Raw genomic sequence first — 268,728 nt, 5'->3', positions numbered from 1 at the left:
CAACTGCATCCATTCTTGGTAACGTTTATGGGAAACTGAGGCTTAGGTAGGTTAAGTCTCTTAACTACTAAGCCTTATGGGGAGAGGAAATCCATACATGTACTGAGCACTGCTTAGGAATGAATCAATTATGTGTTTTGTACTTACATGAATCTGCTATTTTTCTAATGTATGTAAATGCTACTCTGAGTAAGGAAGTTCAAATATATATTTAAGTGTGGCTTTTATCATGTTCTTTCTCAGCCAAGAGGCAGTCAATATACACGGGAGTATCCATAAACTTTCTTTTTACTTTAAAAATAGTTCCTTTTAAAAAAAAGTTATACATGTACATAGTTTAAAGAGTCAAATAGTAAAAGTGAAGAGCTTGATGGGAGTCCCCCTTCCATTCCCAACTTTGCCCTCCATTTCCTGCCCTTCAGAAGTACTTATAATTTTTTGGAATTTACCTACATATCTCTAAATAACATGCTTGTCTTGCTCTTTCTTGACTTTTTTGGTAGTAGGAATAATCTACTTATTTCCCACTAAGGAAGAGAGGGATTCAGTTTTCTTTATACACTTCACTTTCACATGTGGTTAGTTAACATTCTGTGTTTGCATTCTTATGACCTATGTAAATGCTATTCACAACTGAGCCATATAGTATGCTATGATTACTATTTCTTTCCTGTAAAGCCTTTTGTTTTTTCTGAAGGTAATATTTGCCTTTTCTAGAGCCCACGTTGTGAAAGCAAGAGTAAGTAAGCAAGCAAACAAACAAAGCCACAAAACTCAAAAACAAATCTAGAGGCATCACACATTACCTGACTTCAAACTATACTACAAAGCTATTGTTACTGAAACAACATGGTACTGGTATAAAAATGGGCGTGTAGACCAATGAAACAGAAAAGAGAACCCAGAAATAAAGCCAAATACAGCCAACTGATCTTCAACAAAGCAAACAAAAAGATAAAGTGGGACAAAGGACACCCTATTCAACAAATGGTGCTGGGATAATTGGCAAGCCACATGTAGAAGAATGAAACTGGATCCTCATCTCTTATCTTATACAAAAATCAACTTAAGATGGATAAAGACTTAAATCTAATACCTGAAGTCACAAAAATTCTATATGACAATATTGGAAAAACTCTTCTAGACATTGGCTTAGGCAAGGACTTCATGAACCCAAAAGCAAATGCAATGAAAACAAAGATAAATAGATGGGACCTAATTAAACTAGAAAGCTGCTACACAGCAAAAGAAATAATCAAAAGAGTAAACAGACAACTCACAGAGTGGGAGAAAATATTCACAAACTGTGCATCTGAGAAAGGACTAATATCCAGAATCTACAAGGAACTCAAACAAATCAGCAAGAAAAAAACAAAATAATCCCATCAAAAAGTGGGCAAAGGACATTAATAGACAATTCTCAAAAATATACATATATATATACACTAATGCCCAACATGAAAAAATGCTCAACAACTGTAATTGTCAAGGAAATACAAATCAAAATCAGAATGCGACACCACCTTACTCCTGCAAGAATGGCCATGATTTAAAAATTAAAAAACAAACAAACAGATATTGGCGTGGAAGTGGTGAAAGGAGAACACTTTCATACTGCTGGTGGGAATGTAAACTAGTACAACCACTGTGGAAAACAGTATGGAGATTTTTTAAAGAACTAAAAGTATTGCAGAACTATTGTTTGATCCAGCAATCCCACTACTGGGTATCTACCCAGAGGAAAATAAGTCATTATATGAAAAAGACACTTGCACATGCAGGTTTATAGCAGCATAATTCACAATTGTAAAAATATGGAACCTGCCTAAATGCCTATCAACCAACAAATGGATAAAGAAAATGTGGTGTATACATATACCATGAAATACTACTTAGCCATAAAAAGGAACAAAATAATGGCATTCAAAGCAACCTGGATGGAATTGGAGGCCATTATTCTAAGTGAAGTCACTCAGGAATGGAAAACCAAACATCCTATGTTCTCACTTATAAGCAGGAGCTTGCAGGGAAGGGTGGGAGGGAGGTGAAGGATAAAAAACTACATATTGGGTACAGTGTACACTGCTCGGGTGAAGGGTGGACCAAAATCTCAGAAATCACTACTAAAGAACTCTTCCATGCACCAAACACCACCTCTTCCCCCAAAACTATTGAAATAAAAATTTAAAAAATAAAAACAACAACAATGACGACAACAAAAAGCTATTCCAACTGATAAAATAAAAAGTTAAACATTTGCCTTTTCTGTTTGGTGGTTAGCTTTCTTTGTCCTTACTACTAATTTATTCCCCTAACTTGTTCCCAAGATATAAATCTGCCTTCAGTACTTAAACACATTAGGTATTTCCAACAATTTCATCTTCTTGATGATTCCAGAACCTTCTGACTTGCTCCCAGCTGGGCTAGTTATGCTCTATGCCTACTGCACAGCTGCCATCTTAAGGATTTCCTTCACCATTATCCTAGAAATTCCCTTTGCCTCCCTTGTTTTTGATCCGCTGTGTCTCATATCCATTGTCTTTCTTTTTCTCAGTGAGTCTCTCATTTTGGTGACTGGTACTATTATTTGGTGTAGGTACTATTACCTAGTATCTCCCTGATAAAGGTTGCATGAGAAGTGTTTTGAGATCTTACATATCTAAAAATGTCTTTATTCTGCCTACACACTCAATTACAGTTTGACTCTATAAAATTTTGGATTAGAAAACACTTTCTCTGCCTCATTATCTTCTAATTTCCAGTGTTGCTGCTAATCCAATGTCTTTCTGATTCTTTATACTTTTGTTGAAACTCCCTTCTCCCTCTTTCTCCTCTTTCTGAAAGCCTGTAGGATTTTCTCTTTAGTTGTCTAAAGTTTCACAGAGTATTTTTGTATTTTCATCTGTTGTGCTGAGAGTTCAGAGGGCCCTTTCAATCTGGAAACTCATGTTTTCCATCCCGGGATATCTCAATTATTTCTTTGTCGATGTCTTCTTTTTCATGTAGAGAGTAGAGAACAACTCTATTGAAATTTTTTGTTCAGATGTTGGACCTCCTGAACTGATCGTGTTTTTGTTTTCTTTTTTTTTTTCTATTTTCTGTCTCTGCCTTTGACTCTATTTCTGAGTGATTTCTTCCATTTTAACTTCTTGCCCTTGGGATATTCATCTTGTCATCTTTTTTAATTTCTAAGAACGCCCTTTTTGAGGTTCCTTTTTGTCTTTTCATAAGCTCTGTTTCCTCCAAGTTGCTGTTTTCTGCTTATTTGTTTTGGCCTCTGTCTTTCATTGTAAAGGTTTTCCTCAAATGCCCCAGTGAGTCTCAGCCCATTGTATTTGAGTGGTGTCTCCATAGAGTCCATTGGAAACTCAGAGCATGTTGGGTGTCACTTGTCAAATGTGGGCTTTACTAGGCTGGTCTGGCTGAAGAACTTCTTTGAAAAATCTCTTTATGTCCATATCTCTAGGTCATTTGTATTGGGATCTGATTCTGCAAGGAAGGCTCCTCCAGTGTTCCATCTAGAGGTTAAAAGTCTGGCTGACAATGTCTAGGGACTGAGTGTATTATGGTTTAGATATTTGACTCCTGCAAACCTCATGCTGAAATTTGATCACCAGTGCTGGAGGTGGAGTCTAATGGGAGATGTTTGGGTCATGAGGGTGGATCCCTCAGGAAGGAATTGGTGTCATCCTCATGGTAATGAGTGAGTTCTTGGTCTGTTAGTTCCTGAGAGAGCTGGTTGTTAAAAAGAGCCTGGAACCTTTCCCCCCTCTCTCTTCCTTCCTCTCTGGCCACATGAGCTTTGCACAGACCAGCTCCCTTTTGCCATTTGCCACGATTGGAGGCAGACTGAGGCTCTCACCAGATGCCCAGTGTTCCAGTCAGCAGAATTGTGAGTCAAATAAGCCTTTTCTTTTCTTTATACCCAGCGTCAGGTATTCCTTTCTAGCAACACAAACGGACAAAGACAGAGTGAACATAAGCCTGGGGAGGATGTTGGTGGGGAGTGTCTCAAAATCAGTCTGTAAATCTTCAACAGATTCCTTGCTCATGTTTTTAATATGCTATCCCTACCCTCAGCTGTGCCTAGAATCCTGACATTTTACCCCAATAAGAGAGTAAATATCTAGTCTTCAGCCAAGTGCTGAGGGAATGATGGGCTGGGGAGTATCTAACTATTATCTTAAATAGACTTTGAGTCAGACCCCTTATATTTGGCCCCCACTTTCATCCCTACTCCCAAAGGTACCTGGGCTGGTTTAGGATTCAGCCTTCTAAGTCAGTGATCAGCCACTCATCCATCTGCTTTCCAGTTTCTGTTACCATTGTAAACCAAAAAGTATCTGACACAGGCCTCCATCAGTGTAGAGGTTTATTTTGCCAAGGTTGAAGACATGCCTGGGAAAAGGAGACATAAGCCACAGTAGGATCTGTAGCCTGTACTTTTTCTGAAGAGGATTTCGAGGGCTTCAATATTTAAAGTGGAAAAGTGGGCAAAAGGGGAAAGGGCAAAGCAAAAAAAGAAGGTCGCATTCTTGTGAATCCACATGTTACACATGAAAAGGAGGGGTAGGCCAGGCGCAGTGGCTCACGCCTGTAATCCCAGCACTTTGGGAGCCCAAGGTGGGCGGATCATGAGGTCAGGAGATCGAGACCATCCTGGCTAACATGGTGAAACCCTGTCTCTACTAAAAATACAAAAATTATCCAGGCATGGTGGCGCATGCCTATAATCCCAGCTACTTGGGAGACTGACGCAGGAGAATCGCTTGAACCAGGGAGTCGGAGATTGCAGTGGCCACAGCCCAATGACAGAGCAAGACTCTGTCTCAAAAAAAAAAAAAAAAAAAAAGAAAAGGAGGGATAGAGGGAACAGTTTATGTATTCACCTTGTGCTTAATGAATCTGCACTTTACATAAGATAAACATAGAGTAGAGAAAGCAGTCAAATATGCATTCATCTTGGGGTAGATGAGGACAATTTCTAGTATCCTCTTTTCCCATACCATGAGGATAAGTTGTTAATTTACATTGTCAGGGTGAGGGAGGCCCCCGATGGAGACATATGGCCTCTATCTGTGGCTATCAGTTTAGGAACAAAAGAAAATGCAATTGTTTTCTTTCTTTGTTTTTTTGTGACTTGGCTTCCAGGCTTAATTTTTCCCTTTTGGCATAGTGAATTTGGGGTCCTGAAATTTTATTTTCCTTTCACACCATGTTGCTTTTGTCTTTGTCCTTTTCACTTTGTTCTGGGGATTTAGGCTTTACCCAAGTCTTCTTGAGGTTTTGATGGTTTTTTTGGGAGATTGGAGGCTGAGTGTGGTTAGTCTTCTATCTTTAACCAGAACTCTAACATTTCTTGAAGTAAAAAAGGCATCATTACAGGGAGAAGACTGGAAATCATTGCTTAGTGATTCCTAATCAGTTCTCTTACTTTCTTCTACGCTTTTGAAAATCTTTTCCTTTCCTGTTTCTTTTTCACAGGTTTCTACTATGTCTTGATTAATTTGATTGTGTGTATTGACTAATTGAGTGGTACAAACAATAACCAGACACATGACAAATTGCTCCTTGCTCTTGAGAATACAATATGAAGAGCCCAAGGCATGTTGGATACCTCCTTATGGGCTCCCTTTAAGAGAAGTAAATTGTGCTTTTTTTGAAAACAGTGCTGTTGCATATAGTTGGCATCATGAGAGAAAAAAAGAATTGTCATTCTTATGAGCCCATTATTTTGTTATTGATTGGTTGGCTTTTTAAAGGTGACAGGCATCATTTTTCTTTTCTCGGAAGATGATTTAAGGTCATATTTAGCTCATCTTCTTTGCCAAGAATCTTTGGGGATAACATTTAAGTCACTTATAAACCTAGACTTTGAGAGACAGACTCTTCATACCTAAATTACAGGGGGATAAGGAGGACTCTGGGAAGCCTGGAGAGCAGGTAGCTGCAGCTGCACATCCTGGATGCCTTTTCACATCTCTGGAATCAGACTGAGTGTGCGCGAGGTTGTAACATTAAACATTTATCTGTACAGGTGATGGGGGTGGACATGCACAAAATAGGGAAAGAATCATGATAAAAAAATTGGACAGAGGGGGTGTGGGGAGGGCTGGGGAAGCTGGTTCCTCTTCCTGACAACCTTTGCATTTTCTTTCATAATGTTTACATACAATTCAGCTGTTTGGCTTTGACATGCTGAGGGCCTGGGGTTCCCTTCATCCTTTCTTCGTGCCTCCTCCAGCTGTTCCTGGGTTTATTTATTTCTTTTAACTGCTATTTATAGGCCATAGGTAGCCACAGATGGCCAGGCCTTAAAGTGTGTTGGTGAATAAACAGAATTTTAGAGGTAAACATTTTCTTATTATGTGCAGAGACAGATGTAGCTGGGCTTTTCTTTTGTAGGGTTTGTCCGTGACAAGTATGTTACATAAAGATAGAAAAGAACAGAACACGATTTTTTTTTTCCTCCCTGTTGTAGCTACCAGTTAATTTTTAATCTAAAATAATGGTGATGGATTTTGAAGTGCCTGGGGTGGTAGCCTGTGTGCAATACACCTGGATCAATCACCGCAGAACTTCCTTCTTATGTGTATATGTAATGAAATGGAAGACATGTTATTCACCCAAATTCTTCTTGGAGAGAAGGAGTATGAGTTTGGAGGATATTTTGAGAAGCCTGTTGAAATCAGGGTGGGGGACTTCAAGTGGCATATTCAGGAATCAGAAGGTGTTCCAAATGCCTTCTAAAGAGGCTGAGACCTGCCATCTGGAGGACTTTGTTTTTCTGAATACTAAGATGGTCAGGTCTATAAGTTTGGAGGTTTGGAGCTGCCATATATCTAAATTGTTCTTAATAATAGAGGGGAAAAAGAATTTGCCTTTGTTCATTCACTTATCTATTCATTATTTCAGACATTTTCATTGAGTCCTTTCTCTCCATGGTACTCAGCCGCGTTACTTAAGCAGATGTGTTGCTGGGGCACACAGCATGTGCTGGGAGTTTACAGAAGCTTCAGAATATACATGGACCATCTTCCTGGAGCATTAGTGGACTCCATAAGTGGATTATGGAGATGCAACATTCATCTCTGTTTGTAAAAACATTACATTTTAAAGAAGTTATTCTTGGTACACTTGAGTCTGTGCTCTTAGATATTTCCTCCTCTTTCATAGTATGTACTTACTGTCCCCAGGCACATGCAAAGTGGTGTAAGAATTCACAGGGTGGACAGGACGTCTGTGGCAGTGGACAGTCATGAGTGACCACAGAAGGCTTTCTGGAGGCAGGACTTGAGGTGTGTTTCAAAGGACTGGGAGTGTGTATTAGGGAGCAATTGGTGAATATGTGTTTGGGAGGGGGCCATGCTGGGTGAGGGAATGTCATGAGTCCCAGCTCAATGGTGGAAATGTCAACCAGAGTGGACCAGTTTGGCCAAACTATGTGAGAGTGAGGGATAAAATCTGAATTGCATATGGGGATCAGTGGGTAAGAGACACCCATCAACTCTCCCATTCATTATTAGAAATTTCTGATGATTTTGGACATCATCAAATGGATAGTTTAGGGAAGATAACAAGAGGATGGTAAGCTATGGTGGAGGGTGAGTTTAGATACCAAGTTGTTTGGCTTAGTGATTCTAATCAGAGATGCACTTCAGACTTACCTGCAGAACATTTTAAACTAATGATGATGGGGCTTCTACCATTGGAGACTCCGATTCAGTAAGTCTGTTGTAGAGCCTATGGAGTCTGTATGTGGAAGAGTTCTTCAGCCAATTTTGTTACATTCCCTGGCTAAAAATCCGTGAAATAGGAGGTGATTACAATGGCCTACTTCTAATGTAATGGAACTTGGATTTCAGGCGGTGGCAATGGGCATGGATAAGAAGAGTTGAATTTGAAAGACTTTGTAATGCAAGAATAAGCAAGACATGAATTGATATTAGACCAGTCCCTGCTCCAGTGTATGTGATGTTCTGGACCATACCCCACTTCCTGTCATATCTTCCAGATTAGCATAGCTAAGTTCTGCAACTCACTCAACACTGCGTTGGCCTCACTTACAGCCCTTTCTTTGGAAATAATTTCACTGACAACATAGTTCTTTGAGAACTTAGTGGACAACTTTTAAAAAGGATATTTTTGCACATCATTATTGCTGACACTATTATTACTCATGTTTTAAAAGCTATTTTATTATAAATCTCAGCTTGTGTTTTGTTCAGTTCTGCTCTTTAAAAGAAAGTTACAATACACAGAACAAAGGCATTAGAAAAAAGAAATTTTCAAGTTTCTATTGCATAGAGAAGTATACAGTCCCCATAAACATTCCAGGTCTAATTTGTCCTTGAACATCCTTAGAATAATGGGAGACTTAGAGACAATATTATGCCTGGCAGTATTTAGGATAGCAAGGCACTTCTTGATTTTGAACAAACAGGATTTAAGTTTTGTTTGGGGGCTAGAAAAATAAATAACCAGTTCTATCACAAACGCTTTATGCCAGAGTAGACAATATTTCATTAAAAGACAGAGAAAAAGTGCTGATGTAAATCTTTACTTTTTGGGAAGCTGATTCTTTTTGTCATGGAACAAAGACTGGTAAAAATATTCACATTTGCAGTCATCAGGATGGCAAAACTTGAATTTGATGCAGAAATGCATTTATCAATTGATATATTTTTTCTGGCTGCATGATTCAGCATTTTGATTTGCATTGACCATTTTGGAAAAATGAAGCATTTCTTGGTTGTGAAATAATTTGTTTCTTTGGAATATTCCAGTTTGTGGCCTAGTTGACTATGTAGTGTTTTCCCCAGACTTAGTGTAAGATAAGAAAATGAGAATCTCAGCAATGCCATAGTGGGTTGGCCCAGCATTAAGTCTATGAGGATAGACCAAGGGACATCTTTAGGAATGGGAATGACACAGCTACATCTGCTGACATAAGCTTCTAAAGAACCCCTCAAACGTGCTGACTTACTCAGTAATCTGTTAGAGACCAATAAAGCATGAATTCTTGTGAAAAACTCTTGAAGAGCATTCAGTTTTCAGCCTGCATCACCTCTCTCCATTTCCCTCCCATTGAAACCCCAGCTCTGCAGCACATCACTCAAATCCTTCAGGGTTTGCTGCAACTTACTTTTCCTTACCATTCCTGAGATGTCATTCTTGTTCATGCCTCCACGCCTTTGCACTTGCCCTTTGTTCATAATGCCTTCCTTGCCTGTTTCCCTAGATCAAATCCTTCTCACTTATTTTTCGAGGCCCACCTTAACGTCTCCTCTACCGCAAAGCCCTCCAGACCCTGCAATCACTCAACACGTGTAATGAGCATCTGCCATATGCCAGGCACTGTGCTGATGTTGTGACTAAAGATGCATAGAGGACATAGTCTCTTCAAGGGACCACATGTGTGCTTCCAGAGCCATACCCTACACGTGCCCAGTAATATACTGGTGATATTAAACCAAAGCACAGTTCTTTTATTCTTTTTTTTTTTTTCTGAGACAAGGCTGTGCTCCATTGCCCAGGCTGGATTGCAGTGATGCAATCGTGGGTCACTGCAGTCTTGAACTCCTGGGCTCAAGCGGTCCTCCTGCCTCAACCTCCCAAGTAGCTAGGATTACAGGCACATCACCACACCTGGATAATTTAAAAACTTTTTTTTTTTGTAGAGATGGGGGTCTCACTATGTTGCCCAGGCTGGTTTTGAACTCCTGGGCTCAAGTGATCCTCCCACTTTGGCATATGAAGTGCTGAGATTACAAACCTAAATGAGCCACCGCACCCAGCCCATTCATTCTTATAAGTCTCCAGTTCCTGCACATACACATGAATCAATGGCTCAAAGGAGGATGTAGATAACACAGGGGTCAAGGTTTAGCTTTGAACTGCAAACTAGATTAGATTTTTAAAAATCCATAACCAGCATTAGTCTTGAAAGCCATGCTACGTTGAAAGAGAAAAGGGCTTTCTAGAGACACACATTTTCCCCTACATGGCAAGAGCCATGAATGAAGAGAGAACTCAGGACATCATGGAGGAAAAAGGAAAGACTTCCTTCCCCTAGTACTGCAGAAACGAATGGGACCGAGAGGGAAGTTTTCATGTGAATGATCTGGCTCTCCCCATGGGATCTGAACCTTGAAAAGGGACCTGGTAACAACCAGATGATCTGGGGACTTTGGGAACTTTAGGGCCATGTATTAGCCCATTTTCATGCTGCTGCTAAAGAGATACCCAAGACTGGGCAATTTACAAAAGAAAGAGTTTTAATAGACTTACAGTTCCATGTGGCTGGGGAGGCCTCACAGTCATGGTAGAAGGTGAAAGGCATGTCTCACATGGTGGCAGACAAGAGAAGAAAGCTTGTCAAGAGAAACTCCCCTTTTTAAAACCATCAGCTCACATGAGACTTGCTCACTGTCATGAGGACAGCATGGGAAAGACCTGCCCCCATGATTCAATTACGTCCTACTGGGTCCCTCCCACAACATGTGGGAATTCAAGATGAGATTTGGGTGGGGACACAGGCAAACCATATCAGGCCAGTACTTTGCTTCCCTGGGAGACTTTGAGCCTTAGAGAAAGTCTGGATTTGGCAGGACCATTGTCTCAGCATGATGTGTATAGCGGGTTGAACAGTGTCCCCGAAGTTTGTGTTCACCCAGAACCTCAGAATGTAACCTTATTTGGAAATAGGGTCTTTGCAGATTTAATTAGTTGAGAATCTTGAGATAAAATCATCCTGGATTCAGGGTAGGCCCTAAATCCAATGACTGGTGTCCTTATAAGAAGAGGAGAGGACACCCAGAGACACAGAAAAGAAGGCCATGGGCAGATGGAGGCAAAGATTGGAGTGATGCTGCCACAAGCTGAGGAAACTGGAGAGCTGCTAGACATTGGAAGAGTTGAGGAAAGATTCTCTTCTAAAGACTGGCAGGGGAGCATGGCCCTGTTGACACCTTGATTTTAGACTTCCATCCTCCAGAACAATGGGAAGGAGAATAAAGTTCTGTTGTTTGGAGCCACCCAGTTAGTGGTAGTTTGTTCCAACAGCTCTAGAAAGTGAAAATCGTGTGGAAGCAGCAGGGCAGTGCTGGAGCTTTGGGTCATGCGCCTGGTTGCCTATACCCACGTGCTCTGCCTGTGGGATTCACAATTTACACAGGCCTGAGTGAGAATGCAGGTGCGCTGAAGGAGCAGGCAATAGGGAAGAGTCAGGGTTCAGGAGGGGAACCAGAGACCCAGGACTTCAGAACTGCAGCTTTTGGGGTCAACACAACATCCCAGAACATCAAGACACCAAGACAGATCAGCTAGGACCCTGCAGTAGGATATCAGTATCCAGATGAGACCAGAAGCAATCCAGTAGAAGCCAGGGGACAGTGTGTGGACCACAGAATTCATGCTTGATGCCATCAAGGTAGGAAGTTGCTGCCTGCACCGAGGTACCTACCCTCTTGGGAAGGAAGCAGGTGTCTGGCCAGAGCTCCTTTGGGAAGGGAAGGCACACCTGATAGAGAATTTGACCTTGGAAAATGAGTGCATGTTTACCTGAAAGAGGTATTTTGAACCTAGAAGAGCCTGGGCTACTTTTTATTGAAAAATTTAAGATCTGTGTGGTGTGCGTATATGTGTGTGTTGTCATTAAGGATTGATCACAGGCCGGGCGTAGTGGCTTACACCTGTCATCCCAGCACTTTGGGAGGCCAAGGTGGGAGGATCCCTTGAGCCCAGGAGTTTGAGACTAGCCTGGGTAACATAGGGAGACCCCATCTCTACACAAAAATTTTTAAAAAATAGCGGGGCATGGTGGTGTGTGCCAGTAGTCCCAGCTGCTCAGGAGGCCAAGGCGGGAGGATTGCTTGAGCCAGGAGGTCAAGGCCTTAGGGAGCTGTGATCGCACCATTGTACTTCAGCCTGGGTGACAGAGTGAGACCCTGTTTCCATTAAAAATAAAACAAACAAACCTAAAAGCTAACAAATAATTAATTACAAGATGAGACCAGTTATGGAAATACATTTCTAGTTTTTGCCTATTTTAGTTACAGTATCTAAATGTCAACTCCCGTCTCACCCCATTCCTAGATATTTGCTGTATTCTGTTGTGTTTCCCCCCACCCCCATGTTTGTTCCCTTCCTTGAACTGTCAGCCTCTTGTGGGTAGAGACGACATCAACTATCTTTCGACATACATTTGGATATCTGTGCCTGCAAGACCTAATAGGACAATTCTAACACATGGTGTCATCTCACTGAATATTTGTTGAATGAATGAAAAAATTCAGAATGTATGAATAATTTTTTAAATGTTTCCTCGATAGCTTTCTTTTATATTTTAAAGGCTGTCTGGATTTTCTTAGTGCCTTTGCCTCAGACATGCATACAGCAGGAGTGTGAGATCTATGGAGTGGGCTCAGGTCATGGAGCAAGGAGGATGGCAGGGGCTCCGATGATGATGTCTGAGGAAGAATTCCCATTTAGGATCTTTCCAAGCACAGGAGTCATGGCCCAATGGCAGAGTGTCCTATGCCCACGAATAAATCAAGGACAAAGAGGACGTTTTTGGAACCAGCATAGTTTCTGGTAGGATCTTTGCCACTACTTAAAAAAAAACAACAAGCATTTAAACTCCCATAGTGTAAATTAATTCAGATGTAAATAACCATTCAGACAACCGGGAATCTGACAAGCAGAGGTGTCTGCCAACATGTCCTGAGTAATTAGCTGGATTTTTGCACTTTTTTCTTTTTGCTGGCAGCACTAGGCAACACTTACTTATTTCTTAGCTCCACTTGATGGTGCTGATTCTAGGAGTTAAAAAAAAGACTTTGGATAATAAGGGCCAGCTTCTCAGGCTTTGGAACCTGCTGTGGGAGTAAAGGCTAGCCTTCAAAATTTCTGTTCTTAAGTCTGGAGGTGATAAACATTAAGCCATGGGCCAAGCCACTACCTTCTTCCTGACCCCCTGTTTTTTTTTTTTTTTTTTGGAGCCATTTTACTGAGAATCATGACATCTATCAACTTCCCAGATCCCTGCGAGAATGGATTGAGGAGTCTGAGCTCCGGAGATCAAAGTGACTAAGTGAGCATCGGTATTGCTGTTAAGAAAACCTGCAATGCACGAGTTGAAACTTTCTAAGTTTGGATCTGCTTTTGCCTGACCTCTGCCTGGATAGTAAGGCAGCTGAGTGATTCACAGGCAAAGAAATGCACCACGTTGCTATTCCCAGACCCTGCCACAAAAGACTGTTGAATTCCCAATGTCTCCATGCTCACTTCCTGTCCTCACTGTGAATGTGAGGCACTTTGAAGATTTAACACATTATAGAAACACACAGCATCATTTTTATAATAAGTCGACATTCTGAATCAAAATAATGGTTTAGTCTTCTCAGATGAGAGGGAATATCTGGGGCTAAATGAGGGTAAGTCACATACTTTTCTATGTGCAGGCAAAACTGATTTTGTTCTGAGTGAGCTGCAGCCTGCAGCCTCTTTTCAAAGCTGACTCCCACGGGGTTTGGCCAGGGCTGCTTTTTGCATGAATTGTTGACAATCAGACACCTTTATCTCTGATGGCTGCTCTACAGCTTAATGTGATATTTCTGTCCAAACTCAACTTTTGATGACAACAAAAGATTTTTAATCCAAAATATACACACAACTCCCCAGCCCCAGGGAAAGGGCTTCTTTGACTTAGTAAGAGCACTTATTTGAGTGCTCTTTGGGTCGCTCTGTAGCTCACTTGCAGCATGGGATTGAGAAAGGAAAAGTGGAGCCCAGGGCAGGCAGGGGGTTTTCCAGCTCCTCTAAAGAGGAGGCTTACCAGTGGGACCTTACTGTTTTGCTTGGAAGTTTGAGAGTTACCAGTTCACCAGGATATCCACTTTTTTTTTTTTTTTTTTTTTTGAGATGGAGTCTCGCTCTGTCACCCAGGCTGGAGTGCAGTGGCATAATCTCAGCTCACTGCAACCTCTGCCTCTCGGGTTCAAGTGATTCTCCTGCCTCAGCCTCCCCAGTAGCTGGGATTACAGGCATAAGCCACCAGGCCTGGCTAATTTTTGTAATTTTAGTAGATACAGGGTTTCACTATGTTGGCCAGGCTGGTCGCAAACTCCTGACCTCATGATCCACCCACCTTGGCCTCCCAAAGTGCTGGGATTACAGGCATGAGCCATCACACCTGGCTGATATCCACTTTTAAATGCTAGTGCTGTACTTGGCATAAAGTAGACCATGAATAAATCTTTGTTGAATAAGTGAATGTATGATTAAAGCCCAAATTCCAGTATATGGCCATATGAGAGATTTTTGGCTTACTCGTTCCTTTGGGTTGTTTTACCTCTATAACTTCCTCCCTTTTTTGTGTAACTGCTCTCCATTTTAACCTGAGCATGGATGTGTATATGTGCCAAAGAGTCTCATTTTTCCACATTATCTTTGTTTGTGCTGCTATATCAGAATAGCTGAGACTGGGTAATTTATAAAGAACAGAAGTTTGTTATCTCACAGTTCTGGGGGCTGGGAAGTCCCAGAGCATAGCACCAGCATCTGGTGAGGGCCTTCTTGCTGTGTCATCACATGGCAGAAAGAGGAAGGTCAAGAGAAGGCAAGTGACCAAACTTGCAGCCTCAAGCACTTTTTATAATTGGCATTAATCTATTCATGAGAGTGGAGCCCTCGTGACCTAAACATCCCCCCTTAGGTCTCATCTTCCAACACTATTGCATTTGGGATTAAGTTCCTAACATGTGCTTTTTGGGGGACACATTCAAATAATAGCTAATGCCTTTGGCCTTTCTTCCCCACCCCACCCCCTACCCAAGAGAAAGGTCCTAGTTACATTTCTGGCCTCTGTGTCCAGAGCCTGGTGGGACTTCTGGGGCTTCATTGATACATTCCTTTTTCCTGTAAGACTTACAGGGTTCTTGCCTCAGAAACAGCTCACACCCCTAAAGTTACATATATAGAAACATGATGGTGGAGGCAGTTGGAAAAGGTAGATCTAAGCTTCTCTTGAACTTGTTTTTATTTAATCCAGGTTAGCATTCAAGGCTACCTGATCTACCTTTCTAATTATATTTCCAGTTTCACTTATTATTCACTCTAGCTAAGCAGGTCTATTCAGTGATCAATGAAAACAATATGCACATTGACACCCTGCACCACTTCACATATCTAGATTCTACCTGTTCTTCTAGCTGTGGTTGAATGGTTAGGTCCTCTGTAAAGTTTCTCCTCTATTCCAGACACTGTTCTGTCAGTACTGGGAAGTCATTTATATTCTGCACTGGCTCCTTTGTAAGGTGCAAAGTTTGAGAACCAGCTCTTCAGTGGGACTCCTTGGGTTTGAATCCTAACCCCACTGTTTACTAGCTGTGTGTCCTTGGCAAAGTTACTCAACTTCTCTATGTACCTCTGGGTCTTACAATTGGCAGCTGAGAAGAGCTTGGTCTTGCTGAAGAGATGAGTTTCTTGGAGGCCCATTTACATGATAAAGAGAGACCATAGACTGATCAGGCCCAGCTATCTTGGCAACTGCTCCTTCCCTGAACACCAAGACACAAAAGTTGGAGAATGGTTCCAACTGGAGGACTTGTGGTTTTATAGGTTTCAGATACTATACTGTAAAACAGCCCATTTTTATTCTCAGAGGCTTAAGCTGTCAGGTTCCTTTTACCTCTCTCCAGGAAGCCAGCATCCCTAGGCCTCCACCTCTGGGGTACAGGGAGGGAGCTTTAGAGTCAGATGGATTTGGGCATGACTGCTAGCTGACTCTGCTATTTACTATATGACCTTGGTGCCTGATCTGTCTGAGTTATCGTTTTCTCATTGGTAAAATAGGGATAATACCCACGTTGCAGAGTGTGAGAATTTAAAAAGAGTGCAAGGCAAGTGCTTGCACAAGGTCTGATACCAGGAAGCAATCAACATAGATTATTAATAGCCACTAATTATAAACTGCTTTTGTGGAACATAAAGAGTGGCTGTTGTGGTTGGGTCATAATGACATCTGATGCTCATTCAGATGACACAGGCAGGACTTTTTTTTTGTCCCAATGTGAAAGCTTCTTCATTCCGTGTGTCTGTATGTGTGTGTATATGTATGTGTGTGTATATATGTGTGTGCATGGTATGTGTGTGTGTGTGTGTGTGCATACATATATGTGCACAGACAGATCTTTATTACTGTTTCAGGCATCCTTTACATGAACCGAGAAAAATGGAATAATTAAGCACCTCACAGCTTTTAAAAGCTGAGATTCTGGTCGAGCTTAGAAGAGTAAAAGACAAGAGAGCAGAACTCAGTGAGCAGAGAGGGCACTCTCAGGACATATTGAAGTCAGTGCCTAAGAGGTAGAAAAAGGAAGGGAAATCACGGCAGTGATATTCAGACTGTAATATTAGATTTGACATCAATCTTGTGAGTTGTGGACTTGTTAGCTGTAGGGTTAAACTTAGTAGCCTCAGGTTTTCAGCAGGATGCCTGAAACAGCAATGAAAAATGGCACACCTGCTCATGGCTGATGGAAGAGCAGGAATATATTTCACAACTGACAGGAAAGCTCAGGACTTTAACTTTCCTACTGGAATTAGCAAATCAGAAAAAAATGGCATCACAGAGTTATCATGCCCAGCCCTGTCTATTGACTACCTATGCTTTAGAATGGCAGAGGGCAGAACTGGGGATCTAGTTTTGACAGCTGAAGTTGGGAGGTGTGGGCATTTGGCATGCACCAGGAAGCTCCCCTACTCAAGCTCCACAGGTTCTGAGTAGGGCGATTCCCCTGACAGACATCTGCTTCCTAAGCAGTACTGTGAAAATAGATGATACATCTCCAGGTGTGGAAGGAGCCAGGGCCCAGAGCTAAATGGGGAGTTTCTAACAAAGGCTCATTGTGATCTGTTTACAGTGCCTGTTTAGTGGTGCTAATAATAGGAAAATCACTTAATTTTCATTGGTGGGAAGATGACATTTAGATGAGCGGGAAATGCAAGCAGGAAGCTACATCCCATTACTCTGTCTCCCTGGCCTGAGGACTGTCTGAAATGGTCAGTTCTGTGGCTAGAGGTTCTCCCTGATTCGCATCCCCAGATTGGCTATGTTACTTCTTCTTCTTTTTTTTTAACTTTTTTTTTTTTTTTTTTTTTTTGAGACAGGGTCTCACTCTGTTGCCCAGGCTGGAGTGCAGTGGCGTGATCTCAGCTCACTGCAACCTCCACCTCCCAGGCTCAAGCTATCCTCTGGCTCAGCCTCCCAAATAGCTGGGGCCACAGGCATGTGGCACCATGCCCAGCTATCCACTCTGTTACTTCTTAGGCAAAAACATGGCTTGCTGATTTGCTGCACCCAGTCCACACAGGCCAAGCTGGTTTTCAAGTCATAACTGCTACACATCTGCGGGGCAAAGAGAAATTAAGTGGCTTGCCTAAAGTCACACAGCTTGAAAGTGGGAAGCTCAAAGCTTCCCAACTAGCTTGTCATCTGACTCAGTTCAGTTAAAAATACCTCTGTTGATACTGAATTTTCCTAACACAAAGAAATGATAAATATTTGAGATAATGTTTATACTAATTACCTGATCTGATCACTGTACATTATATGTATCAAAACATCATATGGACCCCACAAATAGGTACAATTATTGTCAATTTTAAAAACTTTAAAAATAAAAATAAAACAATGTCATTACAGGACGTGAGCAAATTTAGGAAAAAAGTACTTCCATTGAACACACACTCTATCCAGAGCCTTGTGCTGGGTGCATCCATAGACATTTGCTCCCATCTGTTGCTGTTCTTATCAAGATAATAGATGGCTTCTGGGCATCTCTGTTAGATTTCAAGCTCTTTATAGGCAGGGATTGTGTTCAGTTTATTGTGCCTGCCGAGTAATAAGTGCTCTAAAGTAAATAAATGAAAGGTAGGCACTGCCCCTGCTAACCAGGTTACCAACGGCTGGGAGAAAGGGGAAATGAGGAATTATTGTTTAATGGGTACAGAGTTTTAGTTTGAGAAGTTGAAAAAGTTCTGGAGATGGATAGTGGTGATGGTTGCACAACAATGTAAGTGTAAATAATGCCACAGAACTGAACACTTAAAATGGTAAATTTTATGTTATATTTATTTCGCCACAATAAAACAAAACAGAAAAGTGCTCCGCAGCCTGAGGACAAGTGACCCCTAGAGCCCAAGCCTGGCCCAAGTGGCCTGGGCACTTCACGCTGACCCAGTCTCCAGAGCCTTTGCACCCCGGCTTGTCTGGAAGGGGTTGGAGCAGGTGTGGGAACTGCAGCAAATGGAGGTTTAGGATTTGGAGCAGATCTTATCTAAGCTATAAGAGCTTCATTACACACGTCCCCTTTCCAGAAGCCATGAGTTCTGTCTATAGTGGGTACTGTTCTATGTTATTTTATGTGATGGTTGGTCCGGTGCAGCCACATGGGGCAGGCTCTGGAAAAGGAAGTTTATTACACTCACAGGTCCTGGAAGCAGGAGGTGTGGCACACAGGGCCACAAGGGAAAGCACCAGTGTAGGTCAGGAGGCAGAAAGGGCCGGAGCGAGGGAAAATCTAGGCCATGGCCTTTACTGGGGTTTGCACGGGAAAGGTCAGGCGGAGCAGCGTAAACAGTTTTGGATTGGCCAATTTGCATTATAAATGGCAGGTTTTGGGCTCTCTAGGGATGGTCTCTAGTTGCCTGGTACCTGGATCTGGGATGACTAAGGCAGAGGAATATTGCTTCGTGTAGTTACAGGTCCCATAGAAGAGATGTGACTAGATAGGCCAGCCCCTGCAGGGGCAGTCTATCTCTACCCAGAAAGAGTTTTAAGATAAACATCAAAATATACTGAAAATAAAAATATAAGCACACATTGTTTTACTGCACTTTGCTTTATTGTGCCTCGCAGATATTGTATTTTTTACAAATTGAAGGTTCATGACAACCTTGTGTTGAGCAAGTCTGTCAGCACCATTTCTCTAACATCATGTGCTTGCCTCATGTCTCTCTGTCACATTTTGGTAATTCTCACAATATTTCAAATTTGCCCTGCTGTCAGGCTGGAGTGCAGGGATGTGATCACAGCTCACTGCAGCCTTGAACTCCTGGACTCAAGTGATCCTCCTACCTCAACTTTGCAATTAGCTGGGACTACAGTTGTGCACCACCATACCTGGCTAATTTTAAAATTTTTGTAGAGTCAGAGTCTCACTATGTCACCCAGGCTGGTCTCAAACTGATGGGCTCAAGTGATCCTCCCACCTCAGCCTCCCATGGTGCTGGGATTACAGGTATGAGCCACCATGCCCAGCCTGTGATCAGTGATTTCTTTTTATTATTATACTTTAAGTTTTAGGGTACATGTGCACAACGTGCAGGTTTGTTACATATGTATACATGTGCCATGTTGGTGTGCTGCACCCATTAACTCACCATTTAACGTTAGGTATATCTCCTAATGCTATCCCTCCCCCCTTCCCCCACCCCTAATGCTATCCCTCCCCCCTTCCCCCACCCCACAATAGTCCCCAGTGTGTGATGTTCCCCTTCCTGTGTCCATGTGTTCTCATTGTTCAATTTCCACCTATGAGTGAGAACATGTGGTATTTGGTTTTTTGTCCTTGTGATAGTTTGCTGAGAATGATGGTTTCCAGCTTCATCCATGTCCCCACAAAGGACATGAACTCATCATTTTTTATGGCTGCATAATATTCCATGGTGTATATGTGCCACATTTTCTTAGTCCAGTCTATTGTTGTTGGACATTTGGGTTGGTTCCAAGTCTTTGCTATTGTGAATAGTGCCGCAATAAACATACGTGTGCATGTGTCTTTATAGCAGCATGGTTTATAATCCTTTGGGTATATACCCAGTAATGGGATGGCTGGGTCAAATGATATTTCTAGTTCTAGATCCCTGAGGAATCGCCACACACACTTCCATAATGGTTGAACTAGTTTACAGTCCCACCAACAGTGTAAAAGTGTTTCTATTTCTCCACATCCTCTCCAGCACCTGTTGTTTCCTGACTTTTTAATGATCGCCATTCTAACTGGTGTGAGATAGTATCTCGTTGTGGTTTTGATTTGCATTTCTCTGATGGTCAGTGATGATGAGCATTTTTTCATGTGTTTTTTGGCTGCATAAATATCTTCTTTTGAGAAGTGTCTGTTCATATCCTTCACCCACTTTTTGATGGGGTTGTTTGTTTTTTTCTTGTAAATTTTTTTGAGTTCTTTGTAGATTCTGGATATTAGCCCTTTGTCAGATGAGTAGATTGCAAAAATTTTCTCCCATTCTGTAGGTTGCCTGTTCACTCTGATGGTGGTTTCTTTTGCTGTGCAGAAGCTCTTTAGCTTAATTAGATCCCATTTGTCAATTTTGGCTTTTGTTGCCATTGCTTTTGGTGTTTTAGACATGAAGTCCTTGCCCATGCCTATGTCCTGAATGGTAATGCCTAGGTTTTCTTCTAGGGTTTTTATGGTTTTAAGTCTAACATGTGAGTCTGTAATCCATCTTGAATTAATTTTTGTATAAGGTGTAAGGAAGGGATCCAGTTTCAGCTTTCTACATATGGCTAGCCAGGTTTCCTAGCACCATTAATTAAATAGGGAATCCTTTCCCCATTGCTTATTTTGGTCAGGTTTGTCAAAGATCAGATAGTTGTAGATATGCGGCATTATTTCTGAGGGCTCTGTTCTGTTCCATTGGTCTATATCTCTGTTTTGGTACCAGTACCATGCTGTTTTGGTTACTGTAGCCTTTCAGTATAGTTTGAAGTCAGATAGTGTGATGCCTCCAGCTTTGTTCTTTTGGCTTAGGATTGACTTGGCGATGCAGGCTCTTTTTTGGTTCCATATGAACTTTAAAGTAGTTTTTTCTAATTCTGTGAAGAAAGTCATTGGTAGCTTGATGGGGATGGCATTGAATCTATAAATTACCTTGGGCAGTATGGCCATTTTCACGATACTGATTCTTCCTACCCATGAGCATGGAATGTTCTTCCATTTGTTTGTATCCTCTTTTATTTCATTGAGCGGTTTTTTGTGGTTCTCCTTGAAGAGGTCCTTCACATCCCTTGTAAGTTGAATTCCTAGGTATTTTATTCTCTTTGAAGCAATTGTGAATGGGAGTTCACTCATGATTTGGCTCTCTGTTTTTCTGTTATTGGTGTATCAGAATGCTTGTGATTTTTGCACATTGATTTTGTATCCTGAGACTTTGCTGAAGTTGCCTATCAGCTTAAGGAGATTTTGGGCTGAGATGATGGGGTTTTCTAGATATACAATCGTGTCATCTGCAAACAGGGACAATTTGACTTCCTCTTTTCTTAATTGAATGCCCTTTATTCCCTTCTCCTGCCTGATTGCCCTGGCCAGAACTTCCAACACTATGTTGAATAGGAGTGGTGAGAGAGGGCATCCCTGTCTTGTGCCAGTTTTCAAAGGGAATGCTTCCAGTTTTTGTCCATTCAGTATGATATTGGCTGTGGGTTTGTCATAGATAGCTCTTCTTATTTTGAGATACGTCTCATCAATACCTAATTTATTGAGAGTTTTTAGCATGAAGGGTTGTTGAATTTTGTCAAAGGCCTTTTCTGCATCTATTGAGATAATCATGTGGTTTTTGTCTTTGGTTCTGTTTATATGCTGGATTAGGTTTACTGATTTTTGTGTGTTGAACCAGCCTTGCATCCCAGGGATGAAGCCCACTTGATCATGGTGGATAAGCTTTTTGATGTGTTGCTGGATTTGATTTGCCAGTATTTTATTGAGGATTTTTGCATCAATGTTCATCAAGGATATTGGTCTAAAATTCTCTTTTTTTGTTGTGTTTCTTCCAGGCTTTGATATCAGAATGATGCTGGCCTCATAAAATGAGTTAGGGAGGATTCTCTCTTTTTCTATTGATTGGAATAGTTTCAGAAGGAATGGTACCAGCTCCTCCTTATACCTCTGGTAGAATTCGGCTGTGAGTCCATCTGGTCCTGGACTTTTTTTGGTTGGTAAGCTATTAATTATTGCCTCAATTTCAGAGCCTGTTATTGGTCTATTCAGAGATTCAACTTCTTCCTGGTTTAGTCTTAGGAGAGTGTATTTGTCAAGGAATTTATTCATTTCTTCTAGATTTTCTAGTTTATTTGTGTAGAGGTGTTTATAGTATTCTCTGACGGTAGTTTGTGTTTCTGGGGGATTGGTGGTGATATTCCCTTTGTCATTTTTTATTGTGTCTATTTGATTCTTCTCTCTTCTTTGTTAGTCTTGCTAGTGGTCTATCAATTTTGTTGATCTTTTCAAAAAACCAGCTCCTGGATTCATTGATTTTTTGAAGGGTTATTTGTGTCTCTATTTCCTTCAGTTCTGCTCTGATCTTAGATATTTCTTGCCTTCTGCTGGCTTTTGAATGTGTTTGCTCTTGCTTTTCTAGTTCTTTTAATTGTGATGTTAGGGTGTTAATTTTAGATCTTTCCTGCTTTCTCTTGTGGGCATTTAGTGCTATAAATTTCCCTCTACACACTGCTTTGAATGTGTCCCAGAGATTCTGGTATGTTCTCGTTGGTTTCAAAGAACATCTTTATTTCTGCCTTCATTTCATTATGTACCCAGTAGTCATTCAGGAGCAGGTTGTTCAGTTTCCATGTAGTTGAGCGGTTTTGAGTGAGTTTCTTCATCCTGAGTTCTAGTTTGATTGCACTGTGGTCTGAGAGACAGTTCCTGTTCTTTTCCATTTGCTGAGGAGTGCTTTACTTCCAACTATATGGTCAATTTTGGAATAGGTGTGGTGTGGTGCTGAAAAGAATGTATATTCTGTTGATTTGTGGTGGAGAGTTCTGTAGATATCTATTAGGTCTACTTGGTGTAGAGCTGAGTTCAATTCCTGGATATCCTTGTTAACTTTCTGTCTTGTTGATCTGTCTAATGTTGACAGTGGGGTGTTAAAGTCTCCCATTATTATTGTGTGGGAGTGTAAGTCTCTTTGTATGTCTCTAAGGACTTGCTTTATGAATCTGGGTGCTCCTGTATTGGGTGTATATATACTTAGGATAGTTAGTTCTTCTTGTTGAATTGATCCCTTTACCATTATGTAAATGGCCTTCTTTGTCTCTTTTGATCTTTGTTGGTTTAAAGTCTGTTTTATCTGAGACTAGGATTGCAACCCCTGCCTTTTTTTTGTTTTCCATTTGCTTGGTAGATCTTCCTCCATCCCTTTATTTTGAGCCTATGTGTGTCTCTGCACATGGGATGGGTTTCCTGAATACAGCACACTGATGGGTCTTGACTCTTTATCCAATTTGTCAGTCTCTGTCTTTTAATTGGAGCATTTAGCCCATTTACATTTCAGGTTAATATTGTTATGTGTGAATTTGATCCTGTCATTATGATGTTAGCTGGTTATTTTGCTAGTTAGTTGATGCAGTTTCTTCCTAGCCTCAATGGTCTTTACAATTTGGCATGTTTTTGCAGTGGCTGGTACCGGTTGTTCCTTTCCATGTTTAGTGCTTCCTTCAGGAGCTCTTTTACGGTAGGCCTGGTGGTGACAAAATCTCTGAGCATTTGCTTGTCTGTAAAGTATTTTATTTCTCCTTCAGTTATGAAGCTTAGTTTGGCTGGATATGAGATTCTGGGTTGAAAATTCTTTTCTTTAAGAATGTTGAATATGGGCCCCCACTCTCTTCTGGCTTGTAGAATTTCTGCCGAGAGATCCGCTGTTAGACTGATGGGCTTCCCTTTGTGAGTAACCCGATCTTTCTCTCTGGCCGCCCTTAACATTTTTTCCTTCATTTCAACTTTGGTGAATCTGACAATTATGTGTCTTGGAGTTGCTCTTCTCGAGGAGTATCTTTGTGACGTTCTCTGTATTTCCTGAATTTGAATGTTGGCCTGCCTTGCTAGATTGGGGAAGTTCTCCTGGATAATATCCTGCAGAGTGTTTTCCAACTTGGTTCCATTCTCCCTGTCACTTTCAGGTACACCAATTAGATGTAGATTTGATCGTTTCACATAGTCCCATATTTCTTGAAGGCTTTGTTTGTTTCTCTTTATTCTTTTTTCTCTAAACTTCTCTTCACACTTCATTTCATTCATTTCATCTTCCATTGCTGATACCCTTTCTTCCAGTTGATTGCATCGGTTACTGAGGCTTGTGCATTCGTCATGTAGTTCTTATGCTGTGGTTTTCAGCTCCATCAGGTCCTTTAAGGACTTCTCTGCATTGATTATTCTAGTTATCCATTTGTCTAATTTTTTTCAAAGTTTTTAACGTCTTTGCCATTGGTTTGAACTTCCTCCTTTAGCTCGGAGTAGTTTGATCTTCTGAAGCCTTCCTCTCTCAACTCATCAAAGTCATTCTCTGTCCAGCTTTGTTCCATTGCTGGTGAGGAGCTGCATTCCTTTGGAGGAGGAGAGGTGCTCTGATTTTTAGAGTTTCTGGTTTTTCTGCTCTGTTTTTTCCCCATCTTTGTGGTTTTATCTACCTTTGGTCTTTGATGATGGTGACATACAGATAGGTTTTTGGTGTGGATGTCCTTTCTGTTTGTTAGTTTTCCTTCTAATAGTCAGGACCCTCAGCTGCAGGTCTGTTGGAGTTTGCTGGAGGTCCACTCCAGACCCTGTTTGCCTGGGTATCAGCAGCGGTGGCTGCAGAACAGTGGATATTGGTGAACTGCAAATGCTGCTGCCTCATCATTCCTCTGGAAGCTTTGTCTCAGAGGAGTACCCGGCCGTGTGAGGTGTCAGTCCACCCCTACTGGGGGGTGCCTCCCAGTTAGGCTACTCAGGGGTCAGGGACCCACTTGAGGAGGCAGTCTGCCCATTCTCAGATCTCAAGCTGCGTGCTGGGAGAACCACTACTCTCTTCAAAGCTGTCAGACAGGGACATTTAAGTCTGCAGAGGTAATGCTGTCTTTTGTTTGTCTGTGCCGTGCCCCCCAGAGGTGGAGCCTACAGAGGCAGGCAGGCCTCCTTCAGCTGTGGTGGGCTCCACCCAGTTTGAGCTTCAGGCCACTTTGTTTACCTACTGAAGCCTGAGCAATGGTGGGTGCCCCTCCCCCAGCCTTGCTGCCACCTTGCAGTTTGATCTCAGACTGCTGTGCTAGCAATGAGCAAGGCTCCGTGGGCGTAGGACCCTCCGAGCCAGGTGCGGGATATAATCTCCTGGTGTGCCGTTTGTGAAGCCCATTGGAAAAGCGCAGTATTAGGGTAGGAGTGACCCAATTTTCCAGGTGCCATCTGTCACCCCTTTCTTTGACTAGGAAAGGGAATTCCCTGACCCCTTGTGCTTCCTGGGTGAGGCGATGCCTCACCCTGCTTTGGCTCAAGCATGGTGCGCTGCACCCACTGTCTTGCACCAATTGTCCAGCACTCCCCTGTGAGATGAACCTAGTACCTCAGTTGGAAATGCAGAAATCACCCGTCTTCTGCGTCGCTCACGCTGGGAGCTGTAGACTGGAGCTGTTCCTATTCAGCCATCTTGGCTCCACTGCGATCAGTGATTTTTGATGTCACTATTGTAATCATTTTGGGGCACCACAAATTGTGCCTAACTAAGATGGCAAAGTTGATCAATAAATGTTGTGTGTGTTCTCACTGCTCCATCAACTAGCCATTCCCCTATCTGTCTCCTTCTCCTTGGACCTTTCTTTTCCCTGAAACACAATGATACTCAATTTAGGCAAATTAGTAACCCGACAATAGCCCCTGAGTGGTCAAGTGAAAGAAGAGTCGCATGTCCCTCATTTTAAATCAAAAGCTGGAAATGATTAGCTTAGTGAGGAAGGCATATCGAAAGTCGAAATGGGCCAAAAGCTAGGCCTCTTGTCAGTCAGCCAAGTTGTGAATGCAAAGGTGAAGTTCTTGAAGGAAAATAAAAACACTACTCCAGTGAATACACAAATGATAAGAAAGCGAAACAACCTTATTGCTGATGTGGAGAATATTAGATAGAAGATCAAACCAGCCACCACATGCCCTTAAGCCAAAGCCTAACCCAGAGCAAGGCCCTAACTCTCTTCAATTCTGTGAGGGCTGAGAGAGGTGAGGAAGCTGCAAAAGAAAAGTTTTGAAGCTAGCAGCGGCTGGTTTACAAGGTTTAAGGAAAGAAGCCATCTTCATAACATACACGTGCAAGGTGAAGCAGCAAGTGCTGATGGAGAAGCTGCAGCAAGTTATCCAGAAGGTCTAGCTAAGATCATTGATGAAGGTGGCTACACCAAACAACAGATTTTCAATGTAGATGAAACAGCCTTCTCTTGGGAGATGCCATCTAGGCATCTTTCATAGCTAGAGAGGAGAAGTCAATGCCTGGCTTCAAAGTCAAGCTCACTCTCTCATTAGGGGCTAATGCAACTGTTGACTTTAAGTTGAAGCCAATGCTCATTTACCATTCCAAAAAATCCTAGAACCCTTTATAATTATGCTAAATATACTCTGCCTGTGCTCTCTAAGTGGAACAACAAAGCCTGTGTGACAGACATTTGTTTATAGCATGGTTTACTGAGTATGTTAAGCCCACTGTTGAGACCTATTGCTCAGGAAAAAAGATTCCTTTCAAAATATTACTGCTCATTGACAATGTACCTAGTTATCCAAGAGTTCTGATGGAGATGTACGAGGATATGAATATTGTTTTCCTGCCTGCTTGTACAACTCCATTCTGTAGTCCACGGATTGAGGAGTATTTTCAGCTTTCCAGTCTTATTATGTATTGCATACATTTTATAAGGTAATGGCTGCCATAGATAGTGATTCCTCTGATGGATCTGGGCAATGTAAATTGAAAACTGTTTTGTATATGTTTTTGTCTATGGTTCCTGGCTCATAACTCCCAGAACCCTTGTTATTTCCCAAATGACTAAAACAAGAAAAATATATTTTATTAAAGTATTTGGGCTTTTGTCCATGGGTCCCAAAGCAGCTTTGGAACAGCTCAGAGTGATAAAGGTTAGAGATAGTCTTTTGTTATAATGTTGGGGCACTTTAGGCCACAGAAGCAGGCATCAAAAAACAGAATCTTGGCCGGGTGTGGTGGCTCACACCTGTAATCCCAGCACTTTGGGAGATCAAGGCGGGTGGATCACCTGAGGTCAGGAGTTCGAGACCAGCCTGGCCAACATGGTGAAACCCCATCTCTACTAAAAATACAAAATTAGCTGGGCGTGGTGGTGCATGCTTGTAATCCCAGCTACTTGGGAGGTGGAGGCAGGAGAATTTCTTGAACCCGAGAGGTGCCGGTTGCAGTGAGTCGAGATTGCACCATTGCACTCCAGCGTGGGCAAAAACAGCAAAGTTCTGTCTCAAACAAACAAACAAACAAACCAAACCAAACAAAACACAGTCTCTATCTGACCTTCTGCTCTCCTTTCACGTGCTCCTTTTTTACTTTAAAGGAGGGATCTCCCTGAACTTTCTGTCTTGGAGCTGGCCATAAAGAAATTCTCTGACCTAACTTGTCTGATTGTGGATTATGAGACCTCCATTTCAGAAGGGGTCCCAGACCCTGGAGGAAGGAATGTTGCTCAGAGAGACCAAGAAGAATCTTAACAGACAGGCCTCGCTAGGTTTCCCTGCTCAGTCTATTAATATGAAATCATCCTCTTTTGGTCCAATCACATTTCTACATGGTTGTCCATGCTTCAGTCATGCCTACCCAAAGAAGTCTTTATAAAAGGCCCAAGAGTATGGGGGTGGAGGGTACAGAAAGCTTCCAGACAGCTCAGCTTCCAGACAGACTCGTGGAGGGTCCTAGAGGGTGATGTGTCCATGGAGGGCATGGAAACTCCCCATTTCTTCCCCCATACCTTCCCTGTGCATCTCTTCATCTGTATCCTTTGTCATATCTTTTATAATAAACTGGTAAATATAAATAAGAGTTTCCATGAGTTCTGTGAGCTGCTCTAGCAAATTAATCTACCCCAAGGAAAGGAGTTATAGGAGCCCTGATTTTTAGCTGGTCAGTCAGAAACACAGGTAAAACGACCTGGGGTTGGTAATTGGCATCAGAAGTAGGGGGTGGGGACTGAGCCCTCAACCTGTGGGATCTGATGCTATATCCAGGTACATAGTGTCAGAATTGAATTGAAGGACACCCAGCGAGAGTCCACGGCAGAACTGATTGCTTGCTTGGTGTGTGGGAAACCCCCACCCCTAACTTTGTGGTGTGAGAGCAGAAGGAAAAATAGTTTGTTTTTGCCATGCAGAAACTTCCTGGAAAGGATTCACCATTCTAAGATGCCATTAAGAACATGTGTAATTCAAGTGAGGAGGCCGAAATATCCACATTAACAGAAATGTAGAAGAAGTTGATTGCATCCCTCATGGATGACTTTGAGGGGTTCAAGACTTCATTGGAGGAATTGACTGCAGATGTGGTGGAAATAGCAAGAGAACTAGAATCAGAAGCAGAGCCTGAAGATGGGAGACAATTGCTGCAATCTCATGATCAAATGTGAATGTTTGAGGAGTTGCTTCTTATGGATGAACAAAGAAAGTGGTTTCCTGAGATGAAATCTACTGGTGAAGATGCTATGAATATCGTTGAATTGACAACAAAAGATTTACAATATTACATAAACTTGGTTAATAAAGTAGTGGCAGGGTATGAAAGAATTGACCCCAATTTTGAAAGAAGTTCTACTATGGGCAAAATGCTATCAAACAGCATTGCATGCTACAGAGAGATCTTTCATGAAAGGAAGAGTCAACTGAGGTGGCAAACTTCATTGTTGTCTTATTTTAGGAAATTGACACAGCCACCCCAACCTTCAGCAACCACCACGTTGATCAGTCAGCAGCCATCAACATGGAGGCAAGACCCTCCACCAGCAAAAAGATTAAGACTTGCTGAAGGCTCAGATGACTGTTAGCATTTTTTAGCAATAAAGTATTTTCAAATTAAGGTTTGTACATTATTATTTTAGACTGAACACTATTGCACATTGAATGGACCACAGTATAGTATAAACATAACTTATATGCCCTGGGAAACCAGAAAATTCATGTGACTCCACTTTATTGTGGTGGTCTGCAACCAATCTCACAGTATCTCCTAGGTGTACCTGTATAAACAATACAGGTATCAGATAAAAGGTCACTTGGGGAATAAAGAACTTTTGCAGTTATCTATTGCTGCATAATAATATTTATTATTAACAAGTGGGACCATAAATCTGGACTGCAATGTATGCTTAATATAGACATTATTATTTTATTGGCTACCATGCAGCAATAGATAACTGCAAAAATTATTTTAGTTGCTCCAATTTTAGTTGTTTAAAAAAACCGCCACCCTTTATTTGCTCATAATTCTGCAATATGAAATGGGCTCAGCTGGGCACTTGTCTCTGCTCCAAGTGGTGTTAGCTGCACTTACCTAGGGGTTTGTAATCACTTGGCAGGCCTACTGAGCCAAGATGGCCTTCCTCAAATATGTGGCATCTTGGAAGCAAGACTGTGACAGCTAGGGGCTGGATGGGCCTCTTGTTCCTTCTGGAATATCATATTTAATGAATTAGCTTTTATTAATTTTTGATTACCTTCAATCCATGGAGGTTTGCTAACAGCTTTTGGCAAAGTTGAAGCATTTAATAAATAGAAACAACTTAAAAACTCATTATGCCTTTTACATAATTTATTGGACAATTTAATAATTTGTCATTTAAATTATCATATTTATATTATATAGATTTATATAAATAAGTTCGTAATTTATTTTACTTAATTTATTAGATATTCTAATAATTTTCTTAGAATTTATAATTGCTTTGTTTCAAGTGGCATATTACATTTCTTTGCTTCTATAATTTTTAAATTCATCTTTAATAACTTTTATTGATTATTGAATTAAATTATTGATTTAACAGAAACATTTCTTGTAAAGACAGAGAAAGTATAGCTATCACTATTGGAATATTGTTTACTAAGGCGAATTCTCTAAAATATGGTTTAATTTTCCAAATGTTTACTCCCATTTCACAAGTTATGTTAAAATGAATATAAAATTTCTAAACTCTCTTTGCATTACAGCATTACAGGTTTTCTATTGGGGCTTCATAGAAAATTAATGAATGAGATTTTACTGTATTGGTTCATAACTTCTCAAATAAGTTACTTTCTCATTTTAGTAATGTTTTCCAACAAGTGGGTCCATAAATCTAGAATGCAATGTATGCTTATATAGATATTATTTCTTAATGCCTATTGAATATTTCATGTTTGAAAATGCTACTCTCTCAATTTTTAATTTCAATTCCAAGATTATCAGATATATTATTTAGTTCTCTGTTTCTCTCATCTACGGTTTTTTTTTTTTTTTTGAGATGTAGTTTCACTCTTGTTGCCCAGGCTGGAGTGCAATGGCGTGATCTCGGCTCACCGCAACCTCCACCTCCCAGGTTCAAGTGATTCTCCTGCCTCAGCCTCCCGAGTAGCTGTGATTACAGGCATGCGCCACCATGCCTGGCTATTTTTTTTTTGTATTTTTAGTAGAGACGGTGTTTCTCCATGTTGGTCAGGCTGGCCTCCATCTCCCGACCTCAGGTGACCTGCCTGCTTTGGCTTCCCAAAGTGCTGGGATTACAGGCATGAGCCATCGTGCCCGGCCATCTGTGGTATTTTTTAAAAGAGATGGGGTCTTGCTCTGTTGTCCAGGCCGGAGTGCAGTGCAGTGGCTATTCACAGGCACAATCATAGTGCACTGCAGCCTGGAACTCCTGGCCTCAAGCGATCCCCCCACCTCAGCTTCCTGAATAGCTGGGACTACAGGCACCTGCCCCTCTGTGCCCAGCCCCATTTATGGAAGTTTTTATGGGCTGAACTGTGTTCTCCCAAAGTTCATATGTTGAATACCCAACCACCGATGTAACTATTTGGAGAAAGTCCCTATAATGAGGTAATAAAGGTTAAACGGGGTCATAAGGGTGCCACCTTAAACTGTTAGAACTCCTGTCCTTATAAGAAAATATACCAGAGATCTCTATTTTTCCCCATGTGTGCACAGAAGAAAGGTTATGTGAAGGCACAGAAGAAAGGTTATGTGAAGGCACAGAAGGAAGGTGGCCGTCTACCTGCTAGTGTTACAGGCAGCGAATCCAAACGGGTCTGCAGCAACCTCAATTCTTGCCTCCTCAGAAGACATAATTTGACTGAGAGGCATAAAACAGAGTGAGAGATGGAGGCAAGTTTTAGAGCAGGAGTGAAAATTTATTAAGAAAGTTTTAGGACAGGAATGAAAGTAAAGTACACTTGGAAGAGGGCCAAGCAGACAACTTGAGAGATTCAAGTGCGCTGTTTGAGCTTTGACTTGGGGTTCTATATGCTGGCATGCTTCTCGGGGGTTGTGTCCCTTCTCCCCTGAGGCTTCCCTTGGGTTGGGCTGTCTGCATACTCAGTGGCCTGCCAGCACTTGGAAGGAGCTGCATGCAGAGTGTGTTTACTGGAGTTGTACACATGCTTACTAGAGGTGTTTTTCCCTTACCACTCCAGAGTTCCCAGAGGAAGGAACACTGTATACCAGTGAACACCGCCATTTTGCCTCTTAGTGCGCATGCTTGAGCCCATTCACCCAGGTCCTGAGATCTTATCGGGAAGCTGTTGATTGCACCAGTTTCAGGTCTTTTCTATCTATTGGGAGACTGGCTTTCCTTGGCGCTGGCTGCGACCAGTTATTATTTTAGAGAGACAGTGTGACAACTGCCTGACCATCACCTGATGGTCTTCTGACATTCCTAGTGTAGAGGGGTCATGTCTGCGTGACTACCTACTGTAACACCAGGATGAGAGCCCTCATGAAAGACTAAATTTCACAGTACCTAGATAGTGGATTTCCAGCCTCTAGAACCATGAGAAAATACATTTCTGTTGTTTAAGCCACCCAGTCTATTGAGCTTTGTAATGGCAGTGTGAACAAAATAATATAGTAGTGAATAGAATGCTTATGAAGAAAAAATTAAAGTGATTTATTGGATTAACATCTTTCATTGTATCATCCAGTGGTGATTGAATACAGTGACTTAGTGCCAAATTAAAAATATGCAGAAATGTTTCTAGAACTTTGGCTGAAATGCCAAACTTTCTGTGTAGCGTACAAGCACTAGCACTATCTGAACAATACGCCTCCATGAAATATTTCTTGCTGGTACCATTCTTTTCCAACATTGACAATATAGTTTGTATATTATTTTGGATATTATTCCTTCCACCTTCATAAGATCAACAAAGTTTTAAATGTCTCATTTAAAATATATTATTAAATGCTTTTATGTGAAACCATTTCATAGAAAATGAATGACATTTTACTGTCTTGATTTATAACATCTTAAGCAAGTTGCTTTCTCATTTCAGTAATGTTTTCCAAGTGGGACCATAAATCTAAAATGCAATGTATGCTTGCATGGATATTATTTTTTAATGGCTATTGAATATTTCATGTTTGAAAATGCTTATGTTTAAGTACATGCTGTATAGCAATATTTCAAAGGTTACTTCTATAATATTTTAAATTGTTTTATCAATATTTTGTCCAATTTACATTTTTTCTTTCAAATGCATTGTTTTCTGAAATTGATCTTTTGATTGTTTTTGTCATTGATATTTACAGTTTTAAAAATTAAACTGTGAGCTTTGATAGAACGTGATTGCCATTCTGAAGAATATGTAAGTTGTCTGGGAAGAATAATAATTTTTCCTTCAACCCTCATAAGTCCTTACTTGGAAGTGACCCCTGTAACAAAAGACAGATTTATAAGAGAAAACCAAATAGAAGTGTACTAACATGTATATTTCATATGTACATGGGAGACACTGAGGGAATGAATAGTTCTCAAAGAGGTGGCTTTGAATTTCAGCCTATATAGAGTCTTCAACAAAAACCAGTATATTTTTAGAGAAGTAACAAGAAAAAGGAAAAGGACTTTGAATCTCTAGAAGTGGCAACTTCGGGAAAGGCAAATTAATGGCAGATAAAGGCTGGTTAGTAAAGCTTGTTAATGTAGCTTCCTTGGGTACCATCTTGGGCCTGTAAGGGTCTACAAACCAAAAGGTATCTGAGACAGGTCTCAATAAATTTAGAGTTTATTTAGCCAAGGTTAAGGACATGTCTGTGGGGAAAAAAGCAACACAAAACCACAGAAACAATCTGTGAGCTATGCTATTTTCCCAAAGATGATTTTGAGGGCTTCAGTATTTAAAGGGGAAAAGCAGGCTGGTGGGGAAAGAGGGAGGGTGTAGTCACATTACTAAATCCACATGTTGCGAAAGAAAAGAAGGAGGCAGGCAGAGGAATAGTCCATTATGTATTTGTCTTGCATTCAGTAAATCAACACTTTACATGAGATGAACATAGGGTAGCTCCTGTGGAGATACCTGGCCTTTTATCTGCAGTTTATCTGCTTAGGAACAAGGAAAGGCAGTTTCTTGCATGACTCAGTCAGCTTCTGCTTAATTTTTCCCTTTGGCATAGTAAACTGGGGTCCCAAGATTTTATTTTTCTTTTGCAGTTTCAATGCTATCTTCAGTGATTAACCTTTGTTCTTCCTGGTAGAAGATGGGCCAGGATACCTTTTGTCTTTGTAGATCTTTGTCCTGCTTTTAGGCAAATAGAGGGAGGGCAGAGACCTTTACCTGGATCTGCTGCTTCTTGATCACCTTCAGTTCAGCAATCCATATTTTGGGGTGGCATATGTTGGTCTCCCACACAGCTTTTAACAATGAACTCTGAGTGCCATTTGCATCTAATATTTATATCAGTAGCACCAGTGAGACACATTTTTTTATGGTTTTTGTCAGTATGCAAGAGACACTTGTATTTTTGTTAAAATAATAAAATTATTTTGTATGGAAGAAATAAAAAGCATTGTGTTATTTTGTACTGATGCTTGCACCGTGTAAAGGATGTCTGAAGTGGTTTGGATGATACTCTGGGCTGTGGTTCCTTATTACTATCACTACTTGTACTCTGTACAATCAGAAGATTGAGGTGTATGATCTTTAATGGGACATTAATACGTGTATCCACAGTTGGTTGTCTCTTTATTCTGAGAGTTCATTTTTAATATTTTATTCATAAATTCTTAAATGTATAAATATTGAAACACTGCCTTTGCAACTTACACAAGAATGACAATGCACAGGCAATACAAATAAAGTAACAACTATGTAGAACCAGTGGCAACCACATGATTTCAGTAGAGTGATAAAAATGTGATGTATATACGCAGTGCTTTGTGATTAATAAGCACACGGGAGGCCCATTTGCCAGTGGTCCTTGTGACATCCTATGAAAATTAGCCTGAATTAATGAGTTTAATTTTGAATTGAATTATTAATAAATTCTACTGATTACTGCAATAGCCATTATATTATTTGCCAATCAGAACAGAAATCTTTCAATAGTATAGGAATCGCTGCAGTTATATTAATGAATATTGGCTGAATAAATTATAAGGTGGAAAGTAGAGCTTTAAAAACAAAGATTCTTTCTGGTTTGGCAAAAGGTTTAGCTTTTTGAAGAGATTCTGTCTCTGATGGGGAGGGGTGGGAGAGGAGAAAGAATGCCTTTGCCAACAGTCAGAGGGAAGTGAGAAGCAGTTTCCTGTGGACTGGACAGAGGCTGAGGTGGAGCCTCTAAAGAAGAGGAGACCCCTACGCCGCTTTGTGCCAGTGACTTGTGGAAGAGACAAGTCCTCAGAGATGTGGTTATGTGGCGCCAGGGAGGCTGGAGCTCCCAGACTGTTTAGCTAGAGGAGAGCAAAAGGCCAGAGGTGAAAGGAACAAGGACCAGTCCAGCTGGTGAAACTGATGTAGGAATTTTCTTCTCGGTCACTTTGCAAGCCAGGGACCCTTGCCAGTGACACCTGGCCCAGGCGTCACTTGGCCATGCGGGCATGCCCCAGCTCGCCTGTGTTATAGCTTATACCCACATTCAGTGGTTCCTGAGCTCCTGTACTGTGCCCAGGAAGAATGAGGATACACTGGACATTGAACAGTGAGGAGGGCAGAGAAGAGTTTTACTGAGTGATGAAAATGGCTTTCAGAGGAGAGGGGACAAGGGGTTGGTCCTGCTACCTGAAAGCAGAAAAGTTCCCTGTGTGGTTGGGTCCAGGGCCTTTTACGGATTCAGAATGGGGAGTGACTGGCTTGTGAGTAGGCAAATAAGGCTAAAGCAAAGACACCACTCAAAGGTGGGCATGACAGTGTAGAAAACCAATTAGGAAAGGGTAGGTTTATGTAAAATAGGTGAAGGGTGGGGATCAATCAGAGGAAAGTGCAGCAAACAGGAAGACAAGTTCTCAATCCTGTCTGAGAATGTAACTTGTAGCTTGGCTTTCAGGCTTTAAATTGTCTTTGGCTTGGAGGTGGGGTTTCACCAGGGACCCACTCCTATCTGCCTCTGTTTTTGCAAAAGTATGACAGTAAGAGAAATCTGACATGTCTGACTCCATCTTGCTTCTAGCCCCACAGGCTGGCTGTCTTTGCTCATTCCTGGGGTGGGCGAAGCTAACTTTGAGAGAAATGTAGTTTATAGTTTAAATAATAGCCCTTCCCCAAAACTAAACTGTCCTTGTAAAACTAATGAAAGGCCACCAAGTTAGGAGGATGAGAGAGGCCTGAATTCTACATAATTCCCAGCCATTATTCCAGAGGTCATAAGATTTGCAACTTCCCCAATTAATCTTGCAGATAACAGCACTACTACAGAACCTAAGATGGCCTTTTGAGATTTCTTTTCAGGTTTTTGCATTTCTGACAACTGGATGGCCCCACCGGGACCCGTGACTCAACCAGTCCTGCAGCCCCCACCCAGAAGGGGACTCAGTGCATGAGGACTGTTTTCCTCATCCCTATGATCGCCTCCCCTACCAATCAGCATTTTCCCTACCCTAGCCCCCTACCCACCAAACTATCTTTGAAAAACCCCTAACCTCCAAGCTTTCAGGGAGATTGATCTGAGTAGTAACTCTGTCTCCTCTGTGGCTGGCCAGCCTTGTGTCAATTAAATGCTTTCTTTACTGCAATGCCAATGAGACAGGATAGTTCCCTTGACCACTCTGTGGGACTCGAAAAGGGGGTGACTCGTTTACTCAGCCCACAGCCCGCAGCTCTCAATGCCTCACAGGAAGGGGAACACGTAGGTGAGTGGGTGCCAGGGCCGGGATGAGTGCTTCTGGGTGCTGGCAGGAGTAAACGCTGTGTGGTCTCGCAGCAGTGTCTGGGGGTGGGTACTTGCGACCCCCCAGATCCCCAGAGAGCATGTGTTACAGTGTGCTCTTTTAGTTTTGCCATCCATGAATGGCTTAAGTGTTTAACAGCTCAGTGGAGGGTCAGGGTGACAGCCTTTTTACCTGCCCTCTTGGTACCTGAGTTCTTATCTGGCATCCAGGAAGAATCAGGTTGTGTGAATGAACTGAAGTGTGGCGAATGTGGAGGATTTTACTGAGTGGTGGAAGTGGCTTTTAGTGGGATGGGGAGCTGGAAAGGGGATGGAGTGGGAAGATGGTCTTCCCCTGGAGTTTGGCTATCCCCAGTCGAACTCCTCTCCAACCATAGTCTCCAATGTCCAGCTGCATCTTCTCCTCTTGAAGTTCAGACACTTCTCTTCTCTCCTTCTCTGCTGCACCTCTGCCAGTGGAGCCTGGAGTTTTTATAAATACAGGATGCAGGGAGGGTGGGCCAGGGTGGTTTTGGAAAAGGCAACATTCAGGCGGGAAAACATAAGTGCATGTTTTCACTTTGGGCTACAGGTCCTGGCTTGAGGGTGTGGCCCTCTTCTACCCAGTATTTCCCTTCCTCCTATCCATATCGCCATGGTCTTGGTGAGTTGATTTTGTTTGTGCAGTGGGCAGGAGGAACCTGTTGGGCAGTTACACTGGGATGTATCAGGAGGAACCAGTGTGGACCCAGGACCAATGGTGGAGGGAGATGCTGCCAGGTGCTTTGGTGCTATGAAAGCCTCCCAGAAGCTTTTCCCAACTTTGTGGGGAGCCCCAGCGAAGGCTGATACTGAATTTCCTGCCAGTCAAGCAGGAAGGGGGCTCAAAGTTAGATTTAAGTTATTTTAAAGAAAAAGGTGATTTAGCCAACACACATAAATCTGCAATTCACAGCTTCCCACACATGTGAATGTGTGCGAAGCAAGTTAAGTAAACAGCGTCCTAAGCCAGACAGTGCCAGCTTAGGTATACAGGGGCATGCAGAGCAACAGACATTGGCTGGCAGTGAATTAAGTCCCTGTGCTTCCACACAGCTGGACTGGCCCTTGGTCCTTTCCAATGGTATGCACTGTAAATAAAAGAAAATGGTGGGAGGCAAGTCTCAATTGCTTTTAGAAGTTGATTTTGCCAAGGTTAAGGACACACCCAGGAAAAAAGGACACATAACCACTGGAAAATGTGTGGTCCTTGCCTTTCCCAGAGGGTCTGGGAGCTTCAATATTTAAAGGGAAAAGAGCAGGCAGCAGGGGAAAGAAGAAGAAGGAAAAAAGGGAGGGTAGATAAAAGAGGCAAGCGGTTGCATTCCTTTGAGTCTTTTGATTAGCTTTACTGAATCCACATTTTTCATGTGAAAGGAGTGGTGGGGAAAGAGTCAATTATGCATTCCTCTGGTGCTCAGTTGGAAGCTGCACTTTTACATAAGATAAAATAATCACAGAGTATGGGAAGCAATCGGATATGCATTTGTCTCAGGTGAGTGAAGGGATGACTTTTAGGTCTGTTCATGGTCCTTTACCTGTAAAAATAAGCGGTTAATTTGCATTGTCAGGGCGAAATTCAACAGAACTGCTTCAGGGTAAAAGTCTTGGGACCTACAAGGAGTTTCCTCATGAGCAAAAGGTGAGGGAGGTATGTAGCTATCTATTCAGGAAGAAAATGGGAAGCTGGTGTGTGTGACCCAGTTCCCAGCTTGCCCTTCACCCTTTGTGTGACCCAGTTCCCACTAAGCCCTTCAGCTTAGTGAGTTTCTGGTCCTGAGATTTTATTTTCCTTTCATAGCTCTCAAAATTTTTAAAGTTATTGCACAATAAATTACATGCAAGAAAAGTGTCAACATGTCCTGGTGTTAGCACTTAGGGAATGTATCCAAGTCAGGCCGCACCAAAGTATGGGTCTGCAGCAACCTCAATTCTTGCCTCCTCAGAAGAAATAATTCAATCAAGGGGCATAAGGCAGAAGGAGCTACTGAGGCAGGCTTCAGAGCAGGAGTGAACATTTATTAAAAAGCTTTAGAGCAGAAACAAAAGGAAGTAAAGTACATTTGAAAGAGGGCCAAGCTGACGACTTGAGCCAGTCAAGGGCACAGTTTGACCTTTGACTTGGGGTTTTATATGCGGGCATACTTCTTGGGAGTTGCATCCCTTCTCCCCTTGTGGCATGATAAAACTCCTCAGACACTGAGTTAAACAAGGAAGGGCTTTATTCGGCTGGGAGCATTGGCAAGACTCACGTCTCAAAAACCGAGCTCCCCGAGTGAGCAATTCCTGTCCCTTTTAAGGGCTTACAACTCTAAGGGGGTCCACGTGAGAGGGTCGTAATGGATTGAGCAAGCAGGGGGTACGTGACTGGAGGATGCATGCACCAGTAATCAGAACGGAACAGAACAGGACTGGGATTTTCAAAATGCTTTTCCATATGTCTGGAATCTATAGATAACCGGTTAGGTCAGGGGTCAATCTTTAACCAGGCCCAGGGCACGGTGCCAGGCTATCTGCCTGTGAATTTCATTTTTGCCTTTTAGTTTTTACTTCTTCTTTCTTTGGAGGCAGAAATTGGGCATAAGACAATATGAGGGGTGGTCTCCTCCCTTACCCTGGTGCTTCCCTTGGGGTGGGCTGTCCGCATGCACAGTGGCCTGCCAGCAGTTGGGAGGGGCCATGTGCACAGCGTGTTTACTGAAGTTGTACACGTGCTCACTTGAGGAATTCTTCCTTTACCCAGTGTTCATATACCCTTTAAACTCTGCCATTTTGCCTCTTAGTGCGCCTGTTTGAGCCCACTCGCCCAGCTCCTGAGATCTTATTGGGAAGCTGCTGATTACCAGTTTCAGGTGTTTCTATCTGTTGGGAGACTGCCTTTCTCTGGCACTGGGCCACAACCAATTATTATTTTAGAGAGACAGTTAACAATCACCTGACCATGACCTGATGGTTGCCTGGCATGCCTGTTGTTGGGGGGAGGTCCTCTCCTGCCCTGTTCATCTCTGCCTGCCTAGCTACTGTAACACTGAGGGGTGAGAAAATCTTTAGATCCTGGTTTGAACAAACCAGCTGTAAAATACAATTTTGAAACAACTCAAAGCACAAAAATGCTAACAGTTGCTGAATCCAGATAGGTAGATGAATGTTCACTAAACTCTCTATTCTTCTACGTCTTTTAAAATTTTATAATAAACACTCAAAGAACACCAATTCTCAGGACATTCCAAACATACAAACCCCACCAAGAGAGAAACAGTATTAGGGGTGGTTGCTTAGCCAGGGCAGAGTATCTTTGTGGTGGGGACTGGAGGGAGTGTTTGGATGGGGGTGTTGAGAGGTGGGAGTGAGAACTTGGTGAGCTGGATTTAAGCTGGAGGTTGGGGAAAGCTTTCTGGGATTTCAACAGGGCTTGGCTGGGAAGCAAGAGTAACTTGATATATCATACCAGTTATTTATGGCACTGAAAAGTTTACAGAGTTCATTTATGGGGGAAAATACTGGTTAGGAGATACTCTCGAATTTTGTGCTAAATGAAACATATGGTCAGATTTTCCTGTGGGCAGAACGGGATGAGTGATGGGGCAGGAGGAGGCTCACAGCCCACTTAACTGAGCTTCCCATGAATCCAAAGGCATTCCCCTTTATGCTTTGACCATTTCTCTGATGGATGCTTGAGGGTAGGGTGGAGACCGGAATGTAAGGGGAGAGCAGATAGGAGATAAGGTTGGAAAAAGCTTCATGATAAACCAAGTCTTTAGTTGTGTGGGTACACTTTACAGACAGTCCCCAACTTACGACTGTTCATCTTAAGATTTTTCAACTTCACAATAGTGCCAAAGTGATACACATTCAATAGATATTATATTTCAAGTACCCATAAAACCATTCTGTTTTTTCACTTTTGGTACAGCATTTAATAAATGACATGAGATATTCAATACTTTATTATAAAATAGGCTTTGTGTTAGATGATTTTGCCCAACTGTAGGCTAATGAAAGTGTTCTGAGCACATTTAAGGTAGGTTACGCTAAGTTATAATGTGTGATAGGTTCGATGTATTAAATGCATTTTGATGTACACTATTTTCAATTTACAAAGGGTTTATTGGGATGTAACCCTATCATAAGAAGCATCTGTGATATGGTTTGGTTCTGTGTTCCCACCCAGATCTCATCTTGAATTGTAATTTCCACGTGTCGAGGAAGGAATCTGCAGGAGATGACTGGATCACGGGGGTGGTTTCCCTCCTGCTATTCTCCTGATAGTGAGTTCTCACAAGATCTGATGGTTTAAAAGTGTTTGGCAATTCCCTTTCACTCTCTCTCTCTTTCTCTCTCCTGCTGCCATGTAAGATGTGCCTTGCTTCCTCGTTGACTTCTGCTGTGATTGTAAGTTTCCTGAGGCCTCCCCAGCCATACTGAACTGTGAGTCAATGAAACCTCTTTCCTTTATAAATTACCCAGTCTCAGGTAGTATCTTTATAGCAGTGTGAAAACAGACTAATGCAAACTGTATTTGCCTTCACCTTCAATAAACAGAAGTATTGCTATACATTAGGAAAAGGCAGAAAACCAAAACTAATTTATGTATAACAACTCAGGAGGAGCAAGAATAGGTTAAGAATAGGTCAGGAAAACATGGAACATTCAGACTTACTTACAAGCAGAGAAAAAGTGTGATGTAATTTGCCTTAGGTTGCCACTTTGTCTATGAACTTTCCCTGATCATACTAACCCCAAAGCACTGTCTCTCTTATACACCAAGTTGTCAGCACAACTTGGGGCACATGGAAATTGTATTAGGCTGCTGGTAATAGAAAACCTGACTATAGCAGTATAGCAAAAATGTGAACTGGCTGTTCAAAAGCTGCTCAAACCTCCCTTCCTTTGCCTTTCTATTTTATAAGGGCTGAAATGAGAAAACACTCACCTTCTCAGATTCACTGGCAACTAGGTAGTGGTGGCCAAATGTTAGAGTTCTGGCCAATGAGATGTAGCAGATCTCTGGAGAGGGCTTCTTTTACTCTTCCCCAAAAGTTATGCCTTCAGACTGGGAGAACAAAATCCACATACTGAGGCCAGCAAGTCAGGAGGGCAAAAGAGCTTGGGACATTAACCGTGTCTTGGAGCTGCTACACTACAATGGATTATCTCAATTTCCTGTCATACCAGGATCCCTACTCCCGTTAAACCATGGCATCAGTTAAGAATTGTGTTTACCCATAAGTAACAGAATGCCTTACTTCTATGGGTTAAAACAAATGAGAAGTTTTATTGTCTCTTTCAATAAGAAGTCAGGGAATAGGAAGTTAAGGCCTGGTAGAGTGGCTTGATCATGTTGTCAGTGGTCCTTGCCCTCTGTATCTTCTTAGCTTTTCCCTTCTTAATGCGTTGGTTTCTTCCTTATGGTCACAAGATGGCTGCTGTACCTCCAGGCATCAGGTCTGCATTTCAGGCAAAAAGAAATATTATCTAAAGAGTTCAAACTGTGTCATATGGCCTCTCCTGGCTGCATGGTGGGTGGGGAAAAAATCAAGTAATTGGCTTTTCAATGTCTACAGTAGAGAAAATAATGTAGCTTGGTCACTCCACTCGACATCCATTCCCAATCACCTTCTCCCTTGCCTTCCTCTACTGTGTCACTAGTACTTTTTGATTTTTTTAAACACTGCCTTGTGAAGGAATTACTGCCTCACCAATTACACTAGAAACCTTGTGGATCCCTGACAGTGCCCAGAACTATGGACACTAAAATATTTTGAAATAACGAGCAGTAACTGCCTGGGGTTCTTATTTTCTGAAGTTTTGCAGTAACCTTTGCCAAGATATCGTTCTGTAACTAATAAAACAAGGCAAAGCAGCACCAGGTAAATGGCAAGAAAAACAGTGGCTGGATGGAGACTTGAAAGTCACAGTAGTAGGATAATGGATTCCATTTTTAAATTTGAAATTTTATTTTGAGGTAGAGACTCTTGGTTCTGGTGATGCTGTGCTAGTGAATTCAGACCAGTTCTCCCACTGAGCACAACTTATAAAGCTGAATGAAATATAATAACATCTTCTTGAAAGCATCAAAGACCTAATAAGAGAGTACGGAATTAGTGGGGTCAAAAGCTGAGAGTGATTCAGAATCTAGAGGGGTTGGTTTAGCTCTTGGGGCCAGTTTTTTTTTCTAGGGGCATTTCTTAATCTTGAGGAGGTAGCTGAGGTATGCTTTTAGGGGCATTTCTTAATCTTGAGGAGGAGGCTGAGCTATGCCTTTAGTACTCTGTGGGGCTAGGGGCAAAAGTCAGAGTCCAAGGACCATCAAGGGTTGGGACTTGATAAGCCCTGTGTTTTGACTTGGGATCCAGAAGGACTGCTCCATGTGAGTAAGGCTGAACCAGAAAATAAAGCAGCCCTCACACAGACCACAGTTATCTTGGTCATCCTGGAAAATCTCAAATGCTGAATTTGGATTAAGGTAATCCTGGAGCACTAGGTTCCCCTAGACACCTGGAAAAAGAAGTTGAAAATCCTCCCTGGAGAAAGATAACATCATTTTAGGCCTCAAATGACTGTAAGAAAACTTTTCAAAAGAAGGTTGGCGCAGTAAAAATCTACTAGATGGATAAGAAGTGAGGACTCCGTAAACAAGAACCAGCAGAAACGAAAGATCAGATCGGTCCCAAAGGGACTCAGAATTTTGGTGTCAGGAAATTTTATACAGTACGATTACAACGACAAGAAATGATCTATATAAAATAAAAAGCAAAAAAACAGCTAGAAAGAAATATACCAGCATTGTGTTGGTGGTATCTGAGAGCAGCAAACTGTGGTGTTTATCTTTTTCATTTTTATATTTTCCAAATTATTTTATATTTTTGAGACAGGATCTCACTTTGTCACCCAAGCTGGGGTGCAGTGGCATGATCACAGCTCACCGTGCCTTGACCTCTTGGGCTCAAGCAATCCTCTGGCCTCAGCCTCCTGAGTAGCTGAGACTACAGGTGCGCATCACCACGCCTGGCTAATTTTATTTTCATTTTTGTAGAGACAGGGTCTTAATTATGTTGCCCAAGCTAATCGCGAACTCCTGACCACAAGTGATCCACCCGCCTCAACCTCCCAAAGTGCTGAGATTACAGGTGTGAGCCACGGTGCCTGGCCTCCAAATTTTCTTTAATGACAATTTATACTGGAAGAAATACTTATGTAAACGAGAAAGCAACATAGGGTATAACCCAGAGCAGGGCTAGATTCGTAGGCATTCAGCTTCTACAGCTGTCCAGGGTCTTGTGCTCAGAAGGGCCTCATGCTTGGCTTAATGTTCTGCTATTGCTGTCTTGAAATTATTAATTTTTAAACAAGAAGCTTGATATAGTTTGGGTATTTGTCCCTGCCCAAATCTCACGTTGAAATGTAATCCCCAGTGTTGGAGGTGGGGCCTGGTGGGAGGTGTCTGGGTCGTGGGGGTGGATCCCTCATGGCTTGGTGCTGTCCTCGCAATAAAGAAAGTGTTCTTGCAAGATCTGGTTATTTACACGTGTGTCGCACTTCTCCACAACCCTCTCTTGCTCTTGCTTTTGCCATGTGACATGCTTGCTCCTACTTCACCTTCTAGCATGAATAAAAGCAGCCCTGAGGCCTCCCCCGAAGCCGAGCAGATGCTGGTGCCATGCTTGTACAGCCTGCAGAACCATGAGCCGATTCAATCTGTTTTCTTTATAAAGTACCCAGCCTCAGGTTTTGTTTTGTTTTGTTTTGTTTTGAGACAGGGTCTGGCTCTATTGCCTAGGCTGGAGTGCAGTGGCACGAACACAGCTCACTGCACCCTTGACCTCCTGGGCTCAAGCAACACTCTCACCTCAGCTCTGCAAGAAGCTGGGACTACAGGTGCATGCCACCACACCTGGCTAATTTTTATATTTTTTGTAGCGATGGGGTTTCTGCCATGTTGCCCAGGCTGGTCTCAAATACCTAAGCTCAGGTGATCTGCCCACCTCGGCCTCCCCATGTACTGGGATTACAGGCGTAAGCCACCATGTCTGGCCAGGTATTTCTTTATAGCAATGCAAGAATGGCCTAATACAAAGTCCCATATTTTCATTTTGCACTTGGCCCTCCAAAGTATGTAGCCAGTCCTGACCCAGAGGCAATAAAATCTTGATCGGTTCATTGCTCTGGTCATCAGCCTCTGGATTTGCTCTAGTTTCCCCACTTCTTACTGAAAGGCATCTAGTTTCTAAACTGGAGGGAGATATGAGGCCAGGCACTGTGGTGCAAACCTATAATCCCAGCGCTTTGGGAGGCCAAGGCTGGAGGACTGCTTGAGGCCAGGAGTTTGGGACCAGCCTGGCCATATATTGAGACCTATGTCTGCAAACAAAACAAAACAAAAATTATCTGGGTGTGGTGGTGCATGCCTGTAGTCCTAGCAAGGAGTTTGAGGCTGCAGTGAGCTATGATAGCACCACTGCACTCCAGCCTGGGCAACACAGCAAGACTGTCTTCAAAAAAATAAAATAAAATAAATTGAAGGGCCGGGAGCGGTAGCTCACGCCTGTAATCCCAGCACTTTGGGAGGCCGAGGTGGGTAGATCACGAGGTCACGAGATCGAGACCATCCTGGCCAACATGGTGAAATCACGTCTTTACTAAAAATACAAAGATTAGCTGGGCGTGGTGGTGCTCGCCTGTAGTCCCAGCTACTCCGGAGGCTAAGGCAGGAGAATCACTTGAACCCGGGAGGCGGAGGTTGCAGTGAGCCGAGATCACTCCACTGCACTCCAGCCTGGCGACAAAGTGAGACTCCGTTAGATAAATAAATAAATAAATAAATAAAGTGGCCAAATAGCTGCAGGGATGTTGGGGCATAGTAGAAAGAGCCCAGGATTAGGAGTCCGCAGACGGGATTCCAGTTCCGTCACTAGAAAGCTGTATCTCTAGCTTGCTGGAATTCATCCCTTCCAGCTCTCAAGGCATCGGAATCACATCTGTGAACAGGAAAGCTAGCATACCAGAGTCAGAATCAAGCAATAGTTATTTATCTAGTTCCCACCCTGTGCAAGGTACCAGGTGCTCTAAGATTCACTCCAATCCATGAGGTGTGTCTACTCTTTCACCGAGATTTGCCAGTCGTCTTTCAGGGTATTTTTCCTTGCTTTCTGGATTTGATGACTTGTCTGAAACTGAAGTTCTATCTGGAATGACTAGACCTCTTTCACTGCAGCGTCAGGAATCTCTTGCAAAGCAAGCATGGTGAACTTTCAAGACGCTGGGCCACTGGGGGAAAGGGTGCAATTAATAATCCCTACCACTTATTGAATGTATACCAAGTGCTAGGTTTTTTACTTACGTTCCCTTTTAATCCTTTGAAATGGCTTGACTCTACTCTTATTTGTGTTTTTCTGATAAAGAAACTAAGGATTAAAGATGTTAGGTAACTTGCAGCTAGAAAACGGTCTACCTCCAAAAGCAGCCTCTTGACAATTCCACTAGGACCAACACCAACACCACCGAGCCCTCGTTGCGGCCTCCTCAGCGCAGAATAGTCCACCAAGTCCACGTTTCCCTAGTCCCAAGGTCGGATGGCTGGGGAGGGTAGAGGATGCAACCGAAGGGCGCTAATGGAGAATTTTGCAGGGTCTGGGAGCAGAGCAGTCAACGCAGCCCTAAGCACTGAGTATGCTACAGTTTGGTAAAATCCACCCAAGCAGCTTTGGGATCCAAGGCTTGTACTGTATCCCCAACCAACACTAGGCAACGCCCCAAGTCCCCACACTTCCCACTCCGATAGGCGAAACTGCAAGAATCGGGAGGGGCGGCTGCCGCGTTTAGGCGCGAGGCACACACCATACCCTTCCGCAGCTTCCCACCTCCTCCAGACGCACGTGTTTAAAGAGTCCCTGCTCCAACCGGTCCCGCCCCACCTCCGCTCGGCCTCCAGCCCTGCCTGTACTGCTGGCTTCAAGTTTTCTCCGAGAGGCGAGCGTGCACAGCTGCAGTGGCGGCGGCGGCAGCGGACACCAAGCGCCCGGCGGCGCTTCGCCACCCACCTTTCCTTAGCCCCCGGCGCTGCAGTCTCCGCCCGCCGGGGAGGGCGCGCTCAGCGGAGCAGGAGTCGAGGGTGGGGCGCCGAGAGGAGGGAATCCCGGGTCGCACCGCTACAGTTCTCGCAGTGGCAGAGGCGGCGGCGGCGGCGGCAGCGGCAGCAGCAGGTGGAGCGAGCTACAGCGTTTGGCCTGAAACCCACTGCTACAGCAACCCGGGCGGGAGTTGGCCCGCTGGGTGGAGCCAGTGCTCGACCCCGTCCGACCCCCGGTTTCCGGGACACTTGGGTAGCGGAGGCCGGCTGGCCGGAGTCGCAGTTGGGGACGGGCGCGCCTCGGAGCGCACGGCTGCGCTGGAAGCCGCGTCTGGGGCGCAGGACCAACGGGACCTACCTCCTCCCGGCTACTTAAAGACCCCTTCTGTCCGGAAAAAGCGCTGCCGGCTCTGGGATTTGGGAGGAGCTCGGAGGCCGCTCGGGCACCTCGCTGGACACTATCCGTTTGCCTCCCAGTGGCGCGGGAGGGTCCGGAGCGGAGCGCTTGTCTCTGCTCTGCGGTTTAGTGAAGGAAAGCAGAGAGCTCTTCCTGGGGCGGACGGGACCTCCTCCCTCGGTCCTCCGTGGAGTCGTCGCATCGCTTGTGTTGGTCTCGAGGGCCTCACAGCTTGGCACTAATTTGCAGGTGTTCGCTGCTGATTTGGTTTCTTCTTCGATTTGCGGACGATTCCCGCCAGCGACACTCGACACACGTTTTCCTGTCTTCGCGGGAGGGCCGGGTCTGGGGTCGCCGGAGCCTGCGGGAATCCAGCGCTTATTCGCTGACCCTCGAGTCGCTCCGCTAGCTGTGCGCCCTCCGGGGCACTAGCCTGGAGAGGAGCGTGCAGACGCGGCTCCTTTGAGGGAGTGCGGTCCTCTAGGGAGGCATCGGGCTCCTAGGGACTTCTTGGCGTGTGTGGTGGGATTGGGGTCCGCCGGCCATGGCCTTCACTTTCGCTGCGTTCTGCTACATGCTGTCTCTAGTGCTGTGCGCTGCGCTCATCTTCTTCGCCATCTGGCACGTGAGTAACCCGCTTTGGTCTCTCTTCTTTCGCCCCAATTTCGCTAAATTTCCCCGATTTCACCTCACTTTTTCCACCTTGCGGGCGTGGGCGGACCGGAAGGTTGGACCTTTTGCCGCTCCTCTGTCCCGGGGCAGGAGGCAGTTCGCTGCATCCCGCCGGGCGCGCCTTCAGTGCCCTGGCTGGAGGCGGGGGGCCGCTGGTGCCCGGGTAGGACACCCTCTGCAGGGCCCGACCGGGCGTCCCGGGTCCCGGGCGCCGGGGAGTGGCGGCTACCACCACGTCTAACCCCTTCCTCTCCCGCCCCCTCCTCTCCTGCTGGCGGGAGGCGAAGGAGAAGCGCCGCTGTCGGTCCCGGCAATTAGTCAAGTAGCTATAATAACTAAACATTTAAAATGTCAGCATCTGTGGTGGGTTGCATTTAGACATAATTGGAGACAAAGTGGAAACACGATGGGAGCTCCTTGTAAGAGGTAGGGAGAAGCCGAGCCCACGGAAAGGAATGAGAGACCAGGCAATGGGGGTCGAAGTGGAAGGCGGTGGGGGAAAGGCGAGGAAGACAAGAGCAAGGAGGCGAGGAAGACTGGGGAAGGGCAGGCATCATTAAGGCCATGGAGGAAAGTCACGAAGAGAGACCGTGGAGAGCGACGACGGTGTCCTTCTCTTCCCTCTTGGCGTCTGAAGTCCGACTCCTGAAGACCCCCTGCAGGTGGCGAACCTCCGCTAGGCCCCCAGCGTCCCCAGCCCGCACAAGCTTCCTGTCACCCTTCCCGGGGCTACGCCAGGTGGAGGGCAGCCGTGGATCCCAGTTCTTTAGGTGTGGTTGGGAATAGAGGAGCGAAAGCTTCTGAATAGGGGAAGAGAAGTACTGAGAGAGCGCAGGAGTGCGTTCGCCGGTTCTCTCAAAGACTGTGCAACATTTAGCGAGTGCATGCAACTCTCAAGGCTTCCTTCTCTGAGGTTGTTTAAGCCCCCTATCCTCACCCTCAGAGGGCTGGTGGGAAGAATGGCCAAGGCCAAATGTTTAGAAGGAGCACCCCAGTGCACAATTTCCCACCTTTAACAGCCTTGCCCCGCGCAGCGTCTAGGTGACAGGGAAGGACCCTGAGACGAATTCCCGGAGGCATGGTTCTGGTGAGCATCACAGACTCTCATACAGTGGGGATGACCCAAAATGAAGACGTGGAGAAAATTGCAGGGTGGGTGAGGTGCCCTTGTTTTCTATAAGTGGTTTGCAGTGTGAGAGTTTGTCTTAAAATAGAACTAAGCAGCTAGAGCAGCTCCTGCTACAGGGCTCTGACAGAGAGGAGAGGGGAAACTCGGGGAGGAAGGTGGCTTCCGATCAGGTAACCTTAGGAAAGACCCTTGCTGGCTTCCTTCCACATCTCTAAAGTGAGAAAATTGACCTGGATAATCGCTAAGCTTTCCCCCATGTCTCAGATTGTGTAAATCCATGCATCAGTAGACTTAGGAATCTGGGGGTGACCGGGAATCCAAACATAGATATTTGGGGGATGATTTAAAAAATTCCGCTGTTTAGAAGTAATGGGATTTTAAACCCTCGCTTCTCTGCTCTGCAAGGCTGGGTCTAATCTATGGTAGAAAATTGAGGCTTGAAGTTGTTGACAGTTCTTAAGGGAAAAGGAAATTTACCTGATTTAGAATAGAAAGGAGTACAGATTAGGTCATGCCCAAGCAGTGCAGCAAACCTCTGCTAATGTGCTTTAAAGGAACTTTCTCAGCTTCTTTGCATTTGGGGAGTTACTTGCATTCTAGAAGGCCAACTACTTCCTTTTTTTCTGCAATACTTCATTTGCATTTCTGTTTTTGCCTTGGCCAGAGGGTGTCAGGTACCAGAGAGCTCCCTCAAACTCAAGTCTGGCTTGGAGTTCTCTGAATTGGTCCCTGAAGCAGAGCAAGTAACCAGAAAGAATAATTTTCTCTTATTCAGGGGAAGGTGATTAATAATTGAAGAACAGCTTAACTGAGTGGTTTGTGCAGCTGGTTGACATTTGAATGAAAATCAGGTGTTCCCTCATCCAGCATTGGCTCTGTCCTCCAGCTTCTCAATGCTCACCCCCTTATCTAGGGGTGGCTGACATGCAGTCAAATCCCAACTCAGGTTTTACCCAGATTCCTCGTGGAAGTGGCAAGATTCTTGTTTCTAATAATGAAAAGAATTTGTGCGTTTTGATTTCAAATTACAGTAATAATTTCATAGTCTCAGTCCCTCCTTTCCCAGTCTTTTCCTTCTCTATCTCTTTCCCTCTCTCCAAATCAAACAACCCAAACCCCACCACACTGATTTGGTTCCTGAACATTGAACTGGGAAACCAGAGACACCCTGGTTTCAGGACATGGTTTGTATGTCTGGGTGTTAGTTACATGGTAGTAATTATTTTGACCAAAATTGAAGAGACTTGGTTTTATGTTAGACTGTTTGCCTTCTTTCCAGCTTCTTATATTCCTTATGTACTTCTTGATCGGACAAGGCATATTGATTGTGTGGTATATATCAACACCCCCAAAAATGAATTGGGCACTTAACAACATATAGCAGTTAAAATGCCTGCCACGCTGCCATGCCTAGGCTATAAGATATGAAGATGGCATGCTTTTCTTATTGAATTGTACATACCGACTTAGGGGTAATGATGGTAGCTACTATGTATTGGGTGTCTGCTGTAGGACAAGTTTTAAGTGCTTTACAGATGATCTCTCAGTCCAATCGTTTTCCTTCCCTTTCTTCCCACCAGATATTTGGGAGCAAGGATGGATGTGGCCAGCCTTTCTTTCAAGTCTTGTTTTTTACTTTGAAAATTTATCTGCATTTGTTTTCAGTTGAAAATATTTCAAGTTACCCATTTATTTTATATCAGCTACTGTCTCTGAGTACATTTATCACATTTGGAAGAAGCAGAAGAAAACTGAGTTTTTTCTGTGGCTTTGCATACCCTCAGGCACCTAGCCTCTTACTGCCCAGGCAGCCCTTTAGTCTTCATAACGGACATTTCCCAGATGAGGAAACTGGATCAGAGAGATTACAAGGTTGCCTCAGGTTGCACAGATGGTATATATTGGAGCTGGTATGCATGGACTTGAGCTAGGTCTGTGAGACTCTTAAGCCTAAGCCCTTTCTTTAACTGTAGTCACTATTTTTGGATTCATAACTTAGATAATAATTTATATCCAAAGGATTACCTTTCTCTGTATAAATGAAATTTTAGATTTGGAATTTCTGATTGGGGTTACAATAGCAACAGCAACCAGACTCAAGACATGCTATATATCCTTTTTTAAAAGAGGAAAATTCTATTTATTTAAATTGGACTTTTGCTTATAAAATGATATAGGTTCATCGTCCAAAATTTTGAAAATACAGTGATTTGTAATTAAATACAATCATCAGTAATCTTATCCAGAAAAGATTATCTCTTGTGTATTTTAAAAAATTGCATATGGCCGGTCTCAGTGGCTCATGCTCATAATCCCAGCACTTTGGGAGGTTGAGGCAGGAGGATCACTGGAGCCTAGGAGTTTGACACCAGCCTAGGCAACATAGTGAGACCCCATTTCTAAGAAAAAAAATTGCATGTGGATGTTTAGAAGGAAAAAAAGTGTTCTAAAGGGTTTTTGATGTGAAGTGATGTGTATTTCCAGCCAGTATAAAATGAATGGTGTTTACTCACAAGAGCCTTCTCTGCTCCAGCTTGGTTAAGCCTGTTTGCAGCATGTCTCATTTATATAAACGCAGATGAAGCTATTCTTTGAAAAGATCAAAGATTCATTACTGAATTTCAGGTTTTTGGCTTTTGAAGTTTTTCTATTTGGAGTCACTGTGAGTTTTGACAATTTACAAATAAAATTAATTCCCAGTAAAATTCCCTAGAAAGATCTGATGCACCATCTCACCTTGAAATTTCTTTGGATTCACAGCAGCATTTGCTGTTTGAGGGTTTAAATGGCCGTGGACAGGGATGACATACATATGTGCTGAGAGGCAGTTTTGTTAGAGAAGATGTCTTCATGGTGGAGCCTTTTGCCAGTTCCACCTTGTCACAGACTCAGCCTCTGGAAATCTAGTAAACATCTCAGTTTCTCAGAGTACCCACCTGGAAACAAAAAATGGGTTTATGTGAAATGGTAGGATGCTTGGGGTTGACAATAAATAGCCTGTTTTTTTATGACCCTGCCTTGGCCTACTCAGATGAGGGTACTGCACTCACTGCCAGGTCTTACTTGGTCTCCACTTTTTGTTCTACTTATGATGCCCCTGTCCGTTCTGGCATCTCACTTTCAGGTGGGATGTCTGCAGCTCCAGCCTGCTCCATCCCCCTTTTATCTCCTCCCTCCATCACTGTCCATTGCCCACAGCTGAAGTGGAAGGAAGCTCCATGAGAGCAGGGATGTTTTCTACTTTACCATTGTTTCTCCAGAGCCCAGAACAGTGCCTGACAAATAGAGAGTGTTTGGTATAAATACTCGTAGGACAAATTCTTGTTTCCTTCTGGCTTGATGCATTTCCAGTTGACATAGTGGTATGTTTTGGCTATGTTCACACCCAAATCTCATCTTGAATTGTAGCTCTCATAATCTCTATGTGTTGTGGGAAGGATCTGGTGGGAGGTAATTGAATCATGGGGGATGGGTTTTTTTTTGTGCTGTTCTCATGATAGTGAATAAGTCTCATGAGATCTGATGGTTTTATAAAGGGCAGTTCTCCTGCACATGCTCTCTTGCTTGCCGCCATGTAAGACATGCCTTTGCTCCTTCACCTTCTGCCATGATCGTGAGGCCTCCTTACAGCCATGCTGAACTGTGAGTCCATTAAACTTCTTTTCTTTGTAAATTACTCAGTCTCGGGTATGTCTTTATTAGCAGTGGGAGAATATACTAATGGTAACTCGTTTCTGATTTGGCTTCTGGCTGCTTCTTAAGGACTACTTTCTAGGTAGTTTGGACAATGTGCATTTTCCCCCATGCCTTGGCACTTTGAAACTTTGGAAGCTAATTATTGCAAAGAAGACTGGCCATTGCCATGGGGTATGGGGCTCTTCTTGATGATAGTGGAGCTGGTTCTCTTTCAGAGGAACAGGTTGGGAAGAAGCACTGGCTGTCCCTGGAGAGAACACCTTCTGGAAAGCGTAGTGTCTGGGTTGATGCATGGCACCTTATCATTGTTTGCATTGCTTGCCGCTTTATCCTTGTTTGCATTGCAATAACTCCCCCCTGAAAAAGAAAGCTTACGTCATCATTGTGTTTCCACTGCAGTCATGTTAGAGAGGAGAGGAGAGAAGTGTGCAGAATTCACAGGTCACCTAAAAGAATCAGGCACCAGCCCCAATCCCAACTGTTTGGTGAGGTTTCAAGGCCTCACTGGGGTTGGATGTTAGAGACACTAAAGTAACTTGTCTTTGACTTTAGAGTTACTGAACAAACATTAAAGGCAGTGAATGTTGTGAGGCTCCTGACAGGCAATTGGAGCTCCCGCCTATACTAGCACTGAAGCTGTGCCTGGGCCCTTGCCTCACTCTAGCCCCTCTGGCTACCTGGTGCTTTTCCCTTCTGTATATCCACATGGCTCTGCGCCTTGCTCTCTGGACTTGTTTTCTGCTGTGGACCTCTGTCCCAGTAAGTCTGCAAACAGGTTCCTCTGGGGCCTCATTCTTCAGTAGCTGTGCTATCTGGATGGTGCCCTTGCCACCGTCATCTGACTCACTCCCATGGGCCCCTCTGCTGGGCACCACTGAGGACTTGGCTCCTGGTCACTGTCCTGTCCTTGCTGTCCTGCAAGGTGCTGGGTGTTGTTGGTTATCTGACCTCCCCTCTGGTGACCATTTCCATCTTTGTGGTCCCTGGGCCCCCTGACCTGCCCTGGACCTGCCTCTGCAGTGAGCTCCCTGTTCTCTACTCCCGCACTCTGCTGCCCCAGGGGCTCTTGGCCCTCCTTTGACTGTGGCTTTTCCTTCTTCCCTCAATGCATCGCTTCTCTAGGATTTACTTCCTCCTGTGTCATCACCCCTCATCATCCACCACTTAGCTCCTGCTGCTGCTCTCCACTGCGGCATCCTCTGTTTCCTGTCGCTCCTGTAGTGGATGCCTCATTCTCCCAGGAATCTACTCTCTTCTCTCTCTTCTCTCACCCCAGGTACCTGGGAGCTGCTGGGACCCAGGTGGAGGCATGGTTTGACCTTAGCTGGTCTCGGTATTGCCTCCTAACTCATCAGCAGGATGTGAGTCAGTTCCTTCATCTTCCACAACACTGTTCTAGATTGTTGTCATTTTCTCAGAGTCTCCTGAAGCTCCCCAAACTGCCCCCCACCCCCGACCACCTCTGAGCAGATGACTTTACTTCCAGCTCCCAGAGAAGATAGAGATGATCAGGCAGGGATGCCTCAGGATCCTGCCTCTCCCCAGACTTCTGATTAATGGTTTATCTTTCCTTCTCAGACTCAGAAGCAGCAGAGTCTCTCCCTCATCTGAGGCTACTTCCTCCGCTCCTAGTTATCTGTGGACATTGCTCCATCACTTTTCCCCACCTGTCTGTGTCTTCAGCCACTGCCCTTTGCAGGTCCACCCGTCCCCACGCCCTGGCAGATTCAAAGGCTGTGGTGCCTCTGAGCTGTAGACAAGCCTTTGGTCCCCAGACCCTCTAGATGCTGCTCAACCTCTCTTCCCTTGCAGAGCAGTTTTGTCTCACCACATCCTGCCTGCCATCACCTCTTTGGATTCTTACCTCAGACACTCAGAAACCACGGAGACTAATAAAACAAAGCCCTCTGCATCCACCACTCAGAATTGGCACGTGTCAGCATTTTGTTATTTGTGTATCTTATCTCTTTTCCAAAGACACTTGTTTCCTTTCTGGCCACCTGGCTTGTGCCCCTGCCTTTTCTCAGCTCAGCACTTGATGAGGACACCGGTGGTCTCCTGTGGCAATCTCTGGGCACCATTTAGTGCTTATCTTGGCCTCTCCGTGGCTTCGAGACTGCTGTCCGCGTCTTCTTTGCAACTGTTTTCAAATGTTGTTTTTCTGGAGCCCTGTTTCTCCTCCATCTCCCCTGTGGGTTCTTCTTTCTGCACCTTCCTTTCCATGTTGGTAGTTTCCTGGCCTCCAAGACCTGTCCCCTGACACTGACCTGTGTGTCCATGGGGCCACCTGCCCCATGCCCCACAGTTGGATCCCAGCCAAGCTTGTCTTCATGCCCTCCTCACTCCTCACAGCCCCAGTGGGTTTAGTCTTCACCCAGAGACCCTCTCTACCCCATCTGCTCCTTCTGTAGTCACCAGCCATGTCTGTCCCCTCCCTTCCATGCCTCCCATCCCTGCCTTGGTTCAGGCCCCCATTTGCTGTTTCTCAGAGCATTGTGGTCCCTTCCAAGCTGGCCTCCTTGGTTATCATCTCCCCTGGACTAATCCTCCCCACTCATGGCTACCAAGAGTGATCTAATACCTGAAAGGATCCTTCCATGTTATTCCCAGACTAAAGCTTTTTCTGGTTTCTCTCGCTTTCACAGTTTAGAGGGCTGGGAGGACCGTGTCCCAGTTAACTGTTTAGCCACGTTTTGCATTTTCTGTGTTCCAGATATCCTCACCTTCTTGCAATTCCCAAATGGGCTGTTCTGTCTCCCTGGAATGCTGTTCCCCACTTCATTCTTCACCTGACTGGCTCTGCTGCAGCCTTTGTCCTCTAGGAAGCCCCATTCTCCCTGGCGATCTGAGTCCACTTGTCCTCTGCACCTGTCCCCAGGTCTGAATCCTACTGTTGTATTCGTCTCTGTGCTTGGACTATAAGCTTCTGGAGGGCAGAAACTGTTGCCCTCACTTGTGGCCTCAGTGTCCAGTATGGGGCAGTATAATGGGAACTCAGTGATTGCTGATAAATAAGTTAGGGATCTGGATAATTTATTACAGCCAGCTTAAGCTTGACAGACTCCTCCTCAGTGAATACTTTCCCAGACTTAGCTGGTTATGACAATCATCTGGATGCTTATTAAAAATGCACATTTTTGGCCGGGCGTGGTGGCTCACACCTGTAATCCCAGCACTTTGGGAGGCTGAGGCGGGCAGATCATGAGGTCAGGAGATGGAGATCATCCTGGCTAACATGGTGAAACCCCATCTCTCCTAAAAATACAAAAAAAAAAAAAAAATTAGCCAGGTGTAGTGGTGGGCACCTGTAGTCCCAGCTACTTGGGATGCTGAGGCAGGAGAATGGCGTGAACCTAGGAGGTGGAGCTGGCAGTGAGCTGAGATGGCGCCACTGCACTCCAGCCTGGGCGACAGAGCGAGACTCCATCTCAAAAAAAAAAAAAAAAAAAAAAAGCACATTTTTGGGCTCTGCTGAAGGCCCATGGAATCCTAGACTTGGTGACTCTCTCTGTGTAAGGGAGGCTAACTGAGCTTCAGTCCAGAATTAAGTGGAGGGGAGATGGTGGATGGGATAGATCAGGGTAGTTGAAGGTGTGGAGGAGGACACTGCTGGGGAGAGGCTGTGAACAACAGACTCCAAAGAAGACGAGCTGTGACAGGAAAGGGCTGTCAGATGGTGACTGCAGCCCAGCAACCCATGTGTATGCCCAAAAGCAGAAGATGATGTCGAGGCTGACGCAGGGGGCTGCATGCTAGTCTCTCCAACATCACATATGTTGATTTTGTGCTTCAAGATAGCAATCCCACTGCTATCTTGTGGTACCCATTTTTTTAAATCATAGATTATGAAATACACCTTTCTTCCATCCTTTGACAACTAGGTGTAGATAGTCCCCTTGTGGGTTAGATAAGGCAGATATTAAATTCCAGGCTGAAATCCTTGCCATTCACATTGCTTCTGGGTTTCTTCTTCTTCTAGGACCTGGAGGGTCTTTAGAAAAATAAACTGAACTGTTTTAATCTAGAGAAGAAGCATGAAATGAGCTCTGCTACAAATAGTGAGGTCATTTGCATGAGTGACCAACTCAGATCTGCAGGGTTGGAAGTGGTTGCTGTTTGGGATCATTCATAGCCAGAGTGTCTGCATCTTAATGGGGTTAGCTGAGGGTTGCCTGCATTTCTTAATGACACTTGGAATCTGCTTAACTCCCAGAAACTGGTCACTGAAAACTCTAAATGCACAGCTAGATCCTGAACTGGTTTCTGAATACAAATCCAGGGCATAATGATCAGACTCGCAAATATTTTTAATTTGGCATAGAAAGAGAAGCAAACAGGAGACATTCTTGCATATGCTAAAATAAAGCCCAAATAAAAAACTAAAAAATATATCTAAAGATTAGGGTGATAGACTGTAATGGGGCCACCACCATTTCTGTGTGCACAGTGTCCTAGGCATTAAAAGACTTGAGAGTCTTGGTTAAGATGATCCCTGCTCTAGGGCGTGGGGATTGAAGACTAATCTTGGGGTCTCATGGGATCGCTGTAAACTGCCTGTAGGATAACGGCCAAACCCCTCAATTTGGGGTTGGAAGCCTATTACAACGTAGCACTGACCTACCTCTCCAGGCGGTCTCCCACAACTCCCCATCTCACAGCCCCAACCCCACATGTAGACTTTATTGCACCGTAGATATGTCTATTTATTATTCTTTCTACAAGCAGAGCCTTCTTCCCTCTTGGATCTAAGTTTTCCATATGCTGTCACTGACGAGCCTGGGTCTCATCATCAGCAACTCCGTTCACTCCAACCTACCACAGGCTCCTACAACCTGGCAAACTTGTGTGGGTTGTTTGTTCTTCTCCAAGTACAAACCTGTGTTCTTACACACTTCTGTGTGCCTGTACCTGGACTTTCTAAATGAAGCAGGGGCGAATGGAGAACAGGGCCCTTGGTGTCCAATGTATGTGTTCACGGGACTTAGGAGGACATGGTGGACACGTGTTGAGTGCATGACTGATGGTGGCTCTCAGACTGACCAGGAAAGCAGAAAAAAGTCACCTCTTTGGTAGCCTCATTCTGGCTTATGAACCCAGAAGCTTGTGGGTCTCATTCTTTTTTTTTTTTGAGATGAGGTCTGGCTCTATCACCCAGGCTGGAGTGCAGTGGTGAGATCTCAGCTCACTGCAACCTCCGCCCCCCGAGTTCAAGCAATTCTCCTGCCTCAGCCTCCTGAATAGCTGAGATTACAGGCATGTGCCACCATACCTGGCTAATTTTTATATTTTTAGTAGAGACGGGGTTTCACCACGTTGTTCAGGCTGGTCTCGAACTTCTGACCTCGTGATCCTCCCGCCTCAGTCTCCCAAAGTGCTGGGATTACAGGTGTGAGCCACCACACCTGGCCTGTGGGTCTCATTCTTTGAAGAAAAGAGGGAGCCTGTGACTTTGGGGACAGTGGTGGCTGGCTGCAGGAGCCATGTCCGGCTAGGATGGTCTGTCTGGCAGTGTGCAGTGGGTCCTGTGTGCACTAGCAGACCCATGGGGACTGAGGCCCCCTCCTGCAGTCTGCTCTGTGACTCTGGAAGGGGAGTCAATGCAGTGCCATCTCGGACCCACGAGTCAGTCTGATAATGAGGCTCAGAGGCCCAGGGTGCCATTGTGAGAGGGAATGGCTTCTTTCTCCAGGGGCTGCCTGCTTTCTGCCACTGCCACCATGGGCCTTGGCACTCCTGCTTGGGACAGGGGCTCTGAGAACAGAACCTTTCATCACCACCTGAGTCTCGGAGGCCATTGTCTTGAAAGAACAATTAGATTACTCCAGCCGAAGGATTGATACAGGCCCTGTTGCTGGTCAGCGAATGGAGGGCAGGGGCTGTCTCTTTTACCTCTGCCTCTGGAATATGTATAGACACTAATTGAGTTTGAATCAGACTGGGTATTTCTGTTCAGACTCTATCGTTTAATAGTCTAGCCCAGGTCTAGACTTAGCCCACCTTGTCAAGTTAGCCATTTTCTCTAGTTCTATCCTGCTTCTACGCTTTGCTCAACTGTCTCTTTATTCCCCTGGCTACCTGAGAGCAAAAGGGATCTCACCCTACCCTGCAGTTTCTACTGGGACTCAATCTGGCTCCCTTAACTTAAAAAAATTTGTTGTAAAATACATATATGACATTTACTTTTTTTAAACTATTTTTAAGTGTACAGCTTAATGGCGGTAAGTACATTCACATTGTTGTATAACCATCACCACCATCCATCTCCAGAACTTTTTCCCCTTCCCAAACAGAAACTCTGTGCCCGTTAAACAGTAACTCCCCATTCTCTCCTCCCCAAGCCCCTGGCCACCACCATTCTACCTTGTCCCTCTAAACTGATCTACTTCTAGACACCATGTATAAGTGGAATCATACAGTATTTGTCCTCCTGTGATTGGCTTTTTTTACTCAGCATAATGTCTTCCAGGTTCATCATATTGTAGTCTGTGCCAGCATTTCTCTCCTTTTTAAGGTTGAGTAATATTCTGTAAACCAAAAATAAAACTCAAAGCCCCCCCCAACCATCTGAATGGGCTCCCTCCCTGGCCAGGGCACTCGAAAGTTAACCTGAAAGGCTGGTTTAGGCCATGAGGGGAAGGGAGGTGGGACATGTGTCATTATGCCCTCCTCCCTTTTGGAATTCAGGAAACACCAACTAGCATTTAACATCAACACAGACCTTAAGTCTGATAAGCAGTATTTACAGTCTGTTTTCTCTGAAGCCTGCTACCTGTCAATCAGAAGAAATTTAAATCTACCCAGGACCTGGAACCCCCCCAACCACCTGCTGCCCCCACTTTGAGTTGTCCCACCTTTCTGGACTGAAGCAATGTATATCTGTTTTTTTCTTTTCCCCCCGAGACAGAATCTTGCTCTGTCACCCAGGCTGGAGTGCAGTGGCACGATCTCGGCTCACTGCAACCTCTGCCTCCCGGGTTCAAGCAATTCTCCTGCCTCAGCCTCCTGAGTAGCTGGGATTACAGGCACACGTCACCATGCCTGGCTAATTTTTTTGTATTTTTAATAGAGGTGGGGTTTCACTATGTTGGCCAGGGTGGTCTTGAACTCCTGAACCCATGATCTGCCCACCTCAGCCTCCCAAAGTGCTGGGATTACAGGTGTGTGCCACCATGCCCGACTGCAGTGTATATCTTAAATGTATTTGATTGATACCTCATGTCTCCCTAAAATATGTAAAACGAAGTTGCACCCTGACCACCTTGGGCACGTGTTCTCAGGATCTCCTGAGGGCTGTGTCATGGGCCATGGCACTTATATTTGGCTCAGAATAAATCTTTTCAAATATTTTACTGAGTTTGACTCTTTCTGTCGACAGTTCCATTGTATGGATAGACTGCATTTTGTTCACCCCTTTGTCGACGAACACTGGGTTGCTTCCACCTTTTGGCTACAGTGGATAATGCTGCTGTGAATGTGGGTGTACAAGTATCCAGGGCTTGAGTCCCTGCCTCTAGTTCTCTTGTGTGTGTATTCAGAGGTGGAATTGCTGGATCAAGTGTTTAATGTTTAATTTTTTGTGGCTCCTGTGATATTACAGGCAGAAACTCTTGGTCCTCAGTCTTTGCTGCACAGACCCTCTGCTCTTTCTTGACTCTCTGGCCCCTGATGGTTGCTGTCCCTCTGCTGTCCTCTCTAGGCTGGAGCAACCGCAGGACCCAGTTCATGCATTTGCTTAAGTATCTGGTCTGTTTTACTACATTTCTTAGAACCTTCACGTCTTATAAGTGAACAAAATAGTTATAAAATCTTTATTCAAATTTTTGCGTTAAGCTCTAGTTGTGAGAAGTTATAAATGGTCCTTAAACAGAGATTTTATTGAAGACAACTCTTGGGCTTTGCCAGGGAGTTTGCCTCATGATTACAGTTGTTTCTTCCAGAGGATTTCAACAGGAAGAGAGTAGCAGTGTTTCCCATGATTTTAGGGCTGTGAATGTTTTTGGCTTTTCGAGAACTGAGGAATGCACCTGCCATTAAGTACAAAGGGCATCTTGCCAAGAATTTTGTTATTGTTCATTAAAACCTTATTTGCATTTCTGCTCTCAGATCAGTGCAAAGGGTTAGCACATCCGTGGTTGAGGAGGAGAGAGTGTGGACCAGGCGGCCTTACCTGTGCTGCAGAGGAGCTGAAGTCTTACACTTCCATATTTGCCCCGAAGCTGGGGGTTGTTGGGGGCATGGAAATGAAGTAGGTTGTTAGCTCACTGGGAGACAATTTGGGAGATGATATATTTTTTAATGTTTTTCAGCTGCCTTGAGTCACAAAAGTGATTTAAAAAACAACCAGATTTGTAAAAAGGTAGTTTCTCTCTCACACATGTACACAATTACCACCACAACAAAAAATTCCATAGCAATGCACATCCCACACTTACCTGGCCGTATATTTTGTGGGGGATAGAATTTGCTTTTCTTCTTCCCCCTGGGGTAAGGGTGGGAGGTGAAGAATGCTTATGTACCCATTTGCAGTTGGCACTCTTTGGGCTGAATGCCTTAGTGGGAACAATTAATCACACATTTATTCAACCATCATTTGCTTCTCACCATCCAGAGGCTTCTGGCCAAGGGCTCCCAACTCTGTTTATGTGGTTGCTTGTGAGTGTAATTAACATCTGAAACTGCCTTCAGGTGAGTGAGGTGGGTGGTTTCTGCCCTTGGGGTATGCTGTCTGGCCAGAATGGAGCTGTAATTTCTGATCCTTTGCAGTGTCTGTAAAAACCGAATCCCAGCGCTGTGGGAGGCTGAGGCGGGCGGATCATGAGGTCAAGAGATTGAGACCAGCCTGGCCAACATGGTGAAGCCCCGTCTCTACTAAAAATACAAAAATTAGCCGGGCGTGGTGGCGCATGCCTGTAATCCCAGCTACTCGGGAGGCTGAGGCAGGAGAATCACTTGAACCCAGGAGGCGGAGGTTGGTTGCAGTGAGCTGAGATTGTGCCACTGCACTCTATCCTGGGCGACAGAGTGAGACTCCATCTCAAACAACAACAACAACAACAACAACAACAACGAAAAAAAAAACCAAAGGTGCATGCTCAGGACATGCAGATGACAGGATGACCCACTGATACCCTTTTCACTGGATCCCTTTCATCCTAGCAAGGGAGGAATGGCAGGCCATGCCACCGTGAATCCACCTAGCGTTCCTCTTCATTCATCAGCTTTCCCATTCATATTCTTTCAAGGTTTTGGTTTCCAATTTGAACTCAGCTCCCACCACTGCTCAGTGGCTTCTCTGGGCAGTCTGGCTCGTTCAGAAGTCTGTGGTTGTTGGTGAGTCCCTGGCATTAGGGATTTCCCAGCCCTTGGGTATTCATTCTTGCTTTTCTCTGATTTTTTCCCTCTTCTTCATCTTCCTTTCTTTCTCCCTCTTTCTCTTTTGCCCTCCTTTTATTCCTTTTCCTGTGCATACATCTTAGATCTGTGGAGGCTACACAATATTACTTAGCCTAGCTGGTGGGCCCTAGGGCTGGGAAGTAAGCTGACACCACCTCCCACCTCCACAGCGTCTCGAACCGTGGGCTGAAGTTTCCAGAGCATCAGTCTTAGGTATATTTTCTGGTTTTGTGTTCGCATGGTCCATTTTGACTCCGGGATGCATCTCTCCTGCTGGGGAAAAATGCAGGGGAGGAAAGCAGAGTCTTGGCACTAACTACTTTTTTTTTCTTATTGGCAACTGATTCATGAACTCTAAAAAAAGAGTTGATAGCAACATAGCCAGCTAACTGTAGCAGCCCAGATGGTCCCCTATATAATAGAGACATTTGTATCTTGGATTAAAAAAAATTTAACTGTGTTCTGTGAACCTTTTTAAGAAAAAGGAATTAGTAATTGCATTCCAGAGTTGTGGCTATGGAAATAGCCAAATGATTAGGTAGTTCCCCGGAATGCAAAGAGGAGGAAATAAGACTTGGGAGGTCCAGGGCCAGGAAATAAGGGGAGACATATTGCGAGGACACTGCCCTGCATTGTCCATAGGTCTGAGATAACCCACTCTCGAGTGGGGCGCAGGGAGAGAGGTCCTGTTTGAACACATGTGCGTGTGGATGTGGATGAGGAGCTACATATCTGGGCTTCTGTGTCTCTCTATGGCTACTGCAAACTGGGAGCCTTTAGAGCAGGTATAGGCAGACCCGGGTGGGAGAGAACACACTGTGTCAATAGCTTCTAAATTCTATACTGAACAGATACCTAGGTTATCCTGCTTCCTTTCTCTGTGGTCATTGGGAAATGGTACAGGCTACATCCTCCTACAGTGAATCCCATATCTAGCAGAATCTCATTGTTATTGTCTTATGTCATCAGCACGCCTTTGGGTGTAGCTTGAAAGTCCTTGTCCAATGGGGTTCTAATTGCAGTGGTCATTTCACAAGAGGATTGGGTAGGGGGCAGGTCTGCGAAGGGATTTGGAAGAGCCACTGGGATGCAATATGTGAGGGCGGGGTGGGGTGGCGAGGAGCGGTGGTCTCCCAGATCATGTGAAGTCATCTGTCGCTGGGAACTGGCCCAGATGCTGTGGGATTTCAAGCCACTCGGTCATTATGAGATCATGACTTATCCTGGAATAATTTTTCTTGCAGGTTCTGGAGAGTGATAAGAGAATTGAGCCGAGGCCAGCCAAGCATATGTGCTGACTGGAGGAAAATGTGTTCAGTTTTGACATCCTTTCCTCTTATTGGTTGGCAGTTTTAGTACCAAAAGTCGTGCCCTAGAAAGGGGCTGGCAGTGAATGGGGCTGGTGGTGCTGCTGAGGGGCACTCCTTAGCAAACCTCTCTGTCTTAGCAAACCTCCCTGCATCCCCCTGGACCTTTTGTTTCCTTGTGTGTGAAATGAAGGAGCTGGACAAAGTGACCTCTAAGATCCTACCAGTCCCCAAATGCTGTGGTTCTCTATTGCTTGCTCCCTGCCCCTTATTCTTTTGTCTTTCTCCTGTGGTGGTTTGTCTCTTGATAGGCTTCCTGGGTATGAGGTGTCAGGTTTCTCAGTAAGGAATGTATCAGTTAAGATTCTTTTTTTTGTTTTCTGAGACAAGTTCTTGCTCTGTCCCCCAGGCTGGAATGCAGTGGCGCGACCTCTGTTCACTGCAACTTCTGCCTCCCAGGTTCAAGCGATTCTCCCATCTCAGTCCGCCAAGTATCTGGGACCACAGGCACCCACAACCACGCCCAGCAAATTTTTGTATTTTTTGTAGAGATGGGGTTTTACCACATTGCCCAGGCTGATCTTGAATTCCTGGGCTCAAGTGATCCGCCCGCCTCGGCCTCCCAAAGTGCTGGGCTTACAGGCATGAGCCACCAGGCCTGGCAGTTAAGATTCTTAGAAATCAGTTCTGGTCATCGTAACCAAAAAAGGAATTTATGGGAAGGGAATTGGAGTACTCATAAAATGGATGGAAAGTCCAGAAAACAAGGCTTGAAACAATAGAATAGCCAGATTTAGATCTCCGTCCTTGAATCACTCTGAACATCTAAGGCTGAGCTTGGGTGAGTGCTGCCCATTGGCTGTACACAGTGGCAACCAGAAGTATGGCAGGGTCTCCAGGCATCCTTTTAATCTCTCCAGTGGAAGGGCGGGCCCCTGGATTATCCCCCCCACCAGGACTGCACTCAGTGGGAGAATTCTCCAGAGGACATCAGACTGGTGTGGAAGTGTGACATAAATGTAGGTGACCAAAAAATGCCAGATAATCACTGCTTCGGCTCTTTGGTTTAATTTTTTAGCTTGTCACCTCGCCTGTATTCAGGGAAAGCAAGATTTTCTCTAAAGTCAAGATTAACTTCTTGGTGCCACAGACTCTTTGATGTGTTATCCATGTGAGCTGCAGAAAAACATCTTATTTCTCTTCCCTCTCAGCTTGATGGGAGCAGCTGTGGTCTGGTGGGGAGGATGGATTTACTGGACCTGTGGCCCTGAACATGTTTCCCTGCAAGGGGATGACTACCCACCACCCCTTAGGAAAGTCTCCACTTCTCATGAAACATCCCCTGGCCGTGGAGGCAGTGCAGCATGCTTCCGTGGCACGTGTTTGTCCTTCTGAGCCTGCAGCTTTCACAGAATCCACTTGGATGAGGGTTTTGCAGGACTTTAGCAGAGCATGTGCTCACTTGGAAGGAACAGCAGTTGTGTGAATTAAGAATAAGAAAAAAGAGGCCGGGCGTGGTGGCTCACACACTTTGGGAGGCTGAGGCGGGTGGATCACTGGAAGTCAGGAGTTCGAGACCAGCCTGGCCAACATAGTGAAACCCCGTCTCTACTAAAAATACAAAAATTAGCTGAGCATGGTGGCACGCGCCTGAAGTCCCAGCTACTCGGGAGGCTGAGGCAGGAGAATCGCTTGAACCTGGGAGGCGGAGGTTGCAGTGAGCTGAGATTGCACCATGGCTCTCCAGCCTGGGCAACAGATTGAGACTCTGTCTCCAAAAAAAAAAGAAGAAAAAAAAAAAGGTTTTTTGCTAGCTTGATGTCTCCTAGTCAGTGCAGGCCCAAATTCTAGAGGATAAATGGTAAAGTGAAACCTAGCTCTTCCTTTCCTTTTCTTCTTACTGTCCCCCATGGAGCATAATCCCCTGCCTCCCAACTCACTCCTCTTCCTGAGAAATGCTGCCCCCCCCGCCCAGTTACTCTGTATCTAGTCTGTGTTGAGCAGAGGTGCTCAATTTCACGTCCCTGATTCACACCAAGCCAGGGGTGGAGGCCCCCCTCGGCCCTACCTGTACCACTTAATATGCCCCACTGCATCCCTGCCAGGAGCTGCTCGCTCATAATTAGTAAAGTTGGCAGCTTCTAGCACTGTGCGGAGTCTAAGTTGTTTTGCTCCATAAATGGGAGGCAGCATCCGTTGTCTCATGAGGGGTGTGTTAGTTTGTTTTCACACTGCTATAAAGAACTACCTGAGACTGGGTAATTTATAAAGAACAGGTTTAATTGACTCACAGTTCCGCATGGCTGGAGAGGCCTCAGGAAACTTATAATCATGGCGGAAGGTAAGGGAAAGCAAGGGACGTCTTACAGGCTGGTAGGACAGAGAGTGAGAGGAGGAATTGCCCTAAACACTTTTAAACCATCAGATCTTGTGAGAACTCACTCACTATCATGAGAACAGCATGAGGGAATCCGCACCCATGATCCAATCACCTCCCACCACATGATCCAATCACAATCCCACGACACATGGGGATTACTATTCGAGATGAGGTTTGGGTGGGGACACAGAGCCAAATCCTATCAAGGGGAGAGTTGATATTATGGCTCAGAGCTGTGCTGTGTGCTGGCACCTCTGTTAAAATGAGTTTCTTAAAGAAGCCAAATAAAGTTTGGTGTGGCAAGATTATTAAAATCAACAGAGAAATGACTGTAGGAACAGCAAGCATTTTCAAGAAGTGAGTCCTGCTGAGCAACAGGGAGGAAAATAAAGTGCCGGGGGCTGTGCTAGGACAGGGATGCTGACTCAGACCTCATAACACAGCCGAGCCGGCCTTGGCCTTAGACATGAGCAGTCAGCCCACAGCATGCAAAAGTTTGGTTGTTTCTGAGACCTACTTCTTAGCTTAGTCCCTATATTTCTTCACTTTTTCCTCCCTTCCTTCCTTTGTTACAGATAGGGTCTCGCTTTGTTGCCTAGGCTAGAGGGCAGTGGTGTAATCATAGCTCACTGTCACCTTGAACTCCTGGGCTCAACTGGGCTCAAGCATTCCTCCTGCCTTAGCCTCCTGAGTAGCTGGGATTACAGGTGTGTGCCACCACACCTGGCTAATTTTTGTTTTCTTTCTAGAGATGGGGGGGTCTCACTCCATTGTCCAGGTTGATCTTGAACACCTGGCTTCAAGCGATCCTCCTGCCTCGGCCTCCCAAAGCACTGGGATTATGGGCATGAACCCTCTTTTTTATATCAAAATACCAAGTGGAATGTTTCGTTCAAGAAAACAAAAATCAACAACACAATGAGCCAAAACCCAAGAGAGTAAAATGTCTGGGGTCAAGGGCCTAACCAGGAGCAGCTGTGGCACCCCGTTGTTAGAAGCGTTGGTTGCTCTGTGTTGGTGCACCAGGTCTTAGCTGATGGCACCATCCTTCTGGTAGTGGGGTTGGGTTGGGTGAGTTGGGTTTACCATTTGCAGATTTGTTTTCTTTTAATTTGACTACATTGGTGAAAGAGGATAGAGTCATATAATCACATAGTCCTGGAATCCTGACGCCTAAAGGGACCTAAGATCACCTGGTTCTGTCGTCTCATTTGGAAATGAGGATACTTTAACCCAGAGAGGTAAAGTGACTTGGCCGAGATCACGGCCTATTCAGGACGAAGACCAGAGGGGAATTCTGTTTCCTAATTACCAGACCGGTGTCCAATCCCAGGAGCTTTCATCAGACAAGCTAGTGTGCTTTATAGCAACATCAATAAAGAACAAAAACTTGATCTTTTTGAGCTATGCTGTGTGCTGGCACCTCCGTTAAAATGAGTTCCTTTAAGGAGCCAAATAAAGTTTGATGTGGCAAAGTTGTTAAAGGAGTCAAATAAAGTTTGGTGTAGTTACTTGATCTTTATAGCTGTGTGTACTTAGTATTCCTACTTCCTCCACAACTCATAATTGGATTTTGTGGCATAGGTTGTTTTCTGGATGGGCTGAAGGAGACATTGATTGAATTAAAAAAAGAGGTACACATATAATATTCAGCCAATCTCCATATTTAAGATATTGCTTAGCCCTGAGGAAGATGTGAATTAGAAGGTTGCTTTAAGATTTTTATTTATCACCTGTAATCCCAGTACTTTGGGAAGCCAAGATGGAAGGATTGCTTGAGGCCGAGAGTTTGGGACCCACCTGGGCAACATAGTGAGACCATGTCTGTTTTTTTTTTTTTTCTTTTTTTCAATAGAGGTGGGGTTTTGCCATATTGGCCGGGCTGGTCTCGAACTCCTGAGGCTCAAGTGAACCACCCACCTCAGCCTCCCAAAGCGCTGGGATTACAGGTGTGAGCCACCACACCCAGCTAGACCACATCTCTTTTTAAACAATCAATCAATCAATATGGTTGGCAGGTCTATTGTTTCCATATGCTTAGACATCCTAGACATGTTAATTTTTCTCCTTTCAAACTTATGGTAATTTCTAGGTTCTTTTTCTTGCTGCATGTCCCAATCGAATAAAACCTAAAGCGTTACCTACTGATAAAAAAAAAAAAGATTTTTATCTATCATCTATCTACACTATCTAATCTATTATCTGTCTATCATCTATCTGTTTTTGAGAGATGCATTCTTTTTTTTTTTTTTTTTGAGACGGAGTCTCGCACGGTCACCTGGGCTGGAGTGCAGTGGCATGATCTCGGCTCACTGCAACCTCCGTCTCCCGGGTTCAAGCGATTCTCCTGCCTCAGCCTCCTGACTAGCTGGGATTACAGGTGCGTGCTTCCACATCTGGCTAATTTTTTTTGTATTTTTAGTAGAGACGGGGTTTCACTATGTTGGCCAGGCTGGTCTCGAACTCCTGACCTCGGGATCCACCCACCTCAGCCTCCCAAAGTGCTGGGATTACAGGCATGAACCACCACGCCCAGCGAGAGATGCATTCTTTACTTGTGAGCAGATGTTTCCATCCGAGAGGTCCCAGCACACACATGCAGCCCTAATTCAGAGTTGTGAGACAGGCAATGTGCTGCACCTGGATGCCAGTCTCCAACCACCCCCCCAACCCCACGAGTCAGTTCTCCTGTCTCTGGGTTGCATTCTCTAACTGTCAAACAAGGGGCAAAACAGTTGCTTCAGCCTCCTGATGTTCTGAGTCGGCGGGGTCACCCTCTCCTGCCTCAACATAGCAAGATGAAGATCGTGTAGTTTCAGGAGCTGTTTAACACTGGCCCCCTGACTTGCCTTGAGAACATCTTTGTTTACCACCAACAAAACCACACCCTTTCTCCCTTTGTCATAGTGTTGTCTGGCTCGTACCGTCTCACAGGAATGGATCATGAACAAGGTAATGGCTGGCTTATTACCAAGTGGCCAGTTGAGGTCTTGTTGCTCACATAGCATGTTATGAATGTAACCAGCCGCTCAGCTGGGTGGAGGCAGAGCTCTGTGGTGCTGTCTTCTTAGGTGGCCTCTTGAGGCCCCTTCTATCCTCTCAGTGATCCCGTGGCCAGTCAACATCTTCTGTCTGCACCCCACACCTCCAGTCCCCCTGTCTGGCACCCCCTTTCTGCCTGGCACCTGTGACCCTTGCCTTGTGGAAGACAGATTTGCTGTGGCTTCAATGCTTTTAAAATTGATGAATAAGAAAAGTAAAATTAAGCAAATGGGCATTTCCTGTTTCTAATGTCTCCAATATAGAAAGCCTGCTTTTGAGTGTAACTGAAATATTTCCTGCCCTAACAAAAGAAAGAAAAGTCTCATGCAGCGAGGTGGAAGAACGCCTTGTGGCTGTGCCTGTGAGCAGGTGCCAACATCCTAGAGACTGGGCAGGGCTAGCCTGCACCTTCCATTCCAGATTCCTCAGTGGCAGACCCGGCCCTTGGATGGCTTTACAGCCTGCGCACCCAGGGAGAGGCCGGGCAGTGTCAGCAGAGGATGCAGGTGAAGAGTTGAACACCATGGGGAGATTCCCAAGGGACAAGGGATGTTGACAGGGTTTTGGCCCAGCTCCTGCCTCCAGGATCAGCCTTTTTCAGGGGCCTCCAGAAGGCTCTGTGGATACCCCTGAGTCCCTCCCACCAGGATGTGCATCCTGACAGGTGGAGTCTCTTGTGGTTCATTCTTCCCCATGCCATGTCAGACCTGAGCTTCTGAATTTGGGCTCTAGAACTCTCCTCTGGTTTGCCTTTCCTGACTTTACCAGCGGTGCCATAACATTCTGGGCCCCAGTTTCCTGCTCTGTAAAAGGAGGGGTGGCAGGGTTAATGGTTCCCATAGCTGGCACATCCCTAGATATTATCTCTCAGGAAGCCTTACATGGGTTCAGGACTCTGAATTTTTAGCTCCCAAGTGATTAGAACATGCAGGTAGCATTAGGAAGCTTCAGGAAACACTGGCCATGGGATCTCTCCAACATTCCATGATACTCCGTCTTATCCTCTCATGATCCTGCTCTAGGACCTCACATTAAATGAAGTTCATCACCTTGTCAATACTTTATACTTAGTGTCACCTCTGTACCTGTAACATGCCATTATTTATTTTATTTGCAGTTCTACTTTTTACCAATCCATATTTCCAATTTCCTTCCTCCTCCAGGAAATTTCTCATGATTTGCTTCTTACTTGCCGGTTTCCCTTTTGACTGGAGTCTCCTGTACATCCTTAAGGTGATATGTATCTCTCGCTGTGGAAAGTGAGCCTTACTGTTTTGCTCAGGAAATGTATTCTTATGGTTGTTTGGTCTGCAAATTCTCTTTCCCTGATAGGAAGGTAAATTCCCAAGTAGCCTTCTCCCCTCCCAGCAAGGACCCCACAGTCATGGGAGGCTCAGTACATACTATTGACCTTTGAGCTCTCTCTTCCACAGGAAATTGGCAGACACTGCCTAGCACTCTCTTCAAGTGGATTTTCAAATACAGGAAGCCCCATTACCTGATGATGATGTGATTCAGACCCGGATGGGGTCCTCATGTCCCCCTCTTCCTTCAGGCCTTGAAGGAGATATGGCTGAAAAGGAGAAAGACCTGGTGTCTGTCTTGTGAGCCTTCTTAGGGGCCTGCGGGCCCCACCCTTGCAAGCTTGAAAATAATGGAAAGTCTTGAGTTCCTTCAAGGAAAATTCCAAGTACCTAGCTAGCCTTGAAAAGTAAAGCAAGAAGGTGATAATAGCTTAAAACAATAGCCAAGGAAATTAGAGCCAGAACATGTTTGGTTCCCTATAGAAACTAAAGATAACATCTTAACATATGTCCCTGAGTTGTTTTTCAGAAACCTGGACCCCTACCAGATGGAAGATGGAAAATGCCATCGCTGGCAGGTAGACCTCAGATAAGGGGGAACTGAGGACTGAACTCTGTCTGTCATTCTTTGTTCGAAATTTCTTCCTGAGGGCCTGTAGGGCAGTCATGCCACAGGCCAGAGCTTAACATTCCTTTCTGCTGACCGCCAAGATTATATCCTTTCTGCTGACCCCAAGATTATAGACAAAGCCTTGCTTCCTTAACCCGATTGCAGATCAGAGAATCTTTAAATCCACTCATGACCCCTAAGACTCCAAGATATCCCACCTTTTGAGGCCAAAACGATGTATCACCTCCATGTATTGAGTTATGACTTTGCCTGTAACTTCTGTTTTCCTGATGTGTACCCCTACCTTTAAAAACCCTTGCCTGTAAACTATAGACGAGGCCAGGTCTTGAGCATGAGCTGCCCAGTTTTCCTTGCTTGGTGCCTTGCAAATAAATGCCCTCCTTTCTCCCACTGCAAAACCTCGGTGTGGATGTGAGGTTTTACTGTGCTGGGCAAGTGGATTCTAATTCAGTAACACCTTTCCATTTCCTCGCGCTGTTCATGTCTGTGTGTGCAAACATGACAGGGCACCCTCTGCTCTGTGACAGTGAGTGTGTGCTCTTTCACCAGCCTCCCCCACCTCTCTGAGCGGCACTTTTCTCATCTGGGTGGCTGGGCAGGTGACAGAAGAGCCCCTTTCAGCTCTCTTGTGCTGTAGAGATGCCGTGACTCCCTCTTCATTCCTCACTGCTCCCAGCCCTTCAACAACAGTTGCCCTGAGAGGCAATTTGAAGCATGATGCTTAGACAAGCCCTTTCTTTGCAAAGGAGGTTGGTGTCAAGTTTGGAGAAGGCACATGCGATCTTGGGTGATTCAGAGCTTAGCAGACTCTCAGACCCCTTTGTGTCTCTCCTTTTCTGTGATCTGAATAATTTATTTACTCCTCAGCATCACCACTTCCTCTTCTAGCTATTCTCTGCTCATTAGTGTCTGTGCTCAGTGTCTGTGCAGGCAGGGGCTGGAGGAGCAAGTGAAGTGAAAAGCCCTTCACTGGCTCCCTGGATGCTGTGTTGTGAATTGGTGGGGGGTCATGGCAGAGCCAAACCCAGAGATAAGATGTTTGGGAGATAACAAGGGATCTCTGCCACCATCTGCCAAGATTCCCCTTGTGTGTGTCACCCCTGAGACATGGCTGAGTGGTCGTTAAGGGGCAGGGGCTGTTTGGGGCAGGCTGCAAGCCAGCTGCTTGTTGTGTTCTAAGCAGCAGATCTAAAGGTGAGGGAAGAAGGATCACTTGATTGTGAGCAAGTGTGGAGGTGATATGTTTCCAGGAAAGAGTTGACATTCAGCAAAGATTACACCATATTCTTTTACTTTGCATGTGCTATATTTGCTTCTCTGATCAGGCAAGTGCAATTCCTCAGGGGCTCTGAGGTTCATTTTCAATATAATAGGGATGTGAAGACGCTGTGATTGGAGTCTTCGGCATAGTAGCAGAGGGGCCCAGGGGAGATTCCTGGGCTAAGCCTCCTCGGCATACATCACATCGGCACTACCCTGCTGCTGCCCTGAGGTGCAGCACCTGCTGTACAGCAAGAGGTTTAGCCCCACCTGCCGGGGAGGGGAAGAGAAGTTTCCCTTCTGAGGGAATGCTCCTCCTTGCCCACCAGTCGATTCCCAGGTAGCAGTGCCTAAGCTTGACATGTGTGACCGGGCTGGGAACCCTCCCCTCCATCCTTCTCCACCTGGCCTCTTTGGATTCCCCACTTTTATTCACCGATGCCCTCTTCATCCCAGGCACCCAGGTGCAACACCCTGGGGTCATCTCCAGAGAACTCTTCTTCTGGAGAATCAGGGTCTGGTCTGTACCTTCCAGCCATTGCTTCCCATTCCAGTTACCAGCCCAGCCCAGACCCTGAAGAAAGCCAGGAACCACCAGCCCTGGGACAAATCTACATCCTGGTGTCTGAGTGGACGCCGTTGCTAAGAGCACAAATGCTGCAGGTGTGGCCTCTGCCTAGGCAGCTCTAGCTAGATTCCAGGGTCTATTTTGGGTACTGGTGCACTTCTCAAAGGAAGATTGGCCAACTCTCAGAGGATGCGGCCTCTACCCACAACACACTTCCTTTTTTCTTTGTCATGTTCTGATTCCTTAGCATCTGTGTCGTAGGATCTAGGATCGGGACAATGGCTTGCAACCATGTCTAAAACTTTCCTGATGCTCCCAGGCCCCCACCTTGGAAACTCGAGTTGTATTTGTAAAACTAGTGAATACCCTGAATGCAAGGCCACCTGCCTTGGCCTCTTAAAGTGCTGGGATTGTCGGTGTGAGCCACTGTACCTGGCTGTAGCTACTATGATGGTGTCTGTTTTTCAGATTAGGAAGTGGAGGCACAGGTAGTAAATGGCTGAGCCCGGACTGATCCCAGGCAGTCTGACCCCAGAGCATGGGACCTTACCACTGTGCTCCTCCACCTTTCTGCTATATATTCTGGGTGACTCAAGCTCTCTGTGCTCTGTAGGTGGAGATTTTATTTTATTTTATTTAAGAGAATGCTTTGTGTTTCTGATTTCTCATTGTCTTAGAACTGCACATAGAGAGGCTGTTATGAAAGAAAACCCAAACATGTCTGGGTCTTGCATCTCTGCATCGAAAGCCTGGCCTTGTGAAGTAAGATGCTAGAGAGCTAGGCGGGGGGAACAGTTGGGACACTGTGAACTGTTGGTGCTCTGAGCTGTAAACTCTCTGGAGAGAGCTCTAAAGGAGAGCACATTGTATCTGAGCATGCAGGCCAAGGTGTGGTTCTCCTCTGAGTTTCCTAAAGGGTCCTCCATTTCTGCCTGTGTCAGCCAGCTAAGATCTGGTAGTGTGGACACATCTGCAGCCCTTCTATGGCCTTGCTGATGGTCGAGGTGTGTGTTTGGAGTATATGCACTTTGGTATTCACTTTGTATTCCTGTTCTCAAATGCACCTGCTTATTTCACAACTATCAAATACCTGCCAAGGATCCTGGGCCCTGGGAATAGAGGGAGAAACAAAACAAGGCCTGCCCTGAAGGAGATGGTAGTCCACTAGAGAAAACAAATGTAGTATGAGAAATTACACTCCAGTACAGTGGTTTCTGTGTCTACAGTGCATTTTGTTTGCGGCATCTTTTGGACATTGGTTCCAGTCACGTCTACATGAGGCTCATCTAGATTTAAGGAAACTAGGGAAAATGCAGCGAGGTGTTTAGTGTCACCACGCTGGCCTGCTTTGGCCCCGCAGCCCAGTCGGCTTGACTGGAGAGACCCTGGCGGGACAGTGAGTGAGTCATGAAGGCAAGGCCTGATGTGGTGGGTCTGGTGTGTGAGGAGAGAGCCTGGACCTTCATGGAGGCCGGGCAGCCTCCCTCCCGTTGTGGGACTTTTCCTTAGTCCAGCTAAAGATGGGGTCTTTGTCACACAGCCACAAAAGATTACACTCACAGACAATTTGAAGGGTGAGAATAATGGGATTTATTGGGCAAAAAGGAAAAAAAGGGGGAACAGGGACTCAGCAGAACGAGAGTCCTTCTAGTATAGGCTTCCTGCCTCATGGATGAAATCCCAGGTTCTACCCAGGAAGAGGAGGGGCCGGGCTCCTTCCTGCTGCACATGACGGGAACTTCCGAGGCTCCACCCCAGGGTGCGTTCCTCCCAGTGTGCAGGTCGGCTGGAGTTTCTCTGGGGACCCCTTCCTGCCTGGCTGTCTCACTGCTGTGGCTCAGACCAGTCGAGGCCATCCTGGCGTTTCTGAGACTGGAAGTTGGGGGTTGGCAGCAACCCCGGTGGATCTAGTGGGGTATTAGAATTGTAGTAGAGGCCAAGTGACCTTGGGGACCTCTTAGACTGAAAGCTTCATGAAGGCAGGGCCCGAGTGGGGCTTGTTCATAGCCGTTGCTCCAGCACCTCAGCAGGGCCTGCACATTCAACGCATGCTTGGTGACCGAATGTGTTGAATGCCTTGGGGAGTGCTCCCTTCGGCCTTTGTTACAAGCATGTTGTTTGTTTGCTTGTTTTTGTTTTTGTTTTGAGACAGTGTCTCACTCTGTCTTCCAGGCTGGAGTGTGGTGGCACAGTCATGGCTCACTGCAGCCTCGACCTCCTGGGCTTTAGCAATCCTCCTACCTTAACCTCCTGAGTAGCTGGGACTACAGGGGTGTGCCTCCACGCCCAGCTAATTTTTGTATTTTTTGTAGCTCTCTAGTGGATGATTCCCCATCCAAGGTGGCAGCCATGGAGCTAGACTACAGGATATCGGGGAGTGTGGGGTTGGACCAGGTGATGTCCGAGGTGATGTCTGGCTCTAATATTCTGCCTGGCATGCAGCGGGATGTATTTGTTGAATTAAACAAATTCTACAAACCAAGGGAGCAAAAAAGCATCCCTATGACCCTTATACCTTCAGCTTTGTTTTCATCCATTCTTAAATTTCTCCTGGCTGCTGCAAGCAGATGACTGTCCTTTATCCCACAGATACCTGACTGCTGTATGCCAAACAATTTTTTTCTTCCACCAAGCTGTAATGCTCAACCCTTGCCACTAGAGGGCTGAGGTTTTGCACAGCGGTGGTGCTCAAGACTCCTTCAAGTTCAAAGGTCTTCTGAGATACCCAGAGAGGCTCAGGCAAATGCCAGTGCTGGAAACTTGCTTAAGTGTAAGCAGCCAAGTGCATACACCTCTGAGCTGGGGGCACTGGAGAAGGACAGTGGCTTCTGTACTGCTAACAGACCCTGTGCAGGTAGTGGCTGAGATCTCTGTATGGCCAACTAAGGACTGTGGAAGCATTTCACACCCTGGGTGAGGATGGTTATGGAAGGCAATAGAGGCTGCCTCACCACTGGGAGTGGCGAATGGTGTGAATCCCTGCTCGCCTTCTCTTTGAGTGCTGGGCATCTTTTATTTCAGTTTTAAACATGCAGAAATACACAAGAGGGAGTGAGGTCTCTACCAAGGAAAAACTGTATGCTTACCTTGTGCCTCTCCCTACCACGTTTGATCAGTTCTCTCTCTCTCCTCCCACCACCTCCCCACTGCCCTGCTCTGCCTTCTCTCTCCTATGTTACTTTCTTGGGTCTCGCCCTGTTTGGTGTCTGGCCATTGCTTGGTGCTGCAGAGGAGACTCAGCCTCTAAGAGGCAGTACACTCACCTCTCGAAGGGCAATCCCCAAAGAAGTGGCAGAGAGACCTGGCTTGGCCTCCTTTCCCCTGCACCTCTGTTCAGCGTTGTACTGGATTGCACGCCTGTTACAGAGCGTGCTGTGGAAGATGCTGAGCCAGCGGTGCCGAGCGTTTTCAGCCCTCTGAAGGCAGGGCTGCGCAGCTCCCCATCACGTGGTGACGCTCCCTCTGTGCTCCTGATGTACTTATTTCCAAAATATGGTAGGTGGCGAGGTTTAGCCCCTGTTCCAATTTGTGGTAACATGTGGAGCAGGCTCAGCCCGGAAGGCTGTGCTATGGCAGCAGGTGCAGCACTCATTGTGGCCAGCGGATGTTCACATTTGTTGGAGCCTAGAAACCTAAAGAAAAGCACATCCAAGCTCCAGTCATTTCCACCACTCCCTACTGCCACTCCCCACCCTACAACATGGAGGAATTTATGTTGCAGTACATTTTCTTTCTCTGGCCATCTTGCTCCAAGGGAATTAATAAGGACCAAATGGCCAAAGGGCAGGAAGCAGTGGGGGAGATGCAGTAGAGAAGCGTGGCCCATGTTTAATTTATAGATCAGATCATCTCTTCCCCTTGGCAGTATGCAGGCTGTTTTGGGCATTGTGCTGGGTAGCCCTTTAGGGAATCCAGTTGTGTTTAATTATATTCATATTTATTGTGCACCCATTGATCAGTCACAACAAGCACATAATTATATGGGTTATAAAGAGTTAGATAAAGGCCCAGTCCTCAGAGTCTCACGGTCTAAGATAGTAACTCTAACATAAGACAGCAGAGGTTTTCAGTGGAGGTTCAATTCAAGGTCATGTTTGATTGGAGACATCACAGAGAGGTGGCACTTATATGGGTCTAACAGCATTTTGACAGATGAAGAGAAAGACAGAGGGATTAGTTCTGCCAACCTAAAGAAAGAACTGAGGCAACGTTAATACAGACAGTTTATCTGAGCCAAGGTTGAGGACAGCTGCCCGGGACACAATTCCAAGTTGCCTTGGGGAGTGCTCCCTTTGGCCTTTGTTACAAGCATGTTGTTTGTTTGTTTTTGTTTTTGTTCTGAGACAGTGTCTCGCTCTGTCTTCCAGGCTGGAGTGCGGTGGCACAGTCATGGCTCACTGCGGCCTCAACCTCCTGGGCTTTGGCAATCCTCCTACCTTAACCTCCCGAGTAGTTGGGACTACAGGGGTGTGCCTCCACGCCCAGCTAATTTTTGTATTTTTTGTAGAGACAGGGTCTTGCTCTGTTACCCAAGCTGGTCTCCAACTCCTGGACTCAAGCAACCCTCCTGCTTCGGCATCCTAAAGTACTGGGATTACAGGCATAAGCCACTGTGTCCAGCCTATTTCAAACAGGTTTTTAAAGGCAAAAGGGGACAAGGCTGAGCCGATACAAAGTTGTTTGACAGGAGTTCTCACTGGTTGACAGAAATAACATTTGTTGGTGATTGGCCCTACACTGGTGAACTATAGAGTATGAGTGCTGGTGTCCCGTGTGTGACATTTTATGACAATCTGGTGTCAGTTAGCCTAGAGCCCATACAGCACGTGGCCTCAAGAGGAAATGATTTAGCTCAAGAGGGGAATGAGACATGACTGCTGTCACACATGGCCCCGTCACTTTTTTTTTTTTTTTTTTTTTGAGATGGAGTCTTGCTCTGTCATGCAGGCTGGGGTGCAGTGGTGCAATCTTGGCTCACTGCAACCTCCCACCTCCTGGGTTCAAGCGATTCTTCTGCCTCAGCCTCCTGAGTGGCTGGGGTTACAGGTACCTGCCACCACACCCAGCTCACTTCTGTATTTTTAGTAGAGACGGGGTTTTACCATGTTGGCCAGGCTGGTCTTGAACTCCTGGCCTCAAGTGATCCGCTTGCCTCGGCCTCCCGAAGTGCCGTAATTATAGGCATGAGCCACTGTGCCCATCCTACAGTCACATTTCAGTGCCTCTCTGGGCTTGATAATTAAAGGGGGCTTGGATTCCTCTGATTAAAAAGTTTATTCTTCAGACCAAATAGTGAGGGTGTCTTGTGGAAGACCCTGAAGTAGTCTGGCTTGCTTGTCCATGGAGGTGGAACAGGAGTGTCTGACCACCCCCTTGCCTGGGCCTGGGTGTCAGGGTAGAGACTGGGGATGGGCAGAAGCTGGGACAGCAGTCACTGCCAGGGACTGGGTTCTGTGTGGCCAAGGCTGTGGCAGGAAATTATTACCTGAGACCAAATGTTCATGATGAGAACCAAAGCAGTGAACTGGGTTAGGGCCCTGTGGAGAAAGTGAAGCCTGGAAACTTGGGAGAACGTGTGTTAACCCCACTTCTGGAGAGCACAGAGGCTGGGACAGAGCCAAGGATGTGTGGCTGGCTGGCACAGGGGAGAAGAGAAGGTGGGCTGGGAGCCAGCAGGGCAGAGGGGAGGGAAGGACAGCAGCTGTGGTTCCCAGATTGGCATAAGGAGCCTGCAGGCACAGGGACTGGGTGGGCCAGGCGGCTGGATAGATAGTGGCAGGTCGGTAAGAACAGAGTTAAAACTCAGCCAGGCTTTGGAACTGTTCTATCTTAGGGTACTGGTTACAGGAACAGGCAGGAATTTTTGGAGACATATACTGATGAATTCTGTTTCGGGCATGCTGAGGTTCTGGAGGAATCTAGGATGGAAACGATCTGGAGCTGGGGAGAGAGTGAAGAACCAGCCATGTCCAGGTAGGAGTGAAGCAGGCTAGAAATGGTAGTGGGCGGCCGGGCATGGTGGCTCACGCCTGTAATCCCAACACTTTGGGATTCTTACCAAGACCCCGAGGCAGGTGGATCACCTGAGGTCAGGAGTTTGAGACCAGCCTGGCCAACATGGTGAAACCCTGTCTCTATTAAAATACAAAAATTAGCTGGGTGTGGTGGCGGGTACCTGTAATCCCAGCTACTAGGGAGGCTGAGGCAGGAGAATCGCTTGAACCCAGGAGGAAGAGGTTGCAGTGAGCCGAGATCATGCCACTGCACTCCAGCCTGGGTGACAGAGCCAGACTCTGTCTCAGAAAAAAAAAGAAAAAAAGAAAAAAAATGGTAATGGGACCTGTGGAAAGGGATGAGTTTACTAAAGAAAAGAGCACAAAGGGAGAATATTTTCTGCTCTTTTACTCATACATTAAATGTCTGTTTTGTACCAGGTACTGTAATAGGCAATCTTCATTCTTCAGAGTCATTTAGAAGCAAAGTGCACTGTTTGGGCTTGGGGAGTTTGCATATTGAGGCGAGGTTAGAGAAGGATATTGGAATACTGATTTTGCCTTGGCCCAATTACTTCCCCCCATGATGCTTCTGAAGATGGTGTAGACATAAGGAACAACCTGTAAGGCCCTGTGAATATCTTGGTGCACAGTGACCCTGCCCATCAGTAAGCAAGATCTAGTCTGGTTCTGCAGTCAGATTAGTAACTGTTCCTTCCTGGTGGGACAAGAGCAAAAGGAGGTTCTCAGCCCTGCTGCAAGCATGAGCTCCAACTACCACTACAAAATCCCCCTTATCAGAGAGGGAAATAGAAGACCCAGAAGGTATGATTTATCTAAACTGAGTTGTGAAGAATCTACCACCTTTTGTTACTAGAATTTCTTCCTTTCTGAAGCTTCTTCAGCCAGCCCATCAGTGGTGGCTCCTTCCTTATTTATGGGGCTCACCAGTTGCACTAGGCAGACTGAGGAACCCCCAAAGATGTTCATGTCCTAATCCTTGGAACCTGTGACTGTTACATCTGGAAAGTCCCTTCTGCCATATAAGGTGATTAAGTCAAGGGTCTCGAGATGGGGAGATTATCCTGGATTATCTGAGTATAGCCAGTGTAATCACAGAGGTCTTTATAGGTGACAGAGGGAGGCAGGAGAGATAGAGGAAGAGATGTGACATTGGAAGCAGAGGTCAGGAAATGCCAGTGGTCTCCGAAAGCTGGAAAAGGCAAGCAAACGGCTTCTCCCCTAGGGCTTCCAGAAGGAAGTAAGCCCTGCTGACACCTTGATTTTAGCCCTCCAAGACCCATTTTGGACTTCTGACCTCCAGAGCTGTAGGATAATAAACTGTGCTGCTTTAAATTCCTAAATTTGTGTAAATTTATTATAGCAGCAGTAGGAACTAATACTATAATGTATACCTAATTTCCAGCACAGAGCCTGTTACACAATAGGTGCTCAGTTTAATTTATTGGATGAATTATGAATCCCATATTTAACTCTAACCCCCAAGTAGGGCTCTCTACAGTGATTTTTGAAATCTACTTGGCTTCATTTGGATAGCTAGAAACTTGGGGAAAACTTTGCCCAAGGAAAGAAATCCCTTACAGAGGTTCCTCCTCTGTAAATTGCAAAATGATCCATTCTCCAGCCCAGTCCACCAAATGCAGGGTCTGCCTGGGCAGTATTTACACCTGTGAGGATGGCTTTATTGCTTTGCGTCTAGCTTGCTCTTCACTGCTTGTATAATCTCTCTGTTGTAAATCCAAATCGAGGAGAATGCATGCAAGCTTAAACAGCCAGGCAGAAAGATAACTACACTAAATTGTTGTTCTTAACAGGTCTTAGAGGTCTCTGAAATAGCAGGAATCTTAGAGGTCTTTGAAATAGCAAGCAAAAATGCTCTTCCTCAGGCACGAAGTGTTGTGTGTCAAGTGCAAGAGCTGAGTTCTGCATTATACACAACCTAAGTGTCCTAAAAGTGACTAATTCTTCAACAGCAGGCCTGTGGCCACACTGACCACACCCTTAACTAGCTTTTGAGGCTGGGGAGCATCTTCAGGGGTGGCTTGGGAGACTGGATAACCTATTCTGAGCTGAGGATGGAATCTCCACTGTGAAGACTGAGGAGTATGGGGCCAGGGCGCTCTCTGCCTAAGTAGCATTTTTCCACGGGATACAAGTTTCTCTGGACTCAATCAAGCAGGGAGGCTGAGTACATACTTCCTGGAGGTTGCACAAACTAACCAATTTGATTTTAAATATTAATACTTGGAGTAAGGCTTCTGGAGGCCAACATGCAAATTTATGTAAAAGAATGTGCAAATGAACACCAGAGCCAAGCGCCTGGCTTTGTTCCCTCACACAGGATAGCAGCCCCTGACCTGGCTGACCTTGTGTTTAGTTCTGTTTTTGGCTCTGGGACTTTGGGGCTGTTTTGTTGGCAAAACTTGGTGGGGGCAGAGGGGTGGGCAGTGGAGGGAAGGACTGCTCCAATTTAAACACCCGCAACAACAAAAGTTGTTTTAGCAAATTAGCATGCTGTTCATAAACGGCTTTCTATGTGCGCGAGGATTTAGAGGCTTTATAAACTCTCTTTTTGGGAGTAAAAGTCAGCAAAGATTCATCAGAACCCAGCTCCTGAGAGGATGACGGGGGAGAAGACTCCTTGGCTGTCTGGTGGAGCCCCCTGTTGTTGTTGCTGCTGGAATTCAGGCAAAGCTTCTCCCAAGGTAAAGATGTGGACTCCTTGGGCAAGGGAAAATGAGGTAAGTACAGAGCCCAGGTGCTCAGTGTAGACACTGGCTTGGTGGGGTCTTTTGGAGCAAGGCCTCAGTTTTCTGTGTGGTTGTTCACATGGGGAGGCTCAGTTTTCCAGTAGATGGTGGGCTGGAGTGAAAGTGAGAGACAAAGAGGGACACGGACACACACACACACACACACACGCACACGCACACCCGAGCCCCAGTGAACATCGAGCCCAGTGCAGTGGGCAGCTGTTTCTATGACACAGTTAATTTAGTGGGGAGTAATGAGTTTGTAGTGACCATAGAGTTAGAAAAGTAGGGAAATAAAAAAGAAAGCAATGGTAAAATAGTGTGGGGAGTATTTTCCTGGTTATAGGAAAAAACATGACTTGTGCAGTGCAGGAATAAGGAAACTACGTAGTGGTCACCTCTGTTAGCATTCTGGTGACTGTACTTTCATGTGTCTTTTTACGGGCACACATGCGTAATTTGACATAATTGATAAGGGATTACATCACACATTCTGGTTTTCTTTACCATCACTTTAAAAAAGTTGTAGTTTTTGTTGCTGTCATTGCTTAACTCTTTCCTCCAGTCACTGTCCCCTCCATCCTCAGGGTTGCCGGTGTTAGCAGCCTGGTGTATATCCTTCATTTGTTTCTTTGTGTTCATGTAATCTTACATAAACACTAATGCTTTTTAGAGTGTGTCTTGATTTTGGTTTTGCGTCTCTGCATCTTGCTTTTCTCACTGAATAATGGCTCAGGGAGTCCCTCTGAGTTGATCGGTAAAGGTCTAACTCAGAACTGCGTAATATTCCAGATTTAGATGTGTCACTGTTTATTCAATCATGCTTTTATTGATTGGACTTTATGTGTTTCTAGTTTTTTGTGATCTCAGACAGTACCTGGGCATATATTCTTACCTAGTCTTGTCTATGTCAATGGGATAGATCCTCAGGGAATTGCTGAGTGAAGGATATATGTATTTTCATTAATAATCGATATTATTAGATTGCTTTCCAAAGGCTTTATCAGTTCACATTTTCACCAGCCATGGGTGGGGGCTCCTTTTTCCCTGCTTCCTCAGCAGTAACTTATCACAAAATTTTTTTCAATCCGTTAGGTGTAAAATGATATCTCCTTGTCACCCTTGTCGCACTCCCTAGCCAACCAGTGAGGGTGAGAAACTTTCATAACATTATTGACCTGTTGGATATTCTTGCAAAGCAGGAATATTAGCCCGGGATTTCGACTTGGGATTTCTAGGTTTTGAGGGATGGCAGGTAATGGGCCTTGTGACCTCACCCAGACCCTTCTTCCCTGCGTGCTGCCTCTGGCCAGAGGCATGACCAGATGGAAGGAAGCAGATCTATATAGCGGACTGGGGTAACTTTAACATTCCTGGACTGGGACTGGACATAAGGTTGGGGAATATAACCTGGCTGCATTTCAAAGAGGCTATGGAGTGGTCTGTGCACAAGAGCTAACAGGTTTGATGAGTTTAGCAGGCAGGACTCAGACCTAGCGGTAGGGAAGTGCTATTGAAAGTTTGATTGGCAGAAGTGTCTGTTCCAAGCAGTGAGTCAGCTTGCCGTCAGCTGGACTCTAGCCAGTCGATTAGTGTAGGAAGAAAGGAAGCGAGGGAAGAAGAAGGGACTTAAGGCCCCTTAGAAGAGGGGTAGGCAAGAGCTAAGTGGAGCGTCGGGCCCCTGATAGGTGTTTCAGGTATGGCGAGGCAGTCCTCTACTGGGTGGGAGGCTGGGGATGTAGCCTGGCTGCACACACCACATCAACGTAGAAGGAGCAGGAAGGACAGCAAGGGGGCTCCACAGAAGCCCAGGGCTCATTTCTGGACTTCCAGAAACCAAGCCCACGGAAGCAAAACTAAATCCAGTTTGCACGAATTGGCGGGGCTGAGGCTGCTAATGTGTTTCTGTCCGTGGTGAGGGTTGGCGCAGCACATGTGGGCTTCTTCTCTCTGCCTAAGCCCACATGTGAGGGTCTCAGCAGCTCTAGCTGCGCAGGTGTTCAGAGGGTGAAGGTACTGGGAACGCAGCAGGAGCATAACTCACCGGAAATTCCTAGCTGGAGGAAGGCCACAGGAAGGCCAGCTGGAGGAAGGGGGCACATTTTGTGCCAGCCCTGGTGAGTCACCAGCCTAGGTTTGACAACTAAAATAAATTATTAATTAGGCTACATATTCCTTGTCAACCATTTTTTGGCTCTTATTTTTCAAACTGGGAGGACCTCATCATTAAAAGACTGTAGTGGCTCATGCCTGTAATCCCAGCACTTTGGGAGGCTGAGGCAGGCAGATCACTTGAGGTCAGGAGTTTGAGACCAGCCTGACCAACATGGTGAAACCCCGTCTCTACTAAAAATACAAAATTAGCCTGGTGTGGTGGTGCACGCCTATAATCCCAGCTACTTGGGAGGCTGAGGTAGGAGAATCACTTGAACCCCGGAGGCAGAGGTTGCAGTGAGCCAAGATTGCGCCATTGCACTCCAGCCTGGGCAACAAGAGTGAAACTCTGCCTCAAAAGAAACAAAAAGCAACTGTAGTTTATTAGACATTTCATCTAAATTTTATGTTTTTCTTCCTTGAATTTTGGAATCTGTGTTTCTCAGTCCAGTGTTTTAGATGAGGAGCAATGGGGTTTTGGATATTTCTGTATTTTTATTGATCATTTTTTACATACTTCTCCTGTGAAGTAATCTATTAAGGAAAATATAAGACTTTGCAGTCTCTCTTTAGTATTCACTCTGAACTGGTGAAGCTGTACAAACTCAATATAAATTCTCAGTTAGTGTTGCTTTTTAATACTACCTCAAGATTCAGTATGGCCTCCTATATCTGTTTTGAACAAAGGAAGGCAGCTGGGCCTTAGCCTCTCTTCCTTTAAAGAGTTTTTAAGGCCGGGCATAGTGGCACACACGTGTAATCCTGGCACTTTGGTAGGCCGAGGCAGGTTGATTGCTTGAGCTGGGAGTTTGAGACCAGCCTGGGCAATATGGTGAAACCCTGTCTCTATTAAAAAATGAAAAAATTAGCTGGGACTGCAGGTATGCACTACCACACCCAGCTACTTGGGAGGCTGAGGCGAGAGGATCACATAAGCCTGAGAGGTCAAGGTTGCAGTGAGCTGTGATTGTGCCATTGTGCTCCAGCCTGGATGACAGAGTGAGACCCTGTCTCAAAAAGAAAAAAAAAAAAAAAGATTTGGCTGGATGCGGTGGCTCATGTCTGTAATCCCAACACTTTGGGAGGCCAAGGCGGGTGGATCACCTGAGGTTAGGAGTTCGAGACCAGCCTGGCCAACATGGCGAAACCCTGTCTCTACTAAAAATACAAAAATGAGCCAGTTGTGGTGGCGCACACCTGTAATCCCAGCTACTTGGGAGGCTGAGGCAGGAGGATCACTTGAACCCAGGGGGTGGAGGTTGCAGTGAGCCAGGATCACACCACTGCACTGCAGCCTAGGCAACAGAGCAAGACTCCATCTCAACAACAACGAAAAAAGATTTTAAGTTGCTTTTGAATAGCCCAGGTGCATGCCTCCCTGCTGTAGAGTTGGGTTTTGTTTGTTTAATAAAGAAGATATTATATATGCTGATATACAGCTTTTTCTTCCTTTCTTTTGTCATAAACTAGGTGTGACCTCAGTAGACACTGATTTTAACCACTGTTGATGCCTATTTCTAAAAACGGAATCAGCAAATGCCTTGCAGGATTTAATTGGCTATACACAATAACTCCATACAGCAGGTCACTTCGTTTAGTTACTTAGGGACATACTTTGCAAATAATTCATTGTGGAGAATTCATTAAGAAGCTGTATTGCCCAAAGCCAGATAGTCTACAGGAGCATTACCAAGATTTTTTATAAAAAATACCTCTGCTTAATAACTAGTAACGAGTAGTACCTGCTTTGAAACTTTTCTAGGCCAGACTAATTCCAATTCCTATGGTGTAGAATGTTGAAAACTTTGATCGGCCATCCCTTTACATGCTGGAATATATCCAGAGTATTTAGGAAATGCAACTTGATCTAACCTTCAGGTCTCTCTTTGGCTCATGTATCTTTTAGGGTCCCGTTAGAAAACAGATCGCACATGCAAAGGGGGTAATTGAGGAAAGTTTAGTGAAGGGACTGTTTACAGAGGAGGTATAGGGTTAAGAAACCAACAGGGATGATGTGGCACCAGGATCTAGCAACCCATGAAGCTGTTACCACCCCTCGGTGTGAAGGGGTGAGGGGAGGAGGCTGTTACTAGAACTTCATGGGAGCTATAGTGGGTGGGGCTGTCTTCTGAAGGAGCTAGGGCCTCATGTGGAGAGGTAGAGACATTGTGAAGCCACAGTAGCAGGAAGGGAACTGGGCAATAACTATCCTAATAAGATCCTTGTGTCTTCAGCTGATGCCTCCTGTTGGCCTAATGTAATGGGAAGCAAGAGGGCAAGGAAGGCCAGATGATGCATTGTTTAGAGGCTGCCAGGGCTGTGGGCAGAGTGGAGAAGGGTGAAGAGGGATCTGGAAGGGTAAATGGAGGCTTTTCAGCACAGTTAACTTTTGGGCTGAAGGAAAATGGACATGCAAGCAGGAGGGAGAATCCTAGTTAGACTCCTCGGTTTTCACAAGTCATTGTCAATGTCACTGTCAGTATAGTGGGCTTTCAAGCTATAGGGAGCCACTCCTAATGAGCAACACAGAACACTAGGCCTTTTCTGGAGAACCTCACTTCCACTCGTTTGTTCTCCAACTTTCCAGACACCTAGTGTTAGCAAAACACTCAGGATCCGTTGCTCACTGCATGGAAAGCCAATTACTGAGATAACAAGTATTGCCAGGGAAGAAGCCTTTTTGTTAGGGTGACATCAATCAGAAAGATGAGAGATCAGTCCCAAACCCAACTCTCTCAACGGACTAAAATTGGAGGTTTGTATAGTGGGGAAGGAGTTTAGCTATGCGTGGGAAAGCAGGAATTAGGGAGAGGTAGTATGGAAGCAAACATGAAGGTTGTGGGGACTGGCCTCTCACTGGATGTGGTAATTGTGTGAGTTTCAGCTTCTTGTCTGATGGTCAGTTTCCTGAGGAAGGAACTGAGATGAGACAAATGTAAATTTCACATTTTAAGACTCGGGAGTGTCAATTTCCATGTTTATTCAAAAAACCAGAAACATCAGTTCTGTTGAACAGTTGGGGCAGTTTCAAGTCCCTCCCCTTTCTATTGATCAATTCCTCAGTCATGGGGAATCTGACCATCAATCCTGGATGCTTCATGCCGAGGAAGGTCGTTGTGGCATAATGAGAAGAATGAAAGCATTCCACTTATAATGGGAAATACTCAAAGAACCTGGTTGGCATCTGGCGCACTGGAAGACCATGATCTGTGTACTTTTATTTTGCTTTTTGAACAACATTTGAGGCCACATTGAACTAAAGTGATTAATAGCATAGATAAACCAAATTTTAAAGTAGCAGAATCTGGAGTGAATCCACTGGGGAATCCACGAGAACAATCCTAAGCCTACCAAAAACGTCTTCCTGATTCATTACATCCCACATGCAAAAAGCTAGGGTCTAGGAGAGAACAATGACCGGAAAAGTGCATGTTCCCTTTATAATTTCTTATCTAGGATCTTCGGCTGGGTATAAGGGTGGCAGGTGGCGCAGGGGCAGTGGTTGGGGGGCGGTGTTCACAAGACCATGACTGTTTACTCCAGAGGGACTGACTGGTTTTACCCAATCTATGCTGGCTAACTTGACAGATGAGTGGGTGGTCAGCAGCATTTCAAAAGGGCTGACTTATTGTGCTTGTGGCTGGTCTTCAGCCTGTTGGGATTTCCAGGTCTTCAACCAGACTTGATCCTCCAGTTTCAAAGAGTGGAGAGGCACATCTGTAGGGAACTGGAGCTTGTTGGAAGCAAGCTCAGAGACAGTAGTTAATATAGTTCTTAATTATTTTATATATCATCTAGAGTCTAGGAGTTGGAGAAATGGTCTTCCATACATTTCGAAGGGGCTAAGAGCCAACCCACTTCTGGGAGCTACTTGTATCTTCAGCAGGGCAAGAGGCAAGACCTTTTCCTAGACAAGATTTATCTCTTGGCAACTGGAGTCCCCTTGGCTACAAGTGGATCCATTCAGTTGATGGGAGGCTTAGGACTTTGTTTTCATTTTGGTCTCTTTTGGTCTCGATATGCCAGAGGCAACATTGATGGCCAAGCTTTTATTTTGTCCCATATCATTGCCAGGGTGGTATGGCTACCTGTCCTGCGTCCATCCTGTCCTTCAGTAGGATACCTATAGCCAATGCTTATAGCCAATTAAACATTCTAGGCCAGACAGGAGTGGAGGTGAGCACACAGTCCTTAACCCTTAAATCAACATAAGAGCCAAAACCCCAAAGCCAAAAAATAAGGTTAATATGCCTGTCATCATAAAGCCAGTCCCCTATGGTTTGCATACAAAGCATATATTAAGCCATAAAGTAAGAACACCACAAATAGTTTTCAGATTCTGGAGAAACAGGGTAGAGAGAGAAAGAGAGAGAAATATGTTTCACATTTTATTGATAAGAGTTTATTTTACTCAATTGTTAAAGGCTATAAATAGCCCAAAAGAAAAAGTGTTCTTGACTCTGAAAACCAAAACAAAAACAATCAGCAATATTTCAAATAAAAGACATAATAAAAACTTATTTCAGTCCTCTACTAGTTCAGTCCATGCAATTAGTCCTGTTCTGCTTGATATTGGGCCGGCAATCCTCATGAACACATCAGCCCTCCAATGAGAGTCCTGGACGTTTTCTTTCTAATCCAGTGGCACAATCTCCAAAGTTATTAGAAATCTGCATTCAAGAGTCCTTTTCATGAACTCCCCTAAAGAAGCAAGTTTTTGACTAGCTGATTATAAACTGCTTTTTGAGAAGAATCAAAGTAAAACAATTGTGGTTGACAAAAGTCTTAGGACAGTCAGCGTTGAAGACACAATTGACAAGGAAGATTGGTTATTTCTGTGGCATGCAGCAATTTAACATAATCGTAATTATTACTGATAACATATACTAAGATCAGAAATTTAGGAATTCACATGATTTTGGAATATACATTAATAACACATTTATATAAATATAACCCAAAGAAAGTTAAACATTTACTATATGACAATGATTTGTATATAATTTTAACATACCAAATAAGCCTAATATGTCTCTCTTGGAATTCAAGGGACCCTAATAGCTAAAAAATTAGTTTGTGGTCAAAAAGACTGAATGTATTTATTTATTTGTTTATTTTTGAGATCAGGTCTTGCCCTGTTGCCCAGGCTGGTGTGCAGTGGCACAATCATGGCTCACTGCAGCCTCAACCTCCCTAGCTCAAGCAATCCTCTACCCTTAGCCTCTCAAGTAGCTGGGACTACAGGTGTGTGTCACCATGCCCAGCTAATATTTGTATTTTTTTTTGTAGAGGTGAGGTTTTCCCATGTTGCCCAGCTGGTCTTGAAATGGGCTCAAGCAATCAGCCTGCCTCTGTGTCCCAAAGTGCTGGTTACAGGCGTGAGCCCCTGTGCCTGGCCAAAAAGACTGAATTTAAAACTTGAAATTTTGCTTTTGGAAAATTTGTCAAATATCAAAGGTTTAATACACCTGATTTCACAAAATAGGGTCACAGTCATTATAGAATAGTTATTCATTTAGCCAGAAGGATAATTCAAATATTTAAAAAAAAAAAACACCAAATCCCGACCTTTACTTTTTGATAGGAAATCCACTTTCCCAGATAATAAGACAACAAAGACAGCGTGGGGCCAACTAAACCTGTCTCTCTCTCCCCTCTTTTTTTTTTCCTGCAGCTAACTCAAAAGGTAAACAGAAATCTCCTATTATCTCTTATTAATATTACACATTTTGTTCAAAAGAGAAAATCGAATTTACCCCTGTATAGCGTATTATTATTGTTAAAGCTAAGTTCAATAAAACCTTATAAACAATTTTATCTAATTTTAATAAATTTGACATTTATATAAACCTTTTATAACCTTTTATAATTTTCTATTAGAGCAGATCAATGCTTCAAGAAAATCTTGTTATTCTGACACAGAGGCCCAGATGCTGGCCTTGCATCAGTGTGCTTTTGATATTAATGTTTAGTTTTTAGAAAGACTGAACTAATTTTACTTCTCAAAATTGGCCTTGCAATCTCACATGCCCACCTCTTCTGCTATAGTCCCTGGGCCTGGAGGGATTGAATAGTTTTAATTTCTGGCCCTGTGTCTCATGAAAGCAGTTTGTTTTGTCACCCTCTCCTGGGTCTGAAGACGAGGCTTTGACTGGTGTCAGTGTTGAGGATGTAGCAGGAGTAGGTGCCTTTTTCAGACCCAGGAGTCAATGCCCTGTAACTTAATAGCACGAGGACTTTAAAAGCAATACAGAAAGTTACATGGATGTAAAAACCTTAATTCTTTTAAATTTCGGTTTTCCTAATTAATCAAAAACTTAATAATGAGGAGATAGAAATTCTCTTAGTAAAATGTAAATCTGCTTCTTAGGCCAGTTACCAAAAGGCAAAGAAAGACCTTCTGCAGCGTGATTGCTTCTCCTTATGGGAAGCTCATTTAGATAACCTGAAAGCCAAACCTGATGGGAAAAGAGTACTTGAATTAATCAGGTACAGGAAGAGTGTGTCCAGGGTCATGAGTGAACCTTGGAAAGAAGAAACCGGGAAACTAGTACTTTGAGCAGAGGAACAGCATGAGAAGTTTGCCAGTTACATGGAACAATTTAGACCTAATCGAGAAAAGCCAAGAGTACAGAATCAAGTTATACTGGAGAAAACATTGCTTTTCTAGACCTTACAGATAAACATTTCAGCATCAGGCCACTGCAGTAGTTAGAACTGGAGGAAAAAAAGTTAAAAGAGCTAGCAAAAAAGTTGAAGGAGAGAGTTAGCATCTCAGGCCTTTTCAGGGGGAGAAAAAAGCTGAAAGCAGCAAGACACATTCTGAGACATGAATATGAGAAGTTTTCAAAAAGAAACAGTATAGAACCAAAATCAAAACCTGTTGTGATTTTATTAAGAGCAAATCGATATTTTAAGGGAATTTTTTTCTAACATAGGAGACCAATCTTAACTTTTTCACATCTCTCTCCCCTACCACTGGTTCCTTTCTACCTTGTTTCATAAATAACCTTTCCAAGTCCATAATTTAACCTTTAGATAATGTATTAGTCCATTTTCATGCTGCTGATAAAGACATACCTGAGACCAGGCAATTTACAAAAGAAAGAGTTTTAACTGGACTTACAGTTCCGCATGGCTGGGGAAGCCTCACAATCATGGTAGAAGACAAGGAGTCAGTCACATCTTACGTAGATGACCGCAGGCAAAGGGAGATCGGCTCTCGTGAGACTTACTCGCTACCATGAGAACAGTATGGTGGAAATCACCCCCATAATTCAGTGATCTCCCACTGGGTCCCTCCCACAACACATGGGAATTATGGGAGCATAATTCATGATGAGATTTGGGTGGGGACACAGCCAAACCATATCAGATAACTTCTGAGTTAAACAAAATTATTATTTTTCTCAATAAGAACACATCTTCTTTGGCACATTTTATATACAATTTTTTTTTTTCAGGAAAGAATGCACTGAACACATTTGCGTTTCTTTGTTTTAAAGCAAATGACAAAGACCCAGCTTACCAGCTTTACTTTTTTAAAACCCAAGCTTAACGTTGCATGTTTAAATGATTGTCAAGACCTACTAAATTGCCCGCATTTATGCACAAGTAGAAAACATCCTTAATTTATATTAAACCAGAAGTATATTACCATTAATGCATTACTATCTTTCACTACTAAACACTGAAAAAAAATGAAATTGTTTCTATAGAAGGCTTGTCCTGGCAATGTTAAAGTCATAACAGGCTGACACTGCTTGGCTCACATTTCCAGACGTGCTGGAAAAGCAGATCCATGCTGGTGTTAGTGTACAAACTTGTCCTACCACTGAAGAGTTAAGGCTCACCTTGGAGTAGGTTTAATAAAAAAGCAAAGTGCATACAGAGATTTACATTAATTTTTAAAACAAAAAGTCGTATTTTGTGGTCCCAACAATAAACTCAAATGTCTATGACAAAAAGGAGCTCTGAGAAGCTGTTTATAAATACTTTAGGTACAGTTATACTGAAAGTCGAGTTCATTGGATATCTTCAAAAACTGTTTTTGTTAATCCTCAGATGGTGCTTGTTATAGTTTAACATTTCTGTTAGGTGTGTGCATCGAATTCCTGGTTATCCAAGCGCAGCTGCTGCTCCTCGCCAGGTATCGTTAAGGACTTTAACTGGCCCTCTTCTTCAGCTTCTGCTTTCTTGACCATTCTTGACAATCCTTTTTTTAGTAATTTTTCTGCCGTTAACCATTTCAGTAGAAGTTGATACACATTTGAAGTTGCCCATCGCACTACCACCAAATGATGTGGAAGAGGATGAAATGAGTCCCCCGTGACCTCGTGACCAGAATGAAGTACATCCTGTATCAAAAGAAGAAAATCCACTTCCAAAATATGGAAATCTACTGAATGCTGAGAAAAACAACCCATCCCTCAGCTTCTACTCCCTCGGGGACCCCTTTGATTCCCAAAAAAGTCCTCAAATAGGTTTTCAAAGTAGTGGAATGAAAATGGGTCCCCTCTACCAAAAAATTCCCTGAAGACATCATCTAGGTTATGAAATGTGATGACAAACTCAAACAACTGTCAAAATGACTTCCGCCACCTCCTCCACCATTTAATCCTCCTTCTGGTTTAATATAAATTAAGCTGCCTTATTTTCTAGCATCTGACACCACCTCACATGTCTTGGCTACTTGTTTGAATTTTCTCTCTGCTGCTTTATTCTCAGGATTTTTATCTTGGTGCCACTTCAGTGCCAGTTTCTGATACGTCATTTTAATATCCTCCGGTAAGGCATGTCTGCACACCTAGAACTTCATAGTAATCCACCACATTTTATCAGATTGTTGGAACAGGTTGGAGGATGTGGGCAACTGGCGGGAAGCAGGGGAGGTGGGGCGGCAGCATGGCTGTGTTGGTGATTGTGGCCCAAAATTATATATTAGCTAGAATTCCTATTCTTAGTAACCTTAGATTTGAGTGACGATCTAGGAAGCAAGTAATTCTGAACTGTCTATCAGATGTTAGCATTTTATAGGTAAGAACATTCCCTAATTTTTTACAAAAACATGTTTTGCCTATATTATAACCCTTTCTTAATTGGAAATGACTTAGACATCTAGTGAGCATCCAAAATAATTTCAAGATTTTAAATTACATAAAAAGTTCACTTATAGCAATTATCCCATTTACATTTCACTCATTTTTAGCAGTCTAGATTATGTATGAGAGCTTAGATATTAGACAGAGCTAGTCATTATTTCCTTGTTAATTATTTTTATAACCTGTGCATATTAAGTGCTCACTCAAGAACCTTAAATATGTGGGTATTTTCACCAATAACTCAGAAGATTCAGCTCTTTCTATTAAACTAATGATATTAGTCTTACTTATAAAAAAATCACACAAAGATCATTTTGTTTTGGCTGGGTTTATAGTTTTATAACCTTCTGTGCCAAACTCTGACACTTTAAAATATCTAGCAGAGACAAATATAAAACCCAGAAAAAATATGTTGACAACGCTGAAAACATTTCTATTTTAATCTTACCAATAATTTTAAAGCCAGCTTGTTTAGGATTTACTTAAGTCACATGAACTTGAAAAAGGCTTGGACTTATTTACTTAATTTATGGGTTCCTTTTTATTTATAGCCAATTTGGTACCATGTAAAGATAACACATGATATCCAGACACATATGTACGCATATAAACAAAGATCCAATAGCTTTTACCTTGGAATTCTAGCCATGAGATAGTAGTGCAAACTCACCTGTTTATGAACATGTTCATGTGGCTAAATTTTGCCCTGGTAGGTAATCCAGTGAAGACTGTGAACCAAAATTTTGGGTTAAGCAGTTCCCAAGGCAGTTTGATTTTTAAAGGCCAAACCTCCCCAGACTCCAAAGAACACTGGGGCCAAACAGCACCACAGAAGAACATCATGTATGAGGTTGGCGCAAAAATAATTGTGGTTTTTGCCATCTGAAAGCAATGGCAAAAACCGCAATTACTTTTGCACCAACTTAATACTAATCAGTCCTGACGCTTTTTAGATGAGCAGCATACAAGCCTGGATACAAGGAACTCCGACCCAGTTTCCCATTTAACAGTAAAATGAATCCAATTGTAAGACAGCCCTATGATTCAAAGACCTTCCAAGATGAGATGAGATCAGGCTGTTCGGGGTATGGCCGTAGACTTTCCCTTGCTCTCTTGGCCCACAACTACATTCATACCAACCTAAAGAGTGCATCCAAGCAGGCTGCACTGTGGGATTGAACCTTGACCTCCCACAGCTATGTCGACGTACACACAATCACCAATACACAATCCAAATGCAGCAGCAGCCACCATGCCCCAAGAGTGTCCAAACTGAAATAGTTGGGGTGCTTTTCTCTCTTGGTTGGGCTTGTTCAACCTGCAAATGGAAATTTCTTCAGAATTCCCAAAATTGAGAGGAGCAGTTGTCACTGTTTGGACCCACAAAACATACTTGTCCAGACACAGATTTGTATACATACAAACAATTACTAACAAGCCCCAAGAGTGTCCAAACAAATAGGTGGAGGGCTTGCCTCTCTGTTGGTTACACTTGTTCAACCTGCAAATGGAAATTTCTTTGGAATTCCCAAAATTGAGCCATTCCCCTCGTCTGGTACCCACAAAAGACACTCACTTATCCAGATGCAGATGTCAAATTTCAAAGGCTGTTCTTCATAGGCAATCAGAAATGCAGTAGGGGCCACAGTGACAGAGTCAGAGAGAGAGACCGAAATCCACCTCCAGCCAAAAAAGGGCCAGGTGGCTGCTTAGGAGGGCTTCTGAAACTCTCCTGGCCCACGGCTGCAGAGCCTTGAACAAGGCCTTCTGGTCAAGGAATCAAAATCTGTTACTGAAATGCCAGGGGTTTGGTCTAGTTCTGTTGCTTGATGCACAGAAAGCCAATTACTGAGACAATGAATACTGCCAGGGAAGAAAGCTTTATTTGGGTGATGTCAGCCAGAGTGATGGGAGATTGCCTTAAATCAATTCCTCTCAGCCAACTAAAATTGGGGGTTTATATAGTGGGGAAGGAATGCAACCGCGTGCAGGAAAATGGGAATTAGGGAGAGGTATGGAAGCAATCATGATGCATGAGGGATCTGGCATCTCACTGGATGTGGTGGTCTAGTGAGTTTCAGTTCCTTGCCTGAGGGTCGGTTTTCTGAGGAAGGAATTCAGATAAGACAAATGTAAGTTTCAACTTTTAAGACCAGGGAGAGTCAATTTCCATGTGTATTCAAAAAACCATCAGCATAAGTTCTATGGGCAGTTGGACTGGTTTCACTAGTTGTGAAATAAATTGATGGAAGATGACTAAAGCACATTTAAAATTTGGACCACATTGCATTGTCTTGCCTCCTCCATCAAAAATTTTTGCTGGGTTATATTTTGTATTCAGTACTTAGTCATTATTGAGGGATGCTACAACAAACAGTTTAATGCCTATTGCTGTGTGTGCTATGGGGGTGCAGTATTCTCCATTGTAGTTAAAATTTGTACAGAAAATAACTTGTAAATATGAATTTGGGGAATAGTTTGTTTCCCCTGAGAAGCTGGTATCCTTTTTCTTTATGGACAAGGACAACTAAGTAACTGATTTCTCTTTCCACTTCAGCTTCTGGGAAACTTATTTTTAATTTTTATTTGTTTTAGAGACAAGGTCTCACTCTGTCACCCAAGCTGGAGTGCAGTGGCGCAATAATAGATCACTGCAGACTTGAAGTCCTGGGCTCAAGCGATTCTCCTGCCTCAGCCTCTTGAGTAGCTAGGACTACAGGTGTGCACCACCACACCTGGCTATTCTGGGAAACTTAGATCCAAATTTTCAAGCCAGTGAATTTGGCTCTTCGGGGGCCCTGTGGTCTTGGTATCTCTCTCTCTCCCATCTCTGTATTTCTTCCTGGGTCTAATATTCAATTATTTTTCTTTATTTTGTGTATTTCTGATAAGCCATCTGAAATAATTTTTTAAACGGTAGAGTATTACACACTCTTGAATATGTATACATTCAGTTAGTTAATTAGTAGGTCTTGGACAGCATGGTCTGGATGGAGGTTCTGAATCCTGGGACCTGCTGTGTGATGGATAGACATGTGACTGGGCCTCAGAACTGCCCTCTTGTACACTGGATACTCCCAGGCTTTATCTTTAGTGAAGAAGATAATTTGCTCTTAAGCACACTAGGAAGACAGTCTGGTGTAGAGAAGGAGCTAACCTACTTCATCTAAATGAAGAACTGGGTGAGTTGCTGTGATCAACTAATGAAGGATTTATGAAAGCATTTTGAAAAGTTTAAAATGTTTTATATTTGCTCATTTAACATTTATTGCAAGCACTGGGCCAAGGATATGAAGATGGGTAAACTCATTCATTCTTTCAATAGATACTTATTGAATAACCACTGTGTGCCTTGCCCTGATCCAGGTGCTTGGAATGCAGCAATGAGCAAAACAGTGTCTCCTTACCTGGAGCAGTACTTCCTGTAATCCTCGAGGCACTCGTAACCTAATGGGATTCTTTGTATGTGTTCTTTGCATTCTTTGCATCTACTCATATGTGGTAGGACTCACTTATGAGATCAAAGCTGTGTTTTAGATTTAGGGTTTATGGACCTAAGTTACGACATGGAAGATGTTTGTGTTTGCAAAGAGATTTACAGTTCCTCCCTCCCCCCTCCCTCTTTCCCAGCACCGTGGAATGATATCTACAGGTTAGAGTCGATAGGTTTAGTGATAAGCCCAAGGATTCTGTCTGTAGGTTCCCGAGGAGCCTAGTGTGCTAGGGATGCTTCAGGTGATGTGCAAACAATCCCCGAGTCACGTGTAACCAGTCAGGTGGCTCTCATCCGGCCTGGCCAAGCCACCCTCTGGTTTTGATTTAGCAGGTACAGGGCAGGGTCTGTGCCGCCTTGTATTTTGGCAACTTTCCCAAGGAGTTCTGAAATGTTTCCCACCCCTGTTCCATGTTCAGAAATACTGATGCAATGCAACGTGCTAATTTTGCACATGAGGACACTGAGACATAGGGGATAAAGGGATTGTTCAAAATCACACAGTCAAAAGCAAAGCCAGAACCCAAACTCAGGTTCCTGACTTCCCCACAATGCCCTTTCCACAAGCCCAGGTGACGGACCTTTCTCTGAGCATGCAGACAGCTGGTACTGTGAGGTGTTAATGGGCTGTGAAATAATCCATCCTGCTTTCTGACTGGCCTTGGCTCAGGTCTGGTAAGGGTTCCGGCAGGGTCATGTCCTGTATGCTCTGGTTGTACTCTGAGTTGATACTGTGGTTGCTATTTTTCCATTGAAGTATTTTAATAAATTTGTAATGCCTGGCTCTTAAAATTTCCCAAAGTGGATAGTGCTATTTAGAAGAATCTTAATAAAGTACATAGGTATCCTCCTGGTTGGGGCGAGTTTTTCTGCAGGTGATCATTAGAGTGGGCACTTGATTTAGGAGCCCATGGAGGTTTTTACAAAGGGCCATGGCTCAGCCCTCAATCGCCAGTTCGTGGGTTTCTGCAGGTTTGGAGGAAACTGCTGCCAAAGATTGTCTTTATACAGAAGGAGTCTGTCCACTGGGTACAACATGGAGGCCAAGCCACTGCATTTTAGAAGTTTCTTCTTAGTAGTTGATTCCACATTTGGTTTTGAGAACTTTAGGCTTTATCATTCAAGTCCTAGTATAATTCTTCTAGACTAGGAAAGGAATTCTAGATCCCCCAACGATAGTCTCTCCACTCTTGGGCTACCCCAAATGTTTGCATGGTCGTCGTGTCACGTGTTTATGGTTGATATGTGCCTGCTGAGATTGTGGTCTCTCCCTCCTGGGCAGTTTGCAAATTGAAATTTCATTCCTTCTACTTGAGGTTGCCCTTTCCTGACCCCTCTCATCTCCTGTCACATGGAGTTCTTAATCCACTTCTGTCATCCCGTCCAGGGACTATGCCTTGCCTTCTGTCTGCAGCTCCCAGAACAGTGCCTCATACATAGTAAGTGCTCATTAAATATTCAGCGAATGAAGCAACTCTGACTTGTGAGTTGACCTGGCGTAGTCCCAGATACTGGCATCCGACGACAGGAGAGGACTAATTAGAATCCTCGAATTTCATAAAGAAAATATAAAATAATGTAAGAGTCTATCTTTGTGTCTTAGGGGCAAGGAAGAACTTCTTAAAACTTCAGAAAGTATAAAATATGAGGCAACAATGAGTGAAATTGATTTTCATTCAGTGAAGGACACCATAGCCACAGATAATTAATCAACAGGTGACTGATGAGAGAAGGTGTTTAAAATGTCTAAAATTGAAAGAGGATTCGCATCTACAACATACCAGCAACCAGTACAAATCAAAAAGAGAAAAAGGCAGCGACCTTGTTGAAAAATGGTCAGAGCATCTAAGCAGACAACGAACAGAAAAGGAAACCCCAAAGGCTAACGCTTTATGTAAAGAGTTGCTCCAACTCATCTCTGGAGAGATGCAAATTAAGACAAGGGAGAGACTGCACTTTACCTATTAGACTGCAAACGCTAGAAAGCTGGATTCTGCCAAGCGTCTGAGGGGATGCGGGACAGAGAATCCGCAGCTCTGCTGGGGGGATGTAACCACTTTGAAGGGCAGTCAAGGAGGGCAGTCAGTCTAATTAAAAAAAAAAACAAACCCATGACCCTACAGTTCCACTCCTAGGTATAAATCACAAAGAAATCGGCATACCAGTCCCTAAGGTGACATGCATTAGGGTTTTGTGACATTATTTGAGGTGACATGGTCAAGTCTGTGTTTCTCACTGGTAGTGTGGATAGACAAAGTATAGTGGCTGCTCCCATGGAGCCCTGCAGCTACACTTCTGAGGGCAAAAGGTAAGAAAGAATGGGATACAAATTAGGTAAATTTAAAATCTTTGCACACATACAGAATACACATTTTGTAAGAACACAAGGAACAGAAAGATACACATGAAACATAAACCAATAATTGCCAAGGATGGAGCAAAAGGGCTAATGGGATAAAAGGAAATGAGTGAATGAATAAATGAACAATTATATATGTAAGAGAGGGCCTTGCTCAGATCAATGATGATATCTCAAAACAAACTACAAGCAACCGGTCACCTACAGCTTTTAAGTTGTTTTAACTTTTAAGTAATGCCGGAGCTGGCATTACTGCGTGCCTTTATACATATTCTGTCTTCAATTTGATTAAAATAATCCATATTTAGGTGAGCAACTGATGCCTTGCTCAACAGGCTACCACGCCCAGAAGCATTGTGTTTTCAGAGTCAACACAAAATGAACGGCAGCTGGTAGAGGCCAGCTCCTGTCTGCCTTGCTTTTTGTTGTATCTCCAGCTGCTGCTACAGTGCCTGGCAAATGGTAGATGCTTAGTAAGTATTTTTAGGAATGAGTAATGATAGATCTTCTTGGAAGATACTTTGGGGAACCTTTCTGATGCACATCCACACTTGGGTGCATGCTCCCCCAGAGCTGGGCTAGGCCGGCTATGGACCCTTGAGGCCTAGGTGTTGGAGAAGTACCCAAGGAGTAGAGGACACTGGACCAGAAGAAGGAGGGAGGCCGAAAACAAGGATCCCAAAAGGATGTGTGGAAGGTCACCAAACATTTGAGCCAGAAATTGCCCCTGCATTCTTATGTTTGAGAACCAAGGATGCCAGAGGATGCACAAGTTTGGTGAGAGGAGGGGGAACCTGGGGCTGGGGGTGGTTACCTGGGGTAGGCTCTGTGGCCCCAGTGTGCTTCATGTGCAGGGCCACCAGATGTAGTGCTGGTGGGCCGGCTGAGTTAGGGGGCTGGTGGAGCGTGGGGATTCTAGCCTGATTGCCCCAGGGAAGGTCCCAGCACACTGCAGGCTGCCCCCACTTCTTCCCAACCGCTCCCTCACTGCTTGAGCTATTCAGAGTGGGTACCCAGCCTATGCCTATGACAAGTCAGCAGAAAAGGGCCTTCTCATTCCCTTCTCCTCTCTGGATTTCACCCTGACCCAGATGGCTGCTGGCTGGAGTTGAGGATGGCTTTGCTGTCACCTGAAGCAAGTCAGCTGGGGTTAGGTCTGCCTGGTGTCCTGCTCATTTGGCTTTAGTCCCAGAGTCGCACAGCTCTGGGGTGTCTTTGTTTCCTGTTAACTAGATGGGAACCAGGGAAGCTATGTCAGAACCAGCTGTGTCTGCAGATTCTGGCACACGATGGCAAATAAGCCAACGTGTCCTGTGTTTCCCAATTTGTACTCATCATTCAGGTCTAGGGACTCTTCCAGGGGCAGCTGATGCCTCCCTCCTCAGCTCACCTGCTGGTCTCCAGCTTCCATCCTGGCAACTCTGAGTTCATGTTTCCACCTGTAACAGGGTGGGCCCTGCTGGCTTTATCATCCACCTGAGTCCTCAGAGGGGCTCTGCCATGGCTTTTACCTACACCCCCTACCCCAGCTTTCCCCTGCAGTGACTGGATTCTCCTGATTCAGAGGGTGTGTTGCTAATGATCATGCTCAAGGCCAGAAAGGGGAGGAGAGCCCTGAGACCAGAGGGTGGGGCCCGAACATCTGCATGGTAGTAATTACGGAAATAAAAATGATAATATTAATGTTTTAACTTTACGTGCTAGGCATTGTGCCCAGTGCTTGTTGTACATTATTTCATTTAATCCTCAAAGTATCAATATGAAGTAGGAACCACTACTGTCTCCTGTTTATACTTGAGGACACTGAGGCTTGGAGGGGTTAAACACTTTGCCCATAGTCACACAAACAAATGAGGTAGAATTTGGATTTGAACTGAGACGTACCGACTCGCATGGTATGTGTAACAATGACACTGTTGTGCCTTTTACACAATGGCATTCCCCCCACCCCTGCACCCAACAGACTTTATTTCTCTCTATCCTGGTGCTATAGTCTGTATCACCCCATTCTGCATTCATAGCAACTAGTTGAGGTAGAGATTATTCTCATTTTATGGATAAGGAAGCCATGACCTGGAGAAGTGAAGTGACAAGCTCCAGGTCACAGAGCTGGGAACTGGCAGGGTCAGGATGCAAGTGAGACCTCCTTCAGATCCAGGACTCTTCACTCTAAAGAGGCAGTACCTGTTAGGGAGAGAGAGGCGTGGAGCCAGGGGCGGTCCATTTTGTGATGGTGTGAGAAAGGGATGTAGCTATGCAAGGACTTAGAAGATGGTGGCATGGGAAGATCTGGACACTCGGGGCTGCTGCTCAGGTGTGGAGGGCATGGTGGCAGAAGGGCTGGGTCTCATTTTCCTGACCAGCGGCTCTCCTCCTACAGAGTCTAAGGGGCTCTTTATCCTTAAGGCTCAGCTTTGGAATTTGCCCAGCCCCATCCTTTTGTGGAGCCTGTTTTGGGTAGCCCACAGCACAGACGGTCCCCACTCATGATGAGGGTGGACACTGCTCTTGAGACAATGATAAGCTACCCTGTGCAGGCTCTGAGGGTGAGAGTGCCAGGACAGGTCCCCTTCTTCTCTGGTCCTGAGGCTCCTCATCCCTAAATGGAGGAGGCTGGGTCACACACTTTTCCCAACTTACTGTAAGGCAGCTTCCTTCCTAAGATGAGTGTGTGCCAAGATGCGGGATGCCATGATTCATGATGGTTTCTCACACATGAAAAGGACCCATTGGTCATCACTCTGCCATTTTCCCACCAAGCCCCAATGGCCAGGGCCCAGCACACTGCCTAGAGCCTGTGACAGTCCCTAGTATTGGGGGTTTCTGGTGGTTAACTTTGCATGTCAGTGTGACTTGGCTATGATGTCTAGATACGTGGCCAAATGTTACTCTGGATGTTTCTGTGAGGGTGGTTTTGGATGAGATTAATATTTAAATTGGTAAAGCAGATTGCCTTCCCTAACATAGGTGGGCCTCATCCAATCAGCTGAAGGTCCAGATAGAATGAAAGACGAACTTCCTCCGAGCAAGAGGGAATTCTGTCAGCAGACAGCCTTTGGACTTGAACCACGGCACTGGCTCCTTCCTAGGTTTCCAGCCTGCTGGCTGACTCTGCAGAATTGGGACTTCTCAGCCTCCATCATTGCATAAGCCAATTCCTTAAAACAGATCTTTTTCTGTGCATATATCTACACACATCCTGTTGGTTCTGTTTCTCTAGGGAACCCTGACCAATACAGAGGTGAAATGGGGTGGAATTAGGGCAAGACTCTGAGCCTCTCCAGCCAGAGCCTCTGTGCTGGTTGGAAGTTTAACTTCCTCTCCTAGACTCTTGGTCATACGGGGATAAGCAGACCATTCATTTGATTGGGAGCCCTTAAAAGGCAGGACTCTGGTGCTAAGCCTGCTGTGTCCTGCCCTGCATGGCACCCCGTGTGGCTGGATGGTATGTTTATTGCGGCACTATTCACAATAGCAAAGACTTGGAACCAATCCAAATGTCCAACAGTGATAGACTGGATTAAGAAAATGTGGCACATATACACCGTGGAATACTATGCAGCCATAAAAAATGATGAGTTCATGTCCTTTGTAGGGACATGGATGAAACTGGAAAACGTCATTCTCAGTAAACTGTCGCAAGGACAAAAAACCAAACACCGCATGTTCTTACTCATAGGTGGGAATTGAACAATGAGAACTCATGGACACAGGAAGGGGAACATCACACTCCGGGGACTGTTGTGGGGTGGGGGGAGGGGGGAGGGACAGCATTAGGAGATATACCTAATGCTAAATGACAAGTTAATGGGTGCAGCACACCAACATGGCACATGGATACATATGTAACAAACCTGCACATTGTGCACATGTACCCTAAAACCTAAAGTATAATAATAAAAAAAATAAAATTTAAATCAGGATTAAAAATAATAATAATAATAATAAAAAAATAAAGGTTCCTCACTCCCCCTTGCAGAAGAGGGAGAGACTGCATGGCCCAATGGAGGAAGCACAAGGAAGAGAAATGGGGAAGGTGAGGACTGGCCCCAGCTCTGCCCTCTTCAACCAGGTAGCCCTGGACATTGCTAATGACCTCTCATTCTTCTTGATTCTTCATTTGCAAAGTGGGTGTCACATCATTTGGGATATTACATACAATGAACATAAAATCAAATAAAACATGTGAAAACACTTTGGAAAGCTTCAACTACTCCATGATGTCTGGCATTGCACTTTTTAGAAAAGGGAGTGGGTTGAGAGACCTTGAGTCTTCTTCTAGACCACTTGGTGATGGGAGCTGAGCAAGGACTTGAACAGGTGGATGGTACCCATGTAGAGTCCCCAAGAGGCTTTTGAGTTTGCAGCCAGTGCCATTTGCTTCTTGGAGGCTCAGGGATGACTAAGCAAACACTTGCATGTAGCAGTTTATAATCAGTGTACAGAGAGACTTTAGGACTCAAGGCTGTACTAGTTTCAGGCATAAAACTAGGACTAGATATAAGATGTATGTTATAACCAATAAAATCACTCTCATCTCTCATTTTTTTCCTCTCCATTGGAGCTCTTTGTGTTCTAACAGGACCTCAGAAAGGGCCCCTAAAACTTGGGCTGTGGTTTGAAGACATTGCTCTTTTGGGGACAAGACAGAGGAAGTAAAAAGCAGAATTCTCTCCAAATTAGAATTGTATTCTGAGCGTGGGTTTGGGGGACTTACAGGAAGGTTTGGGGTGAGTATAAAAGCCTGCTTCCCTGGGGAGGTGTATATTTTGGGTCAGAAATGCTCTTGTTTGCATCTTTCATGCTAACATTCTCAGGTAGCACCAAAAGCCATTCCTTCCAGATCTTAGATGACAGCAGCAATAGTTTCAGGTATTTTGCAAATGGAGTGTATTTGTTCCCTAGGGCAGCCTTAACAAATTACCACCAGGTGGGTGGCTTAAAACAATAGGAATTTATTCTCTCAAAGTTCTGAAGGCTAGAAGTCTGAAGACAGATGGGCCACGTTCCCTCCAAATGCTCTAAGGAAGAATCCTTCCTCGCCTCTTCCCAGCTAATGGTGGCTCCTGGCAGCCCTAGATGTTCCTTGGCTGATAGCTGTGTCCCTCCAATTGCAGCCTATGTCTTCACATGGCCTTCACTGTGTGGCTTTTTTTCTGTCTCATAAAGATGACCCCATCTTTTCTAATTACACCTGCAAAGACCCTATTTCTAAATAAGGTCGCATTCTGAGGTTCCAGGTGGATGTGAATTTTGGGGGTCACTATTCAACCACAACATGGAGAAATCAAGAGAGAAAGGTCTGTTCAAAGTGGCCCTAATGCAAATAGGAGTATGAGCACAGAACTGGGTGAGGGAGCTGTACCTATTCACAATTGGACCTGTAGTCAGAGTTCCCAGGAGGTTCGGGGCATGTGCCTACTCATTAGAAAACTGCGCAGCTTTTCCGAGTGCCCAAATGCTCTCTGAGAGGGGTTAACCCAAATCCATCCTCTGAGTCCCTGGGTATGACTTGCTAGGATTCATGATCTCTTTAAATATTGCCCCTGAACATTGAGTTTTCATTTGGGTGAACTTGCTACTGCTCAGAACAGACTTGAAAACTGTCAGCCCAGCACCTGTTCCTCAGTCTGCACAACTGACACTGGTTTCACACCGATCAACCTGTATCAGCAGTGGCCCCCTCAGTCATGTCCATGCAACTCCTTTTGTTAGAGTGAGAGACCACAAGCAGCAAACACAGTCCTGCAAGTCATATAAGGGCCGCATCACCGATAGAGTAGATGGGCTAAATGGCTTCATGCCACACCGTCTATTTTGGGGAGCTGCAGTTGGATGAATCCCGCACAGTTGGGATCCTGGCCAGCCCTGAGCCTCGACCTCCCCTCCCCCTGCTGTCTGTCTCACTCTCTGGCTTCCCCTGTGCAGGCCTTTCCGTGCCTCACACCTGCCAAGCTTATTTCCTGCTTCTGGCATCTGCAGCATAATTTCCATCTCTGGAAATTTCTTCCCAGACCTTTCCATGTCTGGCTCCTGGTCATTCAGTCCTCTCAGCTTAAAAGATAGCTCATCAGAGAGCCTTCCTTGATCACTTCCCTCTCTACTCCCAATTCTGTTTCTTCCTATCAGCTTTTTTATTTTCTTCACACAGTCTGCCATTTTCTGATGCTTTTCTTATCTATTTGTTAATTATCTCTTCTGCCCTTACCCTTGATTATAACTTCTGTGATGACAGGGACCTTCTCTTCTTTCTCGCTCCTGTCCTAGAGAACCAAAAATGGTGCCAGGTACATCGTGGGTATCTAGTCAGTATTTTTTTTTTGGCCTCTTCAGTAACCCAACATTTTCTTTTTACGCGTTCAAGTCACAGAGGGGCAGCACGGCGTGCTGGATGGAGCACTAACCAGTCAAAGACTCAGAGACCTGGGTCCAGTGTGGGTTGTCCCTCATTCATCATGCAAGGTAAAGTACATCATTCAAACACTGTGACTGGGTCTCGGTCTCCTGAACTGTATGCTAGGAGGAGATTCCTATCCAGTTCACAGAGTTCTTACGCAGATCAAGTTATGTCAATAAGATAGTGCAGTACACATGCAAGGTAGTCAGGTCTCAACCATTTAAGAGCTTTCAGAAATAAGAGGAGCAAATGCAGGGAAGAGAAAGTCCCAGAGAAAACCAGCCTCTCCTAATGCTAAGCTCTCTGATGGGGCAGCCCTGGGGACTCATTAGCTAATGCACGTTGACATTTCAATCGTTTCTTCATCTTCCAGGAAGGTTTTTTTTGTTTTGTTTTTTGTTTTTGCCGTAGTACAGCATGGTTATTTTTAGCAAAATAATGATTTCAGACAAGTGAGATAACTTTTAATCTCCTAATTATAAATTCTGTGGACCCAAAGAAGGAAGCATGAGATGCTTTATGGAGTGTTTCTATAGTTTCCCACCTCTTGAGGTGGGTCCATCCTGCTTCCCTGCTGGTGTTCAGGCTGGATGGAATCCAGGCGGTCTAGACTTAGGGCAGGCCCAAGCAAGACTGACCTTGCTGTAGTCCTTGATGAGGCTCCACACAGTGAGCTTCCATGGATTGTTGCTTCATGTCCTGTGGTTGGGGGAACAGGGAGGGGCAATATGCTAGAGGGTTGGGGCAGCGCCTTTTGGGCTGAACTTGCCTGAGCCTAGTGGTGGTAGGGATAGGGTTCATTGTTCATAGAAACAGCTTCACTTCTAGCATGTTCTCTGTTTGTAGCTGCCCTCCTTTCTGGACTTCTCGGTGGCTTCCTCTGGCTCTGCCTCTCCTGAAGCCTCCATCCAGGCTAGTACTCCACCAAGTTCTGATGTTTGCCCATGTATATTGCATCATCTTACTGATGTAACTTGATCCTCCTCTCTCACTCTGGTGCTGCATCTCCTGCAAGACCTCTAATTTTCTACCCCAGAGCCTCACCCTTGCCCCACTTTTTCAGGCAGGGCCGAGCCCCAGGCAGCGTAGAGGCAATCTGGCTTTCAAGGACCTCAGTTATGCAGCCTGGGGAAGAACAATAGCTCTTGCTTTGTTTCCACTGCTTTGCTGCCAACTTTTCTTACATTTTCTGTGATCACTTAAACCTCCATCTCAAAAGTCTGGTGAGAAAAAAGCAGGGGAGATGCCTGATGAGGGAGGGTGAAATACAAAAATAGGGGTGGCTGTGAATATAAATCTGCAGATTTGACAACTGATGAAATGGGCGAATTCCTTGAAATCACAAACTGTCAAAGCTCATGTCATAGGAAATAGATAACTGGAATAGTCCTAAATCTATTAAATAAATTGAATTTGTAGTTTAAACCTTCCTACAGAGAAAACTCAAGTTTTAGAAAAATATGTAAGTGAAAACCTCTGTGATCTTAGAAGTTCTTAGATTCAAAAGAGTTCATAGGTTGAATACCAAAATATGATCCATAAAAGAAAAACTCATAAATGGGATAAACTAGTGTTAAAATGAAAAATTTTTGCTCCGAGAAGCATACTGTCAAAAATGAAATGACAAGCCACAGCATAGAAGACAGTATTTGCAAATTACATATTTGACAAGGGACTCATATCCAAAATTTATAAAGAACTCTCAAAGATCATCAGTAACAAAAAAACCCAGCTAATTTTGTTGTAAAAGAGAAAATGATTTGGACACACATTTCATCAAAAAAGATGTACAGATGACAGCTAAGCCCATGAAAAGTGCTCAGCATCGTTAGTCACTGGAGGAATGCAAATTACAGCTGTAACGATACCTCGACACACCTACTGAAATGACTAAAAAACCAACACTAGGCAAAAAAACCCCCCAAAACTAAACTGAGAATACTTAGTTCTGGCTAGGGTGTGGAGTACTGGGAACACTCATGTTGCTTGTGGGAATGCAAAATAGTGCAGCCACTTTGGAAAACAGTCTTGTCAGTTTCTTATAAATTAAATCTACACTTACCACATGGACCAGCAATCCCCCTCCTATTTGTCCAAGGAAATTGAAAACTTATGTTTAGATAAAAGGCCTCGTATAGGTGTTTATAGCAGCTTTATTCATAATTATCAAAATCTGGAAAAAACCCAAATGTCCTTTAACAGGTAGATAAACAAACCGTAGTTCATTTGTACAATGGAATACTACTCGGCAGTAAAAAGGAACAAACCATTGATATAGGCAACAGTGTGGCTTAAACTTAAACACATCGTGTATTTACATATGCTTACAAAAGAAAGCAGGCTCAGAAGCCTACATACGGCATGATTCCATTTTTGCGACTTTCTGGAGAAGGCAAAACTAGAAGGATGGAGAACAGATTAGTGGTTGCTGGGCAGGGGACAGCGGTGAGACATGGGGGAGGTGTTGCAGGAGGGAATTTTGGGGGTGATAGAACTGTTCTGTGTCTTGATTTTGGAGGTGATCACATGACTGCATTTGTCAAAATTCACAGAACTTTTCACCAAAAAGAGTGAGTTTCACTGCATTAAATGTAAAAATGATTTTTAAAACAGGAGAGATATGAAATGATCTTATCATTGGTTTAGCAGTTAAAGTTCACCTAAAGTTCAGCAGTTCAACCTGTACTGTCAGTTGCTGGGCTGAAGGGTGCAATGGAGCCTTGTAGGACACACACAGAGGCTGGTCTGTGAATTCAACTGAATTCAACTATGCTGGCCGTTCATCTGCCCATCCTTACATCATTGTGTTTATCACACTCGCAGTCTATTGCTGGTGCTAAGGCTTAGCTCTAGATAGAAGTCTGCCACATGCAAAGGATGGTACTACACTGTGGGGCCCGTGGCTTCTATCCTCGGACAGGTCAGGAGGCTGGGACTGGAATCTATTTATGAATTAGTGCGAAGTGGGGGGTAGCCTAACCCCTGCCTCCTCGGGGAAGCTTTACTTTGGTTCCATGGGGACAGCTGTTCATTCTTCTGAATGTCTTCTGACTCCTTATTTACTTTTCTCTGTATGTACTTGGAGGCAGAATAATGTAATGGTAACACTCAGGTTTTAGTGTTAGGCAGGCCTTGGTTTGGATCCTGGCATCAAAGAGTGATCGTGGGCAAGTAACTTAACTACTTTGGGCCTCAGTTTCTTCTTCTCTGAAATGGGACCAGTAATAGTGAGGTAGGTACTATTATTGGTTCCATTTAATCCTTTGGGTGGTCAGAGGATTAAATGATAAAAAGCATGTGCAGCATATAGCCTGGCAGCTGACATTGTGAGCAGGCAATACATGAGAGCTGTTATTACAATCGTCTTGATAGCCCTCATCACACTGGAGCACAGTGGCCTGTCTACATGGGGGTCTTCCCCTCTAGACTAGGAACTTGGTGAGGACAGGCACCGATCTTGTTGACTTTTGTGTCTCCAGTGGTTAGCCATTGCCTGTGTATAAAGGATGCTGGCTGAATGTTAGGTGAATGGATGGATACATTAGTGAGTAGACACTGGGGGCAGGGACGCTGAAAGCCTTTGTCCTCATGGGTGCACTGCCATCACATCATCAGAAAGCACCCATGAAGGACCTCTTATCTCATGGAGCTCAAAGGCATAAGCCACACTTCAGGCCTCCTTCCTCTGCGCCATCCTCTAGGTGGGGCACTGAGGTGGGCCGAGGTAGGGGTCGCCGGCTATCAGCCTGGCTGAGCAGCCCCAGATCCCCATTGGCTGCTCTTTGCTGCTTCAAGCTCCAGCTACTTTTGATCTATTCAGTCTAGACCCACCTCCCTGCACTCAGACAGAGACACGGGCCCCAGGACTGGGGATGGGGATTGTCCACAATGTGGGGGCTCAGCTCCCTTTCCTCCATGGGTGCCCAGTCTCTTTGTGGGGGGCCTATATGTGGAGCACTAACAGTTGTGGAGTTCTGCAGCTGTCCAGATACTTGCTTTCAGTGACTAGATCAAAATATAGTAAACCGTCTTTATAACTGGATAGATAATAGGTTCCAGGAAAACCGATGTCAGCCTCACAGGAGCTAGGAATGGTGAGCTCAGAGCTCTGGCTGGTCCTGCTTGGTCTACATTTATGTCAGGGTGAATGTGGATGTGGGTATTGACGATACTGTGTTTATTAGGATTTATATAATAGTTGGGAGATAGGTCATGTCTCAAAAGATTGGACCAGTAGATCAGATTGAATAGGGAGGAATTAACCAGGATAAATATTAGTTCCTGCTCTTAGGCCTCCAAATCTAACAATGCTTGTGCAGAATGAGGTGGACTGAGTTTAAGTGAAGCACATGAAAAGACCTAAGGCTTTTAGTTAATGCAAATTCAGTATAAAGCCAGGAATGTGATATGGCCACAAAAAAGCTAATGTAATCAGGCTGGATTAAAAGAAGCATAGACTATAGAACAGAGGAGGTGAGTGACATCTCTACTGTCTGTGCCAGCCACCCTCACCTTGAATCTAGTGTTTAGTACTGACAGTCACACTTTCAAATGGACATTTACAACCTGAAACATCCGTGGTGGACAATCAGGATGATGAGGCAACTTAGCGCCAGTTTGTGTAAACAATGGTTGGAGAGATTTAGCTTGAAGAAAAAAGATTTGCTGGGGTCCCTGTAGCTGACAGTACTTAAAGGGGTTCTTTGTGGAGGAGCGATTTGACCCATGCTATGTGCCTCTAAAGCAGTGCTGTCTGATAGCACTTTCTGTGGCGATGGGGATGTTTTGTATCTGTGCTGTGTAATAGCTACTAGATAGATAAGGTTGTTGAACAACTAAAATGTGTCTATGAACTGAATTTTTAATTTAATTTTAATTAAAAGTTTAAGCTTTAATAGCTCCATGTGGCTAGAGGCTACCATAGTGGAGAGGATAGCTCTAGAGGGCAAATGAAAGAATAGGCTAGGGTCAGCAGATTTTTTTCTATAAAAGGCAAAATAGTAAATATTTTGGGTTTTGTGAGCCTTACAGCCTGTAACTACTACTCAACCCTACCGTTGTGCAAAAGCAGTATCGATAAAAGAATGATTGCTACTATATTCCAATAAACCTTTATGGATACTGAAATATGAATTTTAATATAAGCTTCACATGCCACAAAATATTCTCCTTTTGGTTTATTTCAGTTATTTAAAAAAATGTTAAAAACATGAAACCCTGTCTCCACTAAAAATACAAAAATTTTTTTTTGTATTTGTATTTTTTTTGTACATGGTGGCACATGCCTGTAATCCCAGCTACTCGCGAGCCTGAGGCAGGAGAATTGCTTGAGCCCAGGAGATGGAGGTTGCAGTGAGCTGATATCACACCACTGCATTCCAGCCTGGCTGACAGAGTGAGACTCTGTCTCAAAACAAAAACAAAAACAAAAACAAAAACTAAAAAACAAACCAAAACATTCTTAGCTCACAGGTTGAACAAAAATGGGTAGCAGGCTGGATTTGGCCTTCAGGCTGTAGTTTGCTGACCCTGGCTTAGGCTGTGGGTGGAAGCTTCAGGGAGTCATATATTCGTTTAATAAGGAAAGTAATGATTAATTAGAGGTAGCCAGAAATGGAATGAGCATCCTCAGTAAGTGGTGAGTTTCTTGTTACTGAAGCCTTTAAGTACAGGCTGGATAATTATCTGGCAAGGGATGATATAGAAATGTGTTGGTTTAATACAAGTTATACTGGAGTTTTCTTCAAATTCTGTAGGAGGATTGAAATCAGGATGACATATGACTGCTTTAAAATTCTACTTGCTTTGTAGAGGGAAGTTGTTTTCTCTCACTTAGTGCTTACTCTCAGCTCCATGTTGCTGGATTGGGGACATTTGGGGGTGGGAAGCTGGCTTCCTTGCTTCAGCAATTCTGCCAAGTGTTCAGGGACCCCTGGGATGTGCCTTCCTGGGGAGTTGGTTATGTCTGTTTATTTTATTTTCCCTTTTTTTTCCTGCCTCAGCCTCCCAGATAGCTGAGATTACAGGTGCATGCCACTACACCCAGCTAATTTTTGTATTTTTAGTAGAGATGGGATTTCACCATGTTGGCCAGGCTGGTCCAGGCTGGTCTCGAATTCCTGACTTCAAGTGATCCACCTGCCTCGGCCTCTGAAAGTGCTGGGATTACAGACGGTCATGTCTGTTTATTTTCAAAAGGAGAGACTTTACTGGGAGCACCCAAGGCTTCCACACCCTAAGAAAGGACACTCCCCTGGCCAAATCCCACCTTGTTCTATTATTTATTCCTTCTGTAGCAGACAAGGTAGCTGTGGTGAGGATGTGGGCTTGTGAACCTTCACCTGTCAGTTAGGTCCTTCTGTGGAGGGCCATGTCTCATTCTGTGACTGGAAAAGGTCCTCTCAGCATTCTTTCCTCCAGGGATATAGGGAAACTTGTTCTCTGGGGAGTTCTGAGTCTTTCTCCAAAATGAACCGTAGGACCGAAGTCCAAAGGACTGTGCTTTGAAGCGCTGACTGTCCAGGAGCTGACCGTCCAGGCTTGTGGACATCTAGCGATTTGGTTATTTCTATTACTGTCAACTCTACTGCCTTGTTTTTCTCTTTTCCCTCTCACCTGACTTCTGTCTGTTTCACTTCCAATCACCTTTTCTGCCCAAATACACACAAAAATTAAATAGCTCTTCCTGGAAGGAAAGGAGCTAAAAGTAGTGGTTTGAAGTTTTAAATTTTTTGTGCTTTTATCTAAATCCCAACCTGCCCTCAGCACAGTAGGCTTTCTCTACATCTTTGTAAAGCACAGAATACTTAAAAAAACTTACTGGGGACAATTTTAAGCACACACAGTAGACAGAAGAATATAATCAACCCCATGTGCTTATTGCCAGCTTCGACAGTGACCAGCTGCTGGCCAATCTCATGCCATCTACAGCCTCTTCCTTTCTCTTGTGTTATTTGGAAGCAAATCCACAGAAGCTTTGGACATGGTGTATTGACTCATGTGTGCACTAACACCTCAAATCTCTGTATTCTGTTTCAGATAATTGCCTTTGATGAGTTAAGGACAGATTTTAAGAGCCCCATAGACCAGTGCAACCCTGTTCATGCGGTAAGTAGCGGGTACTGGTGAGGGGAAGGTGCTATCACCCCAGGCTACCCAGGGCCTGGGAAGGAGGGTGAGAATGTGAATGATTTGAATGCGTAAAGAACATGCTCGCCCTCACTGTGCCTCTCTACCTGGCTCAAGGTTGTGGAGGAGCCTTCTCATTCTTGAAGTGTGCTGAGGTCTTGAGATATGTTGCAAATCAGATGTGACTGTCCCAGTAAGCCAGGGGAATAGTCTACTGTGCTGTGGCACTTGAGTCCTCAAAGCCTGGTGCTCATGTGTTTTGGTTACTCATCCTTAAACAAGGAAAGAGGCTCCATGTTGGCCAACATGCTTGCAGGCACATGAGCACTATGAGCGGATGTCCGTGCCGCACTCTCCACTTGGGCACCAAGTGGAGATGTGGAGGGTGGGTTAATGCACAAAGTCCCTAGTGCCATATCCATCACCCAGAAAGCATTCATCTCAGGTGGTTCTGTGGGCCTGAGGTCAGTTCACCTCTGCCTGGGGATTTGGTGCAGTCTGATTGTCCTGGTCTGGGTTTGGGATGTGAAAGGCCACCTGCCCCAGCATGCGTGGCTCCTGGCATCTTCCTGCTTGTCTGGCTTGGCAGGCCCCACATGCTGCCCTTCCCCTGTGCCCTGGCTATGCCTCCGACTGGGAGCTTCTGAATGGGTGCTGGGTGGGGATGGGTGTTTCGGCTGTTTGTTTCCCTGGTCAGTGTAGTCCATGTCCCGGAGCCAGAGACCAACCCTGTATGTGGACAGAGCCTTTTCCAAACTTACACCAGACCTGCACTTCTGAGTTCAAAGGGTGGTGCACACACAGTTCATTCAAGTGTGTTTCTCAATCCACATTCACTGGGTCTGTGTGTAGTTGAAGTTCCTTCCAGGCCATGGTTTCCAGCGCTGAGGCAACTTTTTGCCTCTTTGAGTAGCTTTGTTGACCTTTTCAGCCAGAAGTTGTAGAGAGAACAACAGGCTCTGCTAGCATGATACCATCTTAGCCTGGAAGGTTTATGGCGTCATTCAGCAGGGACAAAGAGGTCTCTTCTCCTTAGCTGCATGCCCTATGAAGAAGGATATGCTTTTAGGGAGGTACCAAAAGACCATACGGAAGAACCAGGATTCAGTGTCCCTTTCTATAAAGTAGAGAGTTATTACTGGAGTTGTCATTTTTTTGAGTTTTTATTATGTGCTAGGAACTTTATATACATAATCTGTAATCCTCACAATAATGCTGTGAGACAAGCATCATTAACCCAATTTATAAACCACAAAATGGACTCGTTTGTACAGGGATTTATAGCTTATGAGTGCTGCAGCTAGGACTTGAACCCAGGCTTGCCTGTCTCCAAAGTCTCTCATCCTACCATCTACCCTGTGTTGCCTCTTTAAGAGACCTGATTTTATGATATCTGAGGCCCGCTTTGGCGTCATATTTTTTGATTCCATGAAATAGAGACGAACTCTTTCAAAGCAAATTTTAATGCAAGTTTAAAGAACCTGCAAGATCCACTTGAAAACTTGCTGTATTTCATGAACTTAGAACTATTAAAAGCCATTTTGTTTCCATCTACCAGCCTCACCATGCATCCGGGATAATTTGGATCTGTCAGGCCTGAAAGGTTTCACTCTGGGTCTCATGTCTTTCTGGATGTGTTTGTGTTTGGCCCCAACATTACACACCTGGCCTGTCAATATCTACCAGGTGCAGTGAGCGGCTCTAGTCTGAGAGACAGCTTCATTTAGGAATGCCAGGGAAGACAAGAACCTACTTTCCTTCCTTCCTTCTAATTGTTTGGGCTCAAATTAATAGGCAGCTCACTTAGAACACCCAGAGCTTTCTTGTCTGTTTCCAGGGCAAATGCTAGAGAAGGAATTTGTCCTACTGCTCAATTCTATCATGCAAATTCCATGCTGGGTTGCAGGTGATTGGTGAAACCACGAAATATTTTTGTGGAACCCTTTCCATCTCACCGTGGCAAACAATAAGGAAATTTAGACAGAATAAAGAAAAGCAGGACTAGTATATGCTCCCCAGGGAGCTTCTGTGAAAGGCCAGTGCAGGAATAGAATTTGCACATAGTAGGTGCTCCATAGCTATTTGTTGATTAAACAATGGGTGAATATTGAAGTGGTGGCATAGAAGTTAAATCTCAATTCACTTTTTTTACTCCTATTATTAAAGGCATACTTCTAATTAGTAAACTGGTTAATTAAGGAGCTTGGGCCCTATGAAGCTCATGGACAGAATAAAGACTCTAGGTGCCCCATGGGGAAAAGACTCTTGTCTCAGATTAAAAACGAAAACAAAAACAAATAGAAACCCTAAATGGAAGAGTGCTAGACACATTTTCCCAGTTCTTACGCTGTTACTCCCTGGCAGGAAGTTAAATGCTTCAGATGCCTCATTTAACTCTCCTGCGAGCTCTTAGACCTCTATAGAGCCCCCAAAGCAGCATTTCAGACTCAGGTGGCTTAAAAAAGCTACTTCACTGATTGGTGACTCCAGCCCTGGAAGGACATGTGTGTCACAAATAATTGCTGATCCGTATGATGTGTCTGTCAATGAGGGCATGAGGCCCATTTGGATTTAAGATGCCCTGAAGCTCTCAATATTGTTGGACCCTCTGGGATGGAAAGGAGGAGGAATGCTCTGTTTTCCTCCTCGTTTCTCATGTTCCCGCTTCCTTTTACCAGCTGGGCGTTCAGTATTACTTTAAAGTAATGGTAGATGTTGTCCTTCAGAGGCTCTGGCTTGCTGGAGAAGGAGCTAGTGCGTGTCTTGTAGCATTCCCTTTCGTGCGTGTGTGCACATACGTATGTGTGCTTGCATGTGCACACGTGTGAGGAGGATGCAGTGTGTCTTTCCAGCCATGTGGACACTAATTTGTTCTGATGTGGGCTCCTTCCTCTGGGCTTACAGGATGCACAGGAATCACTATATTTATGATTTAATTAGGGAAATGAAGTGTCCCAGCCACCTGTCCTTTCCAGATCCACGAGGAATCTCACTACCATTCCATCTACGGCAACCAAATTGCCTCAGTAATGAAGCACCGGGAGATGCCACAGCTGTGTTCAGTGTGGCTTTGGAAATCGCTAAAGTCACTGAAGGAAAAGGGAGGCAACGGCATTTAGTGCATGATGCGGGCATCATCACCTGCCCAGCCACGGGCCATAAGCTCATCTTCCTTTGACAGTGAGCCAGGCCTTGATAGACTCGAACTTCTTAAAAAGCCTTAGCCTGGGGGCATCATTGGTGTCTAATTTAGTAGGAAGATTACTTCCTCCAAGTAGACTCACTTTAGAAAAATAAAACCAGCAGGCGGAGAACTTGTCTACCTTAGATACTAATGAGGGCACATACTGTCATCGAGACCTAAGTGGGAAGGCCTCCTGGGAGGGCTGGCTGCAGGCTTTAGGATGCGCCATGAACATGAGGTACCATTCAGCAGTTTGACCACCTTATGTGTACGTGGAGGCTGAGAGAGACTTTGACTGTAGATAAAAGAACAGAAATCCGTGCTGGACTGAGAGGGAAGGTGAGCCCATGCTGTTTGCTGGGAGAGTTCTGTTAAGAGCAAATGACCATGACAAAGTACAGGGAAGAAAGTCAGAAACTGTTAGAAAAAGCCATTGGGTGGGAGCATGCTGGCCATGTGCCCAGGAGGGCTCTCTAGTGGCTTCTGCCTCCACTATTGGGGCTGATTGCGGGGCCTTCTCATGCTGTTTTAGCAGAACCCCTAACCTCCTCTCTCATTTCTTTCTTGTGCATCCTAATAGAGGGAACGGCTGAGGAACATCGAGCGTATCTGCTTCCTTCTGCGAAAGGTTAGTGTGGTAGCTTCATGCCGAGGATGGAGGATTGCATGGTGGTGGGTGGGCACACAGTGAAAGAGGCTGGTGAGGCTGTGCCTGCTCCAGTCCTGTCCACCAGGGAGGCAAATGGTGGCAGGGAAAGGGGGAGGTGGGAGCAAGTGATCAGTTCTTTGGAAACCTCCAGAGACAAGAGGAGCTAATTAAAGGAGGTGGCCATCAATCAAAGTGTCAGGACAGCACTGGATATTTGCAAGTGCCCTCTGGTTGGAGTTATAAGCTCTTTATCTTTGCATGATGATGGATGGCATTTCCAGTTGCTATTGCCACAGAGCCTTTGTTCCTGTCTGGGGCTGGGCTTAGGAACACTCCCCGCCGACCTTGGGAAGTTTTTAACTAGATGCTGGGTTTCCTTTGAGGTTGCAGCCTGTCACGCAGCTTTGCAATTTGATTGTCAGCATCACTGGGAGTGCTGGATGGGTGGGATGAGGCAGTGTTACTAAAGGCAGAGTCACGTCATTCAGAGAGTTGCTCTGAATGGATGGGTAGTACGTTACAGCTTCCCCAGACTCATTCAGGAAGCGCACGTGGGCACACACAGTTCAAACTTGGTATTTAGCATAGCTCTGTGCCATAGCTGGGGGCCCCTGTGTCTCTTTCCCCAAAAAGTGTGTGCTTTTTGCAGCAAAATATGGAGAACGGCAACTTGCTGGTAAAATAACCAAAGGACATCCCTAACCTCTGTACAGAGTGGATGAACTACAGGCCGTAAGAAAGCCACCTGTCAGCCCAAAAGGAGTTTTTGAGCCTTACATGAATAGGACAGAAATAAAATGTTATGCCAACATTGATAAAAGGAGAAAATACTTTGCAAGCTTTTAAAGTTTTTTCTGTATTTCAGTAATGATACCTTTCATTGAGAGAGAGCTTAATCAAGCAGCCAGTTATTTTTCTAGCTAATTACTTGTCTTTTAATATCTTCTAAGAGAGCCCGTGTGTTAGAATCCCATATCTTGTAAGATACAGCAGGGAAATATGCTTGGATAAAACCTATATATGAAAATATTTGTGATCCAAGGAATAAAGAATGATTAGGAAAATAACATAATATGAATTCACAAATTTATAAATTATTTTTCCAGATAATATCTTGGAGATCCATAACCTGCTCCAGCCAGTACTACTTTTTTTTTTTTATACTTTAAGTTCTAGGGTACATGTGCACAATGTGCAGGTTTGTTACATATGTATACATGTGCCACGTTGGTGTGCTGCACCCATCAACTCGTCATTTACATTAGGTATTTCTCCTAATGCTATCCCTCCCCCCTCCCCCCACCCCACAACAGGCCTTGGTGTGTGATGTTCCCCACCCTGTGTCTAAGTGTTCTCATTGTTCAATTCCCACCTATGAGTGAGAACATGCGGTGTTTGTTTTTCTGTCCTTGCGATAGTTTGCTGAGAATGATGGTTTCCAGCTTCATCCATGTCCTTACAAAGGTCATGAACTCATCCTTTTTTATGGCTGCATAGTATTCCATGGTGTATTTGTGGCACATTTTCTTAATCCAGTCTATCATTTATGGGCATTTGGGTTGGTTCCAAGTCTTTGCTATTGTGAATAGTGCTGCAATAAACATACATGTGCCTGTGTCTTTATAGTAGCATGATTTATAATCCTTTGGGTATATACCCAGTAATGGGATGTCCAGCCAGTACTTCTATAGTCTCTGGTTTGTTCTTTAAGACTTGACGCCTAAGTGACATAGAATGGATCAAGACAAAATCAAAGTTTTGCCTTTCAGACTCCAAGTTGCCCCTTTTTCTCCCATCCTGAATATACCATCCTGTATTCTCTGGCAGAACAATGTTCCATATCCATCACCTTTTATCCTTGCTTATTCTTTTATGATGCTTGACCACTGACTCCGGCCAGGCAGCAGGCAATGGCCAAGGTCCTGTGGCCCACAGACTTGTAGCCCTGGACCTTTTAAAGGTCAGAGCCAAGGGTATGAAAGTAAGCACACTATGCAAGAATTAGCGTTACTTTTTGCAGATTTGCATATTGTTTGCGTAAGTTTCTATAAACAATAAACTGAGGCATTTTACTCCAAGGAACACTGTACTCTACCTTTTCCTGCCTTTTGCCCCTTTCATTTGTACATGCTCCTTTTTCCCATGTTACTGCCTCTGCTGCAGCTTCTGGGAGGTCAAATGTAGTTGCTGCTCATGGTCATGGAAAATACCAGGGAGAAAAGGTAGAGATCAGAGGACATGAGACAGTGACTTCAAGACTTTAGGTGTTGTGGCTGCGTGATCACACCTTCTGCAGCCAGACAGTTTTCTAGCTCCCACGGGGAGTGGCACTGGAGTGGCCAGCACCTCTTCACTAACTCAAGGCAGAAATAAACCATGTACCTACAACTTTATTTATTTATTTGAGATGGGGTCTTCTCTGTTACCTAGGCTGGAGTGCAGGGGTGCAATCATAACTCATTGCAGCCTTGAACTCCTTGGGCTCAAGTGATTTTCCCACCTCAGCCTCCTGAGTAGCTGGAACTGCAGGCATGCACCACCATGCCTGGCCGACTTTTTTATTTTTTGTAGAGATGGGTTCTTGCTTTGTTGTCCAGGCTGGTCTCAAACTCCTGGCTTCAAGTGATCCTCCCACCTTGGCCTCTCAAAATGCTGGAATTACAAGGATGAGCCACCATGCCCAGCCCAGCTTTCTTTCTTTCTTTGTGGAATCTCCCTCCTCCTCCAGTCCTCTTGCCCTAAGCACATCTACTTTTAACAATTGGTTGTTAGTTCTTCTGTGTGCCCTGGATACCTGAGATTGTTTTCAGTGATGTCATCATTGTTACAGGACCACCAGCTTTGTACCAGGACCACCAGCTTTGCACCCTTGCACAGTAACAGACCAATACACTGAGACGGTGGGAGTTGCAGCAGAGAAGGAGCTTAATAATTGTATGGCAGCCAAACGAGGCACGAGGGAATCTCAAATCCACCTCCTTGAGAAGTTTTGGGCTGGGATTTTAGAGGGAATTTTGGTGGGTAGTGGGCTGAAGAACTGGGGGTTGCTAATTGGTTAGGACATGGGAGATGAAATCATAAGGACGTAGAAACTTCATTCTTGTACTAAGTCAGTTCCTTGGAGGGAGTCCGCAGACTGGCTGGTGTTAGTGGGCCTGATGGAATCAGGATCTAGAAAATATCTCACATGGGAAACTTGAGGTTTTTTAATGTTAAAGATGTTACCTATAGATGTTAGGACCTTGTGACAGAGGCGATGGGACTAAGCAGTAAGTGGCTATAAGGAGATGGGCTATAGGGCAAGCTGGTTAATGCTTAGTTATGCTTCTGTTTAAAGCTTATGCTTTTGTTAAAAGTCGAGCAATTTTGTTTTATTAACTTTATGAGGATGATTTCAACATAATTTCTTTCCGAATGTAATTTCAAATTACAGGTGCTTCTGTCTGTCCGGCCCTTGAGGTCTGGCTGTAGCTCACATATTATTTAGCTTAAGTTGGTAACACTATTCTCGCAAAGGCATTTAGGTCCTGGGCATGCAGGTCTGTCTTCTCTCACTAGAATGCCAGTTCCGGATGGTCAGCAATTTTGTTTCATTCACCATCATGGGCTGTGACATAGAATGTAGAGGAACGCATAGCCTACTGAAGGTGCTCAGTGAGTATTTACTAAGTAAGTGAATGAATGAGTGCCAACTTTCTGGCACTTCTGTCATCTAAATCTTTCTTCTTGGGAACACTGGCTTAGTCGATAATCTTTCCATTTCTTCATTTCAGTACTGTCCGTGACATACTACAAAATTTACATATTTTACTACATTTACTCCTTATATAAGATTTATAGGCCAGGCTCAGTGGCTCACACCTGTAATCCCAGCACTTTGGGAGGCCGAGGTGGGCAGATCACCTGAGGTCGGTGACCAGCCTGGCCAACATGGTGAAACCCCTACAAATTAGCCGGGCCTGGTGGTGGGCGCCTGTAATCCCAGCTACTTGGGAGGCTAAGGCAGGAGAATCGCTTGAACCCGGGAGGTAGAGGTTGCAGTGAGCAGAGATCGCGCCATTGCACTCCAGCCTGGGCAACAACAGCAAAACTCTGTCTCAAAAAAAAAAAAAAAAAGATTTGTATTTAAAAATTGAATTTAACTCAATATTGTATTCATTATTGACACAGAAGATCTCTGACCTACAGTTTCTTCAGTCCAATTTTCTTCCGTAATGCTTATACCCTCTGTCCCCTTGTAGTCTGTATTTCAACCATCCTGATATCTGCTCTCAGCCAATTCTGGGACTTTTATATTTGGAAGGTTTTGGTGAAGTGTGCAAACTTCTGCTGCTTCCAAATCCTGCCTCTGCCCTTATTATCCATGTAACACACAGTTTGTGCCTCAGTGTGACTGTAAACGAGGGGTAAAAATAACAAGACCTTGCTCATAGAGGTGTGTGAGAATTAAACGAGGTAATATGGTACATCTGGCTCATAAGTGTGCAATGCATATTAAATGTTATTATTATCATCCCGACCCTTAGATTCTACCTAAAACGCTTTATAACATCGCTAAGCACACACTTGGCCAGCTGAGATAATCCTCGGCTGGTTGCACCCCCTCTTAGCATCCCCTCCCATTTTCTTAGGTAAGTGCCGTTTAGCGTTTGAGCAGCATCACAAGGTGGGCCGGCCTGGGCCTCCTCCCTCCTGTCTCTCTCATTTTGAATGGGCTTCTGAGTTCCGATTCCCAAGCTGTGAGCACATGTTGGGGATGGCGGGGAGGGTTAGTGGGTCTAGTTAGCAGCACCACCTTCTGGGAAGTGCACCTTCCAAGAATTTCTTGGAACTAGCCTCCTAAACACCCTAGAATGTGATGCATCTCAGCAGCTGATTGTTGTTAAACCACCTCCTCAGCTTTCTTGGGAGAAAGGAAGGGATTTTCAAAGTGGATCCATTTTTAGCTCTGTAATTATCAGAAAATGTGTTCTTTGGGTAATTGTCTGAACTGCAGGATTCTTGTGTTGACTTGTGCTCATGATTCATTTTTTTGTGGCAAGAGCCACTTGCCTCTTGAGCAGCTCTCCCCACCAGAGCACATCATAAGCTCTGTGGGGCCCCTACAAAGTGCAGGTTTGGGAGCAGGAAGCATCCCGGAAGGCAGAGGTTGGTGTGACTGCTGCTTTCGGGCATATAAAGCGTTCTTGTGGGGAGGAGGCTGACTCCTGTTGCATCTGCAAGTTTAGCGAGTGGTTCGAGGAAATTAACTTAAATGTGAGCCCAAATGATTGGTATGAGAATAAGGAGAAACGTGCTTCATCAGTGGTAGTCATCAAACTTTGGGACTGGTTGTGAAATGTTCACATCACTTAGACCAAGTTAGTTATTTTTATTTTTATTTTTTATTTTTTGAGACAGAGTCTCACTTTGTTGTCCAGGCTAAAGTGCAGTGGTACAATCTCAGCTCTCTGCAACCTCTGCCTCCAAGGTTCAAATGATTCTCCTGCCTCAGCCTCCTGAGTACCTGGGACTACAGGCATGCACCACCATGCTTGGCTAATTTTTGTATTTTTAGTAGAGATGAGGTTATGCCATGTTGGCCAGGCTGTTCTCGAACCCCTAACCTCAGGTGATCCAGCCTCCTCGGCCTCCCAAAGTGCTGGGATTACAGGCGTGATTACAGGCACCCCGCCCCTTAGATCAAATTAGACAAATTCATGTCTGAGATGATTTTGAGTTAGACTGAGGCTGCCCAACATTGGGGACATTTAGTTGTATAGTTTGGGATTGACAATTTTGTGATTCTCCAATTCATGTCCCAGTTTCCCCAAGGATTTGTCCAGTCCCACTGCAGGTTTTCCCTGACATTTGTGAATATAAAAAGCTGTAGTGGGTGGATTATTTTCGTTCTTCATTGGGCATTCTCATCACCACATGGAGGAGAAGGGTGTGTGGGTAGGGTTTGGGGGTGAGTGGGCTGTTGAGTTCATTGGAGAGCCTGGTGGGAAGGGGCAGGTGCTCCAGGTTTAGTACTGGAAATGCAGTGGCGATATGACCACAGGTGTTCCCACTAATGGGCACCTGTGTCTGTTCCTTGTTAAAGCTTCCCAGAGCCACAGCTCTGTGTTACGGAGGAGTTATGATGTGAAGTGAGGCTGCCAGTAGCAGCCTGAACCCACTGCAGAAATTCCATGATGTGGTTCTGAAAGCAGGGGTTGGAGGAGATGGGGAGTGGATATGACACTTTTGCAGTGAAAAGTCAGTCTTGTTAAATGAGGAGATTGCATTACTGTTAATGCTTCCTTACCCTCCCCTCTCTCCAGGACTGTCTACATAATTGTCAGGGCCTGGTGAAAAATGGCAATGTGAGGCTCCATGTCAGAAACTGATGCCAAACATTTAACCAAAGATGGGGCCCTTCCCAGCTCAGGGCCTTGTGCAGCTTGAAGCAACTCAGCCTGGTCTCCGTGACCTTTGCATTATGATTTTGCAGTTCCTCTTCCTATAAGCAGAGTATATTTCCTCTCCCCACTGATAGTTGGCTCTGCCAGGTGGCAGGACTTGTCCACTGCAAAGTGGGCAGGCGTGGGAGTGTGTGTCAAGGCTGTGAGAGTCATTGGATATTCCTGTTCTCCCTTCTGAAATTCTGTCATTGGCAAGACCAATGCACTGGTTCAAGGAGGATGAGAGGCATGGGGAACCTACCTGAGCCCACCTGTATCTTAAGGCTAAGCCTGCTAGAGCCAGTGACTGCCAACCATCCTTTAGATGGGTGAGCAAGTATAAATGGTTATTGTTTTAAGGCACTGTATTTTGGAGAATGGTTTGTTACATAACATTCTTATGGCAACATTCCTGACATGCATGGATGTGAAAAGCTGTAGTGGATGGATTATTTTCATTCTCTCATTGGGCAGAGTATCTTAGCTCTTGGTACCTCATTGATACCATAAGCATGTGGCCCTTCTATAAGGGGAAAACTTTTTTCTTAAAGTGATTTTATTCTTTGCCAGAATTCAGCCATTTGTTGACTCTACAAATTTACAAATAGTTGGTTTCAAGCTTTGTCCAAATTTCTTCGACCTAAGTGGGGGCTACTAAGTACATTTATAAACCAGAACTTAGAGAAAGATCCATGTTGCTTTGGTGCACAGTGTTTGTCATGTGCTAACAACCAGGAAGGGCAGGGCGCAGTGGCTCGTGCCTGTAATCCCAGCACTTTGGGAGGCAGGAGGATTGCTTGAGCCCAGGAGGTTGAGATCAGTGTGGGTAACATAGTGAGACCCCCATCTCTACAAAAAATTAATAAATTAAAATAAAATTAGCCAGGCACGGTGGTGCACATCTGTAGTCCCAGCTACTCAGGAGGGAGGGTGAAGTGGGAGGATCACTTGAGTCCAGGAGGTTCAGGCTGCAGTGAGCCAAGGTCATGCCACTGCACTCCAGCCTGGGACAGTGTAAGACCCAGTCTCTAAAAACATCTGGGAGGAATGGAGAAGATGGTGCCTTTTTTTTTCTAATTACTGGCACTCCTTGCCACAAGGGATTGACTTGATTTCAGTTCTTTTTGACTGTTAATACGGTTCTTCCTACAGGGCTCTGGAGGGAATGGCATATTTTAACTGAGGGACATGATACAGTGAAAAGGGATACGTAAACTCAAAGGCAGTTGTGTGGAGTGCCTTAGAGAGACCATCCTTGACACAGAAGTTTTCTAGATCAGAATTCTCTGTTTCTTGGGAGGATTTCTAAAGCATGGAAATAGTGATGCTGACTACTGTATGCCTTTAAAAGTATTAACTCCTTTAATCTCACAACAACCCTATGAAGTAATCATTATTAAAAGCCACACTTAACAGAAAGGGAAATTGAGGCTTAGAGAGGTTAAGTATATATCTGAGAGTCTCCTGTTTCTTAAGTGGTAGAGCTCAGATTTGAAGGCAAGCCCATGTGACCAGAGTCCACATTTCTGATCACCACATTATAAGGGAGATTGTTGCTTCTTGTCAAAACACGCTCTTTAAGGACCACCACTACAGTAACATGGCTCAACTGTTTTAAAGGGAAGCTATGGATACTGAAACCACATAGGGCCTCAGGGAGCCTGTAAGATGCTTGGCTCACTGTTGATGGGTCCGAGTGGATTCTTTTAAGGCTCTTTGTCTAATTTCATTTAACTTCTTGGTAGGGTAGTTCACCCCTGGAGGGAATATTTGAAGAGAAGTAAAAATATCCTGGAACAAAAGTTGTAACTAGTTTAGAACCCATGTCTCATGTATAATTTATTTTCAGATGCTTTCCGTGGCAAACTCCTTGTCAGTCAGAGGGAAAGAGGGAACATTTTCCTTGATGTGTAAACTGTGGTGCTGTCATGGGGTTGCTGAACCAGAAGTTGGAGGGGGCTTGTCCTCACCTCACTCCTTCCCTAGGGCCACAGCAGGCGAACTGAAGGACTTTACAAACAAATCCCTAACACATGGGCACTGGCTTTTCACTGGGGATCTGGGTAGCTGGTTGACCCTATCCTTATTAGTTCTCTATTGCCCTGATAATAAGGTATCAAACCAGCTTACAGCAACCACCATTTATTTCTCACAAGTCCATGGGTCATGTGGTCAGTTCTGTTGACCTTGGCTGCGCTTGGGCAGGGGGGATGTTCTTCTGGTCTTGGCTGGAGCTCATTCTTGTATCTGGTGGGCAGAAGGCCATTAGCTCATCTCAGTTAGCCTCAGACACCTCTCGTCCTCCAGCGACCACCTGAGGCTTGTTCTCCTGGTGTCATAGAGAAGCAAGAGAAGAAGTAGAAATGTGCAAGCACCTTTTCAAGCTTTGGTCAGCGTGGGGGGACTACAAAGTTAGGGGCAAAGGGTGTGGATATTCTTCAGTCAGACCTTGCTTCCTTGATTGTGAAAATTCTATGCTAGGATCGTATCAGGAAGTAGCAAATGTTAGAGTCTGCTGGTCTCCAGTATTCGTCATTAGTGGAACTGGTGGTTTCTAATTTTTTTGCATATCAAGATCACCTCTGGAGATGTTTCAACATATGTCTGCTTAAGAATCACTTCCAGAAGATCTGCTCCAGGAGTTCTTGCGAGGGTCTAGTCATCTCTGTTTTGAAAATGCCCCATGGGGGGCCACGGTAGAGAAACACTCTGGAAAGTATTTGGTGACTTGAGTGTTTGGTAGATGTTCTGGTGATTCCTAAGCAGTGCCAGGATGGCTCCCCAGGGTCTGGAGAACTGGATCTATGGAGGAGGAGAGGAGAGGGACAAGAGCTTCCACCCAGAGAAGTTGACAGCAGACAGATGTTGCCAGCTGCCGGCTCCTTTGCAGACAGCCCCGGATGAGCTGAGCCCTGGACTTGGGGAGCATTTCCACAACTTGCTATGTCCTGGCTGTGTGTGGAGAGAGCACCTTCCTCACCTGAGACACAACAGAAGGTTGGGTTTGAGATGAATTTGGGGCCGTCACAACGAGTTTCAAAAAGTAAAGAAGTCCAGCAGCCCTCATGGCAGCCGGAGGAGAAACCCTAAAACTGTCAGGGACTTTAGGATGTGTCATTGAGAGGGTCCCTAAACCTGGCTGTGCCTCACATTGAATCTGGATTGATGATTAAACATACGACTCTGAAAGGTAGATTCCCATCCACCCAGGATAGTTAATTTAATCTGTCACCTTGGCTAGGTCACGGTGCCCAGATATGTGATCAAACATTGTTCTGGTTGTGTCCGTGAGGGTGTATTTTTTGGATGAGATTAACGTTTAAATTAGACTTTAGTTATACGAAAAAGGCACATGCACACACATGTTTATAGCAGTATAATTTGTAATTGCAAAACTGTGGAACCAACCTAAGTGCCCATCAGCCAATGAGTGGAAAGAAAATGTGGCATGTATGTACCATGGAATACTACTTAGCCATGAAATGGAATGAAATAATGAAATAAAGGCCTTTGCGGCAACTTGGATGGAACTGGAGGCCATTATTCTAAGTGAAGAAACTCGGGAATGGAAATCCAAATATCGTATATTCTCACTTACAAGTGGGAGCTAAGCTATGAGGATGCAAAGGCATAAAAATGATATAACGGGCTTTGGGGATTTTGGGGGAAAGGTGGGAGGGGGTGAGGGATAAAAGACTACACGTTGGGTACAGTGTACACTGCTCAGGTGATGGGTGCACCAAAATCACCACTAAAGAACTTATCCATGTAACCAAACACCACCTGCTCCCCAAAAACTATTGAAATAAAATTTAAAAAATAAATTGGACTTTGAGTGAAGCACATGATCATCCCTTCTGTGGGTGGGCCTCACTCAAGCAGTTGAAGGCCTTACTGGAGCAGAAAGACTGAGCTGTCCTGAGCAAGAGTGGATTTGGCCAGCAGTCAGCTTTCAGACTTCACCCGCAACTTGACTCTTCCGTGGGTCTCCGGCCTGCCAGTCCACTCTGCAGATTTTGAACTTACCAAATCTCTACAGTTGCATGATCCTATTCCTTAAAATCTCCCTCTCTTTCTAAACACACATACACACACACACACACACACACACACACACACACACACACACCCCTGTTGTTTCTGTTTTCCTGGAGAGCCCTGACTAATGCACTCCCCTCAATTCTGGTAAGTTCAGGTTCAGTAGGTTTACAGAGAGGCCTGGAACTGCTGTGAACTGAGCCTTCACAGCAACCCTGTGAGTTGGGTGAAATTATCTGCTCACCAGGTGGTCAGTACCTTGTTCAAGGTCACCCAGCTCATAGGTCTGGTCCCAGGGTCCATGTTCAGAGCCCTCAACCCTTGCTGCTTCCAGTTCCTCACATTCATAGGAGTCAGTTATTTTCCATAACTTTACAGAGCTTCTTACCACTACCCTAGGGGCCAATCTTTGCAGGGACAGCGAAAAGAATGATGATCTCTCAGGCACCCCTGTAGTCTCCACAGACCACGTGGACCAAATGAAAGTAGGCTGGTCCCCTTACTGCATTCATCGGCAGAGGCAGAGCAGATTGTCACAGCCTGACCCTCTCAGCAATAAAGATTTTTGGACTCTTGGGAGTTTTGCTATGAGAAGTCACCAAATCACTGATTGTTCTGACAGAAACAATTTGGGTTTTCATAATATCCTTCTCCTCTCATTAATGTAACAAGGAACTCTGGGATTGTAGGATGTGTGAGAGGCAGGAAAGCATATTGGGATATGGGTTTGGGTCTGTGAGTAACAGAGACCCACTGTAACCGTGACTGAAACATGATGGGGCTCACTCTGCCTTGGGAGGCCTGTTCAGGCTGGAATGGGGTGGGTGGGACTCGGCCTCACAAAGCTGTCTAGAGACCCAGGCTCCTCCCGTCTTTGGAGCTGTCATTTTTAGGGAATTTCCTTGTCCATGTGGACCATGAGGACGTCACATCATGACCTCCTTTCAAGTAGCAGGATGGAGGAGGCAAGAGGAAAAGGGCCATTTCCTTGAAGGAAGTGACCCAGAAGTCACACACATCACTTCCCCTTAACTCTTTGGCCAGATCTGAGGCAAATGGCAGAATCTAGTCTTGATTCCGTGGGGCTATGTGCTCAGCTCAACATCAGGGGCTTTATTCCAGAGAAGTGGGAGTGAGGACATTGGAGGACAGCTGCAGATCTCTGTCTCATGGGGGAAGTCGGTCAGCAGCACAGCCTGTGCAGGGCACACAGCCGCTGATGTGCACTCTGGAAAACTAAGGGCAGGAATGTGAGGTGGGAGAGGAGCAAGACGAGGTGTCACAGGTTGAATGATATTAAATGGGACCTGGAGGAGGCTGGGCATGATATGGGTTGTGGGGAGCTGAGAAGTGCTGGCTGTTGGCTTTGATGGAACAACCCAATAGGTACCAATCTGAATTTATTCATTCTTTCAACTGGAATTCATTTAGCACCTACCATGTACATAGTTGGTTGTTATGTGCTGAAGGGGATAAATTTATGTGTGTGTGTGTGTGTGCGTGTGTGTGTATGTGGTGTGTCAGTTGTGAAGACATGCTCAGTACAGCTAAAAGAAATCTTGCTTTTTCTCTGCATTCCTGCCTGAGAGTCCCTCAAAGCCCTGATCACCTAACACCTTATATGATAGTTGCCTGTACACGTATTTTACACGGTTATATTCTTGAAGACAAGGATCCTGTCCTTCTGGTTTCTGCAGCTGCTACATTGCTTAGCATGGTGTCAGATTCATGTTAGCTAGCTGCAAGGATTAGTCAACATGAGACTGGCAACCACAAATACCATGGGCTATGATTTTCATAATGCGTGAGCAGGAATTCCCACTGCTGAGCATGGGATAAAGCCATGTGGAGACCAGAGAAAGGCCATGACAGGTGTGACGTGCTTGTCACATCAGAGCACCCTCAGTGCCCAGTGGGTGAGCATTGTAGTGGACATAGTTAGAGCGCTAGTTTTCAGCCTTGGCTGTACGCTGAAATTGCTTGCGGAGGTTAAAAAATCCTACTGCCTTTGTCCCACCCCCCAGAATTTCTGAAGTGCAGCTTGGCACTTGTTTTTTTAACAGCTCTCCAGATGATTCTAATGTGTAGCCAAACTGAGGATCACTGAGTGGGAGAATAGTGCAGGTGGGGAGGCATTTTCATTTTCTCCGTTCTCCAGGGTATGATTTAGAGAGCCGTAATTTTCAAAATGGTAGCAGAGTAAAAGCAATAATTTGCCAACAGGTGCCCAAGTGGACTGAAGAGTTACTTCCCAAATTCCAGGGAGATGGTCAGCCCAACGGGATGACTCATTGCAAGTCATCCACGAGCCACGTGCATTTTCATGGTGGGAACTCTGCTTCCAGATGCTTCGTTTTCCAGAATGCGATGAGAAGTAAAGATTCTGTTTTTCAGCCCCCAGAATGCTCACCCTTCCAGGCACTCATTCTTGCCCTTTTCCAAATTGCTGAAGAAGCAAGAAACATTTCTGGGTCCTGTTTCTGGGCCACAAAATGGGCAAATCTTAAAAATCCTAATGGCCTCTTATTTTCGGTAGCATTATCCAGTCTCTGCCTCTCACTCTTTCCAACTCCTACTGCCCCTCTCTAGAGGTAAAACCATGCCAGCCTGTACCTAGGTAGGGACAATAAGAGAGAATTCCTCTGAGCTCCCGGCTTGTGCTGAATTAATTCACATGCTCCAGACATATCTTCTCCCCACGGAAAAGCTGCATTGCCGAGTTATCATGCTGGCTCCATTTGTAACTTCTATGGGACTTGTTATTCCTTAAGCAATTTGGGGCATTGGTCCTCCTCCAGAACTGAGTTTCACTGGCTCTGATTTCTAAGCTGTCTCTGTGGCACAGACAATTACACAACTCATGGAGTTTTGTTTCATTAGGATAAGACCCGGCAGTAGACAAGAAAATGCACTGAATAAGTTAAATGTGCTATACAAATGCAAAGTGCCATTATTATAAAGGGACAGAAAAGCCATCCTGTTTCCTTTCTGTATCAGCCAAATGGTCAAAGCAATGATGAGATTCTGGAGGACAATGATCACCGATTATAGCACAAGGAGGTAGGCGGGGAACACGCAGCAAGAACAGCTCTGCTATTGTGGCCTTTTAGTGGTGACATCACTGCTGTTACCACTCAGCGCACCAGCGTAAGGTAGCACCAGTGCCACTGGTGTCCTAGTGGGAACCAAATAAAGGAACCACTTAGACAGGGTGTACTGATAAATGACAAACTATATGTCTTCTGAGAGAAACTGTAGAATTCTCTGCCTGAGCTAGACTTTCATACATGCCATTGGGTACTTCACGTTTTTTGACAGTGGTGATACCAATTGCCAATGTTAGGTCTTTCTGAGTTATTGATAATGTATTTCAAGCACACATATTCTGGGCTTTAAAAGGAAGGTAGGTATAGGCGGAATTCAGAAGGTATAATAATTTGTAAAAAGCATGCTTTCCTTAGCAGACTAGAAGATGAGTAAGGGCACTAATTGTGAATCTTGTTCACTTGCGGAATTTTGCCTACAGCCAGTGCAGCACATAGCCAGTAATGCTTTGCTGATGGAATGAATGGATGAGTGGAACAAACTCCATGGTGACTGCTACATGCTTTACAAGTGTTTCACTTGTTCTTACCACACTGCTGTGATGTGGGGATGGGGAGCTCAGACTCGGAGGGCTATGAGGTCACTTAGTAAGTGCAGGGTCCGGATTCACACCCAAATCCCTGCCCTTTCTAATAGTCCTTATGTTTCCATGCTCTAGGGATTAAAGACACATTTCCCTACTTTTCCTAGAATACTTCCACATCTTTTGAGTTTTTCGGAGCAAGCTTGGCACCATCCCTGGACATTCCCAGGCTTATCCATTTCCAGGATCCACCGTTAGCCTCACGCGGATGGGCCCTGTTCTCTTCTCTAGTCTGACTACCATCTCTTCTCCACTGATTCCCACCCTCCAAGTCAAAAATGGGCTAAGAGGTTTTGACCAAAGGCATTGTTTCAACCTCAAGAGACTGTTGAAACTGATGTCTTGATAGAAAGATGTCTTGAGAGAAAGAACCTTCAGAGGACACTGTACCCCCTTCTCCTGGCCCTTCGGCAGCTGAGTGTCAGCCAGGGCTGCCATAACACAGCAGCTGGGTGGCTTTAGCCACAGGCATTCATCTTCTCACAGGTCTGGAGGCTGGAAGTACTAGATCAAGGTGTTGGCAGGGTTGGTTCCTTCTGAGGGTTCTCCGCTTGGCTTGTGGATGACCACCTTCTCACTGTCTCCACATGATCATTCCTCTGTGTGTCCGTGTCCTAATTTCCTCTTCTTTAAGGACACTAGTCATACTAGGTTAGGGTCTGTAGGGTAAATCCATCTGACAGCAATAATCTAAGCATACCTTTAGAATGGTCCTATATGGCAGACGCATCTGAATGTGTGTTCCAAGCTGGGGAACCTGTGTGTGGCCAACCCAGAGATTCATACCTTATCTATGATAAAAATCTGAGTCCCTCACCCCCTACCTGTCCCACTTGTCAGGGACATGCACACAGGGGATTGAGGCCCTGAGCTTTGGGTTGAATGCAGGTTGCCATGTGGGGCTCATTAAGGGAGAGTGTTAAGTGAAAATGTCTTATAAGCTGCATGATGTTTGCAGGAGGTTGTGGTTTTCTTGCCTACCCTGATGCCACTGGGCCTTGTGGTTATCTTGTCTGGCCCACCACCTACTGGACTGTAGGAAGGTGGATGTGTTGTCCGGCTCACTGCTACTGCACTGTAGGAAGGCGGATATTTTGTCCAGCCCATCACCGCTGGACCATTTCTGTATATAAGGCAGTTCTCCTTTCCAGCTTGCCGCCGCTGGACTCTCTCCCCTGTATGGAGGCCCCTAATAAAACCCCATGTCTCGTTTGCTAGCTCTGGGTCTCTTCTTCAGACTCTTGAATCTGATACCCTCCCTACTGAGGTTAATAGGGTTTTGGCATAATAGGGCCCACCCTAATGACCACATTTAACCTAATTGCCTCTTTGAAGACTCTGTCTCCAAATACTTACTGTCCCATTCTGAGGTACTGGGGGTTAGGGCTTCCACATATAAAATTTGGGAGGACATGTTTCGGTCTGCAACAGGATCTCTGCACCAGAGAAGAGTTTTCATGGAAACAACATCCCATTGGTTAGGAGAAATGATTTACCTGCCCTTGAATTCTGTTCTTTGGTGAATGGCAAATAGAGTGAATAGTGAGTTTCTGGGTTTTAATTTTCCTAGCACTTTCTCATTATCCCAGATGTGCTTCAGAGAAAGAAAGGGCAAGACTTGGATCCTCTTTCACTGGGTTTTATGTGTTTATCAAGATCAAAAGCAAAGTTATCCTCAGTAAAGTCTGTGAAGACTTTCCCCCATCATTCTCCTGGAAAAAGGGCCCAAATAGAAGGGACTGGGTCCCGCCTCTCCATGCTACCACACCTGTTGCAGGGAGCAGAGTGCAGAGCCTGTCCCCTGGACCTAGATGGTTGGCTCAACACATGTTGGACAGGGCATGGGTCATTCGTCATTCTAATTAGCTCCGGTGCCTGTCTCCCCAGCAGGCACAGAGTCAGGACAAAATCCACATCTGCCATGTGAACTTCTGCAGAGGTGCCAATTGCTGAGTAGGCCCAAAGTCATGTAATTATTGTAACTATTTTTGTTTATAGGATGTCCCTTCCCAGGAGATCCCAGGCACTTCATTGCCCAGAAGTTGTCACATAAGAGCAGGACAGCATTGACCCATGTTGGGGCTGAAGGAAGTGATGAAGGACCCTGACCACCCATGGTGCTATGCTGGCTCCCCGGAAGCCATGGCATGCATAAGCTTCTGGAGAGGCCACTGGGGGGTGTCACACTGCTATGCAGCGAGTGGAAGGGGGGCTCGGGTTCTTTTTTTTTTATTTTTGCTGGAGGAGGCGAGGTTAGCTAGACATGGAAGATTGGTTCTCAGTGGCTATCTTTGGGCTGCTATAACAAAATACCCTAGACTCAGTGGCTTAACAACATAAATGTATCTCTCACAGCTCTGGAGGCTGGGAAGTCCAAGATTAAGGTGCCAGACAATTCAGCATCTGTAGAGGGCCACTTGCTGGTTCATAGACAGCTGTCTTCTTGCTGCAGCCTTACATGGTGGAGGGGCAAGCTCTCTCTGCACCCTTTATCAGGACACTAATCCCATTCACGAGGGCTCCACCCTCATGTTGTCATCTAATCCTAATCAACTCCCAGAGACCCCACTTCCTAACACCATCACATTAGGGGGTAGCGTTTCAACATGTGAATTTTGGGGGGAGATGAACATTCAGCTCGTAACAGAGGCTTAAGTGTTTTTTTCTATAACAACATTTATTAAGGTATTATATGTGGTATAATATGCCAGACGTTGTACAAAGTGCTTGGTTGGATGATCTCACTCGCGACAGCCTTGGGATGTAGACATCATTATGGTCCCCTTTACACTGAGGAGGAAATTGAGGGACAGAGAAGTTAAGTAACGTAAGCTAGTACATGCAAAGCTGGGGTTTGAATCCAGGCAGTCTTTCCTTGGAGCATGCTATTTCATTTTTCTTTATTAATTGTTTTAGTTATAAAAATAATATGTTCATATTTTCACTAGTAAAATGATGCAAAGTTGATATGAAGAAAATATTAGTAAGCTACCCCACCCTTGTCCTTCCTAACTCTCTGACATAAAAGCTGGGTTTGTATCCTCCCGTCATGCTGTATCTCCATGCGCATTTAGATGGACAAATACATGTATGCACAGATATACACTCCAGCTCAGTTTTTTTTCTCTTTCCTAATAATGGAAAAGTTGTTATCCTATAACTAGTTTTTTCCCCACATACCATTACATCACCGATACCCTTGTAGGTCAATAGCTATAGTTTTCTCTTAAAAATAATGACACAAGCTTTCATAATATTCCATAGTACACACAATTTATTTAGTCATTTTCATATTTATGGACCTTCTGTATGTTTTCGGTTCTGTTTGGCCCCAACCCTGCAATAAACACCTTTGTGGGCTTACATCCCAGGAGTGAGATTGTCAGGCAAAAGGGTATATAAATTTATACTTTTCTAAAAATTGTCAGATTACTTTCTCAAAAAGGTCAAAGCAGATGTATTCCCACCAGCAGTATAAGAGAGTGTCTATTTCCCCACACCAGTGTCACCATGACTAGATGCTCCGGGGTGTGGGCTGGCCTGTCGCAGAGGCGGCCTTCTGTCCTCAGCCCTAGGCACAGCCCGAGGTAGATGCAGAATTGAGCAGTCAGGAACTTCTTCTCAGAGACCAGCTTTCTCAATCTCAGCAGCACATTTCAGCCCACTGGGGGACGTTTAAAACCCAAGGATCCAGATGCAGGACCCCACCCCAGAGAGTCTCACCTGATTGGTCAAGGGGGCACAGACCGTGGTGTTTTCAAAAGCTCTCAGAGGATTCTGATGGCCTGCCAAGGTGGAGACTTCTACTACAGACCTTGCAGACACGAAGATCCTAACTTCTCTTTCCCCTCTCTTCCCTTCCCCCTCATTTCTTCCCCACTCCTTGGGCCCTGTCCTTGCTGGTCAGGGGAGACTTCACTGAGATAGCATCCTCTATCTTTACTGTCCTGGGCCTGCGGAAACACATTGGTTGTAAGGGCTAGCTTTTACTTTCCATGTCCGAACCTCATCATTGAATTGGAAACTCAGGAGGTGAGATTAGGGCCTCAGCATTTTATAAATGCTGCCAAGATAGCTCCAGTGTGCAGGCAGGGGCAAACCATTGCCCTGTTTCTTTCCAGAGCAGGAAACACTTCTGACCTCTGTCCTGGCTGGTCAAAACCTTTTTTCTACCTGTTGGAGGGGCCAGGAGATTTTGAGGAGCCAGTGACCTCGTGTCTGTGCATCCCACATGGGCCTGCACTCATGAGGGGAGAGGGCTGGCCAAGTTAGACGTGACCATCAGACCAGCTGAGCCACGATGGGCAGCTTAAATGTGTTAATGAACACGAAGCCTGCTTAACAGAGGGGCTCAAACTTTGCTGCACATTAGAATCACCTGGGGGAAATTTAAAAAATCCTGATGCCCAGAATTCATCCCAAACCAGAGACTCAGCATCAGTATTTTACAAAACTCCCCAGGTGACTCCACTGTGCAGCTAAGTTGGAAAAATCAGTGCCCTAGGGAGCATTTTGCAATGTTAGTTACCATGGTTAGGGCACTGAGTTTCGTTGGCCTGGCTGTGCTGTTGGGCAGCTACTGCTTTCCTATTAGCATTGCTGCCTTTACCTGCCTGGTTGCCTCTTTCAAGCCTCCCTACCCAGTTCTTGAGCTAAGAATAGAGTTTCCAAAGCAATTGGTTTCCTAAAAGATAGAAGTTCATCTTTTTTCATGAGGCAAAAATATTCCTAGTATTTTTATACATGTGAACATTTCCTGGTTCTGCAGGATTCTGTTGACTCTATTAGCCCCATCACCCACCGCCAGCTCATTCAGCACGCAGCAGGTATTTAGGCAGAACAAGATGAGCACCTGCATATTCTCCCTGCAGCACCTGAGTCGCTGCTGCTCTGCAGGCCTCCCACCTCAGCCTGCGATGTATTCCAGCTCAAAGCGAGCAATGGTGTACCAATCATGCGATGAATGAGGCCAGAGTTTCATTGGATTGGATTCTGTAATACACCTCTCAGAGGTGCGCCTTTGGTGGAGTGAGAACATGAACTGCTGTTCAGGAGGTAGGGGCATGGGTCACACCAGTGCACACTGCAGGTAGTGAGGAGGTAGGTGCGTGGGTCACACCAGTGTTCAGGAGGTAGGGGAATGGGTCACACCAGTGCACACTGCAGGTAGTGAGGAGGTAGGTGCGTGGGTCACACCAGTGTTCAGGAGGTAGGGGAATGGGTCACACCAGTGCACACTGCAGGTAGTGAGGAGGTAGGTGCGTGGGTCACACCAGTGTTCAGGAGGTAGGGGAATGGGCCACACCAGTGCACACTGCAGGTAGTAAGGTGCAGGATGGCAGGTGGAAGGACGGTGTGTGTCCTGCCTGGTGTGAGCAGGCTGCATCACCTACAGAGCAGGATCTCCCTGAGTCTCAGGTCATCAAAGAGGAGTGGAGACACAGCCCCTTCTCTCCTAGAAGCAGCGGCATGGGAACAATGAGAAGGCTCTCTCCAGGGCAGTGTGGCCCTGCAGGGTCTTAACAGCTCTGAAAGCCAGCAGGTGCTTTCTGCAAAAGCTAAACTCAGCAGCAGATAATATGATGCAGGATTATGCACCTTCAAATCATCTGGGGAGCTTTTAAAACCCAGGGATCCAGAGGCAGGGCGCCATCCCCTGAGTCTCATTTAACATTTTATTTTGAAAAATGTCAAATATAAGGGGATGTTGGAAGAGCGGCATAATGAACACCTACGTAGCCTTTACCAAGATGCGCCGCTTGTTCACAGTTTGCCACATTTGCGTTCTCGGCTTTTCCCCATCCCCCGTGTATGTACAGCACATACTTTTTTTTGCTGGACCATTTAATTGTACACATCATGGATCTGCATCCCCAAATACATCCTCCGACATAACCACAATACCATGTCACACCAAAGAACAAGGCTCTAATACTGTCACCTAGTCATAGTCACATTTCCCCTAGTTTCTGTATAGTGTTCTTTATAGTTGTTGTTATTGTTTAAATCCAGGATCCAATCAAAAATCACACATTGCACCAGGCACGGTGGCTCATGCCTGTAAACCCAGCACTTAGGGAGAATGAGGCAGGTGGATCACCTGAGGTCAAGAGTTCAAGACCAGCCTGACCAGTGTGATGAAACCCCGTCTCTAGTAAAAAATACAAAAATTATTTGGGCATGGTGGCAGACTACAGTAGCCTGTAGTCCCAGCTACTCAGGAGGCCAAGACAGGAGAATTGCTTGAACCTGGGAGACGAAGGTTGCAGTGAGCCGAGATCACACCACTGCACTCCAGCCTGGGCAAGAGCGAGACTCCCTCTCAACAAAATAAAAATAAATGAATAAAATCACATATTGCATCTAGTTGTTGTGTTTTCCATAGTTTCCTTTAATCTAGAACCATTTCTCCACTTTTTTTGTGACACTGACCTCTTCTGAAGAGTGCCGAATGCAGGTAGTTTTTAAAAGTTCCCCACATATTTCTAATGAGCAGCAGGATTAGGAAGCACAGCAATCAAAGGCTGCATGCTTTGCTTTCCCCATATAAATATGTGGGAAAATGAACAGGAAGCAGGGCGCTGCCTGGGGCCCCTTTCATTCTTGGGAAGAGCCGCATGTGCCTTCCATGCACAGCCCTGGCCCCTTTCCACACTGGTGTTTAGTTTTAGTTATGCAGAGTCACAAGCCACTCTGATCAATACCTTTTGTGGTGGCTCAGCACCTTCGCCTCTTCTTTTCCCCTCCCTCCTGGGATCCCCGGCTCCCATTCTCTGATTTTTGTGCTGGATGTTCAAGGTATTGAGCCCGTGATAGGAATCGCTTGAGCAACCTGACAGAGGAGGGTGAAGGGAGGGGACGTGGTGGTGTCTGCTCTCTCTGTAGCAGCAGCAGTGAGGGATTGTAAATGTTCTGCAGAGAGGGATGTCTCTCCCAGGCTGCCACAGGACCCTGCTCCAGCCACACTGAATTCAGCACCATTCACTTGCCCTTCATCTTCCTTCTTCCTTCACTTTTATTTTCTCTTTCTGTTTTTCTTTTCTTTTCTCTTTTTTTTTTGAGTTGAACCTACCCATTTTTTAAGACTCAGCTCACATCATCACTTCGGGGAAGCCTTTTGCTTCCTTCCTCAGTTGGAGTCTGTGTGCTTCTGGGGGATCCCCTAGCACCCCAGGCTGATGACTACCCTAGCACTTACTAGGAAGCACTGCATTTTTCTTTCTGCAGCTAGACCAGGAGCTGCTAGAGGACAGGGACTGAGTCTGTTATGAGTCCAACACCAGTGTCCGCACATTGTAGGTGTCCAGTAAATGTTTGGTGAATGAAAGCAAAAGAGGTGTGTTCAGTTTTGAGAATTCTACAGTCACAGTTCTCCAGGTTACAATAATAGAATATTAGAGCTAGGGTGGGGACAAAAATGACTTCATCTTGGATGCTGATCCGCCATGTTCACTTCTGATTAGCCCTAGTCCCAGGAATGGCTCTTGATTCCCACTTTACTTACCGTCTCCACAGTAAGAACATGTCAACCTTGATGTCATCAGGCAAATTACAGGCAACGACGCACATAGCATCCTTGCCTATTCTGGAGGGTTGCCTTTGATTGTCTTGCTAGAGCACATGTACCCTCTCCCTGTGGTCTATAAGCCTTGGGTCTGAGAAGTAACAATGCGAGATCTACCTGTCTTGTGGCTGCCCAAGACCACACTTTTATCTGTACATTCTCTCAATCAATGACCTAATACCAACAAACTGGATTTGTCTGCCCCATTCTTTGATGTCTCAGCTCCCTCAGCATTTGGGAGGTTTGCATGTATGTCTCTTTAATGGAAAAGCCAGAAAGGATATTAGTGAATTCTGGCCTCGCTCTTTTATTGAAGGTAAACAAAAGTGCAGAGAGAGAGACCTGCCTCAATGCCAAAAAGTGGTACAGTTAGTCAGGACTAAGCCTGTCTCCTGTTTCCCTGAAACCAGGGTTTTTTCCCTATGATACCATTCACCTTTATTTCATTACTGTTTACTGATTTCATATGTCCAAATCCTATTGACTTTTCATTATTCACATGTGGATAATTTTTCATATTATTATGTACTTTAAAAATCCAACCTCTAATTGGCTGCCTCTCCTTTCCTTTTTTTTTTTTTTTTTTTTTTTTTTGAGACAGAGTCTTGCTCTGTCACCCAGTCTAGAGTGCAGTGGCATGATCTTTGCTCACTGCAACTTCTACCTCGCGAGTTCAAGCAATCCTCCCATCTCAGCCTCCTGAGTAGCTGGGACCACAGGTATGTGCCACCACACCCAGCTAATTTTTGTATTTTTAGTAGACATGGGGTTTCACCATGTTGACCAGGCTGATCTCGAACTCCTGACCTCAAGTGATCTGCCCGCCTCAGCCTCCCAAAGTGCTGGGATTACAGGTGTCAGCCACAGCTGCCTTTCCTTTCTGACCACAGGAAAGAAAAGTTCATTTTAATCAAAGTTTAAGCACAATGTAATGAGGAGAGCAAATCTATTGGATGAAAAGCAACAAGCCCAAAACACACTTCAACCACCCCCAAGTTCAATTAAGGAATTCTGTACTGCTTTGAAACATCATGGAGATACCCCCGGCCCCGGCCTCAATTGGTGTGGATGATTGAGTTAACCACAAAGTTCACAGAAGCAGCTTTTCTTCTCTCTCTACCCCATTGTGGGCTTGGCCAATGAGCAATGTGAGTCCTGGGACGGTCCAAGAATATTGCTATTCAAGTGGTCCATGACTTGAATAGCATAGTGAACCAGCAGCTTTGGCATCTCCTGGGAGCTTGTTATAAAGGCAGAATCTCATGCCCCACCCAGACCTGTGGGATCATAATCTGTATTTTAACAAGATCCTTGTATGCACATTATTTTGAGCAGCATGGCTGAGAACCCTGGCTGTCAAGTTCAGAGCTGGCAGGCTGTACCCGCTCTTCAGCACTTACTGGGCATCCACCTTGTGTGGCCTTTTTGGACGGCACCAAAGAAATGAACATCCTGCCCTTGTTGTTATCTTGTCCTTATTGACATACCTTTCCCACCTCATCAGTTTCACTCCTCTAGGTGTGCCCCTGGTGCTGCTGAGACGCTCTCTGTCCACTAGAATTCCCACCATCTCACTGTTGCAGGGTCCTCCTGCCATGCAACTATCCTCTGACTCACCCCATCCTGCTCCCTGTCTCTGGTCATGCTGCCTCCATGGGCAGCTCCTGGTTTTCTCTACCTTCCTTAAGTTCCCCAGCGATCCTGCCATCCCTCAACCCCTTCTCTCTCAGCCATGGATGCTCTTGAGTAAGCGGAGGTTGTTGATGCTGAGTTCCCTATTTCCCCCTCCACTTCGTGTCCTCACCTCTCCAATCCTCCTCTCCCATCTCAGGGCCCCTCTCCTCTCAGGGCCCCATTTTAATGCTGCCTCAGGATTCAGTCCCCCTCTGACTCACTCTGGAGCGTATCCAGACCAGCTTCCTCTTTTGAGTACCTTCTCTCTCTCATTGTTATCCAGCTCCTTTTTTCTCCTGTCTTAAAACACATTTCGTCTTCCTTGTTCTAAAAAATTGCATTGGCCTTGGTAACCCTTCACGCTACCAACCCACACATTTCTTTTTTCATATGTTGCCCAATTCTGGAAAGAGTCCCTTGCACTCCCCGCCTGCGCTTCCTGACTCCTACGCATCTCAGAATCCCTTGCAGTCCAGCAGATGTGCCTCTCCTTCTATTGAAACTGCTGATTGAAGGTCACCAATGACGTCCCAGTTGCCAAATCCAATAGACTGACTTGTTTGTCCTGTTCCCCTTTGACCTGTAGTATGTAGTATGACATGACTAGTCTCCTGCTCCTCTTTGGCTTCCTGGCATGAGACCATCTTAGTTTTCCTCCTGTCTTATGCACACTCATGTCTCTCCTTTTTCTCTCCTTTCTCACACCCCAAATACAGGTGTTCATGCACCTTCTGCCCTTGTTTTCCTCTTACTCTGTACTAAGAGTTGCTATTGGCAGCCTGTGGATCAGAGATGTCTTGCAAATTTGTTTTCATTTGATTCATTTAATATTTTAGGAACTTGAAAACCCCACACAAAAATCTGGGTTTCAAGCTGCTTTTGAAAAAACAAAACAAAACAGAACACAGGACCTGGAAATAGTGGATTCGTACTCTTCAGGACAACAGTCAGCTGGAGTGGGTAGCAGATGACCCCTTTAGATGGGGTGTCTGCCCTCAGATCACTTCCATGACCACCACGCATGTCTGTCTAGCACCACATGCTTTTGAGTGTGAGCCACTTGTGCTCCTGAGTAAGTGTGGGCCCTACCCTGAGTGTGGGCCCTCCCCAGGGCTCATCTCCTCCAATGCTGAAGCATCTATCATCGTTCATCTTCTAGTGGCTCCAAATCTACACATCTTCTCCTGCTTTCTCTCTTGAATTCCAGGAATGTGCTTCTAACCATCTTGGGCATCTTTACCTGGTTTTTACTCATTGTACCTCAAACTCAGTCTTGGGGTTAGGAGTGCTTATGAATCACACTTACCCATGTCTCTGAGTTTTGAATCAATTGAGAACAGACACAAGAGTCTAGATGAGAGCCGAAGAACCATGTGGTATCCAGCCAGCTGCATGGAAGGGCATGGCAGGACTCCAGCACCTTCAAGTGTAGGAGAGAGAGAGTATCGCAGAGGGGTGGGCTCACTCCAGGCTTGTGTTGCCAAGGAGGCAGTCTCTGGACCTGACCACGTAAACCTACCACATGCTTGCAGGAGTAGAGAAAGAGGATACCTGCAGTTTAAGGGCAGGCAAGTCCAGGAGCAAGAGAAGCCAGGCCACAGGCTTCCTCCCTAATAATTCCCCAAGATGTGGAAAAGTTGGTGGAAATTCCTATTTTATGGATTGAAGCAGGAATACAGAAAGAGGAAGAGAAGGGTTCAGGGTTCTCTCTTCCTTCAACCTGCCATCTACTCATTACAGTAGTACCCCCTTATCCATGGGGCATATGTTCTGAGATCCCTGGTGGAGATTCCTGAAGCTGCAGATAGTACCAAGCTGCGGTATATCCTATGTTTTTCCTATCCATACATATCTATGATAAAGTTTTACTTATAAATTAGGCATAGTAAGAGATTAACTTTGTTATCTTTATTATTAATAACTAATAAAATAGAAAAATTATAACAATATACTGTGATAAAAGTTATATGAATATGGTCTCTCTCAAAATATCTTATTGTACTCTACTTACCTATTTTCAGATGCGGTTGATCACAGGTAATTTGAATAGTAGAAAGTGAAACTACAGATAAGGAGTACTGCTGAATTGCTTTACAGCCATGTTCGTTCACCCATTTTAGTTAATTGAGACACTGTCTTCCATGTTACTCGGGATTTATACCATATCTGTTGTCTTCCTGTGGATTCTATTTCCCGAATGCTTCGTGAATTACAGCCCTCCTCCTCCAGGCCACTGCTCGAAGAGCTCAGACTCTCATTTCTTTGCCTGGACTATTTCAGAGGCTTCCTAGTTTGTTTGCTTTTTGTTTTTCTTGGTCTTCGTTTGAATCCCTAGGCCTCCTCCTCCATTCACCCTTCACATTGTTGGAATGATCTAAGCAAACCTTGATCATATATAGTTTCCATACCCAGAAATCTCTGGATCCCAGTTTTGGAGAATAAGTGACCACTAAAGGATTTGGCATGGCTCCTAAGGTACTCTGTGACTTCCCCTAATGTATCTTTTAACCTTACTGCAATCTGCTTTCTTTCAAACACTCGTTTTCTCAGCCAGCATTTATCAAGTATTTGCTATGTGCCAAGGAGGGTGCCAAGTGCTGGGAAGAGAGATGCATAAGTTACAGTCACTGCCCTGTGATTTGAGATCCTCATGACATTACTGACACCACTTTATCACTTGGAATGTTCCTCTCTGTTGGCTAAAATGTTATCTTTACATTTCAACTCAAGTGTCATCTCTTCTATGAAGCCTTTTCTGTTCCACTAAAGAAATAATCTCTGCTCTCTCTATTTTACTGGATTTTTAAAAGCATATTCTTCCTGCATAATGATATCTTGTGTACATGTTTTATCTCCCTTACCTGGCTGTAATCTTCCTGAGGGCCAAGGATATATCTTTTTTCAGCCTTGAGTTCCCCACGCAGCCTGTGCAGTCCTAGCGCATTTGGGGCACGATAATTGCATCTCCTCTGAAGCAGAAAACGAAACAAACCCAGAGAAAAATGTTTTAACACACAAATAAATTAAACATGATCCTAGGTATTACTAAATATAGCTGTACAGAGATGAATATGTCATAATTAATAACACATTTGTGAGACATCTACTATCCCTTTTGAAACAAAATGGTATTTAACATATTTAAATAATGTTTCTTCATCTCTTCCTTTTCATTCCTACTGCAACCAACTTAGGTTTTTAATCTTTCTCTCTCTCTCTCTTTTTTTTTTTTTTTTTTTTTTTGGAGACAGGGTTTTTGCTCTGTCGCCCAAGCTGGAGTGTAGTCATGTGATTTTAGCTTACGGCAGTCTTGAGCTACTGGGCTCAAGTGATCCTACCACTTCAGCCTCCTGAGTAGCTGGGATTATAGGCATGAGCCACCACGCCTAGCTCTAATCATTTTACTTTTAAGAACCAGAGGGTGGGCGCAGTGGCTCACATCTGTAATCTCAGCACTTTGGGAGGCTGAGGTGGGTGGATTGCTTGCATCTAGGAGTTTGAGACCAGCCTGGGCAACATGGCAAAACCCTGCCTTTACAAAAAATACAAAACTTAGCCAGGCATGGTGGTACCCGCCTGTAGTCCCACCGACTCAGGAGGCTGAGGTGGGAGGATTGCTTGAGCACGGGAGATCAAGGCTGCAGTGAGCCTTGATCATGCCACTGCGCTCCAGCTTGGGTGACAGAGCCAGACCCTGTCTCAAAAAAAAAAAAAAAAGAACCAGGAAGTTTTGTTGGCTTCTCTAAAGCCTGTTGCCAACTTTTCCAATCCATCTATCACAACTCCAATAATTATTTCTGCTAACGCTGCTGTGCATCTCACTCTCATGCTTAGGGGCCTTTGATGGTTCCTCACTGCCTGTTGCATCAGGTCCCAACTCCTTAGCCTAACCTTCATGGCTGTCCCCAAAGGCCATTTCCCCAGGCTATTGCCCTGGTTCTCACTAGCTTCAAGACCGGGCCAGCCGGGAACCTTCCCTCCATTCAGGTGCCATATCTTCCCTAGATGACAAAGGCTTGCCTAAAGGCCACTCACTTTCACAACATTGTTAATGACCATTTCAGCTGGGAATAGGTTCTTCTCTCACCTTTAGCAGTTGTTCCCAAACCTGGTTGCATATTCACAGCATTTAAAATACAAATCACTGGGCCCCCCCCCTCTGGAAATTCTGAAGTAGAATTTGGGAATTCACATTTTTATTAATATCTACGAAGGGATTCTGATGTGCAACAGTTTTGGGAGCCAGTGACTCTTGGGACCCTACAAGCTGAAGGTCTTGTCCTGCTGTGCGTTGTGGGTATTTACGTATCTTTTTGATCTCTCCTTCTGGATTGTACTCTTCCTAAAAGCAGGATTGCATCTGGATCACCTGGCAGGATATCTGGCTCACATTAATAGGATAAATTACTCAACAAGTATTTATTCAATGAATGAATGAATACATGCATGAGAGACTCCTTTGAAGAGGTGAGACTTGAAGGGTAGCAGGAACTTGTAATGTAGCCAGGAGTTGAGAGGAGGAAATTCAAGCAGAAAGAAGAGTGTCTAGTATCAATATTTTGTGCAAGATGCAGGTGATAATCAGACCCCTGGGGACTCACTTTGAAATCTCTTTGCTTCCAGGGTTTAAAATATTCCTCATCGATTAAATTATTTCCAGTTTGGGAAGATGCTCATCATTTAAAACATTCTCAATATCTGCCTTATTATTTGGTTGTTTCATTCTGGCTCTCTGATGATCAACTGGGTGTTTTTAAAATAGAATGTTTCAGCTCCTCCAGGATCTAGTCCCTGAGGTTGCTCTGGCAACCACCTTGAAAACTCCAGAGAGCATTATCCTAAGTTGCCAAACTTCTCAGATTTTCTGGCTGCCACACCATTTTTCAGTAGTGCCCTGACAAAAAGTTTAACATTAAATAATCTCTATTAATTAGCTCAATCTCCTAAAATCCTTTCAAAAAATCCAAGCATGCTTAACATCCTTGTTGTTGAATGTTCCTTTCTTGACTGTACTGTTATTGAGCTCTGGGTCTTCAGCAGCTGGTCAACCAGGTATCAAACACACACTGCCCAGGAGACCTGCTGCAGTCCAATAGTTTATTGAAATCATAATCAATGCACCTGTAGCTTCCCGAAAGTGTCTTTGGTTTTATTGAAAAGCCAACCAGAGAAAAAACATTTATCTGCTGAGACGTGTATGTGATTTTGATTATCATGGTGAAGTCTTTGCACAGTTCCAGGTATCATTATTGACACCTCAGCTCTCACCTTGCTTTGATTATTCAGTGTGCACATGTGTGCAGATTCAGGGGTTTATTTCTGTAAGTCCACATGTGCTGTTGGTACCAGAGGTCAGGGCTTCAGTCCTGTTTGAGTCACTAAAAGGCAATATGACTTCAGGAAAGTTACTCTGAGTTCTCTGAGCTTCACTTTCCTATCTGTAAAGTAGGGATTATAAAAGCACCTACTTCATAGGTTGTTACAAGGAATACATGTGATAATGTAATAAAACACCATGGTGGTTGGGGCTGAATAAACATTAGCCACTATTATTATCAAGCAGCTTATATATATATAACCCAGTTTATTGGAAGAAAAGAGAAAAGCATAAGCTCTTTTCTACCAAGATGAAATCTGTTTATTTTAGTATTAATACTTTAGCCTCACTGAGTTTTGCTCCTCTGGTTTCAATGCAACTTTTTTAAAATTAAAATTAAAATTTCTATTTTTTGAGACAAGGTCTCATTCTGCCACCTAGGCTGGAACGCAGTGGCATAATCACAGCTCACTGCAGCCTCAACCTTTCGGGCACAAGTGATCCTCCCACCTCAGCCTCTCGAGTAGCTGGGACTACAGGCATGCACTACCACACCCAGCTAATTTTTGTATTTTTTGTAGAGATGGGATTTCACTATGTTGTCCAGGCTGGTTTTGAACTCCTGGGCTCAAGTGATCCACCCCACTCAGCTTCCCAAAGTGCTGGGATTACACGTGTGAGCCACCGTGCCGGGCCTCAGTGCAACTTTTAATTGATGTATAACATAGAGCATTAATGTTGGCTATCTTTTAAGCAGCCTCTACAAGGCCTGTGCTTCCTGAAATTAAAGCAGCCTTTAGTTGGAAGGTCCCAGACAAGATGACACGGTTAGCTCCTATTTTTCCGAGTTTTGTATCACAACAATGTCACAAAAACATATGCCTATGTAAGACCCCACCCCCACCGTTCCTTAAACTCACTGAGAATCAGCTTGTTGGGACGAACTTCTCAGGTGCCGCCAAGGGAAAATATGAAAGATAACGTGGAGTTGCCAGTGGTGGGAGCAGAGACGAGATGTGTGCTGGCTGCTTCCTTTGCTCTCTTCAAGGGAGCAAATATGCACATGGAGCCTCGCTTGTCATGGAGTGTGGGGAGCAGCTTCCTTTACACTTCCCACTGTGTACAGAGGACATGTCCCGGTGTGTGCCTTGCACACATTCCCTGTGCCATGGTTTGAGGTGATATAAATTCTGCCAGGCCCAGGGCTCTGGTACTGTTAGGCCCCAAATAATGTCGTTGAGTGTGGATGGATGGAATGAGCTGCCCATGATTGAAATTCCAGGGAGAAGTGATTAATCAGACCTCAGAGTCACTCCATTCATCCACCAGTTGATTAAGTTATTATTGAACACCTACCCTAGGACTCATGACAGCCACATCCCAGAGAGCTGTTGGGGCTCCAGGAGAAGCACGGACTGTCCCCAGCTTATAAATGGTTGTTTGCATTCTAGAAATTTACCTGTAGGTTGATCATTTCAAATGAAAACCTAATGTTCAGTCTTCAGACTAATCCAGATTTCACCTTACGTAGTAAGGAACAGGATCAATATTTCTGCAGCTGTCCTCTCTCCACATAAAATTGTGCTCATCTAATATGCCTTACTGAAAACAACCAACCAACAAAAAACCCCTTGTTCACACGGGTCTCCCTAGTTCCTGCCCTCTTCCTGCCTGCTTTCCACAGCCACACTTTCCTAAATGGTGTGTGAAGTGGCAGTGACTCAGCGTCACCAAATCCAGGGGGCATTTTTCATTCTGCATGATATTCATCTTCCTTAGCAGTGTCTGGCAGCTATGTCTCCATCTTTAAACGTTCAGTCCCCTGGCTTTCCTGACCCCACACCCTCTGGTTTTCCCCTGTCCTGTGTCTTTGCTGGTCTTCAGCCTCCTTTTTCTGTGCTGCTTTCGCTACTCATTCCTTGAAGGTTGGTGACCCCAAGGACTGTGTCCTCCGTCTTGTCTCACTCTCCACTCTCCCACCAGCCCAGGGTTTCATTTACCATTGATGTTTCCAGAACCTTCAAATTCCTTTTCTGAGAACTAGTCCTCAACATCCAACTGCCTTGGATGTCCTGCGGGGACTTTGTCTTAGTCTGCTTTGTGTTACTATCAAGGAATACCTGAAGTTGGATAATTTATAAAGAAAAAAGATTTATTTGGCTCATGGTTCATCTGGCCGAAAGGTTGGGCACCTGGTGAAAGCCTCAGGCTGCTTCCATTTGTGGCAGAAGGCAAATGGAAGCAGGCGTGCACAGAGATCACACGGCGGGAGAGGAAATGAGAGGGGTGGGGAGGTGCCAGGCCTTTAATACACTCCATGGAAAAAGAGGGAATTCACTCATTACTGCAAGGAGAGCATCAAGCCATTCATAAGGGATCCACTCCCATGACCCAAATGCCTCCCATTAGGCCCCACTTCCCAGTACCACCACATTGAGGATCAAATTTCAACATGAGATTTGGAGAGGTCAAACCTAACTACAGCACACTTCACACAGTGGCCCATGCGGAGTTCTTTTCTTTCACCCCTAAAAATATTTCTCCTCCCAATGCTGCTGCTCATTCCAGTAAATCATTCACACTGATGTTCAAGATTTCTCAGAGTAATGCTCATACTCACCCTCTCATCCAATCAATTACTAAGTTCTATAGATGGTACCTCCTAAGTATTTTTCAAATCCATCAATATGACTCCATCATATTCTGCCCCTAACTACCTGTCCTGACCCATCACCATCTCTTGCCTGGAACACTACAAAGAAAGGTAGGGCCAAAGGATTACTCTTATACTTCAGCTTTGATTATTATTCTTCAGGGCAGTCTTCCTAGAATCCCAGACCCCAAACTCTGACCATATGTTTCTTCATGCATAGTATCAACGTTCTCCTTCATAAAAACCTGTGTTTTCTACACTAGCCTATAAGCCTATAACTACACTGGCAAGGATGGTGTCTTACTTCTGTATACCCCACCACCACTACCACATAGGACCCAGTATATAATAAATGCTGAATGACTGAGTGAATAAACACATGTCTTACATTTTGCTTGGGAATCACAGAAATTATCTGTCACTTGCTATGTCACTTGCTCCAAGAATGGGGCTTTTGGGGGCTGGGGGAGATGCATAGAGGACAAGATTCTTGGGATTAGCAGCAGGAATGGAAATTTGGGGAAGGAATGGGGTACAGTTTGGGAACCCTGGGGGTTTGGAAAGCAGGCTGATAACTTAGGGAATTTTGAGGCACCCTGGCGGGAACTGGGACGCACTGTGATGGAGAAGAGGGAACTGTGGGGTGAGGAGGAAAGTTCCCAAGTAGAGTCTGCCTTCCCCTCCTCTCTTGCCCTTCTCTGCTATTGCTCTGGTCACCTAGGGAGTGGGTGTAATGAGAAATGGAAATAATAAAGGATGAGAAGTGCTGTCTTATGGCAGTGATGCCGTAAAGCTCCTCATCCGGCCCCTTCAGAGCACCCACTTCTGCCACTGGAGAGAGGGGAGCCCTGCTAGGGTTCTGGAGTGGGGACATCAGGAGCTGCAGAGGGTTCTTTGCAATACCTGGGGACAGGTGACCTTTCCTTCCCTTCTCATCACACTGGCCAGCCTTTTCCTGCAGCTTTTCCTTCACCCCTTGCACCGCAACAGTGGCGAGCAGTAGGAGGAATTTGGTGTGTGTGTCACCAGTGAGGCATTTGGTGTGTGTGTCTGTGTGTGTGTGTGCACACGCGTGCTTGGGCTGCTGCAACGAAAAGACCATAGATTGGTGGCCTAACAGAAATTTATTCTGACAGTTCTGAAGGTTAAAACCTCAAGATCACAGTGCCAGCATGACCGGGTTCTGGTGAGGGCCCTCTTCCTGATCTGCAGATGGCCACCTTCTCACTGTATCCTCACGTGGCAGAGAAGAGAAGCTTGCTCCTTAGTGTCTTTCCTTATGAGGGCACTAATCCCATTCATGAGGGCTCCACTCTGATGACCTAATTACCTCCCAAAGATGCCACCTCCTAATGCCATCACAATGGGGATAGGACTTCAATATATGAATTTAGGGGAGGGCACAAACATTCAGTCCATAGCAGCATGTATCCCAGCAAGGGCCAGTGTTGGCCGATCTGTCTCCCTCCTCTTTTGACCCTACTATGCTTATCCTTCTATTTTGCTTCTCCCTATATTCAGCCTTGGATTATATAGTCACTTAGGTTTTCAGTTTATCTCTCCCGATCTATTGTAAGGTCGTTGCTGGGCCTCCTGCCATATTTAATCCCAGGCATTGGGTGCTCAAAGCTTGGAGAGTTGAGCTGAGTTTGAATTTGCATGGATTCTTCTTTGTCCACACCCTTTGTGATCAACTGTACTCACCTGTAAGGGACCAGCCAGAGCTAGAGCTTCAGTCTGTGGATGTACAACAGAGAGATACACTGGGGCCAGACCTACTGAACCTGGGGCCTGCTAAATTAGTGTCGAGTCAACACCATTTCTTAGTTACTGGGATGGCTGTTATGGTTTTTCATATTCAGAAATCAGCTCAATGATGGTGATAGCTATGCTTGTGTGGGGAATGACCAAAGGACCAGTTTGTTTCCTCACTCAACACAACAAAATTGCACCACGTGCCAGCCACCGTTCTAGGAATTGGGGGTAAAGTCATGAAAAAGACAAGCTGCCCTATGGAACATTCAAGTGTGGGAAATAGACAATAAGCAAGTAAACAAATGCACAATGGGTACATTTTCAGATAATGATGCTAAGAGCCATGGAAAAGTTAAGGTAAATAAGGAGAGAGACGATACTGGATCGGCAGGGAGGGCTCAGCTGAGGAGGTGACCTTGAGTAGATTCTTGAGTGATGAAGGCACTGCCATGCGAATATCTAAGGAGGAGCTCCCCAGTCAGGGGCTACAGCACGTGCTAAGCCTCTGAGGTGGGAACAGACATGCTGGGTTTGAGTAACAACAAAGGGTCAAGTGTGGCTGGAGTGGAGTGAGCAGGGGAGCGAGTGGCAGGTTGTAGGGCCCAGGGGCACAGAGGCCAGATCATGTGGGGCCTTAGAGACCATCGTAAGGAGTTTGGGTTTCGTTCTAGGAGGAGTCGGAAGACATTGGAGGGTTAAGCCAAAAAGTGACATGATCTAATTTATGTTTCAAAAAGATCACTTTGCCTACTGGTGAAAAATAGCTTGGGGTGGAGCGAAAGTGAGGGGACCAGTTAGGAGGAGATGGGTGGCTCTGGTGGAAGGAGGCAGGGACGGGGGATGAGAGGAGGAGGAAGAGGTGACACTTCAGGAGAAAGGGGCAGTTCCTTCCTTCTATGTGAAGCCTGTTCTTTGATGTGGGAGCAGAGGGTTTTCCTGGGACTCGTGGCAGTTTGTCATAGTGATTCTCAGGACTCACAGATGGCCCCAGGTGTTTCCACCGTTCTGCAGCGGGATCCCTCTCCATGTGTGCCTGCCAGGTCGCATGTCTGCCTCTGGTTTCCCCACTACCTGTAGCTTATAGGCTGTGGCTTTTGACCCCTTTGCCTACTCACCAGTGTGTGAGTGCTGGCTGCAGCATGGTCCAGTGTTGAGCTGTCGGTCTCTCCCATCAGCCTGGGGGTGCCTGGAACATTGTCACCAGGCTTACTGAACTCATCCTGGCACCTCCAGTGCCTGCCGCAGTGTTTGACACCTCATAGTAGGCTCTCGATGTGTATCTGTTAAGTGAATAAATGGGGAGTTTGCTGAGCACCTACTATGTGCCGGCCCCTGTGCTGATGGAACAATTTTATGGAGAGAGACCCACAAAGATACACACAGACAAACCAATGGCACAGATGCCTACACCTGCACAGCACTGACTCGAGAAGTGAGAAAAATCCTTCTTCAAGAGCATGGGGAGCTTTTATTACTTAGGAGTGGTAATTGCTGACACACAAAATGGTCAGACTCCCCAGAACACATGGGGTTTCTGGGGATAAAAATTATTGGAGGAGGAGGATTTTTAAAATTTGCAAGCACTAGAGAGTGAAAAGGAAGATCTATTGGTTTAATTTTCAAGGGAGTTTAATTGCTGCTTTTTAAAACTATATGGAGTATTTGAACTGAGAAGGACTGTAGAGATGGTACAGGTCAAATGCCTCCTCTTACAGGTAATAGTTATTATTTATAAAGTGTTACTCTGTGCCAGAAACTATTTTAAGAGCTTCACAGGTATTAACTCATTTAATACTCATAATAGTCCTATGAATTAGATACTATTATCATTTTCATTTTGTAGATGAACAAACTGAGCCTATTGAGGTTAAATGGTTTACCGAAGTTTCTGTAGTTTCTTAACAGTCCAGGCTACAGCCCAAGTTTCTTGCTCCTTAATCTACTACTATTTTCACTAAGACACTGGCACTCAATCCCGTGCTGGAAGCAAGTTACAATATTATTTTGTCTTTTCTTCAAAATATTAATTTGCTAAATCAGACTTGTGGTAAAGCTTGGCACAGTCCAGCTAATAGGAATTGTTGCCAGACTTTGGACAAACACATATGCATGTGCTCGAATTCAGACAACCCCCTCTGCCTGGGCCACGGGGAGGGAGGGCTGTGTCCATTCATCTTGTTCTTGCAGTTAGGGCTCTGGGTCAGGACGTCCAGCAAATTGCCCATTCCCCTGTACGTGCACTCAATAAATATTAATTGATGATGATGATGATGACAGCTTGTGTTTCTTTTGCGAATGCCAGTACTTCCCATTCTCATTCAGTTCACCCTCTTTTGTTTGTTAGGGCAAAATTTTTCCAACCTGCTGAGTGTAACAGGTAATTAACACCACTTAATAAGTGTTAAGTAGGATAATCATCTTTTTTTTTTTTTTTTCCTGGAAAAGGTTCTTTAGAAGTTAATGGTGCTGCTGAAGACTCAGGCTTACACCAGGTTCACTCTGTTAAGGAGCATAGCGGTGCATGAGGTCAACTGCCTCCTCTGGAAACACCAGGTTCTTGTTACATAAGAGACCTGGCAGCAGAGCCTCACCTGGGAAGCGCAGCTGTAGCGGGCAGTGGAAGTGGGGAGGTGTGGCCCTGGGGACTTGGAACCCTCTTCTCTAAGCAGAGTTGGGCTTCCTTCCCTTCCCTCTGGGCTGGGTGGGCACCGTGGGTGGGACAGATTGGAGAGGAGGGCGGAGCTCTCAGCTGTGCTAAATTCCCAGCAAGCTCTAGGCAGGTGGGGCTGATGTCGAGGCTCATTATCATCTGCCCCGTGCTGAGTAACTAACGGCAGAAGATGACCTGTTTCTGCCCTAGTTCCCCTTCCTGTCACCATGCTCTTCCTTGTCAGGTAAAATCACTGTGACTATTCCCTGGAAGTCTCCCAGGTTTAAAAAGAGACTGGCAGAAAGGATTTCCTGTCGCCTTGTCGTTTCCCTGGAAGATGTGTAAGGGATAGCTCACGTGATGGAATGGAGATTTTCTTCCCAAGACATAAAGCAAAAAGTGTCTCAAGCCCCTGAATGAAAGGATGGCTCTGAGTGTTCCTTGGGAGCAACTTTGGCCACACATTCTGCTTTCCATAGTATAACTCATCCTTTAAATCTCCACTTGAGAGGCCATCACCTCCAAGGGGCCCTTCTTCATTTCCTCACTCAGTACAACGGTTTCTTCTCTCCTTTCCTCCTGCATCAAGTGCTCCTGTGCTGCCTCGGTTTGTCCTCTGGCTTCCGTGTTTGTTGTTCATAGAGCCCGTGGTACACCTGGTCATTTACATTGAGTCTCCCCAGCTGGATGGCTTTGCATTCACCACCTAGTAAGTGCTTCCAATAAATATTTGCTGAATGAGTGTGAAAATGGGGCTCTCCAGCACCGGAACAAGGCTTGTTGAACCCTTGACTCCACTGCCCTCCTCATTCTGAGAGGAGAGGTGAGTGCCTCTCCTCTCAAACCATCTGAGTCTTTGCCTGATCACTCCCTATAGTCTGGGCATGATTTCTCCTCCCTTCATCTCTGGCTCAAAGTAAAGAAGAAAAGGAGTGGGAAGCTACAAGTGTTAAGAAGCTCTGAATTGCCAGCAAGTTGTAGGAGAATTTTGTCCCTTAAAATATGTGGTATTATTTGAGAGAGCACTTTTATTCTCATCTCCCTGAGTGAAATCTTAGGTAGTTCAGTAATTTAACAAGTGTGTGAAGAAACTGGCAGAGGCTTTTGAAATTCAAGTGTGTCTTGATGCTGTATGAAAACAATTATAAAAGGAAGGCTGGGAGGAGTGGGCAGAGCAAGGCTGGAATCCAAAGGTTTGGTCCTAAAAGGAAGCTGTCCCCTTACAGATCTATAAAGTGTCCATTGAGACACCAGGAGGGCCAGAGACAGGTGGAAGGAGCTTGTGAGGCTGAATGAAGGGGTGGCCTGTGGAGGGTGGAAAGAATCTGGCCAGAACTGGAGGGGGGATTCTGGAGGTGGGAGGATGCTGGAGAGCTCACCTCCATCCCAGGAGTATGCCGAAGCCAACCCTCCAAGACTAGAGACCACCAGCTGCAGGGCTGCAGGACCCCGGGGAGCCTCAGGGGTGCCCTCCCACGGGGTGTTGTGTGCGAGAGCCAGGAGCCAGAGACAGCTGCTTTTGACTGCAAATGCCGGTTGCCCAGACTTGAGCCCCTGAAGCAGTAGTTAGTGAGCAGGGCTGTGTGTGCACAGGACCCTCATGATGTGGGAGAAGACCCACAGCCTCTGGGAGGGTTGGGTGGGAGGAGGCCTCACACCAGGGGTTTTAAAAAAGAAACATCTGTCTCGTGTGCTCTTCAGATGGGATTGGGCATATTCCAGGTGTTATGGCCCGGCGACCCTTGTACGCTCTTCATACCTTAGGTCTATGAATCTCAGCTCAAGTGTTTAACAAAATCACCTGGAATGCTCTGAAAAATGCAGATTCTTGAGCCAGAGAATCTGAAGAGTCTAGAGTAGAACCTGGAAATCTGCATTTGTAACAAGTGCCCTAGGCAATTTGGATGCAGGTGGCTGGGGGACTCTATTTTGGGAATCAGTGCTGAGCAGCCACTTCTCAAACTTTAATGTGCATGTAAGTCACCGGGGATTTTGTTACACTGCAGGCTTTGATTCAGTAGGTCTGGGATGGGGCCAAAATTCTGCATTTCTAACAAGCTCCCAGGAGAAACTGGATGCTGGCGCAGGGACCACACTTTGAGGAGCAGCTTACATGGGACCTTGTTAGAAAGGGGGACTCTTAGGCCCCACTCAGACCTACTGCATCTGAAACTTGGGGGGAGTGGGGTCAGCAATCTGGGTTTTAGCAAAAGCTCCAGGGGATTCTAAAGTTTGAGAACCACTGCTAAAAGATGGGGAAGCTTAAAGAAATGGGTGGGAGGCAGGGTGGGAGCGGCCAGGCTGTAGAGCAGGGCACTAGGCCCAGTCAGTCACCTCCTGCCATAGTTTCCTTCTCCTCCAGAAACACAGCTGAGACCCTTGAATTCCGATGGAAGAAGCCTTCTCCTTCATGGTGGTATGCATACATGCTTTTCCTCTTGGATCGAAGCAGGAGAATTTCCCCAGTTGACTGGCTGGGATCTGTAATGTATGCAGGATGGTTGGCCTGTATCCCCAGCACAGGGTACAGCTGGTGGTGAGGGCCCCAAGGGAAATGACAGTGGGGCTAGAGGTGCCTGAGCTGGTCAGTGTCAGTCAGGCTGGAAGCTGGTCCCCAACGAGCAGTGAGGACAAGACGGGTCAGGCAGCTCCCAGGGTGCTGGGCAGGGCAAGAGCGGAGCCCGGAGCAGTCCACGAAGGCAGTGTCTGGAGCATGTGCGGCTGGCTGCAGATGTGTCAGGCACAGCTAAGTCCCAACAGGGGCCTCTGGGCCATCACATCCTGGGTGGTCAGGAGCAGTGGGCAGCAGGGTTGCTGGTTTTGACCCCCCTTCTCTCTCTGTGCCTTTTCCTCTCTGTGCCTTTCCTCTCCATGCCCCCCTTCTCTCTCTGTGCCCTCTCTCTCTGTGCCTTTTCCTGTGCTGCCTTCTGTCAGTGCAGAGGTGGAGATGAGTCCAAGTGGGTGCCAAGAAGCAGCAGGAACATCCACAGTGTGGATTAAATGTGCTCAGGGAGGGTAAGTGAAGAAAACATAGGGAGAAACCAGAGGCGCCATTGGATGGAAAAGTGGGGGGCCTGGAGAGAAAGCCCCTCTGGGGCTGGAAGCAGCCCGTCTCTCCTCTGCCCTTCATGCTGTCACTGACCACTGGGCCTCCCCAGACCAGGAGGAAAATTCTTCTGTCTTCAGGTCCTGGGTCACTCAGGCAGGCAACCATCTCTTGCTTTCTCTAACTTATTTTCATTCATGTTCCTGGTGCAGGCCCATGAGGAAAATAATCTGCTACTGGTTTCCCTTGAATAGCGGCCCAGGCCCCAGTGGTCAGCCATGAGGGTCCAATTCTGGCCATGGAAGGCCAAGATCAAAGCAATACTTGGTCCAGGCATTTAGGAGAGCTGCTAACAGCAAAGGGTTCTGAGTCACATCCACAGTTCCTGGTGTACATAAAATCAGTAGGTGTCATATTAACTTTATGGTGACTTTTTAAATTATTCTAGGACCAGACATGGTGGTTCACGCCTATAATCCCCACAATTTGGAAGGCTGAGATAGGAGGATCACTTGAGCCCAGGAGTTGAAGACTAGCCTGGGAAACATAGACCCCATCTCTTAACAAAAAAATTAAAACAAATTTTAAATAAGATTATAATTCTAGACTAGGTGATTCTGTGTTAAGTTGCTTATGTAGCAGAGCCTTTGTCTTATGGCTTAAAACTATTTAATAAACTTTGCTGCAAATTCCAGGAGGTCAAAACATTTAAAATGCTAGCACCAACAAGTAGGGAACACTCAAGTCGACCCAACCCAAGTCCCAGCTGGCGGAGTGTTCCTACTGTATTGTGCCATTTGAGGTTGGGTGCTAGTCCCTGACACAGCAGGGCCTATGGGGCTGGGCAGCCCTCCTGGATGCCCAGGCTGGTGCAGGCTCTCCAAAGACGACCGTCATCCAGAGTGATTAAAGAGCATGTGGCCTCCTGAGAGCAAAGGGGCCCAGAATGTGGTTTCCTGACAGTGCTTGGAGATACTCATGTGCATGAATATTCATTTGGGAACAAATGGAGAATGATCTCCATGCTGGGAATATTGACTTTGTCCTGGGCATCCCAGAGGGATCCTCTATTTTAGGGCCAGTTTAGTATGGGCTGAGGAATCAAATAGAAGACATATTATCTTTTTCTCCACACTCATTGGCTCCTGGGGCAAACAAACCTTAGGGCAGACACGCAGAACTGGATTATTGCTGTTGAAAACAGGCAAAGACTGAGGTTTTTTATGATTTGAGAGGCAGGCTGTTGAAACAGCCCTTGGTTTCTCTTCCCACTTGAGGAAGCTGGAGCTTGGTTCAATCAGAGGGAGTCAGGAGACTGAATCGAAAAATCAGGAAACCAACTTTGGTTCTGGGTCATTTCATTGCCTTTCACGGTAAGAGCAACAAGTTATCCACCTGAGAATGGTCAGCATCTAGTGTATGATTATTAAAAATAATAATGACCGGCCAGGCATGGTGGCTCATGCCTGTAATCCCAGCACTTTGGGAGGCCGAAGCGGGTGGATCACAAGGTCAGGAGTTCAAGACCAGCCTGGTCAACATAGTGAACCCCCCCATCTCTAGTAAAAATACAAAAATTAGCCGGGCATGGTGGCACATGCCTGCAGTACCAGCTACTCAGGAGGCTGAGGCAGGAGAATCACTTGAACCTGGGAGGTGGAGATTGCAGTGAGCCGATATTGTGCTACTACACTACAGCTTGGGTGACAGAGCAAGACTGTATCTCAGAAAAAATAATAATGATAATAATGATTACGACACAATAGTGGTGTCTTCTTTTGCTGGAGGCTTCTTCACTTTTGAGAGCACTGTCATTCATAGTATATCCTGTGTCCCTGGCTGGTAGGTATGGCATTTTACAGATGGGGAAAATAAGACTCAGCATGGGTAGCTGCTTTTCTAAATAGCACACAGTTGAGTATTATGTAACTGTAGGAATTTATATAATGCTTTGAGACACTGGGCTAATATATTGAGACTTATGGGATTACAGCTGTAAAGCTTGTTGTCTGAGTTGACAGGGGCATTCAGAGATGGGTGGAGACTCAGAGTCTCACAGCTTCCACTCTCTTCAAGATAAACTCAGCGCCAGGAGCTTCCCTGTGGCTTCCATAGCTGTGACTTTTAATGTGTTTGGTCCTAGGCATGCTGACACCAGCCCCTCAGAAATCCTGTGCCCTTGGAATGCATGATGAGAGCCAGGAGCAGACAGATCTCCAACAACAGGGGTGCTTGCTGCCTCTCCATCTCCCTCATCTTCTCCCTTCCCCTGGTCTTTGGGAATCCCTTTTCTCCACCAGGAGCATTATTCCCTTGCTTCAACTCCAAGCATCCCCTTTCTACTTCTTTTCCTTTGGGGGTAAGAAGAATCTCTCCCACAACCCCTGATGCCCCTCTCCACCACAGTAGTGAAAATAGGACAGGACTTGGCACATGATTCCATTGTTTTCATAATCTATGGGGTACCAATCAGCTGCAGGTCATTGATGGGATAAAACAGCAAACGAATGGATACATGAATGAATGAGAGGATGCATAATTAGAAATAAAATATTTAGAATGCAGACAAGTACAATTCCTGGAAAAACAAGATTGTGGACGATGGCTTAGAGCCGAGCTGAGCATGGCATATACTGCTCTGTTGCATGGAGGGCACATGTGTATAGGGATGGAAACCTGCTAGAAGATTCCTGCACCAGCAGGGGCAGGATAAATAAAAAGGAAGGAACAAATGCAAGTGGCTGTGAAGGAGCAAGATTTGGAAACAGACTCATATGGAGACTGATGAGAAGAAGGAGTCAGAGATGGTATGGTTAGTAGAAGTTGGAAATTTAGGAGATAAAGTTTGCAGGTACTGGCAGGAATGTGAATTTCAGCACAAAGTGGTTGTGGGATATCCAGGTGGAAATGTTTGCCAGCAAATGAAAATTGACTATTAGCATCTGGGCAGGAAGTCAGGACAGGTAGAATAAAGTTAGCATTTACACAGTCCTTACCTGATATCATTAATGTCCTTTAATAGGGGCCCTTTGAGGTGGCCTTGTTAAGGAGCCACCCCAGACCAGTGACTTCCATCTCTCTATGCTTTTGCTTTCACTGTTCCACTTCTAGGATGCTGACCTCCAGTTCCCATACGTGATTAGGTTTTACTTGCCCTTTCCAACTTCCCTTTGATCACAAACCTTCCATGATCCCCCCCAGTTGGAATGAATTGCAGTCTTTCAGTAATCCCACAATACTTATATTGAGATTTAGTATTTATGACTCTAGAAAGCAGGGTAATAGTACATGGCAATTCAGTAAGGTGTGGCTTGCATAAAACAGTTTCTCCATTTGTTGAGTGAAGGAATGAGATTGGCACCATTCAACATCTTCTCTTATTAAAAAAAAAAGTGTTTTCCAAAGCTAAGGGATGACTCAGGGTCATGGGGCTGTGGTGAGTGCTTGCATCAGCATCTCTGTATTTTGCTTGGAAGCTTTAGGGGTGGTCTTTATATAACAGACACTCTCAGAGTTGGGAGGGAACGCCTGGTCTGACTGCCCACACAAATGAATGAACATTATGCCTGCCTGGTGGTTATTCAGCCCCTGCCCGAGCATGTCCAGTGACAGGGAGCTGTGTCCTTCTAGCCTCGATGGCTTGTTAAGGAAGGGCTGAGTGGATGGTTGGTGGAGGATAAAGAGTGAAGAACACAACTTTGCTTTCCCCATTGATTACTCAGTCTGGGGCTTGCTGACGGTATCATATGAGATAGGTTAAATCATGCTATGGCAAAAAAACAGCAACAACACTCAACTCTTGGCAGCTTAAAACAACACAGGTTTCTTTATTGCTCACACTCTAGTCCATCATGAGTTGCCTGGGGGCCTCTTTCCTTACTTGTGGCTTCAGGATGATGGAGTATCCACCATCCTAAATGCTTTTTGCTTTGTCAGAGGAAAAGGAAAAGAAAGTCTGGAGAATTTTGTGTCAGCCATTAAGTGGTCTGGCCTTCTCTCCACATCACTTCTGCCCACAGCGCATTGGCAACCCCAACCCCTGAGAGCTGGAAAATCAGACCTTACCACCTTCCAGAAGGCTGAGTGCTGGGTGTGAGGGGAGGCAGCTGTAATGGCTATGGTGCAGGCCTCATGCAAATGGCCTGGCTAATTTCCATTTGGTCTAGAAGGAAGAGGTTCCCTACCTCTTCCACATCATTGTGACAAGAAGCAGCTGGGGGAGTAGGCAAGGATCAGTATGTGTATCAAAAGGTCACTGTCACTCCTAAAAGTCTCTGGATTAATTGGAGGAGCCTCTTCTACTTGTAAGGATCCTGTTCAGTGTTCTAGGCAGTAAGAGGTCATCTAGAGAAGCTACCTGAAATGGCAGAATGAATTCTTCAGCTTTTTTCCCAACCTCCAAAAGGCTGGAGACCTCCACGACTAGCTGGCCTGCATTAAGCAGTTTTCCTCTACATGGAGACAGTGATAAATCCTCCCGGCTTGGAAGGCTGCAGCTTCCACAATAAATCAAGCCCCAAAGAGAGAAGAAGCAGTGGTGATTAAGAGTGGGACCTGAAATCCAAAGTGTAATCAGTCAGAGATTTGTCATTGGAATTGGAGATGGAGATGGAGAAATAATGGATGATTCAGGCCCACGGTGGCTGTCTCTAAACATGTTAATTGCCTCAGCTTAAGTGGCTGAAACTGATGATTAGAAAATGTAGAGATGTGCACAGCAGAATTCACAGCCACTGCCTCCCGGGGCTGGCGCACCCAGCTCTGAGAAAGTGGGCTTTCTCTTTGAATGGGAGGGGATAGGGTGATGCCTTGGCTGGGGGTAGATAGGGTTGGTTAGCACAGCTCTGAGGTCCTATAAGGAGATACAATAGGGACATGGCGTGCCCCCTCCTGCCGGGTGGTTGAGATTCACAGGGGCTGGTGATACCTGCTTCACCCACCAAGGGTCACCACCTCTGGAATGATGGCTCCTTTGCTCTGATCCCTCAGGTGACTGCCTGAGAAGTCTAAGGTGAGGGTTAATGCAATTCATCTACACTGGACTTTGAGAGTAAAGAAGGTGCCCCATAGTTACACAATGTCTTACACGTGTGCTGTGCATGTCTTTATTTTTAATGTGTGAGTATGTGTTTCTCCCTCTGTGTCTGCCATCTGGGGTAGTTAGCTCATCTAACTAAATTGAGAGACCAAAGTCATGGTCCATACCCAAATGGGATAGTTTGAGGGAGTTTGTTCTCCACCCAAAGAAATCTTAGTTTGTAACCACAGGCTGCATATCTAATGCCAGCCAGCCATGTTGTAAACATATGCACTTGGTCAGTTCAATGCACTTTACAATGTATTTGTTAAATCTCTCCTAACTGCCATGCATTGTACAAAGGCACTTTGCAAATGGAAATGAGAAAAGAATAGACGTTGGCTAAGATGGCCTGCAGAATGCTGGACAGAGGAGTCTATCTGTATTGGAAGGTGAGAAGAAGATGATGACTCCACAATGGATAGATTATGGAAAGCACCCCTGGGAGGGGGTCAGAAAACATGCTGTGGGGCCCAGAGGTACAGGGGAGGGTGGAGGAACAAGGGAGGGTGGGCAGAGCTCCTGATAGAAAGTGTCATTTGAGGCTGGGGATGGTGGCTTACACCTGTAATCCCAGCACTTTGGGAGGTTGAGGTGGGCAGATCACCTCCGATCAGGGGTTCAAGACCAATCAAGCCAACATGGTGAAATCCCCTTTCTACCGAAAAATATGAAAATTAGCTGGGTGTGGTAGCAGGCACCTGTAATCCCAGCTACTTGGGAGGCTGAGGCAGGAGAATTGCTTGAACCCAGGAGGCAGAGGTTAGAGTGAGCCGAGATCATGCCACTGCACTCCAGCCTGGGCGACAGAGTAAGACTATGTCTCAAAAAAAAAAGAAAGTAAGTGGCATTTGAGATGGGCCTTGAAGGATGTTTCAAAAGATTTTGATGGGAAGACCAAAGCATTCATGATAGCCTAAACAATACAAAGTATATTTGTATATTATATAAATAAATATATTTAGTAATATATATCTATATCTCCCTATATAACTGGGTAAAATGGTGCATTTATATCCGTAGCCTTCCCTACTGCTGGTTTAGGTGCCAAATTTCTTCCTTACAGTTACCCTTTAGCTTACAACTTTATTTCTGATAAAATGTAAGTACCCTTGGGAGCAGCTTTTCAATGATTTTAAGCTCCTTTTACCCATTTATACCTGTGTGGCTGGATTGGAGGTGGGAGAGCTTAGTCTTCCTGCTGGTCACACTTCCCACCACCAGGCCTTTCTTGGTCAGGATCAGTTTCTTCTCTCTTCCCCCAGAGGCTACACTGTCCCTCTTCATCATTGCTAATTATTGTTTTTCTTGTGTTACTCTTGCTCCATCCACCATCAGGCAAAATGCCACTGCCTTCTGAGGCTGGCCATTTTTTCCTGACCCTCCTATATTTGTGATAAATGTACATATTCACTTTAGGTTTGTGAGTTACTATAGGAGGATACACAGGGGCCAGAAAAACAAGAGCAGGGCAGTTATGGATTCATTAGAAACCCTTGCAGTATTTCTCCTAGTGATCCTGCGTTGGGTCAAATGACACATAGGCTGGACCAGCTCTTCCAGTCTTCCCAGTGGCCATCCATGGGTGACCCCTAGGAGCAAGCGTGGTATTCTGTTAATAGTAAGTAGTGCACTGAGGGCTTGTGTCATTTGGGTTTGGGTATGATAAAAAGAGGAGTGCCATAAAAAGAAGAACTTACCAGAAATGGATCTGTGTTGGGGCAGTGGCTCTATGTTGCTGCAGGGAGGGCCTTTGTGTCAACTGCCTGTGAGAGGTAGTGTCCAGGTAGAAGTCAGCTGCCATAGAAGCAGGAGTGGCATTTTCCTCCTCTAACTTAGGGCTGTGTCTGCTCCCTCTTCAGCTGGTGCTGCCAGAATACTCCATCCATAGCCTCTTCTGCATCATGTTCCTGTGTGCGCAAGAGTGGCTCACGCTGGGGCTGAATGTCCCCCTACTTTTCTATCACTTCTGGAGGTAAGTCAGACTGGGGCTGGTCTATCCTCTGTCTTTTCTGCCAGGGCAGCCTGCTCTCCAGTGATGATGTCACCCAGATAGGCAGCTTCTAGTGCCTTCCAATCATCTCTTCCTTTCTGGGTCTCTCTCTTTAAAGCCCATTCCCAAACTGCTCTTAGGCAGCAGGTCCAATAAGGGAAGGCTCTTTTTGTTGGTTCCATTAACCACAACCCCATCCCTTGTAGGTCAGTGTTAAAAGCATCTATAGTAGCATTCACAACAGCTAAAGAGTGGAACCAACCCAAATGCCCATCAACTGACAAATGGAGAAACAAAATATGGTCTATCCATACAATGGAATATTATTTGTCAATAAAAAGAAATGAAGTACTGATACATGCTACAACATGGAGCCCTAAAGAAAGTATCAGTGAAAAAAGCCAGACACAAAAGGTCACATCTTTCATGATTCTATTTATGTGAAATGTCCAGGATAGGCAAATCTATAGAGACAGAAAGTAAATTCATAGCTGCCAGGGGCTGGGAGGGAATGAGAATAGGGAATGACTGCTAATGGGTCAAAGGTTTTCTTTTTAGGGTGATTAAAATGTTCTGAAATTAGATAGTCATGATGGTTGCACAACTCTATGAATATACTAAAAACCACTGAATTGTACACTTGTACACTTTAAAAGGGTGACTTTTATGGTATGTAAATTATATCTTAATAAAAAAAAAAGCACCTACCAGATGGGCTGGATTTTCTGGGACAGTTATAATTTCATACATTCTATTCCCTGCTAAGACCATGCGTCAGATCATGTGATTTTTGGCTTTTTGTAAAATAGAGTCACCATATGGACACAGGAGGCAGAGGTGGAGGAATATCAAAATAGTAGAGAAGGTATTTGTGCAGACAAGTTGCCTGCCCTTGACCCTTTCCTGCCAGAGCATTGGACCCCAAAGTGTTTTATCATTGTTATTGTACCATAAAATCTGGCTTGAATTTAGCCACACCTAAGACATGCACTCATTCATTTAGAAAACATGTGGAATACATACTACATGTTAGGCATTGTGAGAGATTTCACGTTAAGTGTAAAGCAAAACCTTTACCCTTGAGGAACGTACATCCTAGTGGTGGAGGGAAATATATTCTTAACAGACATATGAGAAATACTAGTAGGAGCATAGAGAAAGAAGCACTTAAATTAGCTCAAGAGTGACATTGGAAAAGCACATTCTAGGGCAAAGGACCAGCATGTGCAAAGGCCCAGAGTTAAGAGAGCGCTTGGTGTGTTTGGGAAACAGTAGTTGTTCAGTGAGGTTGGATGTAGGGTTCTTGGAGGGAAATAAGAAGAGATAGGGTTGGCAGGCAGCTGAGAGTATGGTATGGAGGGCCTGAAATAATTTGATGGGGAAGGTGGAATTAATTTATTCTCTAGGTAATGGAAAATGATCAGAAGCTTTAGAAGAAGACAGTGGCATTACCTATCTGAGTTTTAGGAAGGTGGCCTGGGAAGCAGTGTGAAGGACGGGTTAGAGGGTGAAATACTGAGGATGAAATCCAATGAGGGTGTTATGGTGGGAACTCCAGGTGGAGAGGTGAGAGAGCCTTGACCCAGGCAGTGGGAGTCAGAATGTGAGACAACAAGAGAACCCGTGGAGGTGAACTAGATAGGCCTTGGCCCATAATTGGATGCAGGTGAGGGAGAGGAAGCCTCTAGGCTGGGTGGCCAGGAGGTCGATGGTGCCATTGACCAGGGCCAGCAGGGTAGAAGAAATCTCAGGTTTAGGGAGGAATGAAAAAGATTCAGTTACATCGAGAAGCCTCACTTTAAGTAAAGGCAATCTGCTCTCATCTGAATTAGAGAGAAGTCAAATAGAAGATCCAGGATTCACAACAACCAAGTGAGCTGGGTTTCATTTTCTGTGTTTGACACATGGGGACACAGAGACTCACAAAGGTTAAGTCAAATTAACCTGTGTTGCTCAGCTCGGACATGGCAGGGCTGAGGTTACACTCCACCTCTGTACGAATTCCAGTCCAAGTCCCTGCCGCCCGACACACTGCCCCAGGGGCTGGCTCTTCTCCCCAGGAAAGGAGTTCGTCCCAAGGTCCTTCAAGTAGGGGGCTGTCAAGGCAGGGCATCAGAAATGTGATTAATGGACAAAACATCGATCAGGGCACTGCTTCGTGGGGCTAGCGCTTGTCCAAAAGGGAGGAAAAGGAGAGGCAGCCAGTGTCCATAGACTTGGAAAGTTGATCTCTTTGGAGGAAAGGAGGGGCTGTAATCTTGCCAATAGGGATTTTGTCTTGCCTTTTTTTTGAGTCCCTGACAGGATCTAGTCTAGTTCCTGGCAATTAGTAAGTTCTCAGATCATGAAAGAAAAAAAAGAATGAGGAGGGGAGGAGTCCTTTAAAAATCAGAGCCCTTGTACACCCTTTATCCCCCCTTTCACTCGCCCTCCTTCCCAACAGGTCCAGACCAGTGACGTTTCACATACACAGAAATTCCCCTCCTGCTCTGGCTCTTAGTTTGCTTAAAGGAAATAGAACTGTCTGCTGTTGACTCAGTACCTGTTCTTCCCAGGTTATTTGCATACGTCGCCTCATGTAATGGTCACAACAGCCCTTTGCAATGGGCAATTCCATCCCCATTTCACAGATGAGAAAGTTGAGGCTCAGATGGGTTAATGACTGACCCAAGGAAAGTCAATGTGGTGACCGGTGACTGGCAGGGCCTTTGCTCTTTCCACGGAGCCACATGGCCACCCTGCCCTTCTGCCTCCACTTAATGAGGTCACCTGGGAATAAAACCACAGTGACAGCAAATAGCTTTTGAGATCGGCTCCCAGGAAGAGGAGAGGTGAGTGGCCTGGAGGGCTGTGAGCTGGCAGTTGTCATCGAATCTGGCTTGTGATTTCTCTTCAGCACAGTGTCAGTGACAGATAACGTCAGTGCAATTCTCTGAAGGGGAAGGAGGAGGGAGCTGAGATGCCGGATCTGCGAGTTGCTACACTGCAGGATGTTCTTCAAAGCCAGTGTGATGAATCTCCCGGTTGGAGCCCTCTCCCTGGGCCCTTTACCACCATTGAGAACCACTGTCTGTCCCAGAGCCCAGGGGGCCATTTATTTGCACTCCTGGGCTCTGGGTGGCTTTACCAGAATGACTGAAAAAGGAACTCACTGAGAGATTCCAGCTGCACTTTGTTCTTGGGCTCGGCAGGAGGCTGTGGCCAGGTCCCTGGGGGCAGTGTCCTGGGGGCAGCGACCACTTCCCAAGGGACTCAGGAGGCTCAGAGTCCTGCCCCAGGTCTCACCAAGCCTGACAGCTCCCCTCCTCAGGGGCTGTGGCCAGGTGAGCCTTGGGAACGTAGTATTTTGAAGTAGACACAGTTCACGTTAGCTGCTCCCCCCCGCTCCTCTTTCCCACCTACATTCTTTCACTCACCCAGCTGCCGTCCGGGGCCCACTCTCTCCCGACAGATGGCTGATGTTCTTTTCGAGTTCTAGGTCCCACTGTCAAGAATGAAAGCACCTGTAAACTGCTCTACACTCAAGTGAGAATAGGATGTCCTGAAGTACTCAGGATTTTCAATAACGGTCTGTGTAAAGTAGTTTGAGGGTAGAATGGAGGTATGGTGGCGTCCCAGCAGTGGTGGTATAGCCCCGTACCTCTGCCTACACCTGTCCTGAGAGGCGGCTCTTCCTCAGACTCCCAGGCAACGCCAGGTGACACATTTCCCCTTCTGTTGGAGCAGCTTTGTATATGGGTGAAATTGCCATGATGCCAGTGGATCGGAGTATTTGGGGATTTACTACCTGCTGGAAGATAGCGGCTGAGCCACTCTTCAGTGGTGCTTCAACTGTGATTTAGGCAGAAGGCAGGCAATTGCTTGGCAGGGATTGCGCGACAGAAGCCCTGCATCGGAAGGGCTTGCCCAGGTGACGCCAGAAGTAGCAGGACCTCAGAGACAATGATGTCCTCTCTCCCTGCAGGTATTTCCACTGTCCGGCAGATAGCTCAGAACTAGCCTACGACCCACCGGTGGTCATGAATGCTGACACTTTGAGTTACTGTCAGAAGGAGGCCTGGTGTAAGCTGGCCTTCTATCTCCTCTCCTTCTTCTACTACCTTTACTGGTGAGTATCTGCCCCTCCTGGTGGTTTTGACTCCTGCAGCAAAAGGAAGAGAATTTCAGGCTGGCCTCGGGGAAGCGGCCTTTGGGAGATGGTGTGCGAGGGTGGGAGTCATGGCCAGTCGGGTGTGGTCCCAGCTGTCTGACTCTGGCTCAGGAGCAAGGCCTTCTGTATAAACAAGTAAGGGGGCAGGAGATCCTGCAGGAGGCCTTGCCTGCGGATCGGCGCATCTTTAGGGCCATGCAGTGAAAACACCCTCTCAACATCCCTTTGGAGATAACTGGTGAAGTGCAGCTGGCTACTCCTTCTTCCCTATAGGGCTTCCTGCCTCTGACAATTCTGCAGCTCAGCCCACCAGGTTGCCTGTGGCCACAGGGGCTCGGGCTCATCCTCACTGTCCCTTGCCCCATGGCTTGTTTGCAAGGATTCTTGGGAACCATAACAGAGGCCCCAAACTCCCCACCCCAGCCCCACAGTGGCTGTCACGGTTCATAAAGTGGCATTTTGGGTCGCTAAATGCTTCATTTACAGTTTTCCCAATATTACATAACACCATTCCAATTAAGAAAAACCTGCTGACTTTGCAGTCCCATTTCAGGAGTCTCCCCTCTTTTCACCTCTCCGCTCAGAACATCCTAACTAAGCAGATAGCTATAAACAGACTGTCTTGTGGTTTGACACCCCAGAGAGTGCCTTTTCCGCAAATGTCTCCTCCTCCTTCCTGCTCCTCTTTGACTCATCTCTGGGAACTGTCACCTGTCACTTGCGATTCCATCATTACCTGTGGCAGGGCCATGGTGATCTCCAAACCTCCCGGTGATGTCTCCAGAAGGGCATGGTTGACAGCAGCCAGATGAAGAGGAGGAGGGGTCGGGATGCTGGACTGCACGCCACCCCTAGGTTTGGATTGGGCGGTAGCAGGCCAGAATGTGGCTGCATTTGTCCAGCATTTTTTATTTTTTATTTTTTTTTTAATTTTTTTATTTTTATTTTATTATTATACTTTAGGTTTTAGGGTACATGTGCACAATGTGCAGGTTTGTTACATATGTATACATGTGCCATGTTGGTTTGCTGCACCCATTAACTCGTCATTTAGCATTAGGTATATCTCCTAATGCTGTCCCTCCCCCTCCCCCCCACCCCACAACAGTCCCCGGAGTGTGATGTCCCCCTTCCTGTGTCCATGAGTTCTCATTGTTCAATTCCCACCTATGAGTGAGAACATGCGGTGTTTGGTTTTTTGTCCTTTTGATAGTTTACTGAGAATGATGGTTTCCAGTTTCATCCATGTCCCTACAAAGGACATGAACTCATCATTTTTTATGGCTGCATAGTATTCCATGGTGTATATGTGCCACATTTTCTTAATCCAGTCTATTGTTGTTGGACATTTGGGTTGGTTCCAAGTCTTTGCTATTGTGAATAGTGCCGCAATAAACATATGTGTGCATGTGTCTCTATAGCAGCATGATTTAGAGTCCTTTGGGTATATACCCAGGAATGGGATGGCTGGGTCAAATGGTATTTCTAGTTCTAGATCCCTGAGGAATCGCCACACTGACTTCCACAATGGTTGAACTAGTTTACAGTCCCACCAACAGTGTAAAAGTGTTCCTATTTCTCCACATCCTCTCTAGCACCTGTTGTTTCCTGACTTTTTAATGATGGCCATTCTAACTGGTGTGAGATGGTATCTCATTGTGGTTTTGATTTGCATTTCTCTGATGGCCAGTGATGATGAGCATTTTTTCATATGTTTTTTGGCTGCATAAATGTCTTCTTTTGAGAAGTGTCTGTTCATGTCCTTCGCCCACTTTTTGATGGGGTTGTTTGTTTTTTTCTTGTAAATTTGAGTTCATTGTAGATTCTGGATGTTAACCCTTTGTCAGATGAGTAGGTTGCAAAAATTTTCTCCCATTCTGTAGGTTCCCTGTTCACTCTGATGGTAGTTTCTTTTGCTGTGCAGAAGCTCTTTAGTTTAATGAGATCCCATTTGTCAATTTTGGCTTTTGTTGCCATTGCTTTTGGTGTTTTAGACATGAAGTCCTTGCCCATGCCTATGTCCTGAATGGTATTGCCTAGGTTTTCTTCTAGGGTTTTTATGGTTTTAGGTCTAACATGTAAGTCTTTAATCCATCTTGAGTTAATTTTTGTATAAGGTGTAAGGAAGGGATCCAGTTTCAGCTTTCTACATATGGCTAGCCAGTTTTCCCAGCACCATTTATTAAATAGGGAATCCTTTCCCCATTTCTTGTTTTTGTCAGGTTTGTCAAAGATCAGATAGTTGTCGATATGCGGCATTATTTCTGAGGGCTCTGTTCTGTTCCATTGATCTATGTCTCTGTTGTGGTACCAGTACCATGCTGTTTTGGTTACTGTAGCCTTGTAGTATAGTTTGAAGTCAGGTAGCGTGATGCCTCCAGCTTTGTTCTTTTGGCTTAGGATTGACTTGGTGATGCGGACTCTTTTTTGGTTCCATATGAACTTTAAAGTAGTTTTTTCCAATTCTGTGAAGAAAGTCATTGGTAGCTTGATGGGGATGGCATTGAATCTATAAATTACCTTGAGCAGTATGGCCATTTTCACGATATTGATTCTTCCAACCCATGAGCATGGAATGTTCTTCCATTTGTTTGTATCCTCTTTTATTTCATTGAGCAGTAGTTGGTAGTTCTCCTTGAAGAGGTCCTTCACATCCCTTGCAAGTTGTATTCCTAGGTATTTTAATCTCTTTGAAGCAATTGTGAATGGGAGTTCACTCATGATTTGGCTCTCTGTTTGTCTGTGATTGGTGTACAAGAATGCTTGTGATTTTTGTACATTGATTTTGTATCCTGAAACTTTGCTGAAGTTGCTAATCAGCTTAAGGGGATTTTGGGCTGAGACAGTGGGGTTTTCTAGATATACAATCATGTCTTCTGCAAACAGGGACAATTTGACTTCCTCTTTTCCTAATTGAATACCCTTTATTTCCTTCTCCTGCCTGATTGCCCTGGCCAGAACTTCCAGCACTAAGTTGAATAGGAGTGGTGAGAGAGGGCATCCCTGTCTTGTGCCAATTTTCAAAGGGAATGCTTCCAGTTTTTGCCCATTCAGTATGATATTGGCTGTGGGTCTGTCATAGATAGCTCTTATTATTTTGAGATACGTCCCATCAATACCTAATTTATTGAGAGTTTTTAGCATGAAGGGTTGTTGAATTTTGTCAAAGGCCTTTTCTGCATCTATTGAGATAATCATGTGGGTTTTGTCTTTGGTTCTGTTTATATGCTGGATTACATTTATTGATTTGCGTATGTTGAACCAGCCTTGCATCCCAGGGATGAAGCCCACTTGATCATGGTGTATAAGCTTTTCGATGTGCTGCTGGATTTGGTTTGCCAGTATTTTATTGAGGATTTTTGCATCAATGTTCATCAAGGATATTGGTCTAAAATTCTCTTTTTTGGTTGTGTCTCTGCCAGGCTTTGGTATCAGGACGATGCTGGCCTCATAAAATGTGTTAGGGAGGATTCCCTCTTTTTCTATTGATTGGAATAGTTTCAGAAGGAATGGTACCAGTTCCTCCTTGTACCTCTGGTAGAATTCGGCTGTGAATCCATCAGGTCCTGGACTCTTTTTGGTTGGTAAGCTATTGATTATTGCCACAATTTCGGAGCCTGTTATTGGTCTATTCAGAGATTCAACTTCTTCCTGGTTTAGTCTTGGGAGGGTTTATTTGTCGAGGAATTTATCCATTTCTTCTAGATTTTCTAGTTTATTTGCATAGAGGTGTTTGTAGTATTCTCTGATGGTAGATTGTATTTCTGTGGGATCGGTGGTGATATCCCCTTTTTCATTTTTTATTGCATCTATTTGATTCTTCTCTCTTTTCTTCTTTATTAGTCTTGCTAGCGGTCTATCAATTTTGTTGATCTTTTCAAAAAACCAGCTCCTGGATTCATTAATTTTTTGAAGGGTTTTTTTGTGTCTCTATTTCCTTCAGTTCTGCTCTGATTTTAGTTATTTCTAGCCTTCTGCTAGCTTTTGAATGTGTTTGCTCTTGCTTTTCTAGTTCTTTTAATTGTGATGTTAGGGTGTCAATTTTAGATCTTTCCTGCTTTCTGTTGTGGGCATTCAGTGCTATAAATTTCCCTCTACACACTGCTTTGAATGTGTCCCAGAGATTCTGGTATGTTGTGTCTTTGTTCTCGTTGGTTTCAAAGAACATCTTTATTTCTGCCTTCATTTCATTATGTACCCAGTAGTCATTCAGGAGCAGGTTGTTCAGTTTCCATGTAGTTGAGCGGTTTTGAGTGAGTTTCTTAATCCTGAGTTCTGGTTTGATTGCACTGTGGTCTGAGAGACAGTTTGTTATCATTTCTGTTCTTTTACATTTGCTGAGGAGTGCTTTACTTCCAACTATGTGGTCAATTTTGGAATAGGTGTGGTGTGGTGCTTAAAAAAATATTCTGTTGATTTGGGGTGGAGAGTTCTGTAGATGTCTATTAGGTCCACTTTGTGCAGAGCTGAGTTCAATTCCTGGATATCCTTGTTAACTTTCTGTCTCATTGATCTGTCTAACGTTGACAGTGGGGTGTTAAATTCTCCCATTATTATTGTGTGGGAGTTTAAGTCCCTTTGTAGGTCACTCAGGACTTGCTTTATGAATCTGGGTGCTCCTGTGTTGGGTGCATATATATTTAGTATAGTTAGCTCTTCTTGTTGAATTGATCCCTTTACCATTGTGTAATGGCCTTCTTTGTCTCTTTTGATCTTTGTTGGTTTAAAGTCTATTTTATCAGAGACTAGGATTGCAACCCCTGCCTTTTTTTGTTTTCCGTTTGCTTGATAGATCTTCCTCCATCCCTTTATTTTGAGTCTATGTGTGTCTCTGCACGTGAGATGGGTTTCCTGAATACAGCACACTGATGGGTCTTGACTCCTTATCCAATTTGCCGATCTCTGTCTTTTAATTGGAGCATTTAGCCCATTTACATTTAAAGTTAATATTGTTATGTGTGAATGTGATCCTGTCATTATGATGTTAGTTGGTTATTTTGCTTGTTAGTTGATGCAGTTTCTTCCTAGCCTCGATGATCTTTACAATTTGGCATGTTTTTGCAGTGGCTGGTACTGGTTGTTCCTTTCCATGTTTAGTGCTTCCTTCAGGGGCTCTTTTAGGGCAGGCCTGGTGGTCACAAAAATCACTCAGCATTTGCTTATCTGTAAAGTATTTTATTTCTCCTTCACTTATGAAGCTTAGTTTGGCTGGATATGAAATTCTGGGTTGAAAATTCTTTTCTTTAAGAATGTTGAATATCGGCCCCCACTCTCTTCTGGCTTGTAGAGTTTCTGCTGAGAGATCAGCTGTTAGTCTGATGGGCTTCCCCTTGTGGGTAACCCGACCTTTCTCTCTGGCTGCCCTTAACATTTTTTCCTTCATTTCAACTTTGGTGAATCTGACAATTATGTGTCTTGGAGTTGCTCTTCTCGAGGAGTATCTTTGTGGCGTTCTCTGTATTTCCTGAATCTGAATGTTGGCCTGCCTTGCTAGATTGGGGAAGTTCTCCTGGATATTGTCTTGCAGAGTGTTTTCCAACTTGGTTCCATTCTCCCCGTCATTTTCAGGTACACCAATCAGACGTAGGTTTGGTCTTTTCACATAGTCCCATATTTCTTGGAGGCTTTGTTCGTTTCTTTTTATTCTTTTTTCTCTAAACTTCCCTTCTGTCTTCATTTCATTCATTTCATCTTCCATCACTGATACCCTTTCTTCCAGTTGATCGCATCGGCTACTGAGGCTTCTGCAATCATCGCGTAGTTCTCGAAACTTGGCTTTCAGCTCCATCAGCTCCTTTAAGCCCTTCTCTCCACTGGTTATTCTAGTTATCCATTTGTCTAATTTTTTTTCAAAGTTTTTAACTTCTTTGCTATTGTTTTGAATTTCCTCCCATAGCTCGGAGTAGTTTGATCATCTGAAGCCTTCTTCTCTCAACTCGTCAAAGTCCTTCTCTGTCCAGCTTTGTTCCGTTGCTGGTGAGGAACTGCGTTCCTTTGGAGGAGGAGAGGTGCTCTGCTTTTTAGAGTTCCCAGTTTTTCTGCTCTGTTTTTTCCCCATCTTTGTGGTTTTATCTTCTTTTGGTCTTTGATGATGGTGATGTACAGATGGGTTTTTGGTGTGGATGTCCTTTCTGTTTGTTAGTTTTCCTTCTACCAGACAGGATCCTCAGCTGCAGGTCTGTTGGCGTTTGCTAGAGGTCCACTCCAGACCCTGTTTGGCTGGGTGTCAGCAGCGGTGGCTGCAAAACAGCAGATTTTCGTGAGACCACAAATTCAGCTGTCTGATAGTTCCTCTGGAAGTTTTGTCTCAGAGGAGTACCTGGCCGAGTGAGGTGTCAGTCTGTCCCTACTGGGGGGTGCCTCCCAGTTAGGCTGCTTGGGGGTCAGGGACCCACTTTAGGAGGCAGTCTGTCCGTTCTCAGATCTCCAGCTGTGTGCTGGGATAACCACTACTCTCTTCAAAGCTGTCAGACAGGGACATTTAAGTCTGCAGAGGTTCCTGCTGACTTTTTGTTTGTCTGTGCCCTGCCCCTGGAGGTGGAGCCTACAGAGGCAGGCAGGCCTCCTTGAGCTGTGGTGGGCTCCACCCAGTTCGAGCTTCCTGGCTGCTTTGTTTACCTAAGCAAGCCTGGGCAATGATAGGCGCCCCTCCCCCAGCCTCGCTGCCGCCTTGCAGTTTGATCTCAGACTGCTGTGCTAGCAATCAGCGAGACTCCGTGGGCATAGCACCCTCCAAGCCAGGTGCGGGACACAATCTCCTGGTGTGCCGTTTTCCAAGCCTGTTGGAAAAGCACAGTATTAGGGTGGGACTGACCCGATTTTCCAGGTGCCATCTGTTACCCCTTTCTTTGACTAGGAAAGGGAACTCCTTGACCCCTTGTGCTTCCCGAATGAGGCAATGCCTCGCCCTGCTTTGGCTCGCGCACAGTGCGCTGCACTGAGTGTCCTGCACCCACTGTTTGGCACTCCCTAGTGAGATGAACCCGGTACCTCAAACGGAAATGCAGAAATCACCTGTCTTCTGTGTCGCTCACGCTGGGAGCTGTAGACTGGAGCTGTTCCTATTCAGCCATCTTGGCTCCACCTATTTTTTAATTTTTATTTAAAGATGGGGGTCTCCCTGTTTTGCCCAGGCTGGAGTGCAGTGGTGCCATCACTGCTCACTGCATCCTTGAACTCGGCTCAAGCTATTCTCCCAGCTTAACCTGAGTAGCTGGGACTGCAGGTGTGTGTCACCATGCCCGGCTAATTTTTTTTTTTTTTTATTTTAAAATTTTTTGTAGAGATGGGGTTTCACTGTGTTGCCCAGGCAGGTCTTGAACTCTTGGGCCCAAGTGACCCTTCTGCCTCAGCCTCCCAAAGTTCTGACATTTAAAAATGAGCCAGGCTTTGTGCTCAGAGCTTTGCACGTATTGCTCAATTTATAAGATAAATACTATCCTCACTCACATATGAAAAATGAACTGAATCTGAGAAGTCAGATAATTTTCCTGAATTCCAGCTAATAGTGTCACAGCGGTAAGTAGTACGTCTTGAGTCCGGTTTCAAAGACTGAACTCCTTTTTCCTTTTCCTTTTTTCTTTTTCTTTTTTTTGAGGGTATCACTCTGTCTCCCAGGCTGGACTACAATGGCAAGATCATAGCTTGCCGCAGCCTTGAACTCCAGGCTCAAGGGATCCTCTTGCCTTAGCCTCCTCAGTAGCTGGAATTATAGGCATGTACCACCATGCTCAGCTAATTTTTGTATTTTTCTGTAGAGAAAGGGTTTTGCCATGTTGCCCAGGCTGGTCTTGAACTCCTGGGCTCATGTGATCTATCCGCCTCAGCCTCCCAAAGTGCCGGGATTACAGGCATGAGCCACCGTGCCCAGTAGCTCTTAACTGCTGGCTATCTTAGAAAACCTCTAGAAAAGTCTTTATCAAAGTGTGGGGTAAGGAAGGGAGGAAGGTGTGCTTTTTAAAAATGCAGATTGCTGGGCTTATAGCTACCTATTGAAACTTTCCAGGGCTGGGCTCTGTGTTTTAAACAAGCTCTCTGGACAATCCTGATGCACACCTTGGTGGCTCTGGAGCATTCTACTTGGTTCTGCCTTCCCTCCCCTTTACATCCCCAGTGTCTGCAGACTCTCTGGGGTGCTCTGGGATGTTTACTGCTCCAGCTGGCAGGGAGCCTGATGGTCTTTGAAGCCTCCGGAGATTTCTGCGGTGCCCAGTGGGTTCACCTAAGTCTTTCTGACTCCAAGTCTGAACTATTTAACAACCAAAGGCTTGTCAGATGGGTTCCTGTCTTGGGAAACCTACAGAGCGTGGACAAAGCCGTCGTGGGCTTAGGGACTTGACACTTCGGAGGTCAGGTTTCTTCCCTGCAGTGTGCTCAACGATGCTTTCTTTGTGGAGCCACAGACTTCCCCTTCTGCAGAGTCATGGGCTGAGTGGCCTCTCCCCAGAGACAGCACTGTCTTTCCTCTAAGCCAACAGAATGAGACCATTGTTTTCATTAGCTCCTGCCCCTTTAGCCTGGGATCCACCTCAGTGTGGATGAAGACGGAGGCAAGACATTCCCTCATTTCAGTTTTGTTGCAGTAACTGCTGGAGCCAAGGCGTCGCGGGGAAGAAGCCATATGAATTCACAGGGAGGGGAAGCGGCTGTGTGTGCTTCGCTGCGGGGGTGGGAGGGGGCGGAGTGGGGAGGTCTTGGCAGCTCCTCTCGGTTAGATGGGTGTGATTGTTCTGTAACCGAGTGTGTTCCAAACAGTCTGTTTGACTGTTTGTCCTCTAGTTTATTACTTCAGTTTGGCCCTGCCTTCATGATACATGTGTTAATTGCTTTGTTTCTAAAACAAAATTGGAAACAGTTCCTGCAGCCTCACTGGGACCCTGGGTGGCCGCCACGGACACCCACATTCTTTGTTGAATCTGGCCCCTTGGTGCTCTTTGGGGCTGCTTGAAAGACTCTGTTTCTCCCACCTTAGGAGCTGCCAGCCCCTCAGATCTGGAGCTGGTGGAGAGCACAGCAGCGTCAGCGCAGGCCACCGTGGGAGAGAGGGAAGGGGACTCGTGTATGCAGAGCCATGTCTGAACTGAGCTCAGGGCTAGAGACCCACACAACAGCGGGGAAGATGGGGTTGATGGTTTATGGTTTGAGCTTCCTGAGGGGCTACTGAGGACTTTGCAGAGGTTAAGAAATGTGTCTCAGGTCTCTGCTAATAAGTAGCAACATCTGGCTTCAGAGCCTGTGCTCTTTATCCTGTTTGAACCGCATGGCACCCATCACCCCACTTCTCAGGTTGCCTTGTGGACCAGGTGATATTTGAGGGTTGTGTTAGAAGGGAACTAGCTAATGCAGATACTAATACTAGCTAGTGAGCCCAGTGTGAACAGTGTCTGCTCTGTAGAAAGATTGTGTTCAAACCTGAAGTAGTAGGACCACCCTCCTGCGTGGTTATTCTGGATCATGCCTGTTCCTCCTCAGGTTTATTTCTCTCCATCTATGTTATTTATGGTTTAGTTGTTCCTTGACACTGGAGACCATGTTGGTTTCATTCATCTCTGCGTCTGCAGTGTCCTGGCCTGTGCCTGGCACTCACTGAATCCTCATGGTTTGTTGTTACAGCTATGCTTCCTCAAGGCAGGAATTGGGGCTGCACACTCACCATTTTCCCCAGCATTGAGAATAGTGTCTGGCATGCAGCAGGTGCTCAATAAACATTAAATGAAAGAATGAATGAAAGTGAGTAAACAAAGGTATCCACTTGAGACTTAGTACTGTCATGCAAAAAGCACTGGCTTTGGAGTTAGGATGTGGCTTCTCCCCTTCTCCCCCTGCTGTCACTCCTCATCTGGCCCTCAGCTTCCCCAAGTAGCGTAAGTCCCTCTTGCTCCAGGTCTGACCAGTGGTTCTCTGTGCACATGAGGTGTGTGAGGTTCCTGGAGATGGAACTTCAGCTACTCAGAGGAGCTCATTGGGCCTCCACAGCTGCATAGGGTTAGAAGTCAAACCTTTTCATTTCTTTCCTTCGGTTTTACTTCTTGGATGAATCTTTTTTTCTCACTATAATGTGAAAAGATAGTTGGTTTCTTTTTCTGTGAAATAGACAAAGAGGTATATTTTGGTGCAGATCATTCCTCAGCCTTGCAAAATTAACCTGAAGCCCTTACTAAGAGCACAGGGATACATGTCCCCTTCACCCCACTCTTAGTAGTATTGGGGCCATACTTTAGGTCACACGCTTTTAATGCATGTTTAATTCCTGGAGTCCATTAAAAATAGGAGGGCCAGGGAGTTACCCAATCAAGAATTCATTGAGTTCTGGTGCCCAGAGGGCTTATGTTCCCACGCTGGCCTTTGCAATAGTGATGATGATCTTTCCCCCAGCACTAACATATTATCCAGCATCATCTGGGAGCCCCTGGACACGACCGACATGCAAGCACATGGCAGCTGGTGGCAGAAAGAATCCACTGCACCCCCACCTCCACCCCCAGACCTACCCTGCAATTGCACAAAAAGGAAGACAACCATAATAATCATCCTGATGGGAATAATAATAGGCACTTAGAGCAATCACATCTTTTATCCAAGGGATACAATATGCTCTCCCAAAAAATGTTTATTCCAGTGTTGCGGGAAGTAGAAGGGGCACAGTAGTGGAGTCGGCGAGATGCTGTAGTGACAGGAATGAGGGAGAAGCCAAGGGGTCTGGCCTCTGGAAGGTCCCTCTCCTGAGGGGCAGCCTGAGTCCTCTGTGGGCTTCTACTAACACCTTCTTCTCCTTTTTTTTTTTTTTTTTTTTTTTTTTGCATTCAGCATGATCTACACTTTAGTGAGCTCTTAACGCAAAGACCATGCACGTCATCAGAGACTGAGATGGGAGAGGCCTGAGACGGAGAGGTGCATTTCTGCTGGTGACTGGAGGAGGGACCAGAATGAGGATATGTGAGAAATAAACCTGGCAGGCAGTCAGACTGAATGGGAGCTGGGATCACGCAGCAGCCGGGAGCCGAGTTAACCCTGCGTGTCTGTCTCACCCTATTTGTCAATCTTTGGCATTCGAATTCCACACACGGGATCCTAGAGCCCTTCCGAGCATCAGTGGTGTGGGGGAGTAGGTGACGAAACACTAGACCTCTCCTGAGAGAGAGTTGCTGCTTCCTGAATCCGCTTCATTGAACAGCACCTTGCAAGTTCACACTGAGTTCCTGGGCCATGGGAGCGGAGGCTGGAAGGCCGCAAGGTGCTTGCTAAGAAACAGAATGATCCAGAGTCAAGGCCAAGTCTGCAGGGACCTGTTGAAAGCCTCAAGAATGTCTTGGCTGCCCAAGACTCTTGTTGCCTTTCTTCCAAGCCATGGCCACGCCCTTTTTCTCAAATGGGAGGGGCTGGAGGGTGTGTGGGATTTGCCTTCAGCTGTAACCAGCCTTGAGCCTGCTGGGCTATTTTCAGCTGAGGAAGGGTGAATATAGGAAAAATTGATTTTTGAAACGTTTGCAACATGTTCAAGGTGTTAGTTCTCTACCACACAAGTTGTATTCTTCTTTTGCCACCTCAAACCATCACAGAGTCATTAAATGCAAATCAATTGGTCAATGCTAGTCAAAGCTATGTTCTTACAAAAACCCCAGACAGCTCAGAGCTCAGAAAATCCTGTGGAGTGGCTGCTCTGTACCGTGGGCATCCGGCAGCCAGGAAGTAAGACAACATAATTATAACTTCATTTTATGATGCTGCATCATTTGTACTGTTTAGGTCGACGTGAGGACATCATCTTATTTAGAATTTTCCATTTGGCATTCTCTTTTGGGTGGGAGTTATGCTGGGGGTTGTAAATAATGACAAGGCTGAGATTTTTATGATGTTTAAATTGGGCACAATGATTTTGACCTTATTCCCCAAACTTCTTTTCTTTTCTACTGTTTAACATACACAGGCTATTTATACACGTCCCCAGCTCCCATCTGAAACCTGTGACTCAGGTTTATGAATGGTGTTTGTGTAGCAACACATTGTGTGCTATGTTTATTAAAATGCAGCGACAACTTGAGTGTCTCACTTAACTGGCTCTCTCATTTCAACCATTACAGCTGAATTTGTCTACATATGGTTGGAAAACTGATAGGAAGAAAAGGCAAATTTTCAAAAAGGCATCATGCTGCTAAAAATTCTTTGGAAAACAAAATGCAGACTTTTACTCTGAGGTTTATGGTATGAAACTGGAGAATTTGAGATGATGATTTTGGGAGAAGGCTTCCTCTTGGCCAATGCCCTTTTTACCGACCAGGTAACTGTTGTTAGGGATAGAGCTACCTTTTGGCTGCTTGGGCCTGGCTTTGGCTTCATTCCTGAGAAGACTAGTGACCCTCATCCAGAGAGGCAAGCCTTGGATGGCAGGCTGCAGACGCTAATCTAACCGCACAGCCGTCCTGCAAATGCAACTAGATGTAGAAGGTGAATGGTCCATGTTACTTCTCACCATGGAGCTGTTTTGTTTCTATACTCTGCCTCCTTTCAAAAAGATTTGAAGTGGCTGGTAATAGGAGACGCAAGTACACAAAGACCATTAAAATGGAAGTAGAAATGTCTTTTTTTTTTTTTTTTTTTTTTTTTTTTTTTGAGACAGGGTCTCACTCTGTCACCCAGGCTGGAGTGCAGTAGGGCAGTCACGGCTCTCTGCAGCTTTGACCTTCCTGGGCTCAGGTGATGCTCCCACCTCAGCCTCCCCAGCAGACTACAGGTGCGCACCACCATGCGTGGCTAGTTTTTGTATTTTTTGTAGAGATGGGGTTTTGCCATGTTGCCCAGGCTGGTCTCAAACTCTTGGGCTCAAGCAATCTGCTCACCTTCACCTCCCAAAGTGGGGTTATAGGCTGAGCCACTGCCACTGGCCTGACAGCTCTTATATTTATGAAAAAGAAACATCCAGATATTTCGCTCCCACAAGTTGTGATTGGGAAATAATTCTCGTGATCTGTTGGGAGTTTCAGTGAATTTTCAGTTCCTGGGAGAAGCTAATCTTGATGATAAAGATAAGAGTAAAGGGCACAGTTGATGGGGTACGTGCTGTTTGCCAGGCACTGTGTTAAATGCTCACATGGTGACCTCACCCACCCCTCACAGTGATCATGCACAGCAGGTTAGCTGTTCTCATCCCCATGTCACCCATGAGAGAACTAGGGAGCCTCAGGGAAGGCGAGTCCTCCGTAGGTGAAGTAGCACAGAACAAGGGCTTGATGCTCTGAAGAAGTGGCCAAATAATGACAGTTATAAACCAAGGCACCTGGCAGTGATCTAGATGCTTCATATGCTTTTCCCTGATCCTCGTGACAGTACCACAAGGTGGATATGATCTCTCTTTTATAGATGAGGAAACTGAGAAGAGGAGTCACTTGCAGAGATCCACAGCTAGTGACGGGTATGTCTAGCTGTAGCTGGGATTTAAACCCAAGTCCGCCTCTTCTCACATAATTTTGTTCTTATTGCACAGTCTCTTATTGTGTATCCCACAGAGGTGACCAAAGGGAAGAAGAGAGGAAAAGCAGGAGAAACTCCTCTGTTTTCCAAAATACAAAGTGAATATTTTCCTTGAGAGACGAAGAGCTCACCTTTCCAAGCATGCGTCAAGGAGAGAGCTTCCCAGTGGGGCAAAGTCATCTCCTGAAGGTGGTGTTGGTGAACTGGTTCCCATCCTTTAGAGAGGTAGAGCTATAGGCCTGGTGCAGCTGTGCCCAAAGGGTCAGAGGGGAACCTGGAAGAGTCACTTAAAGCTCACTTTTCACTTTGCTAAGGTGGAAGAATAATGGCACCTACCACACTGGCTTTCTATAAAGATTAGATGAGTTCATACCTGCAAAGAACTTAGAACAGTACCCTGCGTGTGGTCAGCACGCTCACTGTAGAGGGCGAGTCTTCCCTGCCATCTGGGCCAATCCATTGTTGTGTTGCTATAAAGGAATACCCGAGCCTGGGTAATTTGTGAAGAAAAGAGATTTACTTGGCTCACAGTTCTGCGGGCTGTACGAGCATGGCTCCTGCCTCTGGTGAGGGCCCCAGGAAGCTTCTAATCATGGTGGAAGACAAAGGGAGAGCAGGCGTGTCACGTGGTGAAGAGCGAGAGAGAGAAGGGAGAGGTTTCACATTAAGCCAGATTTCATGTGAACTGAGCGAGAATGCACTCATCCCCAAGGGGATGGCGTTAAGCCATTCATGAGGGATCTGCCCCCACGATCCAGTCACCTTCTACCAGGCCCCACCTCCAACACTGGCAATCACATTTCAATATGAGATTTGGAGGGGACAAACATCCAAACTATCACCATCCTTACTCTGCCCTGTGCCCATTCCAGGGCAAGGTCCCTCCCTTTGGAAGGACCATGAAGCCAACTGGCCACGTGGAACAGGAGTGAAGATTCCTGGATGCTGCCATCCTCCCGAGGCCCCATTCCTGTCTATAGTATCCTGAATGGATGTCAGGCTGGGACCTGACCCCTCTTTTCAGTGTCATGTTCTCTGACAATAATGATAACCACTGCCGTCGAGTACTTGCTATGTGCTGGATGCTCTGCAAAGCACTTGATATATGTAGTCTCATTTAATCCCCACATCAATATGATGGAATGGGAATGATTGTTGTCTTCGATGCATAGTTGAAAATATTAAAGCTTACAGAGGTCTAGCAATTGAACCAAGGTCACAATTGTTAATAAGTCATGGAGCCTAGACTTCCACCCAAGTCCTTTTGACTCCAAGGCTTTGACCATTTTCTCATTCCTGAAAGGGTGATAGAGTCCAGGAGGGCAGTGGGATGTGAGATAGAAGAGAAAAGGGGATGACGACAGGACAGCAGTGTGGCTCCGCTGAGCTCACATGTTTCCCAGCAAGCAGTTCTATGTGAATGACTTTATAATCGGAAGGATTTTGGCTACAGGATCTTGTGCAAACTTCTTAACCTTTAGAGACTCAATTTTCTTATCTGTAAAATGAGGTTAATAATACCTCCCTTTCAGTATTCTTGTGATAAGTAAATTATGTACAGAATGCTTGTTGAGCCTGTCTCACAATTGGTGCTCAACAAATCTCGGTCCTCAGTGCTCCACCCGACGGCACTTCCCTTCAAAGAGGGGAAGGGAGAATTATGGAGATAAAAATGGGTAAAATGCTTCTTCTGGTAACACATGACTACAGTCAATGAATCTTAGCTCCCTCCTTTCCCCTCTCCATCTTTGGGGTGGACTGTTCCAGGCATGCAACATGGGTAGCAGAGCTCAGCCCTTTCAAGAAAATCTCCCCTTTGCATCCTATTTTTAGATTTGATAATTGCACCAATGTTGAATAAAGTTGTCATCGTTATGACAGTTTTGTTCTCCTACGTAAGAGGTGAATGCAGCCAGCAAAATGCTTTGACAACAATTAATTGCACTCATGCTGTGTCGTTACACAGATCCATTTCCATAACTCTTTCTCTTCCTGGACTTGGGCTGTTCTGTTTTCATCTGTGCTCTGGCAAATGACTGTTTGGGCAGAGCCTTCTCCAGGCCTCGGAGCTGCCGGTCCAAGCTGGATATCTTGGGGCTGACTGTGTTCCTGAGGCTCAGGCAGAAGGCACTACTCACTGTGGGCGTTTGAGGGGGCATCCTGAGACATGCCCTGTGACTTGGCTCATCCCAGGCAGAGGAGAGGAGGAGCTGACCAAGGGAGTAAGCCTTCAGGACACAACCACATATTCTAGGGAAAGGTGGGGGCAAGTTTTAGCTTTTTTTTTTAGACCAAGTCTCACTCTGTTGCCTGGGCTGGAGTGCAGGGTCATGATCTCAGCTCACTGCAACCTCCACCTCCTGGGTTCAAGTGATTCTCCTGCCTCAGCCTCCTGAGTAGCTGGGATTACAGGTGCCTGCCACCACGCCCAGCTAATTTTTGTATTTTTAGTAGAGATGGGGTTTCACCATGTTGGCCAGGCTGGTCTCAAACTCCTGACCTCAGGTGATCCACCCGCCTCAGCCTCGAAAAGTGCTGGGATTACAGGCATGAGCCACCACGCCCGGCCAAGTTTTAGCTCTGTCCAGTTTAGCAGGGAGCAGGCTTTCCTTGTGGGGAGCGGCACATGATGGAAGCATTTCACACAGCTGCATTTGCAGAGGGAGACCTCAGTGCCCACACGTCGGACTGGGTTTCAGTTGCTGCCAATGATCCAGAAATAGAAATAGAAACAGGGTCAAAACAGCCACAACAAAACAGCATTTTCCAGGCTTTGCTCCCACTCATCCACTCTGTGGTCATTTCTGCCCCTGTTAAATTCTGCCTAGATAGTTTTGGATACGCCAAGGGTGCTATGAACTTGACCTCTTAGCTACCACGTGTTGCCCACATTTCTTCCCAGCCAGTGGTGTGTGTGCTAAAGCTGACTTGTACAAGCTTATGAAAGCCAACTGTTTAGTTTTTTAGGGATTTTACTAAATAGTTATTAAACAGAGCCATTATTAAAACTGAAATAATGTAAGCTTACAATTAAATAAATAATTTAAAAAACAAAGGTAATACCTAGTCAAACTCACCACTTCCCAATTATTTTACTACATTTTACTTGAGGCTATGTCTGTTGTATCTGTGGCAGAAATGCTATGTGACGGTATGCTGCTGTGTATCTCTTCCCAGCTTTGCATCCAGTGATGACCCATTGATTGCTTGAAATTGGCCGTGGTGAGAGTATTTACTCTCTGTGGATGTCCCCCTCCCTCGCCATTCTTAGGGCAATTCCTCTACATGCACGGCCTCCTCTAGGCAGGCCAGTCTCCTCACTGGACCCCAGAGTACCTCAAGGGGCGGACACATACCTTTTGGCTTAAAGAATCAACAGTCTGAAAAGGTGTTTTTATGTCCTGGAGTTTGACGGCCTGACAGCCAGCAGAGAGACTTAAATGCCACCACAATGTTTCTGTTCAAACATCAAACAGGAGTCTGAGCAGTAAACCTTGTCCTTTTCAAAAATGCTTGACACATCAGAAAAACAAGCTCACCTTTCTGGCGGTTTTATATTTCTGATCTTCTAGAGCAGAGGAGGTAGGGAAAGTGAGAGCCCCACTAAATACCAGTCCCCACATCAAATTATAATGAAACCCATCAATCAGGCCCCCATGCCTGGGACAGTCTGTTTTGATTGCTGCAATCAAAACAGCAGGGCAGCACTAGAGGCTTTGGGGGAAATTTTGTAAGTGGCTTCCTAGGACAGATCTTGCGATGCTGTTCTTATTTTCCCAGAGCTAAGTTGAAAATAAGTGTGATGTTGAGGTCACTTCCTAGACTCTACAAGCCCTCTCAGTGAAATGGAGATGCCCAGCCGATGAGCCAGATCCCCAAAGGATGGTTAGGAACCCTGCACCGTAGCGGACCGGTCTTTAAAATCGGCAGTTCCATGTTCTTCAGTAATATTTTATGCTTGCATTCAAAACACCTGTGCCCCGAGATGTAGCGCACACCTAATGGTGTTACAGGTACCAGTGGAAAAATTAGTCATAAGGATCCAACGGCAGCTCTAGCATAACCACTTCTAGGTGAAAATAAGAAAATGAGGCCAGATCACATTTTTCATTTGAGACACATGCCCCCCAGGTCTGCACTACTGGGAAACCCCAACATAGGTTTCAGCCTCACAGTTTGAGGAAGCCCAGCCCATGCCAGGTGCAGACGTTCAGCCCCAGTTGGATAATGATACTTTCTAGGGAGCTAACTAGTGGTAACCCAACAGCGCTGGTTCACGGGAGGTGGAAGGCCATCCTGATTGAGTACCGTGGGGCTTTGCATTTGACCCTGTCCTCTTCACTGCTTATTATCAGTGACTTTCAGATGAAGGCAATTGATCAATTCTGGGCTAACACAAAACTGAAAAGGATTCAATCAGGACAGGAAGAGATTTTTTAAAGAATATCAGAAGCTCAGACTTACTAGAGGAAATACAATAGGCATACATGAAAGGTCTTAAGATTGGGCTCAAAAAAGTCAGCAGCAAAATATAGAAGGGGTGAAGGCAATCACGTGCTTTAGGAGGAACATTGAGAAATCTGAGCCTACCCGTAGCAGGGCATCCAGAGTCAATTTCCTAGGACTGAGGAGAGAAGTCTAAAAGACTGTCTTCAAAGACATGAAGCCTCCGAGGGAAGAAACCAGGACTTGGGTGAAAACAGCACCCCCACCCCACCCCTTGCTCTTCAGATGGTGTTGGTTGAAGCAGTTGCTTCCCAATGAGGGTTCTGGAGAGGTGTTAGGCGAAAGGACCGTTCTGTGGTCAAATGTGTGTGGAACTGCTGGGCTAAACACAAGCAGTCCTTTTCAAATCTGTCTCAGCGGGAGCCCTTGGTCAGAAGCACCAAGAGGGGCACTGTTTGCAAAGCACTTTTCTGTGAAAGGCAGCAGTGGAGACTCAGCAGGGAGAGGCATGGGGCAGAGCTTTCTGGGTTTGATGGAAGACTGAGGGATGAGTGTGTACCGTGGGATGGAACGGTTCCAAATATGGAACCAATGATCAGAAGTATTGTAAAGAAATAGGACTTGCCCCAAATTGAGCAAAACACAGTGACAAACCACATAATTCAAATGCAGAAAAAATAGAAAGGGCTGAATTCAGGATACCATCAATTATAAGCCCTATGAGGATAGTATTTATTTAGATAGCTCCAGAGCTGGCTTTGTCCTTACTAGGCCCACAGTAAATATATGTTGAATTAAATTGAATTTTCAATGATTAGAACAAGCAGAAGGCAGAGATAACCTCATAGTAAATAGGAATCAGTATCCCAGGGAGGAATGTTAAAGCAACGTGGCAGCCCCATGCAGGCTGTGTCCTGGCAATATCCTGTCGGGTTCAGTAGCAGTAAAACAGGCAAGGGCATGTGAAGGGCATCAGCAGATTGTCCTTTACCACTGCAGAGATCACTCCAGACTAAGGTGGAGTGATTTCTTCTTCTGAATTCTTCTCTTTCTTCTCTGAATCACTAAAACATATGACTCCTAGGCCTGAAGGAACAAAGACGACTGGCTCTCCAGAGTCGCAGAGTGACTATCGTTAAACTCCATCACTTTTTGTACATGTAACAATTTAGAAAACATTAACCAAAAACAAAAACTCAAACAAACAAAAAGACCAGCCCTTTGCATGTTGTTTATTGGCATGAGAGAGTCTGGCTCCTGGCCAGGGGAGCAGCAGTTGGGGAGTGACACACAGGAAACCTGCCCACAGTGCCCCAGATGTCTGAGAGGTGGTCTGAAGTCCTTCATTGGCTCAGCTCTTGTCCAGTGTTTCTGGCAGAAATGGCTCAGTGGCTCCTGCTCTGCCCACAAACCCTTGGAAGTTCTCCAAGCTAGGGCTGTGAAAGGCGAGGGAGGGGATGAGAGCAGAGTATATGGACAGCAAGAATGACTTTAAACTAATCACCTCTACAAGGTTTCCCTTTTTTCATATCCAACATTTTTGAGGGTTGGTCGGCCTGGTCCCAAGGGAAGCAGGGGAGAAGGCAGGTTTGAGCTGGTTGGGTAATGTCATCTGGCCTGGGCTCAGTCAAGGCACTACTTGCCCCCCTCCTCCTGTACCTGGGAGAGGCCAGAAGCCTGGGAATGGGAGTGGTGGTGCTGAATGATGGGTGATCCCAGGGGTATACAGTTGACTCCAGGGTGCAAGGCTATTTGGGAATGATTGGGAACTCTGAGGTTCATAATCTGCTGCCTTCCTGAGCCTGGAGTTCCAACTGGGGCTGTGATGTTAATCAGGTGATCAGTGAACTCTTACCTCATGGAATGAGCTCTGGTCTTGAAATGAGAAAGACCTAAACTGGAATTCTGTCTCTACTTCTTGTCAGTTGGGTGATGTTGGTCAAATTTCTCAAGCTTTCTGAGTCCCAGTTTACTCAACTACAATATGGGAGCACTAATGCATAATTTTGTGAGGATGATGTGAATACTAAATAAGCTTATTTACATGAAATCAATTTACAGTATAGAAAATGCAATACTGATATGGGGGTTGTTACTATTATAGTCACAGAAGGAGTTGACTTTTCTTCTGCTTTAAGAGTATGCTTAAAATATGGCTATATCTGAGAATATTGGATGAAAGTGCTTTAGGAATTGGCTTTGGGACAAGAGGGAAAGAAATTGCTGCCCAGCTCTTGTTTGTTTTTTTTCAGAGGCCGTCCTTGTCTTGTTAGAGGGTCCTAGACCTCCGTAAAGGTTGTTGTCTAGTTGGAGTACAGGGCATCTTTGACACTGCAGTTTTGAACCCCCCAGGTCAATTTTTTACTCTGTGTCTAAAAATACAAATTTAAAAATAAGAACCTTAGCAATCTTGATAGCTTTTCACTGAGAAAGATAGTTCTAGAGTGAACTCCATTGGGCCAGTTTAATTCCTTGGATAATTTTTAATATAGAATTAATAAACTATTTCCAAATTTTTCCATTTTCATTTTTCTAAAATTATTTCCCTGAGATCGATTATTTTCTGTGTAAATTTTATGACAAAGATTAAATTTATTGGTCAGTTTTTGAAAGTTATAGCTTCTGCCATTGTGAGTTTTCTATGAAACCACCAATTTACCAAGTTCATATCCCCAAAGTCAAATTTTGTAACCCCACATTCTTTTATCAATGTCTAGTCATGAACACATTTTATTATGGGATGTTTTAGCCACTGGAACTCTTATTTGAGTGTTTTACTAATTCCATTCTCTCCTCCATATCAAATTGTGCAGTTTCCATTGTTATCAATCAGAAGCAGTTCTTCGGTACATTCATCTGTCACACATTTTTATCATGGGCTACTTTAAACATTGTCAAATTTATTTTATTTTGATTATTTCTACCAGAAATATCATTGGATTCAGGAATGCTATTTCATTTTTACTTCTTAATTCATATGTGTTACTGTTATTAGCAGTTGTCTTTGGACATTTTTTGATGGCTCCTTTGGCTGGGATTGGCTGTGTCTTTGGCCAGTAATCCAGTTCTGTTGTGCCCTTTCCGGTAGAGAAAGCAAAGAGGTCAGAGTCAATGTAAGGGAGGGTTGGAATGTCCAAATTTGATTGGAGCTTTAAAATAAGATGAGAAACATGGTCGGATTTGGCTTTAGAAAGTCCATTCTAGCTTTCAAGTGGAGAATGAATTGGAGAAAACAAAAATGGTTGAGAGATGGTTAGAAACTACTGCAGAAACCCAGGTGAGAGAAAAATTGCAAACATTTGTGTAGAACTTACTGTGTGACAAGCATTAGTTTAAGCATTTTGTAAATTTTAACTCATTCTATCCTGATGACAACTCTGAGGAGGTAAGTATTATAACTATTTCCATTTTACAAATGAAGAAACTGAAGTACAGAAAGATTCAGTACATGTCCAAGATTACAAACTAGCAAGGAGGTAGGTGTGGATCTAGAATTTCAAACCTGGGTAGAAGGACTTCAGGGGCTGAGCCCTTGACCCCTCCAGTGGTTTTCTCATCCAAGAAAGAAAAGGGTGGCAAGGAGGAGGTTTTTGAGAAATGCTATGAGAAAATGGAAATTTGGGGGCTTGGTGAAAAGGGTACGTTTCTGGCTTTGTATATGGTAGGTGGTAGGGCTAATCCTTGAGAAAGGGAAGTTGTTTAGGGGAAAGATAATGTGTTCGGTTTTGAAGCTGAATAGGAGAATTCTAGCTATAGCGTACTAAAGAGCCTTACTCTGTTTTTGATGTTTGACTGCTGACACCTTTCAAGCCCCATAGTTCCCCCTCTTCCTTCTGTCTCCCATGTGAGCAAACCAATAGGAAAGTTTTATGCTCCCTCCTTTGACACCAAGGAAGTTCAAAACCTGGCCTACATTGGGAACCCTCACCTTGGACCCAACCCCTAGCAACAGCAAAAGCCAGAGCCAGTGACCCCTCCTTGCTCTCTCAAGCCATCTTTGGACGTGCTTGGGAGCCTGCCCTGCTCTCCCTGAAAGCCTCATTATGTGAGTGATGAGTCTGTTCATCCCCTCTTGGTGCATGTGTGGCATTAGTCAGTTCTCAACGTCCAAACCAAATTTTGGGTCAGAAGTTGGTACAACCTTCATCCCACACAGCAGATTGGGAAATGTAGTCTAGGTGGGTTTTGGTGAGCATGTAGCTGTCCCCACCACGGATATGTTGAATTTAAATGTCAATTGGTGATTGAGATAAGATGTTTAGAAGACAGTAGAATAGAAGGGTCTGAGGAAAGAGTTTTGAGCTGGAGCTGTACATTTATAAATCACCTTCTAGGTGATGAAAGGAGGAAAAGGAAAGAAAAGGAAAAAGAATAATCCTGTCCCTAATGTCCTTTTTGTTTAATTTTTATGTTCAAAGATTGCTTTCCAGAACCTTACCGGCAATAGTTGGTGTTGGAGTGTGGGCGGTGGGGATTGAGTAGGAAGATGTTGAAACCATTTCAGAATGAGCAGCATTTATACACACACCACACACACACACACACACACACACACACGCACGCACTTTAGAAAATGATTTGGCCCTTCCAGTTTCCTGATCTTTTGAGCCTCCAGTGAGAAGAAAAAGGAAGTAGCAGGCTAATTGGAGAGAACTGTGAGGGAAAGGCAGCATTGGTAAAAGAGAGAGGAAATCAGTTTGCTATTTTAAGGATATGAAAGTCTTCCCATAAGCCATTATGTCTTCTTGCCAGTTAATTTCATTTTGAATGAAGTTGAAAGGTAATCTGATAGGTTTTGTTATTTCTGCAAATAATTCGTAAATTCAGATGAACTCAGAACTCTGGCATATAATGAAGGAGGATTTCAAAGTCTGACAAGGTGATAATTACCAGGACTGCACTGGAACTGACAGCTGGTATTGGAATGATCTCCTTTTTATTGAAATCCTCGATTAGGAAAAAAGACAGTTAAGTTCAGTTAATCTGAAGCAGCCAGCAGACCTGAATTGCTTCTGTGCAGACCAGCAGAGCTGATGTGTGTGGAGATGGCAGAGTCTTTGTGGCTGATTTAGAACGTCATACATAGAAGACTCTCACATTTTACTGATGACAAGAGCAGTTCAAATATGCAGAGAAGAATGGCATGTTCAGTTCTAGAATCCTGGAGCAGCCTTAGAAAGGGAATCGGAATACATTTATTGCACTAGCAAGCTCATTTGTAGTAGCTCCCACTTTGCTCAGGCTGGAGACATATTGATCCCTTAATTGGTTACATTCATTCTGCAATATCTCCCCTCTCCATTGCTCCCCTAGCAGAAAGTGAAGACAACATAAATATTTGTCTGATGAACCAGAGGAAAGATGGGCTTTTGTAAGCAATAAAGTATTGCTTTATGGTAAGGATACTTAAGCAGATAGAATATCTTCTACAATCTGAAAGATGTGTAACCGTATGAAAAGAACACAGTTTATGTAAGTTTAAGTTTCAAGATGACTATACAGATATTGGATAGAGTGCATACATTAGATAATTAGTACCTGCAAATTATTCATCTGTTTGTTCATTCATATATTATCTATCCACTCATTCATTCATTTCTGCCATACAAGTTTATAAAACCTCTGCCATGTACAACATAAAATGCATAAAGATGAATAAGATGAGGCTTCTTCTCTCAGTCCTCCAGGAGTTCACAACTGTCCATTTCTCTGCCTCTGTCTCCATCCATCCAGTATGCCCACTGGGACCTCAGGGCCCTTAGAGGTTTAACCGAACTTCAAATCCTCACTATCATAGCTCTGTGAAACTCCAAAGTCCTCATTATGGTTTCTCTGTGTCCCTGAGGCTTACTCCTTTTCCTGCTCTCTGCCTCTGTGCTTTAGGGTTTCCTGGGTGGTCTTTATTCCGATATATCAGCATGGACACAAAGGCTTGCCCCTTCACTAGTTTCCACTTCTCCAATTGTGTCTCAACTATTTTGTGAGTTTAATAATTTTACTCAAGATGATAGGGAGGGGCAAAGGGAAGAGTCGTATCATAGAGCCTTTGCTCTTCACCCCTTTCTTCTCCCTTTATCTCATTGTGTTTCTTCTCCAGATGATGTGACTTCCAAACTCCGTCCCTCCATATATCCTATACTCTTTTTTTTTTTTCTGAGACAGAGTCTCGCTCTGTTACCCAGGCTGGAGTGCAGTGGCACCATCTCGGCTCACTGCAACTTCTGCCTCCCAGGTTCAAGCAATTCTCCTGCCTCATCCTCCTGAGTAGCTGGGATTACATGCATGCACCACCACACCTAGCTAGCTTTTGTATTTTTAGTAGAGACGTGGTTTCACCATGTTGATCAGGCTGGTCTTGAACTCCTGACCTTGTGATCCGAGGCATGAGCCGCCATGCCAAGTCTATATCCTACAATCTTATACCAAAGTAAATCACACCCTGGAGGCTCAACTGTTACCCCAAGTCAGTTGATCAAAAAACCATTTTCTGAAAAACTTTTCCCCAAAAGGATTTCTAGAAAAGAAAATTTCTTGCCCTCACTACCGTATATTATTTATCCATGTACTTCTATCTTAAAACCCCAGTCTTAAGACATAGCATGGATAGATGAGTGAACGTGAAGGAAAATAGGTGGTTGACAGGCAGGTGAATAAGCAGTAAGCTTTGAAACTAGCGTCAGCTTCTGTATATCTCAGAAAAAGAAAATGAAAAGCTTTAATAATTATAGTTCTGTTCCCATTTCTTATTAAACTAATGTTTTTAAAGTAAGGATCTTGACCTGAAATCATAGACAGCAAGGTACAGAAATGCACTCAATTCTGTTTAAACAAAAGAGCATGTATCAGTTATTTCTGTGTAATAAATTACTACAAAACCTTGTTGCATAAAACAGCAAGCATTCATTATCTCATAGTTTCTGAGGACCAGGAAACTGGGAGATGCGTTGCTAGTGGTTCTGGCTCAGGAGCCTTCTTGAGGTTGGAGTCCAGATGTTGGCCAGGACTGCAACCATCTGAAGGCTTGATCAGGGCGGAGGATTTGCTTCTAAAGTGGCTCCCTCATAGGGCTGTTAGCAGGAGGCCTCAGTTCCTCATAATGTTGGCCCCTTTTCACAACATGATACGTGGCTTCTACCAGAGTGACTGGAGAGAGAGGGAGAAGTCAATGTGTTTTATGACCTAGCTTGGGAGGACACTGCACATGGGCATGGTAGCTAGGAGGTGAGGATCAAGGGCCATCTTGGATGCTGGCTAGCACAAAGCATTTACTTATGGGCATCAGAGTCAATTTTATGAACATTTGGGAGCCCCAAATCAGTTTTATAGGTGGACTGGGAAGACAAGAACTTGTGATCTCTTCCATCCCTGCTTCTTTTTAGTTCTTTTTCTTCTCCTAGTGCTCATAGCTTAATATGACCACTTCAGGATCCAACTTCATATGCTTTTCAGTTCAGCATTAGCAACAACCATAATAACAATGTGTTTTACTATAATTTTTTTTTTGAGACAGGGTCTCACTCTGTCACCCAGTGCAGTGTTGCAATCTTAACTCACTGTAGCCTCAGCCTCCTGGGCTCAAGTAATCCTCCCACCTCAGGCATGGTGGCAAATGCCTGTAGTCCCAGCTACTCAGGAGGCATGAGCCATTGTGCCCGGCCTCACTAATGTATTTACAATTTTTATTTTTGCAATGGCTAACATTTCTTGAGCAGTTGTTTGTCTATGCAGTTTGTTAACTACATTGCCAGAGTGATTACATTTAATTCCAAAATCATATGCCTATTTTGCAAATGAGGAAACTGAGAATAAGTGATATGTGAAAGGTTACAGTGCTAAAATTCTGTGCCATTCATTTCAATTTTCTTTACATAGAATCTCACTGGTCATTGCCAATCAGGTTTCCATATGTGGCCAGAAAGATGCATGTCATAGCAGACAGCCTTCCCAGTTCTGAGGCTGTGGGCACAAATACTAAGCTAGATGAAAAAATTGAGCATGGCAGGAAAGTTGATTAGCATATCTGCTACAGTAAAAAATCACTTTGTTAAGCCTAAGACCTTGCCTTAATTGCCACCATTAGTAAATAGAAATCTGCTTGCAGAGTGTGTAGATAGCAGCTAAAAGCATTAAAAGTACTCTGAAAGATTTTCTCTCAGAATATCAGCAGTTTAAATGTATGCTACTTGTTTTTTTCATGTTAATTTTTTGCCATCCTGTGGCTTGCTTTACAGCTACTGAAGAAGAAGGGGGTTTTTGAATGAGATACGAGCAAAAATTCTAGAGGATGGGTCTATGGTGGGTGTGTTTTTCAAATACACCTCTAGCTCCAATAGAGCAGATAAGAAGCCAGGATATCACCATAAGAAGTAAAAAAATAACTTAAATACCAAGCACTTCATCCAACTCTATCATATTTTTGTCTCATTCCATCTTTTTATATATATATTTTTTGTTTTTCAGAAATCCAGGGTGGCGAATATCAGGAATGTGGATAAGTAGGAGACAGGAGTGTTCATTCATTCATTCATTCATTCAACAAACACGTGTTGAGCTTTAGTGTGCAAGGTGTTGTGCTGGGGGATGGTGTGTTCAGAATTCATTCACCGTCTTCTGATAGTATTTACTGAGTACTTTTTAGCTCCCTGACACCCTGATAGGTGCTGTGAAGGTTTAGGGGAAAAAAAGTGAGTGAGTAAGTTAAGTGAGACAAGCTTCTTGTTCCAAAAATATCTTGAAATATCATTGGGAAAAGAGAATCAACATGAACTAATTGAAGAATGAAACAAAGTAGTCATCAAGTGCAAATTTTTGTGGTACAATCTCTGGAAGCACCAGGAATTTTTAGAGGAGGCTGATGAGAAAGGTAGGAGAGCTGAGGAGACTTCTTGGTGGACGTGTCACTGCAGTGGGGCTCTGATAACATGTAGACCATGCTGCTGTTCTCATAGGGGGCTGCTTCAAAGAGCCAGGAGAGAGAGATGGGGTCGTAAGTAAGAAAAGGGACACTCTGGAGAAAGTCCCACGACTCTGACTTGGTTTCACCCTGAGTCAGACATTTTCCTGTGTACATCTCCCCTTCCCATTCCCCTCCGAAAGTCCAGAGTGAAACTGGGTGCTTGTGATGAACACTCAAGTTCAGACTAGGCCAGGTTAGAACCTTGTGAGCCCTGACCCTGCAGCCCACACTCCCCACTGGACTCCAAAGATGAGAATTCCAGCCAGAGGTGGGGACAATCCCCTGGAGCCTTTGGTCTTTCTCTGGTTCTAACTGAGGGGCCAGGGGCCAGGATGGGGTGAGGTCAGAGGAGAGTAACCAGGGAATATGGCATGACAGCACAGCTGGAAGGGACTGGTATTATTCAATCCAGAGAACACAGGAAGATGAAATAAAAATTATTCTTAATTACATCAAAGCTCTTATACAGTGAGCGGCTGGTGAATTGTGCTGTTTTCTGTGAAGCTATTTGAATAAATCAAAAGGGCCATTATAAAACAGTCGGAAAGTTTGGGGTTAGCACTGTTGGGCTTCCCCTCCACCTTTGACATGACCTGACACCTTGGCACAATCCACCTACGAGGGGACCTTTAGGATTTTCCTAGGGTGGCCAACCATCCCAGTTTGCCCAGGACTTTCAGTGCTAAAACTGGGATGGTCCTGGGCAAACCAGGGACCAAGAACACCTCTCGTATACTTACCTTCTCAGTTCTGCTGCTCCTCCTGGCCCTGGCTCAGGTGTGGTCCCCTCTAGCACTGCCCGAATAAGGGAATTGTGACCTCTCCAGATAGAAGAGTGTAGTCCCAAATTGAACTGAGAGGGAATTTGCCCAAGAGCACATGATCCGATGGATCAGGACAGATTCCTGGTCATAGCTGGAACCCACTGTGCCTTGCAGCAGACCTGGAGGGCACCAAGAGAATAAAACTGGAATAGTGAGCAAAGTCTGACACCAGGGGTGTTGGGCACAAGGAAGATGACACTGCAGAAAATGAATCTGTTCTTTTTTTGTTTGTTTGTTTTGAGACAGTATCTTGCTCTGTCACCAGGCTAGAGGGCTGTGGCGCGATCTCGGCTCGCTGCAACCTCCAGCTCCCTGGTTCAAGGGATTCTTCTGCCTCCACCTCCCGAATAGCTGGGATTACAGGCACGCGCCACCACACCCGGCTAATTTTTGTATTTTTAGTAGAGATGGGGTTTCACCACGTTGGCCAGGATGGTCTCGATCTCCTGACCTTGTGATCCGCCTGCCTTGGCCTCCCAAAGTGCTGGGATTACAGGTGTGAGCCACCATGCCCGGCCGAAAATGAATCTTATTCTTGTGCCCAATTACCCCAGGGCGGGAAAACAGCCCCTGACAAAACAGGCAGATCCGCAGACTCCATCTTTCTCATTCTCACACGAGTGAACTTAGTCACGAATCTTGTGGCTCCTGCAAGACTGGTCAGGCACAGTTTCTGACAGTTAATAAGACTGACTTTCTGCTGACTGAACTTACTTTTCAAGGGACCAAATTTCTTTGGAACAGTTTTAGTTTTATCTTAAACAGAAATAAGTTTTTAAATTTTTAAAATTTTATTTATTTACTTACTTATTTTTAGACAGAGTCTCACTCTGTCATCCAGGCTGGGGTGCAGTGGCGCGATCTTAGCTCACTGCAACCTCTGCCTCCTAGGGTTCAAACGTTTCTCCTGCCTCAGCCTCTGAGGTAGCTGGGATTATAAGCACCTGCCACCATGTCTGGCTAATTTTCATATTTTCTGTTGAGATGGGGTTTCACCATGTTGGCCAGGCTGGTCTGGAACTCCTGACCTCAAGTGATCCATCCACAGTGCTGGGATTACAGGTGTGAGACACTGTGCTCGACCTGATTTTATTTTAATTGAGTAATTTTAATTACACTTAAGCATTTCTAAATGCTTGGCAACATGCTGAGTGCTTCATTTGAATTATTTTACTAAACTCTCACAATAATCCTATAGGTAAAGTGCCAATATATTCCCTGTATTTGCAGGTGAAAAAACTCAGGTCAGGGAAGAAATCACAAGTCCAGCAAGCTGGGAATCAGCCAGCGAGTCTGGCTCCAGAGCCCATGTTTTGAACTGTGCCATGGGCCTGGATTAACCTGTCGGCTGAAATGAGTTTTAGAGATTCTGGATTTTACTTTGCTGTCCAAGAGATACCCTCAATTTATAGTTGGCTTCAGTAATCAAGTTAATAACCAATAACAATTATATTTAGCTAATTTTATTAGAAACTATCAACAATCCTAAAAATAGTCTCTGTTGGTGATCATGTTGATTCTCATGTTTTGTTTTTTTTTTTTTTTTTTTTACCCCAAGGCAGAGTCTCACTCTGTTGCCCAGGCTGGAGTGCAGTGGCACAATCTCGGCTCACTGTAACCTCTGCCACCTGGGTTCAGGCAATTCTCCTGTCTCAGCCTCCTGAGTAGCTAGGACTATAGGCGTGCACCACCATGCCTGGCTAATTTTTTTTTTTTTTTTTTTAGTAGAGACAAGGTTTCACCATGTTGGCCAGGCTGGTCTTGAACTCCTGACCTAAAGTGATCCTCCTGCTTTGGCCTCCCAAAGTGCTGGGGTTACAGGCATGAGCCACCATGCCCGGCTGTTGATTCTCATTTTTAAAGGCAAGGACATGGTGGCAAAGAGAGGCAAAGCTATGATTCTGTTTAAAGGATCGTTACTGTGATTTTGAACAATTTAAAATTACACTGGGGATGAGAGTTTACTAGTTTAAATGCTATTTTTCATGCATATAATTGAAAGGAACCAAGCTTAGGCTGTCAGAGGAGATGAGAGTGATTTGGGACCTCAGTGCTCACTTCAGGAAACTCACAGCTACATCTTCCATGCTTAGATTTCAAGTTCCCAGACAGGATGCAGGAGAAGGAACTTGGTCTGTGAAGGCCTTTAGTTTGAAAAATTTTCAGTGGTTTGAGCCAAACCAAGCACCCCAGGTTACATCCCAGTGATAAAACTTAACTGGATTGTTTAAAACAGTCTAGTCTCTGGGAAAGCCTACAGTTTTAAGATTCGGCATGACTATGTGTCAGGTCCTAAACAGGGGACAAGGATGTAAAGCCAAATAAGACATAGTCCCTGCTTCCAAGTACCATACAAGGACTTGTTTCTTCTGAGGGAAGCATGCACATAAACAAATGAAACAATGCAGCTGTGACCAAGGTTTGCCCTGGCCCTAGAGGAGCAGATGGGAGGGCCTCCTAAACCAGCTCAGGGGTGAGAAGGCTTGGGATTAGGGAGAGTATTCTGGAGGAAGGGGGCCTGAGCTGAAATATGCACTTGGCCCATCTTGGAGCATCTGTAGCTACCCAGAATTAAGAGTAGTGAAGAGCTTGGACTCTGAAGTCAGCTGGAACTGAGGCTGAATCTTGGCTCTGCCAGTTATTAGCTATGTGACTTAGGTGAGCTATTTGTCCTCTCCAAGTCTCAGTTTTCTGATCTTATAGGAAGATGATAATACCAACTTTTATGGGGGTATTGTGATGAATCAAATAATGTATGTGAAGCTCTTAGCTTCGCAAGAAGTGCTCAATTGATGGCAATGTTATTGTTGTTATATGTTTGTCTAAGAGTCCCATTGTTATAGGACCAACAGGTTCATGTGCTCCCTGTGCAATAATAGACCAATACACTGAGACAGCAGTATTTGCAGCAGAGAAAGAGTTTAATGATTGCAAGGCAACGAAGAGAGGAGATGGGAGTAGACCATCACATTCATCTTCTGGAGGAGTTTTGGGCTGAGGTTTACAAGATAACTGTGGAGGGCAAGGGGCTGGAAAACTAGGGTTGTGGATTGGTTGGGGTAAGGAGGATGAAATTATTAGGATGTGGAAACTGCATTCTTTGCGAAGTCAGTTTCTCATGGGGTCCTTCAGACTAGCTGATGTCAGTAGTGTCACATGGTGTGCAGGACCTGAAAGAATATCTCAAATAGAAAAATTAACATTTCATAATGTTCAAGTTGTTATCTATAGAGCAGTAACGGGGAACTCTAATCTAGGCTCCATGTGATTCTGAGGCAATAGGCATCCAACAGCTCTGAGGAAGTGGGCTAGAGAGCAGGCTGGCCTCACGATGAATGCTGAGTGTGCTGCAAGCTGGATTTATTTTCATTTCTCTCCCCCTCTTCTTCCCTGATTAACTTTATAAAGTTTATAGGGATGGTTTCACCATGTGATGGCTGCTGGGCAGGAGCTCAGTCTCCTGTGTGGGCAGCCAGGGCTGTAATTTCAGAAGAGTCAGGGTCACCAGATCCCTCTGGAGCCCCTAAGCCCCTCCTTTATCCTCTCTTGATGTTAGAATGCTATTGACAGAAGACAAAGCCTTCCATTTTGTAATCCCATGAGCATTAACCAGGAAGCCAGCCAGGAGAAGGCAATTTCAGAGGATAAATCTGCTCCAGGATTTTTTTCCTCAAAGTAGTTTCTGCACTAACAGTGTTACTACCACGTGGGTCATGGTGGAAGGTGGAAAGACAGGAAAAGAATGAGGAGAAAGAAAGTTGGGAGACACAGAATCAAAATTCCCCTGGATTTGTCCAGGTATATGATTGGTGGTAGTGTGCTTGGGAGGAAAACAGACAGGGGAGCTGGCAGGGTCACTCCCTGGATGGCTTGGGTGGACTTGTGCTCCTGGCTACCAGTCGGGTCTCATCCTAGGACCCTGCAGCCTGAGCAAGTGGCCAGCTCAGTGGGGGCTGGGAGTCTGGGCTCCTTGGGATGCTCCCTTGCTTATCTTGCTCCCCTTGGCCAGGCCTATTTCCTCATTTTTCCAAAGCTGGAGTTCAGGGATGTGGGGATAGACTGGTCAGACAGTGGCTCCTTCAGCCAAAGATTCTGTTGCCAACAGAAGCCTGAAGGATGTGATACCAAAGGGCCAGGCAGGGGTGTGGGTTTTTCCTGATGACAGCCTTGGGCATCGATTTATCTTATTTCTTTGACATTTGCTTCCAGTATTTCCCCCTCTTGGGGTAAAACATTTCCCTGAATCACTGGTATTGCTTTCCTGCAATGGACTCTAGGGTATTGGCCAGTGACTTGCAAATTGCAACTGAACCAAGAAGACCTCATTTCTGGGGTGGCACTGTCCCAGTGAAGATCCTGGTCCTGGCCATGTCGCTATCTCTGTCAATTCCCAGTCCTGACCTTCTGGTCTTTCATTCTCATACAGCCTTAAGTTGTGCCGTAACACCTCTCTCCACTTAGAGTTGATTGCTTTTCTGTCCTTTGAGGCCAAGTGGAGTTATATAAATCACCCATTGCAGGTGAGCAGGAACAATATTTTACTGGAAGGGCTGACCTGTATCCAAATAGCCATGTCTAAAATGCAAAGTGGTGAATAAAAATAAGCCATGCTCATTAGATGGCTCTCTGCCCCATATAGCTGCTCAAAAACCTACGTCTTGTTCTGCCCAAGTGTAAATAGTCTCCCTATTTAGAAATGGCACAGTGGGAGGTAAATGAATTGGCTAGGAGCAACCAGTCATAACTCATCACATTGAGAAGCTTAAAAACTCTTTATGTGAAAAATACTAATGCCGTGAGTTGCTGAAAGCCAGGCTGTGTGCTAGGAGCTTTACATACATTATCTTATTTAATCCTCCCACCAACTCTGCAAGGTTCTTCTCATTCTATTTTACAGATGAGGAAAGTAGGCTCAGCAAAGTTAGGTTAAGGTTGCTCAGGGTCATGCAGACAGTGATAGTGAAATTGGCAATCAAATATTGGTCACTCTTGTTGGGACAAAGCCCAGTGTTCTTCTCACTGGACCTCACTGCTAGGGATTGGCCAGGATGATGAGGTTATCAGGTGCATTTAGAGACCTGGTCTCTTATTATTGTCAAATGACTCTTGGTCTGATCCTTGGCTGAAAGGTGTTCTGCAGTGAGGCTGCTTATATGGAGAACGAAGCTTGAAATTAAATTCCCTCTTGCCATGGTCATGTCCATCCCTAGCGTCCCTGGATCTCAGCCCGTTGGCAGGGCTCCTGTACCCTAAATGATGACCCACGTGGTAATGACACCATTGTACCCTGCCTGCCTCTATGCACTGATCTTTCCTGGATTTCCTAATGAGAATGGCCATTGGGATTTCGAAACAGTCTGATAAATAGTGCCCATTTATTCCCTGTCCATATTCTGAATCAGAAATAAGGCAGAGAGTAAGGAAGCTGTAGGCCAAATCTCATCTTAGTTATAAATAAGTGCTAGATTGGAGAATGTAGTTTACTGCAGGAGCAAAATGAATTTCTGTTGCAGGGGAGTAGGAAACAAAATCCAAGATGAAGGTTGGCTTGCAGAAGTTTATTAGGAGTTCTTTTGGGATCTATACCAATAGGAGGGGAAGGAATGGAAGTAGGATTGGCAGAGGGAAAAGTCAAGCAGTGCTGCAGTCTTATCAAAGGTCTCAACCGATTCTGTGGAGCATGTTGGGTCTTTATACTTTTTTTTGTTGTTTTAATCTAGTCTTCATTTTTGCTGAAGTTACCATGATGAAAAACTCTCAATTGTTATCCTAGGGTTACTACAAACAACAGATCCTGGCTATGACCACTGCACCAATTGCCAGCTACTATGAGGCAATGACTTACAACCCTTCTGGCTTTAAAAAAATTATTAACTAAAAAAAATGCTAATCCTGGCATATGTGAATATTTTAGTTTGAAATAGTATCTCTTCATATTTTACTTTGGAAGATGACTCTCCTCCCAAATTAGTTATATCCTCTTCTTTATTTGCAGCACTCACAGTTGTATTTATTACTTTTTTCATTGACAAATAAAAATTTTATATATTTCTTGTGTACAACATGATATTTTGAAATATGTATACATTGTGGAAGGGCTAAATCGAGCTATTTAACATATGCATTACCTCACGTACTTACCATTTTTTGTGGTAAGAACACTTAAAATCTACTCTCTTAGCAATTTTCAAGACTCCAATAGATTGTTATTAATGATAGTCACCATGTTGTACAATTGTTCTCTTGAATCTTTATACTTCTATATGGGCTGGTCATTGGGTTCAGGCTGCTTCTGAAAAGGGGGTGTGACCTGGGGAGGCAGCAATCTTTGGTCAAAGGCAATTCCCAGAGAGGGCTATTCGCTGAGGGCTGTCAGCCAGCAGCACTCACCATACAAGGAGAGAAGATCTTCAGTACCCAAGATGGATCTTGGAGGCTCATGACAGCATTCACTGCATGGACCTATATTTCATACATTTCCGGAAGCAGCATCTCCAGCATTCCCACAGCCTTGTTCCCTGGCAGGGGTAAAATAAAGATTAGTGGGACAAACTACAGCTTCCATCGCAACTGATATTCATTGTCTCTCTCATCCTCAGGAAACACCTCTGCTGGTTGAGTCACACTTCTTGCCAGTTGGTGTGACTTAGACCCTCATCTCTAAATGACTCCAGTCCCTGGACACTACACCTTCCTCAGGCTCTGGTTGATGAACTTGCCCATTGATCATCAAAACTGGTCAGAGGAAGTGCCAAGAGGTACACAGTGGATCATCTGGGTGCCAGACTTCTTTGTGTCCCTACTGGGCACAGCAGCTCTCTCTCCTCCTGCTGGTCAGGGCCAATTTCCTCTGCCAAGATGGTGACTCCACTTCTTGAGAGGTTCCTTGGCACATGCCCCAAGTGTCCTGGCAGCATATGCTACATCCTTTGGTAGGAATGTTCCCCCTCTGGAACCTGGACCTCTAAACCTGAAAAGCCCAGACTAGAAGGGACAGGAATCACAAGTCTCCAGTGGGTTACAAGCAGTGACAGTAATTGGGGCCAAGCCACTATAGTTTCCTACTACTGAACCCTGGAATTAGGTTCAGTAACTCACCCAATCACAGCCCAGTTGGGCCTGGGAAGGGTGAAGCAGAGTGGATCAGAGTTACATCAGCTTCCTCCTCCTCCCTTACCCCTGACTTCGTTCTCATACAAGGATAGAGTTGGCTTCTGGAAGAACAATGGAGGATGTGTACTCTTTGGGGACAGTTCTATTTTATTTTATTTTATTTTTGAGATGGAATTTTGCTCTTGTTGCCCAGGCTGGAGTGCAATGGCACGATCTCAGCTCACTGCAGCCTCTGCCTCCCGGGTTCAAGTGATTCTCCTGCCTCAGCCTCCTCAGTAGCTGGGATTACAGGCATGTGCCACCATGCTCAGCTAATTTCGTATTTTTAGTAGAGACGGGTTTTCTCCATGTTGGTCAAGCTGGTCTCGATCTCCAGACCTCAGGTGATCCTCCTGCCTTGGCCTCCCAAAGTGCGGGGATTACAGGCATGAGCCACTGTGCCGGCTGACAGTTTTATTCTTAAGAGGAAAAGGGAGCAACTGAGCCAAGCATGTCCAATTTGCTCTTCCCAAGTTAATCGATGAGGTATCACACGACTTTCCCTGTGGCGGAGTGAGTGCAGTGGTGGAGAGATGCTGACAGTGTTGTGCTAATGGGGCTCCCTCCACTTGGAAGGAAACAGCAAGGATTGTGAAGAATTTTCTTTCTTCAAAAGCCCCAAAGTGTTGTTTATTGAGCACTTACTCTTTGCCACGCTCCCTGCTCGGTATTTTTCTTATCTTCAGAACAGTCCTTTGAGGTGGGGACTATTTTTGCCTCCAGTTTATTGATGATTAAGTAAAGTACAGGGAAGTAAATAAATCGGCTGAGAGTCGAACCCAGTCAGGCCCCCAGGCCCAGGCTCCGAACCACTAATTTAGTAGCTCTTTGGCCAGTTTGCTTAGGAATCATCTGGGGTAGTTTGTGACAACTCAGATCCTGGACCCACCTTTAAAGATTCTGATGGGCTTGAGGCAAGGCTCAGAAATCTGAATTTTTAAAAAAATTTAATTTAATTTAATGTTAAGTTCTGGAATACATGTGCAGGATGTGCAGGTTTGTTACATAGGTAAACATGTGCCATGGTAGTTTGCTGCACCTATCAACCCATCACCTAGGTATTAAGCCCTGCATGCATTAGTTATTCATCTTGATGCTCTCCCTTTCCCTGCACCCCCCATGACAGGCCCCAGTGTGTTTTGTTTCCCTCCCTGTATCCATGTGTTCTCATTGTTCAGCTCCCACTTATAAGTGAGAACATAGAGTGTTTGGTTTTCTGTTCCTGTGTTAGTTTGCTGAGGATAATGGCTTCCAGCTTCATTCACGTCCCTGCAAAGGACATGATCTCGTTCCTTTTTATGGTTGCATAGTATTCCATGGTGTATATGTACCACATTTTCATTATCCAGTCTCTCATTGGTGGGCATTTGGGTTGATTCTATGTCTTTGCTATCATGAACAGTGCTGGAATGAACATATGAATGTATGCATCTTTATAATAGAATGATTTATATTCCTTTGGGTATATACCCGGTAATGGGATTGCTGGGTCAAATGGTATTTCTGGTTCTAGGTCTTTGAGGAATCACCACACTGTCTTCCACAATGGTTGACCTAATTTACATTCCCACCAACAGTGTAAAAGCGTTCCTATTTCTCCAGGAATCTGAATTTTTAACAGGTTCTTCTTTACCCCTCTGCCAGGAGAATATGATTTAAGTGACATGACTTCCATCCTTTGAGAAATACTTCATGATACTATACTTTCTTCTCATGTGTAAGCCCAGGGCATGAAAATGAATACATGCTACCCAATAATTGGGCATCTTTTCTGTTTCCACTGCTGGGAGGAGGGGCAGATGGGTTGGAGGAGCACAATGTGAGGATAGGCAGGCTCAACTTGCTTATGGAGCACAGACCACCAAAGATAATGCAGCACACTGTTGGCAGAGGGGCTAAACCATGTGGCTCAGACTGGAAACACACTACGAATGTGTTGTAGTGGAGCCGCCACTTTAGTGAGACCTGAGTGGTCAGCGAAGGAGTTAGTAGGCAAGCTGGGCTGGTGAAGGGGATACAGCACGTTGGAGAAGGACAAGGAGGAGCTACTTGGAGAATATGTCTAAGGGAAGGAGGTTAGACATGGGGAGCTGTAAGAACAGATGTGATATGGGAAGAAGTAGAAGCAGAGGCACATGAGATCATGCTGGCAGTAAGCAGGTGCACAGGAGCACGGGGGTGTCAGCCTCCTCATTGTGGAAAGCATGAGCCTCAGCCCCAGAAGAACAAGAAACATCCACAGAGAGCCTGGGCAACCGTGAAGACCAAAGAAGGGACAATGGAGCAGCAGCATCCAGTGGATGTTCAACAAGCATGTATTGCGCGTCAGGCATCGAGCCAGTACTTACGATGCAGAGAGGACTAAGACTGTTCCCACTCTCCATAAGACACTACCAAAGTGTAGAGTTAGGGAAGAGAGCTTCGATGTGTTCATTTCTTTCATATATTTAACTAAGCTTTTTTTTTAAGTTTTATTTTCTAAGCACATAAGGCAGACTTTGTTAGCTTTAAGGGGAATCTGTGCTGGGTAGGGAGGTGGTAAGAAAAGGATGAAAAGAGAAAGAGTCTTTTCTCCAAGCAAGTTAATGCTTGAATAGGGGGAATAAGACATAGTAGGATGTAGACGCTAAGACTGGATTCTAATCTTCTGGGATTCCAAGTTCGTCTGCATGAGCTTAATGACAATGAGATTGCTTGTGACTTCACTCCTCGCCTTGACCACACAAATGGAAGGTTTCGGCTGTGTTAGGTCAATGCATGGGGAAAGGTGTCAGCTTCCCCACCGTGCAGTCAGTGTTGTGCAAAAGCAGAGGCAGGATCTGAGGGCAGGACAAACTGGGGTCTCCTGCTTGATTGTCTCACCTGCCCCTCTTTGGCAGCAGGTTGTGTCCCTGGCCTTTTAGACCTAAGCAGAGAGGGAATTTCAAGTCAGGTGGTGCCTGTACAGTCTATGGAATAGGTAGTTAATGAGGTCTGGAGTTGATGCTGCCTGCCTCTCCTTTCTCTGATCACTTTCATGTCACTCACCCATCCCAGATGCCATGGTGTTCTCAATGCCCCAGTTCTGGGGTTGCCTGCCCCACTCCACCTTTCCCTTCCTGATCCTCAAGAAAACTGACTTCTTTTCCTAGGCCCCCCGTCTCCACTTTGTGAGGGGCATTCTGAGCATGGAGGCTAATCAATATATTCTCAGTATCCAATGGAAGCCTAACGTGCCACCTCTTCCGAGGGCAGTGCATTTTAACTCAGACCCAATGCCCCAACCAAATGAAAGATCTCTAATCTGGAATTTTCAACAATGGGGCTGGTGGGTCAGGGTGCACCAGATCTCAGGAGGTTTTTCCAGAAGCCTTTCAAGTGCCCCGAGAGGCTGAGTGGTCCACCAAGTGCCTGCGTGTGTGCAGTCAGGAAGCTTGAGTCTGGGTTCTGCCTGGGGCAAGTCACTGCAACTCCCAGAGCCTCATTTCTGCTATTCGTAAAATGGAGAAGACACCTCCTATGATGTCAAGTCACTGACTTGTTCCCAGGTGAAAACGAGATGGAAAGCTGTTTTGTGAACCAAAATGCATGCTTTTCTTACAGTGCGGGGATGCTGGCGGGCAACGGCTGTGAAGTGCAAGGCTGGGGGAGGCAAGAGGGTGCTAGTGGGAGGAGAGCTGCGGAAGCAGAGTAATCTGCAGAGCTAAAGCAGGCTGTGCGAGGAAGGGGCAGGTGGCCTTTCCAGAAATCTGTACATGGCTGTCTAACTGCACACAGAATGGGATTTAATGCAACCTGCATGACAGTTCCCTGCCTCCAGCTCCTCCTTCCATCACCCCTGCAGCTGATGGAGAAGTTGAGTTTAGGCATTAAAAGGGTGATTTTGCAGGAGCAGAAGTTATTTCTGCTACCATGTCTCTTATCATTAAAAGAAGAACAGAGAAACTTCCAGAAACGTTATTTTGAGGAGAGGGGCTTGGTTCACCTGCTGACAATGAGGCAGTGAGAGGAAGACACTGGAGAAGGCAGCTCTACATGCACCATAGGCCTGAAGGACCCCACAAGACTGCCCGCTTGGGCTGACCTTAGCAAAGTCTGGACCAGCTTGGTAATTATTCAGACTATTAAGTGCATGTTGCTTTGGATTAATTAGTTTAGAAGAATGAAGGAATTAAGTGGCATCTTAACATGATGGGAGGCTTTACGATATTATGAACCACAATTAATCTAGCCTGTCTGGTAAATTTGTAAGCACACTTGGCAAATAATTGCATCCAATTATAATTGCAATTATGGCTGGAGGTAGCTGCAAGTGATCTTAACACAAGCAAGTCCCAGTCTCAAGGATGTGTAATTCACATCAAGTATACAGGGATTTCAGACCCAGTGGGTTGGGAGAAGGAGGAGGGGAAGAGTAGGAGGAATTGAACAAGGATGCAAGAGAAAAAAATGAAGAAACAGAGAGGGCATAACAATGTCCTTTCCTCTGCTGATTGAAATTCAGTAGAGAAGCAAAGAAACTGTGAAAACAGATGGAAATTCAGAGTAGACAATAAAGATTTAATCCCCAAATGAAATTAGTGAGTGGATCTTCCATCACAATGAACACAATGAACCTGTATTGACCTCTGAATTAATTTTCATCTCAGTTGAAAAAGCACTTGTTCTTTATCAGCTATCCAGAGACGACACACACAGTTGCCTTCATTTGGGTTGTGTTGATCCCAGGTTTCTGGAAAGCTTGTCCTTACTCACTTCAAAGGATTATAGTTTCTACTCTGACACTTGAAGAATAATCTGTTCAGCAGGGCGAAGAGAAAACCTCGCTGACTACCATCAGATAATGTTGTTAAAAGTCCTTCCAATAAGCTGTCTCATTTAAAGCTACATGAAACCTGAAGAAAGGGCCGATAAAATTGGAACATATGATCCTTCCACTGTGTCCAGCATGGGTAACAATGATGCCCTAGTAATACCTTAAATTGTAAAGGGATTTCTCCTTAGGAAGATGTTTAGAGCTAGTGGTTTCCACCATTAGAATCACCCAGAGAGAAAAAAAAAAAAAAAAAAGCCAAATGCCCGCACAGCTCCACTCCTCAAAGATTTTGATTTAATTGATGTAGGGTGGGTTGCAAGCATGGATATCTGTTAATCTGCCCAGATGGTTTTTTATACAGCTGAAGTAGGGCAATGCTTACTTACAGAGTTTACATGACTGCAGTTCCTTATTGCAGAGGCTGGGCCCACCCTTAGACGTTGATATTTAGTAGGTTTAGGGCAGGCCTGAGGATCTGCATTTCTAACAAGTTCCATGGTTGTGGTGATGCTGCTGGACCTAAGGACCTCTCTTTGAGAACCACTGTCCTATAGTATTGTATATGGACCCTGGCCCTTCAGCTTTCTGATGGTTAAACGTGGCCATGCCCAGGGGCCTGCAAAGGTGAACTATGGCTATGGTTCCAGCACCACTTTGGATCCTCCCTGAGTTCCTCCAAATCGGCTTCTTTTCTCCACTGGGTTCTACCTGGCTCCTGACCCATGGCATCCTTTCCCACTGACCAGCAGCGTTTGGCTTTTGGCTTGGCTTCCCTGGCTCAGACTCTCTCAGCACTTCTTCAGGTCTTGGCTTGGTCTTTCCCCTCTGACTCTACTCCTGGATGGCTAAGAATGGATTCCTGGCTGGGCGCTGTGGCTCATGCCTGTAATCCCAGCATTTTGGGAGGCCAAGGTGGGCAGATCACCTGAGGTCAGGAGATTGAGACCAGCCTGAACAACATAGAGAAACTCAGTCTCTGTGAAAAATACAAAATTAGCTGGGTGTGGTGGTGCATACCTCTAATCCCAGCTACTTGGGAGGCTGAGACAGGAGAATCGCTGGAACCCAGGAGGCGGAGGTTGCGGTGAGCCGAGATCACACCATTGCACTCCAGCCTGGGCAACAAAAGGGAAACTCCGTCTCAAAAAAAAAAACAAAAAAACCCAAAAAGAATGGATTCCTATCCCAAGCTGCTGTCCCTGGAGCAACCCTGCAGCACTGGCTCAGTTGCCATGCCTCCTTTGCCCCTACAAGGACTGAAAGGAAGATGGATGGTGACAATGCAAACAGTGAGGATACTGGTGTGTTTCTCAACATTGTTCTCATGTTTCTGACAGTAATCTTATATTCCCAATAACAATCATAATAATACTGATAGCTAAAGCTCTTTGAATCCACACCATGTGCCAGGCATATGGTATGCTAAATACTTACATGGATAACTTCCCGTTCTGTTTTCTTGTTTGTCCAACTTTACTGTAAGTCACCTGAGGCCAAGGGTTATGTAATACACAGGTTGCCGCTGTAATACAATGGAGCTGATGGTCTTGTGTGTCATTTAGTTAGTCCCCTCATTTTATCATATGTAGTACTTCTCTGATTGACTTGAGAAGTTAAAAGAGAGAGGAAAATATGAAGCTATGTAACAGGGCAGTCATTTGCCACTGGACATTGCTGTGAATGTTTATGCTACTCCCACCAGCTGGGAGCATGCTGTTGACTTCCTGTCTTCTTGTGTAGCGGATACACCGCTGAGGCTGCTGTGCTGAACACAGGGCTAGTTGCAAGGTGGACTGGAATGCTTCCCTTCACACTCTATTAGGGATCCACTACCCTCTGCAGTAAACACTGACGGCATGCATAGAAGTGACATCTATAACTACATCTCTCTTCATCTTGGGACATCTGAAACATGAAGAAAGCCCGATATTGATAGCAATTGTGTGGTTTAGCTGATAGGCAAAGACCCTCAGATTATTTGGTAGTCAAAGTTCCGGAGTTGCCCCCATCAACTCTCAGGGCAGCAAAGCCTTGTCCTAAGACACAGAGTGAATGTCCAGTCTCCACCCTAATTTTGTGTTTACATATTTGACGTGTGACTCACCCTTGTAATGGATTCGGGCTGTTTCTGAGAGTGATATCTGAAGGGCTTTCAAGTAGAGATAGTTTATAAAATTGACTAAGGTGACATTAAGGAGAATAACTGTACATAAATTTCAAGTTAGTAGGTTTTACTTAAAATTTTAAAAATTGTGTTATGGGGCAACATTTGATTCCTCTGTTAGACTAAAGTAGAAATGATTTTTTCTGGCTAGGGAGTACCAGTCTTAACATGTATGGAAACAATCGTAGCTGATTCTATCTTCATTTTATTCTATCACATCAGAGACTACATGTAGGGGGATCCAGGGATGGAATTCCCCTACAATGGGTCCCCTAATTAATCCAGAGTCCTAGAAAAATATCACAGATCTTTTCTTCAGCTCATTCATTCAGTCTAACCAGCATGACAGGCCACCTGTGCACTGGGCCAGCCCTCTGGTTAATAGGGCCAGACATCTGGACAGCAAGCTAATTTGAAACCCCAGTAGTGTGAGCACCTCAGGAGTTAGATTCTAAGGTAGGACTGGGAATGGGTTAGAAAGGAGTACCTTAGTCAAAATTTTTGTATTCAATCTGGGTTAGAGTAAGTGAATGGAATAGAACAGAAAAGATTCTGGAGAATGGATGGCAACTAATAACATGCGTTTTTAAAAATCTCGGGAGACTTCTTCACATTGTTACCTATTGTTTGTTATGCTTAGTCAATTTAAGGCTCAGTAAAGTTTTAAAAAATGTTTTAAGGCATGGAATTTTTTCAAGCTTTTAAGAAACAAATGACTTCCGTGCTAATTTAATTTATAGAAGACGCAAAGCCCCCAATCTGTTCTACAAAGCAAAACAAAAGATAGCACAGAAAGCAAACGACCAGCTTCACTTCTGAATATAGACAAAGACATTCTCAATAAAACATTAGCTAATAGAATGCAATCTTATTTCCTATAATGCAGTGGAGTGGATGCCAGGAATGATAGGAGTATTCAAATTCAGCAAATACATTTCATAGAGCTCATAAGAAGGACCTTAGTGGTGTTGAGGGCTGTCAGGACTACAAAGTGGGAGCCCTCACAAGGTCTTGAGCACAGTGAGGTGATGTGATACGTGGTTAAGGGGACCACTTTGGCTCCTGTGTGAAGAAGTGATTTAAGGGAGGCAAGAAACTGGGAGTGAGTTAAGAGATGTGGTGAGCAGAGTAACAGCCCACAAAGATGTCCACATCCAAATCCTTGGAACCTGTGAAGATGTTATTTTACATGAGAAGGAGCAATTAAAGCTACAGATGGAACTATGGTTGCTAATCAGCTGACCGTGAGGTGGGGAGACGATCTTGGATTATCCAGGTGCATAAGGAAATCACAACAGTGCTTATAAGTGAGAGAAGGCAGGAGAGAGGGAGGCAGGGTGATGCAGTGTGAGAAAGACTCACCCAGCTATTGTTGGCTTTGAGATGGAAGGGGCCATGAGCCATACAATGCAAGGCATCTGTAGAAGCTCAATAAGGCAAGAAAATGACTTCTGCCTGGAGTCTCCAGATGGAAAGCAGCCCTGCTGACACCTTGATTTAACCCAGTGAGATCCACTTCAGACTTCTGACCTCCAGAACTGTGAGAACATAAATCTGTGTTGCTTTAAGTCGCTCAGTTTGAGGAGTTTGTTGCGGTGGAAATAGGCTACTAACACAGGTTGCAATAACCCACGTGGGAGTTGGCAGCAGCTTGGATGGGAGTGGTGGCAGAGAAAGTGCCAGGAAGTGCTTGGATTCTGGACATGATCTGAAGTGAAGTCAATGAGATTTACTAACAAACAAGGTATTCGATTGGGTTTGAGAGAACGAGAAGTCAATGTGAGTCTCAGTGGAGAGGACACTTTGAGTTTCCATAAAGAGGCAGTAGAATTTGAAAAAGTGGCCCTAAGGGACTGAGCACTTTCCTTTTCCCCCTTCCAGCCCCACCCCTCATCATACCCAAAGACCAGTGATCCAGACTAAAACCATGCCCAGTGGGTTTTGTGGGCCATTTTTCTAGACCTACCCCCAAAGGTTAGCCTTTAAGATATTGTCACCTCGTTGAAAAGAATTATCAAGAAACAAATTATTGAATTATGTGATTTACAGCATCTTTCCTGTCCTCCTGACTGTGAAAGAAAGAGAATCCTTGAACCTCCCTCCTCCCTTTCTTTCCAAGGGAAACTTTGAATTTGTTAGTTCAATGCCTGGGCAGGAACATCTACTGGGAGAGGCCAGAACATTTCCATCAAAGAGGAAGCAAATATCTAGTGACAGAAAAAAGTAGTTCCAAGAGTGGGGGCTGGGGAGACCAAAGGAGTTGAGAGCCACCTGGATGGTTTACTGGAGAAGTTTTGGCAGCAAGCTGGAAATGAAATGGAGAGAGACTCTTTGGTCCACAAGGTCTATGAGCAAGATTGAAAGGAAAGAAAGGGAAAGAGCATTTTAAGCCACGTTGTCATGGATTGGAACTGTATCTTCTGTGACATTCTTTGAGAACATCGGTAAACATTGGAATTGCTTTTAAGTATATAGATGAAAAACATCTTATGCCCTATAACTCATTTGTTAATCCTCTTGTGCTACCCTTCTATTTTCCAAATTGTAAGTCCTCAGATTATCAGTCTGTTCTGTTTTCTTAGGTGCTAAAAAATGAAATTACATTGCTTAGCCTTGAAACTGTGCAACCTTTCAACTGCTGATGAAAACAACCTCAGCAAGATGAAAATTTCTCCATTTTCCTGAAACTATTCTGCATCACAAAATTCATTGCGGGTGATACCTCTAAAAGTAAAAGACTTGTAAAAAATGTTTTTGCAATTCTTAATGGTTGCCTTACTTAATAATTAGTTGTCCTGGTAAGGGAATAATGTTTAAGTTGATATCTCTGTTTTCTGAAAGGTGTCCGTGTTGTAAGTTTTCATTGATACTTTCTTCTTCCACATGAATGGATGTAAAGATAGGTAAAACCTAAGACTTTGTTAGGTTTCTTATTTTGAACAAAATGTTTGGGTATCTGGGTCTCATCCTTTGTTAGCAGACACATGTGTTTCCTGAACCATGTTTCCTGGAATATAATGCTGAGCAGAGACTGGCCTCTGTGATCAACTGATGGACTCAGAGAAAGAACAATTTTCGTAAACCTGGGAGAGAATGGGACTGAGCTGACCTCTCCGTATGTCCTGGGGAGGTAAAGAAGTCATCCTGAGCAGATTTCCACCACCATTCCCACCCCAAGCTGCATAGGAAAGAAGGGCTGGAGGGGTCCCAAAGCCACTTGAAGAAGGGCCATTAGTCAAGACAGTGCCTGTCCCATCCAGCCCTGTTCGCCTGCTCCCACTAGAGGCTCCTCCAGCCATAGCCCCTCAGCTCTGTCCTTGAAGCTGTCTCTGGTTTTGACCCATTTCCGGGAAGGTAAAATCAGAGGAGCAAAAGCCTCACTTCTCCTGAGGTTAGTCAACTTTTCTCCCTATATTTTTTTCTTCTATTGACTCAAGGACTTCTTAATAGCCTGGACTATTGATGCCCCAGTTAAGAGATATCAATGGAATAGCAGGAAATTTTTTCCCAGTATTTTCATGAAACTCTTCCTCTGACCCTTCTCATGGCTTATGGTATCACCTTTCTCATTGAAAGCTCTATGTATTAATCATGCATTTTAATCTTCTGTATTTTCTGATGTTTTGACATCAGTGGCTTTGCTGATCCCAAGGAGATGTTTACTCCCAGGGCTAACTAGTTCTTAGAGATAGAAAAGGATGGGCCTGCAAGTGTACTCCTCATCTGGCCACTAACCAAGCCCAAGCCCATATTCCCCAACCACTGCCTTTATCAGACTCTCACAGGGCTGTCACACTCTGGGCTGGTATTCCCCCATCCTAACCATCCCTGGACCAGGTCCCAGGCAACTCCTAAACCTCACAGCCTGCCAGACTTATTCACACTAACCAACCCTAAGTCCACTTATCCTGCCCTTCCTGTTCCTTCCTACAGACACCACAGTAAAGGCCCTTCCACACTTCCTCCCTCTCTCTGCCTGCTGACTGACCCTGGTGCTTCCCCATGTGGCCCTGTGTGGCATGGCATGCACGCTCCTCTGGGGAACTGTGGGTGACATACTATCTTTTCAGTGGCAGTCAACTCCTGATCCCAAATCATAATAAACTCACCATGCCCATATAATAATAAAGCTTGCATTTTGAAACACCCCAGCCCAGTACTGGACACGTAAGTGGTGCTCAATACATGTTCATTGAATCAATGGCTAATGAGATGAGCAAGTCAGCAAATCAAGGCTCTTGGATGTAGCTGTTAGAAGATTCTGAAGGTGATCAGGAAATTATTTCAAATAAGCTCTACTCCAAGTTGACTAAATACTAGACCCAAAACTTACGGCCAAGGTTTATTTCACATCTCAAATTTTGTTTGGCCATGTCCTTCAACCAAGCCTACCAGACCAAACTATACAAAGGTCCAGGTATGCATGGAAAGCTCTGGCACCCACAGCATTCCAGGAGCAAGACATGTCCAAAATTTTCTTACACTCAACAACACTGAAATACTCCTACCATTATCAAATCAATTCATTATTTTCTTAGAGGAATAGAGATCCCCCCCCCAAATTATAGAACATTTTTTGCCCTGTGGGGCCTTGGATCTCTTCTTCAGGAGCCTTGGGCATCTTCTACTTGAATTCACAGGACTGTTTCTGCACTTTCAAGGTGGGCTGAGTCTAGGCCCAAGCCTCTTCGAAGGCTCCAGGATGCTGCCATGGTACTCAAGAATGTTGCAGCATTATTTAGAAAGAAAATCACCAAATATCTCAACCAAATGTGACTGATTCAGTAGCTAATAATCTGAAGAAATAATTATGTTACATAAGAGATCATTGAGAAAAGACATCAAAATGGATATGATAAAATTGAACATCTGTTACTAATAAAACCTCTTAAAAATTAAGAATAGATGGATACTTTCTTCAACTAATTAAAAAGTATAACATTTAATCATCAGCCAGCATCATATGAAACAGTGAAATAATAAAGAACTAGGCACAGAGTGAGGATGTTCATAACCACCACTGTTTATTTTTTTGGGAGTTCTGGCCAATTTGATATAAATAGAATAAAAAAGAAAGAGGCCTAAATATTGTTACGGAGGAGAAAAAGCTATTATTAATTGAAGGTAGAAATGCAGCTATTGAAAATCCAAAGGAGTAAAACTGAGAAAAAAATATGAGAATTAACGAGCTCAGTAAGGTGGCTGATTGTGTAATAAATACATAAAATCAATAGCTTGCTTCTACAGTATTAAAAACAAGTTATAAAATATAATAAAAGCTGGGATCCTGATTATAATAGCAGAAAAAGTACAAAATGCCTACAAGCAACCTTAATGATAAAATTGAATGATGTATTTGGAGAAAACTGTAAAATTACAAAATGTTATTGAGAATTATAAAAGAAAACTTGGGTAGAATTTTGGAATATGTGAAATATGTCAATTCTTTACAATTTAATTGCTGTATTTAATATGTATTTAATTCAGTAGTACAATGTGATATTTTCATAAGTTGAAAAAAATCATTCCTACTTTCACCTGACAGAATAAGCAGGCAAGAACAGCAATGGGTTAGGAAGGGAATATTAAATTATTAGATATTAAAATTCAGAAAACTTCAGAAATTAAAAGTGTGATATTTGTGCAAGAGTAAATCAGGTACTCTTGCTGTGAGCCACCATGGCATTCTTCATATATTTTCTTCAGAGCTGTTAGAAATACTATAATTAAGTAATTATTCATTTAATTATTTGTTTAATAAGTCTGCTATCATCCTCCACTGTATCCAGACACTTAGACCAGTGTCTGGCATGTGTAGGCACTGAATAAATATTTACTAACTGGGTGAGTGGATACATAGAAGAAAGCAAAGAAACATATTCTACTACATATAAGAATCTAATATTTGTCAATGGGAAAGAGAATATCTGTAATAAATGGATTTAGGTTCTATGGTTAGAAAATCAAGAGATAAATTAGTTTATGCTCATTCCACATACTAAATTCCATACCTTCACATGGCAGACTGAATTCCTCATGGAATAAAAAGTTAAATATTAACAAACTCAAACTATAGAAAAAAAGTAGTGGATATTCACCAACCCTCCAAGCTTAGAATAGAGGGAAAATACTGACATTTGACAATATAAACTTTAAAAACTTTTCTAGGTCCAACAATCCTGCACACAACATAAACAAATGCCCCAAATTAAAAATCTCCAAATTGAGGAAAAGATGGCAAAAATACTAGAACACAATATGTGTCAAGATCCTTAAAAAATATTTACATCCTCTGATACAGTAAAGTACCTGTATCGTCTGGACCAAAGGGAAGGGATCTTGGAACAATAAAGATCTGGGTTTAATTATTGCTTAGCTTTGCATCTTAAAGCAAATTAATGTCTGAGTCTCAGTTTCCTCATCTACAAGATGGGGATATTATTATTTACCTTGAAAAGTTGTGAGTAGGGGTAATGCAAGTAAAATTCCTGTAGTAAATGCTCAAAAAGTGATCATTATCATTAGCTATATTACTATTTTGTATCTAAAACGCTATTTTAGAACAAAGCTAACTATGAAATTAGCTTTATGCAAAAAGAATTGACATGAATTATTTATAGTAGGAAATACCCTAAATGTTCTCCTAAGGGGAACAGCTACATAAATTAAGATTCATCTTCTCACTGGAATATCATCCAGCCATAAAAATGAATGTTTATGAGGGTTATGCAATATCATGGGAAAATGCTTATGGCCGTTTAGTGGGAAAAAGCTGAGTAAGAAACTGCATTTGTAGTACGTTTACAATGTTGTTTTATATATATATATATATATATATACATACACACACACATATATATATACACACATCTATATATATACACGCACATATATATATATACACACACACATATATATATATATAAGCCTGGAAGGAAACATAATAAAATGTTAACAATGACTGTGTTTGTGAAGACTATGGATGGTTTATTTCTAATAGTATTTTCTGCATTTCCAGCTTAAAGACTGAGTATAGCATATTTTTGAAATAAAAATATATACATTTAGAGAAGGAAAAACAAAGACACTGAAAAAAATTGCTTTTGAATCTGGATATTATTTAAAGAGTCAGTCTTGAGCAGTATCACTGAGGCTCAATATGACACCTCTCACCATCTGAAATGTTCTGAAAAGGGAGAAAAAAACCTCTTAAGTTTTAAAACTGAAGACTTGTAAGTGACTTCATACATCATTAGAATCTCTGAGAATTCAGATGGGAATTTGAATTCCTGGGGAATTCGGAAGGATCAGAAGCACTGGTCAGTAGGAGCTTATTTTCTAGGAACCAAATTCAAGAAAATTGATTGGCATCTTTAAAGTGTACTTGGGGAGGGACAAGCTTCCCAGATTCATAAAGAGTAACAATAGTGCTGTCTGCATTGCAATTCTGTCTTTTCCCTGCTTCCTTTTTCTCACCTTCTTCCCACCCCTCTCGCTATCATCCTCCACCCCTACATAGTCTAGGGGAGAATGTAAAATAGTACAGAATTTCCAGAGGGCAGCTCAGCAATATATATTTTTACCCTTTAATTTTTAAATTTTAATTTATGTATTTATAGTTATTGTAGAAATGGGGTCTCACTATGTTGCCCAGGCTGGTCTTGAACACCTGGAATCAAGATACCTTCCTAAAGTGTTGAGATCATAGGTGTGATCCATTGTGCCCAGCCCCTACATCCTTTTTTTTTTTTTAAAGAGGGAGTCTCGCTTGCCCAGGCTGGAGTGCAGTGGTGCGATCTCGGCTCACTGCAAGCTCTGCCTCCCAGGTTCACGCCATTCTCCTGCCTCAGCCTCCCAAGTAGCTGGGACTACAGGCGCCTGCTACCATGCCTGGCTAATTTTTTGTATTTTTAGTAGAGATGGGGTTTCACCATGTTAGCCAGGATGGTCTCCATCTCTTGACCTCGTGATCCGCCTGCCTCAGCCTCTCAAAGTGCTGGGATTACAGGCGTGAGCCACCGCGCCTGGCCTACATCCTTTAATTTAATAATTTCACTGCTATCAATCAATCCCAGTGAAATAAATAGAGAGGCGTAGGGGAAAAGGTATAAAAAAAGATGCTGTTAATCAAGCTGTTTATCATAGCGGAAAGCAAAACACAAGATAAGGGCCAACATTGCTGGGGGAAGCATTGGTTAAATAAATTCATGTTTATGTATTTGATGAACCAGTGTGTAGCCATCAAAATGGTTTTTATATTATTTTATATGTTAAATGGGAAATGCAGTAAACTAAATTCCATATACAATAGGACTCCAACTAAGTAAAAGAAAAGCACACAAAATCACCATAGATGTGTGCCTATGTGAGTATGAGTTGACCAGAAGGAATACCCCAGAAAGTTAACAACAGTTCTGTGTAGGTGGCATCATGATGAGAGATAATTAATTTCTTTATATTTTTCACGTTTTCAAAAATTCTACATACAGTAAGATACATTATTTTCACATGCACCAAAAAGCCATTATCTAACAAAGAAACAAAGATAGTAATTATCTTGGAAATGGAAGAATGTTTGTTTCTAAGATGATTTATACTCTAAGGAGAAAACCGTTGTCCATCTCCTTGTCTTTTCAGTCCTTTCTGCACCTGGATATCCTCAGCATTAACCATAATACCAACAACTCACTCACTGGACTTCATGAATGTGTGGTGGAGCCTCCTGAGGATTTAACTTTCAATACCATGACTTATTGATGAGACTTGTAAATCAACAATAAAATTGGAAGGCCTCCTAACCATCTGCATTAGTCCATTCTTGAGCTGCTATAAAGAACCACCTGAGACTGGGTAATTTCTAAAGAAAAGAAGTTTAATTGGCTCACAGTTCTGAGAGATGTACAGGCCTCTGCTTCTGGGGTGGCCTCAGGAAACTTACAACCGCAGTGGAAGGTGAAGGGGAAGCAGGCATGTCTTACATGGCAGGAGCAGGAGAGAGAGGGTGGGGGAGGTGCCACACACTTTTAAACAACCAGATTTCATGAGAACTCTATCACAAAACAGCACTAGGGGGATGGTGCTAAGCCGTTAGAAACCACCCACATGATCCAATCACCTCCCACCAGGCCCCACTCCCAACACTGGGGATTAACAATTCAACTTGAGATTTGGATGGGGCTCAGAGTCAAACCATATTACCATCTGAATGGACCCTGCTCTCGGCCAAGGGTGTTCCAGAATTAATCTGAAAAAGTAGTTCAGGCTGGATGAAGAGGGGATTAGGTATGGCTCATCATTCCTCTGAAGCATTAACATCAATACAGACCTTAAGTCTGATAAGAATCAGACATATCAAGTAAAACTTGTATAAGATCACATAGTAGTGAAACCAAAACTTGAACCTTGAGTCTATTTGACTTTAAAACATGAACTCTCTCTTTTACAAGTACTTGGAACCCAACTGCAGAAAGTGTTTACTCTGAGTTTCTCATCCTCTGCCCCTAATTCCCTGCCCCCTTCCATACCTCTTGCTGCAATCATTAATGAATTAGCACTGAGTTCCCTGTGTCCTCAAAATGGCAGCATTTCCTGGTATAACTAAAACTGGAACTTTGAGCCCTTTAGTATGGTGAATTCTACCTCCCTTCAAGTACTGAATTGCACAACTTAATATGCAAAAAGAAGCTTAGTATTTATTTGTTTGCTTGTTTTTGCTAAAAGAGAAGAGAGGATCCAGCAAAAGAGCTGGGGGGAGAGTGATAACAGACGGGCCACATGGCATCCTGGTGGACATTTGCCATTGCTTTTTTTTCGACCACCTAACTCCTGAATCTTCTTTGTATATTTGGGACTTCCACTGTGTGAGCTGAGATCACTTTTGTGACCTCAAGAGAAGTCCAGACAACTGCTCTCCCAGCCCTCCTGCAGCCAGAGTGAGGCAAGTGACCAAGGCCTGGGCAATCAGGCAACCCCTGCAAGGACTCTGAATTGGGAAGTAGTGAGCAGGAGGAGGTTAGGGCCAGCAGCTGAAAGATAAGTGTTGCCGACAGACTTTGTCAGTGTCTAGGAACCATCTGCATGAATTTGAGGCTAAGAAACATAGTATCACCCATAGCTGGAGAGGGGACTGTCCCTCTACTCTGCTCCCCGAGCCCACTTGGCTATGGCCATGGTACCTCTGGTACCCTGAGGACTCTGGGTTCAGCAGGGAAAGAGGCCTGAGTTTTGGAGGGAGAGTGTCTTCCTATCTTCCTGGAGGCTACCAGCAGGGGAGGGGTCGGGAGGTTTGATGAGGAAACTGGAGGAGGGGACACGGGCAGACTTGTTTCTGATTACACGCGAGACACTCTCCCAGGGAGGTCCAGAGAGAACCAAGGGAGATCTCAAAGGGCTTGTTTCTGTGTAGGTGGGTGGGCTAAGGGCCATGTGCACTAGGACAGATGAAGTCTGGGATATTCAGGTGACCTATACAATGAATAGATCTCTTCTAGCAATCCCATCAAACAGTGTGGCCTTGAAGATGTAAACACTGATTTCACAGCCCACCTCCAACACAAATAAGGTGTGTTGGTGACACATCACAGAGTGAAGTCACAGTGTCTGCATCTGCGAAATGGGCATGATAATGAATGTTTATCCAGTTGTTATCGAATGCCCAGGGTTTAGTCTAGGTCCTGTTGCTTGCTGCATAGAAAGTTAATCACTCAGACAATGATTATTGCCAGGGAGGCTTTATTCAGGTGATGTCAACTGAAGAGATGGAGACAAGCCTCAAGCCTATCTCTCCTCCCATCTAAAATTATGGGTTGATATAGCTGAGAAGGAAAACAGAAGGAGCGAGGAAGAGGAGTTGGTCAGCAGGCAGCAGGTGGTCAAATGAGGGTTCTGGTGTCTCATTGTAATCACATGTGGGAAAACAGGAATTAGGGATGGGTAAGGAAGAGGAAGTGGTAAGCAGGCAGCAGGTGCGTTTCATTGTACAAAAGTAAGTTTCTCAAGCTTCAGTTCTATGGCCGTCTGGCTGGTTGGAAAATTGGGCTGGTTTCACAGTTTGCAGAGCAATTATAAATAAATGAGGGTCTCTAAGTTAAAGAGCAAGACTTTGGGGGAGGAGGGGACCAGGTACCAGTTATATCTATACCTTCGAAAACATTTACTGCCTTAGCCAGTACTAGGAAAGTGAGCGGCATCACGTGATAAAACTTTAATCTCCTTATATTTGCCTCTAAATATGATCTACACGTTTAGAGCATTTAAACCAGGAATCCTGTCCTTTTTCACTGAGAAGCCTTTGGTTGGAAACACAGTAGAGTGGATGTCTGTTTTTGTTTTTGTTTGTTTTTAATTGTTGTTTTTTCTTTTTGAGGAGGCACAGCATCCCTTATTTAGGGAAACTGCCTCCACAAACCCATGTAGTTCTGATGAGGCTGACAATGTCAGTATTCCAGGGTCCTGACCACAGCAATTGGCATTTAGCCTAAGCAGAGAATGTCACCTTCTCTGGAATCTAATCTGGAACAGAGACACACAGGGCTAAAGCCCATTGGTGCCACATACAACGGCAATACCTCAGAGAAACAGAGACCACAAACTCCCACTGCTGTCCGTGCTGTCACCATCGTTTCTGTATTTCTGAAACCATTTGTTAGCTTTTCCTTTTTATATAATACTTTGGATAACTCCCTCTTCCTGTTTATGTTAGAGTTTACTTGTGCTGCTCAAACCCAAAAATATCTCAACAGATAGATTTTTAATTTACGTCATGGAGAAAGAAATGCTATTTAAAACTAAAACTATAAAGCAGCTTTTGAGTTTAAAGGGGAGGGTGGTTTCAAGATGATGGCAACATATTTCTAGGCTGTCCCATTCCTCTTGCAGAGGCTGGTGGGAGGGTGAGAAAGGGAAGATGGTGCATCTCAGAGCAGAGCCGTGCAAAGGGAGGTGTGGGGATGGGTTGAGATAAGGGCTCAATTGCTCTGCCTACCAGAGTGGGAAAAGTTGCTGGAAGACAGTAGGCCAAGCCATATGGCAGGAGACTAGAACTTAGGGAGAAAGTGGCCAAAGGAATTTTGAGAGGGAGGATAACATATTTAAAGTTAAGTAGTTTGAATTGTTTCAGTGTCAATCCAACATACATTTCCTTCTGGGGAAAGTCTGTTGCACACAACTTTGTGTATGATCAACTCTGTGTGTGTGTGCCTGTGTCGTGTGTGTCTTGTATGTGTGCATTGAGGAAAAGGGTGCTAGAATCTGTGTCTGGCATGATGTGGTGTGGGGTAGGGATGGAAAATAGAGGAAGGCAAGATGATTCATAAACTAAACCACTTTAGCAGAATGGGTGACTTCATTCCCCCTTGAGAGATTGAGAAGCACACAGTTTGCCTCTACATGGGGTTTCATTTTAATCTCAGAGGGCACAGTACTTTAGGTAACATCTGGTTCACGTGATTATATATTCACAATCAATACATGTACATTTGGATGCTCTGGAGAAGAACGTGGAAAACAAGTAGGAAAGAATCTTATTCCTCTAGAGAAGGGGTTGACAAACTACTGGCAATTGATGTAAATAAAGTTTTTCTGCAACATAGCCAGCTCATTCCTTTGCGTCGATTTGCCACAGAGATCTTATGGACCACAAAGCCTAAAATATTTACTCTCCAGCCCTTTAAGGAAAAGTTTGCCTACTTCTGCTTTAGAGGCCAAATGAGGCCTTACAGGAAGGAATAGGTTAGCCTTGTTCTACAAGTTGGACAACTCAAACAATGTACCGCTGGCTCAAGGTTTAAAGATCCTTCATATTTGGCCTATAAACCTGAGGTGAGGTCCCACTGTTGATTTCAAGAGAAATCAGATAAAATCTAAACCAAGTACAGAAATGCTTTTTACAAATTTTATTTTAACTTTTGTCTATGGATTTCTTAACTCTCTTCTTCCCTTTTCTACTGTTAAAAGCAGCACGGTAGCGAGTCAAGGTCATGGGTTTGGGATTAAATAGTTACACATATGCAAGCTAGCTTCTCCATGTACTGCTTGTGTGACCTTGAGCAACTTTCCTAATTGAGAGCTATACCCCTGTTTTCTCATCTGTGAAATGGGCAGCTTAATGCTCATTTCATAGGGCAGTTGTAAAGACAGTGTTCATCGGGGGTCTAGAATTTTGAAGATTCTCAACTTATATTACTCACACCCCTCCCCATCCTATTCCTGGTTCTTTGTTGTACTTTGCACATGCAATGGAGGGCTTCGTACTCAGCTGGTGTCCTCATGCTCATCTTTTTGCTACTAAACACTCATACTGTCAATTGTTTGCATCTGTGCCAGCAGGAAAATTGGGAGAGGCTGAGGGAATAATGTTTACCTCCATTTGGAATCTTCATGTTATTCTAAGGAGGAATGAGAAATCAGACCTGCCTGGCTCCCAGGGAGTTCTTTAACCTACTAAGCCTGGATTTCCAACTCAGGGCCTCATTGTGAACCTGGAGAGGAGGAGGTCACGGTCAAGAAGGGTTTGGGGCCAGGTCTGTAGAAGCACTAGTGTCCTGGTATCAGAAAAGCCCAGACAGAGCACTTAAGATGATTTAGGACAAACAACTTCCTTCTCAATTTGTGGACCAGGTTTAAGATCCCAGTGACCCAAAATAAATATAGGATTTCTGCTTGAGCAAGGCCGTAACCCAAATTATCCCCCACAGAGGAATTACCAGCCTAATGCTTGGAAAGCACTTCACAGATGAAAGTGAACAAATACCTTAGATACTAATGTGGCTAAAAAGTCTGGCCTCTTGGACTTGACTTTGTCATGAAACTTCCATGCCCTCCACCCTGACTCTGTGAGATACGAAAGGCCTCTGCCACCTCAGGGCTCTTTTTTTTGCCAAGCCAGCTCCCAATAGTGTTGAAGTTAAAGGAAATGCAATATCTTGTGTGAAATCCAAGTCTCTTCATTCCTGAATACAAATTAAGACCCCTTTGGCCTAATAAACATCATTGTCATGATTACAGTACTGATAGCTACCACTGGCTGAGCTCATGGTAGGTACGCACCAGGTATTTTACACAGCTCTTATTTCCAGACTTCACCCAGCCTGAAAGTTTGGATTTGTTATCCCCATTTTAGAGAGGAAGAAATTGAGGCTCTAAGACATTAAATTCATTAAATTACTCACTTGAGTCAACAGGTAGTCAGATCTGTTTAACCCCAAAGCCACTCTCCCAAGCTTCCTTGCCTAAGCTGTTTTAGCTTTGCTCACAGAGGTCTAGCAATGCCCTAACTGCTCTGACCCTTGTGGCAGGCACAGCTTCCCAGGTTCCTCTGCAGGAGAGTCTGATTCAGGGAATTTGGGGTGTAATAGGTGGTTCTTGTCATCGGGGAGCTCGAAAAACACTGGTAGTCACCACTCCCCTCCTCCCGCAGCTCCAAACGTGACTCATCCTGAGACCAAAGTGTAGACCTGTTTTTGAGACATGAAGCAAACAGGCTTCCCAAGACACCGTCTGATATGGTTTGGCTCTGTCCCCATCCAGATCTCATCTTGAATTATAATCCCCACTTGTCAAGGGAGGGACCCGGTGTGAGGTAGTTGTGGTTTCCCCCATGCTGTTCTCATGAGAGTGAATGAGTTCTCTCAAGATCTGATGGTTTCATAAGTTTTTGACAGTTCCTCCCTCACAGGCTCACACTTTCTCTCTCGCCTGCCACCATGTAAGATGTGTCTGCTTCCCCTTCTGCCCTGATTGTAACTTTCCTGAGGCCTCCCCAGCCATGTGGAACTGTGAGTCAATGAAACCTCTTTTCTTTATAAATTACCCAGTCTTGGGCAGCTCTTTATAGCAGTGTGAGAACAGACTAACACATCATCCCTATAAACTTTGAACATAGGAGATAGAGAAGCCTAAGTGTGATAAGTTTCATTTCCTATGGGCTTGCCTTGATTTCTTGGGAATTTGAGATGTAAGATATGGACTAATAACACAGGTGAGATAACTCTGCGAACTTAGTTGTTGTGGACTGGCTTTAGCAGATGACAGCTGTGAAAACCAGCCAAAATAAACTGAGCAAAGCCTTCGAATGACTGAGACAAGCAGACTTCTCAGCTGTATGAATATTGTGCACTCTGTGATTCGTTGTAGATTGCCGAGACGATGAAGCTGCAGAGAAGCTGACATTCTGCAGGATGCTATTCCATCAATGGAGAGCGCTGAGAGAAAAGATTTAGAAATGCCTTTAAATCCAAACGTATGAGAAGTCTTTCATGTGGAGGCAATTACAAGGATTAAAACAAAATCACAATGTTTCTCTCCAGGCAGATATAAGCCTTTCACAAATAAAATAGAAAAAAAAAAAAGAGAGTTTGGAACCAAGGGAAATGTTATCTCATGTTCTGAAGTGGCAAAAACAGAGTTTTTCCCCCCAATTATCCAGAATAAAAATGTTTGTTCCTCCAACCATCCAGATAGTCTTCTCTAGTGGTGTTTGGTGGCTGTAATAATTCTTTCTGAGTTAGAAGATGTATCTGTTAGGATTAGGTTCAAATGTGTGTGATGAAAATAAACAGGTAAGCAAAACTGGCTTAAACAAGATAGTGTAGTTTTCTCTCTCATAAAAGAAGTTTGGAGGGCTAGTCCGGGGCTACTGTGACCATTCATGGCCTCAAAAACCCGGGCTCCCAGGCTCCTTCTATTCAACTATTCTTCCATTAGAATGTGGCTTCTACCCCAAGAAGGCTGCCTAATATCCAACCATCATGTCCACATTCTAGTCCACAATAATGAGAGAAAGAAAGTGGCAAAGGGCATATGTTACCTATATTTATTTTTATTTTATTTTATTGAGAAAGGGTCTTGCTCTGTCACCCAGTGATATGGTTAGGCTTTGTGTCCCCACCCAAATCTCATCTTGCATTGTAATCCCCACATGTCAAGGGAGAGACCAGGTGGAGGTAATTAAATCATGTGGGCAGTTGTTTCTCCCATGCTGTCCTCACGGTAGTGAGTTCTCACGAGATCTGATGGTTTTATAAGGGTCTCTTCCTCCTTCACTGAGCACTTCTCCTTCCAGCTGCCTTGTGAAGAAGGTGCCTTGTTTTCTCTTCGCCTTCCACCATGATTGTGCATTTCCTGAGGCCTCCCTAGCCATGCCGAACTGTGAGTCAACTAAACCTCTTTTCTTTATGAATTATCCAGTCTTGGGCAGTTCTTTATAGTAGTATGAAAACAGACTAATACACTCAGGCTAGAGTGCAGTGGTGAGTGGTGTGATTATGGCTTACTGCAACCTCGACCTCTTTGGCTTGAGAAATCCTCCTACCTTCAGCCTCCCCAAGTAGCTGGGACTGCAGTCCTGGTTAATTAAAAAAAAAAAACAACTTTTTTTTTTTTTTTTTTTTTTTTGTAGACATGGCAAGGTGGGTGTGTGGTCTTGCTTTGTTGCCAGGCTGGTCTGGAACTTCTGGCCTCAAGTGATCCTTGCACCTCAGCCTCCCAGAGTGCTGGGAGTGAACCACTGCACCCAGCTGTAAAGAATTTTCCTGGAACTTGCCACCCGGCACTTCTGATTTCATCTAATTGGCCAGCACTGAGCCACATGGCAAGGGAAAATGGGAAATTGGTTTTTGGGCACTCATTTGCATAGCTGAAAATTAGGGATGCTATCACTAAGGCACAAGATTAATGGATAGTAGAGTAGGCAAATTGTAGTTTTTGCAACAAAATGTAATGTCCAACCTACAAGGAAACAGGTTTGAGGTGATCATGTTACTGTGGTGATCATGTTTGAGGTGATCATGTTATGGTGAGACTATGAGAGGTATGGGCCAAGCAACTACAGGGACCTGAGGATAAGCCTATTGCTACCTGTTGGTTTCACCTGTATCATATGAGCAAATTACTGATTCAGAAAGGAAAGGCTTACCTATGCACTGCCAGGTGCATTCAGAAAACAGGTGCTACTCTGGTGCACTGACTGGCAACCCCATTGGTCATTATACCACTGGTTCTTCTCACTAGGACACTAGCTGCCAACCCAGCTGGCCTGAGATCTGGAACTCACACTGCCTCTGCAGCAGACATTGGCCCACCTGTTTTCTCTGGCCCAGAGTGCAAGGATTGGTCATTTAGCTGCCCTCAGTGGAGCTAAGAAGGTAATATGATGAAGGTTAATAAAAACATCCAATGAGCCTTTACTCTATGCCAAGCATCACTCAGCATTTTCTATTTAGTTCTCATAATAATACTGGGGAGAAGACGAACTCACCACACCCATTTTACAGTTGAGAAAACAAAGGCTTAATGAAGCTACTTGCTCCAAATGCATAAGTGATATAGTCAGATTTTAAGCCTTGGGTGCCTCTGACACCAGAGAGAGCCCTTCATCTCTACATTATGCCTTCCAGCATCCTAAGGGGCATCTCAAAAACTCATGAGGCAGGCAACAAACTTCCTGATGCTGTTGACAATTCGATGCAGCCACAGCAGAAGAACTGCATGGCTGTGAGTGTTGTGATAGTGGCAGGCTTCATTCTGCATTGCCATATAGGAGTCCATACAGGGGATTTTTGAGCAAAACTGATGTTGGCTAATTGCTCTAAATAAGCTCTGCCCAATGTAAGCTTGAAAGTGGCAACTTTTGTTTCCCACTTTAGATTTCCACCTCTCTTGCTCTGCTGCTTTTGAGCCGTTGTCAGTGATACTAACAAGCTAGCAGGGGATGTCAAGAAAGGGATAGTTTATTCCCCTTCTGCAGCAGTTGAGGACATCACCTCCCTGATGACAGGCACTCCCTTTCTACAGGGAGAAAAAGTAAAATCTGGCCACTCATTAGAAGTGGTCAGCCAGGGTTTCCTGACTAATACTCATTGTGTCGAAAAGGGAAGGGAAGGTTTTATTCCCAGATATGTTTCCATGCTGTCTGAAAGATGTTGGCTTCTGAGGCCCAAGGGCTGGCTCCTGGGACCACCAGGAGCAGAGACCCAACTGCCCAGTAAGATAGCTGAAGAGGTCTCTAGTCCAGCCAGCCCTGAATTCTTCTCTGAAACCATTGAAAAAGGATTGGCTTGGAAAACGAGAGTTTTTGTTTGTTTGCTTCTTTTTTTTTTTTTTTTTTTTGATAACAGAATTTGTGTGTTTGGTTTATGTAGCCATTTTCCTCATTGTCTATAGCCAGTCAGTACAACCATCTGATAGAGTGGTGACTCTATCAGATTCAAACCAATGGGTAGATTTCATCAGAGTAGCAACGTTTTGATAAAAATTCTCTTGCCCGGGTCGATTCCTCTACATGGTTCTTAGTGTTTGTAAGGAAAAAAAAAGTGCATTAGTTGGCCGGGCACAGTGGCTCACACCTGTAATCCCAGCACTTTGGGAGGCTAAGGCGGGTGGATCACTTGAGGTCAGGAGTTTGAGACCAGCCTGGCCAACACAGTGAAGCCCTATCTCTACTAAAAATACAACAACGAGCTGGGTGTGGTGGCACACACCTGTAATCCCAGCTACTCAGAAGGCTGAAGCAGGAGAATGGCTTGAACCTGGGAGGTGGAGGTTGCAGTGAGCAGAGATGGTGCCACTGCCCTCCAGCCTGGGCAACACAGCAAGACTCCGCTTCAAAAAAAAATGCATTAGCTGCTCAGAAGATAACATTACTCTTTCTGGATCTGAGACTTTAAAGGAATTTATTCTACGGCTCTTTACAAAGTGGCCTCTGTAGAACAGTGAACAAGATATCCAGTGATATAGTATTCTCGTGATTAGGTTTGCCAGATTTAGCAAATAAAGATACAAGACAGCAGTTGAATTTGAATTTCAGATAGGCAATAAATGACATTTTATTATAAGTATATCCCATGTAATACTTAGGACATAATTGATACCAAAAATTATTTGATGTTTATCTGAAATTCAAATTTAACTGGGGTTTCTGTATTTTATCTAGCAATCTGACTTATGATTTAAAAAACACAGGCTCATGAGGCCGCTTTTATTTTGTTTAACATTTTATTATCCATGCTATGTATATGCAAAGTTCAGGAAGTCATAGTTCCATATGGCTTGCTGTAAAACCCAGCTTCCTCCATTATTCCCTTTCTTCATTCCCCACAGTCCAAAACAACATTTTCGGCTCCCCTAACTGATTTCTTTCTTTTTTTTTTTTTTTTTTTTTCTGGCAATGGAGGCTTAGCTCCATTTCTCTAAATGCCATGCTTGTATTGCAACATCTTGACTTCCTTCTATGGGAGATGAGAATTTAAACTTGTGCCACCCCCTCCTCAAGCTTACTTCCCTTCTCCACAACTTCCCAATATAGTTAGATGGTAATTTTAATCTGTTCGATATGCAGGGTTTACATTATTATGACCACGTATGTCCTATTCATAGCTGAGCCATTTACATTTCCTTTGTGGCATAACTTTTTGGTTTTTTTTATTTTTTTTAGAGTCAATAATTACCTTGCTTTGCGTAGTTTTAAAGGTACTGATAACTAACTTGGCCCCAAACTCTCTCCTAGTTGTATAAATCTCCTAATATATTCAAAGCACATTAGGTATCCTGTCAATTTTATCTTCTTGAAGAAGTCCTACCCCCTTCTTACCTCCTCCAATTTGAATTGGTTGATCTCTTGTTCAGCTGCATAGCCTCATCCTAGAATTCTTCATTACCAATTGGGATATTCCCTTTGCCTCTTGTACTGGATCACCTATCCCCTGGAGGCAATCAGTGTCTCCTATTTCTTGCATCATTCCCCTATCTTGACATGGAACATTTTCTAATAAGTACTCAGTAACTACTTGAAGAAAGAGTGCATGAGTTAATGAAAACCATCAATGTGTGACGAGGACTGCAGTCCCTTAAAGGTTGCTACAGGGCCCTTCATCTTGCTTTGAACATGTTGTGGTATCTGAGACATCCTCTAGATCCTACCTTTCTGTTATCATCACCAGTTCCCTCATTCTTGTCTCCCCAGAAGCAAGTATCAAGTTAGCATGTCTTCATTTTCCATATGGAATGTCAGGGCAAACAGTACTAATGAGTTAATTGATAAGAGGACCCCAGAGATGCCTGAATGCTTTGCTGGGTTGGGCACTGCTGAGGGATACTCAGCTTCTCAGTTCTTCCTGAGCCTGAGTAGAATCTCACCTCTTTACTGCCCAAATCTTGATTGACTCCCACTATTTCAAACAAAACAGTCTGAACAAAGAGTCATTAAAATGTCATTAGAAGCAGTGGGCACTAGGTGTTGAAATTGATGAAATTACATTGAGAGTGATGAGTAATGGAGGTAAGGGGACACTTTCTATGTTTTTTTTTCCTTCTTCACTAGTAATTCACTAGTAATTGATTAAATAAAGGCCTAGCAATTTAATGGCCTCTAATGGTTTACCTCTCTTCTAATTGAGTGTGGATTGTTGTAAAGGGGATAGATTAGTTTATCTCCAAATCGTAGCTTGACAATGTTTCTGTTTTCTGATTGAAACTCTCAATTTTCATTCATTCACTTTTCCTCCCCCAATAGAATAAACATGATACTGAATGAGAATCTGAATACTTCCCTCTTTCAATATGCCAGAGATGTGACCCCAACATCATCTGGTCTGACCAGCACTGTTGGCTACATTTGTCTAGCTAATAAAAATAATATGGCTTGGCTCCATGACTTCAGTGAAGATGTTTTATGGTCCATGCTATCCACACGGATCAAAATTTGATTTTTTTTTTTAAAGAGTAGAAGGGACTTTCTTACCTGGAATTGACAAATTGGTCATAAAAGACAATAGGAATCCAAACAAATTTTTATTCTGGACTCTCACAGTCAAGCAAGGGCTAGGCCAGCCAGTTTTGTGGATTGAAGAGAAGCCAGTTTTGTGGATTGAAGAGACAGAGGCAGAGAATTCACATCTGCATTGAGAAGAAGCACAGAGAATTTCCTCTGGAATAGCATAGTTAGAATGAAACATGGAGCCCTGCTGATGGCCGAGATTGTGCAACTTAGAAACCATGTTCAGTGTATTTAGGTGAAAATAACTAATATACCTGCTTGTGTGGAATATTGTTCTTGGAGGAAAGTATCTGCATGAAATGTATTTTATTAAAAAAGCACAATCAGGAAAGTTCTAGCTGCCTTTGGTTGTTAATAATAAAGTCCCAAACACAAAGACAATAGCTTTTGGAAAAAGTACTTTTTAGTTCTGTAGCCAGTTAGAAATGTTGAGTCTTTCCCTAAGGCCAACTAGACAAAATGTCGTAGATACTATCTGAGGAAATAGGAAGGCAAGTTTTTAAAAGCAAAGGAAGGAAAAAGATAAAGAATGAAACATGGATGACAGCAAATGTTGGATGACAATATTTAGCCATGGTATTATTTAAAATGACAACAAATCCAGTAAAGACCAAGAAATTGAGACTGATGGATATAAGTAGAGATAAGCCCTCAAACCACCAGCAAATCTAGGACTAATCTGTCTGGATGGGCTTTTCCACCCTCTCTGTCTTTGCTCTCACTGTGTCTTTGGTCCGGGGCACCTTTCGTGCCTTGCTCCAGCTGGCAGGATGACACTCATTCTTAGAGGCCTATTTCAAGTGTTCTCTCAACTCTGGAATTTCTGCTTGATTCTTTGTACATCAATTTCTTTGTTAAATTTATCTGATAGGATTCTGAATTCCCTTTCTATGTTACCTTAATTTTCTTTGAGTTTCCTCAAAACAATGATTTTGAATTTTCTGTCTGAAAGGTCACATATCTCTGCTTCTCTGGGATGGGTCCCTGCTATCTTATCTAGTTTGTTTGGTGAGGTCTTGTTTTCCTAGATGGTTTTGATGCTTGTGGATGTTTGTTGGTGTCTGGCCATTGAAGAATTAGGTATTTATTATAGTCTTTGTAGACTATAATAAATATCAGTGCATTTATTATGCACTTTGCAGACTATAATAAATAGGGCTTGTTTGTACCTGTCCTTTTTGAGAAGGCTTTCCAAGTATTCAAAGGGATTTGGGTGTTGTGATCTAAGTTTTTGGTTACTGCAGCCATATCTGCATTAAGGGGAACTCCAAGCCCAGTTACACTGTCGTTCTTGCAGACTCAGAGGCACTGCCTTGATGGTCTTGGATAAGATCAGGAAGAAGGCTGGGCACGGTGGCTCACACATGTAATCCCAGCACTTTGGGATGCCAAAGGGGGCGGATCAACTGAGGTTGGGAGTTCAAGACCAGCCTGGCCAACATGGTAAAACCCCGTCTCTACTAAAAATACAAAAAATTAGCTGGGTGCAGTGGCACGAGCTTGTAATCCTAGCTACTTGTGAGGCCGAGGCAAGATAATTGTTAACCTGGGAGGTGGTGGTTGTGGTGAGCCGAGATCATGCCACTGTACTCCAGCCTGGGCTACAGAGTGAGATTTCATCACACACACACACACACACACACACACACACACACACACACACACACACTGAAGAATTATCTGGATTACCAGGCAGAGAATTGTTTTCTTCCTTTACATTTTCCCAAACAAATGGATCTCTCTCTCTTTCTATGCTGAGCTGCCTGGAGTTCGGAAAGAAGGGTGACACAAGCACCTCTCTAGCCACCATCACTGGGACTGCGCTGGATGACTTGACGCCAGTAAAGCGCTGGGTCTTGTCCAAGGCCTGCTGTAACGACTGTCTGGCTACTATCTATGTTTGCTCAAGGCCCTAGGGCTCCTTAAGCAGCAGGTGGTGAAGCCAGCCAAGCTGTGTCCTCCCCTTAAGGACTGCAAGTTCCTCCATGCCCTGGGCAGGTCCAGAGATGCTACCCTGGAGCCAGGGCGGGGCATTAGAAAACTTAGGAATCTACCTCGTGCTCTATACCGCTGTAGCTGAGCTGGCAACAAAACCATAAGAAAAAGTTCTTCCCACTCTTCCCTGCCCTTTCCTTAGGCAGAGGAGTCTCCCCATGTCCACCACCACCACAGGCCCATGGGGAATACTGCAAGAGTACCATCAATGTTCACTTAAGTCTCAAGGGCTCTTTGTCAGCTTGTGGCAAATGCTGCCAGGCCTGGGACTCACCCTTCAGGGCAGTGGACTCCCCTCTGGCCCATGTTAAGTCCAGAGGTGCCATTGGCCAAGGCCTGAAATTGGGGACCCCAAGATCCTGCTCAGTGCACTTCCCCATTGTGGCCAAGTTGGTACCTGAGCTGCAAGACAAAGTCCCCTTTACTGTTCCCTCTGCTTTTCTTAAGCAGAAGGAGTTTCTCCTCTTAGCCACCACAGCTGTGAATACGCTGGGTCACACCTGAAGCCAGCATGTCTGTCTCACCCAAAGCCCATGGCATGTACGACCTGGGTACCACTGCTGATTATTCAGGGCCCAAGTGCTGTTTAATCAGGAGGTGATAAATCCTATCAGAAATGGGTCCTTCCTTTCAAGGCAGTAGATTCCCTTTGGCCAAGGTTGTGTCAAGAAGTGTTGTCTGGGAGCTGGGGCCTGGAATGGGGGCCTCATGACTCTGCTTGATGCCCTATCCTACTGTGGCTGAGCTGGTATTCAAGTTGCAAGACAAAGTCCTCTTTACTCTTCCTCTCCTCTGGAGTGGAAGGAGGAGTCTCTTTCAGATCTGCAAGCTGCACTGCCTGGGGTTAGGGGAAGCTGGTACCAGCACTCCCTTAGCCACTCCAGCTGTTGTCTCACTAGGTTTTATGCCCCCCACGTCTACTGTCTTCAAGCCCAGTACAGCACTAGGATTTGCCTAGTTGCAGTCCTTGTCACCTAGACTGCCTTTCAAGTTTGTTTAGAACCTCAGAGCACTTTAGCCCGTGGGAGTGAGGCTTGGCAAAACTCAAATTCTGACTGCCGGGATGGTTGATTCCCCTCTGGCTAGGGCAGAATCCAAATGCTCCCTCCACTGGCATCAGCGGAGTTCTGTCCAGTGTCGGCAGCACTGAGTTCCAATGCAAAGACCCACAGTTGCCATGCTATCCCTTCACCAACTGCACAAATTCTGTCTCCATGTCATATTGCCACTGCCTAAGGGGTAAGGGAGGGGTGGTGTTGGCAATTCAAGACTGTCTTTCCTACCCTCTTCAGTGCATCTTTCAGTGATATGAAGTTAAAACCAGGTACTGTGATCACTCACCTTATTTTGGGATCTTATGAAGGTACTCTTTTGTGTAGACAGTCATCAAATTTGGTGTTCCTGTGGACAGGACAATTGATGGAGGGTTCTATTCGGACCTCCTGCCCCACCTCCTCTCAAATGGCCTCTCTACTGGAGAATCCTCATAAGGTGACTTGGGAGCTGCTGCAATATCTGTACCCACCTCTAATCTCACTGTGCTGTCACTGTTCATGTGTCTGCTTTCTGCTAGAAGTGTGCTACCTCTGAGATCCATCTTATTCATTTTTGTAGCCCTAGCAAATGCTATAATACTTGAAAAACTGTACTTAGTAAATAATTATTGAATGATGTAATAAATGACTTTACTTGTTATTTAATAATAGCTTGCTTTCTAATTACACTTTATAATTTTCAAAGTACATTCACACACACTATCTCCTTTGCTTTTTGGAGCCTACTGTGAAGTAGGCAAGGCAAGTGTTAGTATTAAATAGGGCATAAAACAAATTCAATCACTCCCTCTTAAGCTTTTAGAGAAGAAATGTGATACAGCCCAACTTCTATTGGTTATTGTACAATGAAAAAACTAGGAACACTATATGCTTGATCAGATTCCCTTTTGTGGGATTATTGAAAAAAAGTCTAGGTCACGTGTATATTCCTTCTAATTATCTTTAATTATGAGCATATGGCCCTGCTTCCCGAGTCACGATCTGTGAAGCCTAGGCACATGCATAGAGATTATAAAACCAGTAGTAATGGTCCGAGACTTAAAAAAAAAAATCTGTATTCTTATCTGGGGTGTGAGCTATGGAGAACACTAAGTTATACTCCGATTTCTTCATTCATCCCTCTGGGCACACGAGAGTTGTGTGGACCACATGTTATGTCCTACTTGACTCCAAAGAAAGCTACTATTACAATGGAGAGATCCTTGGGATCGATGCTGAACTTTATTTTTTATTTACTTATTTTTTGAGATGGAGTCTCACTATGTCGCCCAGGCAGGGTGGAGTGCAACGACACAATCTCGGCTCACTGCAACCTCTGTCTCCTGGGTTCAAGTGATTCTCCTGCCTCAGCCTCCTGAGTAGCTAGCATTACAGGTGCATGCCACCATGCCTGGCTAATTTTTGTATTTTTAGTCGAGACAGGCTGTATTTTTAGTAGAGACAGGCTGTGTTTTGTATTTTTAGGAGAGACACCATATTGACCAGGCTGGTCTTGAACTCCTGACCTCAAATGATCTGCCCACCTTGGCCTGCCAAAGTGCTGGGATTAGAGGTGTGAGCCACTGGACCTGGCCCAGTGCTGAACTTTAATATAGCTGTCTTTGCTCTGAGTTGTGAGAAGATGCTATAAAATCAAGATTCCAAAGAGAGAATTGAGAAAAAAGAAAATGGGAATTAAATAAAGTAATGGACTTGTGCTTTTTTTGTGCCTATTTTTCATTCCTTCTTCTGACAATAACTCTAATTTTCTTTGAAGAAACACTGTTCACCCCATATGGTTCTGGTGGGGCAGATTTCCTGGTAAGCAGATAGTTGGAGTGGACTAGTTCCGGGGGCAACCATGTGACTTTGGCCTGGCCAATGAGCGTCTTCCACCTCCATAGCCATGTTGATTGCCTCAGGGTTGTGCACATGATTCAAGTGTCTCCACTGAGATTCAGTTTTGAGGCTTTGTTGGAACTATTCTCCTTCTACTGGAGATGCTAACTAAAAGGAGACTATAAACCCAGACCTGGCCGGGGGTCACTCTGGATAGGTCCTGACTAAGATGAAGCCAACTGAGAGCTGAGAAGAGAGAGATGGGCATGGTCTGAATTACTTTTTTGAGCCCCTGCATGCAGTTATACCTAACTTTGGACTTTTCAGTTATATAAGCTAGTACTTTATAACTGATTTTTTTTTTTTTTTTTTTTTTTTTTTGCGAGAGTCTCGCTCTGTAGCCCGGGCGGGAGTGCAGTGGTGCGATCTCGGCTCACTGCAAGCTCCACTTCCCGGATTCACGCCATTTTCCTGCCTCAGCCTCCCGAGTAGCTGGGACTACAGGCGCCCGCCGCTAGGCCCGGCTAATTTTTTGTATTTTTAGTAGAGAGAGGGTTTCACCGTGTTAGCCAGGATGGTCTCGATCTCCTGATCTCGTGATCCACCCGCCTCAGCCTCCCAAAGTGCTGGGATTACAGGCATGAGCCGCCACGCCTGCTGTATAACTGGTTTTTATATTTCTGTTTTGTTTGTGTATTTTTGCTATTCAGAATCCTGACCAAAGTATGCAACTTGCAGTGGTGTTGTGAGAGGGTCACATGAAACAGAAAGTTGTTCATCCCGGGTTTCCTATCTCACAGCATCTAGGTAGAAAATAGGAAAGGAAGGGGGATTAGAATTATTATGCATCTTAAGAGGATAGTGTGGGTGTATATAAATGCAGAGGCAGAAGCGAGTGATACAGCTAAACAATCACATGGCAATGTTATTGGCTGGTGCTGCAGGTGGGCACAATGCTAAAGAGGTGTATGGGAATGGTTTCTAAAGACACGTGGTTGGCATTGTCAATTAGAAATTAGAGGCAATATAGAATTGCTGTTGCTGTGTCTGTATCCAAGGAGCCTTCTTTTATGATCGAGTTGTAAGAAGTCCCTCTGCAATTTGAACGTTTACTTTGTGCAAATTATATTCATGAGTCACTTTCCTGCATCTGTCACATATGGGAGAGGTAGAGGAGGTGCATTATAACAATAAAACTCTCTTGACCAGGGATTCTTCATCTGGGGTTCATGGCTTATGTTTATGCTTTAGAGGATCTATGAACCCCTTAAAAGTAGGTGTGAAAATTGCACATATGTGCATTTTTCTGAGAGGGCCCAATTCTCCAAAAGGTAGAACAAAAGATAGTTGCTTGGACCTGGGATGAACACCTGACCACATTGGCCAATTAGCCACCGCCTCTTGTGCATTAAGACTTGAGGGTGAGTAACTTCCTGTCAGTTTCTGAGAGGCTAGAACTGAGGAGAGTAGACATGGGCTGTGAGCTGTTGTGATGTGGGAAAGCAGACACGACACTGCCCATCTGCAGGGGAGAAAGGCAGAACGGATGTCACAGAGTGAAGACATAAGGACATGTGGCCCCGGAGACAGATGGTGAGAGCTGCTGTCTCAGTTGAGACAGCTTGCCAGCTCTTGGTTCAGGTGCCATGCGATGCCCTGAAGTCTGACTCTGCCCCTGTTTTGCCATCTGTGAGTTGCCCCTGTGCCTTTCCAGTATCATTTGATTCTTTTTTTGAGAGGTTGGCGGTGGATTTGGTTATGCCATTTGCAGGTAAAAGAGTTACAGTAAAAAGACATGACAAAATCCTTGCTGGAAGACAAAGAGGAGCAAGTGGGGGCTTTCCTGCACCCTCTCTCATTTAATCTTCCTGCCATTTTACAACTGAGGAAATGGAGTCTCAGAATGGTTAAAAACCTTCTCAAGTTACATAGCTAAGAAGGAGAACATTATAGTGATGTTCTGGTAGACTTTGATGCGTACCATTTTTATTATAACAATAACTTTCTAGTGACTCAGATATTCATATTGCCTCCTTTTGGGCAATGGGAGTGCAAATCGACACTCCTGGAATCTCTGGCTCCTCCCAAGAACTTTTCAACTCATTTCTGTCAAAAATCACTTATCTTTTTTCCTTATTTTAAAATTAATGTTGTCTTTTATCTACTAACTTTAATAACTACTTATTTTATTTGAAAATATATTTATATGTTCATCATACAAAATTTGAAAAATGGGGGAATAGGAAGAAAAGCCACCATCCCATTATCCCAAATCAATCACTACTAACATTTAGATATATTTCCTTCTAACAGATTTTACTGTGCATAGTTTAGGATATTTTGTATTATATTTTGTCTCTTGTCATTAGGAACATACTGTAATTATAAGTATGCTTTACCAAGTTCCTGAGTGCAATAGAACTTTGAGATTGTAGGAAGCATTGGCTATTACTATTGCTACTATTTTTCCTACTGCTATTGCTACTAGTATTTTTCTTACTACTACTATCTCAATTTGGAAATGTGCCTTATATTTATAAGGCACATTTATTTATGTTTTTTTTTTACTTATTTTATGTATTCTTTATTTCCTTATATAAAGATATGAAAATGTGCCCTATATTTATAAAAAGCTTTCTTATATGATCTTAACTCATCTTCATCATTCCGTAAATAAGGTAAATCCTTTTTGTTCCCATTTTGAGAAGAAGAAACTAGTGCTTAAGAGACCAAATGACTTGCTCAAGTCCATGTGTGTTGAGAGAGAGCTGGGACTAGACCCAGTCTGCTCACTGGGAGTGTAGTGCTGTTTCCATAGAACCACCCACTGCTTCTTTGTCCCATCCTCTCCTACGGCCATGGGAGGAGCTGCTGAATGCCTAGTGTTCCTCAGAAGATGGATCACAAATACAAGATGAGGAGTGTAGTTTCAGATGAAAGGGCCACATAAAGCCTTGGACACTTGATATAGGTTGGATTTTTATCCTCTCCAAATCTCGTGTTGAAATGTGATCCCCAGTGTTGGAGGTAGTTCCTGGTGGGAGGTGTTTGAGTCATGGGGTCAGACCCTCATGAATGCCTTGGTGCCCTTCCCATGATAATATGTTCGTGCAAGATCTCGTTGTTAAAAAGAGCCTGGGACTTCCCCTGCTACTTGCCCCCTCCTTTGCCATGTGACACGCCTGCTGCCTCTTCACCTTCCACCATGAGTAAAAGGTCCTGACCAGAAGTAGATGCTGGTGCATGCTTGTACAGCCTACAGAACCATGAGCCAAATAAACTTTTTTTCTTTATAAATTACCCAACCTCAAGTGTTCCTTTATAGCAACGCAAAACAGACTAATACAACACTTCAGACATCATTTTGTATCTTCAGTCTCCTGTCTTAATGGCTCCATGCTAAAAAGCTTGAGGGAAACATAGTATATCACCATGGTTCTAGCCCTCAAGAGATTAGGTGTCATTACCTGTGCTCTTTCTTGTGCCATTTGCTGCCCTTTTATTATTATTAAGTGATATCAAAAATTAAGTGATCTCTAGCTTATCTTGGTGGTTGCCATGGAACTCGACTGTGCATCTCTTTAGGCTGGTAAAACCAATTGAGACAGTAGTTGGGCGAGGGGGAGCTGCCTGCGATTGCCAACATGGGAAAGAGCTCTTCAGCAAGCCCACGAAATGATGCTTTCCAGTGGGAGGGAGTATGGGGCATAGCCACACTGCCTGAGCCTGGCAGCATATTCTAAAGCAGAATCAGGGCCAAACATGTTCAAGGAAATTTCCAAAGAATCTTGAAATAATTTGGGAAATTTATTTTTTTGAGGAGACAGTATAGAAAATAGAAGAACAGATTGGGATTTGAACAAACCAGTGGCTTTCATGTGTTTTCTGACATGACTCACAGTAAGAAATATATTGCAACTCTCTATACGTCTGTGTATGTAAATGAAACAAAAGCTTCAGCAAATAATACTTTTATTACATGCTATGTACTCTGATCATTCCATCCCAAACCAATCCATTAAGATAAATGTTAGTTATGACTCACTAAATACATTTAGCACCCATTAATCCAACAATGGGTAGTGACCCACAAATCAAAACATATTGAGATAAACCCTAGTTCAAGTTCTGCTCCTCTATAACTTTTCCATCAGTAAAAGGGAGAAGATGATACCTTCCTCTAGGTGGTTATGTGAATCAAATGCCACCCCACATTGCATTAATACAATAGCTGAGCTCTGCGCTTTGTTTTTTTTCACAACGGTATCCCCTGCACTGAGTATAGAGCCTAGTGAACAGAACGTGCTCAATACGTGGTAGCTATTTTCATTACAGTCCAGGCTGTTGGAAGCATGCAGGCCACATTAGGGCATCTCCAGTGGGATACAGGGCAGGAGACTTGAGATGTATCATTCTGTGGGCCAATATGAGGAGGAGTTGTTACAACAACAGAGGTTGTTGTAATCAACCATTTAGCTAAATCTGTATCAAGTGTAAGACCTTGGAGTAGGACCAGGCAGGACTCAAAAGAAACCCTATTTTCTGTAGTCTCACTTACTAGGAGTTTACCTGGTTGAAGAAGTGACACAAACACTGGGATAAAGACTAAAGGACAGAGAATGCCAGCATTTTTGAGTTGATGCAATTTTTGTACACAATTGACTGAGAATAAGAAAGCTCCAAGGAATATATTAATGATTAGATGAATCTATATGTTATTATTCTCCATAGAATATGTATATATTTTGTACTCAGTCCATAGACAATGGATTTGAGGACTCCTAACAATGCCAGGGAGACATCGAGGTCTTACTGCTAAGAGTAAGGGCTTTGGAATCATTCTGATGTGGGTTTGTCCCAGTTCTAACACTTTCTAGGTCTGTGGCCTTTGGCAGGTGATAACCTCGGAGTCTCCCAACCTGCTAAACGGGGCTGGTAACTATACCTCCCAACAGTGTCTTTGGGATGATTAAATAGACGAAGGTGTGCAGAGCTCTCAGCAGGGCTTCTGGCAGAGTGAATTTTCAAGTTAGCTGGTGCTCTTGTTGCTGCCCTTCAGGGGCCAAGGCCCTTAGCAGTAGATGAAAGAAGGGGAACACACAGCCAGGTGGCTGGCTTCCTCTGGCCCCAAAAGCATGTGGTTCTTTCAGAAGTCCTGCAGCTCTGCACGGACATTAGTCATCCTGTAGCAGAGAAGGTAGGAGGCGGCAGAAATTGTTTTCAAGATGGAGGGAATCTGGCACAAAGAGGTTGACTGAAGTTTCACATCTTAAAGAAAGTGGAGAAATTGAGCCACAATGAAAAGAGAACAAAACAACAATGGGTTTAAGCTCTGATTTCTCTACTTCATGAACTCTGTGATCCTTGGCAAGTCACGGAAACCGTTTTGAGGTCCAATTTCCTCATCAATAAAGGGAGGATAACAACCCCTTCCAGGAACTCTTGGAGGGTGACAGAGGTGAGGGAGATGCAAAGAGAGGACAGTGAACAATTTTATTTTTGGTGACACAAAGTGGGTATAGTCAGCTTGTACTTTTTCCCGGAATAATGCTCTATGTGTAATGCCATTCTGGATATATCTGCTTTCAATGTCCTTGTATCCTCCTGCCCTGCGCTACTTTGCTTGCCTCACTCTCCTAATGAACTAAACTCCCGCCTCCACACCAGTACCTGTCCCACCCTTGGGAATTGCTTCTTCCTGCCTCAGGTGCTTCTCTAGCCCTGCCTGTGAGCCTGGAAAACTGACTTCATCCTTGCCTTTCTTAATCAAATCCCACCCAGCCCCACACATGCAGGAGCTCTATGTATTTAAAACTCTTCTCCAGGGGATGAACTACCGAGGGGCCCAAAGGGGCTCTACTCTGTTTTGTGGGAGGATACATGTGAAGAAGAGGGACCCGCAGAAGGAGAGCCACACATACCCCAAGCAAACCACTGCCATCCATTGTAGGTGAGTTGGGGCTAAGGAGCTTGGTCTCAGGTGGCCACACTGATGCTGGTCTGGAGGCAGTCATGGGATTCTTCACATCCAGCTATTCACTGCTAGGAAGATGGTTTTGGGAGAGACCTGCCCTTGGGAGACGGCTGCTGACCACCATTAGGAAACACTGCACTCTCTGAATGACATGGGAATCCAATGTATGACTTCTATTTCGTTAGCACCTCTAGTGACAACCTACAAAGCTAATTAGATTAAATATGGCCACATATTCTTTGCAACAATTCCCATCCAAAGGGGGAGTCTTATTTCTCTATTCCTTTGAGCCTGGTTTGACTTTGTAACTTGTTTTGACCAATAGAGTGTGTCAGATGTGGCATACTATAATGTACAAGCCTTGGCCTCGAGAGGCTTTGCAGTTTCTGTTCTTATTCACTTTTAATGTTGCCGCTCTGAAATTGTCAAACTGTGAAGAGGACTGGGATTAAAGACCACATGGTGCAGCCACCCAATTCAGCTCAGCCCCATGCCATCCCATTGGCTTTATGCAGCAGCCTGAGTGAGTCCAGGCAAGATTGGCAGAAGAACCACCCAGTCAATTCACAGAATTGTGAAAAATAAATCACTTAAGCCACTAAATCTGGGGCTAGTTTGTTATGTAGCAATAGCTAACTGATATGAGTACACCTGTAAATTAACAGAGAAATGTGGTGTGTGGGCCAAGCTGGCAGCTAGTCCATGAGTTTTAGGGGTAGGACAGGCTCAGAACCCAGATTTAGTGGCTTAAGTGGCTAATTTTACATCACTGTAGTAAAGCATAGGTCATGCCACAGGCCCCAGGGCAGAGATCTCAGCGGCTGAGCTGGTTCTCCGTTCTCACTTAGGGGATCCGGCTGTCAGCTGGGTTCTAGTCTTGTGCTCCAGCATGCATTTCTTCTGCATGGGCTTGGGTCAACCTCTATGGGTCTGCTTCTTTCACTGTTAAATTAGGATGATGACGGTGATCTTTCAGTTCTGTTATGATCTTGGGCAAAGGACTTTCCTTCTTTGAGCTTCTGTTTCCTTGTTAAAATGAGAGGTTGGACTAATTGTTCCTTCTGCATCCCTTTCAGCAATGAGTTTGTTTCTTTGATTTCTTGACAGGAACATGTTATGGTTTTTTTATTAAAAATATATCAAATGGTAAGTGTTGGGGAAGAACTACATTACACCTCAGCTTTAAAACCATTTTATGTGCTGTTGTCAGTTTAAAAGTTACATTCTAATCAATTTGAATTGAAATACCTTAAAAAGATGCATTTTTTTGGTAATGTGAGCAACTAGCATCTGTATTATATTTTTTAACTTTATTTTGAAATAATTTCAGGATTAAAAAACACAGCACAAAGAATTTCCATATACCCTTCACTGAGATTTCTCCCAAATTGACATTTTACCACAATTGCTCAATCATTTGTTCTCTGTCCACAGAAACACACACACACAATTATTTTTCTAAGATGTTTGAGACCTCTATATACTTGAGTGTACAGAGGCCAGTACTTCCCTAAAAACACGGACATTCTCTCACCTAACCACAGTGCAATTATCAAAATCACAGAATTAACATTGTCACGATTCTAGTGGAAGACCTTACTTAAGGTTTGCCAATTGTCCTACTAACATACTTTCCTTGGTCCCTGATCACATGCTGCATTGACTTGTCTTGTCTTCTTAGTCTTCTTAATACAGAAGAATTCCTTGGTCTTTGTCCTTCCTGACCTTGAAACTTTGAAATAGTACTGGCCAATAGTTATCTACAGCGTAGCCTTCAAGTTGGATTTGTCTGATGTTTCTTCAGGCTTAGATTCAGGTTATGCATTTTTGACAAGACTACCAAAGAAGTGATACTTTGTTCTTCTCAGTGCATATCAGGAGTCATAGCCTGTCAATTATTTTGATTACAAGTAATGTTGACTTTGATCGTATGATTAAGGTGCTGTCGGCCAGATTTCTAAATTGTAAGTTAATGTTTTTCCCTTTCCAATTAATAAGTAGTTTAGGGGTAAATACTTTGAAACTATTAAAAATCCTGTTTCTTGTGCTTTCTCCCACTGCACTTACTTATGAATGAGTCTAGCCTGAAGCAATTACTGTGGTTGCTTCCAGTGGTGATTTTCTAATTTTATTATTTCTGCAAGAGCTGTTTCTTCTCTATATCTATTTACACACTTATATCGGTATAGATTAATGAATTCTTTTGTTTTATTGAATATAGTCCATTGTTGTGTTGGTGGTGGTGGTGTTCAAAATGCCCCATATTGGGCCAGTGGGAACCTCTTCAAGCTCCTCCCCTGTTGTTTTGACAAGGCTTCATCCTGTTTTAAGCTTTCCTTAGCTTCTGACATCACAAGATGTTCCAGGCTTATCTTGTATTTTCAATGCCCCACCCCTGGAATTAGCCATTTCTCAAAGAAGCCCTGGTTCTTCTGAATGGAAAATTGTCTTAAGAAATCAAGTTCTAGGCCAGGGCGCAGTGCTCATGCCTATAATTCCAGCATTTTGGAAGGCCGACACAGGTGCGTCACTTGAGGCCAGGAGTTCGAGACCAGCCTGGCCAAGGCAGTAAAACTCTGTCTCTACTAAAAATACAAAAGTTAGTTGGGCATTATGGCCCCCACCTTTAATCTCAGCTACTGGGGAGGCTGAGGCATGAGAACTGCTTGAACCCAGGAAACAGAGGTTGCAGTGAGCTGAGATCACGCCACCAACAGAGCAAGACTGTCTCCAAAAGAAAAAAGAAAGAAAAAAAAGAAAAACCAAGTTCTAGGCACTAGGTATGCTGACTGGTTTTCCCTTTCCTTGGTGTCATTGTTTCTAGGCCCCCTAAGCAGTCAGAGCTAGAAAAATATTTCTTACGTGTATATGTATTTATCAGTGTACACACACATACTCATTTCTACATTTGTGCATGTGTGTCTGTGTGTGGGGTGAGAGAGACAGAATGAGCACTATGAGCCTGAAGTCATATTGGTATCTCCCTAATTCCCCTTCCAAAACCATAGGGTTCATTCTAGCTTCCTCACTTTATTTATTTGTAACTCTTTGCCAACAGTGAGAAAGCTGGTTCTCTCATTATCTGCACTATATTTAATTATTTGCTCAGTCTTACAATACACTTAGGGAAGTTTTGGAATTGGTAATGTATACCACTCTGAAAACAAATCTAACTTGAGTACATTACAGTGCTTCAAAATGTGTTCCTTATATCTGTTCTGTACCCTCAGATTCCCTAAGTGTAGTTATTTTACTCATTTGGAATACAGTTGGGATCATTTGTTTCTGTTTGTATTCCATTTTGAATTCCCCCACCTTGTCCCAGTCCTTGATGATTTTGCTTATTTTTTTGAGTATACAAAATATTCTAAAAGTCAGAACTAGGCCAGGTGTGGTGGCTCACACCTGTCATCCCAGCACTTTGGGAGACCAAGGCAGATGGCCAGGCACTTTTGGCCAGGAGTTTGAGACCAGCTGGGCCAACATGGCAAAATCTCGTCTCTACTAAAAATACAAAAATTAGCTGGATGTGGTGGCATGGCCCTGTCATCCCAACTACTCAGGAGGCTGAGGCATGAAAATTGCTTGAATCCTGGGAGGCAGAGGTTGCAGTGAGCTGAGATCGTGCCACTGCACTCCAGCCTGGACAACAGAGTGAGACCCTGTCTCCAAAATTAAATAAATAATTAATTAAATTAACTAAAAGAACTATAAAAAATACTGAGAAAAGTGTCTACCCCTCTCCCCCCCATCCTTTCTACCCCATTCCCATCCTCCCACCCTTTCCTCTCTCCGCCAGGTAACCGATCTCTTTTTTTTTGGTTATCCTCCCTGTGATTCTCTTTTGCCAAATTATCAGATACACATATAATTTCCAGTCCCTTCTTTCTTACACAAAAGACAGCATACTATGGATACTCTTTTGTGCTTTGCTTTTCTCACTTAGCACAGTGTCCTGGGAAGTGTTCCACTTCAGTTTGTATAGCTGCAGACTACTCCATTGCACTTCTGCTCATTCAACAATTCTCCAACATATGGGCATTTATGTGGTTGCTGCTCTGCCACCTAGAACCCGCTGCTCGCTGCCAGAGCTCCTAGCCTGCCTGCTGTCTACCCTTGAGTGTCACCTTCCCTGGAGTCCTCACTGTCTGGTCCAGCCCTCCAAGGCCTTGCTCCACCAGAGCTGCCTGTGGGCACCCCTTGACTTTGAGTGAGTCCAGGAGTGGCAGCGGCAGGGTTCACTGGCTTGACAAAGCACCTGGCTGAGAGTGTGAAGTGCAAAACATAAACAGGACCTAAAGGAGGAGGGTTGAGAGTTGGGAGAGGCGAAAAAGCGGGTGGCCAAACTGGAAGGTAAAAAGGATCAAAAATCAGAGAAACAAGTACCAGTTGAAATGAGTCAGGGAGAAATGAGTCTGGGTGTTGAAGTTTTGATCAAGAACTATATTATGAGATTCTCTGGGCCAGAAGCATCTGAACTGTACCAGATGCAGCTGTGCTTGGTGTTAACTATAGAGACCCTGCAGTCCACTGGCTCCTGGTGACCGTGACTTGCTGTGTCGTGTGTCTGTGCACACCAGCTTGGCCAGGCTGAGCCCCTTTTGGAACGAGAAGTACCCCACTGGCTTCTGTCCCACCCCAGAGAGCTGGCCTATTTCCATTCACTGTCTCGCAGGTGAGGCAGTAAGCACTAGGCTCTGCTTGGCTGAATTCTGAGCATTGCAGTTCCCTTCCATGATCAGTACCACTCTCTGTGGAACAGGCAAGCCAACTTTGCAGATAAGAAGATGGGAACTTGTAAAGGTCATCTGACTTGCTCAAGGTCACCCAGCTACTTTGTGACACAGGATCAACTCCTCCATATTAGGAACAGTAGGTGCAGTGACTAAGACCTGTGACAGAGGTCTGCGAAAACGTTTTTATTTTCATTTCTTTTAAAATCAAAAGGAAGAAAAGAATATAATTCCAATCATAATGAATATGTGATAATGAATTCAGCCTGGATTATATTCATCTCTATACCAACACAGTTGTAAAATATAATCATTAATACTTTTGAATGGAGGAAGAGAATTGCAAAGGCACAGAAGTGCCTGGAGTCCCTGAAAGTCAGAGCGTGGGCCTGTAGTGGCAGAGTGGGGACTAGAAAGTTCCCTGTTCTGCGTGCAGTGTTCTTTGGCCTTAACCCAGCTACCTCTTGGGTCTTTAAAAACAGGAATCTGAGGACAGTGTCCGTCAGAGCCACACAGGGACCAGGAGAGCCAAAGAGGAGAGGAAACTTCCCCTCCCCTTGCAGAGCTCTTCATTCCCATCCCCTATGGTATTGCCAGGAGCCTCAGGCCCCAAGTCAGGAGTGCATGTGGGAGGGTAGGACGGGTTACCCCAGTGGCAGTGTGGCCCCAGCATGTGTTTTGAGTATATATTGACCATATATTGAAATATACATCCAGTTACTCTTACTTGCTATTAGCCTTTGGAAGATTTTTAATCTGTAAAACAGATAATAATAATGATATGGTTTGGCTGTGTTCTCGCCCAAATCTCATTTTGAATTGTAGCTCCCACAATTCCCAAGTGTCATGGGAGGGACCCAGTGGGAGGTAATTGAATCATGGGGGTGGGTCTTTCCTGTGCTGTCCTCATGATAGTGAATTAAGTCTCAAGAGATCTGATGGTTTTATAAAGAGTTTCCCTGCACAAGTTCTCTCTCTTTGCCTGCTGCCATCCATGTAAGACACGACTTGTTCCTCCTTGCCTCCCACTATGATTGTGAGGCCTCCCCAGCCACGTGGAACTATGAGTTTATTAAACCTCTTTTTCATGACTGAAGACATACCCAGTCTCGGGTATGTCTTTATTCAGCAGCATGGAAATGGACTAATACAATTTCCCTCACATAATAGTTCAGAAGATGAAATGAATAAAGTGGGCCAAGTCCTGAGTGCTCTTCTACACAGCAGGTGAAGTTTAGCTCTTTTCCTCTCTCCTGTGTGCTTGCCACAGCCTGGGCATGGGGGTCAGTCTCTCTCTCCCTCTCTCTCCCCATTCTTTCCTCTCCCCATCCCCGTCTTTGGCTGCCTGAAGCTATCTGTGCTAAAGTTCTTATTGCCTTCTGTTGTACCTGTGACAAGTGGAATGTGAGAACACTCCACTGGATTCATTTTAGATTATAAATAGAAGAATTATTTAATTTTTTTTCAAGTCACTTGCATTTACCCCAACAGTTTGTTACTGAAACATGCAGTCCTGAACACAACAGGACTTGACAATAGAAAATGTAGCCTGAAGAATAAGTAATTATTTGCTGCAAAGAACCAAAATAACCACGTCAGGTAGATACGGGGGGACGTTTTCAGGTTTCAATCAGCACTGCTGGGTGGTGGAGAGGGAGAGGTAATTATAAATGTGACTTCACGTGGTTTGATGCCATCGCCTTCCATGTCCTTTGGTTGACTGCTGCCTCTTTGATTTCAGTGTGTTTGTGTGAGAAAGCAAATTGAAATGAGACACAAGCCTGGAGGGGGGTCCATCTATTTGTCCTCTTGCCCTCATGCCTGACTAGGGAGGATGTGGTAGCTGGCTTAGTCCAGCCTACACAGGGACTCCAACAATCCATCTTGTGGGTTTCTCCTGGGTCAACCTGAATGACAGGATGGTGATGTTTCAGACGCATGGTAGCAGGAGAAAAACTTTCTGTGACTTCACATGGAGGCAAGAGCGAGCCGCCATTGTCACAATGTGCTCCTTGGAAGAAGTGTGATGTCTTCCCGGTCAGGAGATACAAAACCCAACCTTGCATGAAGCAGGTGGGCCAGTTCTGATGCCTCACACAGCTCCTCTCACCCAGGGAAACTCAGCCTTGAAGAAAGAGGAACAAAAAGCAGGCAGGAGAGGCCCAGGCTGGGCCCTTGGCTCCCTTGCATCACAGTAGTTGGCTCGTCTTCTGCCCTGGGCTGTTCATCCCAGGAGAGTGCTGGGAACACATCAGGAAGATTTGAATGTCTCTGTTCTCTCCAAATTTAGCTTCTAAATTATAAGGTGGCCTGACTTTCTACCTGCAAAATGGGAGTTCATTTAGGTTAACTGAGAAATAGAAAATAACCCAGTCAGGTGCGGTGGCTCATGCTTGTAATCCCAGCACTTTGGGAGGCTGAGACAGGCAGATCACTTGAGGTTAGGCGTTCGAAACCAGCCTGGCCAACGTGGTGAAATCCTGTCTCTACTAAAAATACAAAAATTAGCTGGGCATAGTGGTGTACACGTGTAATCCCAGCTACTCAAGAGGCTGAGGCAGGAGAATCGCTTGAACTTGGGTGGTGGAGGTTGCAGTGAGTGGGGATCGCACCACTGCACTCCAGCCTGGGTGACAGAGAAACTTTCTCCAAAAAAGGAAAAAAAAAAAAGTAACCAACAGGTCACAGCAGCATCCCTGTCCCGCAGCCCCGACTCTGCCCCGGCATTCTGTTCCAGGTCGGCTTTGCCCTTCATCAAAACAGATATAAACCTGGCTGCTTTCCTGGTACAAGAAAAGCCACCCACTTCAAGCACTGGGTGAGTGCATTTACTTTCATGAAGATTCCAGGGCCCAGGATGAGGTGCCCCAGAGCACACACATCCCTCCTTCATGGCCACCCATGGAGGAGGGAAAATCTAAACTCCGCACTGTAGGGTAGATTCCCCATCTTCTCAGCATCTGGGCATCACCACTATCAATGCTGTTCAGAGCCTCTGTCCCTGCTCAGAGCTTATTTGTCAAGATTTTCCTTCCTAAGTACATGAGGTTGTTTCTCTCTACAGATATCAACTACTTTGAGCTTTATTGAAGCTTGTCTGTTTGGCTTTGTTCAATGTGAGGGGCCATTTGTTCCTCAAGGTCAAATCAAATATCACACGGCAGAAACAAAACCTAATTGAGGGAGTTATTCACCATGTATTTCAAGTTCAAATACAGAGGGTTTGTAGCAATCCTGTGTCAAGATGGCTCATTGATTTTATTACAAATTGTTGAGAAGAAACTAGAGATCATGTTTCTACATTTTTTTTCAATTTGTGGTTTGCAAAAGCAACTAGTGGGTCAAAGATAGCATTTTAAAAAGTGAAGCAAAATGGGATAAAAACAATACAAAATAACACTGTGCTATGTTCTGAATGTTTGTTCCCTTCCCACCCCCAAATTCACATGTCAAATCCTAATCATCAATGTGATGATATTAGGAGGTGGGCCTTCAGGGAGGTGATTAGGTCATCTTGGTGGAGCCCTCAGAAATGCGATCTGTGCCCTTGTAAAAGAGGACTGAGGGAGCTTGTTTTCTCCTCCACCATGTGAGACACAGCAAATGAGAAAGCTGCCCCTCCCCCAGATACCATACCTACTAGCACCTTGATCTTAGGCTTTCTGGCCTCCAGAACTGTGAGAAATAAGTTTCTGTTATTTATAAGCTACCCAGTTTATGGGGTTTTGTTATAGCATCTCAAACAGACTAAGACACTGAAAACTATAAAACATTGCTAGAAGAAATCAAAGAAGATACAACTAAATGGAAAGACATGCTGTGCTAATGGATTGGAAGACTTAATAATGTTAAAATGTCCATACTATGCAAAAGCAATCTACAAATTCAATGCAACCCCTATAAAATTCTAATGGCATTAAAAATTATTTTAAGTTCTGGGATACATGTGCAGGATGGGCAGGTTTGTTACATAGGTAAACGTGTGCCATGGTGGCTTGCTGTACCTATCAACCCATCACCTAAGTATTAAGCCCTGCATACATTAGCTATTTATCCTGCTGCTCTCCCTCACCCCACCCCTACTGACAGTTCCCACTGTGTGTTGTTCCCCTCCCTGTGTCCATGTGTTCTCATTGTTCAGCTCCCACTTATAAGCAAGAACATGCAGTGTTTGGTTTTCTGTTCTTGAGTTAGTCTGCTGAGAATAATGGCTTCTAGCTTCATCCATGTCTCTGCAAAGGACATAATCTCATTCCTTTTTATGGCTGCATAATATGCTGTATATGTACCACATTTTTGTTATCCAGACTATCATTGATAGGCATTTGGGTTGATTCCATGTCTTTGCTATTGTGAATAGTGCTGCAGTGAACATACATGTATATGTATCTTTATAATAGAATGATTTATATTCCTTTGGGTATATACCCAGTAATGGGATTGCTAGGTCAAATGGTATTTCTGGTTCTAGGCCTTTGAGGAATCACCACACTGTCTTCCACAATGGTTGACCTAATTTACATTCCCCCCAACAGTGTAAAAGCATTCCTGTTTTCTCCACAGCCTCACCAGCATCTGATGTTTCTTGACTTTTGAATAATCACTCTAATAACATTTTTAGAGAATAAAATCCTAAAATTTGTATGGAACATCAAGGGACCCTGAATAGTCAAAACAACTTTGAAAAAGAACAAAGTTTGAGGCTTCACATTCTCTGGCTTTAAAACACAGTACAATGCAAAAATAATTAAGATGATGTGGTAGTGGTATTAAGATAGATATAGATGAATGAAACAGAGTAGAGAATCCAGAAATAAACCCTTGCATATATGGTCAAATGATTTTTGACAAGAGTAGCAAAACTACACAATTGGAAAAAGATAGTCTCTTCAACAAATGATACTGGGAAAACTGAATATCCACATACAAAAGAATGAAGTTGGATCCTTACTTTATATCATATACACAAATTAACTCAAAATGGATTAAAAACCTAAATCTAAGGCCCAAAACTATTAAACTCCTAGGAGAAGACATAGGGGAAATCTTCAGGGCATTGGATTTGGCAATTTCTTGGATATGACACCAAAGCACAGACCACAAAACAAAAAATACACAAATAGGACTATATCAAGCTTAAAAACTCCTGCACATAAGAAGAAACAGTGACAAGGCAACCTATGGAATGAGACAGAATAATTGCACATCATATATCTGATATCTAGAATATATAGGGAACTTCAACTCAACAACAAAAACCAAACAAGCTGATTAAGAAGTGGGCAAAGGATTTGAATAGATCTTTAAAGAAAGTATCTGAATGGCCAATAAGTACATGCAAAGATGCTCAGTATCACTAATTATTAGGAAGGTGCAAATCAAAACCACAGTGAGATACTACTTCTTACCCATAAGGAAGGCCACTATCGAAAGAACAGAAAATAACGTGTTAACAAGGATGTCGAGAAATTAGAACCCTTTTGTGCTGCTGGGAATGTGAAATGGTGCAGCTACTATGGAAAAAATATGGGTTTTTTTTTTTGGAAAACTAAAACTGGAACTACCAATTGATCCAGCAATTCTACTTCTGGGCATATATTCAAGAGAATTCAAAGGAGGACACCAAAGAGATCTTTGCATGGCAATGTTCATCATGGCATGATGAGAAAAACATTACTACCAGAAGTCGAACCAAAAAAAACAGTCAGCAGGGAGAGAGAGGGGGAAGGAGTCAGGGCGAGGGTGGGCGGTGGAGGGTTGGCTATCACAATAACCAACATGTAGAGCAACCCAAATACCCATCAACAGATGAACGGATAAATAAAATGTGGTACATAAATACATACAATGAAACATTATGCAGCCTTAAAAAAGAAAACCCTGTCACATGTTACAACATGGATGAACCTTGAGGATATTATGCTAAATGAAATAAGCCAGTCTCAAGGATGAATACTATAGGATTTTACTCATGAATTATTGTAGGGACCAGTCCCACAGGGTCAGTGGGTCTCTCCCCATTTGCGGAGACAAGAGAGTGTAGAAATAAAGACACAAGACAGAGATAAAAGAAAAGACAGCTGGGCCTGGAGGACCACTACCACCAAGTCGCGGAGACCGGTAGTGGCCCCAAATGCCAGGCTGCACTGATATTTATTGGATACAAGACAAAGGGGCAGGATAAGGAGAGTGAGCTATCTCCAATCATAGGTAAGGCCGCGTGGGTCACGTGTCCACTGGACGGGGGCCCTTCCCTGCCTGGCAGCCAAGGCAGAGAGAGAGGAGACAAAGAGAGAAACAACTTATGCCATTATTTCTGCTTATTAGAGACTTTTAATACTTTCACTAATTTGCTACTGCCATCTAGAAGGCAGAGCCAGGTGTACAGGGTGGAACATGAAAGCAGACTAGGAGCATGACCACTGAAGCACAGCATCACAGGGAGATGGTTAGGCCTCTGGATAACTGCGGGCAAGCCTGACTAATGTCAGGCCCTCCACAAGAGGTGGAGGAGTAGAGTCTTCTCTAAACTCCCCTGGGGAAAGGGAGACTCCCTTTCCTGGTCTGCTAAATAGCGGGTGTTTTTCCTTGACACTTAGGCTACCGCTAGACCATGGTCCGCCTGGCAACGGGCGTCTTCCCAGACACTGGCGTTACCATTAGACCAAGGAGCCCTCTGGTGGCCCTGTCTGGTGGCCCTGTCTGGGCATAACAGAAGGCTCACACTTGTCTTCTGGTCACTCCTCACTATGTCCCCTCAGTTCCTATCTCTGTATGGCCTGGTTTTTCCTAGGTTATGATTATAGAGAGAAGATTATTATAGTATTGGAGTAAAGAATAAGTACTAATGATTAATGATATTCATATATAATCATGTCTATGATCTAGATCTAGTATAGCTATTCTTATTTTGTATTTTATTATACTGGAACAGCTCGTGTCCTCAGTCTCTTGCCTCGGCACCTGGGTGGCTTGCCACCCACAAATTATATAAAGTATATTTTATATATATATATATATATAATATATATAAAGTATATAAAGAAACTAGAATGGTGTTGTCTTAGTCAACAGGCTGCTGTAACAGAATACCATAGACTGGTGGCTTAAACAACAGAAATTTATTACTCACAGTTCTGAAGGCTGGGAAGTCTAACTAAGATCAAGGCACTGGCAGGTTTGGCATCTTGTGAGGGCTGCTCTCTGCTTCCAAGACGGTGCCTTGCTCTGTGTCCTCCAGACAGGAGGGATTCTGTGTCTTCACATGGTGGAAGGCAGAAGGGCAATATGCCTGAATGCTGCAAGAAGCTTTCTTTATAGGGGCCTTAATCTCACTCATGAGGGAGGAGCCCTTATGGTCTAATCACCCTTTAAAGGCCCCACCTCTTAATACTATCACATTGGCCATTAAGTTTCAACATCTGAATTTTGGAGAGAACACATTCAAACAAGAGCAGGTGGTTTCCAAGGGCTGTGGGGAGAGGAGGAGGAGTTAGTGTTTAACAGGTATAGAGTTTCAGTTTTGCAAGATGAAAAAGCTCTGGAGATCTGTTACAAAACAATGTGGATATACTTAACACCATTGAACTATACACTTAAAATGGTTAAGATGGCACATCTACTGTGTTTTTTACCATAATAAAAAAGTACAAAATAAATTGAATGCTTCATACAAGATGAGCCTTATACATTGCTTTAATATATCTGTTTTGATTGTGTATATGTGAATATCTTTTGTATGTTGGATCATTGGATCATGACATAAAATTGGTTTCTTATTGAGATCATCCCAAGAAAAGTTTGAAAATCACTTATTCTATTCATTATTTCTCAAACTGTTCTCTGGATTATTCACTTCAAAATTGCATTAAGGAAAGCTTGTTAAAAATGCAGATTCCAGGGTCTGCCTGCTTGGAGTCTGTGAGGTGAGCCTGGGAATATGCACATTTAATAAGTTTCCCCCAGTTGAGTTTTATGTTTATGCACTTAAAATCTACTGGGTTCCTTACTCTGCGGCAGGAACAGCTTTGTGCTTCATGTGTATTACCAAGTTGTTAATATGAATGGGAAGGCAAGATGTGGAAGGCTAAGCAGTGGGCTGGTATACAGATGAGCCTGGTGCTCAGTGCCACTTCCCCATGTTTCACTGCCTCTGCATGGTGATAACAGCACTCAAATTTGTGATCCTTTCATTTAAAAAATCATGGAGCAGAGATCCAGAGAATCCCGTGTAGCAGTTGCCCAGAGTCACATTAATAGTTAATAGAAGAGCCAAGACCAGGACTCAGGCTCCAACTACAGGCCCACCCCTCTGCTCCTGAGGGGCTGTCCTTCCCCCCTGACTCTCTGGCTCCCTGCCTGGGAGACTGTGGTCTTTGATATCTCAAGGGATGTCAAGACGGACTTCCTGAGTAGCCCGTCCACAAGTGGCATTCCCGCTTCCCTCTCAATCCAACTTCAGCTGCTCTCTTGGGTGACACACTCAATTTTCTCCTAGAGAAAAACACTTCCCCAAGATCCTTCTACAGAATGGTCTCATTACCAGAATCACCTCAGTAGCCATTTGGAATTCCTGGAAACTGTCAAGTGTCTGAACTCAAAGAAGGACAAAATGTGTTTCCTTCCAACCCTTGAAATTGAGGTTAGGAATGGTTGCTTTCATTTTCATATCCATGATTTTTATTTAGATATGACTCCCTGGAAGGATGGACTAAGTCATGGTAATTTATTCAAAAATTGAAACCACATGCTCTTCCACTCAGTACTTGTGATTTGCATTGCTTTGAAACAGTATGAATATGCAGAACTAACAGTGTGTCTTTAAATTTCCCCCAATATTGAATCCCTACATTGTATGTAAAGTTTATCCTTGAATTCCATTAGCTGAGGGCCCCCATCCAGCTCCCTTCCCTTGCGCTCTCCTGCCCATCAGACACTATGTGCAGGTGCTATCAGGTAAGCCTCCATCAGCTGAGCCTCTTGGGGTGATGGGTGACTTGGGATTCTTGAGAACAGGGATGCGATGATTAATTTATGTGTCAATTGCCTGGGCCAATTCAAACATTATTTTGAATAAACATAAGTTTCCATGAGGATGTTTTTGGATGAGATTAACATTAAAATTAACAGACTTTGAGTAAAGAGGATTGCCTTCCCTAATGTTCGTGGGCCTCATTAATCAGTTGAAAGCTTAAATAGAACAAAATACCTCCCTCGAGCAAGAGGACACTCTCTAGCAGACAGCCTTCGGGTTTCATCTGCGACATTAGCTCTTCCTGGTTCTATAACAGTCTGCCTATAACTCAAACTGCAACTCCTTCCTGAGTCTCCAGTCTGCCAGACTCCTCCATCAGATTTTGGACTTGCAACCTCCACAATTGTGTGAGCCAATTTTTTATAATAAGTCTCTTTCTGTCTTTCTATATATATGCAACACACAACCTATTGGTTCTGTTTCTCTGGAGAACTCTGCCTAAAACAAAGGACAAGTGTGTTACCACTGCTGTAGTCTTCTCCCCCATTAGGGGAACTGGGAGGGTTCTTGTGTTTTCTGTCTTTTTTACATGTAGTCAGAAAAACATTGTTAAGCTCTCAGCTGTTCCCTAAGTAGCCCAATATTCCCCAGACCTCATCCCCCATGAAGGAGATTAACAGGAATAATAACATTCCCCTGATTTGTGTCCCAAGCAGCAAAAGGAAGGATCCTTATCTCTAATTTAAAATCTTGCCAGTGATTCCTTGAGGTTCCTAGGGGTTCTTTCATGAGAACCCTCAAAAATCATGCCATGGACCCATTGTTAGCCCCTGAGGCTCACAGCTGCCACTCCAGGCAGGACCCACCCACAGGGAGGACACACTGCCCATGAAGAGCAGCATCTCTGCTTCCCTGCAGTCTTCCCTGGGCTGGTTACCCAAGTCCCAAGCAGAAAGGACATGCCCTTTCCACGTTCTGGTCAGTGTGTGTTCTCCTGTATTGTACAGAAGCCCCCTGAAACTGCTCCCTCAGCTTCTCCATGCAGCAACTGTCCATGACTGTGGAGTCCATGAGACCCAGCCTCTTTCCATCCTTTCTCTTCCCCAAGTCCTGTCCAAAATCATGGGCCACACAAGCTTCTTCCTCCCTTGCTAGGTCACTCAGGCAAATAGATGCCTACAGATTCCCCCACCCTATACTCATCAGATATGCCCAGAAAGGTCTGGATCCCAGGTGTAGGCACAGCGCAGACTGAGCCAGGATCCTCATTTAGCTGGGCATTGCATGCATGTCCCAGTTGTCTCCCTAAGGAGTTTACAAGCACAGTGAGGCACCTACCTCTCCTAAGTACCAAACAGAGTGCTAGCACAGGCCTTCAGTTGTCCATCGTTGAGTGCAGGAAGCTCTACTTGTGCCTAGAGAGAAAGTCATTGGCATGAGAAATAGGCAGTAAAGGGAAGCACCATCTCAGCATTTCTGTATGAGCTCCACTTCAGAATACATGGAGCTTAACCTCTCAAAACGCAAATGCCTAGCCAGCTTGTATTCTTTTGCTTTTTGTACCCTGTGGAAGGGGTTGGATATAGCCAGAAGGAAGGAAATGGCACATAATCAGAGCTTCTTCCTAGCAGCCTAGTTTACCATAGTTGTGGGGGTGGAAGGGGGCGGAGACAGGTGGTTCCATGGCAGGGGAAGTAGGAAGTTGATTTTTTCTCCCTGAATGCGTGTACTGCCCTCAAAGACCAAAATTATCTTCTCAAAGTACCATTCTAATTGTGTCCTTTCAGTGCCTAAAACCCTTCAATCACTTCCTGGGGCCTTAAGATAAAGACTCAAACCTTTAAAGTGACCTACCAGGCCCTGCATATCTGGCCCCTGCCTCTTTCTCCCTGGCCATCTCATCCCGGGTGCCCTCTCTCCCCCAGACTTTCCTTCAGCTCCTTGAGTGTGCTCTTGTGCCTTCTCCCGACAAGCCTTTATCCTCTTAGCCAAGCACTCCCTCCTGGAGATGCTTTCCTTGATTTCCAAACCATCTCCCTGGTATACGCCCTCGCAGTACCATGTGCCTCTTTTTGTTCTTATCACAGCGTTAATGTAAAATTCAGTGAATATCTGCCTGCCTGGTTAGGTGGCAAGTTCCAAGAGACTGAGGACACGTCTCTGTAGCCTCATTGTTTTCAGTTCCTAACCCAAGGTGGAGCACAAGGAGGCCTTCCATGAGCATCTGCAGATAACAACACTGGAAAAGTTATTTAATGTCTTGCAACCTCAATTATGTTATCTTACTTGTAAGATGGGGATGATAATATTATCTACCACATACGAGCATTGTGAAGATGCAGGCTGATAATGTATAGAAAGTGCTCAGACCAGGGTCTGCCTCCTTAGAAAGCATGCAACAAATGGCAGCCAATATAATTCTATTTACTTGGGGGTAGAAGTAGTGGTAGCACTAGAGATAGCATTATGATACAGCCCTTGCAATATTTTGCATCAACCAAACACCTTTTGAGAGAGGTGGTGTTCTGGTTATCTGCTTAACAGACCACCATGGAACAGTGGTTTAAAATAATAATTAATATTTATTTTTGCTCATGTGTCTGGGGTTTGACTGGGCTCAGCTATGCAGATTTTGCAGACAGATGGTGGTGTCTGCATTCATGTGTCTGGGGCTCCTCAGGATCTCTGTCTCTCTGGTCTCCCCACGTGGTGGCTTTGGGGTAGTTGAACCTTCTCACATGCCAGTTGGACTGAAGATTCCCAGAGCAAATGTCTCAGAAGATCAGCTGAAGCTGCAGGGCCTTTCCTGAGCTAGCATTGGCGATGACAGCATCACTCTGCTACATTCTATTTGTCGAGGCAGACACAGGTTCTGCCCAGAATCAAGGGAAGGGGACATAGACTCCACAGCTTCATGACAAGATGGCCAAAGAACTTGCAGACACATTTTGAAACTTCCATGGATGTGGCAGGTGTGTAATGGCCAGATAATGGGACCACAGGCTCTTGGCATTCCAATGATGTTTCTGGATTAAACCCTTAAACATGAATTTACAATTTTAACAGTCTCATATATGAGCCATAAAAATCAATCTTACCAGTCAATAATTCACAATCTTCATTAGATTTTAAATTGACAAGACTTCCACTGTCAAGTCTTGGACCTCAGTGGGACTGTTTCCTTAGATACAAGAAAGAAACACACTTGCCTTTTAGGACATTTCTGTGTCTGTGAAGTGGGTTATTTTCCATTGCAGGCAATTAGTTAGGTTTCATTGCTTTTTTCCTTAAATGAAAAGTATCCCAAAGCATTCAAAACTACTGCACAAATAAGTGAGCTGGTAAACAAAGGGCTGGAAAGAGCTTTGGAAACACCCGTTGGTGCGTGGTTGTAATGTTATGCTGAGAGCCAAGGATGGAGGTGCCAGCAGGTGGTCTGTGGCTAGTTATCTCCTGGTGGCCTGATCTCAAGGGACTTGGCTCAGCCTGCTTTAGGACCATATTGCTCATCTGGCTTCTCAGAATCCAGGCCTGAGGTCCTATACAAGACACTCAGTAACGTTTAAAAACTACGCAGATGGAGGCAGTTTATTACTTTCCTTCTGTTGCTCCTGATTCCAAAAGAAAGCCAAGCAAGGAATTCTTTAGTTACTGGGGGAGATTCAGCCCCCAATATTTCAACGTGGGTCCTTTTCTATTTTCCCTAAGTGTCGGCTGGTCTGAGAAATAAAGGGAAAGAGTACAAAAGAGAGAAATAAAGCTGGGTGTCCAGGGGAGACGTCACATGTCGGTAGGTTCCGTGATGCCCCACAAGCTGCAAAACCAGCAAGTTTTTATTAGTGATTTTCAAAAGGGGAGGGAGTGTACGAATAGGGTGTGGGTCACAGAGATCACATACTTCACAAGGTAATAAAATATCACAAGGCAAATGGAGGCAGGGTGAGATCACAGGACTGGGGCAAAATTAAAATTGCTAATGAAGTTTCAGGCACGCATTGTCATTGATAACATCTTATCAGGAGACAGGGTTTGAGAGCAGACAACCGGTCTAACCAAAATTTATTAGACGGGAATTTCTTCGTCCTAATAAGCCTGGGAGTGCTACTGGAGACCAGGGCTTATTTCATCCCTTATCTACACCCATAAAAGACAGATGTTCCCAAAGTGGCCATTTTAGAGACCTCCCCTTGGGAACACATTCTCTTTCTCAGGGATGTTCCTTGCTGAGAAAAAGAATTCAGCAATATTTCTCCTATTTGCTTTTGAAAGAAGAGAAATATGACTCTGTTCTGCCCAGCTCTCAGGCAGCCAGACCTAATGATTATCTTCCTTGTTCCCTGAACATTGCTGTTATCCTGTTCTTTTTTCAATGTGCCCAGATTTCATATTGTTTAAACAATTTGGGAAGTTAACACAATCATCACAGGGTCCTGAGTTGACATTTATCCTCAGCTTATGAAGATGACAGGATTAAGAGATTAAAGTAAAGACACGCATAGGAAATCACAAGAGTATTGATTGGGGAAGTGATAAGTGTCCATGAAATCTTCACAATTTATGTTCAGAGATTGCAGTAAAGAGAGGCATAAGAAATTATAAAAGTATTAATTTGGGGAACTAATAAATGTCCATGAAATCTTCACAATTTATATTCTTCTGCCATGGCTTTAGCTGGTCCCCCCGTTTGGGGTCCCTGACTTCCCGCAACATTTATGCTACTCCTTCAAGTCAAAAATAATAGGCCCTAGTTCATTCCACATCAATCTCTGGTCACATGAGTAGGATTCCTGGAATAGGCATGAGCAAAAGTAGACACTGACTCCCTTACTAAAAGTGCCAAGGAGCAGCAGAGCATTAGATGGAAACCTAGAAAGAGGCTGAAGTCTTGGTCAGGAGGGAAGGCCCATGAAAGGTCTCCCATTTGAAACACATCTCCCCTGATACAGATGAACCAGGTGTGTAGTTGAATTCGGCAAGGTCAGTGAGTGAGCTGCTTTAGTTTTGACCCTGATCCACAGTTGCTAACTAAATAATAATTTGAGCCATTATTGTATTTTTAGGATAAAATCTGTATCACTTATTCCTATCTAACATACTTTTTTTTTTCTGATACAGAGTCTCACTCTGTCACCCAGGCTGGAGTGAGTGGTGCGATGTCACCTCACCCAGCCTCTGCCTCCCAGGTTCAAGTGATTCTCGTCCCTCAGCCTCCTGAGTAGGTGGGATTACAGGCATGCACCACCATGACTGGATAATTTTTATATTTTTAGTCGAGATGGGGTTTTGCCATGTCGACCAGGCTGGTATTGATCTCCTGGCCTCAAGTGATCTGCGCACCTCAGCCTCCCAAAGTGCTGGGATTACAGGTGTGAGCCACTGTGCTGGCCCCTATCTAACATACTTTTAATGACATTGTTGAAATATGACACTGTTGAAATCCCTATTTTTCCTTCAGCACCACAGAGCTTTCTTTTAGGGGGCAAATCACTTCTTAGGGATGCTTTCTCCGTGTGCCTTTATTATATATTGTTCACCTAGGGCTTTTGACTTAGCCTCCCTGATTGATAGGTGGTGTTGATTTCAGGATTTTCTTGCCTCCTAGGATATTAAAGGAGTAGTTTTTCTAAAAGAGCTTTTCCTTATTAAATTATGATTACAATGACTTGCAGGACTTAATAGAATGGCTAAATTGAAAACTCTACTTTTCTGTTTTCTTCTAAACTCTCTCCAGGTAAGACATGTAAGTTTTGAAAGAGATAAGTTCAAAACTATTCATCTGTATTCTGAGGTACAATAATGAATTTAAAGAAACATATCTTTACATGGGATAGAGGACAGTATTCCTAAGAAATCTAAAAACTCTCTTAGGAATGCATAGAAGTACTGATTAAATTCAATTAAACAAATGCTGTCTATTGTCTAAATCTATAGTGTATTATGCTAAGCCTTGTGGGGGCAACAAAAAAATTAAATGGCCCTGTCTATTGGATGCTTATAGTTTCATTGGAGAGATCACCAAGGGAACTCACAGCATTAAATGATCATCCAAGGCACCTTGAATGAGTCATTCAACCCACCTGACTGAAGCAGGTACCTAGCAGTGCTCTAGGCAGTAGTTAAGGGTGCATATCAACATCATTCACCAATAGAGCCTTTGATAATACACATGCTCCATCTTAGAAGACTTTAAAAACTTCTTATTTTAAATCAATTTTAGAGTTTAAAAAGATTGCACACATAACATATAGAGTTTCTGCATATTGTTCACTCAGCTTTCCCCAAATAAGATCCCATTGCACACTTATATATATTTTTTATTTCAATAGATTTTGGAGTATGAGTGGTTTTTGGTTATGTGGATGAGTTCTTTAGTAGTGAATTCTGAGATTTTGGTGCACTTTTCACTGGAGCAGTGTACACTGGACCCAATATTTTGTCTTTTATCCATCATCTCTTTCCCAACCTCCCCCCACCAAGTTGCTACAGTCCATGACATCACTCTGTATGTTTTTGCATCCTGATAGCTTAGCTCCTACTTATAATGAGAACATATGGTATTTGGTTTTTCATTCCTGAGTTACTTAGAACAATGGCCTCCAGTTCCATCCAAGTTGCTGCAAAAGATATTATTTCATTCCTTTTTATGGCTGAATAGTATTCCATAGTGTATATATACGTTTTCTTTATCCACTTGTTTGGGCGAATGGGCACTTATGTTGGTTCCATATCCTTGCAATTGTTAATTGTGCTGCTATAAACATGCATGTGCATGTGTCTTTTTCATATAATGACTCTTTTCCTTTGGGTAGATACCCAGTAGTGGGATTGCTGGATCGAATGGTAGATCTACCTTTAGTTCTTTAAGGAATCTCCACACTACTTTCCATACTGGTTGTACTAATTTACATTCCCAGCAGCAGTGTAAAAATGTTCCCCTTTTACCGTATCCACAACAACAGCTATTTTTTGACTTTTTAATTATGGCCATTCTTGCAGGAGCAAGGTAGTATTTCACTGTGGTTTTAATTTGCATTTCCCTGATGATTGGTGATGTTGAGCATTTTTTCATATGTTTGTTAGCTGTTTGTGTATCTTCTTTTGAGAAATGTCTATTTATGTCCTTTGCCCACTTTTTGATGGGATTATTTGTTTTTTCTTGCTGACTTTTTTGAGTTCCTTATAGATTCCGGATACTAGTCCTTTGTTGGGTACATAGTTTGTGAATATTTTCTCCCAATCTCTGGATTGTCTATTTACTCTGCTGATTATTTCTTTTGCTGTGCAGAAGCTTTTTAGTTTAATTAGGTCCCATTTATTTACTTTTGGTTTTGTTGCATTTGCTTTTGGGGTCTTAGTCATGAACTACTTGCCTAAGCCAATGTTCAGAAGTTTTTCTGACAGTATCTTCTAGAATTTTTACAGTTACAAGTCTCAGATTTAAGTCTTTGATCCATCTCGAGTTGATTTTTGTATAAGGTAAGAGATGTGGATCCAGTTTCATTCTTCTACATGTTTCTTGCCAGTTTTCCCAGCACTATTTATTGAATAGAGGGTCCGTTCCCTAATTTGTGTTTTTGTATGCTTTGTTGAAGATCAGTTGGCTATATTTGGCTTTATTTCTGGGTTCTCTATTCTGTTCCATTGGTCTAAGTACCTATTTTGATACCAGTACTATGCTGTTTTGGTAACTATAGCCTCATAATATAGTTTGAAGTCAGGTAATGGGATGCCTCCAGATTTGTTCTTTTTGCTTAGTATTACTTTGGCTATGCAGGTTCTTTTTGGTCCATATGACTTTTCAGATTGCTTTTTCTAGTACTGTGAAAAATGATGATGGTATTTTTATGGGAATTGCATTAGATCTGTAGATTGCTTTGGCAGTTTGGTCAGTTTCACAATGTTTGTTCTTCCTATCCATGAGCATGATATGTTTGTTTTTCCATTTGTTTGTGTCATCTATGATTTCTTTCAGCAGTGGTTTGTAATTTTCCTTGTAGATAACTTTCACCTCCTTGGTTAGTATATTCCTAGGTATTTTATTTATTTATTTATTTTGCAGCTGTCATAAAAGGGATGGAGTTCTTGATTTGATTCTCAGCTTGGTCATTGTTGATGTATAGCTGTGCAACTATTTGTGTGCATTGATTTTGTAACCTGAGACCTTACTGAATTCACTTATCACATCTGGAAGACTTTCGGATGAGTGTTTAGAGTTTTCTAGGTGTATGATCATATCATTGGCAAACAGCAAAGTTTGACTTGCTCTTTTCTAATTTGGATGCCCTTTATTTCTTTCTCTTGCCTGATTGCTCTGGCTAGGACTTTTGGTACTATGTTGAATAGAAGTGGTGAAAGTGGGCATCCTTGTCTTATTCCAGTTATCAGGGGGAATGCTTTTAACTTTTCCCCATTCAGTATTATGTTGGCTGTGGGTTTGTCATAGATGGCTGTTATTACTTTGAGATAAGTTCCTTCTATGCCTATTTTGTTGAGGGCTTTAATCATAAATCTGGATTTTATCAAATGCTTTTTCTGCATCTATCGAGATGATCATATGGTTTTTGTTTTTAGTTCTGTTTATTCTGTTTATTGCACATTTATTGAAACCAGGAGATTAACATTGACATAATACTATTAATATATAGACTTTATTTAAATTTTTGCATGTTAGCCCATAAATGTCCTTTTTTTTTTTTTTTTTTGGTCTCAGAACTTATAATGCATTAAGTTATAATGTCTCCTTAGTTTCCTATAATCGGTGTTGATATGGTTTGGCTCTGTGTCCCCACTCAAATCTTACCTTGAATTGTAATAACCCCCATGTCAAGGAAGGATGGGACCAGGTGGAGATAATTGAATGATGGGGGCAGTTTCCCCCACACTGTTCTCTTGATAGTGAGTAAGTTCTCACAGATCTGATGGCTTTATAAGGGGCTTCACCCTTAGCTTGGCACTCATTCTCTCTTCTGCTGCCCTGTGAAGAGGTGCATTCCACCATGATTGTATTCCTGAGGCCTCCGTAGTCCTGCAGAACTGTGAGTCAATTAAACTTCTTTTCTTTATAAATTACCCAGTCTTAGGTATTTCTTCATAGCAGCTGAGAATGGACTAATACATGTGTCCTAAGACATTCTTATTTAATAGGTTTGTGGTGAGTCCTAGGAAGTTCTGTTTTTCAAAAGCTTCACAAATGCATGCTCCCCAGTAGAAAATCTCTGCTCTTGCATATGAAGATAAATAATACTAATATTAATACTACTAACTTTGCTACTTCTAAAAATATTTAATATTTATTAAGTGATTTTTGTGTGCCAGACACTGTTTAATTGTGTTGTATTTTCCACCCACTTAAATCTCACTACAACCCTTAAGTTAGGCACTATTATACAAGTTTTTTAGAAGAGGAAACAGAAAACTTTAAGTAACTTTTCCTAGGTTACATAGTTGCTTAGTGTTAGAGCTGGGGCTTGAGCACAACCAATCTGGCTCAGAAGTCATACAAGATCTTAACTGCTGCAGTGTATACTTTCTCTGGTGGGAAATGGTCTTTTCTAGATTGCAGACCTCAAAGATCTGTAGTGTGGTAGACAAGATATGAAAGATAAATAATTATAGCCCTGCTGTGACAGAATTATATTCACAAAGGAGCTCATATCTCTTCCCTAGAGAAACTACAAATGCTCCTTGACTTATGATGGAACTTACATTTCTTGACTTACAGTCCAATAAACCCATTATAAGTTAAAAATACTATAAGTAAAACATATATTTAGTATACCTAGCCTACTGAACATCACAGGATAGCCTAGCCTATCTTAGATGTGATCAGAACACTTTTATTAGCATATAGATGGGCAAAATCATCTAAAACAAAGCCTGTTTTATAATAAAGCATTGACTATCTAGTGTAATTTATTGAATACTATACTGAAAGTGAAAAACAGAATGATTATATGGGCACTGGAAATATGGTTTCTACCAAATGTGTATTGCTTTTGCACCATCATACAATTGAAAAATTGCAAGTGAAACCATCATTAGTCAAGGATTGTCTATAGTAAAAGCTTCCCAGAACAGACAACTGAGCTCATCTTCAGACGAGGTGTTTGCCTCATAAGAGAGTGAGGCAATGGGAGGAGGACTTCCCAGGAGGAGAAAACAGCACAAAAGTGTGGAAGGGAGGGAAAGCAACCATATGCCCCACAAGGTTGGCCACAAGTAGGGCCCAGGGGTGGTGGAAGAGAAACAGGGGATGAGTCCAGAAAGGCAGGCATGACTGTTGGGTAGATACAAAAGGGCCTTGAATGCCATGTGAGGAACTTGGGCTGAACCCTGCAGGGGAGAGATCTGAAGCAGGGGAGTTTTATAAAGATCTCTCTGTCCACAGAATGGAAGACAGATCTGAGGGGTGGGCCTGAAAAATCCTATTTGCCTGGATTACATGCCTAAATGTGAGTGATAGATACATCATAGTACCAGAGGAGGCCAGAAATGAAAACCACTCAGTCTGAAAAGGACACTTGTTATAGTTGTCTGCAGGGAGGAGGAGACAGAAGGAACCAACTTCACGTTAAGCCAGAACTCTGAATATAATGCCCTCACAGAAACCTGATGGGAAGTGCATTAGCTTTCTCATAAGGAAGCTGGTAGCTCTGTTACATGGTGTCCTGGTTTGGGTTACCTCAGAAGTAGACCCAGAGACAAGGACTCCAAGGCAAATGGTTTATTTAAGAGGGGCAGGAGGCACCAGGAGGAAAGAGTGGGTGATGGCACAGGGAAGAGAAGACAGCCCAGAGATAGTACATTATCAAGTCAGCTACCTTTGTGGGTGCCTGGAACTTAATCGCAAGAGAACATTGGATAATTATGTAAGACATATTCCTCAGATTATCCCACCTAAGGGGTGAGGGACTTGGGGTATGTATACACCAGCTCCTGCTGGTCGTTGGTTAAGGGCTGCTCCAGGGAAATGGACTGCTCCTTCCCCAGGTCCCTTGGGCTACAGAGAAAGCCTTCAGGCAGAGAGATGCACATATCTGTCCTTGGAAGTTGGCAGGAGTTCACCAAAACGGTAGATGCCCAAAGAAATGTTCAGGATCTGCTAACCACAGGATGGCTAATCTAGCAAATATGCTGTGTTGAGTGAAATAAGATTTAAGAATATGGATCTAAAATATCTAGAAATTGCATATTAAAATGACCTATTTTAATAATTCTACTTGTAAAAGTTTAACTTGTTAGTCAGATTGTCATACAAGGTGTAAAGGGCTGGCTTGCAGGGTAATCCCTACAAAAACTTTTATAAGTTTTTGTATAAGACCTGAACAGAGGCAAAGACGGGCTCTGAGAGATGTAATGTGATAAGAATCACCAGAATGGGGCAATCTGGTATATCCAGAGAGAACTTTTAGATGAGAGGATCTGAGAAGGTCTCATGAAGGATGTGGAATTTGGCCCAGGATCTAGGATGGTTAGGATTCTAAGAGGCAAGGGTGGAATCCAGACTGCAACAGCCCAAGTGATGAGAATGAGGTCAAGTGGTGAAGGAGCCTTCAGTTTGTTAGGGGAAAAGGTCTGGTGTAGGAAAACTGGGAGATAAACCTAGAAAGGTCAGGGCGAGACTAGGGAAGACTCTCAAATGCCAGATTAAGGCATTGGGACTTGTGTGGCAGGCAATCGGGAATCGCCTAAAGCTGAGAAAGAGAAATACTCACATGGAACAGTACTGTTAGAACACTAAGCTGGTGGCTTTTTAATCAGATAAATTTGAGGGTAGAGATGAAGGCCAGAACACCTTATTAGGTTATTAAAAATGCTCAGGTCATAAGAAAGTAGAGTATGGAAGTAGCAGTCGAGGGGAATGCAATGAAAAACAGATGCAGGGGCTAATAAAATAAAAATCAACAGGAAAGGGGTTTGGTTTGGTGGGGGAAGTGGTACTATCAGTGTCGAAAATGGACGGCATCATTAGCAGAATAGAGAAGTCAGAAGAAGGGACAGATTTGGAGGGGAAGCAGATGAGTTTGGAGTGGTAAACGTTGAATTGAAGCCTCGTGTCAAATGCTTTGCTAGATGCTTTGGCAATTTCAAAGCTGAAACATAGACATATACTCTAACTGGAAGAAACTCCTAGTTTAATAAGGAAATTAATACCTGTTCTTAAATTACTATAACACAAGGTAGAAAAGCTAATTGTGAGTAACTAGAGAGGTACAGATGATAAACAGTCCACAGGAGGGAGGCAGAGGGAGGGATCCCTTTCAGCTGCAGGGATTCGGCAAGGCTGCTTGGAAGCATTTTATAGGTAGGATTTGAACAGGTCAAGAGAATAGTGCTCTAGGCTGAGGTAACATCAGGAACCAAGGTATAATGATTTTTTTTTTTTTAAGTGGGCTCTGTTAGAAGATCTCAGTGGTCCATTTTGGAGGAGTGTGCATGAAAAGAAAAAACAGGAGATGAAGTTGGAACACAGTCTGGGGCCAGATGTCAAGGGCCTCTACTGCTGGATGAATGAATATAAGTTTTAATTTATAGCTACTGAAGGCTCTTGAACTGGGGACCATCCCGTCAGAGCATGGACTGGAGAGGAGACACAGAAAGCCCAGTTAGGTGATTGCATGAGGCATGAGATAATAAGGCCTCTAGAAGGATGGAGACAGTAGAAATTGGGAACAGGATCTATTTCAGGAAGATTAATGAGCAGGTGTGTTCAATAGATGAGTTAGCAAGCTAGAGTATATCTGCATGAGATTAACAGCCCACTTCCAATTTCATGGTGTGCCTTTGAAGCACACAGCAGAGCGTTGGCTTTACTTTTGAGGCAAATTCACTGGGGTTGGCCAATCTTGAGTATGTCTTGTAGGTTAATTAGTTTAGGTTTCCTTGCTTTCCAAAGTTTTTATTTTTACAAACATAGCCATGGACTATGCTTAATCACTGCCTCATTCTCAGTGGGAAGCTTTAGACAGATCCAAGAGCACCGTTGGTTGAAGTGCACTGACATGCATTCGACCAGTAATTCTGCAAGCAGTTTTATCAAGTGTTTACTGTGATATAACAAAAGTTTGCTGCAAATGACCTTGAAGAGAATTGGAGCACTGCCCATGTCAACCATGAACAGATGGAAATTTGTGTGCAGACAGCAAGAGAAAAATTTGTTTTGAAAGCTCTTGAAAAATCATGTCACCTACAACATCAGAACAAGCATCAATGTAAGATCATGCTCTCTGCTGGCATAAGAAATAAAAATCTTATTTTTTTCCTGACAAACTGTTTTTTTAAGAAAGCATATAAATGTGTGTTGGTTTTCCTATAAATTACTGATAATTTTTGTTTTAATTTTGAACATGTAAGTCAAAGAGCAGAACATTTGAAGTTTGCAATTTGAGGTTGACCTAAGTACCCTTATGATAATGTAAAATGTAAATAAATAAAATATCTTGATCAGGAGAGCATACAACATCATCACAAGAATCTCTATGGCTGACTGTATTTTCCCTAAATTGAACAGCAATATTTCTGCTTCCACATGTTCTCCCAGAAATTGCCACTCCCCCATGAAGAGATGGAATCTATTTTTCCTCTTCTTGAAACTGTGGCTAGGGGAACATTGCAATTGCCTCAATCAGTAGAATGTAGTGGATGTGACACTGGGACTTCTAAAGCCAAGTCATAAAAAGTGATATGACTTCCATTTGGTGCTCTCTCTCTCTCTCTCTCTGTCTCTCTCTCTCTGTCTCTCATGACACTCACCTGTGAGGCCCAGCCACCATGTTGTGAAGAAGCCCAGGCTTCATGGGAAAGCCACGGGTAGTTGTTTTAGCCAACAGCATTAGACAAGTTGACAGCCAGCCTCAACCACCAGACACATGAGTAAGTTAGCCTGCAGCTGATTCCAGTTCCCAGCCTTAAATCATCCCAGCTGAAGCCAAGTGGAACGGAGGCAAGCCTTCTCCACCCAGCCCTGCCAAAATTGCAGATTCATGAGCAAAATAAATGTTGGTATTTTAAGAAGCTGAGTTTTGGGGTAATTTGTTATATAGAAATAGGAACTGGAAAAGTCCTTTAATGCCTAAGAGGAAGAGCATGCTGAAAGGGTGCCAGTAAGTGGTATGTGTTGGGCTGAAATTCTTGGTCATAAAGAGGCCAGGCAGCAGGTGAGAAACTTAGAATAGTTACAGAGAGGATATGTAGCATTCCAGACCACAAGACATCTATAGTCTGGCAAGAAAGAGATACTTGCAGCTTCAGGTGAAACCTCCAAACAGAAGCATGTGCATGAGCAAAAGAGAATGCAGGGCTGCAAGGGTCACAAATGCCTGAGAGGATAGAGGCACCTGGTGACAAATATCCATTTTTCTAAGAGGCCCTAGTCATAGATCTTGAAAAGAACATTACCTAAAGGCTCCAGGGAGGATAAACAAAGTAGGAAAAGCAAAAGAAGTTTTTTCTGTTCTCCGTCTAAATTGCAAAGGATAGAGACTTGATGGGAAAGATTAATCAGTAATCAATGAAAACATGACATCCACACAGGCCCCTCTGGTTGAAATATGAATGTAATAGGTGACAAATGGTGGGACAAAACCATCACTTCGTGTTCACCTCCATTTCACCGCCAGGACAGCTTAGGCAAGTTTAGATAGTTCACCCCATCAGTAAAAATATTTCAAACACATACCACCAATATATGTATTTTATTTGTAAATTATATTCATATACAACTCTACTGATATGGTATGTATATTTAAAAATACACACAAAATAAAGATATAAATATGAATAGAATTTTTTAGTTAACAATGTATTCCTCAATATTGAGTTATCTTGTGTCCCACTTTGGAGACTAATGGATTAAGAGTTTAGATTTTAGACTTAGACCTTAGTAATAATCATGATCAGGACACCACATTTCTGTGTGGTTTTGTGTATGTTACTTAACCATTTTAGGTTACATCTCATTATAATAGGATAACTAAGCACTGTACAAATAGATGCCATTACATAATGACTGAAAAACTATAGAGGCTTACATTGTGCTCAGTTAATAGTCTAAGCAGCTGTTTGGATAGGCTGGAGGCTTTCTTCCATGCGGTGACTCAGGGAACTGGTTTCTTTTCTCTTGGGTCTCTACTCTCCCTAAGGGTTTTACATTACATGCATCTAGTCAGTGGAAGAAGAAACAGAGGGTTGAGGATGCACCCTCTCTTAAAAGCTCTGCTTAGGAAGTGGCATCCATCACCTCTATTCTGCAGGAGAAAATTTAGTTATATGCCTAGCTGCAAGGGATGCTGGAAAATGTAGTCTAGCTTTCTATGCCTGGCCATAGTTCTATAATTATGGAAGGAGGGAAGGATAGATGTGACCTCCTTTTTATAAATTATTATCTGCCTACAAATTATTATAATTTTACAAGGGAGTAAATTGAATGTGATCTCCTCACATTGAATGTGAGATTATAAAATTATAAGTAATAATGTCTTATCCATGAGATATATTTGGAGGATTAAAAGCAGAACATCCATGTAGCCACTTGGCCCAATCTTGGGACATTCAAGATGCTAAATAAGCCTCAGCCTCCTGGGGAGAGGGGAGAAGCAGGAATGCTGGGAAGGAGGTTGATGAAAGGAGGAATTGTCTCTAAGGTAGGAGGGCTGGATCTTCAGTGTGACTATGTCACCAGCCTGGGACCTTGGACAACCCACTTTCCCTCTGGGCCTCAGTTTTCTTACCTATGAAATGAGACTATTGAGCTTGTGATTTGTGGGTTTCCATATCTTTCCACTTTCAGCCTTCTATTATTATCTCTTATGTTTTTGGGCCATCACTAGACTGACTCCCCTGAGGACAGAGACTGGATCTTTTATCCCTAGAACCCTGTGCTGGGCTGGCTTTCTGCAAACCTGACACCTTTTCTGTTCTCTCCATTTGCTCCACCCCCATCCTGATCCTCAGGCCTGTTATGCTATCCAAGGCCATCCATGATGCAGGAAAAATCATTTGATGCCTACCTACCTATCTTATCTGCATGTTACAAGTCCTCAACCCATTGGGTTCCATTTGATCAAAAAGGCCTGAGGTTGGAACTTTGGGTACTTAATGACTGCAGGATCTTTTAGAGCTGGTGGCAGGGGGTGGGGTGTCTTCCTTCAAATTCTACTGCAGTGGCCTTCCCTGCTGAGACAGCATGGAAGGTATACCCCCCAGAGGATCATAGCCTACTATGAGAAAAAACATTAACTTCACTTTTCTTTCTCTTCCAATTTATCTTTAGAGTAAAACACTGTTTATTGATAATTTGGAAGCTGAG

The 268,728-nt window shown here is 44.2% G+C and overlaps 1 protein-coding gene and 1 pseudogene across 1 annotated transcript; one reads left to right on the top strand and one right to left on the bottom strand.

Annotated features, from left to right (window-relative positions):
- The first annotated feature begins 46,266 nt into the window (after positions 1-46,266).
- On the top strand, positions 46,267-177,334 carry CNIH3 (cornichon family AMPA receptor auxiliary protein 3). Its single transcript, XM_003275074.4, has 6 exons — positions 46,267-47,283; positions 111,347-111,415; positions 115,201-115,248; positions 161,019-161,131; positions 165,114-165,257; positions 176,106-177,334. The coding sequence occupies exons 1-6, from the start codon at positions 47,203-47,205 to the stop codon at positions 176,131-176,133; spliced, it is 483 nt and encodes a 160-aa protein (XP_003275122.3). The 5' UTR covers positions 46,267-47,202; the 3' UTR covers positions 176,134-177,334.
- On the bottom strand, positions 91,052-91,792 carry LOC105739701 (annotated as a pseudogene).
- Positions 177,335-268,728: the final 91,394 nt, after the last annotated feature.

This window comes from Nomascus leucogenys, chromosome 5 (assembly GCF_006542625.1).
Source record: "Nomascus leucogenys isolate Asia chromosome 5, Asia_NLE_v1, whole genome shotgun sequence".
In the NCBI taxonomy this organism is placed as follows: Eukaryota; Metazoa; Chordata; class Mammalia; order Primates; family Hylobatidae; genus Nomascus; species Nomascus leucogenys.
Note: the sequence above shows the minus strand (reverse complement) of the source record. Positions and strands in the feature narration are given on the sequence as shown.

What these genes read in the sequence shown, in the direction of transcription:
- CNIH3 (XM_003275074.4), top strand. Translation starts at nt 47,203, where the DNA reads ATGGCCTTCACTTTCGCTGCGTTCTGCTACATGCTGTCTCTAGTGCTG. An exon ending in TCTTCTTCGCCATCTGGCAC is followed by an intron (nt 47,284 to 111,346) that starts GTGAGTAACCCG and finishes ATTCTGTTTCAG; the next exon opens with ATAATTGCCTTTGATGAGTT. An exon ending in AGTGCAACCCTGTTCATGCG is followed by an intron (nt 111,416 to 115,200) that starts GTAAGTAGCGGG and finishes GCATCCTAATAG; the next exon opens with AGGGAACGGCTGAGGAACAT.